The 209,802-nt window shown below is 40.8% G+C and overlaps 2 protein-coding genes across 15 annotated transcripts; one reads left to right on the forward strand and one right to left on the reverse strand.

The window, feature by feature from the left end:
• The first annotated feature begins 5,070 nt into the window (after positions 1-5,070).
• NHSL1 (NHS like 1) lies at positions 5,071-185,449 on the forward strand. Of its 14 annotated transcripts, XM_085575313.1 has the most exons (10): positions 5,071-5,687; positions 130,272-130,424; positions 147,324-147,451; positions 150,401-150,472; positions 156,274-156,466; positions 161,352-161,483; positions 170,198-173,614; positions 174,157-174,286; positions 174,698-174,749; positions 177,726-185,449. In XM_085575313.1, the coding sequence occupies exons 1-10, from the start codon at positions 5,330-5,332 to the stop codon at positions 177,750-177,752; spliced, it is 4,662 nt and encodes a 1,553-aa protein (XP_085431439.1). In that variant the 5' UTR covers positions 5,071-5,329; the 3' UTR covers positions 177,753-185,449. The 14 variants fall into 14 exon arrangements, with proteins under 14 accessions (XP_085431439.1, XP_085431430.1, XP_085431431.1 ...); XM_085575304.1 differs by lacking the exon at positions 174,698-174,749 and having other exon boundaries at positions 5,072-5,687; XM_085575305.1 differs by lacking the exon at positions 174,698-174,749 and having other exon boundaries at positions 5,073-5,687; positions 170,201-173,614.
• A 10,232-nt stretch (positions 185,450-195,681) lies between these two features.
• Positions 195,682-208,274, reverse strand: SMIM28 (small integral membrane protein 28). The gene is made up of 2 exons (XM_031504346.3): positions 204,927-208,274; positions 195,682-198,524 (listed from the first exon to the last, which is right to left on the reverse strand). Exons 1-2 carry the CDS (start codon positions 205,035-205,037, stop codon positions 198,126-198,128), a joined length of 510 nt encoding a protein of 169 aa, XP_031360206.1. The 5' UTR covers positions 205,038-208,274; the 3' UTR covers positions 195,682-198,125.
• Positions 208,275-209,802: the final 1,528 nt, after the last annotated feature.

Consider the following 209,802-nt stretch of genomic DNA (forward strand, 5'->3'; position numbering starts at 1 on the left):
CATTGCACTACTAGTAGCATGGCTTTTATCCAAAGACAACTCTGAATAGATAGAAAACTGAGAAAGGGTTTGAGAGGTTACAGGCAGGTTGAACTGTATGCTGACCCTCACACTTCTGTAGATAGGCAGAACTCTATAGCAAAGAAAAGCTCGGGCCAGCTAAGCAGAACAACCCAAGGTCTAATCCACAAGCTGGGCAGACTTGAAGAATAAGTTCCAGCTTAATGTTGGGACTGAAAGAAAAGATCACTAGGACTGATGCAACAAACCACTAACCTTTAAGAGAGTGCTCAAGAAAATACTGAACTCATCTACCTTGAAAGTGTGAATACATCTACTCAATTCTTTGAATAACATGGATGAAAGTGTTGGAATTACACTGCTGCCTTTGTTTAACATTGACAATAACATGTTGAAGGAAATTAGAAAAAAGCACTACAAAACGAAACAGAAAATGCAGCCCAGTTCCAGGCTTCATGTAAGTGTGTGATCCAGGACAAGGAGAGCTTGGGGTTCACAAAAATTAGAAATTATTAATGCTCAGGAAAACAGGAGGTTGTAAGTAACCTGTGTCAGAGAGAAACCTGTCATCATCAGAGAAGTTTCGCTATTAGTTTTAAAAGAATATCCACAAGATTATTTTTTCTTGACAAATAAGGTCTTTTGGACATTCAGGGTATGAACTCAAACATGCAAAAATACCAGTTCCTGATATTGGTAATCTGGAAGAAAACTAAGGACTGAAAATTCTGCTGCATAGTCAGGCAAAGGTGATCTGTTGCCTAATGTAGGAGTGTAGAAGTTTGGAGAAACTGAGCAAAGCAGCTATAAATTTTTTAGCTATAATTAATTTTATAATTTGATATTTATATAATGCACAAATAGTATGTACTCATGAGGGACAAAAAAATTCTGGTGCCATTTGACTTCCTCGAGAATCATATCTACTCCCATTTGTTGCCTGTCTTATGCAGGTTTCCTTGAAAAGGGTTTTCTACTAAGACAGATGGCTACATGATGATTAAAAGAGCCCAGTGACCCAGTAAGACTGAAAGCACCCACATACTTTTGGTTAACCAAGAAAGAATAAAATGTCAGAACTTTTCTCACAGAATTGTCTCTGTTTTAAGCTTACACCAAACTTCAACAGCTCAACAGCTAGAGTAAGTAAAAAATACATAAGCTGGCTTTGTCTAGGACATTGAGCTTGCTTTCTCCACTACAAACAAGCGCTCATTAGAGCTGCTCTGAGAGTGACCAATAAATGTCCTCCTCCATCCTTACAAGTTACACTGTTGTTTCTGCAATCCATTTTGGTTGGGTTTTCCTAGCCTACACAGGCAAATAGCTTCAATCTGTGGGATAAAATACAATGGATGAGCTTGGTGATCCCAGCTGACTACATGTAAACTACCCTCTTGGCACAAAAGTGCCATTTCAGGAAGAGCTGCCTGATGTTACATGGTTGGCCATGTGACTTTTTTCCTACTGCTGACCACTTGCTTCTGAGAGCCCAAAGGGATTGCAGAAGTAAGCCAGGGGAAGAGCAGTGGGTGATGAGTAAGTGCCAAAAGACTTCTTCTGTTTCTTGAAGTAGAACATGAAAGTTATTAGGTCTTTAATTTGGTAATTTAACTTGAGGCTTAAAAGGCCAGAGGATGAAAGCTACAATTCAGACATAATGAACTTTCCAGTGACCTTGAACTTTGATTAAAAATATTGGCTTGAAATATTTAGTGGAATCTGCTGTCCTTTTGTCTACCTTTCTCCTTTGTCTCCCATTTTCCTATGCTCTGTTCCTCTTCTGAAAGGATCTGCCACTCCTGACTGAGGATATTTGGAGGTGTGAGACCCAGAACACCGGGTTACAGCTCTGCCAGGTGTAGCTGTGCAAGTGGCAATGACTGCTGCCCACTGAGCTCACAGATCTCCTTCTCCAGTGGATGCAGCTACATGGAAAGCTGCCTCTTGCTCCCACCAGTTACACAATTGCCAAAAAACCGCACAGTGTGAGTACGCGGGGCCATGATGAGCTCACCCAAGGACGGGGGTGGCTCCCCGTGGGCAGCATCCTGCCAGACAGCAGGGACAGCACCAGGGCGGGCACCTCCCGGCCAGCCGTGTCTGCCTTGGCTCAGTGTCCCCCTGGCCAGCAAGAGATTTAAAAGGGTCAGGAGCATCCTCGCAGCTCTGCCAGAAGAGCAAACCTCTTCCAGTTATAACCTCTGGAAACAGACAATAGGCATGGCTACCTGAGGGCAATGGGGCGTCCCTAAGAAAGTCTGTGCTTTTGCTGAATGTAGAAATTTTAAATGCTTTTTTTTCAGCATGATGAATGCTTCAAACCCCCAACTCTGTAAGTATTTAAGCTTCATTTTCTTTCCTATGTCTCTTCCTTTTGCACAGAAAGAAACAACCTTCACTGGTTTCAGTTAACCTATCTTCATATTTCAGTCATTCAATATTTACATTTTTTTACACTTGTTTTCTTTTCTGAGTATTCCATGTGGTAACAACCCATCCCAGAAAAACAGACCATTTAAATTATTGAGAAAAGAAGTATTGTTCCGGAATAAACACAGAGAATTAGTATTTCAAGAACATCAGTGTATTTAAAATTCAGATTTATTTCTTAACTTGGCTTAACTGGCAGTCCTAAAAACACCTTATTTTATGATACATTATTCCCACCAGAAATATTCAAGCTGTCACAGGAATTAATTTGCAAACAGAAGAACCAGTGAAATAGGTAAAGTAGACTTCACTGGCAGTGAAATCTCATTCACTCACAGTAGCTAAGGTTCCTTACTGCATTTAGGTGTTTTAGCTTTGATTTCTGGCTATTATTCTCCCTGTGCTCAGATCTGTTCTAAGTACATTTTCCTGCTTACAGATAAGAACGTGCAAAAATATTTGCAACATCAGGATGTGATCCACATTTTCAGAAAAAGAAAAATAGACTGGTAAATGTAATTTTCTGAAAGTACCTATTAATAAAGTTAAAAATTAGTAATTTCCAATCAAACAAACACACAGCCTTATGATATCCTCCCTGGCAGATTGTTGCTGTGGGTTCTTTCCAGCTGACACCTGAACTAACCTCTTTGCTCACTTTCTTCCTACTGTGTTTTATATTGAAGTCCACCTCATTGATGGTACTCCTGTTGTATAAACACACCATACAAAGAATCACTCCTCTCCATTCAAATATGCCAGTGTACAGGATGCATTTTAATCAAACAACTACCCCAAACAAGCATGTCTAAAAATTAATGAAAACGTTATGTCCAAAAATAAAACCAGGAGAGTTCAATATGACAAAATGACTGCTTCCCAACCTCTGATAATCAATCCTAACAGCTTCCCCATTGCAAAACTAATTATTTAGATTCCCTATGTGCTTAAACACCATTTTGCCTGTTTGCACCATGTTCTTCTCACCAGTTTCTATAAATATTGTACATGTGCACTCAGTGGTACTGTCTGTAACACCAAACCAGAGGGAGCATTCCAAGTTGCAAAGTTATCCATTGGTAACCTGTTTGGACAGAGGTGTTAAGAAAGAAAGCTTTGTTCTTTATTTTTTAAACACTAGATGGCATTGCTTCCCCCGCCCCCTCCCCGCCCAGGGAATACTTGAAGATGAAACTTGCCTTGATTAAGGTAAGAGAAAAATTAGTGGTTTGCCAGTTTTGATATGACTATCACCCTTACAAGCCTTTCCTGTAAAGCTTAACTCTTGAGTGTACCACCAAGCCTTTGGTTTGTATTCCTCTGTCTGCAGCCCCCATACTTCTCCATGCACTAAAGAATTTCTGAAACACTACTGGTGGAATGGTTTCCTTCAGGTTTCCTTTAAGTAATGAACACTAAAGCTACAGATGATGCAGGATATTTGTTACATAGGCTGTGCGTCCTCAACATGCTAATGAAGGTGGATACATCCCTGGACCTTTCCTTCTCCAGCTGATTCTCTTTCTTTCATCACATATATTCATGAGCTACAGCAGGAGCCAAGACAAGCTATGAGGCAGGAAGGAACTATACAACCACTTTTCCCCAGGGCCCTTTCCCACAAGAGGAGAGGGGTTGGGTTCCTCTCTTTATCATATAGCAGGAGCCAGAGCCAGTAGGGCATTGTCCAATTAAAATTAAATAGCAGCTGTTGACAGTTGCTTGTGGGCTAAATTGATTCTGTGGGGAATAGCTCATTAGAGCCGTCATCTCCATGAAGAGCTGACTGTGTCCTAAGCACGGGGGCTTCGGTGGCTGGAACCTGCCTTGGGTTCACACCAGCATTATGTGCAGCGTTTGGTACTGCCACACTCGGTGTCACGGGCCAGACTTTCCTTCTCCTATCTTAGTGTATATCTTACTAAAAATTAACCACAGTGAACGCGCCGTTCCCAGACGGGCTGCTCTTCTTTGCCTACCTTGGAGCAGCACCTCTGGCCTGACCCGCAGCACGGCAGGGGAAAGGGCTGAGGCGAGCCGTGCCCCCTCTGTTCCTTGGCCCCTTTTGCCGAGCAGGGGCGGCCGGACGGGCTGGCCTCTCCCTGGGGAGTCCCGCTGGACCGAGCGCCGCGGGGCCGGGCCGGGAGCAGCTACCTTGGCTGGCCGGGAAGGGTGAGGCTCCAGTTCGGGGAGCCACAGGTAGGCGGCGGCCTCCTGCTTTTCCCAGGTTCGTGGGAGGTTTTTCCCCCCTCCCTTCCCTCCTCCTCTTTTTCCAGCTCTCGCTTTCCGGGTTGGGAGTTTGGTGCGTTCAGAAAAGTGCCTGCAACGGCGCGGGGTTCCCCAGGTGGAGCTGGTCCGGGCTTTCTCTCCCCTCCTCCTCTGGCTGGCTTTCCTCCTTTGTGGCCGCATCCAGGGCGCTTCAGTCCCCCTCCCACGCTTCCTCTTTCCCTCCCTCCCCGCCTCATCCTCACTTCGGGGAGAGAAAGCCGGGCTCTTTCCTGTCTCCCGGCCGGCCCGGGCTCTCACCGCGCCCGCCGTGCGGCGGTGCTGCGCCCCGCTCCGCTCCCCCTCCTCTCCCCTTCCCTCCCGTCCCCTCCCTCCTCCCGGGGCCGCTCCCGCCTCCGGGGGCCGCTCCCGCACATGGGCGCCGCGCGGGGCTCCCCCCCAGCCCCGCAGCGCCTAGCCCGGCCGCCTCCCTCCCGCCCCGATTCATTTGTTGTTGTGCTGTTCTCTCTCTCTCCCTCCCTCTCCCTTCTCTGAACTTTTGTCACCGCGGCCGCTGCGCGGATGAAGACTTTCCGCGCCGGGGACGCCTAGCTCTCCCCGCCACCCCTGCCGCTGCCGTGCCCCGCGCTGCTCCCCGTGCCCGGCCGCGATGCCGTTCCCCCTGCGGACCCTGGAGCCGCTGAAGCTGTGCAGGTTGGAAGAGGCCGGCGGGGATGGCGCGGAGCGGGGCGGCCCGGCGCCCGGGGACCACGCCGGGACGGCGGAGGGGGGCGGCGGGCGCCGCCGCGGCGCGGTGCCGCTCTTCGGGACGCTGGAGCAGGTCAGCTCGTACGCGCTGGTGTCGCTGCTGATGCAGCTCTCCGACCTCTCCCGCTGCGCCGGCGACATCTTCGGCGGGATCCTCAGCGAGGCGGACTCCCTGTGCCACCGCAACGCCCGGCTCCAGCGCCGCCTCGGCGCCCTGGAGGAGCTCCTCGCCCGCCTCGACCACCGCAAAGTCAAGATCCGTGAGTACCACCCTTGCCCAGCGCTGCGAGCTCGTCCGGGTCGGTGGCGGGCGGCTCGGGGAGCGGGAGGACCGGCAGGAGGGCGGCCGCCCGGTGGCGGAGCTGTTGGCGCGACAGGCTGGGCTAGTTTGTGATTTATTTGAAAATAGGAAGGAAACGGGGACACCTAAGCATCCTCGTCTCTCTTTTCCCGTGCTCCGGGGCGGCGGCCGCCCCGGGCCCGCCGCGGCTCCTCCCGGGCCCCGCCGGTGCCCACGGGCTGTAGCGCGGCGCTGCTCATCCCCTCCGGGACACCGCGACCCCGGGCTCCGTGCCGGTGGCTCCGGCCCTGGATGTCGCCGGCCCGTGCGGGAGGGACGGTGTCAGCGTGCGGGGCTGGCGGCTGCGGGTGTTCCCCCAGAGCTCCTGCGCGGCGGAGCCCTCCTCACCGGGAGAACGTGTCCGCGGGCGGGAGCGGGCTGGCCGGGGGCGCCAGCGCCGGGAGCCGAGAGCGCTGTGATCCCGGGGGAGTTTGTTTATGTGCTTACGCCGGGTATGCGCTAGGCTTGGGATCAGCCGAGCTTCTGACAGTTCAGCCTACATGCCTGATTAATTCTTTTGTATGTGCATGGAAAGACCTCAGTAAATAGAAACCTGGATGTATTTTGCAGCTGGTTTTGTGTCTCTCGGTTCTCTCGAGCTTCTGTTCTTTGTGCAGAGCTGATCTCAAACTTTGAAATTTCAACTTCATATGGAGCCCAGGCAGCAAGATGCAGATTCGGCCACGGATTCCTAAGCAGTGGCAGCATGGGAGGCTGTTCTTAAGTTTCTTTCACAGCCTGTAAAGTGGCCCTTAGAAGTAACTAATTGTACACCTATACAGAACTATAGGAAAAGGTGGTGGGGTTGTGTTGTTGTTGTTTTTGGTTTTTTTTTTTTTCCTGAGCTTGGTCCAACTTTGGAGAGAGGATCCAGTAAAAATTGCATCTGGTACATGAAGTTTTGTTTATGCGTGACCAAGCTCCACACAGACAATGTGGGAGATGGCTTGCAACATCAGCTTAGCTTTCTCAATGTGCTGGAAGCATTCAGGAACCCAAATAATCGTGTTGCAACTTTTGTGGCAGCTATATAAGGTATAAGCCAAATTTAAATAGGGTTGATGCTCAGAGACCACTGACAGTTTTCTTCTAACTGGAAGTAGAAAGGTTCCTTTCCATATGGCACACTTATGAGCAAAATTGATAAGGAAGTCAATTAATTGATAATTTCAGAAATAAGATTTAAAGGGTATGACCCTGTATGGACAACTTACCTGTTTCATTGCAGAAGTATTCCTTATGGTATACTTGAGTATGTGATTTCTCTGGGGGAGGACACCATCATCATCCATACCAAACCTTGTGGTTTTTAAGTGTGAGGCTAAAGTTTTGTGCTAACCAGTTTTACTTTTTTAGGAGCTTTATTACTGAATGATAAACTGAAGGACCACTTCTTCCTCACCAAGACAAGTATAACCTTTTCTGCCAATATAGTTGTGTTAATTAGGCGTGGCATGGTGCTGTCACACTTGAAATGCAAGTGTGTTATTACTGGGTATACCTGCAGTATAGTGGTATATTAAATTGATTGCCTGATAGGAAGCAATATTTATTTATCTCAGTTTAAACAGGATGCTAATGATTACCATACATTGATGCAATGTATATAAAGGCACTGATGCAATGTATATTAAGGCTACTGCTGCACTGTGCAAACCCTGAAATTCTGTGTGTCAGACTCTTAGTGATTGTATTCTTTCTTAGTCATGCTTTTGCACAAATTATATATTCATTAATTTTTGTTGTTGTTTTTATAACTCAGTTTTTTGGGCTAAGCCTGTTATTACTTTTAATTTGATGGTCTTTGCTCTTGTCATTGTGATGCCCAAAATGATGCAATTCTGATGTTTGGCATTCTCTGTTTGGTTTTAAATTCTTTGCTAAGTGTCATGTCTTCTATTCATTCAGTTTTGCTACTTGAAATCTCATTGCTGCTGCTATATTCACTTTTCAAAGATCTCATTCATTTAAGTCTAAGAGAATTAATGATTATTTTGTTCTAATTTTTTTGGTGTTTTGGTTGGTTGGGGGTTTTTTTGTTGTTGTTGTTGTTTGTTGGTTTGAGGGTTTTTGTTTTTGTTTTGTTTGTAAAGTAAGATTATTTTATTTACCCATTGAATCACTAGGAATTGATGTGTAGGCTGATATTGACATGAAGCTGCACATAAAGCCATGACAGTTCCTATAGGCTTTCTAGATACTGCTGTTTGGTCAAGGAGATCAGGTAGGATGCTCAGTTGCAGTTAGAGTCATGAACATCTCTGTAACACAAGCCATCAAGACTTGTCTTCTAATTTGACCCTGTTCCTGACATTAAAGGGAACTATATGGAAAAAAAGAAAATGGTTTAATAATGCTGTCTTTATCTGGGGACAAGAGCAAGGGGGATTTTTCCTTCCAATTTTTGAAGTCTCATGGAGAAAGCTGTTTGCTGTTGCAGGATGTAAGAACAAGGATTGTATAATTGCTTTCCCATTTACTAGGATTTTACTGTTCATAAACCTTTTCAGATATTGTAAATTACTGCACCTTTTGTGGTGCACAAGTATACACACAGGTGCAGGACGACATTTTGTCAGATAACTTAAATAATTTGCTTCTGCATTCAGAATGAGGGGATAGGACATTGTACACCTGCTTTTCAAACCATGGGTAATTTCTTCTGGAATAAATGGCTTTTTTTCTCTTTGTGGGGCCCAGTCAATAATTTCCTCTTGCAGCTGAAGGTCCCAGAACAACTTTTGAGATCCCAGCATGATGTTGTATGTGAAGGATCATACAAGGTCCTTCCCATACAAGGAAGGACCATTTGAAGAAAACTTCAAATCTGGGTTATGACCACTTTTTGGGAAGTAGCTGCAAACTGGCAGCTGGTATAAGATATGCTATGTGTGTCCGTGGTGCTTGGGAAAGAACATAATTTGAAATTGTGGGGTTTTTTTTATTTTATTTTTGCATTATCATCGTTTTGTTTCAAAGTAAAGTTTGCATGCAGTACCCTTCAGATAGCAGGAGTCCATCAGTGTTTGTTCCTCAGTGAGCATGGGCAGGGGTGTGAGGGAGGGAAAACAGGCAGAACAAAGCTCTTTGTCTTCACTTAGTCACTCTCTGCAGTCATTGACTGTGCTTGCTGGTCTGTCTGTACAGCGTGTCCTTGTGTGTGTAGGATCCATATGCTCCTAGATCTAGATATTAGAGTATGAATAGGTAAATGTGTCTCAGATGATCTCTGATGTTTCTCTTCTGTTACATTCTCGCTGGTGCTCTGTCGTGAATGCATTAGTACAAGGCCATCCATTCACTGCTTCACGTGGGAGAGAGCTTTCTGAGGTGGCAAACTGGTTAAGGATGTGCTGCAGTGCAGTAGGTGCTGTGTCTTTGCAAACCTTACTAGGGATAAACTTCCCCATGTCTGGAATTCAGCCATGCCCTTCAGCTGGGGGAGGCCTCCTTTCCAAGGGTTTTGTACTGGTGTGCCACACATACTCGGAGAGTTTAATTTCATGTCTGCTTCAGCACTTTGAAGGTTGCTTTCAGATGTATGCTGTCTTGGTGATGGCTGAGTTTTCAGAGTCACTAGCATGATTTTGCTTTCTCTGGTTTAGTTTAGCTGTCTTTAACTTTTTTGTTTTACAGTGGCAGAGAAGCTTCTTTTTATATCCCCCCAACTGAGAAAATTGTGTTTGACTTGATTTCAATACAAGGCTATTTTTAAGGCCAGTTGGTAAAATGGTTTCCTGACATGTATTTGAGCTTTGCATAATGAGCAGGGTGTTGTGCCACAGGAAAGGAAATCAAAATATGATGAGACACAGCCCTATGGGCTGATGACTGGTTTATAACTCATTGTGATGGGAGGCACTAATGGCTCAAGGTGGTTCATAAAACTCAAATGTAGTATGCAGTACTTGTGACCTTAGTTCAGCTGCACTAGTCACATCTAGAGAATTAATTAGATTCAGTACATTTTTAAACAGTCTTTCATCAGGTTTTCATTAAGCTTATGTGTGTTGCTGTTTTGCATGATATTTTGTTGTATGTTTCCAGCATCCAGCTGCCATGATGTGTTTTACACCACGGGACTTGCCTAACAGCCTTTTATTTTCCAGCAGTGTGCATCTGTGGCTGTGACCTAGCATCAGGTGATGTAGTTTTTCATCACTTTTGGTTCTCAAATGTCAGGGTGGGTGAGGATAAGTGCCTCTTTGAAGTAATCAGAGCTCGTCAAAAGGCATATGATGGCTGCAGAGAAATCTTGCATGAATTGAAAGGCCAGCTCTTGGGAAATGCTATGGGGCCTTTTCATTATTTTTGTAGGGCATGAAGAAGGACATTTTTTCCATTAATATTTGTCTTCTGCCATCTGCTGTTATTTATGCAAAAAATATTATTGCTGTTCTTTTCTGTAAATCCCAGTGGTTTGACAGACTGGAAGGCTGTTCCTTCCATCCTCTCTGCTATTTATTTTAAAGTCTTTCTGAAGAGATGAGTTGAGAGAGATGCTGAGAATTTAACCTAATGACAACTTCTGGTTCAGTGTCTCCACCAGCAGGATGGGGTTTGGCCAGTTGCACCTTCTGTTTTAACAAGAAACTCATTTTGTGTAAGAGAGGAAATGCTACCTCATAATTAGTGTTGCTTAAAATCCTTCAGTGTTTGATTTTAAAGGCACAGCATAATAATTTGATTTTGATGCACAATGTCTATACATATGTATGTTTTTTGGTTTTTTTCCCCCTCCAAGTTTAAGGACATTAATGCATGAGAACTGGGGTGTGAGGAATATGGCTTTCTATTTGTCTGCATGATGGAAGGACAATCCAGTTTACACTTCATCTCCTGATATTTTGTTTAGTAAGTATTTTCCACTCTGTGTGCAAGGCAGTACTGGAGCACATTTCCTGCTTTAGCTGAACAGGAAGCTTTATTCAGCTTATTCCTAGGGAAACCCCTCCTCCATCCCAAGCCACCAAAAGTGAGCATTATTTGAGAGAGTATCAGCAGTAGGAGGAGATGAAGGGGCTGGCTGGCTTTCTATAGTTTCTGGTGTAAGGACAGAGAATACAAGATATTCATTACCTTGCAGCAATAAGAAGAATCCTTCTTTAGAAAAAGGTTTAGGGATAAAAAAAAAAAGTCAAACAACACACAGCCCCACAAAAGAAAACAAAACACACCACAACCAAAATCCCCAAACTAACCACCAAAACCACAGCGTGCTCATGAGAAAGTTTTGGTGAGAAAAGACAGGCTTTTAGGTGAAGAACTCTGTTCTAGCACTATTTGGGAACTACTGTTCATCCATGATTACAAATGCTTGAGATGTCTGCACTGTGGTACTTCTCTCTGTTGCTGTGCAATACGAAGATTCAACAGCAAAATTCAACCATGTTAAACAGTTAATTCCTAAGTTCCCCCTGGGAAAGAAAAGCAGAAATTTTCTCTTTAACCCTGTTGTAATTATTCAGTTTGCTGCTCAGAAGCAATATAACTCTTGTTTTATTTAGCTAGTGCAAGACTAATTATCTGTGGAAATTCAACCTGATCCAAAGGAGATTTCATTTGGAATAAGCAGGAAGAAAGTCTGAGTTAGAAAAAGATTTCCCATGGGGATGGTGGGCCAAGTCGTTGTCCTGCTGAGTGGCAAAGCTCCAGCTGAATTCAGTTTGATGAAGGTTTGGCTTGCTGTTCTGAAAACAGTTGACACTCTTTGGCTGAAATGTAGAGCTGCTTTGTACATTGCTCAGAACCTATTATACACCACCTACGAACATTTATTTCTGTGGAACTTATGACTGGCTTCATCATTCAGGAAAACAGTGTTTAGGAGAGGTAGTTAATGAATTAAACATACTTGTATTTAGTTATTTTCAATTAGGATCTATTTTGAAGGTATCTAGATATTTTAGGATGCACTAAAATGTCCTCAGAAGTTTCTCTTCCTATTAGTATTGGCACAGTCTCATCTTGGTTGAGTGCAAGCTAATAATCTTGGTCTTGTGGGCTTCTCTCTAAGTGAATATGAATCTCCTGCAGACGAGTAATTTTTTGGATGAGCCTATTAACATAGAACATAGAACAACACAGTGGAGAGCCACTGAAATTCCTCAAGCCCTCTATCCTGGAATTTAAACCAGCCTCTAATCAACAGAAAGTGGGATCAGACTTTCAAGAGGGGTTGGGAACAGCTTATCCCACACATGCTTAGTGTTTCCTGCATCTTCCAGTGAAGTGTTTGGTGCTAGCTGCCCTTAGCCATGGGGTACCTCATTTAATGTTGCCCAGGCCAGGTTCACTGTGGTAATTCCTGGCCCTTTCCTGTGTTTCTGGGTGAAGGAGCAGCAATTTCCCTTTCCTCATCTTCCTTTTTTTCCGCCTACATGCTCAAATTAATGATAAAATAAATGATGGTATGTTCTTTGCTTCCTGTTATCTGGAGCACTAGTGCAGCAGAAACAGAAAGGAGGATTGGGAAACAGAAGGAATTAAAAGACACACATTGAAAGCTTGGCAATTATGCAAAGCCCCAGTTTCTTTTGTAGTCCTAAACTAGCTATCAGCAGGCGAGATCAAAGCTGTCCACCCTTACAGTTAACAAGATCAATTAAACATGCTAATTAAATGTTGTTTTTGGCTGTAGGTTGGATAGGAAACCTGCTGGTTGGATGGCAGTCTCCAGAAAGCCTGGATGTCATGCAATTTAAGAGACTAGAAAAAATATTTTGCTGTCTCTGGGCTTAGCAGAGATTAATGTGGGTGGACTTTGTAAGTTGTTTGTAGTTATATCCTACCATATTTTAGTTGGGCAGGGCTGCTTCTGGTTTCAGAAGCATGGGTTTGTCATGGGTTTTTTTCTCTTTGTCATTTGTAAATGATGGTGGTTTAAGTTAGGTTGTTTTTATTTATTTATTTATTGGCCTCTTGTCCTTTAATCAGCGTTGTGCATATGAGATTTCATTGTCCTTTAAGAGCTAGGAGTAGTTAGAATATAAATGTTTAAGGTCCAGTTAATGTGATTGAGCTTTGGGCACTCTGCAGTCTGGAGGCAGGGTGGTTACTCCTGCAGAGAGAGGCACAGCCAAGTAATTGCTTTGATATAATTCTTCTGGGTAGTTACCCTGTTGAAGCCACTGGATTACAGTTTTTAGGTTAAAACCTGATTAATTTTTTGTCCTTCCTCTAATTTTCTCCTCCTCATTTATCTTAGTAGTTTGGACTCCTCACTCACCCCTGCTCTGAGCTGCCTCTCCCTCCCTGTTCTGAGGTGTGACAGTTCTAGTGTCTGCTCTGCACCTCACCACCCATGTCACTTGTTAAAACTCAGCATTTTGCCTTCCTCAAATACAACAGCCTCTGCAGGCCTGATAGTTGGTTGGGTTAGTGAGGAAGGAGGTGAGGAGACAGGAGGCAAAGAAGGGTGAAATTTGATGGAGCTTTTGGGTTTCTCCTGACAGCCCCTCTCAACCCTCTATTTCATAATCCCTTGGTTGTAGCCCCAGTGTAAGGCCTTCCTGCCTGGGGTTGTGGCACAGTGGGTAGCACCATAATAACTGAGTATACCCCTTTCTTCGTGTTTATTGCTTTCCTTCCAAACATGTCCCTTTTTCTGCTACAGGAAAATAAAGCAAACACAAAACCATTTAGGCTGTTGCAGTGATGGAAGTGAGAATATCAAGGTATTACTTGAAATAAAAAAACCCTCAAAGGAACTGACTTTAATGTCTGTCTGTTGCTGTGTTCTTATGACTTTCAAACTTAGAGGACCTTTTAATGTTTCAGTAAGTTTGATTTCCGTAATGTGAGCAGCAGCTCTGTTTTAATTTGAAATATGACATCTTGGTAACAGGTAGATCTGTTAAGTTAGTTGATTGGAGATTCCTTTTACTGTAATCAGGCTGTAGCCTAGCTAACCAAATTTTGATTAATCTAAGATTGTAATTTTTTAATTTACTTAGCTCCTACTTTTCAGAGATTAGGACTAGAACAGCTGCCTCCTGAAGTATATTGGAACTATGAATGCTATCTGAAAAACTGAGCCACTTAGTTTTTTCTACTAGCACTACATGTAAATGTTAATAATAATGGAAAAAATGACAGTGATTTCAAGCATATTGAGTAATAGTGACAATGGTGGGATTTTTTTTTCCCCTGGTTGAGCAACCAATTGGAAAATGAAAACAAGACACTTCTACAGTATATTTTAAATGGTAATGTGTTGTACTTGAATGCTCTTCTTTTTTGGTTCTTCCAATTTTTTTTTAATGTCAAAATGCTGGCTACAGAAGAGCTCTAGTCAGCTTTTAAGTGGTGGGATAAATATTGCCACTCACTGGCTTATATACATTCTTTGTGTCTGGCTGTTACATTAGTAAAGTTTCTCAAAATCTTGGGTTTGAGTAAGAAAGCAAGCCCAGTCTTTCTCCTTGCAAATGTGTCTGTCTTTTGTTTTCTACTTTAGCAAGTTTTAGCTTTTGGCAGCAGATGGAGTTTGCTTACAGGAAGCTCAGCAGGATCTAAGATGAGTGCCTTGTGGGTTATCTCTAGTGGCACCTTTTGTTCCTGCTGTATGGAAGGGAAGAGCTCCCAAGCAAGTGGTGCTGGGTTTCCCTTCCTGTTCAGTATCTAGTTCATAGTGAGTAACTGAATCTGCTTGGAATGACTGGAAACCAAGTGATGCTTGGCTAATGCAGTATCATTAAGGGCTGAAAAGAAACTATCAAAATGTTGTTAGCCACTTTGTCCTTAAGACACTTAAAACATTTTGAAGTAGAAAAATAACCCAACTACCAGGAAATGGGAACAAGCTCTTACAAAACTTTTCATTAACTGTGGTATTTAATCTTCAATTTAGAAGAAAGATAGCACAAGCAAAGCTTGATTGATAACACAGCAAAATCCATAACCCATTATTCTGGACATGATGCAAATAAAATCCTGTCTTCTGAAATTTTGAATTATTTTTCCTCTCTCAAATATATGTTCTAGACACTGAAAAATATTTCTTTTCAGAAGTCCAATAACCCAAGAATTTAGGAAAATGACACTCTGTAAGATTGAAGATAAATGTTCAGATGAAATTAAGTACATGGTCATAGCCTCCTTTATACTATTTTGATTTGTAGTCTTGGAAATATAGGGGCCTTCTTATGCGAACTTTAAAATTTTTAAATGTGAGAAATAAGTTTGTTCTAGATTTGTTGTGAAGAAGAAAGAATGAAAATACAGTAATGTTCATAAATATGTCTCGGTGTGTTAGTTTAGATGCAGTTTTCTAAAAGTTGTTCATTGAGCTATTTCCTTGTTCTATTAAAATAAAGGTAGGTAGTACTGTGTGGTTCCTCCTGCTAACTCTACTTTAATAATGTGTATGTGACAGAAGATCACATATTTTAAGGCATAAGTACACTTACCATAAACTCATTCTGCATGGCCGAATGCATGCCATAGGGAATGGCTATGGCAGGAAACAGAAGGGTGATAATGGGATTAAAACTGAAAGGTTTTGTAGCAGTTGCATTCGCGACCTTGTTGGAAGCCCAGATATGGGAAACTGGTATGGCAACCGATCTCCGTGGGGCCAACACCCTTCCTGGTACCTCTGGCTGCTGCCCTGGCAGTGGGGAGCGTGTGCAGTCCTGTTGGGCAGGCTGGGGCAGCCCGAGCCCTGCAGGGAGCAGTCCCGTGGAGGGGGCCCTGACCCCGCTGGGCTCAGCCCCGGTTGTGCAATGCCAGCCCAAGTGGCTCTGCCTCCGCGCCTCGGAAACGCCGGCTGGCACCGCGCAGGGCTTGCCTCGTCCTGGGGAGGCAGGCAGGATCCTAACAAGGGTGGTTTCAATGTAAATACGTTATTGCAGTTGATTCTGAAATTAATGTTGCAGTTATAATTGTATAATAATTATGAAATACATAAAATTATAATCTACAATCGTGATCTTTACCTTCAGGAAAGAAAGCAAAGCTGGAGAAAGCGAGGCAAGTGTGTCTCAGTTCTCTTACCCTGCCTTGTCTTGATGGTCAGTGGTAGGACAAGGCTGCCCTTCTCCAAATCTGCGTGGAAATTTGCTTATCCTGAAGGAAGGTTAAACTACAGTGTTGGCCTGTATGTGATAACAGATTTCCTTAAAACATTAGGAAGCACTTGCACAGCACAGCCACAGTGCAGATTTAAACATGAGTTAGAAGACTCTTTGCCCTGAGAGAATCTAGTCATAACACATACGAGTGAATCCAGAAGATGGTAATTTAGTTAAGTGTGGCTTAAAATGGTCTGTTTTGAAGAATCCAAAGTTTCGCAACAGTTATGGGTTTTTTTGAGGTCTAGAGGAAGAGCAGGTAATTAGAAATCCACAGAGTGTTTGCCTGAGGTGAAGAATACCACAAAAACATACAGCTCTTGGTGCTTTTTAGTTTGTCATGTTACAGAAGTCTCTGTTTGTCCATATCTGTTACAGAGACATTGTGTCTACTGGATGGTAATGAAGACTAAAACCATCTGCAGTGCTTATTATATTGCCTGCTCCCACTCATTGCTGAGTTTGGCTTGAATTCTGTAATTAGTGATGTCCCCTCTGAAGAGTGTGGTATGTAACATGGGAGGGGAGTGCTCTTCAAGGCGTGTTGTTTTGACCCTGTTGCTCTAACTAAGCATGTTTTCCTCTCCCACCCCTTTTTCCAACACATTAAATACAGTAGCCTTTTCTTTACAAAACATTTTTTTACTGTTAGCAACCTTGCTGACAAATTGTGAAACTTGCTGCAGTCTGGAAATAGCTCCAGCTTGTAAAAGGTAGGATGAAGAGTGGGTAATTTAGCATTGTACATAGAGATAATGTGCTTCAGCTTAACGCATCAAATATTTAAGTGATTTAAATGCATTGTGTAGTGCAACTGGTAGAAAAATGAATTAGGTCATGATAGACAAAAGCTTGTCTTCCTATGAGCTCCTGTCAGCTTGGCATGTTTGTGCTCCGCTGGTTTTATCACTAGTTTTATCTATGCACATATGGTATTTCTAATTTAGATTAGTATTAGCAGCTTATAAAAATATGAATAAAGTTAATCCCAAAGATAAATGAAAGCATGGGCATATCTCTAGTGAAACTTTGAATTTATTTGGGAGAACTCCAGAATATCTCAGCTTTTAATAAAAACAGCCAATAGGAAAAATGCCTGACTGACAAAAGTCAGATAGCACCAAGTAGCATGTGCAGGTGTGAGCTCTGTATGTGAACACTGAAGTGAGCAGTGTCATTGTCTGTCTGAAAGTTCTGCATGGTCATGGTTAGCCCAAGAGCACAGCCTCCACTTACAGGGTATTATAAAAGATGCTTTAACTATGTGCTATGTACTGCATTACCTTTCTCCCCCTACCTTGGTGGCTGTTGTTGAAGCTGAGACAATGAGTTTGAATGGAATGAAACTTTTCAAGGGAGATTTCTTGAGGCTGCTTGAGTAGTCACCAAAGGTCCTGTCTTGAGAGAGTTGCAACCGAATGTGCAAACCTATAGTGTTCCCATGGGCCCATGTGTTGAGCTTATCCGGATCTCTCTGGATAGCATCCTGCCCCTCAGGTGTGCAGGCGTGGCAACCACACCACTAAGCCTGGTGTCTGTCACCTGCAAAGTTGCTGAGGGTGCACTTGATCCCTTCATCTATGTCACTGATGACATTAAACAGAATGGTCCCAGTATGGACCCCTGAGGGGCCCTGCTTGTCACTGATCTCCATCTGGACACTGAGTTATTGGTCACTACCTTCTGGCTGTGGCCACCTAATCCAACCCCCTACTCAGGATAGGCTGAGTGCTGAGGGCTGTGTGCATTTGGATTTTAAATAACTCAGGGATGGAACAATCACAACCCTTATAGTAAAGCTATTTTTCCATATGCTTAAATTGAGTTTCATGCATTGCAGTTTGTTCTCATTGCTTCTTGTCAAAGCATTATAACCACAAACACGGATACACTCCTTACTGGAAGGCTGTCCAAGAGAGGTACTAGTGGGACCCAGGATGAAAACCAACTTGATCAAGAGAGCTTTGGTAAATGTCTTGTCCTGGTTTTGGCCAGGACAGGGTAATTTTTGGATGGGAGGGTGTGTGGCTGGGACCCAGATGTTATTCTGTACCACCTTAGGCCATTGCTGCAGGCAGGGGGAAAAGGGACTCGCTCTTACCATCTCTCTCTCCTGGGGATAAGGGGTTTCCCCAGTTAAGAGAAGGTGTCGAGGGAAGCCATCTGGTATTTGCTTATTGTCACGGGCTTTCCATGTAAATAGTTTCTTTGTCTTTTGCTATTATTTTGTTATTAATAACCTTTTGTTATTAATATTGCTGCTGCTGTTCATTTTCTTATCTCATTGCTGTTTCCAGTTAATTGTTCTTATCTCCACCTTTGCCACCAGTTGGAGTGAGGGGGGAGCAAGCAGTGGCGCGATTTTAGCAGGAGTACTAAATTGGAAAATACCATTCCTAAACTGTGACTATGTCTTAGCACATTTGTTTGAAAAAGGATGGGCAAGGGAAGGTGTTCGTTAGTCAAGTTATAGAGCTGGGAGCCAAAAATCACATTCTAAAAATTAAAAATAATATTTTTTATTTTTACTTATAATTATTTACTTGAGGACTTCTGACCTTGCAGTGCTTCTTGGGAAGAGCTTTAATATTCTCCATAAAAATACCTATTGTTTATGTTGAAAGGCAAGGTAATAAACTTGATCTCAGAAAGATGGAAACTGTCTCCAGTGGAGAAAGTGGAAACTGTTTCCAGTGTCTCACCTTACAGATCCTGCTGGCAATGATCTCTTAGAGAGTGAAAAGCATTCACTGTGTGCAGGAGGAGCCCTGAACAACCCTTCCGCATGCTTAAGAATTTCAGCAGCGGCTTCTCTTTGAAATTCTGACAAAGATCCTTGGCTGGGTTTTTGGAAACTGTCTAGGATCTAGGTTACATTACCCTATTTTTTCCTTGTTGATGGGAGCTTTATTAAGGAGGATAGAAAACATACCATGTTCTGTTCTTCATCTTGCTTCGGGCAAGCAAGTGAACTCCAATGAGAATTACAGGAAACACCTTTTTGATCATCCACAGCAGCAGTTGATCAAATAAAGTAGTTCCTCAGTAGCCTGAGTTGCTGCTATTTAAACACATTTTCTTATCCTTCCCCTAACTATGCAACTCTTCAGGCTGACTTAATTGCCAGGACTGTGTAAGTGTGATGGTGCTTTAGAAGAAAGTTGTGATTTAAGGGCCAAATCAAAGCTATTGGAGAGAAATAGTTTTAAGATATTTTTGCTAGACTGCAGAATTATCTGGTGTTTTACATAACTTATAACTTACATACATGGATGGCAAACTATCACGATACATTTTTTTCCCAGTGCAAGTTCATAAACTCTCGTTTAAATTGTCCAAATTCACAAGGAGGAAGCCAAACTGGCATTCAATACAGCTATATTTATAGTTCTTGGCAGGACTTTTCCCATATGTTATATGTAAACTCTTGGAATAAAACTCAAAGTTCTGTGATGACAATTCTAAAGACTGCCAAATCATCTAAAATTAAGAGATTTTAAATACTAGATCAGTGTTCTGTGTCAGAGTTCTCTTGTCTTATCACTGTCTTTCTGTTGTCCATTTAAATTGATTTTTGTTACAACACCTCTGGGAAATATCCACTGGATAAACTTGTAATCTCAGGTATTTGGCACCTCCGTTGCTTTCTGCCATGGAATCCTGCAAAAATGGGGTTCACTGAAAAGTCTGCTCTTAAGTATTTGAGAGTAATGACTGATTTTTCTTTTTTTTTTTCTCTCCATATTGTGTTTCCAAGGAGAATAGTTATAGCCTGTGGAATACATCCTGTTTTCTTGGCTGCAATGAAACCCTTGCTTTTTATTGGTAATACCTACTATGTTTCTTCTTTGTGGAGGCTGCCAACATGTGACCCAGGACTTCTTAAAGACAAAGGCTAATAGAGATGTGTTCCTTTGTTTTGTACCAGAGAGGAAAAGGTTGGGGGTTTTTTCAACCAGCTAGTTTTCCCTGTGGTGCTTTCAATCAAACCTTGTGTGTGTCTCTCTCAAAGAAAAAAAAAAAACAGCTCAAAACGAAAAACTTAAATCCCAGTAGACAACAAAAAGAAAAACAAACAGAACAGGCCCTACCTGGTGAAAATGACTTTGCCCAAAGTGTAAGAGAGATAAAAAAGTAAGGGCCCTTTAGCCTAAATGCGCATGTTCTGATTTTTTCTTTTCTAATCTGTATCAGTAGTAGTGTACATTAACCCTCAGTAATTTTTAATTTGTTAGTATTCCTCAATACATATTTTTATATAAATAGATCATGTAACTGAAACTTCTTTTCGCCTGTTTCTTGTTTGCATATAAGGTCAAGAAGACACATGGGATGAAAGTCTGGGTTGACTTATGATTTGAATTTTCCAGCATTAGTTTTGACCTTGAGTTGCTAAGAATGAACTTGGAACAAAAGAGCTTTATAGAAGTGGTTGATGGATGGGTTGTAATATTGAAGTTTCCCTCCCCCATGCTCACATCCTCAGAGCTCAGTCCATCCTTATGCTGAAGGGCTGCCTTCATAGGCAAGAGTCTGCTGCTTCAGGACATAAAAATGCTGAGGCTGGCACTTTGGGAGCCTGTTTATAATAGTGAAGATGTAGGAGACAGAGAGAAGTCGAAAGTGTGTAGGTAAGTCTTGGAGTAGTTTTCTATTTTTTGCTTTCAGTGGGAGCATGTCCCCCAGTGTTTCCTAATGAAGTAATGTTTTAGATAAACATCTTGCCTATCTATTGCATAGGAAATGCTCTTGTATTCCTTTTGTCTTCTCTCTGCAAAACAAAGCTTGCTTTGTGTGGATTGTGGTACATTTTTTAAAAATTACTTTTTAATAAAAAAGTAATGCTTTCCATTTATTTCAGTACCTCTAGCTATCACAAATTTGCTTTTTGTCAAATTTGCGGAGCTTCTCCACTGAAATGCTATAAAAACAAGGAGAGTTATTTTGGGAGGAGAAGGAATTAGCAGCAGTGGAAGTAACATCCTGAGCGGTGATATATCCAGGAACACTCTGGAGACCATATTTTGCAATACTGAAATCTGAAAACAGTGTTCCACTGACTAGGGATTGCTCTTGTGTTTTTAATCAAGCTTCATTGATATTCAGCACTGAGTGTGGTGTAAGAGCAGGGCTCCTACAGAGTTGTAGCCGTGTTGGGCTGGCACTGTGGCTCCCAGCTGGGATTCTGCCAGCGGCCTGGGGGGTCCTGAGACCAGAAAATGGGGGAACGTGGCTACCTATGCTGTCATATCATATACTCGTCTATGTTGGAAGGGACCTTTAAAGCTCCTCTAGCTGCCTCCTTTGTGCTTAATGAATTAATCTGTTTTTACGTGGATGGAAAAGGTAAGTTGGTTACAAGAACAGATGGCACAAATGGAAAGGGATGAACTGAAATGAAGCAAAATTAGCATGAGGCAGGCATCAGTCCCATTGAACTAATGAAGTTCTGTCTTCTGCAGTCATCTTGAAGTCTAGTTAGACTCTCATATATGTTGTCTTAGTGTTGCCAGTGAGGGGTTGGTTTGTTTTTGGAAGAAAAATAAATATAGAAACATAGAAAGGGAAGGGTGTGTCACTTATTTTGCTAGAGGGGATTTTAGGAAAAACCAAAATGAATATGAAAAATCAAAAGATGTTAAAATGCTGTGGATTAAATCCTGTGGGTACTACAGATTCTGAGAGTGCTTGTGGTTGCCAGCATCCCTGTGAGACCTCTAATAATTATAGCGTCTAGTACTGTAACCTTGCAAGATATCCTTTAGAATGATTGAGACTTGCTTGAAGATCAGAGATCTTCTGCAAGCCTTGTAGAGACAGATCTTGATTTTGGAACCTGGAATTTGTGGGTGCAGAATAATGGGCTGATGCAGAAAGAAGTGACAAACCGGTGTATGAAAATACCACCATCATCTTTCAATGGAAGAGCAACATCTTTTCCTTGAAGGTTGATGCTTCAAGATGAGCCCCAGTTTAGATGGGGCCATTGTGATGTGGCCATAGGTACAGCTGAAGGTGTTCTCACTCATAATTTTCAACAGGGCTTTGAGGATGGCAGAATTTCCATTTTACAGTTAAACAGAGAAAACTCAAACATCAACTGCCATGTCCATACAAACTGATATCAGAGCCTGCATCTAAACACTGGTGAAACAGGAGATCCCAATGGATTAAGCTGCCTTCCAGTTCATAGGTTGCACGAGATCTGGCTGAAAATGGCTTGCCTTCTGTTGAACTGCCCTTTGATCTGTTTGGCTTTGATGCATAGGGCACCGATGGCCAAATCTATCCACGAGATCTGAGGAGGAAAGGGAGTAGGAGTGCCTGGTATTTTGCAGACCTGGGACGACTGTGATGATTAAGATTACTTCAGTGGATAAAGGAAAATAATTACATTATTTCCTGTAATATTCTGTAGACCTTTAAATACAAGGCATTGATTTTTGTTCCAGCATTGTATGAAATTAATGTTTCTATTATTTTAGTGTTTAGGAAATCGCCATAAAAGTACCTTCTCTAATGATCAATATTGCAGTGGCCCAAAGATATCTTGGATTTCCTGTCCGTCTGCATGGCTGTGTGCGTGCCCAGAGACACGCTTTCTCCTTCAAATCCAACTTGCCTTCTTGTTATTCTGCTGGTTAATGCCTGGGCTGGAATCTTTCCTTCTGTTTTAACAGTCCTGAAAAGCCTTCCTCAAAAATCCCTGCTTTGATTAATTATAGTAACCCACTGCAAACAAATCGAAGAATGGATTTACCAGATAAATTGGTAAAGGATGGTGATGTACATACTAAAATTACTTTATGAGGCACATCTTAGGATTTCTGTGGAAAGGCTCAAATGCTTTTTTTGACTTCAATAAAGTAAATTTCACTGAAGATGTGTATACAATATCCCTGGTGATTAATTGCTCTCAAATACTTATCCCAGCTGAGTTATGTAATATGAATCTCAGAAGGATTCCCAATAAAAGTCTGTGAATGGTAGATGTAAATGCCTGCAGTGACTTTTGGAATTTTAGATGTGAAAAGTGCTAATGGGAAAAATATTTTACATAGCTTCTGAGATAGGGTCTAGAATTTAAGGCTTTGTGTTTAACTCCTACTGACTTAAAATTTTGAGGCTTTGCTATAAATTATTCCTTATGGTTCTGCCAGAACAATAGTTGAGTGTCTTCAAAGAAATTAGATTAAGGCTGTGAAGTGAAAAATACCAAATGGAAAGGTATGTACTTAATTCCAATTGCTGCCTGTGAAAATCTGCTATAATATACTTCAGATGATATGATAGGGTTCCATTTCTGAGTACCTCAATAAAGATGTTTTTTTTGGCAGTAGGATGATTAACAATTTTTCTTCGTTACATGAAGTCCTAAATTTTTCAGAGTGTTTTTTGCTGGCAACTCAAAAATGGGAAATGGACAAACACTGAGCTGAACATGTAGAAGTTTTCTATATAGATATGAAATTGAATTTTGGGGTTCACAATACCTGTACTGATACTTGAAGATCATGAGTTTTCTTTGCCTGGGCATAGCTTTTCTGAGGAGGTTGGAGGAAGGATGGGGACACGTCTTGTGCTGCAGTGCTGAGATCAGCATTGTCATTGGAGTCCTGTGCCTGCTACTTGCAGGGGATGGGGAAAACAAAGTTTCTCTACTTGGGTGTAAAGGAAATATCGTGAAACATATGTTGTGGTAAAGGAAAGTGTAGTTGAACACATGAAAGTGTGAGATCTCCAATCCAGATAGGCAGACAGCCTGTGCTTATCTAGCCTGTGTTGTTTGGCTAACTGCTGCCTCAAAAACAGGTTTCAGTGATGAGGCAGCTGACGTGCTCGCCCTTTCACCTATGATGTGCACTACCACAGTCGTGTTTCCTGATGCTGGGCTTTGTCTAGCACTCCTCAGACAACTTTTTGAGTGGTGCCAGATGTGGTTTTGGACCTGTACAAATGGCAGCAGTGGCTTTCGGGTCTTAGTTTCCTGGGCCTGTCTGTGGCAGGAGCCATTTGAACCCATCCACGCTGTGTCAGTGGCAGGTCTGTGATGACAACTTACAGCAGCTCCCTCACTCTCCCCCAAGAAATGGTAGTCCAGGCTTATCCAGCAGGCTACTGGTGCAACCACTCTCTCTTTGGTTACAGACTGTTTCTCCTTGGCTTCTGGGAAGATCTTGGTGTTGGAGCAAACATAAATAAAATCAACCCTAATCTGTGTTGAGCTGACTAACGTGACCAGTGTTAAGCACAGCTGATTGATTTCCTGGTGTTCGGTTTTCCTTAGAGGGCTACAGCACAGACCTTGAGATACAAGGGTGATGCAGCACTGGGACTTGAACAGTATTTATATTGCTAATATAAGAATGTAATGCAGCCTCTTTGTGTGTTTGGTGCAGTTTCTGTCGGGATGCCTGCATCTGTGGTCTGCCATGCAGGGCAGCACTGCCCTTCCTGTTGTAGGAGAAAACTGATCTTCTCAAATGGTTCAGCTGGTGACCAGTAGCTTCCTGCTGTAGTATTTTGCTTGGTTCTCAGCTGGTCCATATCCAAACCTGATGATCAGATATGCAGGGGAGCACCGAGAGACAACGAGGGAAAGCAGCATTGTTTAAGAGATGAAGCAGCAGTAGTAGTCATTCCACCAGCCTCCAACTTTAAGTCAGGACATTAAAACAGGTTTGGATTTCAAGAAAGTAAATGCTATACAGAACTGGAGCTTATGAACCTCTGAAAATCACACATGTTTTTTTTTTAATGTTGAGGAAAGAGACATTAGTCCACACTTGCATTCATTTGAAAAGTCATTGACTTTGCTTACTTCTGTATTGGTATGCATCTAACAACAAGAGCAAAAAGCAGCAACGATGCCAAATAGGTGCTCCCATAACTCTGCAGAAGGATGGACAAAATCACTGGCTGGCACGAAGGCAGCGTGTGACATGCATGGGGCATCTTGCAACTTGTGATGAGCAAATGGGGGGAATGATTTGAGCAATTATAGCCAAATACAGCCCATAAATAGGAGCTAGAGCAGCCCCTGGTTTTGGTGGTACTCAAGACAGCAGCATCAAAGAGGAGCCAGCTGTGGTACTTTGCTGGCTTGCCCTCCGTCGCTTTATAACCACTTGGTGCTGGCAGTGCCTCTTGCCACCTCTTCAACACCAGTGGCAACATTCTGAAAAACCATCTGATTCCAAAATAAATGTGTACGTGCAGATTTCCTGAAAATTAGCACAAAGTGGGAAAGAAAACAGAATTAGTTATTTTGCTGTAAGCTGGTATGTAGTTCAGCTCTCTACAACCACTCCCAGAGGATGTAATAAATACAGAAGTGCTTAAATATCAGGCTTCATATTTTCTTTAGTAAATGGCTTTGAGTAAATTGTCCTGAACTATTTTTAACTCTGAAGAGCAGTTAATGGTATAAGTATGTTTTTTCAGGATTTTTGGTCAGCTTGTGGGTTGGTATTTTAGAAATATATTTTCAGGATTTTTGGTCAGCTTGTGGGTTGTTTAGAGAAAAAAAATTGCTATATGTTTATATATGTATTAATCTAAAAATAGGGTTTTTTGAGTTAAATACCATTAGGTAGTAATTTTTTGTCTTTGTTATCAGAGGTATACTGGTGAAGGTTTTTGGGTTTCTTTTTAGAGTGTTGTTTTTGGGGTTTTTTTTGTGTTTTTCTTAATAAAAGCTTTCCTCACAGTCCTAAAAACAAAACATGCTGCACTCTCTCACAGGCTTTGCCTTCCCCAAAAGAAAACATCGTAAACCATTATTTTTTTCTCAAAAGTTATTCAGAAATTACAGCTTGAGTTTTATTAACCTCCTTCCCATGCTAGCTATAAGCATGTGTGGCATGGTTGCTTATACAGAGTCATTAATGTTACTGCCAGGTGAAATTTGTTCTGGGTAATACAATTCCTCAAAGTAATGCGTTTCTATTTCTGAAATACCGAATGTCTCATCACTAGGGGTTTGACAATAGTGATATTTTCAATTGTATTGGTATTACTCTAGTTTACACTTGTGGAATGATTCTTCATTTGTAATCTTTTGAGGCACTTGGTCTTAGTCTTGTAGGAATTAAAGTTCAACTGAATAATTATGAGAGCTAACTAAGCTTGTCCTTGTTTTATGTCTTGTTTGCTTGTTTTTATGGTTGCGGTCTAAGTATTTGGCAACCAAACACTGAAACAGAAATGGCAAACAAGCCCAAATTGACATATTTCTAAGGTTAGCTAAGCAGTAATGAAAACTGTGACAGCCATCTAGTAAGTCAGATCACAGAGTATTCTGCTTGGAAGGAACCCCCAGGGATCATCAAATCCAGCTCTTAAGTGAATGGCCCATATGGGGATTGAACGCACAACCTTGGTGTTATCAGCACCGTGCTCTGACCAGCTGAGTTAATCGAGTAGTAACTACACTGCTTAGAGTTATTTGAAGCCATATGTTGCATTCATTCATTCAAATATTGCAATTCCTCCACATTCCTCAAGTAGTTCCGCTAATTTGTTTACATTTTGAAGATCAGCAGAGCTCCAGGAGTTATATCCTTATAAGCTTTATTTACAACGGAAAAAGCACAGGTTTTTATGAATAAATAGCCACGAATCTTGCAATACGCATTTCTCACTGGTCAACATAGATGTCTAGCACTGATTTTTTTCATCAGCTTTACTATATGCAGTGAATATTCTTAAAATGTTGGCAAAGTTAGTATTGTAAGTATTCACAATTATTAAAATCTGGAGACAAGACCTCAAACAAACCTGGACCACTCAGGTTCATTATCTCTGTACCTCCAAGTCCCACTTGGTATGTATTGCTTTGTACTGTGTTGCATTGCAGAATGGAGGCATTGGATTTCTCATCTCTGCCCTTCACTTGGGGGATAGGGAGTGTACAGTTCATCTGATTGTATCTAGAAACAACTGCTGAATTTTCATCTGTTAATTACCCTTTCACTTTGGACGGCACTGCTGTAGCATCTGTTAGTCATTATATCTTCTTTAAAAAGAAGCCAGCAAGAAAAAAATATAGGAGGGATAAAAACAATGAGGTATCAGTTTAGAGCACAGAATTGATAACAAATGTTCTATTTCTGTTTTCTTTGCTGCCATAGAAGCCTTATACCTTCATACAAATAATATGTGTCTTTCATCACCTGTTAAATGAAGTCTGTTGCCTGCTGCTTGCAGGTGCTTTAATTATTTTTAGTTTATGCATACATCAGTAGAAAGTTTTAAAAATTCTTGGGTTTGCTTTTTCTTTCCTCTGCCTGTGATGTTGTATTTTTGTCGTGTTATTTTACAGCCATGGTTGCTACCAACCTCACCAAGCTCTTCCCTAGATGGCTTTTCATGTCACTCTCTCTCCTGTGCAGGGTCATGGGGAGCCCAGAGAGGCTCCAGTGCTGCAGCAGCAGCATTGCAGCACTGCAGGGCTGTGGGAGGTAGCACCTGCTGCTCTCAGACACCAGGCTGGGACTTGTTGCTGCACTGGTGGCAGCAGTGGCTCCTGAGCTGCCTGCCAGGTTCTAACAAGCTCACAAGATTGAGCTGGGAATTCTAGAACAGTAACAAGGATGATTTGTGTAGTGGCTGGGAGAGAGATTTATATTCTAGTTCTTACTGTTTTGGCCTGAAGTATGAGGGGTAGGGTTGCTGCTTGCTCCTGTACAGAATGCTTATTTCACACCATAATTCATTAATATGTCTTCCCTGGCATGTGCAGTGCTTGGCTGTTGGAATGATGCTCTGCATAAAGCTGCAGTGCACTTCAGTCTGTGCTGATCTTTGCTTCACACTGGCTTCTGTGTCTTTTCAGTAAGTTTTATGTGTTGTAACATCTACAGTATGCCCTGGCATAACCTGTCCAGTCATACCTAATACACCAGAAGAGCTTGGTGCAGGGCATATATGTCAGGTAGTAGTAATAAAACACCAATTAAATGTTTTAGACCTCTTTCAGATGCCTTATGACCCCAAGAATACATAGAAGAATTGTAATGTTCCCTCTGATGGTGGTAGCAGGCTGTTGGCAGGGCTTAGCCCGCCATCCCTGATCTTTGTGGCTGCAGGTTATTGCTACCTTTAGTCCTCTCCTCCTGCCCTTGCTGCAGGCTCCTTGGGCCAGATCCAGTGAAGGTGTGGTGTTAATTCAGCCTCCTAACCCAAGGGCAAGCTTTCTGGCAGAAGGGACAACAGTTTTATATATTAGGACTCATGTCCACACTGGAGGTGTCATGGTTCATTCACCTCAGCAGCGCCCACCTTAACAGCGTCCGTCCTCTCTCCAGTGTGCTAGATCAGCACCAAGGTGATCACAGAAATAAGCCAAGCTGAGACAACTGTGAAGAGGTGAAAGAACCTGCTAGGAGCTCTTTATTTGGTATTTTCTTACTATACAACCATACATGAGTATGGAGTACGTTTTCTTGGGAGGTTGCTGAGCCTGGGAGCCTGGACTTGCTGTCCAGTAACTTACTTTGCAAGGTAACCCTAAATGCCTAGACTCAGTTGATATCCCTCTCCTTGATTTGTTAGCTTGGTTTTAATTTTTTTTCTACTACTTTAGGGACAATGATGGGTACTTTTCATTAAGTGATCTCTTCAGACTGAAGGCAGTCAGAGTGCAAAAACTTCAGTCACTGGGCAGGTATGAAATAGGAGCCCTGTCTATACCTCCTGCTGAAGTGAAGGTCACAGGACCAGAAAGGAGAAAATTGGAAAAGAAGCCTGGAAGGCTTTATAGTCTGGGAATTAGGGCTGTTGGCTGGTTTGGATTGATGTGGGTTTTAGTCTGCACTCTGGGAGTTTTTTCTACTTCAGTCCAGTTTGTTTTGGGTTTTTATGTTTCTTTCTTGTTCATGTCTCTGATTAATAATAAGGCAACTATTAATAATTAAAAGTTCTGTGTGTCCAGATCTATGTTCTTGATTCATGTAATTCATTAATCTAATTCCTTTACCTAGATGACCAAGTATTTTTGGCATGTCAAAGTGAAAACCTTTGTGTATTTCTCTCACATATCTCTTTGCTCTCTCACCATCTCTTGTCTTCGCAGGGACTGGAATTTTCACTTAGCTGAAATTCCTGTTTCTCTTGCACACCTTGAGTATTCATTAGTTTCCTCTATTGAAATTGATGCCAGACCAGTGTTTCTTGATCTACTGCTGCAATTAAATGCAAATTAAACCAGTTTTGCTCAATGTTAGTCTGCATTAAAACTCACTAATTAAAAATGCCTAAGTCTTGAAAAACCTGAGTCACTGAACTTCCCTGTCTGGTACAACTCTCTGTGACTTGCGCTGCAGTGGCACAAGTTAATTGGTTAATAAGTAGAAGATAGGGTATTTGCCCCTTTCTGTTTGCAGCTGCTTTAATAGGAATTGAACTTTTTTTTTTTTAAATACGGTTATTCAGAATTGGTGAGTTTAATTTAAGCAGAAGCTAGTGCTAGTGACCAAACAGGCAGGTCTGTTCTTGTCATGTTTTTTATTTATTCTGTTTTGCTGGAAATTCAGGGCTTTTAGCTGTCCCTATAATCCTGCTTTTCTGGGAGTCAGAGTGGGAGGAGTGCTTCTTCTCTGAGTTCAACCCTGTCTGTCTCATCTCCTTTTGCATTAAAATCAAGTTTCCTCTTCCTGCTTGTTTTCTCCACCCCTCCTTCTTTGCACATCTCTACCCTGTTTTCATTTGTTCTGTAGATTTCCCTTTGGTGTTGATGCTTCCCAAAAACCTGCCCTGATGGGACAAATTAGTGTTATAACAAGCATGCCCTTTAATATTATCTCTCTTCTATGCAGGGTGCACACAGGGCCTAATTTTGAAATTGCCCTTGGGATGGGGAGATTATTGCTCAGCACACTTTCCCCTGAGTGTGTTTGGAGGCATGTCTATATAGAGAATTTAGCTGGGAACACAGTATAAGATAACTTGCAGATGTGCTGGTAGGAGTAGGCATTTTGGTGGGTAGCTATTTATTGCCCTGTGTAAATTACTGCTTAACTGCTTTTCATTAGTGTTGTTTTTTAAACTGGTTCTACCTCCGTGCATATGTTCCTTTCTTAGGCTAGTCTTAAACAGTTTAGGAAACTAAGCTGACAATTGGGAAGCTGGTGAAACTCCACAGGCTGTATATCTGGGATGTTTTGGATTATGGTCACTTTTTGGAAGTTTGTGTTCCCAGAAGAAGACTACCTGTCTTACAGTCATCTCCAAACCACAATCAAAACACTGAAGTTTTTACTTCTTTTTTTAGTGTCACTAATAGAAAACTGTTTATTCAAAGGAAATGTTTAAAATTTCTGGTGGTTCTTTTCCCTATCCCTAATGCCTTGTCATTCCGAAAATTTACCCTGAGTACTCAGATTGTAGATTTCTCAGCAATGTTGTTTTCCAATTTCTTGGAGTTTAGCATGGTGTGGACTTCTGGTTTTGATACCAGTGTTGTCAAAGGATGGTAGATCTTTTTGCCTCTATTGAGCAAGTGTGAGTTTACTATGCTTGTCCAGCCTGCCATTGCAGTCCCAATACCAGGGAACGAGCTGATGGAATAGTGCCTCCACAGAATGGGCTAGCTGCTGTGTTACAGTGGTTTGACCACTAGTTGTGATCTGTATTGGATGTGAACCAGTGCTCCAGTACTGACCAGCATGAGGGTCAGATTTCTCGTGCCCCTTGGCTTCTGGGAAATGCATTTGTTGGTGCCTGTGAGTACTGCATGGAAGGAGGGCTGTTAGGAGTTTCACAGTGGTAGTAATATTTAGTCTCTACTCTGGTAAGTAGAGTTTTACCTATGTGAATGCAGAACCAAAAATGCAGAGAGCTCAGGTTTTTCTTATAACCTTGCCTTCTGTTGCTGCAGTTTTTGTCCCTCTCCATGGCTTTTTCTGAATACAACAAAGTAAAAGAGTTGGACATTTTGTAAGCAGCAGAGCAGCATGCCACGGAAAGATATTTTACATATGCATATATAAGATTGTCCAGTTGGCTGAGCACTGGAGTAGACTCACAAGGCTTGTTCTCCTAATTCCTGCTCTACCATTAATCACTAACATAAACAGGGACAAACTCTTCCCCATGCCCTTATATTTCTAGGAAGTCTAATTCAAGTGAGCTAATAGGAAGCACTGAACAATCCAGTGAAGAGTGCATTTCTTCAGTTCTTCCTGTTGAAATCAAGGCCTCTCTCCAGTTCCTGTTTTAGTCCTGTTACCATTAATAACCCCTCCTAAGATGGTGCTGCAACTTGCATTCCTCTGCTGTGGCTGAAGGCAAAGTTGGGATGAGGAGGAGGTTGGGGCATCCTCCACTGGGACAGCTTCCTGCCCAGCCCTTCCCTTTGCCTGTCTAAGAGCAAGAGCTAAACCATGGCAAGCAGGGCAGTGGGGAAGGATGGTACGGTGGCCACATTTTTATTCAGGAGTGCTGGATTCAGCTGAACTTAGGGCATCAGCTGCTTCTCCTGCTGTTATCTATTTCATCACACCCCAAATTGTAGTTTTAAGTGTGGGACCGCAGAAGCCCATGTTTTACATAAACACCCATAGGCAGCACTGTCCTGTGATCTTACACCATGCAGGCTTGGCAGGAGGGTGTGATGGAGCAGAGGGAAGTTTGAAGGGACGAAGCCTGAAGTGACACAAAGAGATAGGAGAGGGCAGGCCAGCACTGGGGGTGCAGGAAGTGTATGTGAGGGGAAATGATAAGAGCAGCAAGAGTAAGAGAAGGAAAAGGAGAGGATTCTTGTTTGTTTGTTTTTTGACAGCCAGGTGGAACACCTGCCATGAGATGGCCTCTGTGGAGACACGGAAACCAAACCTTGGAGCCTGGTTAAGACTGTGTGGGGGCAGCAGTTACTCTGCTTGTAAGCATGGGAACTAGTGCCTGTATTCCTCTGTACAAAACCTGATACTTACAGCAAATACTGCACAGATTCCTGGTTTGGGCTTGGAATGTGGCATTTCAGAAAAAGCAGATGTTCTGCTGTGCGTAGGTATGTCTCTGCTGCCGTTCTTGTTCCTTGCTATGCCTGCGGTTGGTTAAGATTTTGCAGAAGAAAGTAAAACCAGTGTATAATTCATTCATGATGAAATGCTTGATTCCTGACCCTTCTGAAGGACTGTTTAACTTCCAAAGATTGATATATAATTGTGTTTATTTTAGCATGCCCAACCTTGCTCATTGCCCTTTCCCAATAATGGTTGCTGTGTGCTTTGAAAGGAATAGCCATGCATTTTTATTTTTAAGATTTGCATATTCACACTGAAATACAGGTTCCATCTTTTCCATGAAATAGTGACTGGAATTAGGGAAAAAAATTAAAAAGGAGAGGCAATCCCTGCATTCTCTATCCAGTCCAGAACTTCCTTTATATTGGAAAAGTTTCCATTGACAGTAGTTAATGAAACTGAATTCTAGAAACTAAAACTGACTCTTTTTGGATTTCCTTGGTAAGAACTACCTCAAATCAGTTTTTCCCAACTAGAGCTTTAGACCTGAGAGAAGATGAATCCTTTTGTTCTCTTAAGCATGCCCCATCAAAATCTCATGATAAAAACCACTTTTCTTTTTAACATGCTCCATTTGGAGCTATACAGGATCAATGCCCAAAACCAAACTACCAGGGATGATAGACAGGGAAAAATATAAAAAAAACCCTAAAAACCAGAATATAGTGTATTATTATTCCTGCAGCATTTGTGGCTGAGTTCTATTTCTGTTAGCTTTTAAGTGGATTCAGTTAAGTATAATTTCTATATTTGACCTCCCCTGAGATGGCCTATTATGATTTTATGAAGTTAGAGTACATTTCACATAGCAGCTAAAACTGGAGAAAGTGGAGAAAAGCAAACCCTTGAGCAAAAACAAGCCAGAGGACACTTCCACAGACACTGCACTGATTTTGATGGGGCATGCTTAAGAGAACAAAAGGATTCATCTTCTCTCAGGTCTAAAGCTCTAGTTGGGAAAAACTGATTTGAGGTAGTTCTTACCAAGGAAATCCAAAAAGAGTCAGTTTTCGTTTCTAGAATTCAGTTTCATTAACTACTGTCAATGGAAACTTTTCCAATAAAATGGAAACTCTGGACTGGATAGCTTTGCAATCATTGGACTAATACCAGATGTACTAAGAAAATAAAGCAAACACACAGATAAAGATCTAACAATTAAAATTAGGTATTGTCATCATGTCTACAAGTATCTTGCATATGCAATCATGTGAACACTGCAAAGCACAGAGGGGCATGTCTGACCACAGGGTTATTAAGGGCAGGAGATTTGGCTTTGGATAATACAGAAAGTGAATGGCTGAGGGAAACAGAGTGCATTGCAGGGAGTCCTGGTTTTGTATTTTACTTATAGATCTACTGGCTTTCTACCATGGATCTCTAGCCCTGGTGTCTATTGTGAAAGGAGCTTTGCATAATGTATGATTCCTTTTGAAATGGGTTTGAAATACTTCTTCAGGGTGCTGTTCTCTGTCTTGGGGGATGGACTGTAAAGAATTACAAGCAGCAGCTGAAGAGCTGCGGAGTATCTGGTTTCAGGGTCTTTTCGCCTGTGCAGAAAATAATGTTTCTGTACAGCAAGAGTGTAAGCAGAGCGTGTTGGAGGAGATCTGTTGTGTCTACAGCAGTGGGGCAGGTTGACTGCTGAGAAGCTGCTGGGTGACAGCAAGGGCTTCCCTGCTTATTGTCAAGTTGTCTCTGTTTATTTATTTACCTTATTTTTTGCTCCCATCCTGACAGTAATGAATTTTGGTAATTCACAGTGGGGAAAATTGACTGGAAAAAGAACTGGGTTCTGTGCATGATGGGCTTTGAACCCTGCATATGACATTGGGTTTAGCAAGAGTTTGCTCGTTGTAAATATGCTTGCTTGCTCCTTTTGTTGGAAGCAGAAATTGAAATTGCAGCTCTGCCAGGCAGGGGAGAAGGAGGGAGAGGCAGAACTCCAGGAAATGGCAAGTTCTTGCCCGAATGCTGTTCTCTGCTGTGAACTTTTGTACCTGTAGTACTCTTGGATTCAGCTTTACCAGTGGGAGCAATTAGCTGCCGGTCAAGAAGCATGTTCATGAGAGCCAGGAGAAGATTTCTGGGGAAAGAGCTGCAAAGGCAATGGAAACAAATACACATTAGAAACAGATTAGATTCCTGAATCTTAGCGAATTGAAAAATAACAGGATAACTTAGGCTTTAGAAAACCTACTGGAAATGAACCAAAACTTTTTGCAAACTGGAATGACCTTAGCCTTTCTTAAATTGTTGCTCAGTGTGAGACCACAGTTAAAACAGGGATTAAAAATGAGGAGAGTTCATACTCATACCTGCAGATCAGTGGACACTTTCCATGCTTGGTGGAAAGACAGCCCAAGAGTAGTGCTGGGAAGACCACAGAACAAGTCCAGCATGTATGGGACAAAGAATCAGAATAATAATCCTAAATTTAGAATTGTGGTGGTAAGCAGCATAAGTATGGCATGAGGGATTTTTTCAAGTTTAATTGAAGCTTTATTTTGTGGCACAGCAGTTTTTGAAATGCTGGCATTACCAAGGATTGACAGTACAAATCAGTCAGATTTAGAGTGTGGATTGGAAAATGTTGAACAAAGCAGACAGTAACTGTATTTTTTTTGAAAAGTGTTTCTAAATTTGTCCCCTTGGAGAAATGCTGTATCTCTTTCAATTCACATTTCAGGTTTACTGACTGAAAATCTCTGTGGCTTGACTGGTTACGAATGTTTTCATGCAAGCACATTAGCTTTTAAGTTGGTACATAAGCTGCTTTTTTAAAGAAAGTGAATAAGCTTGTAAAATAGTGTGTTGGAAACAAAAAAAGTCTTTTTTTCATATAGACAGATCTGATTCATCAGAGAGCATCAAGATAACTGTCACGATTTTCATTTTAAAAGGAAACCAAGAAATCTTGGCACAAGTGTAAAACTTTCTGTTGCTATACTGGCCTGTTGCCTGGAGCTAAATATTTGCCTCATGAATTTTCCTTTCCCTATCAGGAACAGGAAGCAATGTTACAGATGAAATGCATTAAGGTTTGTAAGTGATGCCTGTTATTCAAAGAAAAGGAAAGATGCTTACATGTTACATGATTTATCAACAAGATAAAACAATTTTTCGTCTGACTGGAATCTGGATGGTCACTTAATTTTCGGGAGTAGTTCTAAAGTGGAGCTTTGTACTCACTTGCTGCAAGTCTCCTTCTAATGAACACACACATTAGACCCAGGTTTGGTTAAACAGTTCCAAATGCTGTTAATATGACTAGGCACATTTCCCTCTATTTTTCCCTTAATTTTTCTTTTCTTTTAATGAGCTCAGCAACCAGTGATTCAGGCTCTTGCCATTGCTTCTCAGCATTTTATGTTTCATGCTCTTATGGTAACTCTTCATCTTCCCTTTGGTCCCTGAAGAGGGGCAGCTGTGGCTGGCAGCAAGCGGCTGCATTTTCTGTCCTGTATTGCTCCCTCTGTGCCTTACCTTGAGAAAGAGGAAAGAGAAACCAATCCTGTCAAGAGACTGCAAAATCTCAGAGGCCACAGAAATATGGATAAGATGTTTTAAGATGCTGTTCCTTTCAGGGGCTTCTGGAAATGCTCCTACTTGTTGGGAAGATCTCGCTCTGCAGCAGGAAGACCCAGCGTCCCCATCAATGTCCCTGCTGGCATCCCAGGGCAGGTGCCACCATGACCTTGGGAACATTGTGTGTTTTATTAAATGCAATAAACATGACAATTGGCTCACCTTTTCTTCCTGCTTGGGACAAAGCAGAGGGCAATTGATTCATGCTCTGTGCTTAGTCATAAGGGAATTCAGAGCCACCACATTACATTTATGTAGTTGATAATGTGGTGAAGGGCTCTCTGAAACTATAGTAGCAAGGTTTTCCTCCAGCTTGCTTTGCTTTGGGACAATAAAGGTGATAGTGCTAACTTTGATTGTCACAAAAGGGCTCTTTGCAGTAACTGTGTATCCTACCAAATATACTCTGTGAGTGTAAAATATTAGCGGTATTTAATAATAATTCATTCAATTTGTGTCTTTATTGAATCTGCAAGGGCCTCTCTTTGTGCTATATTTTTCTGCTCTTTAAATAACAGTTGCCATATTTATGGTATTAAAGGATAAAATTTAACTGGTGAAATAAACTACCCAAAATGCATAGCTTCAATTTTTTTGCTACTTTCTGTTTCTGTGTTTCTGAAGTTAGGCAAGGTGGTTTTCCTCCAGTGTTTCTCCAGGGATATCATGTTATCTGATGTTTAATTATTTCCTTCTCATTGCATATTGTAAAGTACAATTTCTGATCTCCAGCACAGACTTGCATATTTTATTCTCTTTATGGGTAATTCTCAAAAGTTTTCCTTTCATTTTGCCTTTTTAATGCAGCTGTTAAAGGGCTTCCTTCTTAGCTAAGCATACCTGATATTATTCACTGTGTGTAATAACTACACATTTGTAGTTTGTGAGTTATGCTAGTTTGAATGAGATTTTGGCACACAATGGAGGTTTTCCATTTATTCTGGAAAAGCTTTGCATGGTAATAAGCCTTGCAGTTAGCTGAAGTACTCTTGTTTCCTAATGGAATCTGCTTTCTTTAGACTCTCGAGGAATTGAGTGAGAGCACTGTGGGAGTTGTGGTTTCTATCTACCTGCACATTATCACACACCCTTGCAGGAAGCAGCCAGAAGAATTCTAGAAAATATCTGTACTGTCTTTGATGTTTACATTTTTCATTTTATAGCCTTTCAGAAATTTCAGGTACTAATGAAAACTTGAGTCCTCGATGGGACTTATCTACTGGCCTTGCAATCTACTGATTTTGCTGGGCAGGCATTTGTCTTGGCAAAATGTATCAAGTTATATGCTTCCAGTTCCTGATCCATGTCAGAAACAATTTCTTACACTGAGGGTTTTCTATTTAACTTCTTCTTCAGCTTTATTGCATAAAAGCATTGAGGTATAAAATAATTTTTTGTCAATCAGTTATAGTGGTTTGTGTTAAAAAATTGTATCTGTGTATGGTATCACTGATCTGGATAGATCTGTAGCATGTAAGAACTGCCCTTCATTCAGATGACTTATGAAAAAATACAGAGAGAGATTAGAGCCAAACTGATACAGCTCAACCTCCCCCCCCAAAAAAAACCTATTGATTGCCAGAATTGGAATGACCTGCATTAGGGGCTTCAAATGGAGAGCTGGAAAAGAGGGAGATGAGACAGCAGGGTGTTTAGGCAAGAGAAAGATGATGAACAACTAAAAAACACTGAAGGAAACGTCAGGAAGTTTGGAGCTCAGCCTAGAGAAAGCTCAAGGTGTGTGGCATTGGGATTGTGCCCTGTGTCACTGGTTTTGAGCGGCCAGCAAAGGAAGCGTCCATCTCCTTTCTAATCCCTCATGCACACAGGGACACTGGGGGTTGCTATGAAAACTTTCAAGCTCTCATTGCAAATTCTCTCTAGCTACAGCAAATTATCACACACAGAGATTTTGTCTGGCTGTTCTAATGCAAATGGGCAACACTGAGTCTTCTGTCACAAAAAAAAGTGATATTGAGCAAACCATCTGCATGGGTGTTTTGCCTGGTACAATTGCTGGGAATATAGCTGTTCCACTCTACCATGCTTTCATTTAGAGTCAATTTAAAACTACTGTTTTTATTTGCGCCTTTCAAACTGTGAAAACTTTGACTCTTGTTTTGTTTCTGAATATATTTACTAATGAAGAGCTGACGTAATTTGTTTTGGAGGACAGTCTCTTTTATACACAGTTTTATGAATTGAGATACAATCTCTGATAAACGCGGACAAAATTAATGGGCCTTTACGAGAGAACAATATTTATTGTTTGCAAGTTGTGTTAACTCGTAGGGATCCCTTGACAAACGGGGGGAATAGCCTGTTGTGATTTGCAGCTGCCCTTGCCACAGAATGCGCTTACTAGAGCTTTCCACCCTCTATTCAGCTTGCTGTTGCCTGCTTGTTTTCTGTTTTAAAAAGTGTTCTCATTGTCAAACTGCATCCAAACTATTCAGTGGAAGCGGCCCATTTGCTGGTGCTCCGAGACGCCTCGCTTTGTCCCTGCTGACAGCTGATGATGGACGCAGAATATTCTGAGTCAAATGGTAAATATGAGTCTTCTACGTATGTCACTGTTTTTAGAGATATTGATTTTATTCAGGTCCAGCACATTTTAGGACTCTGATTGTATATGGATGAGGTCCCAGTACTGTCCAGAGCTCTGGGTACCAGCAAAATCCCATGGATGTAAATATTTAGAAAGGAGACAAACTGCACAGAGAAAAAAAAAAAATCTTGTTTGCAGTATAGTGCTATGATAGCAAAGGAAGATTTTTGGTTTCTGTTATTTCTGAAAACATAGAAATCACACATAAAAGTGTAGGATAATGACCACATCTGATTATATATGATGTGTAAAAAGGTCTTCTGTGAAATCTAGCTTTATAGGTACTACCAAGCTAAATAGCATAAACTGAGGAGGAGCTACCAAAAAAAAGGGCATTTGGAATGCCTACCTTGGTGAAATAACAAAAAAATGTAGGAAAGCCTGTGAAATTATGGGTACAAACTGAGTGCTGAGTTTTGGGAGAAGATTGTACAAAAATCTGGAGATATAGATGAAAAAGATGTATAGAAGGCTGTGCACTGTATCTTGCATTCTTTGCACTTCTAATTTATTAAAGGTTTTTCTGCTTGGTTAGTGCCATATCAAATACTGAAATTGGATAGGAGTGCTCCAAAGGAACTTTTCTGATTTCTTTCTAGAATCCTTGTTTGTATTTTAGGAATTAATGCAATTCTTAGGGAACAATTACACAGATATGTACATTTTGTTTTCTTGCAACACCTAACTGTTGTGTGGAACTATTTGTGTGGTCAATCAAATGCATAAACCTTTACAGAATTAAACAGTAAAAAAAAAAAAAAAAAGTTCTTCAAAATATTTTTATGCATTTAAGTGTTTTTAAGATAAATAAGTAGCAGGTGTTTTCATGGTTTATCTCAGGTAGGTGTCTGCATAATTTCTAAGGTGTAAACCCCCAACATTTCTTTCCTTTTGTTTCTCTGTCTTTTATATGCTCTCTCTCTTATAAACTCAACAAACCAAAGGATGCTTTCAAAAATTATTTTCTTCTAAAAATCTAGAGGTGCTACAGTGATATCATACTCTAAAAAAAAGAAAAAAATTGTCCATTTTTATGTTGGACAACTTTTGTTCCTCATCCTACTGTGCAAGTGTTTATATTTCATGTTTTAAGGAAATTAATTTCAAATGGTTTCTGATTAGTGGCTTGGCCCTGCTTCATTGTCATGCTGATTTTCATATGGTTCTCTTAAAAATAAAATATCAGCAAGGCAGACATGGTAACAAGAGAGAATATGCAGTTCTGGATATTTCTGGACACCTTAATGTGAGAAAAGCCTGTGAGGGAAGAGGTGGAACTGGGAGCCAGGTCCTGAGCTGGGTGTCCCAGGCAGAGAGTGACGGAATGTGAGGTGAGGAGGGATTCAGCAGGTAGAGCAGCACAGAGAGGGACAGCTGGAGAGGGCACAATAAGAATGTGGTGTCTTTTTCTCCCAGATTAGGGAAATTTAACACGTGATGTATGGCATCACATAGTGGGCTATAATAAAGGGAGTGTAACTGGGAGGAGAGATGCAAAATGTCAGAAAAGTGAGCTGCTGAGGGGAAATGCTGTGTTGTGGCTCTGGATGCAGCCAGCAGTGCTGCTGCTGGCTGTGGGGTTGCAGCTCCCTGATGAGTGAAATGAGGCTGACAGCTGTGCCACCCCAGCACTCCTGTGCTGCAATAAACACAGAATTGGTGTGGTGGTACCCAGCCGGGATGGGCTATGCTCACCATATCGCTGCTGGTCGAGGTGGGATTCTCTGCACTGGGACCTGACCTTTACATCATTGCCCCTTGTACTGGGAGGTGCCTGGTTTCCCTGCAGAATGTCAGTAATCCAGGTTATTCCCTCCTGGAGCTGGAATGTTCACATCTGAGATGTGTTATTCCTGCAGTTCCAGCATTCACTGCTTTTATTTATCAACTTGAAATACGTGAATGCCCAGTACACAGAAGTGCTCTATAAATAGCTGGAGATGGGTAAAGGATTGGAGGGAAAAGTACAAATAAAGTAATTTCCACAGCACATTTAATTTTTTGTTTGCTTACATGTGGAAGATGTAGTTAAATTAATAAAATGTCAGTAACTAAAGAGTTTCTTCATGGACACACAGTCAGTAGTGCTAAATTTACTCTTACTGCTGGCCAGGTGAATTTAATACTTGTTTAAGGTGATAAAATTGGGCTGCTGCTTTGTCACAATGAAAAATGTGTTTCCTTATACCTCCTAGGAAACTGTAAACCAGAGGGTCATAGTTCACAGGTATTCTCTTCCAATTTTTGCTCCTTTCCCTTGGCACCACTGGATGGTGAGCAGTCTTGTACTGAGGCATGTGTCCACTACAGCAGCACAGTGATTTATTTAGCCCATCATCCTATGTTGGTGTCTCTCCTCCTCTTAGCTTTTATAAAAACTGCTATTTTATTATTATCTGGTAAAGAATTTTGTGTGCTGTGTTCTGTCCTGTACATTTGCTTCTTTGTGTCAGTTTTTTAATCTTGCCAGGATAAATGAGGCTTTGGAAAACCATAGTGCAGAGTTTAGTATAAGGGAAGGCTTCAATGTTAACTTGCTTTCATTTACATCCTGTCTTATGTAAATGCACTCTGGTTTTGTCTGCCATATTTTAAGTCATAGGTGCTGGTTGCATCCTTGTCTCCAATGTTAATGATGTGAAGAGCAGGACTGCAGCCTTAGCACTGAGGAAGCAGCCAGGGCAGAAATGAAAACTACTCTTCATTTTCATGTTAGTCCTCCATCTATTTTTTTTTTTTCCTGACAGTAAATGTACCTGTTTTTTAGCTGGCAGAAATCTGTCAGCCTGGCACTTTGATCCTAAACTCAGGAATACATTGTGATTGGATCATGATGCTGGTCTTTCCATTTGCTGAAGCTTGCAGTAGCTGCTCAGGAGGAATACAATGCCCTGCTAACTCTGCTGTGTCAGTGTTGGCTTTGTCATGACACCAGAAACATCTTTTGTTCACTGCTAGTTTATAAAACTTTTCCTGATCGTTTTTAAATTGATGCTGCCCACTGGGAGAAGTTTTAGGTGGTTATTTTTTTTGGAAAAGCATGAATGCACAAATGTGCCTCTAATTACTTTGTGTCAGCTGAAGTCTGAAAAAATTTGATGAAATTTTGACATTAGTAGGTTTGATTGTAAGAGGCTCTTTTTTTCCTATTTTATTATCTTTTTTTGAACTAAAGACTATAAATTTGTACACTGCCCAGAGGTGCTGAATTCCTAGGCAACAGATGAGAGAAACTGAAGTCACTGAGAAATTACATGTAAAGATGCAGGTCACATGGTTGTAGAGCTCAAAAGTAAACTGCAGTCGTTTATGTAATTGTTTATAGACATTTTAATTCAATAGTTAAATAAGTTTTACATGTTTTTGTCTCTCTCCTCAAAAAAAAAAAAAAGTAGGGAAAGGGAAAGCACTGTAAGCTAAAAATATTACAAGGTTAAAGTGAACTACAAAGTTGTATTTAGAATTTTTATCAATTGTGTTCTTTCCATCCGTTTGTGTTTGGGATAGGATAGGCCAGAGCTGAAACTTAGCCTTGTCTATTTCAGATCCTCCTAATTTGGCATCCCTTAAGGGCCTCGTGCCTTTTGTGTGCCTTGCAGAGATACTCCTGACCTTCTCTGTGATTTATGTGCAACAGCCATGCTGACCTGCTTTGTTAACAGGCAAATTACTGCTGTGGTTTTATTTCTTCAAAAGGGTTAAAAAACTTACGGGAGGCCCAAATGAAATTGGCTTTTTTGTTGTGTGAACTTGATTTTGTTACTCTTGCAGTGTCACCGTTTTGCAAACTCTTGATCTTCCAGGCTAGACAGGATCTGCATTTCTAATACAAAAATTCAGGCTTTTTACAGATCTAAATGGAACAAAGATAGACAAGTTTCTTCAGAGTTATTAACCTGGCGCCTTCTCATGAGCACTAATTTTACTCAAAATTGACACATCAATTGCAGCAATTTTCCTTAAAATGTGAAACACTGTAATATCCTCAAATTTTAAGGGTTATTTAAAAATGCATCTCCAGTAACACTCGAGAACTAAATTCTGGTATGTTTGATATAAAATTCACCTTTGTAGAGTAGATGTTTTTCAAATAGAAAATACATGTTCAAAATAGAAAAACTGTTCAGGACACAGGGTAATAATGTTAGCAGGTGAAACATGAAGTAAAATAGGGTATTTTGTTACAATAGGCTACATTAAAAATATTTTAAGAGTTACATTTGCTGCTATTTTTTTCAATATTTCACTGTATGAAAAAAAAATCCGAATGTGCTAATACCTTGTCAGTATTTTCTTTTCCACTGTCTCCAACTAAATTGAAGCCCAGCTCCAATAATGATTTTCTTTCCCAACCTATCCTCTTTAATTCTAGTCTGTCAGAGTATAATTTGAGAAACACACCTCTTCCCTGGGCAAGAACTAAAAAGGTATGACTTGTTCTACTAGATGAGTTCTTTGCCCAAAATAAAATGCTCCCAAATTAGAGCTGGGTTCTGTTGATGAAAACAATAAATTGAAGATTGAGAACTTGCCAATATCCATGTTTCCCCATGCCAAACTTATTATTTGTCAGGTATGTCATTATGTGTCTTGCCATCATTCACCAAAATAAATGCCATTGGACTAAATGTCCGTCTGGTGTAGATCTTCAAAAAAAAAAAAAAAAATCAAAGTGTGAATTAACTGGAATAAAAGCAATTTTAGTAGGAGGTGTCATGTTGAAAGCAGAGGAATGGGACATTGGAGCTATAGTAGAATATCCTTTAGAAGCTAAAGTTACAGTTCTAGCAGGTTATTATTCAAGTCTAAAGATGGTCCTCTGGTTGGACACTCCCTTATGCCAAGTTGTGGGATACAGCAGCAAGGAGCAGTTGGCTGTAGCCTGTGCAGCCAGAAGCTGGTTTGATGAGTGCATTCATATCCCATTCATTCTTGGGCCTGTTGGAGCTATTTCCCAGTGTGGTTGTCTGCCTCCTGGGATGTGAAATGATATGGAAGCTGAAAACAGTGTTTCAGGGAGAGGCTACAACTGACAAGCAATTCCTCTTGCTCCTGTGTAGAAATTCACACACTTTCCCTGGGCAGGTACCAAGGTAAACAGACTGTGGTTCCTGGGAGGAACGCTACATTTATTCCCAAGCTGCTCCATGCGCAAACTGGGCACCCTTTCATTGGGACAGGGTGTGGTGGTGGATATGGGAGCTGCTTTACTCATCTGACTTTTACCAACTGCTACAAATCTGTCTGAGGTCTGATGTGAGTTTTGGTGTCTGACGAAGGAACTACCGCAGAGTTTAGAGAGTTCCTGCCTTGAGCTCTCAGCTGCAGGTTACTGCCCTGACAGCAAGATTTTTCCAAAGCTTATCTATCAAGTGCTGCTTTATCATGAAACTTCTTTAAAAGTACCCTCAATCTACTTTGAGGTTTCACTATAATAGAGATGTAAATAGAGCAGAATATTTTCGGAGTCATTTTATAAATTCAGAAATAGTTTACTTCTCTGTAACCTGCTCCAATTTTTACACAAATTCTTAACCACAATTTGTTATACTAAATGGCAAGAGAGTAAAAATTCAAGCCAGATATCATGTGACTCTTAGAAATTTGCCCTATCCACAGGAGATCTGATGTCCTGAAAAGCATCAAACCTGTCCATATTGCTATATTTCTGGTTCATAATTAGCATGGGCCTAAACTTTTGCAGTTTTGACTGCTTTACTACACTGTGCAGGTACTTGTCCGAGTTTTTGCACACTCGGATTTCACAGAATAAGTTGGGCTAGAAGTGACCTTGAGTTCTAGTTCCAGCCCTCCTGCCATGGGCAGGGACACCTTGTGCTAGACCAGGCTGCTCAGAGCCCCATCCACCCTGGCCTTGAACATGTCCAGGGATGGAGCATCCACACCTTCATTGGACGACCTCTTCCAGTGCCTCAACAGTAAAGAATTTCTTCCTAATGCCTGGAATCTAAACCTGCCCTCTTTGAGTTTAAAGCCATTTACCCCTTGTCCTGTCACTGCACTCTCTTGTAAGAAAATACCTCTCCACTTCCATCAAGATGAATATCCAGAAAGATTTTAGTAATATTAGAGAGACAAGTGTTTTAAAAGGAATGAGCTTTGGCTAGATAACCATGTTTTCTGGTTCACTGTCTGCTGGGCTTTTGCCTTATGTTCCCTTTTGTCTGTGCTGTTTCCTTGCAGCCCCTGCTGTGGAGCTGGCAGGCCAGGGGAGAGGGAAGCAGCCAACCACAGCTCCTTGCACAGCAGTGCTCTTGCCACCACTGCTCTTCAGCAGGAAGCAGTAGGCATGTCAGTCTTCACCAGTATTTGCTACTACCTTGTTCTTCCAGGCTTTGCTGCCTTCTGAGGCACAAGAAGTTTGGCCCACTTTGTCAGTATTGTGTATTAACTCTACTTGTCAGTGCAGGGATTGCTTCACTGTTGTCCTTGCCAGGTCTGATGCTTAGTCATTGAATGTCTTTCCCTGACTTGCTTTGTTTTTCTTTCATGTCATATAGCATGCATGAGCTTTTGCTGAATGATATATGCGGAATTATTCACCATTTTAATATTTAAAGGCTTGATGTATACCTGAGTCTAATGAGTAAGGAAGTAGTTGTTTAAGTTGCAGTATTTAATTTATATTTTGTAGCTCAAAATAAACAGTACAAGTCTATAGGCTTCTTTCCAATTAATCATGTGTATAATACTACTATAAAGCTGTGTCTTCTTTTCTCTATTTCTATTCCTTCAGTTCATTAACCTTGCCATTTGTTTATCCCCATTTGTTTTACTTTCTTTCAAGGCTTTAAATGACTTTGAAAAAAGGTCTTTTATTGGGATACAGCTCAGCTTGGAGTCTCTTAGTGTAGGCAGTGGGAGTTTTCCATGGGAGTGACACAGGTGAGAGGCAGCAGTTCTGGCACCAAGATTAAAGGAAAGAGGTAGGGCCAGTTTTAGGATGAGCATAAGCTCCAAATTATGATCTGGGTGCAAAATTGGAGTAGCCTGTTTCTCTGTAGCTTCATACCAAGGTTTTACAGAGTGGTGCTTAGATCTGCACAGCCCATATCCAATAATCTCTCTACCAGGCTCAGTAATGCGTGTCTGAGCTGATCATCTCTCTTCAAAATATGTTTGACAACTAAAAATTATAAAAAACAGACTACTTTTCATCCTAAAAGAGATATACTTTGAAGTCTGTTCCTCTTCCTAAAGACTTTGTACTCCACAACATATGTGAGAAATACAAGTTTAAGTTATTTTCAATAGAGAAAAAACAATACAAAATATTTGAACGTGAGTAATATTTGTTTTTAGTAAGTCTGGGTTGTCCTGGTATTCCTTATAAAATCCCATGTGTATGGAAATGTTGAATTTGCAATTTATTTGCATAATTTCAAAAGACAGCACCAGAAGGACTTACAGAGGCCATATACTCAGACAAAACTTAATGCAGAAAGAAAACTGAGTGTTTTTAGCTCTAAAGCTGGAAATAGTGGCTTTATCATTGTGTATCTGTCATACAACACTTGACCAAAGTTTTCGAGTTTGCATCCTCACAATAGGGAATTTTCTAGTGCTACCACTTTTTACCAAATAGGCAGGACTTCCTTAGAGGTGGCACTTTATCAGCCCCAGATGCCTAAGAAGCAGGAGAAAAATAACCTTATTGTTACATTCCTTTTGTTTTCCAACTGCTGCAATCAGTTTTCTTAGATGTACATCAAATGCTTCTTTCTAGGCAAGCACAGTAACTGCTCTGAACGTGGTATGTGCCGTACACTCTGAGAGCATTTAATAAGCAGCAGAAGTTTCTTGCAGCACCCGTGATTTATTTTTGTGCTGGTGTGATTCCAGGGAGCCAAAGGTTCTTTCACTGTTGTCAATGCTAAAAAAAAATGCAATATTGGAAACTTACAATCTTCTTTTGGGGGATTCTAATAAATATTCAAATAAGGAGAAAATAGCTGTTAAACAGAAGTAATGTAAACCTGGGGAAGGTAGCTAGGGAGAATTGATAAAGTACTACTTGCACCAGTTTTCACATAAATAAACACCATTGGGATGTTGATGAATTTTTTTCAGCTGTGTACCATGGTACAGTGACAGAGACCTGAAGAGCTACAAATCAGAGCTTTGCAACTTAGTTTCTCAATGAGCTGCAAGCTTCTGTATATTAGTACTAGCTTTGGTTAAGACACTTCTTGGAGCTGTTCTTTTGTTACATTTTCAGGTCTGTATATATTAATTTTCCAAATTAGTAATTTATAAAAGTGGAATATAGATTACATGGATACTGGGATTATGCATGGTATATGGATTACATGGATCTGGGAATCTCTGTTAATAAAAGGCATAAAATACCTTTCCTTGTCTAAGTAATTTTGAGCCTTGCTGGGACGGAGTGGGGGCAAAAAATGAGCCCTGCTACCTTTTTTAAACTTTTTTTTTTTCAGTGTATATGAGTTTTCTATATGGTTATTTTATTCTTCAAAATTTACCTGTGCAAGAATCAGTCAAACCAATGACTCTTGCTACTTTTCTCCTCTGCATTGTTGCATGTGTGATTTTTACTACACATAAGGCTTATTTTACATTCCTCAGAAGCCTGCCAGGATTTTCCATTCTGTTACAAAGCAAGAGTTCACATCTGAGTGTTTTCTCACTCTGGTGATGGAAAAGGTCTCTTGGAGTGTGCTGTGATAACTCTGCAGAGGGTTAAAACTCAGGGGAACAGAAATCAAGCATTTGAAAAGGTGGAAACATACTTTTATTTTAATAAAAGTGATGAGCATTTTATTTTCCTTGGTTATGAATGCTGTTTGCCTTGCAAATGAGAATTCAGCTTTCTCAAATCAAAGATTATTTCAGCAGTTGTGAATGTATGAATGAAACAAAATATAGAGATTTTAAAAGTAATGCAAATTTTATGTTTTTAAAAGTTGGAGAAAATTGAGTAGAGGGGATTTGAAACTAATGTGTAACAAAAGAAACAGGCATTAACTGCAGTCAGAACCCTGCTTGTAATGCAGGTGTTTTAGTAACTGCATTTTCCCCTTGGATTCAGAGCTCTGAATGTCAGTGTTACCTGCACTGGAGCACAAGGGCTTTGGGGTTTGCAAGTAAAGCTTTTCTATGTGCATTTTCTTGCATATGCCTGTTCAGGAGCACAGGTGACAAGCCTTGGACAGTTGCCGGTCTTGGGATGCTATGTCATAGTTTGTCTTTTGTAACCTAAAAAAGAAGCTGCAGCCTGGGCGTGCCAGCCAGAGGCAATCCCTTCAGCAGGCAGCTTGTGTCTTGCACTCTGTAGGGGACTCCCTTCTGCAGTCTAGTGACAGCAGACAGGGAGACAGCATCGTCAGAACACGGTGTTATTTATTCATCCCCTGAAAATGACTGTTGGATACACAATACGGTAATGCACGAGATGTAGCTTTGTCTCCAAAAAGACCTTTGTGGATAGGTTTTACTTGCTCATTTATAAATTCCTCGAAGTCTAGGTGAGTCTGTCCCTGGTAGGGAGAGCTGACTTTAACTGTGTCTTTACAAGATGGGTTCACATGCTTTGTTTCAACCCTGTGCACACACAGACTCCGGCTGTTCTGGTGCAGCCACACAGCTCTCATGTGACCCAGAACAGGGACTGGATCCGGCTTAAAAATGCAAAAAAGCCCCGACGTGTTTTGCAGCTTTTGTTTTGCGTGGTGAAGCCAGATCTGATTCTCAGCATGGCTGTGTAAACAGGCATGCTGGCATCACTGTAGGGTGCAGGCAGCAGCATTTCAGTCAGGCACTACTGTGGGAGGCTCTTGTGGATGAAATCATATCATGAACTTAACAGCACGTCTGTGTGGGGGTCAGCCCGTGCTCTTCTCACTGGCACAGTCCTGCTGATTTTTGGTTTTCTTTCCCTGCTTCATTCAGACCCTTTCTCTTTTCCTGAAGTATGAAATAGCCTTTGATTCAGTTGTAAGCTTTGGAAAAATTAACACATTCAAATATGGATGGATTTATGCAGGCAGTCTCCCCAGTTAATGGTGTTGGCACTGTCAGTTCCTTTTGAAGCTGTGTCTTTGAGGCATTTACCTGCTTGCTTATTTTCCTTTTTTTTTCCCTGCTTCGAAGCTTGGCAACCCCTTTATAGCTCTCTTTCTTGTTCACTAAGGAAGCAGAGTTAAAAGTTGAAGAGCACATCTGACAACACTGATCAAAAAGAAGCATTTCTCTACTTCTTCCCTTTCCTACTTCTGTCCTAACTTCTACCTCCCCTCAAGTTAATCTTCAAAACTTCCAGTGTAGTAGTTGACCAAAATAGTTAAATTTAAATATTTTGGGAGACACCTCCATCTTCCCTCGTCCTAACTTCCATTTTCTCCTGTGGACTGATTATACTGGCTTGTTATCTCTGTTGGCTCCTGGGGTTGGTTGCAGATACATCTCTAATGTGAGAAGATGGCAGAAGCTGCCACTGTTATTATTGGGTTTTGAATATGTTGTAGTCTGGTATTTTCCTGCTTCTAGAGCTCTTTGAAGCACCTGAGAACCAGTTGTGTGTGCTTTTTGAAGTTCTTCCTCTTGAGTGAGGCAGAGATCCCAACTGGCTTGGGATACCAGTTCACATACCATAGCAGGTATGTGAACCCAAAAGCTTTTCCTTAAGACTGCATCCTGAAAAATGGATGTGGTGACATAATGACCGCTCTGGATTTTTATCCTTTTCCTTCATTCCTTCTCCTCCTCCCAGCTCATTGAGGAGAAGCACATGGAGGCATGCCTGAAACCATGTAGAGATACCTGCAGCATCGCTAGTAGTAGTATGCAAAAGAAATTGCAGGTTGTCTGTGTTTGTGTTTGCAGGGGAGGCCTTAGAACTTGATGGCAGTCTGATTGTTACTGCATTCAGGTTTCAATGCTTGAAACAGCAAAATTGTATGAAGTCGTACGTAGTAATTTGAATTAAACAAGATAAAATCAAGAAGAAAGGAAGTGACTGAAGGGCCTTTAGCATGCCCTTATTAACCTTGTAATCAAAATACATGTAAAATTTAGAATTAAAGACCAAGTCTGCTATTACATTTCTCATCTAAATATGACAGTTTCAAAGGGGAGGGATTAGTTTGACTCATCAGTTAACACAGGAAAGAAATGAGAGGTGGAAAAATGTCTGATTCACCAGTTAGAGCACATCCAAAATTGTTGTGTTAGGCTTATTTTGTATATGCATGAGTGCAATTTGCCCTGTGCTTAATGCATGGAGATCAAGAATTTCAGGAGATCTGGCAAAAAGGATAGGAAGTGTTCTGTGTGCGGGGAGCCACTTCCAGTCCTTGCCTGCACTGTGGCTGATGTCTGCACTGCCCCATCCTCATCCTTCCAGCCACTGCAGCTGGGTGCTGGACTCTGGGACAAGCTTCAGTGTGGGAGTACCACGTGTGGGCGCTGCCTGCTGGGCTGCACTGCTTTGATGAATTGGCTCTCAAGGCATTCCAAACACACGTGTGTGTTTGTGATAGATAAAATGGGTGTCATTGATGTAGCTGGTTTCAATGTTTTAATGGAGAGATATAAGCTGTAATTTCTTCAGTGGAGCAATGTGCCATGCTCTACTCTTACCTCCATCCCTTCCTCCTTGCATGATTTCTCTTTGTTATTTTTCAGAAACACAGGTATTTGGCCCCCTAGATGTTTTGAGACTGCTAGTGCTGTGACACATCAGGAACACAACTGCTGTTGATATTCACTTTATCTAGGCCATTGTTCTACAGTTGCAACAAATTATACATGGCTTGTTGTGAACAAAGCAAAGACTATCTCTTATACATTGCCAGCCCCTAAGTGCAGTTGGATTCATCTCCACACCTGAGTCGGCACAGCTTAAGAAAGTCTGTTTTTTTATAAATACAAACAGAGAACATAAAAGGGATGCTGGAAGGAATCCACATTTAGTCAGTTTGACACGGTTTCCCCATTGTCTGATGTGTCACTGTCTTGCAGTCCCTGCATTACCAGTAGCATTGCTTTCCAGGATGCTCTCCATAGGACAGTTCTGTCCCAGCAGTGACGCCCTGTAACAGAGGCACCTCCAAGCCACTTTGTTGGTGGCCACTTTCTCTGGTCTGATTGAAGTAAGATTCTTTGAGCAGGGACTATGATCAGGAGCACTCTATGGGCAATGTGGAGCATAGTTTGAAGAGTAAAGCAGAAAACCCAACTTGAAACCAAGAGATAGCTCTTGGAGTGAAATTGCTGTCTAGGTTGATACTGCTGGCATTGAATATTCAGTGTTTTGAAGGAGAGATACCAGTTGGATGGGTGTGTATTTTGTGTGTTGTGGTATGCCAAGTTGATATGCAGAACTGATTTACTACTTGATATTTGTCTCATGATGGGAGGTGGAGCTCAAAACCAGCAGTCATTTAGTCCTCAGTTTCTTCCCCAGTTATTTTCCTTTGTGTGTCTGCATTTTATTATAGCTGCAGAAGAGTATGTTCCTCTAATAGAATAGAAGATGGTGACATATAAACACATATATCCCTGAAGTCCCTCTGCAATAACCAGTGTAATAAAAACAAATGATTCAGTAACTTCCTTTCAAAGCTGTAAACAAATTATGAAATTAAGGACCTGCTGGTGGTGATCATTTTCCATGAGGAGATTGGATGATCCTGTGCACACACACGGGAGCTGCGGAGTTCCCAAGCCCTGCTCTGGCCCTGGCAGCCACTGCTGTGGTGGTGAGCGAGTTGCATCACTTCTCTCGGCTTCCGTGTTAAATAGTTTCCTCTATTAACTGGCCGAATGGTTTGTTTCCTCTAGAGCACTTCATCAGGGAGCTGCCAAACCTGACATACAGTGGATCCTGTCTTATTCTCTGCCGAGTCTCACTGAAGCCAGTGGGTGTGCTTGTTAGGCTGTAATTAGACTTTGTTATGAGTAAGCAGCATCAGGCTGTAAAGTTAATATCCTTCTGAGGTGAGTGCTGCTTAAATAATAAGTAGCCTTCTGTTTTGTCTATCCAGTCTAGTTTAAGTCCACTAAGCTTTCAAAATGAAACGCTATATTGTATGGCTCTAATAATGTCCTGTAAACAGCAGCTATTTCATACTGTGTTTAGGGCTGCCTTGTATTTGATGAAAATACATATGCTGATGTGACCTTTACTTACTAATATGCACTTTCTAATTCACGTATCTTTCTTTTGCAAATGAGCTCTTCCTGGACTCTTGGCCTCAGCACTAATACTCATCTTGTGTACTACTGTGCCTTCTAAAGCAATTATTGCTTACATGCTGTGCTGTACTTGCTGTAAAAAACATTTTCATATGAGATATAAAATAAAATAGACCTAGATATTTCAAACTTTGCATTAGCTAGAACTGCTTAAGGAATCCTGGTTTGTTTCTTGTTCAATTCTTCCTCCTTTTGCTTCCCATGTTTTACCTATGAAAGCCACAGATTCTGAATACTTTTGGAGTAATATGACAAGGTTAGGAGGTGAGTGATGGCACTCAGTGAGACTTGGGAATGGATGAACTCAGAGAGAACGTGATCCTCATGGTAGAAATGCAGCCTGCATTATTTTAAATTAGTAAGTCAGCTACAGAAATTCCAGTTGTCAACACACGACCCTTGAACTCTCTGTAGAGCCACGGGAGAGGCAAGATAGGAGAGTACACTGCCTGAAGCTGCCTATATTGCCAAAAAATCATGTCATTGTGGTGGCTTCAAATATGTTGGCTGTCTTTTCCTTGCCACCTGCTGTCCCTTCATCTGGCACATCTTTTCTCTCATGGCCATGTGGCCTCACACCGTAGGTTGGCTGTGCAATTGCAGCTCTGTAAGCTGTGCAGCTCTCCTGTGAGCTGAAGTGTAAGCTAGCATGGAAAAGGGAAAAAGGAAAAGGATCAGGCTTTTTAACGAGTGTCACATCCTTTCTGGGAACAGCTAGCGGGGAAAGGGAGTGGAGGGATGAAATGGTGAGGAATGGCAATTGTTCAGCCCGAGTGCTTCTCTCAGTGTGAGCAGTGACACCGTGGTGTCAGAGCACAGCCGACTTACTGCCGGCTCAGACGTTCCTGTGCAGAGCTTCAGATGATTTTGCTGCTTATTAAACAAGTGAATGTGGTTTAATGTCTATTCATCACATAGTTGGGAGTGCCCAGGACCCTGTGAGGTCAGTGACCAGCTCTCTGCTAACAGGTTGGAACTTTTGAAGAGGCGTGAGACAGAAACCATCTTCCATGTGCGGTCCCTGAGGTGCCACCTCCTCCTGGGATGGGCTCTTCCTGGCCCTGGTGGGTTTCTTTAGGGATGAAAATAGGAAGAAGTATGTGAGAGCAGGTCTTGGTGAAATGGTTATCAAGAAGGGGGAATAAAGTTAAGGAGGATAGGGGCTCCCCCTGAGGCATTCAGGCTGTGCTTGTGATGCTCTTATGGCCGGCCCCAGGAGGCACCACAAGAAGGGATGGGCAGGGGAGGTGTATTTTGTGTGGGTTTTGACTTTCCCCTCTAGCTTTTTCTAAATAGAACAAGAGGAACAAAACCTTTCCTCCCAAATGTTTCTTCATAAAAGGTGTAAAAACAACAGAAAACCCTTTTGTGTTATGTAGATAACTCAGAGGGTACCTTAAAGGCCAAATTCAGTTGTTTGAAGTTATTTTTTGTTGAAGTTTCATGTGTGCCTCTAAAATTTCTAGGTGATTAGATGTTTGTTTAACAAAAGAGCTTTTCTTTTTTTTTTTTCGTGCCAAACTAAAGATTTGAAAGGACTTCTTAGGCAAAAGAGCCACCTTCTCATCCCAAGGACTAATTACTGAGGCCTTCTGTTTTCTCAGGAGTCTCATCCTCCTAGAATACATATTGCATTTTCAGAGCACATTTCCTCGCCCAGAGTTTCTCTTGTTGGGATTAGCTATTGTAGTGCTGTCACCTACCCTGCAGGGTTGCTCCTGCTTGGCTGCACGGGGGAGAAAAGGGGGAAATGACTGCAGCTCACAAAGATGCTTTGCCCTAATTATGATTCTTACATTGAGGAGCAATGGTCCACTCCAGTGCTGACCATGGGAAAGCATGCATTTGCCAAGTGTGCACTTCTGGAGATCCAGGACAAGCAATGACCTCTATTCAGGGATAAAGAAAATTTCTAATTCAGCTACTCCAGGTGTGAGTTTGATATATTTATCTTTTTTTTGTTTTGTTTTTTTTTTTCCCTCTTGCAAGTATATATATATTTTTAAGGGAGGCAGGCGTTATTCCTTACAGCAGAAAATGACTTAAGTTTCTTTTTATTTGGTTAAGTAAAAATGGGATGTCAGTACATGTGCAGGCTACTTTTGGGGCAGTTTGAATGGCACCCACTACATGGCCTTGACTACCCTAAGGGAATAGAAGGACCCTGGTTTTTAATTTCCACAATTTAAGCAGAGTAAAATGCTGTCAAAAAAGGTCCATCAAGATCCTGTACGTTTGATGAGGCCCTTTTCTTCTGTTATTTTTCCTTGCTAAGCTGCTTGGTTTCCAGTGGCCTCCAAACTTTTGCATGCTGTGAAGTAACGAAGCAGAACATTAAATCTTTTAAATCCGAGGAGTGCCAGCAATCTACTGAGCATTTCACAGTGCTGTTGTCAGTGAAGAATTCTTGTGTGTTGTATTCTCTACATTGTAATCCCCCAAGTGTGAAATTAGATCTGGTACCAGTTTATTTTTCTCTTCTTAGTTCTTTTTCATATCAAATATTAAATGCACTGTAATTGCCCTATCTGTTCCTGGGTATATAAAGCAAAGAATTACCCTTTGGTAAGTAGGTTTCCAACTTCTTTTTTTTTAGTAGCACAGCTTAATAGTACAATTTAAATGGAATAAAAGATTGTGTGAAGAATTATAGACTATTTCCCCCTTTCATTTCTATGTGTAGGCTTTTTCTGAATGTTTATTAATGTCAGTCCTATGCATCTCTTTTTATATTTTAAAAATCTGCTGTAGTAGCATATGCCCTTTTTCTGATCAAAGTTGGGCTTAATGAGTGCTTTCAAAACATTACCTTGCCAAACATAATGATAGTATTGTATTAACTTCAAGTTTCAGTAGCACAGTACTAACAGTGTCTTAAATAAATAGTTAAATTAAATAGTTCTTATCCTTTGTTTCTGTTGATCACAAGTCCTTTTTTTTTTTCCTCAGTTTAGTCAAGTCAGTACACGTTTTTGTATCTGTGTCTTCAGCTGTGAAATGAGACTAATGCTTACCTGGCACATCATGGAGTAATGTGAAACTAACTAGTGTCTGAGATTTAAAGGGGGCCAGGGGAGTATGGAAAGTGTGTGAGTGACTGATATTTAGTAGCTGGCACGGATGTACAGTTATCTGTAAGGATGAAAATATGTAGATGACTGAAAAGACACGAATGAAATTGAATTGGATTAGTTTGAACAAAGAAATCCAATGGCACAGATGGCTTCAACAGCTGAAATTGCACTGTGCTCACCAGGATGATGAAATCCTTCCTTGTGATATGGGAAGTCTCTGTGTTGTGAAGAATGGGGACAGTTCATGTTCCTTTATGGAAAACTGAGCTACCTAGGAGATGTTCCTCTAAGGAAACAGCAGGTAGTGCTTTTTGTAAATGTGGTTTGAGTTTGCAGATCTCTTGTGAGTTAATCTGGAGAGAGAGTGGAGAGTCAAAGGGAAGCAAGTAGGGCCATTTCTGGATGCATGCACTAGTTGGGGAAATAAATAATTTTATTTCTAGGTAAAACAGATTTCTGCTCCCTTCTTATTGCAAGTAAATTTAAATAGGGGATTATATTTTTTTGCATTTAGTTGACCAAAGAGAAGAAAGGACTTGTTTTCATGCTTGTAAAAAAACAAGTTGTCCTTGCTGTTGAGAATACCTTTGCTCTTCATTTGAAAATTAAGGTAGTTTAAAATTGTCTAACCATGCACAATGCACAAAGTCTGTTGCTGTAGAGAAACATACGTATTCTTTGCTTTAAGTGAATAAATTTATCCACAGTTTTATCTTCAGTCAGGGCTGCAATGTGGTGAAGTTGTGAGGGACTTTGTAATGAATCCTGGGATGACAGAATACATTGCCCCACTTAAAACAGCCAGGTAAGACTGTGGAAAACTTAAACTTCCTTATACTGATATAGAAGTGCAGACTAAGACTAGCAAAGAACAAAGATTAGTTTTTCTTTAAAGCTGATTTGCAAAAATGTTTTCATGCCTTTTAAAATAATAAGTAAGAGCTTTGAGTATTCACAGATATCCTTGTTTGAGACCAATCTAAGCTGCTTTTGTGCTTGAAGTCTTCTGTAATTCTATTCTGCAATTGTGGGTAGGTCAGAAGCAGCATTTGTTGAAGTTACTTTGCCTTCCCATGGCCTTACATGTTTTTAGTGAAAAGTAGGAACAATTGAAATGTTGGAATTTCCTTTAAGAATCAGCAATCTAGGCTTTCACTTCCATTTTCTTTAATCAGGGTGAGTATGTCTGAAAAACTCTGCTGACATTGCAGTTATTGTCCACATGACAAATGTTTACATTGTGCTGCAAAATCAAAGAAAGCTCATGCAAAAAATGTTATTGTTTGAGATTTATTTGACATACAGGTGTGTGGTTTCAGGATGTTGTTGCATCCCTTGTTTCCTGGACACACTGATATAATAACCGTGGCATTTTTCTCTTGTGTGACACTTGCTGCTGTTAGCTGTGCTTTTCTGTCTTCTAGAGGTGTTTAATGAAGCCTTCTCTTTAAAAAATCCCGTGAGAGTTACAGCCAGATCAGAGTGGAGCAGACCCTCCTGTTTATCACTTTCCTTGCAGGGAGAGTCATTCAGCTGCTGTGCTGGGAATCCTTCCCCCCTGCCTGGTGTGGCTCACAGTGCTTCATTTGCCTGTGACCTTTCCTGTGAGAGCTGTTGTGCTCATGTTGGTCAGTGTAGTTCTTGCTCACACTTAATAAAGGCAGCTCCTTTTGATGCTTTTGGCACACTTCTGTATGTGAAGGCCCTTGGCTGCAATGATTTGGTCACAGTTAAAGCATAATGAAGTCATGCACGTTTGCTCATTTTCTGCCCAAAAGGCTTGGTGAGAGCTTCTGTATGCCTTTTGTTAGGAATATCTCATACCCAGGAGATAATTTTTGTTTTAAAATTGAGCAAGGAAGTGTAGTGGAACCTATCTTTCATGATCTTTAGGATGCTTTTGTTTCAGTGGGAAACTATCTATGTAAAGAAAATTTCATTACTCCAAAAAAACCCCAGGTCAGCCAAGTGCAAAAAACTCTGTATGTCTGCCATGGCTTATAATCTCTAAGCAATTTCATATTAAGAACTTGATCTAAAGGATTTTGAATAGCTTTCCTTCCTCTATTTTGAGATATAAAATGATTTTTTTTCAGTGAATTCAGCAATAAGCTTGTTGACTCCAAATCTCATTACAATACTATTTTAATTGGAAAATGAAGGAAAAGCTGTTACAACCAGGGGCAAAAGCAAATATGAAAGAAGTGAGAATCCTCAGAGGGACTCCATCCCTTTCTGGAGTGGCCTTTGGTATGCGCTTTAGCAACAAATTTAAATTATTCATACAAAAAATTTCAATGTCAGTAATAACCATTCAGTGCTTTTTCAATAGCGTTCTTCTGAAGAACAAGAGCTTTTAAAAACCTGGTAGGTTTTGATAACAGATTTTAAAGATTTAAAAAGAAATATTGCTCTTAGATAGTTGCAGTCCTGTAGCTAATAATATTGAGAATTCAGCGGTGCCTTCCAGTGATCACAACTGTTCTATAAACGCTTAGTCTAGTCTTCTGTTAAAAATAATGAGAGTTGCCACAGGCTTCTTTAATTATGTGAGCTTTGCTTCACTGAAGTTTGGTAGGAATTGTGAAGTTAAAGCGCAGGCATGTACTCAGAGACCAGAGAAAAATCGTTTCCCCATGGAAATATGCTGTCTTCCATTGTGGGTTTCCTCACAGAGCTTTTTAATAACTGCTGTTGTGTAGTTTTCTCTGTTTGTAAAGTAGAGGAAATAATATCACAAATCATAAGGTGATCATGGGGCTTCATGTATTAATAATCTCTAATGGAGTGTTGATTGTCTTGGTTGAAGCATGATGTGGGCGTGTAGACAGATTATTGAGTCTTTTGTAAATAATAAAGTTGTCTCCTCCCTATGTACTAATTCACTAGTGGAAATGCATCAGCAAGCGATCTCATTTATTAAACAAAGGCATATTTATGCAGGTGCCAATTAATTCTTCTACGGTATTTATAGCTGGATGGTGATTTCAGACAAGGGCGTTTCCTCCTTGATGATCTTAATGGTGTTTTCTTTTGTATTTTTTTCCACCTACTGCAGGAAATTAAAGGATCGTGGCCCTGCCTTCATAGCAGGTTCATGTAGTAGTACATGCAGTGTTTCTTTGTGGAAAATGCCACGCTGTCACACGCAAGCAATGACAGGTTGTGCTGGCTGCGTTGCATCGGATCTCTCCTGTTGAGATTAATAAAGATGCTGAGGCACAGCCGTGGTTATCCCGCCAGGGGTGCACTGTTGGGAGCCTGAGAAGTGGGTGTGTAACCTGCCCCTTGCTCAGCACCCGGCCTGGGAGCTCCACTGAGCTTCAGTGTCAGTCGTGGGAGTTTGAGTGAGCCTGCAAATGTCGGACTTCAGTCAGGACTTTCCTCAACCTGTGGTGAGATCCCACTCCACCCCATGTCTCACCACAGCCTTTCTCTGTGGCTTTGTAGAGGGCAGTTTGGAGGAAGTCCTGTTTGATTTTTGCTTTACAGAGATGGGATTTAGTATGCAAGTTATGAGACCCATAGGAATCATCAGCCAGCCCTTGCATCCCTTTGATTACTTGCTGTGGCAGCATTGTGGAGCAGTGCTGCAGTGAGACCTGCATATTCTACAGTCCTGAAACACATGAGAAGTATTTTCAACAGCTCTTTTCTTTAATGTGCAGCCTATGAGCAAAGGTTAAGTTAAATTAGAAGTGTGGGTGATGCAAAGGTTTGTGGCAATGCTGAGTTATATCTAAAAGAAGACAGTAGGAATTGCTGCAAAATGATTTAATGTCAGCAGCAGCCTAAGAAAACCTATCTGTGAGCTGAATGGTGTGTCCTCCACTACTGTGGTCCCACTCTCCATTCTTTGCTGAGCCATTTCAGTAAGCAGACAGAAACAAAACCCATGGGATGACACAACAGAAAAGAAAAAAAAAAAGATAATTTTCTGTTGGGTAATGGGCTCAGGAGTGGAGGGCTGGGATGCCGACAGACAGCAATTAGATCGGCTTAAGCTGCACGAAATTGGGGCCCCGGGGCTTCCTTCTGCTTCATCTCAGCTGTAGCTGGCCGGTCCCTGCTCCCACTGCGGCGAGGTTTGCAGCAGGAGCTGCCGGGGCTGGGGAGGGGGTCAGTGCGGTGCAGCTCCCGGGGTGCTGCAGCTGGAGCTACAGCTCTGCAGCTGCTCAGTTGTGTTCTTCTCCTGATGGGCTTCATTGGAAAATGAAGAAAATCTGGGGCCTGTTTTGAGCAAATCTGCGGCCCCCGTGCCTGTCGTGCCCTCCTTGCGCTGGCGCACGTGTGTTTGTGATCGCACCGAGAATCAGGCGGCGGTGGAGAGGATGGAAACTTGCCCACAGAAGGTTTGATTTGCTTTGCTGGACTCTGCCAGGTAATTTTTCAGCCAGATCAGCTCCTGGGGCGGGTGTGTGCGGGGGCAGCCGTGTCCCTTGCCCGGCGCAGGGAGAGCTGCGGGTGGGCAGCGCTGCCGCCGAGATGTCAAACCGCAGCTTCAGTGCGTCCTGCGCGGCTCTAGCACTCGGGGTAATTTGTTTGGGCTTCCCTAGGGAAAGCCATTGGTTATGAAAACGTAAATGTAATAACGTTGCTTGACTAATTCCTCCCTCATTAACCATGCGATGTGCCACAGGGAACTGTGTGATTCTGTTTTCCTCAAGAATGCTGAATTTCAGTAACTTGCGCTAATGCTCCATCTCTATTCTAGCAGCCTGGAGTGAAGCATTTATTGAAGTTGTAAAGATATGTTTATTTCCAGTAAAATTTTCAGCTTTGCACTTTAATAAGAATGCTTAAATACTTTAAGGTACTTTGAACTGATCTTGGTGGAACACAGCTTTATTATTTTGTTAAAGCTCAGTGTCACTCATAAAATGTGAGTTGTTTTAGAAAAGTATCTCCTGTTATCTCTAAAGCAAATGTCTTCATTTAGTTTTAGATAAATGGTAGATTTATGATTTTTTAAAATATATGTATGAAGCAAAAAAGAGGAAAGAAATACATAAATACCTGGACTTGCTCTGTAGTTGCTTACTACAAATGCATTTATGCCTTAGACATCACTAAATGAAATGCCCTCCTTTTACAAGTGTACTTGTTATTATCTCTTCATGTTGACATAGATGAGTCGAATTAGAGTTCAGTGGTAACTATATTAATTGGAAAAATTGAACAATATTAGTCTTAATGTTTCCCCTTATAATTATGGAAAATGATCTTATTTGTGGTACTGGCTGTCTGCCGGTACATCTAATAACTGTAATCATTACATAGAAGCAAAACAGAAAGATGGGATTTTCTGATCCTACATAAATTTATTTGGAGCTTGGTAATGACTGCAATGAACATGCATTTTTGAAGAAGATTAAGTAAACAAACAAAAAAATAAAAAGGTAAGTTGGCAGGCTGACAACTTGCTGGAGTTTCTGCTGACTCCTCTGAGTTTCCACTGTGATTGCCTTTCTTTGAAAACAGGACAAACGGGTTCAAATTTATCTGGCTGTGTTGTCTAAATTGGTTGCTTTTCACTGTCACAGTAAATGAATTTTGATTAAAGAGATGCTTTGAGCAAAGGTGGTGACAGATTTATGCTGTGAAAAGCTTTACCTGGTGACCTGAGTGTCTAGGCCTGGCATTATTCTATATTTAGAAGGGGACAACTGACTACAGCAGGAGCAACTGAAGGTTTTTATTAGAACTGTGCAGCATTTATAATTACGCAGCTAAAGGCCACATTTTGGTTTAGGGATGAAAACTTTGCAATTTATTCCGATGTACAGAATTATTTGGTCAGAGTCCAAGTGCACAGATTCTAACTTAAGTATTTGTCATTTTGAGTGCACAAGACATTTTAAACCAAGCATACATAACAAGAGAGAATGCTGCTGAGTAAACCTAAATTGATGAACCACTTTAACAAAGTAAATAATAAAAAAAGGTGAAGACTCACTCTTCGGTTTTTAAGTAATACTAGTGAACTGAACCTTTACCTGGAAGTTGTCAAAATTCAGATTTACAATACAATCAAATGAGTGTCAGTATTCTCATACTGCCTCACTCCAGACAGAGGAGATTTATAAATTGAAGTAGAACTAAGAATGCCTTTTAAAATGGGATTTAATATTTCACATGTTCCAGGAGCAGCATCACTGTTTGGATGACCTTTTTATCAGCTTCTTTGTATCTTGGACTTCAGTTATTGTGTAGATTTAAATAGTTTGCAATATTTAAAAAGAATGGAAAATGTATCTATCTGTGTATATGTATAAATAGATATAAGCAGATGTCTGATGGAGTAATTTCCTGCAGAGAGAAGATGATGACTGAATGCACTCCATTCTTGCACCTGATTTTGTTGTTGTATGTGTACTTGTATGTGTTTTATTGAACATCAAAAGCCTTGAATTAAGTAATCTGTCCATTGATAGCTTTCATATAAATTTAGAATGTTAAATAACTTACCATCAGTTATAGCAATAGTAAGGTGCTCATATTATTTTCTTTCTCAGTGGCAGTCAAAGCAGTTTAATTTATATTAGAAAAAATGTTCAATTTTAAGTTTCTTATCTGTTGCTAGTCACTCTTTCACTTGATGTTTTTGTTTGGAGTAAACCTGAGTTTTGGGGTTTACTTTAGGGTCTCAAAATTAAATACTGCTCTCAGTTCTCCGGGTAGGAGGTTTTCAGGCACTAGACTGGATTTTAGCTGGCTTAGGTCACCTTATATGCAAAGACTATTTTAAAGCAGGAAATTAATACATTTGGGAATTTTAAAAATTTGTGTTCCTTTCAGGACTAGTACAACACTCATGAAAGTTTGGATGAATGTGTGGGTAGAGAGAATTATTGTGCAGTTTGTCCAGGTACTGTATGCATTTGTTGCCTTAGTAACACTGATATCAGACCAGGTGAGGGCCAGAAGAGATGACAGGGATGGAAAGAAGGCAGTGTGCCTGCAGTGGCTCTGACTGAAGAGGCAGCCAAGTGGACCATCCCATGGGGAGGCTGGCCTCCACAGCCCTAGGAGAGGTACTTGCTTCCCATTCAGAGTTCACAATCAGATCCTGTCTTTCCATTACAGTCTATCCAGATTTAAAATCCCTGGGGTTCCTCAAGCCTATTATTTGGTAAGAGGACAGACTATTTTTACATGCAGTGTGTAAGGCCAATATTACACAGTCCAAGAGTATTACAAGAAAGTGTTGGTATGTGTAAAAAAAAAAACCCAAAACATATGATTGAGTTGATGTGAAAAGTTTTCACGCCTTTATGTGAAAAGTTGTTTTTGAAAAAGCATTCATATTGCATCAAATCCAGGTTTAAATAATGAAGTCCAAGATTCTCCAGTTACTGATGAGTTTTGTACATGGTGCTATTGTAATTTTTGGAAGAGACACAGGAGTGACTTCATTTGAATCAAGGGGTATGGCTTTTTTCCACCATCTCCTGGAACTGGCCTGAGAGAAACACATGTAGTCTGTATCCTTCCACAGAACTGCCGAGGGTCCACATTTACAAAGCCCTCATTAAAATGTGCTAGTCCTTCTCAAATCAGTAAAAACAAGAAATGAATTGCCAAGTTTATAAAACTGTATGCTCTGCTCAACAACACTGTCTTTCTCTTTAGAATGGTATATTTAAAAAAAAAAAAAAAAAAAAGGCGGCCAGTCTGGTAGACAGTTTCTAGGAATATTCCAGCCCCTAGTACCACAAATCTGTTCATTTTATTTACATTAGCTTCCCCCAGAGGGGAAGAAACATGCAGCACAGTGCTGTGTTAGCCTAGCCATGCTTTCTAGTGCTTCTGGAAGTTGCAAAAGTAATTCTCTCTTTATGGTCTCTTTAGAAAATGTGTTGATAACATGAGTAATCATCTTCAGGAGAAGTAACAGGTGACGGGGAACAGTGGTGGGACAATGGAGGGAATGGCTGATTTCAAGAAACAACTGGCAAGTGGTAAAATGGGCACTTGTCTGGGAGAATTTTTGAACAAGTGGTGAGGAGGCTGGTGCAGGTGAAGTTTCTGAAAGGACAGCTTGAAGGATGAAGGCTAATGTGCAGTTGGCTTGGAAAAGCAATGATATGTTTGGCCTCTGGTATTTTCTCTTGCATATGATTTTCCCTCCTTGCAGCATCAAGTGGGCTCAAGCTATATCAGCCTCGGGGACAGTAGATGTCTTAGAATTTCAGCTTTGGTTGCAGTGGCTCTGCTGGAGAGTAGATTTTATCTCCATGAGAAACTTGATTTTAGCATTGTGTTTTGTGTTGCTTTATGTAAACTTGAGCACTTTTGCTGGAGGCCAGCTGTGTTTGGGGAGCAGGCTGCTGGCTGCACTGGTGGCACAGGGGGAATGCTGACAAAATCTGTATCACTTCAGGTTCATTTATAGGCAAGGGCTTGTTGGCAGCTGGGGCAGGTAAATTAAACAGTGCAGCATCTCCCTTAGCTTGTGACAGGGAGCCTTTGGACTCCATGGGGCACTGAAGTGTTTTTCACTGTAAATGAGCCCCGAGTGCTGGCAAAGCAACACTGGGCTGTTTCTGAGAGGCGGGTAGGGCCATACTGCTGAGAATTTAGCAAATGGAATATAATAAAAACCAGGCTGAAATGACATCATTCTTTCTGTTTCATAAGCACGCGCTGCATGTGTGGACAGTGCACAGATGTTTTGCTTTGATGACTTGCTGTGTAGGTTTATGGCCTCGGAATGTTGATAACTAAAAATGCTGTTTTATTTTCAACTGAATTCGATTCTGTGGCAGCATGTGTCAAACTTTAAGTTCCATGCCAGTAATTTTTAGGATGTTTCACTCATAAAAATTGAATACTTTACTACTTAGTGTTTTAAGGTTTTTAAAATTTTTATTACTCTTCCTCTTCCGTTTTTCAGTTGCTAATTGTTTCCAGACATTTTTTTACTATGATGAAGACCTCTGTCTATATTTTCCTTTTTTAAAATTTGTTTCTCTCTATTTTTCATTTTTTTAAAGTGCAAATTGTAGGAAGGTGTTTTGATTCCATCCTCTTGCTAAAAAGTCAGAACTTTGAACTCATGATGTTCCTTGCCATCAGGATTTCCTGACACTGGTATCTGGAAAAAAAAAAAAAAGAAAAAAAAGAAAAAAAAAAGAAATCTCTGGAGAATTTTCTAATGGTTTGTCTTAGTTTTCGCTTGCATTTCAGACTAGACTCTATTGTGTCTAAGAGCAGGATTGATACAGGCTGCTTGAAACTGCTGATTGCTAGGGAACAGCTTTGCTAGATGAACATAACACATTCCATAGTTTTCTCCCTTTTATGGTCTCCATTACAAATATTTTTTTTAGCTTCAGTGTACTTTAGTGAAATATTCTGCTTTTAAATAGACATTCAACATATGTGTGTCTGCTTTAACAAAGGGCCAGCAAGCTATACATCAGATCAAAAAATCATTTTTCAGTTTGACTATATAATCCTACTAAATGGAGTTTATTTTTCCTTGTATGTCTTTTCTCTTGTTTGCCAAAGTTCCTATCCCTTAATACTACCCCCAGGTTTCCTGAGAACTTCCCAGTTCCAAAGACCAGGACCCCTATTTTGGTCTTTTGTGTTGACGATTCAGAAATACCATAATTTGAGCAGAGGAAATTAAGCAGTAATATAGAAACAGAGGAGATGATAGCAGATTGCTTCAGCTGTGGACCAACAGATGGACAGTAGAGGGTACCTGGTGTTTCTTTAGCCATGATTTCTGTTTCAGAGCACTGAAATGGATCAATAAAATGGGAAAAGTTTTTAATTTTTTGTCATATGAAGGCTGTGCTGAGTTCTCAAAAAACCCTCACCAACAACAAAACAAACAAACAATAAAAACCCTACCCAAACAGCAAAAAAAAAAATCACTAAACAAAACCAACCCATGTTCAAATGCCCCATACTTGTAAGATCTCTGAAGGCAATGAAGCTTTAGGTCAGATGCCTCACGTGGGTGAGGGAAATATTTCTCTCTTCTGTCCCCAGATTGTCTCATCTTTCCTGTGGGCAGGAGATTGTCTTCATCCTTCTGATGGAAACATCAACTCTCGTTCTGCTGATTATATTTTTTTCTTTCAAATCTTTATTAGCAGACTCTTAGGTTGCCCAGCACTCTCATAGTCATCTTCCTTTGCATGACATAAGCATGTGATTTATTTTGGGTAAATGTTCTAAACTATTGTTGAGTTCTAATTCCAAACTATTATTTCAGTTTAGCAGAATTATGATTTGTTTTGCGTAACTGACTCTTCTGCACTATTTTTCTCTTACCAGCTGTCTGTTCGTTTGATCACAACAAAAAAATTATCCGGGCAACACCTCTTGTTTTCAAGACAAACCTATCAATTAATGGCTTAGTTTATTAAATGACAATTAAAATATTTTCACTAAACTCTGATTTATATAGTCAGTCATTAAAGCCGCTTCTTTCTCACCCCTAAATATATTGAAGAAAGGACAAAAATCTAAGAAAGGACAAAAGAAAATGTCAGTGTATAGCAAACAAAGGTCACTTGACAAAATTTGTAGGCATGTTTCATCTTTAGATACGAAGTGTTAAATGTTGAATTTAGTCACTTCTTGCTTTTTCTGAGAACAAAGTAGCTTTTTTTGGAAGCTGATCTATGAATTTAGTAGTAACCTATCTCTTAGAAGAAAACAAGGAAATATAATTAGGAAATTTTTAGGACCTTACAGTTTAGGATCTTACAGAAATTTTTTACAGGACCTTACAATTTAATCTTTTACATCATGCAATATAAAAATTGGTAAGCTCATTTATTGGTGAATTGGCTTGAGTAGGTGGCAGTGACTGAATTTTTGGTCTTGTGTTTTTCTCCTAAATTCAAGGCTGATGCAGGAAAAATTAAATGGGAGAGGCAGAAAATAGATGAAGTACAAATCTTGTGACAGTAATTGATAGCTAGGTGGAGGCATCCATCCAGAACTGCCTGCTTGCCTTTATACACACCCAGTTTAGTATGACTGAGAAAGGATTTTACATAGAGCTGATAAAGAAAGGGAGGGGGGTGGACTTGCTAGTGACAGTCCTGCTCTGGGTATCACAGATGTTGCTTGCATTGTGCTTAAAAAAAATGCAACTTTGGAATTGTTCTTTTCAGAATGAAAGCTTTTTAAAGTTTGGGGTTTTTTTTAAGTCTGAATAAAATCTGAGTGTACTCAATGATGAACTTTTAAAAAAATTGAGATCAGATTTTCAGTAAACTCTCTGAGTAAAATAAGCATTGTAGGATTAGATTTTAAATTTAAATAATTATTGAGCAAAATAATTTTAACCACTTGAGCTAATTTTTGGCTGTGCTTTTTTGGGAAGAGTGTGTGCTATTGGTTTGTACTGGCTAAACCCTTTTCAGCCATATGGAAAGATTTTTTTACTTTCATACAGCTACTGCTTCAGTTCTTGCTTCTTTTCTAACCCTTGGGATTTTGCAGCATTTTTGTTAGTGTGCTTGTTTTCACTACTTGGATATGAGTTAAGTACTTAACAAACTATTTTCACTACCAAGGATGAAATTGGTGAAACATCCAATTATCCAATGATGAAAAGCCTGTATTTTTCTTGCTTCCACCCTGATGGGGCATTACTTCAACAGGAGTTAAAATTATTGTATGTAAGCATTCAGCACCCTCCCCAGAAAAGCATCCTTTATCCTGCTCTAGCTGCATTCCTGCAGTCTCTTTCCATTGCAGAAAATCTGGCTAAGATTTTCCCACCTGTAGAAGTGGGTTTAAGCAAAGCACTCAGGATCTCGAGCTTGTGCCCCAAATAATCATGAAATATGGAAACAAAAAGTGTTTTTAATACCTCTTGGGATTTGAACTTTTATGATTTTTAGGTTGTGTGAATTTCTGCATCCCTCAAATTAAATTCAGAAATTTTCACTTTCCTTTGAAGATAAAAGACATGACTCTTGCCCAGATACATGACTCCCAAGAACTGGGATGTGGGAAGAAGCAGTGCAAATGTGATTCACCCTGAATTTGGCAGAAATCAGCAGCACTGTGAAAGGCATTGAGGGAAGGGCACACATGGCTGCTGCTCCCCCCACACCCTGCATGCAGAGCGGCTCTGTGGCTGCTCTGTGCTATCTTGCCTTCCTTGGCTTAGTTTCCCACTTGTGCTATCCCGGGAAGCTGCCTAAGGAGAGGGAGTGATATTGGAGAGAGTGTTTGATGAAATTAAAGATATTTTCTCATGTGTCAGTTTGTGGCTCTGACTAACAGTGTCCATGGCTGGAGAAGAAAGCAGTCATTATGGAGAAACTGTGGGATGAGAAGGGAAGGTAGGAGGAGGCCAGCCTCCCTGCAAGGAGACGGCAGACCCAGTTTTGCAGGCAGAACCTGTAGGACTACTGAAGATGAACCTTAGTGAAGACATGCAAATGCAACAGCTTTCTGTAAGCTTAAAATTAGCTGGTAGTGCCTAAAGGATGAGTGTCTACCCAGTGGACCTGCTGCTGAAGGCAGGGAGGGTATTTTAGGATGCATCTTGAGCTGTTTTTTCCAAGAAGGGGTGTGTGCATGTTCTGTGCTTCGGTTGAGGAGTGAGCTTGTGTGCGCACACCTCAGCTGCAAGGCAGTGACATCTCTTTTCCATCAGGGTTGGAATGCCAGGGATGCCTGTCCTACCCTCACTCACATGACTGATTTGCCTTCCTGTTTTTTTCTCTCCGTGCTTGCCACTCTAGCACAGAAATGTATTTCTGCCCTGTCTTCTTGTACTGGCTTCCTACAGTACGGTCTGAAGCTGAAGGTTTCCATGAAAAATCAAAAGTGTTGAAAACCAAGTAGCAGGTAAAAGTATTATCAAGTAGGCCTGGAGTTAAAAAATTTGTAAGGGAAACAAGTTTCTCTGGAATTAAGGTGAAAATACACTTACACTTAATTTCAATGGGCTAACAAATTGTAGTGTTTATAGTTGGCTGACAGTGTAGAAATAACTCATGAACCAAAAGAAAAGTTCACTTTGGAAGACAGCTCTCAAATTATTTACCTTGGCTTCATCCTTCCCTGAACTAGGGAGAACATAATAATGTTTCCCTCTCTTGATCTCTGTCTTGGCTGGTTGCTGAGATGCTTTTAGATATAATTCTTAGCATAGGGGGGAACTTCCAACGTAGCAAAACTGATTGCCAAACTTAAAAAAAAGAAAGTCTGCATCCAGTAATGACATTCTGGAGATACTCTATGCCATATTTCTTTTCTGCCATCCCAATTAATTTCCCACACATTTTTATGTAGTGTTTTGAGTCTATTTTGGTGATATAATTCACATGAATGTTTTGAGTGCCCTCTTTGCTCAACCCTGACTTCACCCCATGGACATTTTTTTATTTTTTCCTATGTTGAAAACTGCCAAAGACTTCAGGCATCATTTTCCCACATACAGTGGAAATAAAGCACTTAAAAAAAAAAAAACAAAACAAACAAAACAAAACAGAAAAAACCAACCAAAAAACAAGAAAACACATACACGAAACACTACTCCAAACAGATTTTCCTCCAAAAGAAGAGTTCTGTCTGAAAATCAAAATTAAAGTGGTTTCTTGGTTGGTTTTGTTTGTCTGTTTTTTGGATTTTTGTTTTTGTTTTTCTTTGAAGTACAAGTTGAATAGACATCCAGCGAAGTTCTATGCTCAGACCTTATCAATAACCTGAATATGTTCACCAAAGAACTGGAGAGTTTGCAGAACTCCTGGACAGTTGTAGCCTTGGAGCTACAGCAGCTTAACCTGCCTCACCCTGCTCTAGAAGGAGCTCCTGTTTTTTCAGTGCTCATGTCCACCCTTCTCCTTGAGGTTTCAGTGCCCTGGGTTGTGCTGCCACAGCTGTTTTGGGGCCATGAGCTGGCTGGCTGCAGTGATTTAGATGAAATCCCAGCATTTTTGGGAGGCCGGGGTTGCAGTGTCACAGCGTGGAGCTCACGCAGGTGAGCCCGGCTGAGGTGCATGCAGAGGATGGGAAGAACAGGAGTTTGCTTTCCTGGTTTTACTTGAGAGCAAGAGAAAAGATGCTTCTTCGTTATTCCCTCACCTCAGGGCAGATTCCATTGACTACCCATGAGGGTGAGCTGCAAGCACTCTCCTGGTGAATGTTGTAAGGGATTTTTTTTTTACATTCTCACAGTGACCCCTAGAGCACCCAGAATTTGGGAGCCGTAAAGGAACTGCATTGTCATTTAGTTTCTTTAATAAGTGTCTAAGAAGGGGCATGCTTTTTTTTTTTTTTTTTCCTTTTAAGACAAAACATGTGGGATACTAAGTTGGCAATCAAACTGGATTTTAAGATGTCTTTTAAGCACTGCTGAAGGGTGGTGGCAGGTACCAAATATTTTAGCCCATATGTGATAGTATTTATTTATTCATTCCTCTCCTGCGTGATGTTTAGAGCTGTCAATCTGTTGCATTTTGCTAGCCCTAAACTAAGCAGAATAACTCAGGATCCTGTAACCAGAGCAGCCCTTCAGAAATTAAGGTCATTTGGGTGCAGTGCTGTAACAACAGCCTGTAGCAACAGCCTCAGACCAAGGCATCTTTTGTTAACCAGAGGAATATTAACTACACAGGGAGTTCCTGAAAGTGGGTGGTTTCTACTGCCAAGCTCAGCAACACTTTGTCATAATGAAAAAACAAGACTGTCTGCAAGTAGGGATTGAAAGCGTCTCCTCACATCTCTTTGTCTAAGCTTGGGAAAAGGTGCCATTGGATGAGAGTAGCAAATCCTGCTGTGACTGTGCTTGTGCTTGAAGGGAAAGCCTTAAATGCCAGCAAATGGCCAGGCATCTTTCATGAAGCTAGTTTTAATTTAATTTTAGACTTGATTAATAGTTGCTGCAATATTTGCCTAGTACATTTTTTAATGGAATGTTTAAAAAAAAACTTGTTTAATATGTGATCCCTTCTGTGTAATTGTGCTCTCATACAATGTCTTTGGTAAGAACAAACTAGCAGAGTTTTACCCAGAATTGTTTGGAAGATACCAGTGTGGAAAGCAGAGATGACTCACAGTGCCTTGGAGGAAGAAGAGCTAGCAGTTAACCACAGAGCATGGCATTATTTCTATGCCAAAGCTGGCTGAGAGAGCCAGAATATTTTCCACTTCACTATGTTGGGGGAAAAAATTACTCCAGAGAAATATTGGCTCTCTAAGCAATCTTGATAATCTTGTCAACTTGATGAGTTTAGAACAGGTGTAGCATGGGAGGCATGTGAATCAAAAGAAGGTGGTAGTTCCCATCTAGAAACCATTGTTATTTTTATTTTATGAATAAATACATATGAAGCATTCTTATTTTTGGTAGATTCCCCTGGGTGAACAAGCTTGGTTGCACAACAAGAATGTGGTATGTGATGGATAGAGTACATGATTAGATAATCAGTATTTCTGCATAAATTTATTTTGTATCTAATCCCATGTGTCTGTATTCTTATTTCTTTAGGAATATCTACATGGCATCTCTTTCTACAGCAGGCAATTTGCCAGATGCTTGTAAATAAGGAATGTGTACTATAAGTGAAATAATACACCTCTTACTTCTCAATGTAATTTGTTTGCCATTTGCATTTAGTGATGTAGTGTTCTTGTTGGGGAAGGTAGCTAGAAGGCAGAATTACATGAAAAACACAACAGTTAAATATTTGTTTTGATTTCATTACAATAAAAATCTATCTTTTACAGAATGGAGTTGAGTATTTTCTTTTGGGGGAAGTGTTTCATTTAAATTGATGTGACATATCCTGTTATCTCTAGTGGCCTTTACTTACACAGAAAATACAGTATGAAGGGGTTGGCTTCCATTTTGGTCCTTGTTCTTACCAATCACCTTCTGAAAGATGTAGACATATTATTGCTGGGGTGCTGTGCTGCCCTGGGACCTGGGCATGTTCTCCTGTACATCATGCTTCACTTCTTTTTGTGTAAGTGTGGAAGCTTTGGGTATCCAGTTCTAGCCATGTTCCTTGTTTCTGACAAGGAGAAGGTAAAAGACCTCATGAAATACTGGATTTAGCATGTGGGCTGACAGTTGTGCCAAAAGAAAACAACAATGGTATAGACTGGAGCAATATTTTGGCCTTAGCCATAGGAGAAGTCAAGCTGAAGGATACATCAGGATTGATACTTGATTTCCAAATATCTGAAAAGGAAGGCATGGAAGAACCTGGGTGATGAGTACCTTAGAGTTGCTTTCAGGGTAATCCAAGCAGATTGTCTTGTGGGCAAGCAAGAGCACTAAGTAGAGACTAAGCCTGTAATTTAGTCCACTGGTTAATAGTGAAATGTCTGGATGACTTCATTTAACAATTACTTTATCAAGGTGTGAATCTTTTTTGCCCTGATGAAACCACCTGAGCTAGTGATTGGTGGTTGGCATTGGCTGTGAGAAGGCAGTGAGTCTGCTTTCTAAACTCTCCTGCTTAAGAGAAGTGGGTTTGGGGTGTTACTATTGTGGGAGACATCCACTGGGACCTGAACAGATTAGTATCTGATGAACAAACATTTTTTACACCTGTAATTTCAATAGTATGTGACTTCTCTTTCACTTTCTACCCTTCCCACCCGGTATTTCAGTGAGTGCCAGAAGATGAGCTTTCTTTAGATACATAAACAAGATGATGTGGTGCAAATTACAGAAGATTGCAAACCCTTGATTTAGTTTCTCTGAGCTATGATTTAAGAATTGATACTCCTGGGTTTTTAAACTGTGACTAAGCAAGTATTTTGTTGAGGCTGATTATTTCACATGCCAGTGGTTGAGAGGTGGCATCAGATTATTCCTGCTGCTTGTGTGAATGTTCTTATCTATCCTGTCTTCTCTTCTACTGAAGATAACTCAGACTTTAATTTTACCCCGTATTTTCACCTTATTTTTGCAGCTGATGAATGTGAACACTTCCTGTGTCTCAAATGTTTTATTTAGGGGGACCATAGGCTCTGCAGGATTGACCCTGCATACTATTCTTCTGTATTTTCAGGGTTTGTTGTTTTGGTTTGTTTTTTTTTCACATAGAAACTTCTGTTGGTAGGGGGAAATATTTAAATGTTTCATATTGAAAGAAAATAAAAATCAAATTTTATTTCAGACCTATATATGGCAGAATGAGAAATTGCAGGGAAGGAGAAAATTTTTCTTGTTGGTCACAGTGCTCCTGCTGAATACATGGATGTGTACATATGGAGTGAGCCCATGCACAGGCACTCCATAGAGAGAGAGTATACACATAGGCCATATGTTCATTATTTTAGAAGTTTTGTTTTCTCTTGCATTTTCATCAAGCCTTTAACAGAGCTATTTTAATTGGGATTAAATATAACTATGTAGGACAGTAACTAAGACACAAATTCAGTGTTTTCCTCCTCACCCTCTATGTGTCAGCAACATTCCTTGTGCTCATCCTCCACCTAGAAATGAGTTTCTTTTAACCTAGGGCTTGTTGTCAGGAAGAGAGGAGATTGCAGTATTCTTCCAGGTGTGGTAGGGCTAAATTTCATTTACAAATGTTCAGAGTTGCAACACATTCCTTTGTACTTACCAAGTGCCAGGCTTAGCCAGCATGTAAGCACAGCAATAAACTGAAAAAACACTGCTGCAGTCCTGTACCTGTGCAAACACATGCAAATATGAGCCCTTTGTGTGTCTTCTAAAATTCAGTATTTATATATATATTCAGAATGTGTTACAGAAACTGCACGTGCTTAGATTGGTTCCTAAAAGAGACTTGCATACAGTTTCAGTTAGGTAAATAATTTTGCTAGTTTGACTGTGAAGTAATTTTGAAATCTGTTTTAAAGATACAGGACTCAAGACAAAAAGATGTGCACAAACAGAATTTGTATCTATAGGAAGAAATACATTCCTGTGGTTTATCATCAAACAGTGAGACCTGTTTATAACACTCATGGGCTGTGTTTCCAGTGTTTGAATGGTCAGGTCTGTCCAAGTGTCTCACAGGGTTCTAAAGTTCCTTTTTATCATTTTATTATTGCAAAGACCTGGTAAGGTTTATTAAATTGCATAGTTTGTAATTCAACGGGTATGTAAATACAAACAGGAAAAAAGTAAAAAAATATTAATAATAAGGATTTCTGATATAAGGATGCTGATGGTTCTTTGCTTTTTCTTTGGCCACTGTCTCCTTTCTTGTTCTTTGTGGTTCTCTTATCTACAAAAACATTTAGATTAGTGTGCTAATTAGTTTATATTAACCAGCAGAGGGCTTCCACCTCAAAGCAAACAGCCTTATCCCTTCTGCAGTATCCCTGATATCCTCTTAATCAAAGAAGTGGAAAATAGACATTTATGTAGTTGTCTTAGGGTACTTCCCTGCTAGCAGAATGATCTTCAATTACATGTTAACTAATTTTTTCTACAGTTTGTTTTTAACTGGCTTCCAGTTACTTTCAATACAACCATCGACATTTCCACAGGAAACTTGGATGATTCTGTAGAAGTTTCTTGTGCTTCACTATTTATTAAATTTCTAATGTAACTGGTAGTAGGAGAGACTAAACTTATAAATCTTACAATTTAGATTAGAGCAGTGCAAGTTGAGTTTATAAACTCATGTGTTCGTTGTGGAGTGTTCCAGAGCAAAGAGGAGTAGCTGTGGATACGGGACACTACAAAAGCACACAGCTTTTCTGGGAGGTTGGAGTTGCCCTATGAGGCACGGGGTGGTTTCCTTGGGAGCATCCTTCGTGGCAGCTGTGCCGGCGCTTGGAGCGGGTGGGTGCTGCTGGAGGAAGGGTCAGTGCAGTGAGGCAGAGGAGCGCCGAGGTGCTGAATGCTGCTGGTGCACCTCTCCAGTGTCTCTCCCAGATTCTGTAAGTGACTTCCCGAGCTGATCAGAACTGCTGTTGATAACTTCTGGCGATTCAGCGAACAGATGAGTGCCTGGGGGCGAAAAAACCTGCAAGCTTCCCTTCAGACAGAAAACTTACTCTGTCCGCAAAACTTCCATACTAAGATAGTTAATCTTCCCAGTCTATCAGCACTTGCGCTGTGTTGGCTAACAACTGTGAGCAGAGCCTGGCCAAGCCTCAGCTTTGGAAAAGAGGTCACCCTACGGTTAGGGGATTTTAAGAAACATTTCGTGTTATGAAAGCAAGAGCCCCACAACCTAGCAGAACGTGTGTAGGAATCGAGGCGGTGACTACAGTTAGAGGGAGATTTTAGCAGAGCTGTCTCAATTAGTGAGCTATCACGCCCTAATGAAAAACCACTAAAATTGTTAATTACGTTTCAAGCGGAGATAATAACAGCTTACTACGGGCAAAGTGCTGAAAGATAAGTCACTACCGTGTGTCACCGTAAGTGTGTCGCTGCTGTGTCCTCGGGCGGTGGGAGCGCGGATCCCGGCTGGATCCCGGCTGGATCCCGGCTGGATCCCGGCTGGATCCCGGCTGGATCCCGGCTGGATCCCGGCTGCCACCTGCCGGCGCGCGCTGCCGCCTCCGCCCGGGCTCGCTCCCGCCCGGCGCTGCGCTGCTGGAAGGGAGGGCTGCCCGGGAACTCTTCAAACATCTGCACATTGCTCGAAGTCACCAAAGCCCCGTTACTCGGCCCCTTAAGTCGTATGACAGCATCAAACCTCACGAAGGAAAAGCTCGTCTGTGTGTAGGCAAGGCTGAAACTTAATGCAGATCAAGCATATCCTTTCCTCCTGTGTCCATCAGAATCTCATAGAATTATTTAAGTCGGAAAGGATCTCTAAGATCATTGAGTCCAATTGCTGGCCCAGCACTACCACATCCACCACTGAACCATGTCCCTAGGTGTCACACACCAGGTCTTTCAAATGCCTTAAGGGTATCCATCACACTCTTACCTAGCAGAGCTCAGTACTTGAAACTGCTCCTGCCATCAGTAATCACCCTACTCCTTGCATACTTGCAAGCACCTTTGCTATGAAATTTGGGGTTTGCATCAGTTCTGGAATTAAGCTGATGAAGAAAGCCAAAAGTTTATGAATCCATTTGTATATGGCTGGAGCAGGTGGGTGTCTCTATGTGCAGCATCAAAGTATTTTAGAGAAGTATTTTTTTTTTCTGGGCAATTCTGGCATTGGTTCTACCCCTCTTACAGATATCTTTTTGGCTAACAATCAGCTTGTACTGTTCATGTGCCTTACTCGATTTCTCTCTCTCAGTAAGAGACATCATTATCCCTTTATACTGTTGCTGTTGAGGGGAAAACCAGCTCCAGGTTAGCCTAGCACTTTATAGAAACTGTACCCCTGTACAGAATTTCCTTATCAAAGTAAGTACAGCTGTTGAATGAGAGAAAACATTGCCTTGATGCAGTGAATCCTTCTGGAACACAGAAGCTGAAAGAAGGAAGAAAGACTGGTGGCAGGTGCATCATACAGACCTGTCCAAAAGCTGCTTTATCCTCTGTAGGGTAAAATAGTTGTCTGTGGGCTGTTTTTTTGTTTTTGTTTCTGTTTTTCTTGTGAACCTAATAAAGCTGGAAATGCAGATGAAACTCCCTCCTCCTTTAGTTTGGATATGGTGTATTTTTAAATTGGAAAAAAAAAAAAAACAAAATCAAAAGGGTAAAAACAGAAAGGAAGTTTTTCTTTATAATTAGGGCATTCAAAGGCTCTGTAAGGGTTGTGATAGAAACAATTAATTGGCATTGCTTTTGTGTGAGACAGGGCCTACTTAAGTAGGTCGCAAGGCTGGTAGCCAGAAGACCTACTTTCTTTTCTTAGCTTTGCTGCTTATCCATTCTGTGATGTTGGGCAAGTAACTTCATTCTTGTTCCTTTACTTCTTTACTATTTTTTTCCCCTCACAGGTCCATTCACACAGGGAAGGAAAGAGTTTCTCACTTATGTGCCCTGCACATAAAAAGGGACACAACCTTAACTGGAAGTTTGAGGCCTCTTATAGCAAAATGCTCTCTGTGGCTGCTCTGCTGTAAATAGTCATGCAGGAATATGTGGTTTGTGGTTTGCTATGTAAGCATTTCATAGGGTACATCTAAAAGAGCAGGCATGTCATAGATAAAGACCTCTGATGGAGCTTGAAAAGGTTTCAAAACTGACTGAAATTCCCACACATCTGCCTGGAGATGATGAGTGCACTGGGGAGGTGACCATATGTAGCTGATCTGGTGGTGTTGAGGTGGTTTCTGGGATGGAGGGGTTCTCAGGCCTGCTGGAACACCCCTCTCCTTTCTCTGGCTGCAGCAAGAACCTTGTAAGGATGGGATGAGACTACCCCGGAAGGTGCTTTCAATGGCTTTTTGCTGGTGCTTAATCCAAATGGCTTTATGACTGGCTGATGATGAGTTGTTACCACCTGAAGGAAAACACCCGGGAAGCCTGAGAGAGAGGTGTCCTCTCAGCTGTAGGAGCATGAGCTATCTGTAATTGTGAATCATCCACGTTACTGCCTCACTGAGCCATGAGACATGATAGACTAGGAAATGCAGGAATTAACATATGGATTGTGCCAAAAGCCAAAAGCAGAGCATGTCTGTGGTGTTTTGGGGTTTTTGTCTTTCTGCTTTGTTAGTTTTTTACACTGACCCAAAACAGTTTCTGAGAAACCTTTTTTGCTGTTTTTTCTGGCGTTAGGAGAACACAGTGGCTGTGAACCATGTACGTGTGTTTGCTTAGCAACTTTTAGAGAATTCTTAGACAATCAGGTTGTGATACATGGTAAAAATCCTGATGGTATGTGAGACTATGGTTATTCAGACTTGTTCACCTCTAAAAAATAAATAAAAAGGAGTAGGGAAAGGAAGCAATTTAAGTTTCTACTTCAAGCCCTGTGTTTCTTCTGTGATTCCTTCATGGTTTTTACTGAGATTGATTTGTATTTAAAAAATGTGCCAAAAAGAATGCCTTAATCTTTACACACATAACCTGGAAAATATGAAGCTTATATACTTGTATCACATCTTCATAAGGGAGAAAATAGGTTGGAAAGTTAGCTTAGTTCATTAGAAGTGTATGTGTTTCTTTCATACGGCTTTGTAGAGTGTTTTACATAATTAAATTTAAGCCTCTACAGTGTTTCAAATGCTAAAATTTCACAGAACCATTGGGTTGAAAGAGACCTTTAAGATCACCAAGCCCAACCCATGCCCTAACATCACAGCTAAACCATGGCACCGAGTGCCGCATCCAGTCTTTTTTGAAACACGTCCAGGGATGACAACACCACCACCTCCCTGGGCAGATCATTCCAGTACTTTATCACTCTTTCCATAAAAAACTTTTTTCCTGATATCCAGTCAATATTTCCCTTGGTGCAGTGTAAGACTGTGTCCTCTGGTTCTGTCAGTTGCTGCCTGGAGAAAGAGACCAAGCCCCACCTGGCTACAGCCACCTTTCAGGAAGTTGTAGACAGTGATAAGGTCACCTCTGAGTCTCCTTTTCTCCAGACTCAACACCCCCAGCTCCCTCAGTCGTTCCTCACAGGGCTTGTGTTCCAAGCCCCTCACCAACCTAGTTGCCTTCCTCTTGGATGGATTTCCAACTCTGTGGCCTTGTATTTGGCTAGTGATTAAAGAATGGTTTAACTTGCAACAGTTATTAAACACGTTTTGTTTTTCAAATGGGAATTGCTGTTTTCTCTTGATCTTGTGAAATTAATTTTTGATCCACGTGTATAACGATGTTTGCTGATAATAATCTTGTCACCTAGAAATAAGAAGCATTCTGTGGTAGTGACAGTGTTGAAGTGTCTAGCAATGGATCTTTTCCTGCAATTAAATCACATTATAGCAAACTGAGCAAAGCATTGCACTACTCTGTTTACAGTAACAATGGAAATGTTACGGTCAGTCACAGTGCTTTTGCTCTTGCATCACCAAGTTGTGACTTGGCACCGTGTTAAAAAGGCAGAGGTATAGACAGGACAGGAAAATTCCTGAGAATAAATTGCTGCCTACACTCTGGGCAGGCCTCTGGGATTTACCTTGGCATTTTGGGTTAACCTGAAAGGGTTTCCTTCTTGTTGGTTCCTCTGATCTTCTGTTTCTAAGTAGTACAGTGGAGAGGAGATGACTGTGATTCTGCAGTTCCTAACAGGGTTTTATACATCTGGTTCTGTATAATTTAGCCTGTAATAGCTGTGGTAGTTTACTGTTCTCTGTACTTTTCAGTATTGGCAATTCCAAATCTTTGCTTTAAAAAAAGAAAAAAAAAACAAAAAACAAAAAACCACAAAAAAACAAAACAAAACAAAAAACCCTAAGTTTTTAAGCATGGTCTTTGATTTTTTTTTTATTTTTATATTAAATCCTGCCTATTTATACATGAGCTGCTCCAAGATGGATATTACAGTACTTGGGTCTCTAGGGCTACCTCACTCTACATTCTCAAGTCTTCTTGTAAGCAAAAGGAAGAAAAACAAAAGAAACCTCCCAACCCTACACAGGTCTCTTGTCTCATCAGGGATGGGGAGTGGTGTCTGTTAACAATGACAAAAAAGCTGATGACACACAGTGAGAAAAGCGAATGTTAGCAGTGTGTTAGCTCCCACTCACACCACTCCCTCCACAACCCCACTACAGCACCACTGGCTTTGGGAAGTGGTGAGAGACCTGCGTATGTACATATGCATTACCTTGTTGGAGTGAGGTCAATTTAAATGCAGCCTATTAAATTATTTACAGAAGACAGTTGGCCGACCCATTGTGCTGTGTTACTGGGAGCCAAAGGTCACTTTGGTGTGCCTGGTTGATTCATAGGGTAATCTGATACAGTACTTAGCTTTTTGCCTCCCAGTTAGTGGGTTAAACCTTATCCTCTTATTATGAGTCAGAGAGCCGTAAGTTTCAGAAAAAGCCAGAGCCTTTGTTTTTAATGGTTTTGAAGAGCCTGTGCAGCAGAATCCAGAGGGCTGCCGTAGCATCTGCCAAGGGGTTGGGGCGTGTTCTGCAATAGTGTAAATCTGACTGGCAGCTTGGGAGCCCGAACACTGCTTCCTTTTTTTCTTACGATCCTTGTCTTTTTGATAACATCATCTGCAGCCGTTGGGACGCTAAGACATTAATGTTTGTTGTTCAGATAAAGGGTATGGTTTTGTGTTCTTTTTCCTCCCTGCCCGCTTCCCCGGATCCCTCTCTACCACCATCTCCTTGAGGATTCCTTGAGCTGACCTTACTGGCTATCTCCCACATTCAAGTCTATTTTTTTGCTGCAGGATAGAAACTTGTGGGGTTTTTTGGTCGACTTTTATCTTGGTGACCAATTCCAGCAAAACACGTGGGTATTAGGGAGCCTTGGTATAACCAACTCCCGTCTGCTTTAAAATGCTCCCTTTGCCCCTCCATCTTATTCCCTTCTGGGAGCAGCGTTGGTATTGGCATGCAGGGAAAGCACTGCAGCTTTCAGTAGTGCCTTTTTTTTTTTTTTTTTTTTTTTTTAGAACTTTCAAACTGTGGAGTGCTTTTCCTGGGTGCTAGTTTAAAGAGGAGGCAGCAGAAAGTAACAGCTGGGAGTGAAACCTGTTTTATGAGCTGTAGTGACCCCAGTTAGAGCCCGATCACTAAGTATCTGCTCAAATTTTGTTTATGTCTATGCACTTTTATTTAGTTTCTTTTCAAATGTACCACCAGCTACGGGGGCACTAATGTTTTCAGCACACTTCAGGTTGCTTTTGGTGTGGAAAAGCTCCAGGACTTTATTTTCGCCCATCCAGGCCCGCAGAGGTGTGCAAGTGCTTTCCTATTTATTCACGCAGAGTTCAGAAGTTTGTGCTGCAGCTGAGCTGGCGGAGGAAAGGAGGAGTTTTGCTTTTAGGAGAGCGAGCCTATCATATTTCACTCTAATCCTAAGCGATAGCCACGCAGTCGGTTTTATTGTTAGAAGAGCCTTCCTGGAGCTGCTTCACAAGGCTTTTCTCTAAGGGAGAGCAGGGAAGCCAGGATGAGGCGGCAGAAGTGTAGTCGCTTTATTGTCCCTCGTGAGCTGTGCCGTGCCAAGGCGTGATCTCTGCCGGCTCTTCCCTCCTCGTGGGCTGTTTTTGATGAGCCAGAAGAGAGGACTGAATTGCCTGCACGCTCCTGGGCAGCGATGCCAGGGAGAAGAGTGGAGCTGGAGCTACAGTTTTTGCTGTTGAGCGGAGAATGGGGGAAACACTTGCCTCAGTGCTATGCTCTGCTCAGCCCTTACATGCTCCGCTGAGCTGCTGCAAGGTGCCACTTTCTGCTGCTTTTCTCCCCTTTGTTTTCTTTGGCAGCTTCCTAAGTGCTGTATCAAAACAGCTTCAGGGGAGCTGCGCTGGCACGGCCACCTGCCTCCTTAGTGGTGCTGGTTTAAAGGCAGCGAGCAGAAACCTGGACTGAAGTCGGATTGAGTTTGTTTAGCCTCCCGCGAAAACCGCTGAGAAAAGGGACGGGAACGATTTCAGAGAGGTCTCTTTGGAACCGACGCCAGTGGCTGGCTTGAAAGAAAATGAAAAAGGAGTGTGTTTCGAGATCTTTCAAACTCAAACAAAACCCAGGCTCCCTCTCGCGTGCTGTCAGCTGGATAAATTTCTCGTCCTTGTCACGGCAGACAAAGAGATTGTTTCGCAGCGATGGGGAGCTCTCCTCCATGTGCGTGCAGCAGGTAGACGAGGATGACGAGAACTGGACCTACCGGAGCCAGCAGAGGAAAGGTGACTTGCTTTCTCTTTAACCCTTGCGATTGCTGCTGAAGTGCCAGCCGTGCTCCATGCGGCTCTCTCCAGCTGCTCGGGTCCCACCGGGGGCCAGGAGCCGCAGCAGGGGGAGGAGGCGGAGGGCAGCACAAAAGCTGAGGTGCAGCACTGCCTTACCAAGTTTTTTGGGGGTTAAAACTGTGAAAGGTTATAATAATTAACAGGGAAAACCTTTAATTTCCCATCTGGGTACTGTTTGTATGGGATATTGGTAAGTTTTGTTTATGCTTCTTGTAGCCAGTAGTCATTGGTGCCAGAGTCTTTGGGCAGGTGCTGCAAGAATCTCTTCAAAATGTGGAACCAAAAGCTATTTAAGACTCCACTTCTAAACGACTGGGTGGCTTTTCTTGGATGATTGCCTCATGGTCCTGCTGGGAAAAATTTAAGCCTATTTTGTTTTATGAGGGCAGACTAAGAAGAGGTCCCAGATGCAAAATAAAAGAGATGATGAGAAAGTGATGGGAATTGCTCCACAGAGAGGAGGAACATCTAGGACATGAGATAAGCAGCTCTGACTGAACCCTTGAAGTGTTCAGACCTGGAGTATATTTTACATGAGACTTCTAAAATGAACTTTTATTCTTTTGTGTTCTGTTTTTGAATGACGTTTGTCAGGTCACTGAATAACAAATTACCTCATACTTGCCATAAATCAAAACAAATTTCAGAAGTTTGCTCATGTGAGTTGGTAAGCAGGACCAGTAGTTGGCTGGCAGGCAGCAGAGTGTGTGCACGCAAGGTTGAAAATACTTAGTAAAGTGAGTGATTTGCTTGTAATTTCTTCAGCGCTGCCAGAGCAGTAGTTTGTTAATAGAAAGTGTAAGGTTGACTCTGTTGTGCTGTAAGGTCATTTTTGTAAAAGCAAGCAGGCTCTTGAAGGGCATTTGATCTTCAAAGGGCCTTTTATTTCTTTTCATTTCTCAAAGCAGTTAATAGCTATTTGACCAGAATTTCACTTCCGTGTCAGAACAGATTGTGGCTTTAGTAAATGGTTTGTATGCAGGAACACTAACGCAGGATGTATATGCCTGTGCTTTGCTCCCTGCATGCTAGGACACAGCTTTAATCTGTGCTTTGAAGATTGTTTTTAAACCTATTTTGCTGCTGAAAAACTTCTAAAAGGGAGTTTGTGTTTGCAACCAGTAATTTTTACTTTTGACTTTTGGTACATTGATATTGTACAGCGATGCCAGATTAACTTCTAATGCCTGTGGGATGGGATCTTGCAAGATAAAGAAGAACCATTGAGCCCTGCTGCTGGATTCTGTGTAACTTCCATAAAGTTTCTTGTGCTGCCTTCTTTAGCCTGTGCTCACGCTGCAGGGCAGAGATGGGAAAGGAAGTTTTACTGATGGATTAATGGTGTATTAATTTTTCTGTGTGATTTACATAAAGAACCCATTGTACCAGCTGGAGGGGGAGGGCAGAATTCCTGCTGTAATTGGGCAGCAAACTATGAAAGCCTCCCTGCCTGCCTGTAGAGGAGATGACAATATGTCATTTTTGAAGGGAAGGTGTGGGGAGGTGTAGATTGTGCAGGGTTTATTTCCTCTTCACAGGGAACAATTTGACTCAACTTGTAAAATCCGCCTGGATCATAAATCTAACTGTGCATTTCTGTCTGATCAGGATGCTCTGCCAGACTGCCAGGGATTGCCAGGGATGAAGGGAGTGTGGGATTATGTATTTGGGCAGGAGAAACTTGTCACAGCTGTCTTTTATCTAGGGCTGCGAGTCAGGCTTGCAGTGTTGGAAGAGTTTGAGAATCCATACCTGGCAGAGTGATCGTCTTACCTTTGTATTCAAAGGCTAAAGCATATGTGATAAATGCCCACTTGTGTTCTTGAATTAATTTGTTCCACTGCTCTGTTGCATAACTGCTTGCCAGCCTTTGTAAAACGGAGGGCTCTAAACAGTATTGTCTTTGGTGCTCAAATTAACCACATCACTAAATTAACACAAACTAGAAAGAAATGAGAGGCACAGCAGACATAGCAAGTGTTATAGAAAACCAGACTATTTTAAGCTAGATGAAATTTTAATAGTTTTTCAGCTATCAGAATAGTTTTCCCTCCAGTTCTTCCACAGGTAAGTTGGTAAAAAGAGTAAGTCTGACAAATCACAGGCTCTCTTTCTCCTAAATGTACGTGTAAAGACATGAGTGTTAATAACAGAAGCTGGAAATGAAGGAATTGTTCTTTCTGAGCTGTTTCTCTTCCTGTCTTTTTAAACCTCTTGTTTTGCCGCTCCATTGCTCCTCCAGGCTCAGATTGCATTCCCACGAGGCTGCTGGGTGACAGGCACAAGGCAGCATGTGTTGCGTGGTATTTCACCAGCAAAGTGGCTAATCTGCCTTGGCTGCAAACTGGAGCTTGCACACAGTATATAGCACAGAGATTGGCTGGATTTGTCAGTTTGAAATGAGCAAGAAGAACAAAAGTAAATGGTAACCGTGAACCTGGGGCGCTCCCCGGCGTCCTGATCCCTGCATATGTGGAGGTCAGGGGCTGCTGCTCCTTTCTTCTTTTTAAAATGTAAAAGGTAGGGCAGAGTGTTTTGGTAGCACCAATCAGACTTCACATTTGGTAAAGCTCTTAGTAGAAGAGATGGTAAAAGTTGACAGTAAAATACAAGTTTGGTTTTTGAAGCATTTCTTGCTCAGCTCTCTTCCTCCTCAGTCAGCTGGAGGCCCTTTGAAACGAGGGAACACCGTAACTCTCATGTTTCTTCTTTAATCAGAGGGTTTAGTTCAGGTGCTTTACTTTCAGGAGGAGCACGTATTTTCAGACTGAAGCTCAGAGCATTTTTTTTCCCTTTAAAAACCACTTTATTGGAAAAAGACTGAGAGGAGTATTCTTTGAAATGAAAGTAATTGGATGTGTTGCAAAGGATTTGTGATGGGTGGAAGAATGGGACAGTGGTTCGTGTGTGCCTGTGCTGTTTATCACAAGTACTACTAGCAAGTAGCTTTGAATAGAGATAACACATGAGTTAGTTCATGGCACAGGCTTCACCATATTTACTTTAATTTTTTCAAAAAGGAAATGAGTCACATGGCAGAACATCTTAGCTGAGCTTTTCTGGCCAGGTGCTGGAGAAGCACAACTAGTAATCAGGTCTGGCCACAGGTGACAATGCATCAGAAGAAGCTCTTAACACAAAGTTTTCCCAGCTCTCTCCAGTTCCTGTCCCTGTTTATTGCTCTGATGTTTTACCCACTCCCTGCATTTCACTTGGTTGCTTTCCAATTTTTCAGCATCACAAAAGTTAAAAGTCTTGGCTGCTTTTTACTGCAGGTTATATTACCTGGAAAACTTACTTAGAGTCATTGGAGAAACCTTGTTTCTCAGGTAACTGCTGTGTTTTAATGATTGATCAAACCCAGTTCAGAAGGTGGCAGCCACTGGCTCCATGTCTCAATCTTCAATACCAAAAGGGTGAAATGCCCATTTTCTTTCCTTGCAGAACCAGTCTAAATGTAAGAATTTGTTTTAATGCTAAAAGTAATATTAATAAATAACTCTTTATGGGTCAAGCCTTTTGTGTCCTTGCAATGTGTCTGATGGAAGCAATCCTAACATCCTTATGGCAACTCTGACCAAAGCTGTCAGTTAACTTCCTAATGACTTATGATGGTCTGAGAACATCACACTTACCAAGGGGTCAGATCTCCATAAACTGAACAAATACTGAATTGTCACAGTGGCAGTTTGTAGCATAATGCTACAAACATTTTGCCTCATTATGTTAGTAAAAATTATGCCCTTTAGTTATGCCTATACTACCTGTGATTGGTTAAATGTGCGTTATGTAAGTTTAATACTACCAGATGTGTTTTTCCTCATGTTCCAGAGGCAGACATGAGACTCAAGACCTTTTGGTTCTTGGAGCTTGTATTTTCAGTGTTTCCTTTAGAAACTCAGGGTAAAGATAGGCAACTCTGACCTCACCTAACAGCAGCACCAGAGTATCACCCCAGTCTTTAGTCCAAATAATTTTTAAATTCTAGGTTTCTAAGTCGTTAATATAGTTTACAAGGGGATTTCAGGAACAGACAAGTAATCACATTTTTTTAGTAATGAGATGTATAACTATTAAGTTTCTATAAGCAAGATTACCAAATCCAGACTTCTTGTTGCTATTCCAATTAAAATAATTTTATTGGGCTTTTTTTCCTGTATGTTTTTGAAGAAGATCTTGTGTTCAAAGTGGGAAAAAGTCATGCCAGTTACTACACAGATAAAGGCCCATAAACCCAAAGGGAGTTGTTAGCATTTGGAGAAGCCATAACATGTGATGGATTGTAGTGCTGGGGCATGTGTGTCTGTGAAAAGGATTCTTGAAGCTTTGGGCAAGTCCATAAATAATCATTTATGGAAACCTCAAAAAGCATTTGTGTAAGAGCCTGGAGTAAGTCCAAAACAAATATTATATGCTTTTATATACCTTTTTGTGAAAGCCTGCTTTTTTTTGTTTGGGTTTTGTTTTGGATGTTTCCTGGGATTTTTGGTTTTTTGTTTTTTTAAACAATAAATTAATGTTTATTTAGTAAGTATAAGCATACATATGCAAATATGAATGTTTGAAAGGAAAAAATAATGAGAGATTTGATATAAAAGCCAATTTTCTGTCTTCTACTACCTTTTACATGTAGGTTCTGTGTGCAAAGATGAAATTGGATATAGTTCTATGCATTTGTAACAATTGGTCAAGCTTATATCACATTTTTGTGGTCGGACTGTTGGATGTTGTGCTTTTATGGAAGCACAGCTGGGAGCAGAGGTACTACTTCAATTACTGATGTATGTACTATTTGTCTTAGCATATTTTATCGTGGCACGGCAGAGAGTTCTGTAAAACTTCCATGATATACAGTGGCAAACAAAAGTTTTCACGCTGGTAAAACAGCTGGGGACAGTCACAAGTCCTGCATTTAACTATAACGTGAAGTACTAATTTTTGGTGTGCTTGTACATAGAGAAAAACTTAGTCAAGACTTTGCAGACTTTCCTATGTCTTCTGGCAAATATTGCCACAGATGGGAATCTGAAAATGGGTTTGCTAAGCAAAAATTTGTAACCTACAGAAACAAGTTTAAACAAAAAATGTTGGTATCACAGAATATTTGCATTGGTATCACAGAACCATTTGTTTAAACCCACATCTCTACTTCTGCTTTATCAAAAAAACTATGGACCAGACATAATTGTTATTTATTATATGAAATACTTGCCAAATTCCAATTCTTTGCTATTTTGAAAGTGCAAATATCTTCTATTTAAAAAGAAATATAATTTTTTATTTGATCTAAAGTGTTCAAGGTAAAAACAGAAATTATAAAAAAAAACCAACAAAACAAACCTCTATAATTGTATAAAACTTGGTGCAGTCCTTCCTTCCTTCCCTTTTTCCCCGGCTGCTATCCCAGCATGTCTGTGCCTCTCCAGGAAGTAGTGACAGGATAACAGCAGTCTGTGCTAAAGGACATTTCCCAGTAGATTTTTTTATGCAGAGTTGTGGCTAGTTTCAGTGCCTATTCCAAAAGCCATAAGTAATGTAAGCTAACTGTGTTGAAGAGCCTTAATCTCTCAGGGGATTGTAGAATGTTTTTTGTTAGGATGGAGGAGCTGAAGGGAAGAACAGTGTGGTGTTGCTGAATCCCCGTGTGTTAGAGCCACTGTGTCAGAAGCGTGATTTTCTTAGGCAGAGGGGAAGTTAACCCCTGGTGTTTGAGAACTCCTGGGGCAGATCCCAGTTCCTTCTGGGCAGCTTTGTGCTGCTGTCAGGTGAGACCCTGACTGTGCTTGCCTTTATTGACACCTTGAATTTCAGGTTCAGAGTAGCTCCAGCCGGAGTTCTCTTGGCTGGTTGCACTGTACAAGACCACAGTGGTGGGAAACGCAAACAAATTGAGCAGTATCTGACTTAACCCTGTGTTTCCGAAGTTACAGGGACACTGCAGCCCAATTTGTCTGGTAGTTTCTGTGCTGTTTGGATTAGCAGGCTTGCTGGTGCAGCACTCCTTGGCTTGCTTCTTTGTGGCCATGACGAGACAAACGAGGTGCTGTGGTTTTCTTTCTGAGAGTGTATTGCTTTGAAATGTTTCCAGTTTTACTGCATGATATATAAATTTTTCTATACTTTTATATGCTTTATATGCTTTTTCTTATTCCCAGGGTACCCCTAAGGCTGAATACTAGGGGGAAATGTTTCCCCCTCTCTAGGGGTCAAAACTGATGCCTCCTGACATTCATATTTTACTCTTAAGGAGCTATATTTTGTAAAGCAGACTGGATGTTTTCCAGTGATTGGATGCACTGTTTGAGCTGAAACAACGTGCTGGATGTGCTTTCCCATGCACTGCTCATCGTTATAGAGAACATGAAAAATTCTGTTTGTTTGCAGTTGTTAGCCAACTGTTTCAGGAATTGTCCTCTGAAACTGAGGGGATCTTTGTCTCTAGCATGGTCATAGCTCACCATTCTGGCAGAATGTTGCAAATATAACAACTTCTTGTTTTTCTTACAATCTGTTAGAAATGATAAGAAAGTGAAGGTGAAGGTTAAGAATGTGGCTAAATAACGAAAGTTGATGAATTCTGAAAGAGCACATTTAGCTTCTATTATAATATTTGGAACAATTAAACAGGGTGGATTTGACAGTTTGTGATTTAAACTGTGAAATAATTTTTCTTCTTGTCTTTTAGCTGCAGAACTTCAATAAAAATAAAGACATTAAACTCTAGGTTTGCCATCCACCTAATTTGTTTAGGCTTGGTTTGGGTGTTTGCTTGTTTTTGCTTATATTTATGTATTAATATAATTTATCTACTGGCCTCTCCTGTTTGTAAGTGGAAACCTCTGTGTTGTTGGCTTTTTTTTTATTTTCCTGGAGAATTGAGGTGTAAATGCTGTAACAACTCAAATCTGTAGCTTGTCATTCCAAAGCCTGAGCTGAAGTGGGTAAAATGTAAGGCTTGGGTGCTTTTGATACCTAAGCAAGGTGTACTTTCAGCATGTGAACGTGTTGGACACTTAAGAGAATGGGACATTTTCCATCCCAAGGAAAGGTACTTAATATGTACACTCTCTGCTCCTTCTAGAGCTTCCCTTACATGGCAGCTTCTGCCTGTCACTTTATCTCCCTGAAGCAGATGGGTTCCTTGGACACTGAGTCCTGGTGAACTTGTAGTGTTTGGAAGGCAGTTATGGGCTGTGAATTGGGTGCTTTGCAACTGGTGCATCACTTACCCTTTTCTCTGAAATAAGAGATCTGAGCAGCACCATAGAAGGTTTTCATATAAAGCTGCTCAGAAGTTGTCAGGTCAAACACCTAAACAAAGGGAGTGAGTGACAGGGCTGCATTTTGCTTGAGATCAGCATGTGGGGATGTTAAATAGAAGTTATCCCTGGTCACACTTTCTCCAAGCTAACACAGGTCTGCAGTAGCAGTGCACCAGTTTATATTGTGGATATTGGAGGGGACAGGAGAGGTTTCTGCCCACACCTCCTCTCACTTCTTGCTTGAACTGGGGGCCGTGTCCATGAATCACGGTGCAAGAGCTTTGATGGGAGAAGTTCTTGGAGAGAGGGACAGCTTTGCTTCCTGACTGCTTTGGAGGGGCGCCTGCCCTCCACACACTCTGTGCCTAGGTTCATGCAGCATGTCCCCATCAGTCACATCCTGTCAGACCTGCTCCTGTACCTGTTCACTTTCCTTTTGCTTGTTTGCATGTCTGAATTTTATTTTTTTTCTTCCCCACGGCTTTGTTTTGCATATGTAGGTGTTTGCTCCCTAATGCAGTGTGGGGGTGCTCAGAGTTTATGTATTAGGTTTAATACTCTGAATCACACTCTTCCAGGCACCTTGCTAATGACTGCATTAATTAAAGAGGGACCTTTGGAAGAAACAGGCTCTTAATTTTGATTCTGTCATTCATGTCTAATTTTAATGTCTGAAATAGGGGCAGAAACTAATGAATAGTGGAGGCAGTTGTCTTTTAGAAACTGAAATGTGTTTGTATTTACTTATAATTTCCATTGAGTCTTTTGTATATTTTTCTCATTTGTAATCCAGACTACCAAAGAGGTGATGAGTAAGGGAGACTGATTACAGCCTACTGTACACTTACATGGAAACTGTCATCCAGGAGTTACTAACTCAATTTTATTAACCTTGAGTCATGCATGCAATGCCATATATGGTAAATACAGCATTTTCATTTCAGAATGAAATGAGGTATTGTGACATGTAGTGCCAAAATCAGGTATTAAATTCTGTGTTTGACTTGTAGCTAGCTTGATCTGGTTTTGCAAAGGGAGAACATGCCCTGCACTCAGTACCACAACTCCTTTCCCACCGGGCTGCCAGCTGGCTCTGATAGTGGAGCTGTCAATAGCAACAGGGCTGCAACTCTTCCATGGTCTCTGTCAGATTGTCATTCAGCTGGGACTGTGAGGAAGACAGCAAATACATTAAATTAATAGGTCAAATAAGGAATAACCCATTTTGTTCTGGCTGCTCTGTGCTGACACTTCTCACATGCTGGGATCTCAGAGAAGCAGCAGATTTGTTTCTGCCCCAGGGACAATGGCATAAAACAACTTGGGGCTATCTCAGTTTTGTAGCAAGGAAGGCATCAGAGCAGGTGGAAATGCAGAAATAGCTCCCATTGCACTACTCATGTGAAGCTGTAACAACCTATAAATGGCTCTGTCAGCCTGCCCTAGCACGGTTACTGATAAGAATACTGGCTCAATTTGCTGCCCAAGGACAGCTCATGCTGAAGTGCCAATTTTTGTAATTTTTGTCAAGCCTTTGAGTGTATTTTGGCCCATAGCTTTAAATCAGAAGACAACTGTGTGAAGTGCTGCTGGGTTTACCTCAATTTTTCAGTAACTATTTTTTGTCAGATAAGCATTGTGGTGGTGTGAATGAAGACAGCTCCCCAGGCAGGATGGATGGTGTGTGTCTGCACACTCATACACATTAGGGCAGAAGAGAAACTGATTTTTCTCTTCGCTGCTTTGTGTTGGTCTGACATTTGTTTCAGCCCTGGAGAGGTTTGGTTTTTTTTTGTTTTTTTTTTTTTTTTTTAATAAAAGACCATTGCTCTGTTTGTTACAACATGCCGCAATTGTGCGTATTTCAGGAAACAACCTGTTCTCCTCATCCTTGTAGGATGGTGCAGCTGTCTTTATGTGCCAGGGTGATAGCAGGGGAATTCATGTGTTCCTCATGCTGCCTGTGGTTTTGGTATTCCTGATTACCCAAAGGTGGCCTCAGAGCATTCCCCAGTGGCTTCTTGTTACCAAGGTTAGTGAAACACTGCCGACATAAATCTGAGGGAACAAGCCCTTGCCAACCTGTGGCAATTTTCTGGAGCAATGCACAGATGACTGGGTAAATCAAAGTGCCCGCGAGGGACATTTTTGTTTTGTTTTAATAGTAAACATAATCAATAAAGCCCTGTTGCATCCATTAATCAAAGCTAATTTGGCACACAACCCTTGCAAAACAATGCATCTTTTTTTAGTTGAGAAGCATGTCTTTTAGCAGCAGATTGAAATTACTGGATTGCCTTTTGTTTTACCAGGCTTTTTTTCACAATTTCTGCTCTAGCCTCTCTTTAAATTTAGGACCATCAGCCACTGTTTCCATATAATTAGTGTGTTTTTCTGGTCATGTGTTAAGGCTCTGTACACTCTGGTCCTACCCGCAAAACCAGGAATGCCCTCTTTGTTCAAATTCTGTGGCAAAGAAATTCCTGAATGAATTTGGAGAAGTTGGTTGCAGATTCCTTTCTTGACCTACAGCAGCTCTTTAAAAGATTTTGCCCTTTCTGTGCCCTTTGTCTGAAGAGTAAGGCAAACAAAAGATAAGACTGAACTAATTCATTACTTCATTGTGTTTGTTTTCTTCCTCACTTAAGGCAGAAGGCAGCCCATTCCTAAAACCATTTATTTTATTAATTTTAAGGCCAAGCACTTTGTGTCTGCACCTGCAAACACTGCTGGGTTTATTGCAGAAGAACTTTTTGTTTGCAATAATCAGAAACCACAACAGGATTTAACAAATGCTGTCTGCAGTATCTGATTGAAAACTCTACCAGTCCAGCTGTAGCTAGGGTAGAAATAAAAATAAAGATTTTTCATTGAAAATAATATTTTGATGAAAAAAAGACACATAGATAAAGGATTTTACTTTGGCTCCTGAGTTGACGTAGAATCAAAGTGGAACTGTGTCCCTCCTTCAAAAGGTCATTGTTTTAGATTAAATTCTCTAGGAAAACCATTTCAAATAGTGTCAGAGGTTTTACTGGAAAAAAGTTGTTCTAATTATGGGCATACATTTTTTTCCCAAAATGTTTATATTGGTTCTGTTCATTCCTGCTACTTAATGGTATGAAAAACTCAATTCTTTCTTCTCTGTTTGATAGTTTGGAAAATTCTGTTTCTGATGCCAGTCTTGAAGGGTGGTACAAGGCCCTGCAGCTGCAAATCTGGAGTGCAAGAGTACCTCTATAGTAGTTGTTTCACTGATAATTAGAGAAAGATCCATTCATCACAATTCACCTGCCTGCATGACTTTTTCCAGGACATCATACATCTTTTTAGCTCCTGCTATGGTGAATACTTAGCAATTTGAGTTACTTTGAGTTACTGCTTTGAAGGTTATACTTTCTGCCTGATCATTTGAGTAAGTTACTTGTTTCATTATGTTTGCTGTGACTTTCCCCAAACTATTTTCTTAATCTTAAATATTTTTTGAAATATTTCTTTCCTTCCTCCCTGTATGAGGAAACTCCACCCTTAGTCCTCAAGTAGAATAGGTAATATAATATGTACTATCAACTGCAAGAGATAATAGCAAAATATTTTTTTCTTGCTTTGGAGTTGTAAGAATATTTGGTTTTACTTATCAAAATAATGTTTAACATCTTTTTTTCCAGTGCTTGGCTTCCAAATCAGTGCTGACTCTAAAGATATGCTGGGGCTGATGGAACCTTTCATTATCTTCTGTCTCTTATCACCAGTGGGAGCACAGGGCCTGATGGGTTCTGGGTCTGGCTTTCCTTATTGCTTGAGCTGCCTGCACACTACATAGTGTGGCTTGTGTCAACCCTCAAATTGAAAATTTTGTTTTTACTCCAGCTGTTTTCTTTGGATAGCTTTTCAGGGTATGTTTTTTTTGTTGTTGTTTGTTTGTTTTGGGCTTTTTGTTTTGTTCTGTTGCTTTTGGTTTTGTGTTATGCACAGCTTGAAAGGCAAACATATAAGAAGAATTCAGGCTTTAGAACAATGATAGTTGACACCCATCCAGGGTATCAAAAATGGACGTCTCCAAGTATTGCTTTGGTTCTAAAAGGGAACAGGGCTTAATTAGATATCCCAACAGCCCTGCCAGTCAGCTGGCAGTTGAATTGGGATGCACCTTGATGTGCAGCAACATGTGAAGTGGGACAGAAAGAGCATAAACCCTCATCATTTTTTCCTGTGAGTTGGGCAGATTTGAGCTGGATTTACTTTCATGCTCATTTTAATGGTTCAATCTTTAGTATCCAAAATGTGGTGACCGTATGCACATATTTTTCTTGAATTTATTTTCCTCACATTCTGTTGCATTTTCAGATTAGGCCAGCTAATAGAAATGGCAGTAGCAATGTTATGTTTCAACAAGATAAAAATTACACTGCAGCTTTTCTTGTAGTTGTGCTCAGAGAGCTGATAGACGTTTCAGTGAGTTGAGGGTAAGGGAGAGGATGAAAGATGTGGTTTGGTGTTTCATGTGGTTAAAACATTTATATTTAAAAGATCCCATTCCCTATTAAACATGGATATATATGCACAGTTCTTCATGTCAGTTGTGGTCTCCTGTATGGATCTAGTCTATTTAGCATCCATTTGCAGGGAGCAGTGCCCCCCTGAGAGGTGGCAATGGCAGATGGTATAATGGCAGCGGGGAGAGGTGCTTCTCATGTCCTAGGATAGCTGTGGTGGGATATGTTCTTTCACATTTGTAGCTGTCTCTTGGTATCCAGTACAACATGTAATGCCTTCCAGAGTCAGCATATCTTGTAATATAGCTGTTGGAAGATATTTTCATATTCTTTCCATAGCGTTCACCCAGGTGTGATGGGGAAATCTGGTTGCCTAGAGTCAAAAACTGCAAAATGAGATGCAGGGTGTAGGGGAACTGATTCCCCGATGGGAATTTGATTTCATACTGCAAATGGCCAGGCAACAGAAGAGCTGGAGCAAGGAACTGACAGCTTCCTAGAGGGCAAGGTCCACTACCTTTGAGGCAGTCAGGGGGATATCAGACCTCCTTACCTCCTTGGTTTTACTACTGTAAAGCTGCACATGTCCTTGGATCACTCATAGAGTCCTGACACACTGAAAAAAAAATAGATGCTGAACTGCTTTAGGCCTGTCTGAGGGTAGATAATTCTGCCCTCTTCCAAAATATGTGAATTTTTATCACTTTTTTTTTTTTTTTTAAGCATTCCCTTTTTCCCAATGTACATCAGGAAAGTGGGGATCCTTTTCACACTTCTTTGCTCCACTCCTGGTGAGGGTGGGAGGGGAAGCTGGTGAACAGGACAGAGTATATCCCCTGGGGAAGATACACTTCCCCAAGGGCCCAAACCTTCCCAGAGGAGTGTGTGCCACTGGTGTTATGGCTCAGAGCAAATAACTTTTCAGCAATTGTCTCTTAACTGTGTCTAATTTCTCAGACACTATTATTTTTCCATAGTTGGCTTCCTTTTCCATTGCCCATGTACAGAACAGACTACAGACTGCTGGTTTTGGTTATTATTTTGGTTTTGGGATTTTTTTTGTAGGTTTGGGGGTTTTTGGGGTTTGTTTATTTGTTTGTTTGTTTGGTTTTGTGGTGTATTTTTTATTTTTTGTATTTTCTACTTGTGTTTTGTGATTCCCCTAGAATCTACTCTGTCCTTTCTTAGTTTCTAGTCGAATGTTGGCAGCTGCTCTCAGTCCCCGGTGATTATCACTGATGTGCTTCTTACTTCCCCTTCCAGGTAATTAATGAGTAGATTTAACAAGATTGGACCTTAAAATCCCTCTGGTATCCAAGTAACCTTCCTCCAGCTACAATATGTTTTTGTTTATTTTGTCTCCATAAACTGTTTACTCCCAGAGCCCTCTGAAAAGTTAGGATAGGAAAGAGCACATTCACGCCCAGAGCACCAGAAAATGGAATTAAGGGAAAAGAGCCCCTTTGCTTCTCAGAGCACACTGAAATCTTGACATTAGTCTGTACTCTTTCTAGCAGGATTTGACAGAGAAAGGGCAGGCTAAGCTATATAAATGTTCTTTTTTGATTTTGAATTATTCCACACACAATTATCTGCCACCACAACCTGCTCACAGTCCACTCTAAAGCAAAGTAACTTTTCTTGCATGAGGACATGTAATGTTATTCTTTAATATTGAAGCCCAGCTAATGGTACTCAGCATCTCATTAACACTGCTTCATTTCAGGTCTGAGTTGCTGTTTTCAAGGTGTCTGGGCCAGGGATTTTTTTGGAGCTCCACCTAAAGATAACATGTGTTTGCATGTGTTCTTTATTTTCATTTGGCTTTTCATGGAGGATTTTAGGATTTGTGATTTTGGAGACAGTTGCAATTCTTGTTTGTTCAGCAAGATAGGCTATTCTGACCATTACCTTGTTCCCCGGTACTTGTATTTCTTTGCTGTACAAGGCGAAGCCCTGTAACAGTCAGTCAACACAACACAGCTTAATTTAGACCCAAATACGGATAAGCACAGTGCTGGTGGCAGCTTTTCCTGACCCTTTTAAAATAAAACGCTCACACGGTTGTGTCCTCTGCAGAAACAGGGAATGATGCAAGAAATCATTTTAGCCACAACATCTCTGCTGCTGAGCAGGGGGAATCATAGAATGGCTTGGGCTGGAAGGGACCTTAGACACCACGTAGTTCAACCCCCCTGCTCTGGCCAGGAGTATCTCCCAGCAGACCAGGTTGCTCAAAGGCCCATCCAGCCTTGCCTTTGGGCGCTTCCCTCCCTAGCGCTGACCCTGGCTGCCCGGGAGCTGCAGGAGGGCAGTGACAGATGTTGGCAGCTGATGCGGCCCGTCCCTCCCGGCAGCCGCGGCCCAGCCCGCTCGGCCGCGATCCGGAGCGGCGGCCGCGGGATGTTCTGCCCGAAAGGTGAGGCTGCTGCCGGGGCAGCGGCTGCCGGCCTGCCCGGCTCGGCCTGGGGCACAGCGCGGGGGTTCCTGGCTCCTTGTGTTGTCCCGATCCTGCGGGAAGGTGCCCGGCAGACAAAGGGCTGGCACGGCCGGGAGCAGGAGCGCGGGAGACGCAGCAAGGCTTCGCGTGGGGAGCGTCGCTGCCGGTGACAGCAGCGGGGATATCAGGATATTTGCCTTCATTTGGTTTTTCCTCCATGCTGTAAAGATGTCCTGGAGCACCCGCGGAGGAGCAGAGAGGTAGCTGTTTGGCTGTGCTGTGTTATTGCAGGTGCTTGACAAACTCTGCTGGGTGATGCTTCCTCTCATTCACAGACGGTGCAGACCGTCGGAACAACAAGAGTTTTTATGTCCCGTGAGATAGTCTTATAATATCTCTTTAATTGAACTTCTTAAGCACGTGGTTCTGAAACTAAAAGCTTACTGGTTTTGTTTCATGCCCATATTTCTGTTTTTTCTTAACAAATTGTATTACTGCTACTTTTCTTACTGAAGTAAGGTGAAAGCTGACGCCGGGGAGCCGTTTTAAGAAGGGTTTAGGAGTTTTTATAAAAAAAAACAATTTCCTTGGGAAAGAATAACAATTACATTAATTACTTAAGTGCTTATCAGTGCTTGCTCAGAGTGTTTTTCTAAGCTGGTTAGGGACATGGTTTAGAGGTGGACTTGGCAGTGTTGAGTTAATAGCTGGATTCCATGATCTGAGAGGTCTTTTCCAAAGGAAATGGTCCTATGATTCTATAAACCATTGACTACTTTTATTCTGCTGATCTTCTATTAATGCAAGGTTCCCACTAAAGGATCTTGGTGCAACCATAAATTTAAAAAGACAATAAAAATAGTTCCTTTCCTGCAAATTTCAGAGTAGTGATCTAGTGTTCTTAGAGAAAACCTTAGCTAATTGCACAACACAATTTGCTATGCAGTGGTTTACCTTAAATGAAATTGTTCTTGTGTACAAAAAACCAGCACAGTTTAAAATTTGTAACTCCTCAACAAGAGGTTTTCAGTTCCCAACAGTTCAGCAGATCACTGGAATTACAAAGCAATAAAAGATGAAACTTTTGCTGCAGCATTAATGTTACAGGACAGATATTGTTTAAATGAAAACTATAATAGGTAAAATATTTCCAGCCTGTTGAGGCAGCTAAAAAGACAGACTTCTGCAATCTAGATCACCTGGCTGAAAATGAACCAAGGAGTGAAGTTTTCAGAGATTGTCCTATTTGCAGCAAATGAGCTTGTACAGAAGCAAAATATTTTTTCTTTATGTAATTAAATTTAATTGCTCTAGCTTTTTTCTTTTAAATCCTAAGTTGAATGCATAGGAAAATTATTTTCATTTTTTTCAGGTTTTATTTGTGAATAAGTTGCTAGCTCCAAGATGAAAGCCCATCTAAGGGCTTCTCTTCATGGCCTTTGGGTGTCCCCGCCTCCTGAAACATATATTTGGAGTTTGAGCTAATTTGGACACCTGCAACAGAGGCAATCTGGGTGCTAGTTATTGGTCTTTGGGATTGAAGGAAAACAGATGGAATATTTAAATAAATGTCCCTGGTAAAGAACTGATTCCTAGAAACATCATGAACTGTTCATTGGCACGTAGTGAAAAATGAGCTCACGTTTCTTTGATGCTTGCCTGGAGTTTCTCCTTCCTTTGTAGCTTTTGTAAAGGCAGAAAGAATGGTGCCAAGAAATGCTGTAAAGTAGGCATGTGTGCTTACTGCTTTGCCTGCACTTGGGCAGTATTTTCCATCCTTGCTTTTGTTACAGCTGTGCATTTGGGAGGGAAGTCTTTTATACTAATAATAGTAAGAAGTTATGATAGAAGCTATCCACGAAAAATCCCAGGCATGTGCTGCTTGCTCTCTAGAGAAGAGTTCCATATTAGAAATTTAAAAATTAGATTTTTTTAAAAAGATCACAGGGCTGCTCACCAGTTGTCTCATGTGTTGTGTATGTAAGGACATTCCTTGGATTCCTTTCCTGGCAATTTTCTCGTGAAATATCCAATGTTTGAAATCAGAAACAGATTTTCTCTGTCTTTAAATAAATGTGTTTTCCAAGCTGAACTAGACAAGAAAAAATTTGTACTAGTTGCTTTTTTTATTTCTGTTTGAAGTTTTACTTTCTTGTGTGTATAACACCAGACCAAAGAAAGGAAGGGGACTTAAAATAATCTAAATTAAGGAATCTACCAAAGTGAAGATTCCTGGCAGAATTAAATGAGTTTAGTTTAAGCCTAATTGATCTTGTGATATTTCTTCCCCTGTATTCATTTCAATTTTTAAATTTCTGTTTCTGTTACACATAATTACAATGGGATCCATTGTTTTTTTAGTTGTTTTTTATATCATATGCATTATTTTATTAGGGGGAGTAACTGTGAGGACAGTTGCTATCTGCAGTTCTTTGATGGATAAAAACAGTTTGAACAAACAGAATAAATACAGATTGACAATTAAGCATAAAATATAATTTTATTAAGATTAAAAAAACCCTACTTCTCAATTCTCAGTTACACCTGTGTGAACCTTGGACATGCCAGGATGGCTCTGTCAGCTGCACGCACCACCAAGAGCTCTGTCAGACATGTTGTGTTCTCATGCTATGGGGGGAAAAAAACACTTTCTACTTAGCTGCTAGCAAGATTTTACTCTTTAAGACTGCATAAAGTTTGAAGGTTTTGGTCATTAAATGAGAGCTTTATTAATTCACACTGGAGGAAGGAGGGGATTGGAGGTAGGGAAGGATATGTTCATGGCTGAGTGTGGATAATAGCAGCTGGTACAGGACCAGCCTTTCTCTGTCATGTTGCAGTGAACAGGAGTGGCTTTTAACTGTGCCTGGAAGAATGGAATGAAATTGAACATGACAAAAGGAAGATTACAGGTCTGGATAATAATGTTCCTGCTGAAGTTTGTCCATGCTCAGAAATACTGAATATATTCTTCTGCTTTTAAGTATCATTGAAGTCTTTTGCCTATGGCTATAGTTCTATTGTTGAATGTACTTGAGCACCAATAAAACACTGTTTCTCTTTGGATTCATTTCTAATCTAAATGCATTGGAAGAGGGCAGTGTATATAAAAACAAAGGGAATTTTCAAAAGTAGTGGAATGCCTGGGTGGCAGAGCCGCAGCCGTGCCTGTGGTGCCTGCCCTGCTTCTCTCTTGGTTCTGTTTGTAGCAGAGGTGCAAACCCCAGGGAGTATTTGTGCCATGCTGACCTACTGGGGGAGAGTGGAGTACCCCAGCTCTTGCTCCTGCAGTTGAGAGGTTGTCTGCAAATGCATTTAATCACCACATTGTGGAGACATGTTGTTCCATGCCTTAGAGCTGCTTCATTTGACTGCCTCTGAGGAGACCACCAAGTGGCACGGGTACAGAACCTGCAGAATGAATGCCTATTGTTTGCCGTCGTTTTGCTTAGCTTTTTTCACTCAGAGAACAGGGTGTGGGTGCCTATTTTTTCCGTTAAATTTTTAAGAAGGTCAGTGGCAGTGGGTGAAGTAGGGTGAACATATTCTTTGGGCATTAGATAAAAATCTCTTCTGGCAGGTACAGCAGCCTTTCCCAGGGCACGTGGGCTTTGACCCTTGGGTGGTATGGTGACGATGCAAGCCATATAAATTCAGCTGCAAAGTCAGTTAGTGTTGAAGTTCCCCATCAGTAAATCTTTAGCTGATGATTGGAAATGTGGAGTCAGGGCAGACTGCTGTATGTGCCTGGCCCTCAATACTTGAATTCAGTTTGTGCTTTTCAAACACTGCACAGTATAAACAGAGAAAAAAATACTTGTTTGTAGTCCATTTGTTGACTCAGGTGGTATTATTCTTAAGACTATGGAAATTTACTCCTCTACTGTCACAACTATATAATTAAGACACAGCTTTTCCTTCACATGTGCATTTAATGCACACTCTGCCTTTCTGCTCCACATCTGGGTCTTTATTGCAGGCTGCAACAGGAGGAGGCATTTGCACAGTTCACACAGCACTGCAGTCCTGAGGAGGGCCTGTTGGTAAATGAATCATAGGCAGAAAGATCATCTGCTGTTTTCCTTGACCTGGTAATGTTTGCTTTTAAGCAATATCTGTTAACCCCCTCCATTGTCTAGAGTGCTGCAATGAATTTGGCCATCGCTGTGCAAAGCAGTAATAGAGGGCAGTGAATTTCTGTCAAATTGCAGCAAGAAGCCAGCACTTAAAATTAAGCAGTACAATGCATGCAGGCTAGAGAACATTAAACTAGATGTAGAAGTAGCATGCACAGCTGATTGGATTCAAAAGCACTGAAAGAATTCCATGTTGAAGTGGTCTTTGAGACAGCATAAACATACTCAAAATCTATTAATATCTTCATGAATTTTTCAGTTCTTTAAGCACAATGATTGCACATTGTGTAATTATTGTGTTACCAGATTTGTATTCTCTATGCTTGTCATTCTTCGACATTGGCTTTCTCCTCTAGCCCCATCCCCCCCAGCAGCATTTTTGCAGAAGGCTACTGTTATTTCCACGGTAATGCCATAAACCTATGTCAAATGGGAAACACTGTGAAAGCACTTTGATTGGTATTAAGAAATGGAAATTTTGTTAATTCTTTTATTCAGAGTCCTGTCACAGCTGTGATCTTGCCAGTGGTTAATGGCTGGCAAAACAGTCTATAATTACCTCGGCATCTCTTTCTAATACTAGCCCAGTCATCCAGAGCATCCCACTTTTTTCTAGCTATATTTTTAAAAAATTCAGAAAATGTTTTTGGCATTTGAAGTTCTTGTGTAAGTTATCTGGACTTTCAGACTTTAAAATATTTTAAACTTAATTGCTGGTCATATGCAGAGGAATTATAAAAGCATAGCTTATTTAGTCTAGCTGGTAGATTGTGAGGTAAATGCCACAAGGAGGGAGGAAACCTGTTGAAGTCCAAGGAGAGTATTGGCACAAGATAAATGGTTATGATTGTTCTGAATTAATTGAAGTCAGACATTAAAAGGTTTCAAACCATCTGAGGAGGGAAGTTGTGAAACAGACATCCAAACAGGATAATGTGGACAAAGAGTGTTTTTAAGATGGTTCTTGATAATGTTATGGAGAGTTTTAAGTCAGAGTTTCTGGAGCTGGTAAAGGAAGTTTGTGACAGCTACATGGAAACTTGGTGACAGGATTACATTTGCACATTGAATATGTTGTAGCTGTCCCATGTTTAAACGCTTCTGTTGGTCTTCCTGTGAAGACCAGGAAAAATTATCCCTTTAAATACGTAATTGCATCTTCTGAAGTTCCTCTTTGTTCTGTTTCACTGGAAGCTGGCTACGGGAAAAGGCTAGATAAGGAGCAGTGTGTTCTGCAGGTTCTCATGGCATCAGACTATCTCACAGATGTGCCCTGCTCACCCTGTTCTTTCCTTTGGACTCAGCAACAGGTACTGCTGAGATGGAAATTTCCCCAAAAGCTCAGCCTGGTTGGGATTGCTGGACTTTTCCTGTTCGTTTCTAATGCCAGGTGTGCTGCACTCTCCTTCAAAGTTTTATCTTACAGATATCCTACTTTAAAAGTCTCCAGACATTGCTGGCACCTTTCAGTTTTCTCTTGCTCTTTTCCTGTGATGCGCTGGTTTTATGTACATAGTGAGATACTGCTGTGTCTCACTTCAGGCTGCTTGTTGATAAGATCTTCATGGCCTGTGAAACCTTTAAATCTGGAGATGCATTGAAAATCTGCTCTTTGCAGCATAACATCCTGGCTCCTTTTCTCTTTCTGACTTTTAATCCATCTCCACTTCAATTGAAAGCCATCAGTAGTCCTGAAATAGAAATACAAAGCCAGGAATTTTAGCCACATCCCATGGTTGAGGACTAATACTTCTAGTGCTCAAGCAGAGGCATCTCCAGCATCAGCAGATCCTGCTTTTCAGGAGAGAAATGTGCTTTCTGTCTACATCTCTGCATCTCAGTCATGAAGTCTTGGATTATTTTGTGTGACTTTTAGCCTTAAGAGAATCACTGCATCTTTAACATGCTTATGTGGGGTAAAGAAGCATGATGCTTAAGTAATGAGGAAAAGCCAGCTTTTTCCTCCATTCATTATTAAGGCCAGCAAGTTGCCAGCTCTTGCCGGAAGGCTCAATTTGCAGCTATGCTTGTGTTAAAATAGGAGAAAATCTTTCCACCATCTGAATGCACAAGTGGATGCTTCTTCAGTCACTCAGGTTTTGTTTCATACCTCAGATGAATCTGAGATCACAAGGAGGTTTTTGTAGTTGAGACCAGCAGGACCTTCTGGTGAGGTGCCCTTTGTCATGCAAACCATGCTGGAAAGTAGAAGATGGGAACAAGGGTTTGAGTTAACTTCTTTTCTTAGACAGACGGAGTGCTGGAGTAAATGTGGCAGACAAATTGGGAGACAAGAAGAAAATGCAAAGCTCTGTTTCCTGCCTAATGGATATTTGGAAAACAGTTTTTGATTATTTTCCAAAGCCTTTTTTTCCTCAGTCTTCAGTGTGTCCATGTATATTGTCATGAGTCAGTTCATGCTCTGGAGCAGTATTGCTGGTTAGGGCAGTGGTCCAGGAGGTTGCTGTGTTGAAAGACATCCCACTCTGTCAGGTCAGACAGCTTGTAGCTCCACTCTGAAGATTGTAAGGGTTTCTCATGTTGTTTTCCCTTGCAGAGGTTGCTCTCATCTTATTGCTTCTCACCTTAAAGAATCGTTTTCCAGTCAGTTAAAAATAATTTTACTTTCCTGCTAAAATTTTTAAACTTGGTCTCAAATTATCATGCTAAGTTGTGTGGCTTTACTCTCATTAAAAAAAAAAAAAGTGTAATGCATAATACATATAAAGGCTGAGTGACTCTTTTTAAGAGCAAAAAGGTTTATAATCTGTTCCACTTCAGATTAACCTTGATTCAGTGGCCTATAGTCTGTCAAAATATGGAATTTTAGGAATACATAATTCTGAAATTACCTGAACCATAAACTTGAAGAATTATGTAAATTTTTCACGTCGTAAGTTTGTGGCTTTGATATGAGCCTTGTCATTACCAAGACATATTGCATTACTCATTCAGAGTCGTTGCAGAGAAGATCCTTCTCTAGCAGAAGTTTGGCATATAGGGAGGATTATCAGAAAGGAGACTTATTTTCAAGGGTATTCCTTGGAAATTCAATTCCTTGAAATGCAATTCAAAATTTTAAAAAATGTGTGTTTGGTTTTTTTTTTTTTTTTTTGCCAGTAAACAGACTGAAAATGAACCAATAGACAAATGGGTCTATAAATTTGTGGACTTGTACACATACAGATGGCTGCTCTTTCTGGTTCATTTTGTGAAGCTGAACCACTTGACATCTTTTGTAATGGAGCAGCAACTCCAGATACAAAAAAGAACCACCTGGTGGGCTGCGTAGCAGTAGCATCTGCATTCAGTCATTTCACTGAAAAGTCAGCTATTGTAAGAACAGTTGACTATTGGCTTGGTAACTTCATATTCCACATGAAAAAGCAGTCCAGAAAGTTTGTTATTAAAGACAGAAAAAATGACAAGTCAATATGAATTTTCTGTAAAGAACATTGAGACTGTGTAATTGATAGTAAAAAGTTCACACATCGTACAGATATATTCTTGACTGGGACTTCATAAGAATGCTCTTCTTAGGGTGCAACTTGGTTTTGGATTGAAATACTGCTAATTTGTACTGCTCCTCCTTAGCTTAATCTTTTCTTTGGCAAGGGGTGCATATTTTTGTCATTATTCTTTCTAATGGAATTTGGTGCATTCCTGTAACCTGATCTGTAAACCCAAGAGTTTACTTACTCTTTTTAGAAAACCTTTGTGTGACCTGTTGGAAAGTAGGTGGGCTGTATTTAGTCATAGTTCATGAGAAGCTAGTGCTAACTGGCTTATCTTACATAGATATGATTTTTGAGTAAATGTGACACTTCAGATTAAAAATTTACTACTGAACCATTCCAGGTTAATGGGATTATATTTGATACGAAGTCTTGTTTTAGTTCTTTTAATGTAATAATTATCTTTACTGAGTTATGACCATTCCTTAGGCTGCTGACAGAAGCATGTGAAAAGATATTTTTTTCCCATTGGTTGTGCTTTTAAAAATAATATAACTATTTTATCTTTAGCATATACAATGATTATGGGAAGTTATGTCTATATTGGCAAGTTACTATGACAGGAGACGGATCTGTAGCATGGAGTAGGTATGACATCCTGGTGTCTGCAGTGCAAACCAGTGGCATAGGATGTGGAAGAGCATCTTTGGGTGGAACCAATGTGTAGCTGAAATGTGCACTGACAAGCAGGAAAACCCCTTCAGGCTGAAAATGGAAAAACATGACTATTTCATTTTTAACTTTTAGTCAATTAGGTTTGCCATTCTTGCTCCTTTACTGGTGTTTTAATATTTTTGCATTTATTGTAGTGTGCCTAATGTATTAGCTGCTGCTCTGTTGTCTGAAAAACAGTGAATGAATGCTCTGCCTAACAGAGCTGAATCATGGTCTTCAGTGTTGAATGTTGTGCCCTACAGAATGGAAAATCCTGTCCTTGTGGGGCTGAATATTACCTACTAGTTTCTATTTAAAATGGATGTGCAGAAGATCAGCTCATATTTTGACATCCTGAGATTTTTTTTTTAACTATATAAAGAAGCACCACTCTATTAATAAAACTGAGCTTTGTTTTTTTTTCCTTGCCTAGATTTGTAGAATCATTTAGGTTGGAAAGGACTGCTAAAGTAGTGCCAAGTCCATCACTGAGCCCTGTCCCCAAATGCCACAGGTCTTTTAAATGCTTTCAGTGATAAGGACTCAACCACTTACCTGGACAGCATGTTCTGATGTTTCACAGCCCTTTCAGTGAAAAAAAATTTCCTAATATCCAATTTAAACCACCCCTGCTGCAACTTGAGGGCATTTCCTCTTATTCTGTCATTTGTTGCCTGAGACAAGAGGCCAACCCCCCCACCAGGCTACACCCTGCTTTGAGTGAGCTCTGGAGACCAGTAAGTTCTCACAGTCCTCTCTGAGCCTCCTTTTCTCCAGGCTAAACACTCCCACCTCCCTCAGCCACTCATGGCTTGTGCTCCAGACTATTCACCAGCTTTGTTGTCCTCTGGACACACTCCAGCACCTCAGTGACTTTATTGTAGTGAGGACTCAAGGTGTGACCTCATCAGTGCTGAGTACAGGAGGACAATCCCTGCCCTGGACCTGCTGGCCACACTATTCCTTATACACATGAGGATGCCACTGGCTGCCTTGGCCACCCTGGTCATGTTCGGACACTGTTGAACAGTGCTTCCAGGTCCTTCTTTTCCAGGTGGCTTTCCAGCTGGTCTTTCCACTGCTGCACGGCGTTGTTGTGACCCAATGATAAGACTTGGCACTTGGTGTTGTTGAAACTCAGTTGTCCTCGTATAATTGGTCCAGCCTGTCCAGATCCCTCTGCAAGAGCCTTCCTGCCCTCCAGCGGACCAACAGTTCCACCTAACTTGGTCTCTGCAAACTGGCTGAGGGTGCTCTTGATCCTCTGGATCATTGATAAAGATACTAAACAGGACTGACCCCAACACTGATCCCTTGGGAGCACCACTAACAGCAGCTGCCAGCTGGATATAGCTCCATTCACCAGCACTCTTTTGGCCCAGCCATCCAGCCGGGTTTCTACCCAGCCAACTCTGTACCCAGCGAAGTATGGGCTGCCCATTTCTTCAGGAGAATGCTGTGAGAAATTCTTAAAGGCTTTACTAAAGTCCAAGCAGAAAACATCCACAGTCTTTCTGTCATCTTACACAGAGCTTAAAAGCAGTTCTTTATGGGGTACTTACTGAAACACTGACCATGTAAAACCAAAATGTTTTAGAAGTACTCACTAAAAATAATGAATCATCTCAGTACAGATTTGCATTTATTTTACCATTTTTGTTGTTTTAATCTTGACAGCCATCCTGACTCTCCATGGCACACCTGGCCAAAGCAGACCTTCCCAGGAATATGTGTGTCCAGGAGGTGGCACTGCGTTTTTGACAGCAGTGATGTACATTAACAGAAGGCAGTGTCCTCAGATCATTTCTTCCAGAAGGAGGAGGGCGAGGAGGCTGCAGCCTTCCGACTGAAGGCTGCTTTCTAACAGTGGCTTTTATCAAGTAGTGCGGGTTGCTTTGGCTTTTGATTTAAGAACCCCACTGTGTGTGAACTCTTCCAGGGAGCTGTGCAGGTGGCAGAGAGGTCGCTGGTGCTCTGTATCGGGAAGGTGCTTCCCTCCTTGGGCTTTTAAATCCATTAAAAAGAATTGTGCAAGATAATAGGAGCGGGGAGATGACTTCTTTCTCTTCCTGTTACCATGGTAATAAGTTTAATGAGCAGACTTGAACTGGGTAATCCTACCCAACCCTGTCTGCCTTGTTGTTTAATATGAACTGTAAAATAAGCTGGTAGAATGTGCCTCTTTTGCTCACAGAGTGTGTGGGTGTTCCAGCATTGCTGACACTGCCATCCATTGTGGCCCCAAACTGGAAACCACCTTCTCCTGGAAACCATCTTCTCCCCCAGCTTCCGGCAGCATTATCTTTTGCTCTGTGTTTTCAGAAGGATCAGATGTGTGTGACTTAACTGCTAGAGCAAGGCAGCGAGAACAGCTTGTTCAAACTATAAGCAGTAATATCTAATTGCTTCTGTTTCACTAATAGCCCTATCTTCTGCCCCAGACATGTGTTATCCCCTTCCCAAAAGTGGTCCAGTTCACAGAATGCACTCACCATAGTACTTTACCTTTCTTTTTTTATGGCAGCAGAACTAAACCAGAAAGGCATAGGAAGGCTTTTCTGAGTTACCTGCTGCTTATACGGCTGGCTTTAATTGCTTTCTTGTTTAAATATTGCAAAGCAGTGATCAAGTATGTTAATACCAAACATACAATGTTGCTTGTTGCTCTTAAGAAGGCTTTCTAATTGAAAGTGTACACAGAACACTTTCAATTAGAACACAGAAGTGTATTTTAAAATATTTAAGACTACCAATAATAAAATACAAAGTATGTTTTTCTCATTTAGTGTCTTATGTGCTCTATATCAAAATACTTATTGAATTAAAAATAATTGCAGAGGGCTATTACATAACAGCAAAAGAAAATTAAATTAAGGTATGAAAGAGAGGGTAATGGGTATGTTCAGAGTTGATGCAGTAGAGGAAATACAGGCACGCAGATTCCTAGTGATCCTTGTACATTACATTTGGTTTTATTGCTGTTGGTTTTTGTTGTGTTTTAGGAATGCCTGCTATACAATGGTTTGCAGATTCGGTGTCCTTGCAGAGTGCTGAGGTTGCCTAGGGATGACACCTTGAATCTGGCTATGTGGTTACCAGGAATTAAGCTAGCCAAATGCCCCATCATTTAGGGATTTGCATCCAGTTTATTGGGTACACAGTTGCCGGTGACACTTACTGTACTGTTTTACAAAGCATATTTGCTTGTTAGGACTGCTTTTAGCTGCCATACCAATCAAGCTCTTTAAGCTGCATATGACTTAACACTTACATACTTTTAAAAAAATAAAGAGCTAAAGGCTCATAGATGCTGTATGATCACAAGCATATGATAAAAATACATCAATTGAAAGTAGTGAGGGACAGAGCTAATGTTGGAGAATGTGAATATGGCCAAATGGAGGGAGCTTTTTGGAACATCGTAAAGCTTTGTGTACATTTCTGCCACCCCAGGGCCCTTTTATCTCCCTTACATCCTGATGTCTGTCAGTATTGTACAAGCTCCTCAAATGCTGGGCTTGTTTTAAACACTGCAAAGCTGATACCTCCTGCTCACTTCCTATTTGAGAGATTCATGTTCAGTTAAAAAACAGATTTACAATACCTCAAGGTGGGTTTTTTTCCCCTCTTTTTTTGATATTCTGTAGCTTTTGTCTACTGTATTTGTGTTTAAGGGACACGAGTTAAAACTCCACATGCACTATATGTACAGAAAAGAAGAAAGTACATGCACAGGCCAGGAGAGCAGGACATCCCATGTCCAATCTGGCCATTTCCAGTTCCAAAGGATGCTGGGGTGCTCCACCATGACGGATATGTTCTGATTCTTACTGTGTTTTGAGTTGTTTATCTGTAAAAGGAGGATACTTCTCTTTGAGTGTGTTATTCTGAGGACGAGTTAATGCTATATGGTCCAATGAAATACATTTAATATATATATAATTTTTCCCTCTGTTTTAAAAATAACTAAGTACAATTTAGAAGCTCCAGCTGCTCATCCAAAAAGCCCAGAACACATCAATTCATCACTGCTAAAAATAGAACCCATGTCTAATTAGGGCAAAGTTTATCCCCATGGATTTCTATAAGCTGTCTTTAATTTCCAGTTTGGCTGCTGGGAATTACTTCATTTGATGGTTTTGTGGTGCAAGGTGTCCGTAAAATTGCTGTTACTTCATGACATTACCTTCTATCCAGAGGATCTACAAATTGTATGTAAAGACAGATGATATAATTCCTTACGTAGCATATTTATAAAGATTATCTTAATGCCAGAGTAGGGCTGACATGACAATCCTTTGTGATTTCCATATTCCTTGAGTTCCCAATATATGTATCCTATATCTTTAAAACTCTTATGTGCAATGCTCATTGGTATCATTGCTGTTCTCAGAGCTCAGGACCATATATGCTTGTCTAATAAAAGGGATAATGTTTTCTTTGGTTGTTTTTTCTTTATAATTTTGTTTCTTGTAATCCCTGAGTTAGTCACATTTTTGTGAGTCTGTCAGACTCTTAATGATCTTTTTTGTTTAACCAAACCTTTCCAATATAATGCAATATTGACTACATTTTCTGTAATTATTCCTAATTATTCAAGCTCTCTCTAATAGAGCCTGAGTGTAAGGAGTTGATTTAGTAAAAATGAAATATGCTGATGAAGATTAATATGCATGTGTAACAGCCTGCTCAGAGCATTCATACTAGCATTACTAATAGTTCAATTTTTAAATGGCATGAAAAAGAATAATAAAGGAAATAAAACGTTACTTTTGGGAAATCTTTCTATAAATGATAGCTCAAGGGTGAGAAAAATGAACAGCCTCACTTTTGTGTATTTGAAAACATAAAGCTGTGCTACAGCTGCAGTAGAATAAGTGAAGATTAATCAAAAGTTTTGTGATAAAATATTGACTTTATCAAACTTAGAGAGGTTCTTGCTCTGTATAGACATAGCATGAAGAAATTGGGCATTTTTAATAGGATTTCTGGGGGGAGATGAAGAGGCAATGTACACAGTGTCTTTCTCACGTGATAATGGTACATCTTGGCAGCTCTTTATAGGTTTACATTTGCTAATAGCTGAGACCATAACCATCACCAAATAATTTGTCATTTATTTTACCAAGGCCTTCCAGGCTTCAGGGAAGAACAGATTTATTCTTCAAGTAAAAAACTTGTGGGGACATTAATGCCTACCATATGGTAAATATACTTGTTAAACTGGATTTCAGCCATGATCCCATTATTGTGCATCAGCCTTACTTCGTGAGCATGCATTGGAAACATGGATAATTGAGTATGTCTGTACTCTAGAGAAGTGCATGGTAAATGTCATGGGGACTCTAGGGCAATATGTTATCCTGTGTCATCTTGATAAGTGTTTGGGAGCATGGGAGTTTGCTGAACACTGAATTGTTGGTGTCCCCTGTCTTCTGGGTCTTGTGTTCATACTGCATGTTACCTAATAATACTGGCTTGGTGTGTAGATCAGCACTGAACTTGAATGTCAGGTAACATGATTGTGTAGAATAGAGAGACTGCATTCAAACATCAGCCAGTATCCTTTAGGAAATGTAATTTAATAGTGTGATTTGGAGTTGTTAAACTAAAAAAAAAACCAAAAAAAGCCCCCCCAAAAAACCCACCCCATCACTGAAATCCACCTATATTCTTATATAATAAAAGTTGCTGTTCCTGTCTGCAGGAAAAATAAGTGCAAGTTCTAGTATACACTCTTATCAATAGCCTGGTGATGCTCTGAAGTTTTGTGCGTCACATCTCTGACAGTGACTCTTCCCAGGACCCTGAAATCACGGGGAATTGAAAAGCTCAGACAGCAGGAATGGTGGCTAGACAAGCTGGTTGCAGAGGTACTGTCCCCTTAGGGAGGCAGTAACAGGGCCTCCTGAACTGCTTCACTGACAGCACTCTTGGGGTTTCATTCCACCCAGGATGACTGTCTAGACATTCATTTATTCTGGCAGACACAAGAGTATCAGCATGGTTGATGAGTGAATTGAGCTCTGCTAATGTTAATCACAGTTTGTCATAGTCTGATGAATAAATGTACTTGGCTTTGTAAATTTGTATTTGCCTCAAAGGCCCGTTTGCCGGTGTTCAGTGTTTGCCACAGAGTTTCTGCTATCTATGGACAAGGCAGTGGTACCAACAGCTATTGCCCTTGCTGTTGGCATATTTCCCCCTTTCCATCCATATTTTTGCAGATACTTGAAACTGTTATCAAAAAATGTAAAATTGCAGGCAGGCTAGTTTCACACCTATTTATCAAAGGCACCTGGGACAGTTCATTTTAAGACCTGTTTTCATCTGTTTGCAAGATTGCTGAGATTCAGTCATGTGAGATGTGTATAAAAGACTTTAAAGTGAAAATTATTTGCTCAGACTGCTGTGCAAAGTAACAGGATGTTAAACGAAAAAACCCAAGCAAGCAGCCTCCCCCCACCAAACTAGTCAGTTTTTCGTAAACTTTCTATGCTTTGCCAGCGCGGTTGAGTCAGCGCTGCAGACAGTGTGTGCTGGATGGTGCTGTGTGTTTTGTGTGTCTGGGGGCTGGTGCCACGCTGGTGCAGTGCCTGTGGGCAGCTGGTGTGTACACCCTGCTCCTGGGCTGCGGCTGCCAGCGCAGGCAGCAGCAGCGCCAAGGCAGCGGGAGATGCATGTGTGTGTCAGGGGGAAGAGGAGATGTGCATCTGTGTTGTTCTTAAACAGTGGGCTTGGTTTGTTTTTTCTTCCTGACCAAATGTTTATTGAAGCTCTCAACACACAAGGCCTTTTTAAATATGTGTAAATACTCACATTTTGCTGTTGTGCTCCTATATATAGAGCAGCCACTTCCATGAATGGTATGGGTTGCAACCAAAGCATTTATAAAGAACAGTAAAGAAAGCAGCCTAAGAATTGTTCTTTGTTGTACTTTACTTAGGGCTTTGATATCTTCAGTTTTTAAAAAACAAATATTCTCCTGTGTAATCTTTCAAACAATATAAACCTTTAAAAATTGCTGAAGACAGCTGTTCATGCAGTGTGTTCTCTTCATGTGACATTTTCCTTGATGTCCCAATCTGACTGTGCTGTTACGGGCAAATGAAGAGCCTAGGAAGGGCACTCTTCCTGAATCCCAGAGAAGAACAGTATGGGAGATTAGGGCTGACACTGTTAGCAGCATGGTAACTTGCATAGTAGTGGATTATTTGGGAGAGGTGCCATGGACTCTAGTGACTTGTGAATGAGGCTAAAGAACTGAGAATACCTTGACTTTAATCCTGGCTTTTCCATCTGTGTGGGCAGGTTACTAAAACCCTTTGAGACTATGTCTTCATCTTTAAACAGGAAAAACAGCTACTCTGTAGAGGCATTGTGAGGATGTATGTATTTATGCAGTACTGCAGGCAAGCTGATAACTACTTATGCTTTATGTTCAGTATCAATCCAGTAGTCTAACCTAGAAGATACTGTCTTGTTTTGGTATCAAACATTGTGGTTCTATCTTTGAAAGGGAACTTCTTTAATAAAATCCAAATACTGAAATCATGAAACTTCGCTCTTTTTTCTTTAGTCTGTATATTTTTTCCTGCTTTTGCATTCTAGAAGAAGGTGTATGTTCTTGTTCTTGGCAGGTTCCTGCCCAGTTACGGTTCTGTAGCTGCCAGTGTCACAGCAATTATAGTAATTTAGCTTTAAATAAGCTTCTTGGATGTGGCCATCTGTGTGTGGCTGTAGTACATGTTGTTCAGAGTAGTAAATAATCGGGGATAAGGCTTAAGAGAAGGCACAGACTGGAGAGGAAGCAGAAAGGGCCGAGGTCTGTGGCAGGTGACTGGGTTTCCCGGCTCTCTGCAGCCTTTATTTTCCTGTTTGTGGCTGTGAGCCGCGGGCGGGAGGAGGGCAGGAGCAGGGCAGCCAGTAGCTACAGTGGGCTGCTTAACCAGGTGCTTGATTTTGTTGTTGTTGTTGTTTTCCTTCTTTTTCAAAGACTTACAGAATCCTATTCCAGACAGTTTTCGGGATATCCAAATAGCTCAGCTCGCCTAAGTGCGAAGGAGGAGAAAATCTTTTTCTCCACAGCCTTTTGAATGCGTCAGCTGAAGGGTTATAAGGAGGCCACTCCCTTCTGCTCGGAACTAGCCATTGGGGACAGCAGGGACATCCTTGAGAGCGGCATCTCACAATGATCGCCTATGTGCACTGCCTGCCCGCCGACCCGATGGTCGGGTGCCTCGGCAGGAGCAAGTGGCAGCCCAGCTGCAACCATGAGGAGGAGGAGGAGGAACTCATCCCGCTGTATTCCAGCAAAATGGGCAACGCTCACACCAGGCTGCCTGGGCGCCTCAAGAAAAAGTTTCTGAGCAAAGACGACAACTCCTTTTGGCCAAGTAAGATCAGTTCCTGTTCCTTAGCTATTTTGGTTGTTTAGTATTGTGTTGTCAATATTGAGGAAATAAATAAATACACATAAACAAGGAAAATACTCTTATTTATCTTTTGGAGGATGAAGGCATTAGGAACAATTTTCTTACAAAAATAATGTATTTCCCCTTCAGGACAGTGTATGTAAATATTGTATCTGATGGGACTGCTGAGTTGATACAGGATGGTACTGTTTTGTGCATGTGATATGCCTGTGTTTGAGAGGCCTTGAGCACTTGCTTTCAATTCAATAATGCTCCTTTTCAGCAAAATGATTGTTTAGATGAGTGGAACTGTTGACGTAGCACTCTTAATTGAAAGCCATAGGAACAATCAGTGGATGAAAAGGCCAAGAAAAATAAGAAAAAGGTCTGACAGACTCAAAAGGTGCTTAATGCAGTTGATGAGTACTTATTTTAAAAAACAGTCGGCTTTTGAATAACCTTTGGTCTAAGGTTATTTTCCTTCTGAACGTGAGAAGAAAGAATTCCTGAATTGTGATGACTCTCCTTTTTTAATCTGAATAGTTTCAAATTTCACTGGCAAGTACAGATGGGAAATAAGGAGAGAAGAGGACAGACAATGGTAATGTTCAGTTGTTTTGTTTTTAGCCTTAATGCTTGCCTTCCCTTCTTTTCTGGCCACCTAAGCAAAGGCACCCAGCTGTTTGTGGAATGGTTGCTCAGAAAAGTCTATTTAAGGGTGATGGGGGAGAAATTTTACAAGACAAAGAAAGCTTTTCCTGCAAAAGCCAGCTGGCTGGCTATCTTGTACCTTGGTCTTGGGAAAAAAAAAAAAAAAAAAAAAAGGTACATGATTATATTTACAACTGTATTGAGTTTTCTTTTTCTCATTAGTCTCACACTGACTATTTGACAATGGCTCATTATTACCAGGAACTGAAAAATCCCCATCTTGCCACATGATTCTAACACTGAGTAGCAAAAACACCTGTATTTTGTTTTCTGAATTAACATATTCTCCATTCATTACTAAGCAAACTTCATTTGATGCCCCCTCCTGTAGGAGGAGTGTGATTTACATTATTGTTTCAGGCCTTTTCAGGAGGAGGTAATTTTTTTATACTGCATGCAAACAAAAATCCACATCTTCTGCTGAATTTTTGTATTTTTGAGCAGAGGATCAGTTTTGGTTCATTCAGAGGGAAAATGAAAATTCTTCCTTTATGTAAAACTGTATAGTCACTGTCTGACCTAGGAAAGTCCTGAAGAGGTTAGGGTCTAGGAAACAGCTTCCAGGGATGCTTTTTGGGAGGAGGAGGAGGATATGGCCCTTCATGCCCCAGATAGCCTTGGGTGTGTGTATATGTCTTTTGGGATTTGTCTCTCTTGCTGGATGGCGGGTTAGTTCATTCCTACAAAGTTGTGACACTGACTTTCAGAGCTGGTTCTTGTAGTGCCCTCGGAGGTGTTGCTCAGACCATTGTGAGCAACCACTCTGTTTGAATGTGCTTCTCCAGAGTGTGGAAATGGGATTGAGGAGCCTAGGTAAGGTACTCAGAAATCCCTGCTCCCTCTTTGTGCTGTCCATAGGGAAAGCATTCCCTTCTCTCTAAAATGCACCTGAATTGAAATTATAAAACTTTTCAGAAGATATTTGACAATTGTGTCCATGTGTGTAATTTCACTGATCTATAGTACAACACTTACATAAGTGATTAAATTATTTGACTTGTGATCTAAAAGCTATTTAATGCAGTTTTTTGTCCTTAGCAATGAACTTTCACATATTTCAGACCAAGTTTATTACAGTATTCCTTATGTTGAATTTTGCTGATACCTGGTATGACCCTATACATTTTATTTATTCTTTCTGAATTCCAAATCATCAGAGTTCCAATGAATTTTTTTCATTGAAACAGTGAATGACAAAAATCAGTCACCCTGCTTTCTGGCCTGACTCCTCCCAGGAGAACCTCTAGTGCTTCAGTGGTGGTGTCCCACCACAGTACAAGTGTGTAGACTGTGGGGCACCAGCTCTGCCCCACTGGGTCCTTTCTTACTCGTTTTCGGTCCATAGAAACAAAAGAATAGCAGGGTAATTAAGCCATCAGTTAAAATGGTTATGGGTGGGACAGGTACTATTTCTCTTGGAGTATAGAGTCTCTGTCACTTTAAACTCTGTTAATGTTTATTTTAAGGAACAAAAGTGTTTAAGGGTGGAAGTGCTTTCTGGGACCAGGTCAAGTGATAACTGCAGAGCACAGCTGGGGATTATTGGCTGGGCTTTATCTCTGTTGATAAAGGCCTCCCTTTGGGGTCCTTATCCAGCATCATGAGAACTGCACTTGGAGAGGTTTCACAGTGCTGATATACTCCACCGAAAATGTTCCCAGTAGTGTTAGGGTTGTTTGAAAACATAATACAGTCAAATTATTTCAACTTCCTCATGGTCTGGGGGGGGCATCCTCACTGAGGTGATCTCAATAGTTTGCAGCAGTAGTCCTTGTGCTCCTGCTACCAAATAATCAATAATCAAAATACTTGTGGTGTGATGTAGCAGCCATAATAATCAGGTTACCATTTTAGGGTTTGAAGGCTTTTTAAGCTTTGCAATTATTCTGATAAAACTGTTAAATTAGTCATATTGTGAAGTGAAAGTTCTGCATTACCAGCTCAGCCTGTTCCAGTATCTGTGATGCTGTTCTTCTGCTGTTCTTTGCTGTCAGATTGAGTGCAAATAGACAACGTAGGATTAAAATCAGCCAGAGTGCAGCACTACATCCTTTAACAGCCTGTCTGCCTGCCAGAAAAGCAGTATTACAGTGGTGTTGGGGCTGTCACCATCACATGTTCATTCACAAATACAAACTCCAGTGGAGCTGAGTGTTTGGTAACTGGTTTTCCTGCAGCAAAGTTAAACTGAGATACTCCACTGACCAAGTTTGGCAAAAATGTCAGGGGCTTAGTTTAGTTTGGTTTAAATGCCTGGTGAATTGAAATATGAGGCGGTGAGACTGCTAGCAGTGATTGCTGCTGTGGGAGGCTGTCACCTCCTCCTGGTTAGAGCATCACCTGCCTCTTGTAGTTCCCATTGCCACTTGATATTTTATCTAATTTGCAAAGTTTAAAGGTACAGTATGCTCTTGCCAGATTTTTGTGATGATAAAGTTTTGATAAGGAGTTTTGAGTTTTTTCTGTCTTCTACAGATGCAGGAGCAAGCCAGTGGCAATATCAGATTACTTTTAATGTTTGTTAAACAAGTGGCTTCAGTTACTGGGATTTTTTTGTTGGCTGCTAGCTCATGAAAGAATGCTTTCTTCTTCTTTATTCATATCTAAAGCTGAGACCTGCCTGTGTTATTTGTATTTTGTGAAAAAACATTACATTTGAAATAATAACTAGATCTATTTATACATTAATAGGATGTTGTGAACCAAGTTGGATATTTTATTATCCACTGTTCACGATGGTTTTTTTCCAGGTTTCTCTTCCAAAAGCTAAGAGATATTTCCCTATATAAGGAAAGGATGTTATACTAAAAAGAAAAGGATGCCAGAATCTTTGCAAACTGGGAGGATTCATTCTTTGCTTTCTCATCTAGCAGTGTGAAACAAAGGCTGAATTGCTTTCCATCTTTGCAAATTCTGGGCCATGTGGAGCACTAAGCAAGCCTTTGTGGCCTTTCGTGCCCTAAGTGACACAAGGACTCAGTCTATGTGGTGAATGGCTGGGACAGCTACTTACAGAGCCTCATGCAAGTGACTGGCCACCCTCATTCCCAATTTTATCTGCTGTGTCCAGCTCATACCATAACAGCTGACATATCACATTGCACCAGAAAAAGCTAGTAACTGGTTTGTTTTTAAAAGAAAAAGTAAATTTTATATAATTTTTATTGCATGTCTAGAAAATGTGGGAATTCCCCTCTCCCTTCTTCCTTTTTGCTGTCTTGTTTTAATGTCTTGTCTTACAGCTGAGCTTTTTTGGAGGTTTTGTTCATTTGGCTAAAACAAGCCACAGTAATGTTGCAAAACAGGGGCACATCTCCATTTGGACAAAATTACTTCAGGTCTTGGATAAATAACAACTCTTCTGGTGTGTGTTTCTATATGTGTATTGCATTTCTTACTCACTTTGCTGCACATTCTCTGCATGCTCCATAGAAAACAAGCCTCCCTGCCTGTTCTCATCTGGATGGGCCATGGAGGTGTCCAGCACTTGGTCTCCTATGCCTTTCCATGAATCAAATGCAAGAGTGATGTGGATGAAGAGAGGGATGAAGAAGAACTTGGAATACGATGGGTCAAAAGATGTTACGTTTTTGTAAAACACTTGAGTGAATCACTAGCATTAATATGAAGGTCTTCCAGAGTTTCCTTGCTGAAAGAAAACACTTGGCTAGCCTGGTGGCTCACTATTAGGTGTGAACCTGAGCTTCCTGTTGCAAGGAGGTGCTGGTGGTGGACATTTCATTCCTCTCTGCCTGTGAGCAGTGAAGAAGCTGTGTGTGGTATTCCTGCAGGTGTGTGAAAAAATAGAGAGCTCAGAGACATATTTTGTGTAGTGTTTTTTATGACTGAGGCAAGGGATAATTTGCTGTAGTTAAGGAGGTAGAGCAACTTAAATGCAAATTCACATGTGAAACAAGTAAGATTGGAAAGCCTGTGGCTGAGGATAGTGGTTAATGGTACACTGAGTAGGTTCTTCAGTGCTTAATTTGATGAAAGCTTCTGGGGTTTATGGATGTTGGATACAGTATATTTCCAGGTCTCACTGCAAGTTGCTTGTGAAGTCAATAAATGGTTTTGAATGCTGTAAGAAAATCAGATCAGATTATAGTGGAAACGTGGTAAGGAGAATGTGAAACTCCACAGAAAGGGCATTCTTTAAAGGAAATGGTTATTAAAAGTCTGATAGATTACAACAGATTTTTAGTCTTCTGTTGTCTCCAAGTCCTAACCTATCATTGACAAGTGCTTGTGTTGCTTGATTTTCAAGATTTTCAAACCTCTGCTTAGATACAGTTGTAGATGAACTCTGCTTTTTTCACACGTCCAGAGCCATGTGCTCCATCCTATGCACTGTGATACTTAAAAGGTGCTCATTCTCTGAAATACATCACTTCTGTCCTCCACTCTCAGTTGCTTGTGCAAACATCTCAGAGGTAAAGCAGACTTGCACTTTGCTGGCATTGGAGCTCATAGCATATAAATCTGGTTTATTCATACCTTGTAGTGTTAATAAAAAAAAGACAAGTTTAAAATAATCCCAAATGCCAATAGGCTTAGTGACGTTTAAGCATAAGCAATGCTGTCAGTCCATCCACAAACAAAAGCGGTATGTCTTAATTTGTCTAATTACACTCTAACATGCAGGCCAGCTGCTGCTGTGAACAAAAGCAGTTGATCACACCATTTTATTAATTGCATATTAATTGCCACATTCATGTTAACCATGTGGGAAACAGTGGAGTAGAGTGAAGGCTACTTACTTATGGAAGAGAGAAAATGAACTGGCAGAGTGGTGTCTGTAGAGGACAAGTCTTAGAATGATAGGGTGCCTGGAGCTTGTTGATGCAATCTGATTTTTACAATAAATCTGGGGGGTTTTTTCACCCATGTAAATTACTGTATTTAAAAGTGAGAGGGATTTGAGTAGAAAGAATTGTGTCTTGCATAGTGACTGCATATTTGTGAAAATACTACTGTGCAAGTTGGTATTGAATTTGTTTGGTAATTTGCAGAAGGCTGCCCTGCTGGCACGTGGCCATCTGCCTTTGTTTGCATGCTGTGCCGATGGATGCACCTGCGCTGCCTGGAATCACTTCTCATAGGAGCAAGGCTGGAAGATCCAAGAGGAGTGAAAAACTTGCTGGGTTTTATATTTTATGCAATTTTGCTCCAAGTACGTAGTCTTTTTGAATATTGGCAGTAAGTCTTGAATAGAACTGGATTTCTTAGAATGAAAAATAAAAACCGTGCCATAGGAGGATTGGTTGGTGTAAAATAACCTACAGCAAAAAGCAAATGGCCTGGCCCACTGCATTTAACGGGCATCACTTTACCTAGTAGGATATTTAATGATATTAAATTTATCTTCTTAGAAGTGAGACTTGAGAAAAATACCCTCAACTTCTTTTTTTTTTTCCTCTTTCTTTTTGCTGCGTGCAGGCAGCAGTCACTCTCAGCAGATGTGCAGCAGTTCTGTCAGGCAGCAGGTGCAGGCTGGAGTAGACATGAAGTGATTTCTGTCCTGTCAGCCCCAGTCTGACATTATCACGGTCTGTAGAGCATCTCCTTCAGCAGGGCTGTGGGGTGGCTGTCTCCTGCCTCCACGCAGCACTGTCCTGCAGGCAGGTATGTGCAGTAGGGACAAATTACATGATGCATGCAAAGAAAGCCTACTGGACTGAGACCTAAAAAAGTCCTCAAAGCTTACCTTGAGTTTATTTTTTCTACCTTCCCCTTCATTTCTCTTCAGAAAGGAAAGTAAAGACCCATGTTACAATTTGTAAGCCAAAGGGTGAGCAGGTTTGATATGAGGAAGGCCCAAGGGCAGCTCTTTGCTTTCTTAGAAAAGAAGTATATGAGTTAATGGCAGATCAAATAGAAATATGACTATTGTGAAATAAATTGCAGGACTGGACCTGGAATCTACAGTGATTTAGAGAACTCAGTCTTGTCAGTCAATTAAATATTTTTGCTTGGCTTTTCTAAAATGAATATTTCAATGTTAAAGGCTTAGTCCCCTCTCATTGCCAACAGATGGCATTTTGCTTGCATTTCCTATATCTCTCAGAAAAGCTGGGATTGAGAGAGATTGGCTAGTTTAAAAGAAAGTGAGAGAGTCGGAGGCTTTGTTTTAATTAAGATATTGTTCCATAAAAGCATTTTTCAAACTGTATTGGAAAGTGTAAAAGGAGACACAAGGAGTCACACAGTTAAGGAATTGCTAATAAGCAGTTGAGAGGTAGATTGGATCTGATCTAGTCTAAGAACATGCAGTGCAACCCAAACAATAATGATGACATTCTTTACACCTAAGCAGAAATTGGGACAAAGGGGTTATTGTGGGGGTTTTTTAAATAAGAAAAATGCTTTAGGTGGCTCATCACAATTATGTCTCAATTGGTGCTGTAATACATAGCAGTGTGGAGTCTGGAATATAGAGATGAAGCATGATTGGAAAGGCACAGCTTGAATTTTGGATTGCAAGCAGTGCCTGCCATTACAGCAGTTACAGAAACAGTGCTGATGTGTGAGCTGACCAGTTTTGACTTGAAGTCATTGGAAGAGAATAAAAAATGTGAAACCCCATTATGCCACCTCTCCAGTCCTGCATAAGGGTGCTGTATCAGCCTCCCCATGTCTTCTCTACTCAGGCAGGCAGGTTGGGGCCTGACCATTATTAATTTAAAGGCCAAATTCCCCAATACACTGCTTGTGGCTGTTAGGCTGCAGCTCCTGGCATTTGTTTGGAAATTGTATCTCAGTGTACTGGGAACTGACTGGATTACCAGTGAGGGCTGATCCCACCAGCTGAGCATGAAGCAGCGTTGCTGGAGAAGATACAGAAAACCTGTAAATGCTGTGGTTGAAAGACAAGTTATCTGTGATGTCTTTTCCATGGCAATGCTCAGCTGGCTGCTCTCTGTGGGGTCTGTGGCCATGTGTTGCTCATCCCAAAGGTCTCATCCCCTGTCTGATTGACTTCTGATTCGAGCCACAATGACTATGGGGCAACCTTTCCTCCTCTGGTTTAGTGTTGTCCTTTGTTCATTGTCCTTTATGTGGCTTGATGAGGAATTTAGCAGTGAAGTTTCCCACACAGGGGTTGCAGATCACATTCATCATTGCCCAAAGGCATCAACAGAAGTTTATAAAACCATTTCCGAGTGGTTTTTGATGTGTTCCAAGAAGGGCTATTTAAACATGGAGCTAGGTAGCATCTCCAAAGCAGATTTGGCACACCTCCTAACTGAATGATCCCTCATAGTTTTTCTCAATGTCTTATAACCAACCTGGCCCTCCTTCTGCTTGTCAGACATTTGCCACAAACACAACGTTATGTTTAGACCAGGATCAGTGGGCTGCTGTTTGGGGGGGACAAGCAGATCCCCAAGCAGATGCTGGTGGCAGTGTTAGGGTAAATAATTAATGATGTTAAAGGAAATTACACTCCTTTATGTCCAGTAGTTGAAGGTGAGCACAGTTTTTTTTTCCCTGATGATGCTACCCTGTTCTTGATAGATTTAATTAATCCAAAGAGAAGAAGGATGCTGATTACCCTAAGTTTAAAAGGAGTATTTTCCATGCCTTATAAGAATTCAGTATTTTAATTTATTTGTTCTTGGAGCCGGATATGTGCTCTGTACAGAATACTAGTCATTGTGGATGTGTCAGGTATTTTTAATGGCTGTAGTTTCAGGTATGTTCTTCAAACCAGCTATGGTTGAAAAACAAAGATGTAAATTGAGTTTTGGTGCATCAGCTTAGACAATTCCTTGCATGATGGCAAAGCAGGGATCCTGTTAGGTGGTGCTTTTGTCTAAGGTGAATTGGGATTGAAGTTTTTTAATGCTGCATCAAAGCATCCTAAGTGTGTGCCAAAGTCAAGACTACTTGTGTCATTATCCATCAGGATGGGAAAAAGCAATTGCTTTTTCATGCATATAACATACCAATTTTGGGAAAACATTGCCATGGTTTTGTTGACTGGTTTTCCTGAAGGTTTATTCACATTGACTGTGATCTACTATCTCCTTTACATTTAAATGGAATCTTCTGCTCTAGGGGTCAGCCCTGCCCTGGAGCTGGTGTAAAATTTCACACCTGATTCTTCCAGACTTCTAATACCATGCTTCTTCTCTTTTCTGACTGACTAATAATGAAAAATGCTCTCCTGTTTCAATTCTGCAATAGCACATATGTCAGTGATTAACAGTCTTCTGAACCAATCTTTACCTCACAGTTGAATCTGGAATATTGTGCAGTGTTGAAATGCAGCTGCTGGGATACAAAGTAGTTTTATCAATTACCTTGGGGTGGCAGGTTTGTTTGCTTAGTAGTAGTTAACTACTGATATTTCTTTGTCTTGTTCCTCTGTTGTCTTAACAGCTACTGGAAAGTTTCAAGAATGAAACTTACTCAACTTCTTTTCTGTGTGGGAAAATCCATGATATTTCTACACAGAAGTTTATTTCTATATCTGCATAATTGTCTCTGTATTTGTGTATTGTCTCCAGCTAAGTGTTGGAAATCTGATTTGTAGTGTATGTCTTATTAGTGGGATGATCCATTCAGAAGCTCATCCAAAAATAAATTGGTAGTTTTAGTTTATGTGCTGCTGATCTGAATTGTGGATGCATGCTTGCATTGCAGATGCCTTTAAGTGAGAGTTCACCACTGGCAGCAAGTTACTCTGAAGACATGATGTCAGGTTACACAGCCCGAGGTCTGTTCAGAGCTGAAGAGGCAGTGATGGTACTATAACTGTACATTTTCAAAGGTTTTCAGATACAAGTAGTGAAAGCACTTGAGAAACAATTTTTAAACTAGCCTTTGCCATCTCAAGTTTTATATTTACACTTCTTCAACTTCTACTTCATCTCTTCCAATAAAATGCAAACTTCTCTGCAGTTCGTATTTTGTGCTTGGTGGGGATAAGATACCGAAAGACATTTTTGCATTTAAGAATGGTATCTTTCATTTTAAATAGTGTATGTTAAACCCCTTGCTGTGTTACAACTTCTTTTGTTTTCTTGGTTTTATGAAGGATTGAAACAGCAAGGAATAACTATTTTTTCTAAAACAAGAAGAAATGTAGGTATCTGCATTGGGAATCCTGAAGGAAAAGCAAGCGATCTACTCCTTTTCTGTCTGGCAGGAAATGGAGGCAGAAATTGAAGACAGAAAGCGGGAGGGGAGATAATCTGCATTTTTTAATAGTTTGTGGATTACATTGTGATTCTTTTGTTTGCCGGTTGCTCACACATGCTTATTTATAGAAACCATTGCCACAATACTAAAATGCACAGTAGACAATGTGCTTAGTGCTTTCTGAAGATGCTTAGTGGCAAGGCACCTTTATCACTTCAGCATCACATAAACTGTTAGATGCCATTTTACTAGCTACTCAAAGAAACACAACTATTATTCAGTAATTAGTGCTGATCCACCATGGCATGTTGTGAGGTTTGAGCCTCTAGATTGTGTATGATTAATAACAGATCTCTGAAACTTTTAATCAAACCAGTGCCATTTACATTGGTATTTACATTACAAATTTTGAAAGTTTAACTGATTAACAGTATTAGTCCTTTCATTTGGTTTTATTGAGGACTTTGATAAGAAGATGCTGACCACACAAATATAATCTTAAAAATCATTTTCAAAGTCTTTTGGTATTTGATCACATCTGAGATCCATATGCCCATGGTCAGCCAAAGACAATCTCTGGGGATTCTGTGGTACAGATTTTGGTGCAGTTGTTTCCCTACACATTGCTGAATCCGGCAGTAATTATTAATAGGTCACTGTTACAGGAACTCAATGCCTTACTTTAGTTTGGAGACTTTTATTTTAGCGTATATTGTGTCTTTAATTGGAACACACCTGGGTTTTTAGATTTTGTCAAAAATCTTAGGGCTTTAGGAGCAACAGCAAATGTCCACTTTTGTGAGCCTTTACTTTTACTCATCATTTTAGTATTGTGTTGTGCAGACAAGACTTTTCAGGTAAAATTTTTGAAAATTTCTAATGAACAAAGCATTTTATCAAGTTGCTGTGAAAGACAGTAAATGGGTGCTTGATGCTTTTTTTTGGCATGAGCAGTTGTATGATTCTATGTAGGTTGGTATTTTCCAAGGAGCTTAACTTTTTTCATTTATAGGAATCTCAAGAATGTACATGCCTAATTTTAAGAAAGTGTGCCTCCAAGCTTAAATGAGACCCACCCAGAATTTTTTGAGAGTCAGCAGAAAGCCAAAAAAATAGAAGAATTTGTAACCCCTTATACCAGGATAATCTGTGTATAAATAAAAGCATGCCGAAGAGCAGTGCTGGGCAGGGAGGCCAAGATAGGCTACAAAAATTCTTCCTTGTGATCTTTAAATAAGTGGAATGAGTAGGAAGCATGTCCCCTTCAGGAAACCCATAAGGAGAATGCAGACTGAGATTAGTTGAAAATGTCTGTTGGATATTAGTGTGGATGCCCAAGAGCACAGCTGCCAAAGACGGAATTACTGGGAGATTGTTTGGGACAGAAGTTCAGAAATGGAATTTTTGCAGTCTGGTTTTGTTGGTTTTGCTCCTCGTCCTATAGGATGCTTTGAATGAGAAGACTTGCAAACTTATCTGCCTGGTATTTTTTCCATCACTAATTCAGAAGAGAATGATTTTCTCTGTTGTGCATTATTAGGGCAAGTAAGAGTCAAGATTTTGAAGACTAATTTACTTGCCCCTGCCAGTTTTGGTCAGTTCTCGAGGGTAAGCCATAGCACAGGAGCATTCAGGTAGATTTGGTATTTAAATTGAGACTATTTCCTGGTGACATCCTAAAAGGGTACTGTTCCCTAGGGATTAAAAAAATTCTTCTCTGGGAGCTGAAGTTGCCTTAACTGGGGTTCAGAAATGGCCAAAGGAAAAAGGATTGTGCCCTGCAATTTAAAATAAAACAAAATTGCACATTCACAAAATGTTTTCTGTTCTTCTGAGTGCCATTACTGTGTGGGGAGATGCTCTAACCAAAAGAAACTGCTGCTTTGTCTGCCAGCAGCCCTGCCCAAAGCTGCCTTTTCTTTCTGCCGACGTGTTTGCATGATAGAGGATCCTGTGGAAAGATGTTTTGAATTGTTAAAGGAATGAATTAGCTTTATTGTGCTGTGACCTAAATAGGATCATCAGATCAATCAGTCTGCTGCTTTTCTGTCCTCTCTGGCTTAGGTTGTGTTGCTTCTCCTTCTCATCTTGCCCCCTCTTCCCTGTGCCCCCGCCGGGCAGCCCCTTTCCCAGAGCCTGCAGGCATAATCCTTTATGATCTTGGATAAAGGAGGGCACAGCCGGGTACCCTCTTTTCCAGCAGTACCTGCCCCCTGATAGCTGCACAGGCCCAGGCTCAGTCCTGACTCCCCTGGCCCTGCACTGGGGCATGGGTCCTTCTCGGTGTGTTGTTGTGGTGGCTTTAGGATAAAACAATTTTTCTTCTTCTTTCCTTCTCCCCTGTGCATTCTCCTCCTCTTCCTCCTGATCCCAGATTCAGTGAACTGTAATTTCCCAGTAGCCGGGGCAGTATCGCGCTTCCCCAAGGCTGAGGTTGCCGTGAAAGAGGCCATTGTGAGCGAGGGGAGCTGGGGCTGGGGGCTGCTGAATGCGGTGCCGCCCGGGACAGCCTTTGTGGAGGGAGCACTTTTGTTCTCCTGAAAGATGCCGGGAGAGGGCCAGCCGGGATGGGATCTCGGGGAGGGAGAAACCCATTCTGACCATAAATTACTGACTCCTGTGCTCTGCAAGGAGTCCATTTAGGCACCAGCAAATGGTTAACAGCATGGGTGAAGGTGGCCAGAACAGGCACAAAGCTTGGGTGTGAATTTTGAAAATACCTGAGGCATTTGGCTTTTCTGGTGTTTCTTCATTATAGAAATCTCACTTAGAAGTAAAAGTGCAGATTTCAAAGCTGGGTGGTCTTAGTCTGAGGCAGGCAGGAGCCTTGTGACCTGCAGGAAGGAGTTTAATAGCCCTGCTCAGTTGCAGGCTTGCCCTGCAGATGCCTGGGTGCTCTGTGCAGTGTGGGGAGGGGGTGCGTGGGGATCACTCCATAGCTGCACCCCTGTGGACACCACAGCTGCTCAGGGGGGGTGGCTGGGGGTGGCAGGGAGCAATCCCGAGCATGTCCTACACAGACACATTCCTGCAGACGTGCTGGAAACAACTGCCCTTCAACAGCTTCTTCCCTGTGAGCTGCTGTAGGATGGCACAGTGGAAACTTATTTAGAGCATATGAGTGACGTGTCTGTAAAAGCAAAGGCATCGATTTAATTGTTTTGTGTACATCTGCTTGCCAGCGTTTCCACTTTCCCTTTTGTACATTAAACAGAAACTCACTGGAAGAGCTCTCACAATGCAGTTAGTTTCCAGCTCAGATGGACAGTTTTACTTTTTCTTTCCTTTTAAAATGTCATAAATGCTACACAGTTGTTTAATGGAGGATTTTTCCATTGTCCAGATAAAGTTGCTAAGGCCTGCAACTTGAAGTTTAGGTTTTGAGATGATGGTACATTTTAGTGGTTTGATGCATCATTCTCTTAATTAACTTGATATATCGTGTGCTGGGCTTACCTCTCATTCATGAAAATAAAATGGTTAAGATTGTTTTCACTTGTGGGAGGGAGCTGGAAAGCATTGCTTTAACTATTCTTGTGGGGTTTTTTGGTTGTTTTTTTTTTTTTTAACTTAAATATTTCCTAAATTTTGTACTGCATATATATGCATGGGCTGGTAATTAGGAAGAGAATGCTGATGGAAAGCCCCTCTAAAGAGGGGATAGAGCAGGGAGGGGAGTGAAGGAATGCTTACAGCTTTTCAGGCATGCCACATGCAAGCAGCCACTCTACTTCTCTTCTGCATGTATGCGGCCTCTACTAGAAACTCAGAATCAGTTTAACCACTCAGGGATTAAAAACTATTATAGTTGGACTAAAAAAAGCATTTTGCTAATGAGTTCATTACACAGTTGTGATTTTGAGGATGCTGTTTGACACTGCTACTTCCACCTCTCAAGTTACTTTGCTCCAGTCCCTGACTTTTTAGGATGAAGATTCTTGAGCCTTACTTTGTGACCAGTCCCATCCAGTGTGAAGTGAAAACTAACATTTACTGGACCTTGTTCTCCATGTTTTCTATATTAGTTGTGATATTCCTGATTCCTCTGTATTTCTGTGGTCCTTATGTGGCAGCGTGATCCTTTCTTCTAAGGATGTGGTAACTGAGACAGTGTGTTAATATTAACTTGCCCAAGGTGGAGTAGTAAGTGTGTCACAGAGCAAGGTCTCCTCAGTCTGCTACTTGTCTCTGAGTCATTTGCATGTAAAGAACTGATCACACTGTACGCACCTACTGTTCATGCTGGGTTTATCTGGCTTTAACAAGCTTTTAAATTTTATTCTATCAAGTTAATTTTAGGTGGGGTTTTTTTGTTCTTGTTGTTTGGTGGAAATTCTTGTGAGTTTGTGTGGTGGATTGGCAGTGTTTGAGGCTGAAGTCCTTTGTTTGCATAGTAGCTAGTGTAAGTTTTCTCAAACTGCCCCATCTTTTCCTTCTCTTCTCGATGTAAGGTGGCTAAGTGCAGAGGAGTGCAGGCATTTCATGCTTTAAGTTCTCAGAGAATTGCTGTTAGATGACAGTTTCTTGAGACAGGAAAAGCATTTACACAAAGCTTGGTTGAGATAACATGATGAATTTTATGGAAGTCAGTGGGTTTGTCTCAGGTGGAGAAGAGTTTTTTTTGTTGTTGTTGTTGTTGGACTAGCTCAGACTCTCAGAACTCCAGATAGGAGTAGCCAGACCGTGTTTCCTTTGGGGTAGTCCCTCATGATAGCCATTTTTGATGTCTGACCTCTTTAACAGCATGACCTGAGGGTATGTGGAAGCAGGGTCGGGGTGGGGAGTGGGATGAAAGGCAGACAACAATTAAGGTATTGTTTGTTGCTGGATTTGAATGTCTGCCTCCGAGCTGAGATGGGGTAGAGGACAGTGATCAGGTGCTTGTTCGCAGGCAGGAGAAATGCTCTAGGGTGGGTTGAAGATCCAATAACAAAAAGCACACTACACTTGGCACACATTGTAGCCCGGGGTGAAATGAAAAGGATTCCAAGCTGCCCAAAGTACCCAGGATCATGTTTATTCACAGTGGCTTGACCATGAAAAGGTAACAGGTCTTGCTTCCTAGGGCTTGCAAGGCACTTTTGAAGTTCCATAAACACCTTTGGAACAGACTGTCTCACTTCCAGCAGCCCAGACTCCATCATTTTATAGCTTGGAACTGTTTCCTTTCCCCGTGCTCCCCTTCCTACATGCTAAGGAAGAGGCATGGGTAGGTAGAGGCACTTCTACATCCTAAAAAGATCGACACCACAATAGACAAGGAGTCACCATCGCCTTGGTTTGCTTTCAGATGGCAGTGTAGCTGGAGTTAGAAATAGAATCACTCTAAACTCACTTTCAATGTGTGTCCAGCAAGCACACATTTTATGGTTTGTGGATGGTAAATGTCTGACAGGGGTATTACTGTATATTTAATTCTAAACCAGCACTAAATAGTTACCTTCTTATTAGAGTTTCATGCCAGAGTAATTTTTTGTGTAAGGTACGAGATGGAAATCAGTGCAAAAAGCAGAGGTGCCTTCATTGCCATTGCCATGACACAAGGGTCTTCTGTCCCTTTGGCAGAGCTCAGCCAGTCAAAATGCCTCTTGGACTAGCAGCTGCTGGAGAGACCTGCTGCTCATGGTAGTTTTGATGTCAAGCCCATGTTGCAATTGCAAAATTTCTGGATTTGGAAAATACTGATAAAATGTTGATGATACTGTGTTCTGAGAATGATGAACAGATTTCATTTACAGTCTGTTCTTCACAGTGCTGGGTCTCAACTGTTTGATGAAATTTAGAAGTTCCTGTGGAGCATCTGCTTTTTACATGCTGTGCTCCAGAGGCTGGAGTCTGCTGCAGCTTTGGGTCAGCCTGAGCCCCCCGCTGCTGGCATTTTTCTTTTTCCTGAAGAAAAAAATCCTTTTCATTGTTCACTCGAGGGGGTTTCCTAAGCTTGCTTTGTGAGGAGGGCTTGCTTCTTGAGCCTGAACATTATGCGGAGGGCATGCCCTGCTGAGCACATTCATTTGGTGCTTAGAAATTTCTCTTTAACTTCTGCAAAATTGCAGTTCATTCCTAGGAAGGATGGCTGTGGACCTCTGTACAGATGTATTTTTTTTTTAAGACATGAGGATAAAATGCGCATCTCAAAAAGCTGGGCTGTTTCATCTCCGTGCACAAGTTTCGTTTGATGAATAACAGAATCTCTGTTAGCCAGAAATAACTCGATTTTGTTTTCCATGTGTCTGGTCTAAGATGACGCTAATAAGAATAAATTAGGAGTGCAACTGAATAAAATTCAATATGTGAAATTAGTGTGCTGAATGTCTCGGGCAGTGGCAGTGACTACGGGTGGAGCAGTGGGACTGGAAGGGGAGGCAATGCAGAGCCGAGACTGCGTGGTGTAGCCAGCTAAGGCGCAGCTCTGGATCCTTAAAAAAGTGGGAGCAAGAGGGTGAAAATAAAAAAAAAAAAAAAAAAAAAAAAAGGTGTGGTGAGGGAAGGATGGGAGCGGAGGGAAAGCAGAGCATCCTGATTAGCACGAAAATGCAACACTCATTTGCAACTGGAAGGAGGCCGGGGCTGCCGGGGAGGTGCGTTGGGAGGGGGCGGGGGCAGGGAAGGTGCCGGGATCTCCTGCTGCTCCGCCGGCACAGCGGCTGGAGACATGGGAAGGAGAGCGGGCACCTGCCAACTCGGGACTTTCTGGAGCAGCCGAACTTGGAGAGCGGAGGAAAGGAGAGGAACAAGAGCGGAGTAATTGCTGTGGACAGGGAGAAGATCTTTTTCGTCCTGCGCAAAGGAGAATAACAGCCGGGCTGCTTTTTCTCCTGTTTTGCTTGTTGGAAGTGGCTGTTTTCAGCCCACAGGGTTACATGCGAGGAGGAGAAACTCAGGCTAAAGAATTGTAAATTATTTCGTCTGTCAGAAAGTTCTACACATATTTAAAGTGATTTCAGAAAAAAAAAGAGGGGAGAAACGTGGAGAAGAGAAATTTGGTGTGCAGAGTTTGAGCAGGTTCAGTGTGGCAGTCACCTTTCTGCATCTCCTCCTTTCTATGGGATTTCAGCTCCAGGATCGCAGTTCAGCACCTTGAAAATGGTGGTTTTCATCAACACAAAGCTTAAATCTCTCATGAAACTTTTCAAGAGAAAGAGTAAGTATAGTTCTGTGTGCTCGCTGTACTTTCAGGAGGCAGCCCAGTTCTGAAGGAAAGTGCAGGTCCCTTCAGCTTCAGTTGTGCTTCTTGCAGTCTCTTTTTACGTTTTTCTTACTCTTTTAATAGTTTCTCGTTGTGGAGTGTGTGGAGGCAGCATTGTGAGGGTCTTTAGGACCTCTGCTTTGAGACACAGTCGCTTTAGGAGTGCTTTGTCACGGTGATTTTGAAGGGGCCAAAGTTCTCGGTGTGAAATGGGCGACTCGGTGACAAGGCAGGGTGTGCCGGCGTGTCGTGGTATCGTGGTGGTTTGTCAGACATCTGTCTCTGCTTATGCGGCTATGGGCTTGTATCGCTGAGGTGTCTACGTAAAGTTTGTTCTGACCAAGGTTTGTTTTTAAAGATGTTCTGGTTTCAGAGTGGCTTTTAAAATCACATTGATCTTCCTTTAAGTCATGAAGGATAGACAAATCGCACTAGAAAGAGTAGTTGGCAGATGTGCGCACCACTTCTCTTGACCAGTTTTGATGACCATTATTGATCTGACGAGCAGTAAGCCTTAATTTTGCTGTGGCAGGGCTTCAGCCAGACAGTGGGCTTGGCTGCAGGTGTTTACCTCCTCCTCTTCCTCCTCCAGCCTTACCCCACTCCCCATCCACCGGTTCAGCCAGGGGATGGTGTGGGTGTCTTTCACTGACTTTAAGTGTCACTTTCTGTTAGATGGGGGTGATTGATGCTGTAACCAGGTAGGTGATGACTTCTCCGGTTTTTGTGATTGAGGTTACTGATTAGTAAGAATGGGAAGAATGGGCACAAGCTGAATGTGTATCTGCCTTGGGGCAACCAGAATGTCTTAGGAGAAGAGGGGGTGGGATGCAGGACCAAGACACAGACATGAGGGCACCCATTTTCAGGCCATTTGAGGTCTGAAACTACTCTAAAATAAGTGAGGGGAAGCAGTTAGGAACCTCCCCCTCTACCTCAAGTCCGTTTAGGAAAGAACAGGCATTGAGCATTAGGCTGTAGCTATGTTTTGAAGTTAGAGACATAGCTTATTTTCCTTAAGAATGCTAATTGTTTCAATCTGAAATGATCCCAGCAGATGCACAGTAGTGTTAAGGAAAGTGTAATTTTTCAGATGACAGAAGGCTGTTGCATTCTTTTTGCTTCTCAGCTTTAACATACCACCTCTGCTACTGCAAGGGCATCAGACAAACCACAAAGTGATGCCATAGGCAGTGCAGCAGCAGAGGCGGCAAAAGGAAGATGCAGAGCTGACAGCAAGGCTGGGAGCAGTGGAGCTGTGGCAGCAGGGCAGGTGCTTGGAAGGCGGCACATCTGTAGTGTCCTTTTGTGCTTTGGAGAGCTAAAAAGCAAGGATGTGCAGCATGCTGGCTGAAGGCCAAAGGGTGCCTGAGGGATCATAAAATATGACCCCCAACTGCCCTTTTTCTGTTTACAGCAGGGTAGGGGGATAAGGCTATTCAACTGTATAAGTTTTTATTGATGATAAACTTGAAACAAAATGCAGTGGCTGTCTCTTGGGAAGCATATATGATAAACAAATCTTGGCAGTATGTGCTTTGGCTGTTTCATTGCTAGACTGTCTGAACTTGAACAAGATCTGTGTTTTATTTTTACATTTGTATTGAGTGCAAAGAGGTGGCCAGAGATAGCCCTCTTCAGTGCTGTTGTGCTCTGAGGAGTATTTGTCCATGGAGTTGCTTTTGTTTATGTCTGCTTTCCACTCATGACAAAGGAGCATAGCTAATTTATTTGCTTCACTGGAATCTTGTTTCTGGTGTGAGGAAGCAGGAGGTCAGACAAGGTTGTTTCCCAATACAAATGAACCTGTTGTCATCTCTCATGAAGGCTGTCGTATTCCCAGGGGCACCTTTGAGCCAAGCTATTCTGCACTGCACAGCACCTGCCATGATCAGGGAATGGAAAACTGATTCCTTTTCGAAGAGTTTGAGCTAGAGAGGGGGAAAACAGAGTTTCAAGTTTAGAGTAAATAAAACAGCAAGTATAAAAATGGGAAGAGTAAACAGTGTTTCCTACAGAACTAATTTTAGCGTAGAAATGTAAGGAAGGGTTTTTTAACTGTCACAAAGTGAGATTCTAAGGAGTATTTTGATGGGTCTATGGTGGCAAACAAGGCTTCTTTCGTTTTTAGATTACGTGTGGCAAATTACTTGTGGGATTTTCTGATAGAGCTAACTGCAATAACATCTAGTTTTCTTATTATTGTGTCTCTCTGCAGCTGTTTCCAACCTAGATGAAGAGAGTAGATGGACTGTGCACTACACTGCTCCATGGCACCAGCAGGAAAATGTCTTCCTGCCCTCCTCAAGACCAGCTTGTGTGGAGGACCTGCACAGACAAGCCAAACTGAACCTCAAATCAGTGCTGAGAGGTAAGATGCTGCTACTGACACAGACATGTCCTAAAACAACAGTACTTTCTGCCAGTCTTTGCAAACATATCCAAATTGCAGGCTTTGCAAGAAGTTCACTTGTTTTTCTCTACCACATGTAGAATATTAGTGGAATTTTCCTGCTCAGATGAAGGGACAGGGGAAAATTACTTTGCTGTAAAGACATGAGTAAATGTGTTATCTGTCAGAGCACTCTAAAACAGAAAAGTGTCTCTTGGCCTATCTGTTTAGTCTTTGGAGTGCTTCCAAATGGTACCTTCAGTTTCATTAAGTCCTGAATTAGTCCATTTATGGAGAAAAAAACACATCAGAGGTATTTCATTTAGTGATTTCTTCTGTTGTACAGTGTCATTTCCAGGGTTGTGGCTGCTTGCAAGAAGCTGGAAAAGGTGCTGAGGGCAGAAAAGGGAAATGGGGAGCGCACTCACAAGGACTCCTCCAGTAAGGAAAGTGCTTTCTTGCAGCAGTGTTCAGCATATTTTTAAAGCCCAGTTTTTACCCATAGTACTTCACTGGGGCTGTACCTGTGCAGTCTGTTCTGCGAGGCATTGTGTTGTGTCAGTGCAGCCATGAGAACAAAGACATGCAGCCAGCAAGGAGGCCTGCAGAATGTCTGTCCCTGGGCCAGATATAAAGTTTAAAATAACAGTATAATGTTCGTGTTCTGGAAATGGTTAACGTAGATTTTTCTTTACACTGGCTGTTTAACAAAGGGTTTTACTCTGCAAAGAGCCAACTTGTTCCAGTCGTTTTTTGTTTCAGCAGGAGCTGCAGGTACTTGATACCTTGCATAGTTAACCTGATTTAAAAGAATATTGTCGTTTTTATTTGATTAACATGACATTTCTGCTTTTTAGACTTGAAGAGACCTTGATTTTGTATGTCTGAATAGAGAAGTGTTTGACAGCCATATTTGAGTTCTTTTGCCATTTCCCCAGTTAATTGATTTTCACTTGTCTCTTACTAGGGGCTTTTTGTTATCGTTTAATAGGAAAGTCTTGACGGCCAGTGTTATTGTCTCCTGCATGGCTCAGCAGATAGCCTGTGTGCCCTCTTTACTTATTACTGAATTAATAGATTTGCAGTTCCTTAGCCTTGAAACATTCATTGTTCTCTTGCTGACCCACTTACCAGTCCTTTACAAAATAAAAATATTTTTCTGCTTTAGATTAAAAAGAATACTGATTGTTGTTAGATTTTTGTGAACATTAACCACTTATTAGAATACTTTTTTCCCGTTCTCTGTTTTGGACTGTTAAAAAAAAATCCTGCACAGGCTAAAATGCACTGATTTTCTTGAGTTTTATCAGAAATGTATCTACTACAGTTTCATGTTCTATTTTAACAAATTTTTATCTAATATGCGTGTGAAATCAAGTAATATATGCTGCTTCCCCTTCTTATACACCTGGAGTTGTTTTGGTCTGGTGGGATTTTTCTCTGGAGGTGCAGCTCATTATAAAAAAGAAGCTATTGATTACTACTACAATTTGCTAATTAGCCATTTATGTTAAATAACCTGGCTTGTATACCTCCTTGGTAATGAAGTGAGTTTCAGTTTCATGATTTCAGGGTGGTAAGTAAGAGGAGAAACTGTGATGATACCTTCACCGGACGTCATACTGCTGACTTAGTGAATACAACTCTGTTATATATTTCTTGTTTAACCTTAAACTCTTTCTTTGAGCCACTTTTTTTTTTCCCCAAAGTGCAGTTTTAAAATAACTCCTTGCTGTTGGCTGGAACTATCCTGAGAAGTTACAGCATGAGTAGTATTAAGAGAGGCTCTGAGTAAGGTTTTATCAGTTTTACTGTGCTGTTGCTTCAACCAGTAGTGTGAAATCAGGAAAGCACTGGTGCCTTGGAGATTTGAGTTAAAAGTTATGTATCCAGAGCAGAGTTTCATTCAGTGTAAAAGCACTGTTAAAATTGTGACATAATTTTGACAACTGCTAAACTGCTTTTCTGTGAGAACCCCGGGCTTGGTCTGGGGTCTCGTGTGGTGGAAAAGTCTCTCCTCCAACCTGTGCTTTCAAAGAAAAACTGCGCAGGCTCTTGCTGTTCGGTCTTAAGGCAGTTTATTGTTAGTTATCTAAAAGATTGTCTTCTCAGGCTGCGGCTGTTTGATCAGCGGCCTGGGTAGAGGCACAAACACACACCCTGGCATCCTCTCTGTCTGCTGTCTTCTTCTTCTCTCCCCCACCCAGGGCTGCTGCTATCTTTTATATGATATATTACGTATTACATGTTTATAGTTTTCCCCCAATACCTACTACCTATATTACAAAGTGCTTTTCTACTCTAAACCAATCTGTGAGTGCCAACATCACCAAGAACATGGAGGCAAGGAAGAAGAAGGAGGAATAACAGGATCAGTCCACTTTCCTCAATCTTAAGATTTCTGACCCCTATGTACAAAGTAAAAACCCTCCTGTACAGGTGCTAAAACCCCCCTGTACAATACTAAAAAAATTCTCCTCTGTTTTGTAACTACTTTTACTATACTATCTAACCCTTTGTGACTGCTTGTTCCACCTTCAAAGTTGGTAACTCATTCCATGGCTCAAACTCAAAATCACAGCTGTTTCCAGCTGCCTGCCGTGATCTAAAATGCTTCTGACCAAGGCCTGGAACCTCTAAAAATGTCTGAGAGACATTTTGAGTTCCAACACTTTTCCACCTGTTTATTTAGAAAAAAACAAAATTTTCTAAAGCTTCTTAATAGGCAGAAAGGAATTATGTGACTATAACGCAGAAGAGCTTGAAGTAGTCTTACAAGAAGCACCATTGGGCTAGCATGGGGACTTCAGTTCTGCATGTCTTGGCCTCATGATAAAGCTTGCAGTTTGGCATCCTTTTGGTATTTAATTGGCTGAGGTAAACTATGGAGCAATAGAACAGTTGTATGTGACTCACGCTGTATGGGTGGTGGGGAAAGAATGACACTGGATGACAAAATGCGCTCCATTCTGTGCAGAAAGTTGGATGAATCACTTTTGTCTCCAAAAAATGGTGGCAACAATGGGAAACTGGAAGGAAGTAGAACTAAAGCCAATACAATTTTTACTTTATGCTAAGTCAGAAATGAAGCAGTAGACATGTACAGCAGTGGAGAAATATGAGGGCAAATATGTTTAAATGCCCCTCATAAATTTTTGGGGTTATGAAATAATTTAAAGTTTTTAAGAATAGAGCAGACAAGCACTACTCAAAAGTCATTTGTGTATATTTAATCCTAATTTTAGAGGAGGTTGGGAAGGAAGAAAGAACCTCCAGTGGTCCCCTTGAACCTGATAACGAGATCATGAAGACTAAGTTAGCGGCTATTGTTCAGAACCATCAAAAGACAGGTTTGAAAGTTTTTCGGTCCTGTTGTTCACATTATGAGAGCTGATGTTGGTAGATAGCAGCTATAGCAGCTTCACTGAAGACTATTTATTTGTTTCTACACATGTGGCTCCCCTGTAAATGGAAAAGTTAGTGTAAAACTTAGGTTACAATTAGTAATTCACATGTAGAGCACATTTAAATCACCTGCCAAAGTATCAAATTTATAAAATCTTTCAAAATAACTCCAGCAAAGTATCTCTATCAAGGTATTTTCACCCATCTAATAGTAACCAGATGGAATCTTGGCTAGCTTTTATGACAGTCAGTGAAAGGGCAAACTGTTTGTTCTGGTATGATTTTAACAGCAAATACTTTACTGTGTGGTCTAATAAAAAAAAAATCTAGTGAAATAGAAAGAAACTGTCTATTATTTAGAATAAACTTCTAAGTACCACTTAAGAAGCAGAAGCTAATATTGCTGCTTAAATTGGTTTAAGAATAAAAATTTAGGGATATTAAAATAAATAGTATTTAATGTGTAATTAATGAAAATGAAGTGTATTGTATGGTAATCTCTGCATACTTTTTCAGGAAGCACTGTTGTGTTCAGAGGAGGAAAAGATCTTCATTAGTTTTTGTGCAGTTGATTATTTCACTTTGTATGTTATATATTGGTGTGTCTCTTGTGTATCAACACTATGCTGTACATAATAGTAGATGTTGTATAGGGAGATATTTTAGGTTTTAACCTGTGAACTAGGCTTTTATCCTTTTGAAATTAAGGGGAAATACTGTGCTTTTTCTTTATGAAGCTACTTTCAAGTATAAGTGGTGAGATATTCAGGTATGTTCATAACTGAGGTAAAGCTATTTATCCTTTAGGCATGCAGGTGCTCTGCTGCCCTCTGAAGTTTTAAAAAGCAGTATTGTCCAGTAATCTGAATTAGAAAATTAAGCACCTGGAACGTTCGTGATGCATAATCTGTCTGTTCTTGAGAACTGAAGTTGCTTTATGTAACCTATATTAAAATTTAGAGTTGTTATTGACTAAAACCAGTGTCTTGATGTATTAAATCCAGGCTGTGTTAGTTAATTTTAAATGAAAGGTCATAGTGGATTAATATGATGGCTAGGGAGAAATAGTACAGCTGCATAGTCATGTGCAATTTGATTTAAATGTTTATAAAACGATGTAATTCTTGGGTTGTGGTGATAGATACAGTATTTCTTCTTAGAGTTTTGTTTGCATTGGATAAAGCAGACCCTTGTTTTCTTTGGGGAAGCAGCGAGGACCTCAGAGTGCCTGCTGAAGCTAATGGAGTGACATGTGCCATGCAAGATGCATGTCTTCTTACCCTCAGGGCCAGACTGGCCTTTCCTGAAACCCTGTCCTGTATAGCCTCTTCCTAATGTTTTCATGGACACTTCATGAAAAGTGTCTCCCAAAATACAGATGTTCAGGTAGAAACAAAACAGTATTAACCACTGAGGAGTCTTAAGGTGACTCTGTGCTTTGTGTCACTGTTGTGTCCTAGGAAGTCACGAAAACAGGAGATGAAGACAGATGGGAAGGAAGAGCTGAGGCTCTGCATGGTGCCAATATCCTCAAATCAATCCTGTTCCTGTGCTATGTGCTCTGCTCCGAGGCTGAGGGACTACTAAAGTTGGCTAGCTCATGTTGCTAATGTCTGCTGATTGTCTGGACTAGCACTGAAAGTCTGGTCTGGGCAGTAGCAGAGCTGTAAGTTCGATGTTGTTCAGAGTGGCATTGTTTCTTAAGGCAGGCTGTTGTCTGTGCTGAAGGGCCCAAGGCAGTGTTTCCTACAGTGTTCTTGGTGCTAAGGCTGAGAGGTTCAGTGGTTAGGGTAGCACTGTAAAACAGCTCCCATCCCTGACACAGCGCATTGACAGACCTGGCTTGTTGCATAGTCCTGTTTGAAGAACCAGTATCTGAGGAAGTCTCTGAAGTGGTCTTCAGCTGGGAGCACAGATAGAACAGCTGTAGTAAATAGCAATGACACAAATATTTGGCAGTAAAAGTAAATTGAGACTAATCCTCATTTTGTGAAGTGTGTTAGACTCTAAAATTGACAAGCAATAAGGCATGAAGCATGAAGATGGGGAGGAGACACAGCACTGTTCTAAGTGTTGCTTTGCTTACCTGCTTGGGGTGTATTTTAAGTGTGCCTGTTTACCTTTGTGACATCAACAGTCTGTTACAGGTGGACGTCCAGTGTCCTAAAAGGAAAGCCTAAAGTTTCATCTGGAATGCATTGGCCTTGGATAATCTTGCAAGTTATGATGAAGTAAGGAAGAGAAAAAAGAATTCTTGCCATGTATCTGAACTCTTGGTTTCTATTATTTTTGAACTATTCTAAATTCTCCCTCAAATGTGGATATATGTCAGTTGCAGTGATGGGAACCAGAGCAGGGCATGTATAGTGGAATTTCCAAGGGGCACTTGTCTTCCAGTTCCTACAGTTAGCAATGTACAGCATTTTCTTGTAAAAGAAAAGTGGGGGAGTACAATCTTCACTGTTGTCATTTTTTCATGAGATGGGAGATGAAAGACATAAAGGGCAGGGATGAAATAACTGTATTAGTGTTAAAGGTCAGACACAGCTAGACTGGAATGATACCAGGCTGTTAGGAGATATCCAGCTCCTGAAGAGTGTTGTGGACACTGTCTGCACTGTTGAAGTTGAAGATGAGGGGCACTGTCTTGTCACACACTTGCTGGTCGCTGCCAAGACATGTTGTCCTTTCCAGCAGATAGCGAGGTTTCAAATATGTACTGAGGAAGGTGTTGCTTTAAGTAGTGGGAACAGTCCACACGCTGACTTTCATTTCCCTTTTCAGTCTGTAACTGCCGAAACTTCCTGCACAACTGCCTGTGCTTTGTGCCCTCCCCCCAGGGTAATTGTGTTGATTCAAGCTACATAATATAGGGCTCGTTGTTCCAATGCCTGCGATGATTCATTTATTATCTCATCTTCAGAAGAGCTGGATTTGGCTGACTCTAGCTTCTGTTTAGCTTTGTTGGCCAAATTCAAGGAATGTATTTAAGCAGCAGTGATTGAAACACTTGATTTGTTTTCCAGAAGACATCTGGTTAGCATTGTCAAATAAAACAGGATTTAAGTAGTTAGTCATAAAGCCTCTATTATGTCTTGCTACAAGACCCTCCAGACAGGTACATGTTTAGCCTTTGTTTTCTCAGTGCATCTGCTGGGTCACTGTTCAGATGAGCAATATTAGGGTCAGACCTACTAGTCGATAATCCTGCTGAGAAGATTATGGACTTAAAATAATCTTATGTTTCATTAAAGAGCTGCAAAATAGGGGGAAAACACTTCATATTAACAATAGCTGTGGTTCAGGTTCAGAGAGATGTCAAGATGTGAACTCCCTACCAACTGGAAACCTTTATGAAGTAAAAGGCCATTAAAGCTAGGAGTGGACCATATGTTCCTGAAAGGCCTTGGAGCTATAAAATAAAAAAATGGAAGTCAACCTATTTTTCATTATTTTAGTTTCAATTGTCAAGTTACTATCAGAACTTCTGCTCATGTATCTTGATTTTTTTACTGTTACTGAATTAATTCACTGTACATCTGTTGATGCTTTTGGCCAAGTTCCATATTCCAACTGCCCTTTCTAATAAGGAATTTCAAAAAGCAAATACTCATATGAAACAAAACAGAATTTGACCAAGAGGCTACACTGCATGTGTTTGAAAGCTGGTCTTGTGCTGCAAAATTGAGCTACTTGGAAGAATCTAGGTGGCCTTTTTTTAGGATTAGTTTATATAGTGCATTGCTGAGTGTAAAAACATAAAGAGTGGTTATATGTAGACTGATTGCATGATACACATAAGCAGTGAAAGCAATTCCAGTGAAAGGGTTTAAAGAAGATAAAATATGTTTCAAAATAATACAGGGTTTTTTCCTTAAACTAGATGAATATGTTTTTTTAGGCAGCTATATCTGACAGATTATTGAATCTATTTCAGATCCATGCCTTTAATAAAAAGAATAAATCAAAACTGTTAACTCTCTGTAGCAGTTATTTAAGTACTAGGTAAAGCAACTTCCATCACAAGGAATATTGAACTTCCAGTTGGTTTCCTTTTTGCTTTTCTTCCTCCTTACTCTCTTAGATTTAGGATGTTATGTGCTTGTTGGCAGCACTTGAGATAGCTTTACATTTGAAATGTCCTAGGAGAAAAAACAGTGAAAAATACCTCTGTATTTTTTACATTAGCTGTGTTCAGTTGTCTAAGAAACAGCAAATATCCATAAAAAACACTAGAGAAAAATCAGGGAGTGTTATTTTAATGCAAGCATCAAAGATAGAAAAGGAAGCAAATACACTGTTATACTTAAGACATCTTGTCACCACTAAAGGCAGTCATATAAGGCACTTGCAAAAATTTAAACTAACTTGAGAAAACGGTGATAATTATTTTGAGCACTCCCTAGTGACAGCTTGTTAACAAATATAATTTGTCATGGCTGTTGCATTTTGGTGTCATTAAAAGGGTTTTCTCTTATCACTATATTATGCAGATTACCTGGGGAATTAAAGTTTGGTATTAAATGTATTTATTTTTTAAAAGTTCCAAGAAAATAAGAGAACGATCAATGTGTTTGCATTTACGTGACCCTGTTAATGGTATTTTGGCATTTAAGAGTTCCTTTTAATTTGGATCCTTTTTAAACACTTGCATCTGATTTAGACCCTTGAAAATAAATCTATGCAATTGCTTTCCTGTAATGTTGCACTTTCATGCCCCATCCTTGTGCTGCCTTAAGTGTCTGCACAGCTGAGCCCTGAAGCTGCTTGGAAGGGTGGGTCTCCCAGCCCAACTGGCCTCCAGTTACCATAGCAGAACACATTTCCCAACATTTGTGTATGGGGGGAAATAGACCTAACATAAATACATTTGTATGCTTTCAGTAAGACTTCTTTGAAGTACCAGTGCACTTCTCTGTCACAGGCCATCAGCCCTGTGTTAGGATTACCTTCATCCCATTGGAGCTCAAGACATCTTTGTGTCTGGGTATCTCTGGACAGCATCTATCCTTAAAAGCGGCCTGTGTGGCTGGTCATGGCTATTTATTCATGAAAGAAAATGTGCAAAATAGTCTTTAAAAAAAGTCTGATGGACTTTCAAGCTCTTATTCATCAAGTAAGACAGCTTTGAAGCAAACAAGTTTTGCTAGTGGTCTTTTTGTTTGTTTTGCCACTTGCCACTTTATATGGTGCTTGTGGAAGAAATATGTTGGTACCCATGTTCACTGTCTCTGGGCTTGTCTTGGGCTTTTCTGTATGTACTGATAAAAGATACAGAAATATCAGTATAAAACTGTATTTTGGGGCAAGGGATGGGAATAATAAGGAAGTTGGCTGGATTGACAAAGGCTGGTACTAGCCAGAGCACCTAGATTGAGCTGTTGAGCAAAAGTTTTTTCAGCTGGGTGGCAACAGTACTCCATCTGTTGAAGTCCCTGACCCGTTTAACTGGGAGTCTGAACAAAATAGTGCACTGAATATATCACAGCTGAAGTTCATGAACTTGCTTTGCAGTCAGCATTGGTTACAGATCAGTGGGTACACAAGTGCATCATTGCTGTGGCTTTGCAACATATTTTAGAACTTTGATATAGAAGCATTCTCTGTGATAGTCAAGTTCTGCAGATGATATGGGGATTTATACATTTAAAGAAAATGGGACATGATCCAAGCTGAGTGAATTTTTAGGAGGAATGTAAAGTAGTAGAGGCAAGCTGTCTGCTGCATATTTAGTTCCAGGGACAAAAATAGGTGCTGTATTGGAGTTAAGTTGAGCTGTTTTTTTTAAGTCATATTTAACTTGAGATATTTGTGAGAAACAAGATTGCCTTTGTACAGCTGAGCTTTTATATAGCCTGTCTCATATACACACAGAGAGCTCTGCATTCTTAACCCCGGTTTACAAATGAGAGAACCATAAAGAGGCACAGAGTGAAAGGTAGTAATTTCAGTTAGATTTACTAACCAAAGAAACCTTTGAACTAGGGTGTCTGTTTTAATTATAGTCCCAGGCATAATCATTCTCAACAAGCTCTTTATCTTGAAAAGTTACCTCCCTGAAATTCCCCAGTTAACTGCATAGTCAAATGTTACCTTGGTTTTATCCATGTCTTACCACAGTGACGTGAGCAAGCAGAAAGGCAGCCATGCCCTTTGAAGAGGTCCTGGTTCAGTGCTCAGAGGGTGTTTTGGTACTTAGCACCAGACCATATGACAGTCCCAAACAAAGCACAACTCTGGCTTTTACAGGGGACAACATTTTCCTTAGTGTTCTGAGAAAACCATTAGGAAACTGGAGATTTAGCCTGTGCCCACCTTATGTGTAAAGAACTTAAATTTTTATCTAAATGAAAAATACTTTTAACTTGCAAAAGCATATAATCCATAGAAGCAAAGATTGATAGCCCTTTTAGGTTCTCTTGCCCCTCATGAGAAGGGCCTGCAGCATTGGACCCAGCACCAGCCATTACTGGTGTGGTGATGATGAGAGTTAAGGCATCTCAAGTTCTTCCTTAGTTGGATTTGTCCTGAGATGCTTTTCTGCGTATTCATATGCTGCAGGCAGTGTGTACATACCTGTTTGGACTCTGAATATAGGAGGCACATACATGAAATTTAGATCACGCCCTGTCTGTCTGCAGGAAGTAAGTCCTTGACTGGATCTAACCCAGCGTGATTTGCTCAGATGCAGCAATGCTGGCTCAGAAATCCAGGTCTTCAACACCCACACCTGTCTGTTACAAGCCCACAAGATCTTAGTTGTCTCAACTCAACTGGAAAAACAAATTCAGTCTCTATCAAGTAAATTAAAATTATATGCACTTACCTACCAGTGGTGAAAGTAATTTATTTTAAAACCAAAAGTATTGATACTTTGATTATTAAAGTGCATTTTCTCCTGTAAAGTAAGAGGTAATTTTAAACAATTTGAGTTTACAAAGCTACACTACAGTCTGTCTGGTTTTAAGTGAAATTTTGGAAAGCTACTTGTAAGACAGTGATTGTAGTTGTGACTTAGGGAGGAACATGTTTTGGGGATATTTACAGAAGAAATTAAGTACAATGTTTGAAGACTGAAAAAAAAGAAGGTTTCTGACTCTGGGGAGTAGAGTGGTTTTCCAGTGATATGTGCAGCAAATGGATAAATGTGTTTTAATATACTAGTCAGCAGATTTATTTCTCTAGTTGACAGTTTAGCTGACTTGAGCAGTTAATAGTCTCTCTGTAGTAAGAAAAAGAAAAAGAAAAATACAAGTTAAAACATGAAAGGCTCTGCCAAGAAGTCACCCAGACTTCAGCTGAGATAGTTTTTCAAGCATGCAGATGAAGCTGTCAGTTCATCACATGTCCCTTCTTGCTGACAAGGAGACGGCAAGAGGCAATATAAATGTAATTGATGCTTGTGCTGGTCTTTCCCTTTTCTACGTCTGTACCTGGGTGTTTTTGTTTCAGCAGCTCTGGGCAGCTCTGCCAGGCAGGCAGCGCATCTGCTTCTGGTCCCACTTAAATTTTATTTTAATCTCTTTGGATTTTAGCAGTTAGTCTTCAGTTCAATGTCCTTTTCTGGCATATAGGGCAAATTTAGACATTTCTAGGATATGATTTTCCTGTCTTTTCCTTGCTTGACCCATGCAATAGGATGGGTAGTTATTCCAAACTAATTAAGCTATTAAGATGTCTGAATAACTTTGATGCCAAGTTTCTAAGTTTATACTAGTCAGTATTATGGTGCTTTAATTCTTTAACTAGTGCCTTGCTGTTTACTAATAAATATTTAGAAATGTGTATTTTAATTTTTTAATATTAGCCTCTTCAATATATACTTGTGGGAGTGTGCCTGAGTGTGTACATGTGGATGTAGATAGCTACAGAGCTTAAGGCAACAGTCATGTGAGCAGTGTTTGCTTACAGGAGTAATCAGAGTAATCTCATTAGGGCTAATTTAATGAGTAATGGGTGCACTTTCAGGCCTGAGAAGTGAAGGACTGGTCCAGGATGGTGGCATAAAGCTGTGGATCTGTGCTCTTGCTGGGGCTTTGACTTAGGGAGAGGTCTCAGGCTCAGACAGGCTCTAGCCATGGAAGCCAGCACCTGGAGGCTTTTCTCCCTGCAAACAGGTATATATGGGGTGCACTAATACTGACAGGCAAGATAGTTTTGTAGAGAAGCTTGTTATAAATAACACTTTTGCACAGTTCGTTTACAGTAAAAAAAATATAAAGCACAGCTTCTGAAAATAACTGAATCCATGTCGCTCTGACCTGTTCTGCATCTGACAAGGTAATGAATTTTCCTTCATAAAAACTTCCAAGATATGGCAACGAATTTTATGGGTAGGAAGCTTAGCAGGTACAAAACATTACCAAAGTTGGTTAAAGGAGAGGAAAAGAGCCAGTGCATCCAGTCCCATCCTAGCAAACCCAGCCTTCCATCTGTTGTGGCACGGTGCAGCATGTAGGTCTGACAAGGTAAAGTTAATCCTGCTTTACCATGGTAATACCATGTCAGACGAATTACTGAGGTATCAGTGCTGTGCCTTCTGTTCACTCCTGTGATTTGTGCCTCAAATTATCATGCAAGAATATGATTTCAGTTGTTGGAAAAGCAGTAAATTGCCTCTGTGTTTGTGTGTGTTACCAACTCAGGGGCACATACAAGTTCCTTGTGTGTAATGGAGAGATCTGGGCTGAGAGGCCTTGGAGCTATTTCCATACACTTGGCCTGACAAATCTGTCACAGAATCTGTAAGCTTTTATATGGAGAGGTTGAGTTATTCACAACACTGCTGAATTCAGTGCCTGTAGCTCAAAACTCTGGTGCAGAATTGCACATGGCTGGTTGAGCCTTTGCTCTGTTTGCTGCTGCAGGTACTCGCCTGTCCCCAGCTTATTTAGCAGGAGGGAAGAGAGCAGAGATGAGTGATGTGCAGGACCTGTCCCCGCACACTTTTGTTTGATGCCAAGATTTAGATTTACCAAAGGCTGCAATACTGCAATCTTGGGCAAATATATGAGTGTGTGGGTATATTGCAGAGACTTGGGCATGATTGTATTGGGTACTGACAGCTTTAACACATCTGCTTTGGTTGTGTCTCCCGAACCCTGTTCTAATAACTGTGGAAATTATGAAGGGGCCCTTAAAAGGGCTTTGACTGCATTTCCCACACACTTTCTCCATGCTTAACTAAAACCACTCTGTGAACAGCAAAACACAAGGAAAAATTTAATCTTTTAGGAAGGGTTTCACTTGTACTACATAACTGGAAAGAAATTATTATATAATCTAATGACAGTAATTTTTGAGCAATGCTTCTAATATAGAGGTGGTTTTGAAATTTAATGTATCACTAGTATAGAAGGAAAACAAGAACTAATCTATGGTTTCACTTGGCCAGAAAAGCACTTGCAGGGCAACAGAAGGTGACAGGCAATGTCCCTGTGCACTTAGCCCCAGAAGCAATCAGTCAGGAGATGAAGGGGAGGAAGGTAGCTTCAGGCTTCTGAGATGTGGCACTACCCAGTGCTGCCACCAATTGCAATTGCCAAGGCAGTAACACTTTCCTGATTTTCCTGGAATTAAAGTTTCTGTGAGCAATATTGGTTCTTCCGGAGCATAATCATTGTTGCACTTTTCAGATCAGATTCATGTGAAAATTATGACTTGGAGCTTGCCTGCAGCATGTGCTGCAGATTTGGAGTGACAAGCGCATCCTGAGGAGCGGGTGTTTGTGTCCTGCCTGATGCAGGGTCCTGGGGTTCCACCTGGCAGTTCTTCAGCAGAAATACGGAAACACAGTACACGGTTTTATATGTTGTGTAATGTGGGAAGTGGCAGCCAGGAGTGTCTATGTTCCCGATTCAGCTGGTGCTAATGTATTGTCATTCTTTAAAATGAAGATTTTTAATAACTGGAACTGGATGGATCCTTCTGTTACCTTGTTGGCTTCAGTACAGACATCTTTGAAATAACACGCATAACTGTAAGAACTTTTTACTTCGTGTATATTGCTCTTCTCTGTTTGGGGTTGTCAGACTAGGACAACGTATTGCTCCTCTGGGAAGAAGGGAGTCTTTCCAAGAGTAATTATCTGGAGTATTCCTAGAGTAAGTATCCCTAACGCCTTCATCAGTATTTTTTTTTACAAAAAGAAAACCTCTGTATCTGAAAAATATGAGCCTGATTGCTTACAGAAGACCATGTGCACCTCTAAGAAGAATAAAGAGATGGAGGAGAAGAGCCTCCATCTAGAACAGTTTTTAAACAGCAGTTTTCACCCTTGGTTTGAAAATGACAGTACCTTCAGTCAGGTGCAATGTTTGGCCTTGTGTTGTGCTTGTAGGCTGTTGCAACATGAAGTAAAAAATGTCTGCCTAAAGCCTCTGGTGAGGTTTGTTTGCCTTGGGTGCCATCCACAGTGTGTTTCCTGCTGTGCTGCAATATGTACAGTTACAGTACATAAATAAAAAAGCTGTTTTTGGGGACAAACCACCTTTTTCTTGGTTTCACCTAGCAGTTTTTGGCAATTTTGGCTTCATCATCAACATTGCTGCAATAACTTCTAAAGTTACATAGATTTTGTGTTGTGGATAGTGGGAAGTTGTGAGCTTGATAAGCTGACAGGTTGTTATTGGCAGTCCACTTGAACTTCTGATGGACTTGAGACCTTCAGCATTGATTTTCTTAAGTTTTTGGAGCTTTTCTGGGCTTCATAAAATGCCCTATTCATCATCTTTACCCTCTTGGTTAGGAAAATAAATAAGGTCAAACAATTAATATTAGAGCATTCATCTGTTACGCTCCAGAAGAGCCTGTCACCTCCAGAAGTGTCCTGTGACAGATGTGACTGCATGAGAAGCCCACACTGGAGCAGGCTTCTGACAGGCCTTGGGAATCCTTGAATAGAGAAGCCTAAGCAAGAGCAGATTTGCTGGCAGGACTTCTGACCCACCGTGGGGAACCCACACTGAAGCAGACTGTTCCTGAAGGACTGCACCCATGGGAGAGCCACTGCTGGAGTAGTCTGTGAAGAATTGTAGCCCATGGGAAGGGCTCACATTGGAGAGTTTTTAGAGGACTGTCTCCCAAGGAAGGAACTCCTCACTGAAGCAGGGGAATGACCTCCCTGAGGAGGAAGTAGCAGCAGGAACAACATGATGAACTGACCATAACCCCCATTCCCCATCTCCCTGCACTGCTGTGTGGGGAGGAGTAGAGAATTGGGAATAAAGTTAAGCCTGGGAATGAGGGGAGGAGTGGGTGGAGTGGTTTTTTTTCAGATTTGCTTTACTTCTCATTTTCATGCTCTTATTTTGATTGGTAATAAATTCAACTAAGACTCGTTTTGCCTGTGGTTTTAACTGGTGAGTGATCTCTCCCTGTCTTTTTCTCAGCTCATGAGTCTTTTTATATTTTCTCTCTCCTGCCCAGCTCTCTTCAGAGGAAGAGAGTGATAGAGGAGCTTTGGTGGGCATCTGGTATCTAGCCCAGGTCAAACCACCACAGGTTTTTTTTTTGGGGCCATGATGTCTGATGTCGGAGAGTCTCAGGAGTGGCCAGCAAAGACTCTAAGCCTTAGTCCAAAAATGAGAGGAAAATTAACTGCATTCTTAGGCACCCCTTAGGTTGTATTCATGTAAGTTTGCAGTGATTAATTATTCCGATGAAAGTAAAAGTTGCAGTGTCTTAAGTCGACAACTTAGTGTGTTAACCCGTGCTACAAGTTGATGCAAGTCTTTGGGCTGTCTTGTTCTGCCGCAGTCCACTTAGCCTGTTCATTTGTGGCTCAAACCACCAAACAACCCATCAGGGTGCTCACATCTGTGAGTGTTGTGCTGGATCTCCCTGGATCCACTACCAAATTTGGAACAGCAGTGGAGGAATTTGCTTTGCTGTTTTTGCTGACAGTCATTTTTCACCCCCTGCTGAAGTACAGCAACAGTTTGCCAGATGTGCATAATGTCAGCATGCTCACACGTGTGGAAGGGGTAAACAGGGTTATCAGCCCTCTGATCCTGAGATACAGCCATTGATTTGGATCTCAAAACCCACACTGCCATTGCTGATCCTTGAATTGAGAGTGAAGGAAAGGTTCCTGCCATACTGCCCTTTTTGACACATTAGGGATACATAGGCAAGGACATATGTCCTGCACCAATGGAAATGGCTGGTTGTCAGAGTGTAAGCTTGCCTCCTCAGTGTCCTTGTGCGGATAGAGGGGAGTCCTTATTGATTAAATCCTCACAGATCTGTAGTTGCTGTAGCTCAGTTAACCTGTCAGCACGAGTCCTCCAGACCTTGGTCTCAGAAGCATCTGGGCATAACAGAGGACATGTATGCTGGAGTTGGCACTTTGTAACTCCACCTAATCATTTGGCTAGGCAAAAGTCTCTCTTAAACCTTGCCCTTGGTATAAGCACTGCATCTTTTCTTTTTTAAGGAGTATTCAGAAGATCAAAATAGGCAGACAGATGATATAATCACAGAAAGGCCTTCTTCAGTAAGTGATGGTAAAAGTGCTTTGTGTTGTGATAATGCCTGTGTATTGTGCAGAAATTTCAGTTCCTTAAATGGAAACACACCAGATACTTAATTTTCCCCTTGCTTTCATCATCTTTCAACAGATTCAGATATTTGTCTTTGGAAATGTAAAGCTAACTGGTCTGATGAGTTTGGTTGCTGCATCTTGAACGTTTAATTTTTCCTTATGCTCTGGCGTCTGTTATTCTTTAGCACAGTCACACTGAATATCAATTAGGAGGCAGGAAGATGATTGTGGAAAACTTGGTGAGGGGGATGCTATGCTGACTGGAATTTTAGCTATTGTGATTAGGGATGCATGTGTGTTTTGAGTTTTTTCTGAACTTTAGAAACGGTATAGTATAAACCTACATGTTCTGTGCAGCAACACAAGATTTTGAGATACCTGTGATTAGCATTCCTCTCTCCAAAATCACAGTAAATGGTCTCTTCCATGGACAGGAAGACAAGACAAGTGGTCAGTGCCAAAGTTATTTAGCAGATGGTGCTTGAGTAGTGAGCAACATCATCATCATTTCAAGTGTAAGGCATGTAGTAGATGTCTACTGGCCTGGCAAATGAGACCCCTGGAGTTACTCACATGCATCCATCTCCCATCCTGCGAGATGCTGCCATCTGTCAAGACACCGAGCCAGGCCTCACTTAAATAAATAAATAAAGAAATCTATTTCCCCCTTCTTTCTGAAGCACTTGCCATTGCCTGGGTTAATACACGCTCTCTGTGGGCTTGCGTATGTCACACACGTGAGGGAGGAGGAAATACAGATACAAATATGAGGAACACATCCTTGGGTCCTGTCACTTGGGGCAGACAATGTTAATGCATGGTAAACCTTGTCAGAAAAACACTCAGTACTGAAATGCCACTAAACACCAAGCATAAGCAGTAATGGTTCTTGCCATGATTTAACCTCCTGTTTCTCTTTCTTTTGGCAGAGTGTGACAAGCTGCGGCGGGATGGCTACCGGAGCTCGCAGTATTACTCTCAGGGCCCTACCTTCTCCTCGTCCTCCAGTGCAATCTGTGGAAGTTACCAGGACGATTATGAAGAAATTGAACAAAAGGTAATAGTGGGGAGAGAAGCACTGGAAAAAATACTTGTGTGGTGCAGTTTAATTGCCTGCCATAACACTGTTCAAATAAGGCAGGATTTTTTGAGGATCATAAAGATGTTTGTTTCTTTGAATTTCAGTAACAGTAGTTCATCTGACTTTCGCGATGTCTTAAAATTCGCAATTCTACCCATGCAGTGATAAGTTCCCACTGGCATATTCAGAGTGTGAAAGAAGGGGTTTGGTAATGTTTTGGAGGGAAAACGCCAGCAAGGGTAGCTGCTAAGTAGCAGGAAGAGCTATTTAGCAGCCATCAGTATGCTTGAATTGTAACTTGGATAGGTGCACACTTTGAATTGCTAATAGAGGTGGTTATTCAGTTAGGTAGGGGCTTTGTCCTAATGCATCACAACTGTTTGGTAAAGGCATCCAGAAAATGAAGATTGTCCACTAAATTTGGTTTATTGCCTTTCTTTCAGTTTACTTCATGATTTTCCTGCTTATATCCCCACATCTCAACTCTTAGAATCTAGAAATAAATTAAATAAAAAGAAGGAACAGTTGATCACAAGTTTTAAGAAAGTTATGAAGCCATATTGCTTTGTACATAAATTTATATAGATTTCAATTAAGGAACTAGTAAGTTGTGTTACTGCTCTGAAGAAGAAAAGTTCTGCTCTCCTGTCTTTGTCTTGTTCTGCTTGTGGGCTCTGAAGGAAAATTTGACTCTGGTGTAGTGGTTTGGGATGTTGTTGCTGGGGTGTGTGCCTGCCTAAAACTGAAATGCTAGAGTTCCTGGCATTTTCAAGATAGATATTGTAGAATACTTTGCCAAAACCAGCTCTTGCTTTGAGAGTGGGAGGATATCCTTGACTGTAACACAGTTTAATTTCTTTGAATAGTATGGGCCAAATAATTTTTATCAGCAAAATGTGCAGACCCTGAGAACGCACTTCAGTGGGTAGAGTGTTTTGAGTTTTATCCTACGTGGGTTTTAGTCACTTAATAAGAAGTGTTGTGGAATATGTAGAGTCTCTTGTCCAGGTGGTGATTGCATTTTATATGTGTATTGGCAGGGAGTGTCAGAGGATCTTGTTTAGCTGTGTGTGGTATGTACTGGCAGTGAGCCGAGAATGTAAAGCACATTCATACTGTGGAATACATTATAATGGTAATTTGCAAAACCTTGCTGAAATCATTGGAATTATGATTTCTGGTTGGGAAAGTATTAACACCTTGTTTGTTGGTATTAATGTACTGCCCATAAATGCATACATACCAGCTTGTCCTGGCCAGTACTGTGCAGCATATAACCATCTGCACATGTAAAACTAACATAACATTTAAAAAAAATACAAACACACTTTTGTTTAAACAATTTGCATGAATGTATATAAGCATGGGTGAGGATTCTTAAGAGACAGAGAGCTGTCATCCTTTCTTGGTTAAGGGTTTTTTGAGTGTTAACATAATGTGTTGCTAACAATTTCTGTGCATTCTGGAGAAAATTAATGCAACTAAGTATGCTTTAAATATAGGATAGTACTTCCCATTTCAAATTGGAATAGATTCCTTTAAATATTGTAGCTGAAAGGATGCTTCAGAGCTGTGGAGAAAGATAGCTGCCATACTGACAGTCTTGGCTGTTACTGAGTTTTTCAGAACCTTAGCCTTAACCCTGCCACTCTTATTTCCAGGTCACAAAGACATAAATTTCTTGTAAACTGTAGTATGATTCTCCATTAATATTGTATAACTTTCTTTTGTGGACTTTTCTGACCAGTGTCTCTGTTTGATTGGCACTTTTTTTTTCATGTTGTAAATGTTTAATCTTTCTTTAGAATGTTTACCACAACAAATTTCTGACCTTGAATTATTATCCTACTGGTAAAGAGCCAAGTAATTCTAATAAGTCTTATGCCTTGAGGGGGTCATATTTTAGCTGCCAGGAGAGTTCTTCGGTAACAGTGGGGAACTGGGGTCACAAAAAATCCTATGATTCAAAATGTGAACTCCTTACCACTAGATGAAAGCTATGTTGTCTATTCAAAGAAAAAAAAGCCAACATTTAAATTCTATGTATGCAGTGTTTAATAATCGAAATTTGAGAACAGCAGAATAATGATGTGTGGATGAATACCTCTTTACAGATCATAAACTTCTTGGTTGATACAATTGCCAGCTTACAGTTAAAAAGAGTGGGTGATATCAGAAAGGAAAACAGCTTTCCCTGTTATTTTTAGTCTGCTTCTAAAAATGAAAACCATAGCCAGATATTTTGCTTGTCTGTCTACAATGGAGACAATATGAAACCATTGTTAGGTGTCAATCCACAAGCATTTTCAGGTTTTGTGGAGGTGGATGTCTGTCAGCAGAGGGTAATAGGCACACCACCAAGCACGTTGGTTCAGTGTCTTAGGAAATGTCTAAGATAAGCAGAACATGTATTGTTCCAAGAGAAAACCCTAAGGAGAAGAAGGCCCAACTCAAACATGAATTAACAAAATTAGAAAACATAGAAGGAGGGATTCTCTGAGTGGAAGTTGATAGAAAATTAAGTGTTTGGATCTGTCCTTTTAGTGTCGATTCTCACAAGTTAAATTAATGGAGCACAGGCCAAGCTCCAGTGTAGTACTGATTGTAATTGAGTTTGTTGGTGACTAAATTGATTTACCTGGATTTTGCATCTCAGTACTGTGACCAGTCTTCTCCTTTCTTGTATCTTACATGCTGCTGTTGATGACACAACTTGGGAGCTATTCCAGTCCTTCAGTATTACTCTGTTTCACCAGTGTGAAAGATGTTTGAAATGTCACATTCAAAGTCCAGTTCTCCTTATGTTCTGAAATATATGCAAGTATATATTAACTGTATTTGTCTCTTGTGTGTTTTTTTTCTTACTTCTTTTTCCTTCCCTTTTTACCACTCATTCTCTTTGTTTCTTTTTCTCTCACTCAACAGTCTAGTCTGTTAGACTGCATCTCTCAGTCTTGCATTAGCGCCTGCTGTAACTTGGTTCCCTGGAAAAACAAGGTACTTTGCCCACAAATGGGACCATCCAGCTGCCATATCTGCAGCTTGATGTTACCTGTAGCATTTAGCATATATGCAATCTTACTCTGCTCTTAGCTTTCAGTTTTTACCTGCTGCTTTTTTCTGCTTAGAAAAAAAAGCAATTAAAAAAAGAAAAGTCCCATACCAAGTTTGTTTCTTCTGTGTTCCTCTGTACTCCTTTTTGTCTGCTGTACAGTATCCTGTATTTACTTGGTTCACAGAATTTTGTATTCCCTTTTTTATCTATTAACATTTGTCTCCTTTGAAACCCTTCCCCAAATGGACATTGTGTTTTATTTAATTGGGTGCTTAATTGGTTTCTAATTAGCCAAGGAAAATTTCTACTAATTTGGAGGAATGTGTCTTTCTTGAATGATAAAAGTGAGCTACAGAGAATACCTGCTCCCAGGTGTGCAGTATTGCATATATTATTTATTTATTCTATTTATGAAAATGTGCACCCAAACCTCATGTTGTTTTTCCATATGTCATGCAATTTGGCTTATGAACTTTGCTTTGATAATTATGCTTTGGGTGAAAAACACTTATTTCCTTTATTGGGGGGAGGGTGGGTGACTTGTGGGATGTGGGGAAAGTATATTTTTGCCACTGTGATGATCTGAACTGTTAGTTATCTCTCCAATATCTGCACATAACTGTTTAGTATTATAAGTGAAAACAAGTGCACTAACTATTGATTTGAGGAAGTCTAATGCAAACCTTTACTTGCTACTAAGAGGAGGTAAAGTTGAGCTTCAGTTTTGGAGGTGGGAATGCCTGAAAAGGCCTGAGGCATAAGGTCTGACAGAGCTGAAGATACCTCTGAGTGGTGGTGTCCTAAGGTGGCCTCCCTGCCTCTCTGCTACAGTTGCATGGGACTGTTCTTGTAAGGAGCACATGCATTTTATACCATTTCCAGGGGTTTGGATTTTTTAAATACTGTGCCATTTACTGAGCTGAAACAGCAGCTCATAATACATGAAATGCCAAAGCATAAGGAAGTGAGTACAGAAAGTCTTTGAACAAAGAAAAGAGGGTAATTCTTCACTCATCGCATACTCAGACTGTGCATGGTAAGGGGTAAATTATGGGTGGTAAAAGTTTACACAGGTTTAGAAAGCAACTGGGTACATTCTTGAAGGGCGAGGAATCCATCCAGTGCTGAGAGAATATTCAGGAAAAAGTATCTGCTCTATGTATCTTCACATTTAAATTTTACCTTGACACAATTCATTGGCCTTTGTCTTAAGGCAGATAGAGCTTTTAGAGCTCCAAACAGTACAGATCTTCTTGTGTTTTTCATCCCGTTACCACAGAGTAGAGGAAGAAGAAAAGAACATTTCAGCAGTGCTTGTTAAGGTAATAATTTGCTTGATAGTCAGTAATTTCACTGGCAAAAAGTTCTTTCTTTACTGAGACACAATGAAGGTTATGAAGTGAAGAATTCAGTAGGATAGCAGTGTTTGCTAGTGCAACTGGAGATCGGTGTGTAGAAGTAATGAAATGGAATATTCTGTGAAAACTGTGGGAAATAGACTGGTGACCTTGGTCTAGAGGACACCAAATCAAGTCTAATGACAAATTTATCTAAAGTGTAAATTTATAATGTGGCAGTATTCCATGAGAGCGTGTGAAACCCATGGGTTGAATTAGGCATGTGAAGTGTCATTCTCAGTTGGCTAGGTTTGGGTCTTGGGTTTCTTTTCCCTGTTATTGTCTTGATCTCTTGGTGTTGGGAAAATGGCTCTTGAAGCAATCAAACCTAGTAAAACATTGGAGGCAGAAATAGGATATTGGCACATATAACAGACAGCTGAACTTGCATGGCTGCTGTCTGCAACACTGGGGCTTTTTTCCCTCTATTTTGTTTTTCTGATAAATTATAATTTTAGAAGTGATTTTAGTAGACAGTAATGACTAGAAGTTTGAAGTCTCTTTGCTGAAAAGTAAAATTTGTAGGGATTAAGTTCTCCTCCTGGAGGTTCCGTCTTTTTTTAGATACTGTAGTATAAACCCCTGTTATATAAAAAGGATTTAAAAGAAGCAGATTATTTAGGCAGAGAGTGCTGCAAGATACATAGCATAAACTCATTTGTCATCTGGGACCTCTCAAATAGCATGAAAGTGCTGAGATAGTGAAACTCTTTTGTTGTATCTCAGCAGCTGAGTTGGCTGGGGGACAATATGTCAACAAGGCGTCAGAGAGGCTCCAGCTTACCGAGCCATATAGCTTGTCTACAGGATATTTATAGGCCATTTTTCTCCTGGATTCTTATTTTTACTCCTGTTTGAAGATTCATGCTTTTTCCCCTGCTAGAACATGTTTGTAGAAACACTGCAAGGTCCAAGGCTGCTGCTTTCACATCCCACCTTTACCCCTTACCTTGTCCATGAAAAAGAACGAATTCCAGGAAATTTTTCTGTGGAGATGAGTGTAACAACTCATTCTAGAGATTTGGGTGTTTAAGACTAGCAGTAAAGTTATTAAGACTCAGAGATACTTTAGAAATTGGGCCAATTTATGAACATAGAGTTTATGATCAGCTATGCCTTGTTCTACTTCCAGTGTAACAGACCTGACTGGAGAAGACATTCCTGTCACACAGGACCAATTCACTGCCTCTTCCAGCGAGCTTCCGTGCTGTAAATCTGGGAATATTTGCTAAAAATATATAAATCTCTTTTTCATCCTGACTATATAGGTGAATAATTTCTGTCTGAAGAAGACTGAAAGATGAGTTGCTGCCCTTCCTCTATGTGTAATAAAGCTGTGTACAGCTTTGTCACGTGTACCATTATCACTAAGAGTACTTTGGAAAAAAGTAGTGACAGTCATGTTTCTTCAGGATCCACGGAAAATGTACCTACAGTTGAAATGTGAACATTTATTCCTACACCCAAAACCACTTCCACCTTTTCTACTGAATTGTTTTGTAGAAGTACATATGTGTGTCCTGTGGCAGGAGGTTGTTCTCACTGACACTGCTGTGAACTCAACTGCACCATTAGGTTTTCTGTTGCTTCTCATTGGTTATATGCTCATATAACCTGACTCATTTCTGTCTGTCTTGCTCCCATCTGTCCCCAATTTTATCAACTTCTAATTCTGCAAAATTTCTGATTGATGTTCTACATTCTTTGAATAATTAAGGTTCCCTTGTAGCAGATGCTTTACTACTTTAGTTTTTCTATTTGTATGCTGTAACAAAAAACCTTTTCTGCTTGGCTTGGATAATTTCTTTGAAAAGGAAGGATGGCTTTATAACCAGTATCTCTGCCACTTAATGTACTGGGGTGGCCCTTAGAGACTGCTCTATGGCAGCTGAGACCTGGCACTGCAGTGCAGTCTGAAGGTGACACATACTGATGGTATCAAGTAAGCAGTGTATTTGAAGGTCACTGGTGCCTATTTTCATCCCAAACAAGCTGCAAAATTATGCTTGAGGTGTCTCCCTTGGTCTCCTTGATTCAGGTGGAGAAAAGCTCATTGTAGAACATGGTAAGCAACACTTCTTTGCCTCAACCCTTGCTTATTTCTTCAAGTGCATATACACATGCCTGCTGTGGCAGATGGGCCATAACCCCCCTGCCATGTTCCTTACAAACCCTTTCTCTCAATCACTTTAAAGCTAACTGGGGGAAGCATGGCCTGGAGGCAGCTTTTCCTTCTTCAGTAGCATTCCTGTCCCAGATTTCTTAAGTTAATGAAGGTGTTTATGAATTTGGGTAATTTGAGGTGGGAAAGTACTTGTGTTTGTAAGTACATATGTATGTGCCCACATTGTATGTGTACAGTGTATGGACACACTCTCAAAAAAAAGATAAGCACATCATATTATTACTTGGGTTTAGAGCCTTTTAGAAACAGCAGAGGCCTGAAAAAATATTGATGTTTTCCAGGAAGATTGTATTGATAGAACTGCCAGGGCTTTCACTGGGCTGAGCCCTTACCTGCAGAGCAGCATCTATCCCTTCCACAGTCCCTCTAGGAAAAAAATTGAAGGCTGTCAGAAATCTATTATTTCCTTGAAGAAGAGCTCCCATATTTTGAAGTGTGGTTCTAAACCACAGAATAATATTAGTAATAGTTTCTTTGACTAAAATGTTTTATCAGTGTTGTTTGAAGAGGTTTTACTTTTATTTTGCTTTTTGCCTGGAAGTTGCTTTTATTTTTATTTTTTATTTAATAAAGTGTTGGACTCTGTCCTAAAGAATATAGAGTCAAACTATAACAGAATAAATAAATGGTTATTTATTTATAAACAGTGGGAACTCCTCATAGTAACAGGAAGAAATTAAAATCAGAAATGATTAACAGTGGTTGCAGTACAGTGTTTAGGCATGTCTTTTTTGTAGCACTCATCTTCAAGAGAAAACAGATCACTTGGACTGAACACCCACAATAATAAAAAATCCATCTGTTATAAATAGCTGTGATGTTTCCTTCCATGCCTGTGCAGCAATGAGGGGGGAAGAGGGAGTGGCCCACTACTGACAACCCTGTTCTGAGTAGTGTTTCATTTTCCAAAGGGAGAGAGTAATAAAGAAAAGAGGGGGGTAATTCTGGTCTGGTGGTAGGGAGGAGCGTCCCAAAGCAAACTCCTCTGAAGCAGAGGAGTTGGGAGGTTGCAGAGAAATATCTGCTAGTGCTGCAAATGCAATGCAACTCCTCTTCCATGTTCTCTTGTTTTGTCTGGGGGCAGAAGAAGACTGGTTGGTTTCCCTCCAGGTCTTCCTTCCTCTCCTGTTCTTGGGATTCCCTGGAGTGCCTTGCTGCTTCTCTCACATTCACTTGGGTTTGTGACCACCTGCTAGAAGCCCTAGTGATGGACAAGTACTGTCCTGTCAGTAAGAAGCTTCTCTATGTCTTTCTTTGCCATTACTGGCATGCAAGCAAAAACTTAGTAATGAAAACAGATTTACTCCCCAAGAGGAAATGTTTTTTTTTGGCTTATAAGTTTGGTAGAGTGATTTGCACAAGCTGCTGAAACCTCTTTTTCTTGTGCAGAAAGATTTTTATTTTATTGGTTTGGTTTTTGTTTTGTTTTGTTTTGTTTTTTCTTAAATAAAACACTTCATAGAATTGAGTGTGCCTCCGAGTGCCACTTTCAGAAGAACTGACTTTTAAAATTACAGCTCTGTGGCTATGAATAATATTAAGTGATTTACCACTGAAAAACGAGTAACCCCTTGAACTGTGGCATGAGTTTCTCCAAGTCCAAAGCAAACTTAATTGCTTTCCTTACTGATCCATGGCTGATGATTCTGTGGACTATGCTGATTGGTTCTTTTACTGAGCTCTACTAAAATCTGTCTTTTGATAACAGGATTCTTGCTGAAACCTTAGGCATTTGTACAACCTAGTGCAGCTGGAACAAAGCAGTGCTCAAATCTCTTATAATAGGGCATGGGGAGGTGAGAACAGAAGGGAAGGGAAGGCAAACATTGGTGCAGGGAGAGAGACGTTAATCTCTGCAGTGTCAGTGTGTAAAATGTAGTTACAGTGCTTTGCTATGTGCAACAGCACTCCTTTCTCCTTTGTTGGTATATATTCCTTAGACTAATCAAACGTCTTGAAAAAATACAAACTAGATGTTTTATTGTGCATTTTTTGGTGTATTTCAAAACTGCTCTTTATGTAGGTCAAAGTGTGATATTTGTGAAGACATGTTTTGCTCCACAAGCAATCAGTGCTGACTACAGCAGCAACACCTTAGTAATACCATAGTCCTATTTTTTTAGTAGTAAACTCACAGTGTTGTATGTATTTCTGTTTGTAGTGTCCTGTCTCTCCCCATGAAGAAGAAAAACTTATTACCATCAAAAGGCCTAAAAGTCCGGCTACAAATGAATTATCAGATATCAACACCCAAACCAACTGGACTAAGTCTCTCCCGCTGCCAACACCAGAAGAGAAAATGCGACAACAAGCACAAGCTGTCCAAACAGATGTGGTTCCTATTAATGTGACTGGTAGGCTTTTAATTTCACTAATTGCATTACACTGATGAGAGAGGGCAGAGATGAAAGGGGATCCGTACAGTTGGCTAGTCTTTGGACACTCATATATTCAATGCATGAATCTTAAATTACTTACTACACCTTTCTATGAAAACCATTTTGCATTTAATAGTCAACCTGAACTTAATTAGAAAATATCAAAATCCCTTAAAACTGTCATTAATGGAGATAGTTAAAAAATGTGGGTTTGAAACAACATTAAATATTCACAAAGTGCAAAAAGAGAGCTGATAAATAGTAGTGTTTTGCTGAATACTGCACTGAGGACACGTAATTGAAAATTAAGTTTTATCCAATGTTGATATTATTTAAAGATTTTCTTCTAGGAATTTTATTTAAGGAAGGTTGTCAGGAACTTCTGTGTTCAAAAGACTAAATGTTACAAAAATCACGAAAAGAAGCTCTAGGGTCTCATTTTTATCAGCAACAAAAGTTTCAGGTGTCAAGGAAAGTAGGGTTAGAACAGCAAAAGTTAATGAGTCTACACCTTTGAACAATAGTCAAGGTAAGACAGTCCACTTACATAATCATAGTCCACATCTTCTAGTTATGAACTGTGTATTAACTCTTCATTTTGAAAATGCTCTTTGATTTTACAGCTGCAGAACTCTCACTCTGAGGAGTTAAATTACATTAAAGCCTAATGCAGGATAGCTACTTCGTTGTGGGTAAAATAGAAAGATGTCAAAGATGGCATTATCACTTCAGTTTAATAACCTATTTTTTATGCACAATATCAAGCTTGTATCTTATTAGTTAATTCAAATAACTTATTAGTTAATTCAAATAACTGCCTGCTTGCCTGCCAAAGCCAGGATGATATTCAATATCCAATTTATTTCAAATGCCATATGGTGTGCTCTGACTCCATGCTTACTCTGACAATCAATCGTTTGCAATGTTTGGTTTTGTTTTGAAAGTAAATTAGATTATCTTTCCCTTCATGACTACCAATGCTTTTTTTCACTTGTAGTTTTAATAAACTAGTATTTTAATAAGTATTATTTAATAGTATTTAAATATCCTAGTAGTATAGGAACAGGACAGCTCTAACGTGAGCATGCTCTTAGAAATCAACAAGAAATTATTCCTTCAATAGCAGAAAGTATTTGAAGTAAACAGATGAAGACAACATGAAATGGTGAATACTCCACCTCTGAAAAACTAATAAAAGGAAAATACATGCAGTGCTGAAATGTTACTAGGCCAGTTGATATTATCTAGGGAATTCAGGGTACAGATGCAGAAGACCAAGTTATGGGAACAGCGGATAAGCTGACATAATCAATAAGCTTTGGATACTGTGATTGCAGGAACACAGTATACTTAGAGAAACAGTAATCTGTTTTTTGATTTAATGACCCTGCATACTGCAAAAGATATGGGAGAAGTAAACACATGAAAAGAAAAATGAGATAAAGGGATCAAATAACTCATAGAATTTATTCAGTATCATGTGGAACATTACCTTGTTTGGATAAATTATACTCATGACTTCAACCTGCATAATTTGATCAGTGTAGCAAAATTTGTGTCCCCTGGATTGATTAGCCAGGACTCAGAAAACTCAGCAGTTCCCAGCTTTTACGATTGAAATGGTGCACATGCATATTACATCTCACTTTTCTGGAGTGTATGATTGAGCACTTACTACCTTCTAAACATGGAAATTGGAAGCAGTAGAAAGGCAGGGCATGAAAGGAAGACTGCTCTTGCACCATGTGATCTGGTCTCCTGGATCCACCATTCCCCTTCCCTTGAAATAATCATACTGCCACTGTGAAACAAAGCAAGCATGTGAGCCCCACACGACATACAGAAAAAGCTGCTGTCCTTGTTCCTTTTAAAAAGTCACAATCTGCTCCCTTCCTCTGCTCTCCCACATACAGAGTAATTTTATTTTGTGAAGTTCCTTATGTTACTGCACGAGGCAGGAAAAAACCTGACAAGAAATCCAGTGCCGTTTGTTCAACATAACATAGAACAAACCATTGAGGATTTTTGTTTCGATTTGGCTTTTCCCTTCACACTCTCTTTTCCTTACTCTCCCAGAAGAGAGGTCAAAAAACTTCCATTTTATTACTCCTGGCATGAAATAAAAGGTTAACCTCTGAAGAGGCTGCTGGCAATTGATAACGTTTTCAGCAGTGCATTAGTGGTGATTCTGCTACAAAGGCCTCTCACGTGTCTGTGCAATAAATGCTCCATGAGTTCAACTTTCAGGGCTCTTTGGTGAACAGATTGCAACTAATACAGTAGTCATAAAAATCTGTTGGATAGCCTGAAGGTGCAGGGGCATTGCATTAGGCTTACCAGCTGCTGACTTGACATCCAGATTTGGAAGCAGTTTTGGTCTCTCCAGCTTGGGTGGAGGTTTATTCTGGAAGGGGATAGACTGTATTTTTCAGTGGTGGCCAGTCTTTGCATTTATATATCCTGTGGGTTAAAAGATATATATGTGTATATATATATATATATATATATATATATATATATATAAAAAATATATAATGGTGTGTGTTCATGGGCTTTCCGGACCTAACTTTCTTTACAGATGGAGGAGTCTGGTAATGGTGGAGGTGCTCACTGCCAGGCTGGATCCTGCAAAATATTTAAGTATTTGCTTGAGTCCGGCTTGACTGACTTCATTGAGATTTAAGTGCATACTTAAATATTTTCTGTGAATCCAAGGAAACTGAGTATACTGCATGAGGGACAACTTAATAAAGTATATAAGGAATACCTAGATGATGTATTACAAACCTATAAGAGAAGGAGAAAAGTATTCCTAAATCTGTAAAATATACTTAGCATTGATATTTTCTAAAATGAAAAAGATGACAGTGAAGGAAGAAAAAAAATACTGAGACATTCTGGTTTTGCTTGTTGGATTTCACTGAAGTTGCTATTTTGAAATGCTACAGATTTACATAGTGGCCTTTGTGTATCAAAAGCCATTAAAGATGGATTGGTTGAATTAGCTTTTAGGTTGCTCATTTGGAACAAATTACTGTGGGTCATTTGACGCAGTAACATTTTCCCATGACCATCCTGTTTGTGCTGTCTGAGGCTTCATTTAAAAGACTCTTTCCTTGTTTGCACCCTGTGCTTACCACTTACATTTTATCCCAGGGCTTTATTCAAAGCTACGTTACAGTTTTCTTGCAACTCACCATTTTGGGCATGATTGTTGGCCTTTGAGTGGATAGAGATATGTTCAGAGATGCAAACCTTTATCCTTAAAATCTGTTTGATTTGTATAATGTGTTTAGAATTATTTTTATCATCCTACAGGACAGAATAACCTGATGTCCTGACTTTTGCCCCATATGAGTTGTAACATCCTAATAGTGGTGCTGCCCGAGACAGGATATTTCAGGACTACCACTAAGCCAGTGGGATCCATAGCTCTTAATTTTGTAGTTCCCATGGGTTTGCCTTCCTCCCTTAATCTGACTTCAGTCAATCCAAAAGTTGGATGAAACTGACATTTTGTAACTGCAAAGATTCCACTCAGCAAAAGTGCAGCCTGTGGTCAAGGCTCCGGTCAAACAGAGTAAGAGTCTTTATATTTACAACATGGTAAATGAAAATGCTACATTTTTTTCCTTGCATTTTCACAAGTCCACATGCTATACTTCAATATATGACTGTATCTTTAACTGTTACAGAGGTAATGAGGTTTTCTGTGCTACTCGCATGACACACATCGTACTGATGTGCAGTCAGACAGGGGTAATTTTTATGATGTATTAGTTGCCGTGCATTAATCACTTTTTAGAGGTAAATAATTTGGTCATCAATTTTCAAAAAAAGTGTAGAATGGAAAAAAACATGTACAATGCATTTCAGTATTTTCCTGCCTTTAAGTTTTAAATGGATGATCTAAAAGACATTGAGCAGTGCTTTAAAATGCTTAAACTTTTATAAAGGGACCTTACATGTGAGCTACAGGGGGTATCTGTTAAAGTTTAAAAGTGGTGGAGAATTAGTTCATGCTCTATAGTGCAGTCTTTATCTTACTGCTATTGAAATGACCAGATTATAAACCTCTAAACAAAAGTGAATTTCTAAATAAAAGCTGCTTTATGATAGTGGTGCTTCTGGGTCCCATTATGTTACAGCACATGGTCATCATAAGGCTTTGTCTGGCAAAATGCACTTACACATTTTTTTTAGCTCCTGGCATTGTATATTTTTATAATCATCTGCAGAGTTTCAATTTTAAGCAGCTTTCACCCTGAAATATGTATGAGTCCACAAGATCAGTTTGATCTCTGTGTGCTCCGTAGTTCTTATTTGTATTCGCATTAAAAGATCAACACCAGAAATGCGGTACACTTGACAGGTTCAGAGGAACTTGGAATGAAAAAAAGGGCCTCATGCGAATTAATGATGGAGCTGTGCAAAGGCATTGTAATAGCTGTTGCCAATAGCAATGTCTGTTCCTGCATAAGCCACTGTGATCCTTCATTTTCATGAGCACATTTGCTTTTTCTGCAGCTCATTACTTAAAAATAAATTAACAAAACCCCAGAAAAAGCAAGGATTCTCTTTGCTTGTGGAATTAGAGCTGCTCTCACCAAATATGAATTGGCCTCAGGAAGTCAAAATTCCTTTTAAAACATGTAGTACTGTGTAATAGATATTTGTGTCTAAAGCCTTACTGTGACAGTATGCTGTATCTTCCTTCAGTGTAAACCTTCATTGTAGGACCAAGCTAACACCATTTATTAATGCCTTTTTTTCCATTTCTACAACAAAACTAGTGGAAGAAAGTGCATGATGTCAGTGTGCTTGGAAGTAATGTTGCTTTGCTTGTTCTACCATGTATTAGGGGAGAATTTCGACCGCCAAGCCAGCATTCGGCGGTCTCTAATTTACACAGACACGGTGGTAAGACGGCCGAAGAAAGTCAAAAGGAGAAAGACTATTACAGGAATCCCTGACAACATACAAAAGGAGCTAGGTATGGCTCATCAGAACTGTATTCCATCCACTGTTCATTATCACTGCTTATCATTACTTGACTAATAATATCACCAGTGCTCATGAAACCAAATACAGTCTGATAGCCTATTTCAGTTCCAAATATGTGTGTGCCTCCTTGCCATCTCTTGCATTGGGAAGCTGGGACCTTTAATCTGTTGACTTCCATCTGTTAAAGGGAAGAGGGTGTTTGGAAAATGGTGTACTGGTACAATGAAAATCTGCAGGGGTGTAAGGTGTCTGGACTTTAATGCTTTCCTTCAGATTTGGTCATCTCTTCCAGGATGTTCACCAAAGCAAAACTGAAGTGGGCATATTTATTGGCTTGTGAGTAATTACTTAGTGGAGTAAATCAATTCATGGATAACTTCCTGAATCTGCCAAGGATTGCATCAAGAGTGGAAAGCCTGTTTTCCAGTTCAGTTTTGGCAACCCCTTAAGTATCAGCGTTACTTGATTGGCAGAAACTTACCTGGGTTGATTAGCTATTCCATATATTCTAAAGGAAAGGGAACTTTCCTTTAGAATATATGGAATAGCTAATAAACCCAGGTAAGTTTGGTTTATTAGGAAGGAGAACTGCCTGAAGTAGTATAAATGTGGCTGTCTCCTTCCCACTTGGTAATAGTGAATTCAAAGCTGATGAAGCAATCTGAATTTTGTGAGATCTTTCAGACATTCTGCAGAATTCTGTGATTTAAATTGTGTTATTTTAGTTTATTAAAAAAAATCAGTTTTTCCCATATTATAACTTCACAGATAAAAGTATTTCCCCCCCTTTTTTTTTTTCCTCCATAGAGAAATAATATGTTTTAAAATAGTCTGGCAGAACTTAATTTTGGTGCTTTACATGTGAAATCATCTCATATATTGATGATGATTTCAGTAAGTTATTCTACCTTGCATGTTGCATCTATTTATTTATTTATTTTTAATTATGTTTTCAGTTCTTGGTTATTTTTCTGGAGTTTTCAGAAACAGAAGCAAAAATCTATAGCTTGTCTGGATGGGTTTGAAATGAGCTAGAAGTTCAGGCACAGAGAAAGCCAAGAAACAGACAATTACATACAGAGAAGTTTGTGAGTGGAACTGTGCTCCTTCAGCATCTGTAATGAAACAGTGCTCTGCCATTGGAATCCTCTGCCTCAAGAAAGCATTTACAAAATGTAAAGGTTACATTTGTGACCATTTCTAAAAGATGTTTCATGCTTGAAAACATCAACTGTAGTTGCATTTGGTGGAGTAAACTGAGAATGCAGTTGGCATCTATCCTAAAAAGAATTCTTCAATTAATACATTAAAAGAAGTTTATGACTTTCACCAATCTGTTCACTAAGGGTGACAAGTTTTTACCTTGATTTTCATCTTTCATGTCTGTGCTGAGCACATTTCATGTTGCACTGCTTGAGGATTTTCCTTGGCTTCTATTTTAAATTGTGGACTGCCAGTATCCCACTGTGGTAGCTCTCTCTGGATGGTTCCCTGGCCCCCAGCCTGCAGGCACATAGGGCTTCAGCCATCTGCTTTAGGCATAAGTTGTCTGAGGAGCTCCATGTTGCTTCCAGGGTGGTTCTGTCTCTTCCAGGGAGAAAACTGTATGCCAGGAGAACTCTGTGATGGCAATATCCATCCTCTTAGTGTATTGGTTTCCATTACAAGACAGAAAGTGCACTAGAAAACAGTGATATCATCTTATACCTGGGGAAACCAGACATACTGTTGAAGTGGCTTAGCCAGTCAGCCACCGAGCTGCTGGCAAGGCTGGGAATAACTGCAAGTCTCCCCAGTCCCTGTTCAGTGTATTTTCTGTCTTTCTCCCCTGTCACTCCCCAAATATTTCTGTAGCAGTCCGTTCCCTATTTCTCTTACACTGTCCCAAAACAAACAACGAGTTGTTTTAAAACATTCCACAGTTCATTTGATCAGAACAAGTATCCGGACTAAACTCCAAATCAAGCAATTTCATTATGCCTATTGACATTCTCCCTGTGGTTTCAGCTGAATAAATCTCTTTGTTTCTCCTCTAAAGCATTGCTGCAAATGGTTATAATATTTGCACAAAGATTAAAATCCCTTGGTACACTAGAGTTGCTGTGTGCAGGCTAAATAACCAACATATACAGCAGATTCTTGTAACCTATTGTTTATCCTTCAGAAGGAAGCAGAAACTTGAGAGAACCTCAAAGCTTCAACCAGGTTTGGACTATTTTCATTTCTTGTGAGAGAGCCTAGAAGAACTTTTGTGAGGCCAAGCTGCTGGGGTTCTCCCTTGGCTGCTTTGGGTCTTTTGGAACAGAAGAGATTAAGCAGAAGAGAAAGCCTGCACTGGCTGCTGGCCTGAGCTCACCGGATGTGGTGCCCTCATAGAACTTAGCCAGACATACTGGAAGGAAACATTAACTTCACCCGTGTGCTCAAAGTATCTTTAAACATTCCTGCTTTTTTAGCATTGAAATGCTGTTATGTTTTCACAGGTGTCTTCCAGCAATGAACCAGTCTCTCTGTGTAGACTGGAAAATTCTGCATAAAAAATTCTGCGTAAATAAATGCAATGTGATAAATGGGATTCTGAGACACAGTAAGAATGTGAAGTGTCTACCAGTTTAGAGATGGCAATTACTTTTTGAAGTTGTTTTTTAACTGCAGCACCCTCTCAGTACTATTTAGGAGCGTAAAGTAACCAAAGTAACAGGAGAAGGAGAAGGTAAAGCATTCTTCTCTCTGCCAGAGACAGCAACGAAAAAGAATTAGTTCTGCATACTTCTGAATTACCTTCCTTGTCTTACAGAACATAACTATTACATACATATTTAATGGGAGCCACTGTTGGATCAAAATGGCAGAAAGAGCAAGACACTTAGAGATGTTTTACTTCAAGTGCTCTTGGTTTCTCTGCTCTGTTGCCATTATCCATTGTCTCTAGATGTCTTCTTCAGATGGTACCTTATATGCAAAGCTGTATTCCCCCCCTCAGACAAGAAGATGATTCCTAAACAGAAGTGTGGTAGAGATGAGCACCTCTGGAAGAACCTGTCACTGGCCTTTCACATTTCTTGGCTCTTGGTTATCATCAGCTCCCTTCATGCATTCCAACTCTCCAGATGAAATAAGGCAGCAAAATGCTTTCCACCTTTCCACGGTCCCTTCTTTGTGTCAGTGCTCTAGGGTCTGGCTCAGACTAATTTTCTTTTTGTGGAAGTTCTAAGTTACCTGGTTGTCAGTGTTTCTCCAGAGCTCTGCACTAATGCAATCCCAGACACCAGTGGCCAGCTTCTGATGTCCCAGACTCTCTCCCTGTCTTGCAGGAGGAGCGGGTCTCAGACCTGACTATCAGTTCCACCACAGTTCCTAATAGACATACCCCACCAGAACAGGGGAGAGGAAATCATCTTCAACTTTTCCACCTTTTGATTCCTCCTTCTGACAGGCATTTTGATGTTTTTTTTAATCCAAACAGAAAGTTTCTGTCTTCTTGGTTTCCAAAAATGTCTTTTAATTTTATGCTTCCTTTATATTATTTAAATCCTTTTTCCCCATGTTTCCATGTTTCCAATCCTTTTTTTACATCTTAGAGATGCAATTCATAGTCTTTTTGGTTCTGTGATTTTCTTGCCCCATGTACTTTCTTTTCCCCTTCTTGACATAAAGGTTCATTTTCCTATCTCACTTTTTCAGTAGGTCACTCTCACCTGTAGGATCTCATGTTAGTTATGGGTATGGAAACAACTGACACCTCAACTGTCAGTCCTTCATTTGCTTTCTTGCTGTGCAGCTCAGACCCCTGGTGGTACCAATTGATGTCTCAGGTATCATTTGGGACTGTTGAAGCTCTCTGTTGACATGCCTGAGAGGAAAAAATTCCATCTCAGCAACATGGGGGCAATTGAGTCCTTGTAATCTTTGGAAACTCAGCTGTTCTATTAAAAAACGCGTCTTAATTGATACTCTTTTCCAGTTAGTTCCCTCCAGGGCTAGCAATCATTCTTACAGATCCCATGGGTAAGAAAAGTCTCCGATACCCATTGGTCCTACAGAAATACCACACAAATACCCAGCTGTTTCAGCCAAGTAATTCTGCACCTGCTTCTGTTTGGAACTTTAGCAGTCTTTGTAGAGAGTATCTCTGTTTTAAAGTTACTGTGCCTTTTGACTAACACTGGGTTTCTACCTTTTCACAATTGTACGTTTCCAGCACTATGCATCTATAGATCAGGTGTTAGAAAGCAGGTATAATCTGCTTTTTGATACTGGGAGGATGAAAAACACAGATGCCAAGAATATAAACTTCACCAGAGGCTGATAGGTTAGAGAAATGAACAGAATCAAGAAAACCTGAATTCCTGATATTTACATCAGAATTCTGCCCTTCAGAGTGGCAGTGATATGTGCAAGTATGCAGGATTTTTTTTAGCTGGCAGTACTGAAAAGTTGCACAAGATTCCCTGCAATATTTTTCTTCCTCTCTGAGAGATTACAGATGCTTCATAGAGCACAGTGAAAATTCCTTAAAATTGCCATTAGCAGCCCAGTGTAGTTGTCTGTTCCTTGTTGAGTATCTGTTAAAATCACTCAGTTTGTAATTGCTGGGGTAAAACAGAATAAGCATCTCTGGGGTTTTTTTGTAGCACTAAACTGTGGTGCCTGCACAGTGACTTAGCCAGTTTACCATGTTTGCAGGAGAATTGCTAGGTGGGGCATGAGCAGGCAGAGGAACACACCTTAGGAATGTGCCTGTGGCATAAGAGACAAGTGCTTACATTAGAAATGTTTAGTCAGAAGGTAAGAGAGACTACTTCTTTGTTCTCGTTGAAACAGGCATCTGCTTTGTGACACCAACACACACACTGTTTATCTTTACAAACCCTCAGTTTTCCATGCTCATTTCAATGCAGAGGACCTTTCATGTGATTCTCTGCAAGGAGCTGCTGGTGCCACCAGATCAGCTGGAGTCACAGCAGGGCTGCTAGTAGCTAGACCCCAGGGATTATATACAGACACACTTTCTTTCCCATCAGTTTTGCCAGATTTGTCATTCTTAATCCCTGTCCTCTCTAATGAGCAACACTAGTGACTACTGGAGTCCACAGAGTGGGTGTACTTTACTAGCTGCTGGAACCTGCACTGAACATGCACATTAGTGAAGAGCATTTGCCATAAGAGAAATTTGCAGCATAGCAGGGTAATGAAGAAGAAAAAGAGCATAGATACAGGTCTCCTGTGGTGGACATGGCACTGACTGCAGTGCTGCTGGACACAGGATAATGCAAAAGGCAGACAGGACAATTGCTACTTTCAGCCATATTTATCATGCACCCAGTTTGCAGCTACTTCTGACTTCATAATGTTCAACATCTGTAACCTGATGTCTGGTTCTGCAGCATTTTTTGCTGCAGTCTGCTCACACGTTTTCCCTGCAACTAGATTGACATATGGATGGTATTCTTTAAAAGATCTGATTCTGTTCAAGGATTTTGGTGTTGCAGATATCTTCTATCTTCTGACTGCTATTTATTTAAGTAGGTGTTTTCTGACAATCTAGCATTATCAGTGTATTAGTCAAAGGTTTGAGCTGTCCCTTAGAATGGGATTAGCTTCTAGCTGCAGTCCAAAAAAGATTTTAAGGGGATTTGAAAATCCTTAATTTCCAGTATTACTCTAGAGGTGAATGAGAGTTTTACAGTGCATTTGTAAATGGCAAGTAAAATACTCCTCGCAACCATCCTCTGAATTTCACCAAAATCATAAACACCTCAGCATTTTACCAGTATACCTGAGTCTTAAATGTGCCTCTGGTTGGTTTTTTGAACCATTTTCCCTACAGATTTCTGTTGTCCCTCTTCAGAAAACAGAACTATAAAAAGAGTAAATCCTCACAGCTTTGCTGATAGAGTTTCAGAATTCTAAAAAAGAAAAAAAAATAAACTCTGCATTTCTAAAACAAATTTTCTTAAAACCTCAAAGTTGTGTTCCTGTAATAGTAACAACAATGCAAAATTCCTTCCCTGACCATATCCCATAGAAGGATTGAAGGATGTAGCCGTGTAGTTTATCTGTCTGAAGCTGGGCTGTCTTGCCCTCCATAATCCTGTGTTTATTTGGGCTCTGAATCATTCTAACTAGAAGAGGCCCCACACCAGTGCAAAGACTTGTCCTGATGGGCTTCCCTGCAGTATTGAGGTTGTGAACATTTGTTGCTGTTGTGTCAATTTATGCAGTTTCCCAGAGCATATTAGGCTGGACCATAAATGACATCTATTCTGGTGACAAACCCAAGGTAAACACTGTTCTCAGCAGCATCCTGCAGCGGGTTGTTATGCTGCCCTTTTGTTAGTGTTCTGCTCTGGCTGGGGCAGCCAGCAGTGCCCAGGCTCTTTTGGGGTCTGTGCCAAGAGAAGGGGCAGGAACTGCTGCACCAGGCATTTTGGTATAGCCATCAGTGTCCTCCTTTATTCAGTGGCCTTTATATTCAGTGCCATTAATTTTATTTTACAGACATCACTGTACATGTACCATGGACAGAATGTCCCAATTAATGAATCTAACTTTCCTTGTTTTGGAAGGAGAAGGTGAGGTTAGCAAGTCCAGCATTGGTTCACTTTGCCATTTACCTTCTCTAGCAGTAACATTTTGAACAGACATAAAACACCCATCTGCATTATACTACTTGTGAAAGGGGGTGCATTTAGCTTTCTCTATGAATACAGTACAGACATACCACATACAGATGCTCTCAGCTACAAGTCAGTGGGTGACAGTATTAGATACTTGCTGTAGTGCTGACAGCTTCATTCTCCACCAGCACAATCCTTTTGTCTTGTCTGCATGTGTGTTTGTGTGTGTGTGTGTGTGTGTGTGTTTCACAGTGTCAGAAGAAGAAAAATACCCCATCTCTTTGGTTATTTACATGTCTTGGCATGAAGATTTTAGTTACCAGATATGTTTAATTGACCAACAGTTAAAATCGGTGATGTCATGGTTCCAGAAACATTTGTAATGTCTACTTTGATGTTTTTCTCTGTCTTAACCAAAGGGGTGCACTGATTCCATAGAAAAAAATATACCTGGAAAGGATGATTATTTTTCTTACTGTACAGTTCTTAATAACTGTATACGGAATATGCAAATCCCTCTCTTGGTTGGCTGCAGTAGTCCATCTGTTCTGACAGTATTTTGTATTAGATTATCCAAGACATTTGCCAGCATCTGAGTATCTAGCTTTGCAGCAAAGCTCTACCAGAAGCAGAAAGAGGCTGCATTTTTATGAGAGCAAGAGAATTTACACAAAGCAAGCTAACTAGGCTTCAAGCTGCTGAAAGACTACTTACATGCCTGAGGAAAAGAAGTAAACGATCCTTTTTGTGTGTGCTGCTTTAACTGTAGTCTTTTCAGAGCCCTCTTTTCCTTACCCTAAATGCCTCTTTTGCCTGCCTAGAATGAGGATGATTAAATGTCCTTTAAGTGGTGTTTTTAAAGCTGCATGATAAGAATACCTATCCTCCCAATACAGTTTCATACAGTAAATATGAAAGGAGAACATTCCTTTCAGGCATGCTACTTTATTGCTCCTGATACTCACTAAGGCAGAGACTTGAAATAACGAGTTCTCCCCCACAGTGACATATGTGTAGCATCCTTACCAGCATCTCCAGCAGCATGCCTGCCTCTCTCTTGCTATTTATACAGCAGTGCAGCTGAACTCAAAAGCAACAGCTTTACACAGACTAATTTCAAAGCAGTCCTCTGGTTTGTGATTTTAAAAGGTGGCTACCAATATAATTGTAAGTTTAAAAGAGCCCTAAAATCCTTTCCAATGACCCAGTGATAGCTATAAATTGAACTAAAACTAATTTTCCATTGTCTTCCAAGTTGGGGGTGGGGGAAGTTATGTCAATACATGATTATTCCTTCTTGTAGAAGAAGTGGTTATTTTTTTATTTCCTGATGGTGCTGAGGATGAGACAACCATCAATACCAGCTGTTTCTTTCCCCCAGTTCATAGTGTTTTTCCTTTATGACAAATAGAAAGCAGTTGTATGGCGAAACATTCTCTAATGGTTTTCTTTGCAGTGTTGGATAATCCTTATATGAATGCTGTTGCAGCATATGTATTACTTGTGGTAAAACAATGCATGTTTCCATGTGTTAGCATTCTTTCAGACAAACTGCAGGACTTTGAGAGCTATCTGTGTCTCTGAAATACTGTTTTCTGAAGTGTAATGCCTATAAAAAGTAGATCCATTTATTCATATTAGTCTCCAGATTTCCTTCCCCTTTTCTTTATTGCATGAGACATTAGCATGGGAAGACACTTCACGTTTCTCAGGCTTTTGTCTGTTCCTGCTGCGTTGCCTACTGGAAGTCAAACAGTACTACTTGCTTTCTGACACGACTGATTACTATGGAAATTATTACCATGTCATAAACAGAGGATTTCACGTGTCGAATGTGCGGCAGGAACGCAGACGATTCTGTAAGCAGAAGGTTCCTGGTAATAAAGAAAAAGGGAAGAGAAATGCAGAAAACAGATGATGCCTCTGCAAAATCCATTGTTGCAGATTCTTCTTCAGAAGGCATAACCTGCAGGAGCATGGGGATCAAGCAGTTTGCTGGGTTACTGTTTTTTTTTTTTTTAATGAGTGAGAAGATAAATGTGAATTTACGCGTCAAGAAATAATTATTTTATTTTGACTCCAGCAGTTGGTACTGGCCAAAGTGATTTCCGAGGGCATTCGATGTATGTCCCAGATCACTGTTCGACACTAGGGAGGCTGGACAGCTATCGCTCTGCTGTGCAGCGCTCTGAAACCAAGGACACCAGCTGCCAGACGGAGGAAGTTAAAGTTGTGCCCCCTTCAATGAGAAGAATACGAGCACAGAAAGGACAAGGAATTGCAGCACAAATGTCTCAGTTCTCCAGCTCATCTGGAAACATGTCAGTGATGAGTGATTCTGCTGCAGTTATATTTGCTTCTCGCCAAAATAACGACATAGGTTTCCACAGCTTGCCTCGGGTTGGTGCGAGAGTGTCTCTCCAGTCCCTAGATCAGACACAGAGCATGATGTCAAGGCAGACAGAAGACATTGCTGGCACTTTACCCCACCAGATAAGTAAATTGCAAGTGGATGATAGTGTTGTGCATCTGAGGAATAATCCCATGATGGGGACCCTGTCAAGGCCGAAGTCCCAAGAGGTGAGAAGCTGTGATAGTGAGAAGTCCTCAAGCCCAGCATGTGTGGTGTCTCCTCATGCCACTTACTCAACAAGCATCATACCCAATGCAACACTGTCATCCTCCTCGGAAGTTATCCTTATTCATGCTGCCCAGAGTGTTGGATCATTGGATAGTAAAATTTCCAGCTCCACTGCCTTTCCAAATCCAAGAGACAATCCTGCTGCCAGCAGTGCAGCAAGTGGGAAGGAAGATCACCATTCTTCAAGTGGTAACTGGAGTGAGAGTAGCTCCACTCGTCACTCACAGACTTCAGATACCATCCCATCTAACACTGTCATGATGCTTTCTCTTGGTGACTCTGCTGTCTCTCTAAACACTCCTGGGAATGCAGAGGCTGCGTCTCAGAGCATGAGCTACAGCTGTAGGAACCCTGCTGCTTTAGCAAGCCCTTCTCAGGACAGTGATGGTCGAAGTGAATCCAGCTATTCTGGGGAGCGAGCACCGGCACCAGTGAGCAGCACAGAGCATTGGTTGTACAAGTCTTCAGAAAACACTGAGACCCCTTCACGCAAGGTGGCTTGTACAACACCAGGCTGTGCCACGCCCGGTAGCAACCTGAGCAGCAGTAGCCTGGAGAGGACATCAGTCAGGGATGATTCTACTTCCCTGTATTCTGTGGACCAGGATGGCTATTATGGCTCCATGCATATGGACTCCAGACTGAATGCAGACATGCCATGCAACAGTACTAATGGTTTTGAGAACCCCAGAGACAGTGTGATAAATGTCTTTGAAGGAAAGGAGAAGAAACATCAGGATGACCACTCAGGCCAAGGTGAAAAATCCCTTGCAAGAAACATCTCACTTAAAAAGGCAAAGAAGCCACCTTTGCCACCATCCAGAACAGACTCACTCAGAAGGATGCCTAAGAAAAAAGCCCAATCCAATGGACAGATACTTGATGAAACCCTCATTGCCACTCTCCAGCATTCTTTGCAGCTGAATCTCAAGTGCAAAAATGGCAGCTCCCCTTCCCAGAGCCCTTGCAGTGATTATGAGGATCCCTGGGTGTTGCGCTCCCGCAGCCAAAGCTCGGTCAGTGCAAGCAGCAGCATGATGTCCACCACTGCTCCAAACCTGTACTCCATCTGCACAGTCACTCCCTCCCAGAGTGAAACAAGTAGCATAAAGTCAGAGTATGCTGACCAGTGGGGTTACTACAGCGACTATGCTGCAGTGGCAGATGACCAAGTGAAATCTCCAGTGACCCATTCTGCCAGTACTTCATCTGCTCTCAGCGATTATAGCATCAGCCACTTCAGTGATGGCTCAAGGGCCTCTGTGCCACAAGTGCCCAGTGGACTGGCCAAACCAAAGAGTGCTTCTCCAGAGAAGTCCCACCGAGTCACATCACCATCGAGTGGGTACTCCAGCCAGTCCAATACACCCACTGCGCTTACTCCAGTGCCTGTACTTGTAAAGTCTGCATCATCAGGAAATGGGAAATCCAAGCTGAAGCCTAAAGTGCCTGAAAGGAAATCCTCTCTTCTGTCTTCAGTTTCCATGTCTTCGTCATCCACTTCACTTTCTTCAAATACATCTGCTGAAGGGAGTGTGAGTGTGAAGAAACTGGACCCTACCCTGAGCCCTCCTGTGGATTCTGGTGCACCTCCTCCACCACCTCCTCTTCCAACATCTCAGCATTGCCCTGAGCTTTCTCCTCCTCCTCCTCCTCCTCCAGCAGAAGTAATGGATCTGTCACCATTGTCAACCTCTCCCACGTTCCCCCCTCCTCCGCCGGAAGCCAGTGTAAGTTCTACCTTTGCCCAGACTGTCTCATGGTTCCCACAAGAAGCCTCCATCAGTTCGTTCTCTTCCCCTGTTCCTCCTCCTCCTTCTTGCCCCTTGGCTGTCCCACCACCAGCACCACCTCTTGATCCCAAAATAACAAAAGGTGCAGCAATGTACCCACAGTATTCTTTTAAGAAACGCAACCAGGAGGATTCTTGCTACAGTCCAGTGAAACAGCCACTCAACAAGCAAGATTCATCAAGACCTGTGATGCCATTAGTAACCACCAAAGCACTGCAAATGGTGCAGTTGAGGTCTGTGAAAAAATCGACAGAAGGTGAATCATCAACTGAATCTGCTTCTGAAACCACCTCTCAGGAAAAGGGTACTGCAAATTCATCATCACAGTCTTTGCTAAAGCCATCTCTCTCACTGAAACTCAGTACCAGCTTAGGCGATGAGGAAATGAAAACTCAAGGCACCTCATTTAAAAATGCAGTTCAAACTGCATCACTGTCTCGGGGTTCTCTCATTCCTTCTGAGAACACACCTGTGCTTGACAGTAATCAAAAGCCTGTGAGTGCAGTAGGTCTAAAGAAATCTTCTGAAGCTGATGCTCTGGGGTCAGCCACTGATGATACACCTGAGTCCTCAGTGCAAAGTGAAGACCTTCCTTCTGGGATGTCACTTCAGAGGTCACCAGCATCTCCTGACAAGACTCAGGTTGTATTGCCAAGCAAAAAACCACCTCCTATTTCAAAGAAACCCAAACTGTTCCTTCTGGTACCACCTCCACAGTTAGACCTTACAGTGGAGAAAGCAGCTGAAGTGAGTGATACTGCCGGAAGCCCAACTAAGAGAGACGCTGTGCTTGCACACTCTGAGGAGACGAGAAATTGTCTTACAGATGGACTCGGTTCTAGCGAGATGGACTCTGGCAGCCTGGTTCCTGAGGGAGGAGCTGCTGGATTCACCTTCTCTGAGACAGTGGGAGCGAATGCCTTTGTGGTACAGCCTGCTGCATCACCAGTTCAAGAAGAACCCAGGCAGGAGGAGCAGTCTGCTTTTGATGAAGGAAGCAGTTCAGGCAGCAGCCAAGACGGTGGCAGTAATACTGACGGGCACCTATCTCAAGAGAACGAAAGTGGTAAGTCTCTTTTCTCTGACTAATTCAGATGCAGCAGTAGCTATTTTGAAGAAGATGGGGAGTGAGAATAGCAATCCTAGCATTGAGATGGCATTCTGTAGAGGGCAGAACCTCTTGTGATTGTTACATCTAAAACAAGAAAGTTGCTGGGATCAGATTAATGCTGTATGACATTTCATGCAATTCCTTTCTGAATTCTCATTGTTGCAGACATGGAAGGAAAATGCTTTATTTTACTATGCTAGTATTAAAGCATGCTATGAAAGCCGTTAATTTTTTAATACTGGTTTTGCATTTTAGTGGAAATGTTACAAATTTTGTTTTGTTGCTGTTTTCCACCTGTTATGCCTGAGCCGGCACAGGCATGTGTTTCATGCACTGCAGTTCCCTAAGCAAGCGTTGATCTGAAATTGCAATAATGACAGCGCTGCACTCAGCCCATCGGATGCTTCTCCTTGGAGGCAGCAAGGGCTGGTTTCAGGACTGTGTGCCCGTGGGGTTTGCATGACAGACTGACTGTGTTATTCGTTCTCTTTGCATAGTGGAAGTGTTTGAATCAGACACAGCCAGTAGTTCATTCCTGCCAAGCAGTAGTTATGGGGAAGAGACAGACGGAGTGGCAGCACCAGCAAGACCAAGGACTACTGAGGATCTTTTTGCAGCCATTCACAGGTACTGTAGAAACTGCCCTTCCTGTACTGTCAGGTCTGGTAGGTCTCTCAGAAATAAATTTAACATTGTTTTATTGAACACCCAATTAAACAGTCATGGCTTTAACAGAAAGCACATATTTATCAACTTTCTACCAAGCCTATATGTGAAAAAGATGAGGAAAAGAGCTTGCATTTTATTGTTTTATAAATGTATTTAATCCATTCTGAACTAAACCCAACCAGATTTTAAATGGATGTAGATTATATATAAATACTTTGCCCTTTAAAATATCAGTTTACGTCTAGTATTTATTGGACTGTTCTCAATCTGCCATATTAACTCTACTGTTGCTTTTTCTGTGTATCTTTTTGTTTTCATTCTCGTTCTTCTCCATCTCTTTTTACTCTCTTCGCTGCTTAAATGGTGCAGTTTGGGACAGAGGCTCAACGCTAATGCTTCATGGCAAGCGTGGCTGAAACTGGCAAGTAACACAACATGTCAGTCATATGGCAAAACATATGGCAAACGCTGGATTATAGTTTACCATAATCCAGCCTGAGGTCAGGTATTTTGTGTCAAACTGGTTCATGAATGAAATGTGCAATACTGGCTCTATTATTAATGGCATTATTCATTTCCCTTGAAAAGAAAATCATCCGGAATGGTAGCTAGATTTATGTGCTGTTCACGCTAGGCGCTCAGAAAGAGGAAAACCCGAGGAAACCCCAAGGACAGGAGCGCCCAAAGGCAGAGCAGGGAGCGCGGGCTCCTCGAGCGGCGCTCCCGGAGCCGCCGGGCCGGGCTGGGCGTGGCGCCAGCGCCATCGCGTGGCTGCGCCGCGCGCTGCAAGCCGCAGAGGGGCCGCCTCCCTGCCGGGGAGTGGGGGATTATCCAGGCGTTCAGTCACTTTGCACATCTGTGCATCGGGAATGAGCGGCGGCAAGAGAGCGGCTGGGAGCTGGGAGGCTGCAGCATTTTGGATGCAAATACTATTTTTTAAAAATTTTTTTTATAGACTCCAGACATTACAAAAATCACATATCTATGATACTGACTTTTTCTCATTACCCCTTAGGACTTGGCCTGTATAAGCCATTCTGAAAATGGTCTGTTGCATTCATGTTGCATGGCACTCTCTAGAACTGTGTCAAATCTGGCTTCAGAATGAGATACTGTGGCCAGTAGCCATTCTCCTTTATGTATGCAGATAGAGAGTGGATTTCTGTGTATATGCCCATATCTGTAATTCATGAGTTTGTGGGGAAATGGACAATGGAACTGGATGTGACATACTTAGAACTGCTCGACACATTTTTTTATTATGACCTTGCTTTTGGTGGCTTTGGACTTGAACCACTTTCTTTCTTGGTTGTTAATTAATAAAAAAGGTTTTGGTTTTCCCTCACTGTTTCTAAGAGATACTGCTTCAGTAATTAGTACTCTTGAATATATTCTTTGGAGCAAGACAAGAAATTTAGTGGTGTGTGCATTAAGGGCAGGAAGAACAGTCCAAAGTTTTAAGTCATAGTTTTATTTGAACATATACCCTATCTGTGTCTGAAAAGCCACCAATTTGGTTCTTAATTTCAAGTTTCTTCCATAATCCATATATATAGAGAAAAGCTGGCTAGGTGCTGACAGCAAACTGACTGCTTTGCACTGTATTCACAGTCTTGGCAGATCACTCCAAGCTAGGATAACAGTCTTTCTGTGCAGATGTTTGCAACTGATTTTTTTTTTTCAATTTAATTTGGGGTTTGGTAACAGTACAACCCCAGCACTGCAGTGATTAAAGACATCCATAGGCAGCCAAAACTGTAATGAAGGAAAATCTTTTCCTTGTAACAAATGCACACAAGTGTTCACATACAGACTCCCAGAGCATCCAAGCACTAAAATCATCTGCTGCCTACAGCGCTAACGCACAGTTAAATCTAGATGAGGGTCCTACATCGGCTGCTCCTGAAGTTGTCATTATATCTCTTTGTTGTCTTCTGTGTCCATTCATTCTCAGGCTGAATGGACATTGGTATTACATTCTTATTCCAGAAGGACAGGTGGAGGCAGCAGCAGCTGCTGAAAATAACAGCTGGTACAGCTGCCTGTGGGGGTATCGCAAGTGAGCTATGCATGAACTTTGCCACTTAGGGGAGAGACAGGATCGCTCCAAAGTCTTGGCAAGCCTATAGCAATGTCTGTTGCTGCCACCTACTCAGCTGATGGATCCTGCTTCTTTGTTTTCAGGGGTTTTCAAATTATTAATAGGCTGAGATGCATGAACACATTTGAGCTTGCCTTGGCAAAATCTCAAGGCTTTTAAGAAAATAAAGCTAAAGATCACATTAAGTAGAAATCTGTCTCACAAGGGGAATGGTTTGGATTGAACACATGCTTGATAAAAATTAATATGGGGTTTTATAGCATGATGATTTTATACCTCTAAGAAGTCTGTTGACTTGTTTTAAACTTCTTCCAAAATACCGTATTTAAAATTAGGCTTTATGCAATCCTTTTTAATTAATTCTTGCTCAGTCAACAAAGAAACAAAGCAGCTGTACTACAGCTACTAGGCATCTACATTTCTTTAAGATTTCTAATACTGTGAAAATGAGGCAGTAAAAGTCCAGCTTCCACATATTCCCAGTTCCATGGTTATCTCTTAATTTTTTTTGTGTGTGTTGTCCCTGCACTTCACATATTAATAGACAAACACTCCATGCTTTCATTTGGAAAGATAACTTTCTTGTCAGGAAGTTGGTCTCTCCTTCATTTAGTTAAAAGCTGCAATGACAGAGCACCAACATAACTGTGAATTTTGTCTGTGCTTCTTGAGCTGGAAAAGTTTTTTCTCTATTTATTTAATATTTGGATTAGGGAGGGTCTGAGGGTTTTTTTTTTAATCATTTAATTGAGAATCGTTACACGTGGCTCCCTTTTCTCCATCTTCAGCAGCAGTGCATTGCTGTGTCCTTTTTCTGAAGGAAAAGTACCCCTCTAATCCAGACAGTGTCAAATCATAAAATGAAACAAAACAACCCATATACTCCAGATGATATATTTTGAATCGAGTGCCCCAGTTAACAGAAAAACAGCATGGAGTATAAATCTTCATAGCACATTAGTCTGAGCAGTTGAATACTGACTCCAGAAAACCCGATTCACTAAATTTACTAAAGTGTTTTGAACATCAGTATTGCCAGTTTTAGTAGTTTCATTGTTCCAGATTTGCAGAAAAAGAGTAATAAACTTATCTTATGCCTCCAATACCTGCATTAGTGTCTGTACAGTTCTGGTGGTGTTCTTACTCATGCTTTAGATTCAGATCGCTTCTACCTTTTCCCTGTCTCTGCTTTAGCTTAAATTCATTATCATCCTTCTAAACTGAGTTTAATTAGAGGAGGTAAAAAGTTTCATTTCTGTGTCATCCTCTTTTTTTGTGTGTGTGTTTCAAACTCAGATCCAAAAGGAAAGTTCTTGGCCGTAAAGATTCTGAAGAAGACCGTACTCGCAACCATTCTCCATCTCCCCCCGTAACTCCCACTGGTGCTTCCCCAAATTTAGCTACCCTCAAACAAGCCGGATCTATCCAGAGAAGCGTTCGCAAGAGCAGCACCAGCAATGACAACTTCAAAGCCCTGCTGCTGAAGAAGGGGAGCCGCTGTGACACCAGTTCCCGTATGTCCGCAGCAGAGATGTTGAAGAACACAGACCCGCGGTTCCACCGGACAAAGACAGACGCCCCCCCTGACCTTCCCGACAGCCCTGCCAGCTGCTCACCCAGCAAGAGCAAACGGGCCCAGGAAGAGTGGGCCAAGAGTGAGGGCCTGATGCCAAGGAGCATGTCCTTCTCTGGCACGAGGTACGGCCGGTCACGGACACCCCCGTCTGCTGCCAGCAGCAAGTACAATGTCCGCAACCGCATCCAGAGCAGCCCCATGACTGTCATTAGTGAAGGAGATGGGGAAGTGGTGGAACAGTCTGAGGGCAGGGTCCGGAGGACTTTGGAAGAGCAGCAAGAGGGGCAGCTTGATATGTTTAACAGTGATGAAATGGACATGAATGACTTCCCGTATGCTGAGGAGGCAGACTGCAAGGAGACCTTGGATCCAGCCCATGTAGACTTAATGACTCAACCAGGTGCTTCAAGGAAGTATCTAAACTCTTCAGCTGAAGAAAGCTAAGGGGCAGTGTGACAAAAGGCTTTGGATATTAGTCTAGAAAATCACAGGGACTAGATTCCAGAGGAAAGCCCAGACCAGGACAAGGTTACTTTGCTGAGCATTTATTCCACGAACTGCATGTGTATGTTTAAATGCTAAAGTGACGATGGTTCTGCATGGTTGGGTTGGGGTGGGGAGCACTTGCTTTGAATGAGTGGTCTGTGGCTTGAAGAATGTTAACAGTTGATTTTTTTGTGTAAAGCCTTAGAAGTCCTCTTGTGGGGTGGGGTGGAGAAGTTTTCTCAGAGTCTGTAGGGGTGTGAAGTTTTTCTTTTTCTTGAGACTGCAATTGTGCAAGCAAAATTTAGGAATAAGCCTGAAATGGGAAGGCTCCTGTGGTACAAGCTGGACATTTGGTTCAAAAGCGTTGTAGTGATGCAGCTTAGTGCATTTGTTAAGCAGAGGGAGGCACAATGAGGCACATTCACCTCTGAGAGAAGGTAGCAGGGTTGGTGCTGGGGTTACATGGCTCCTTAGTGGGATATGGCCCAGCGTTCATGAAGCGTTTCCTGCTGGAGCAATGAGCTCACCAGGTTATGGATTGGTCCAGGGTACTGTACTTTTAATTCTTTTTCCTGAGGGAAAATGAACTGTGTGGTTAAGGTGGAAAAGGGAGCTGATTTTATAACACACTACTAGCTGCTATGCAGCCACACACCTTCATTTGGTGAAACACACATTTCCAGATGAATTGCTTCCTTGACTGAAGTATTCCCTTAGAGAACTAGAACAGCTGGATGTGTGTGGAGGATGCAAGCAGACATCAGGAAAGTGGGAGATGAATGAAGCAGTGTACTGCCAGAATTTGGAAGAGTTACTGTCATGGTTTAGGAACGGTATTCCCCAGTTTAGTGTTCCCACCAGAACACTCCAAGCCATGTACCCGCTCACTCACTCACTCACTCCCCTCTCCTCTTACCTCTGTGGGTGGCTGGAGAGGAGAATTGGAGGCACAAAAGGTGAAGGTTGGGGGTTGATAAAAGAAACATTTACTGGAAACAACAATGAAATAAGGAAATGGACAGTAACAGCAACAATAGTTAGCGTGCACACAAGAGATGAATGGCTCACAGGTGACTGCTCACCACACAGAGCTTGGGAATGTGTGACTTGCTGCCCCTCTTCCTTGTTCCCAGCAGTGTTCCGAGGTGGTGTAGAATAACCTCTGTGTCCTGGCCACAGCCCCTCCTGGCTACTGCAGAAATTGAACCCTGTCCTGGCCGGAACCAGGACAGTTGTGTTTCTGAATTAGAAAGAGAAATTTGACTTGCACTGCAAAGCTGTAGGTGGAGCCCATCTTTCAAAACTGAAACTTGGAATTGTGTTTTGCTGGAAATCTGTCTTTCGTTTGTCAAAATGGGGAGACTATTACTTTTCATCACTTGAAATACAGATACTTGCTAACTTTTGGTTACCAAAGAATAAGTTACGGTTACTTTCCTTTTTGATTTGCCTGCAGTATTGCTCTTCTTTTTTAACCTTAATAATTTAGTGAGGTTCGTTTTTATTGTATATTTTACAGATAATAAGAACATTTAACGGTTTTCCAATTGTAAAGAAGACCATTAATTAAAACTGAAATATTGGCTGGAGTTTTTGGTTCTTGGTAGGAATGAAGCTTTTAATTTTTAATAAGAATTCTGCATCATTTGATGGCATGCGCAGTTTTTGTATTGTTTGTAAATATTGAAAGTTGTTAAAATATCTTTTGATCTCCTTACAGTAGAATTTTTACATTTTTAGATTGCTTTTAAGAAGAAGAAGCACTCTTTGTAGATTATTTATTTTAGAGAAATATGCTTGTAATCTCTTTCTTCAATCCTTTACTTGTTAGTTATGTAAATTTCAGGGGCCTTCGTTTAACTCTTCCCTTCACAAGAGGGGAATAGTGCTGAAAATGCTGTGACTTTGCTTCAATAAAGAAAAAGCCTGCCAGTTGCCATATTGTCTTTTGAGTCGATTAAAATCTCCTTCAAAAGATGTCTCCTTCAGCATATGGCAACCCACTGAATGCCATCATCCATGCATCCAGCTACTAATTTCCAGTTTTCATTGCCAAATTTCCTAATTCACTTTAGACACAACTACAGTGTACTCACACATCCATCCCATTTTAGTATCTCAGTTCTGAGACTAAAAAAATTTAAATAACCCTAAGCTTTTTCCAGTGTCGTGTGAGTGTTTCTACTACTTCTCTCCTACTTGCAACCTGTCCCAGAAAACTAAAATTCTTGGAGAACCAGATTATAAGCAGAGTGAGAAGTGAAATGGACAAGTTGAATCTAGCTGCACTCAGTGGAACAAAGGTGGTGTTAACTGGCGCACAGCAAACTTTCTACCATTTTCATATGATAACTATATTTAAAGATCCATTGGATTTTTTTAATGAAAATAAAAAGTAGATTGTTTCAGCTATTGTTAACATTGAACTCCATTCTGTTACAAAGAGGTGGCAGTGGCAGAATGTTTTGTGCTAAACAACTTGCCCATGTTGCTTTGGTCTTTCTTGCTCAGCTGATCTCATGAAAGCACCAAGTCCATTTCACAGCAGGTACTGTCCCTTTGAAAGCCATGCTAAATGCTAGCCAGTCCTCGTGCCACCATCCTGACAGGATAGTGTGTAATAAATAATACTCAGGCTTTGTTTCATTGTTTACAGATGAAATCTAAGACAAATCATCAGTGAGAGATGGATGCACTATGCAAAATTGTAGCTCTGGTGCCTGCAGCTTCTGTGGCCATTTGCAGCCTTTTGCATCAAGTGCCTGTAGGGGGGAGCATCGCCAGCTCATTTCCTGGTGATGGCCAGCTGATGCTGCCAGCTGTTTTTATGGACTATGTGGGGAAGTCTTGGGAAAAGCCCGGCTTAAATGCACGATGTCAGTGCAGGTAGATGAGATTAAACATGAGTGTAGCACAGGCTGAATTTCATGTCTGGCTACAGGTAGCCTTGATGCTCCTCTAAAACCCACATCTGGTGAACTTGGGCTGAAGCTCAGGCTTTGGCTAACATTCAGAAGGCAGTGTTTATGCAGCCCTACTGATGTTGCACAGTACAAGGTGTAGTGAAATACTTTAAATGTGCTGAAATATGTTTAATGGTGCTTATACAGTTTACTTTGGTAGGTGATATAACTTTCTTACAGAGGTGTCACCCTGTCATCTCCCCTCAGGCCAGAACTAACTGGTTAATTATTTTGTCACACAACTTCAAAATCACTTTCTTAGACAGTAACATTCTTCCATAGGGAGGTTTTGCAGCTCTGGTTTTATTGGTCTAAAACTGTAGATTAAGTTTAGCAAACCTCTTCTAAAAACATCCAGAGCAGAAGAGAAGAAGGCACATATACAAACTTGGTTGTGCTGAAGAAAAAAAGCAGATTTGTCATCCTGATGCTTAATGCATCATAGTGTCACAGGGCTTTTTTGGAGTTTATAGCTGGTCTACAATTTGCCTCTAAAACAAGAATCTTTATTGAAGCTAGATGTGAGATTAATTTCTGCTTTCCATTTTACTGGGAATGGTTTTCAGCTTCAGTCTTTTTCTGAATTCTGCCCTATAGTAACTCGTTTCATGTTTTGTTGCTTTATGTTCAAAGTTCTGCTGTCAGATGTAGGCAGCCCCAATAACCCTCTGAATCAGAGCCCTCCAGTTACTCTGTTAATACATTCACAAGGCCCTGGGGCATTTACAGGCCTTCACTGCTGTTTGTATAGTGGAAAGGAGAACTTATTACCTTAATTGAAATGATGGAGGTTACGCAAGGAGCAATAGCTTGGTGAGAGGAGGTTTGGAAAGTCTACTGAATATCAGTTAAAAGATTTGGGAAAAAAGTGGATTTTATGAAGACAGGATTTTGAGAAACCAGGACTGGGACGCTGGTTCCTGCATAAGGCTCAGCCTGAAAGAGGGCACTGGCAGAAAAGGTGAAGCAAGGAGATCACTCAGAAGTATTGTGAATGCACAGATTAAGGTATGGAGTGGGCAGGCTAGTGCAGATTCCAGATTATAAGTTTCAGCAAGTACAGAAGAGAGAAAAAGGCAAAGGAACAATGGAATAGCAACAGCAAGGAGGAAGAAAAACTGTAACCTGTGTGTTTCATCTTAATTCAAAGACTGTAGAAGCCTGAAGTCAGTCAAACACGGGGGAGAAAAAAACCCCAAAATTCCTAACGATTAGAAGAGGAAAATGAGCAAAATTGAGTGAGGTCAGAGAAGCAGTAATAAGCTGGAGTGAGGACTGCTCTAGGAGACCTCACACTGGGTAGGTGGCTCGAACACAGCTCTTGGGAGGGTTCTATAGAGCCACTGTGCCTGAAGTCTGGAGAGAATACAGGGGCTTGGGAAGCTCAAAGCTCAGATTGATGTTGTCTAATTTCTACCAACAACTCTGCATCCAGTGCTTCCAATGTACTGGGTACAGGTCTCCAGACACTTGCACTGGGTTAACTTCCTAAACCTTCAGTCATTTCCTGAAGTAAAGAGCGCCCATTTGTGCATGCAGTGCAGGAATGAATGTGTTAATACTACTGCAAGCAAATAGATCTTGTTAGGTATTCTTTAATACCACAAAGTTCTGGAAAAATCACTTATAGCAGCAATCACTTGGAACAAAGCTGTTGCCACAGTACACTTGAGTGATTCAAAATGATGCATTGTTTGTTTTTATAGGAGAGATTAAAAGGATGGACTTCAATGATGAAACAAAGTGTTACAGTGGCAATGAGGAATCATTTTATCTGTTTTATTTAAAACAACTTCAGTACTCACCAAAGGGGAACACAATAGTTTTATAATGCCCTTGATAGCTTTCTGAGTTTCCCTCTTGTACTTAATTTTCTGAATAACTTTCAGAAGTGATTTCTTGCATGGTTAAGACTAGAAAAGTCTTCTGGCAGAATTGATAATTGTATTGGTTCTAAAGGGGTGTTATCAACTTAAATCAGAGCACAGCATTAAAATCTTGCAACTACTCAGTGCTGGATTGTGACTGTAGCTATACTGGTGTGACTTAATAAACACTCAACAGAGTAAAATATAGAAATGTTTGATAAAGATGTGCTGTGTCATACATTGTTCTGAAAAACTGGGTAAAAGCTTTGATAGCGCTTCCCCAGCAGAATGTTGAGTACATTTTATGTTGCAAATTTAGCTCTTTGCAGTTGGGTTCTTTCACATAATGTGCAGCCAACCTTTTAAGGGCCAATCAATGCTTCTCCCAACAATGCTAATGGAAAATGTCATTGATTTTTAGTAGGAAATTGTCTGTTAATAGTGAATCCAAATGTATGTGTGTAAGCATGTGGGGAGGTATATAGAGAAGAAATATAGTCTAGTCCCAATGTACCTGAGTTGCTTCTGCCTGTAGTACACTGGTCTATTTGTGCACCAACCTTTAGAATTGTTAGCAGCTGAAGGGAAAAAGAAGAAAGAAGAAAATCTGTCAGGATGCATAAAGTAGCAGAAGTTTCTGCATTTTCACTACCTGTGGAAAAAAAACAGTAAAAATTTAAATTCTGTGTTTAGATGGTAAAAACTAATTTGTGAGGAAAAAATATGTAATTTATGAAAACAAAAACCGAAAACAAAACAAAAACCTCCAAAAACAAAAAAAAATTCCAAAACACCACAAGATTAAATCCTGGAAACAAGAAATACAAGAAACTAAATGAATTATCTGCTATCTGAAGAGGAATATTGTTCATGTGCATCTTGGTTGTTGTAATGTTTTCTTTTTTAAAAGTCAAATATCTGTTCAGTGTACTTTTCCCAGAAGAAATTACAGGCTATTTCTAACAGTCTCTTCACACTGGGTTGCAGAAAAGGGACACATACATTCCTGCCTTTGAAATTTGGGGAAAACCCCTGATTTCTAGGTCAGTTTAAAAGAGGTGAAAGAGCATTACAATGACACAAGAATTCAGTGCCCAGTGCAGCATCACCACTTGAGAAACTGCCTTAGTAAAAGATGGTCCCATCCTTTTTGCCTTAATCAGAGTGTTGTAATATGCTGCCTGGAAACGGTGATTTTGCAAATTGCTGTGCCAACTGGGAGCTGCAGCACAGTCCAAAGGACTTATATAAAAGCAGTCTAGGGAATGAGATTAGGGAATGAGAATGATTTCAACCTATTTACTTTTCTATAGAGCCCTGATACAAAACAAAAGTGCATTTCAGAAAGGAGATCCTAAGGAAATGGGTGCACAGGGAGCACATGGCTGTGAGCAGAGGTCATGCAGAGTTACACAGAAGTCCAAGTTTGAGTCTAAGATTGTTTAAATCCATTTGCAAGCCATGGGTAGACTGTATCAAACGACTGGTGATCCTAAATGAGGCTGCCATATTCCCATACACAGCACATTTGGACTTTTAGGGCAAAGGTCAAACAAATTCCACAGAAAGATCTCTTGTGATGTGAAAAAAGTGTATGTACCTCAATGTAATATGCAAGAGACAGTCCTTTATTTGTTCCAACATGGAACATTAAGCCTTATTTCTCCGTTTACTCATGCATTTTCTTGCAAAATTTGTCAGAATTTAAGATTGTGGTATGTGGAAACATGGAAAGTAGTTGATAGGTTATTTCTGAGTTTAAAAACACACAAGCAGTACTCTGTTTTTAGACTGTTAAGCACAACCCAAGGCAATGGAGCTGTGTGTTTTTTGAAGTGCAGCTTTGAAGTCCAGAACTGACTACAACAAATTAGTCATCAAATTAATGGGGTGAGTTTCTTGCATGATGTGACAGTCCCTTGTGAAGCCATGTTGGATTTGGGGAACAAAGAATCGAAAAATTACTTTCTGCGCCACAAACTTGCTCTCTCAAATGATCACCAATATCTGGGAAATTGTGACCTCTTTGAACTGGAAGTCCATGTTAGAAATTACCTAAAATACTTGCTGAGAAAAGAGGGAAGAAAGTGTCTTGACAATAAATTGAAATGCCTTTCTCAAAAGCCATTCTGGTTGTTGTTCTTGTTTGTTGGACTTTTCCTTCTTTGTTGGATAAACCAGTTCTCATGTCATCTATTAATTCATGTAGAGTGCCTTAGCAGTACTCTTTCAACAGGTATTTCCTCATCCTGCTTGAACCATCTTGCTAGCATCAAGCTGTGATACTGGAATGTCTTTTGGAAAGCCTGCCAAGAATAATAATAAATATGAAGGGAGTCTTAGTGTGATTGTCCTTTATGCCCTAGTCTGTAGACCATGGACTTCCCAATGTTCACCTCTTTGGGAAAATGCCATCAGGAGTAGCAGCTCCTGCTTCTGTGCCGTCCATGTGCGGATGTAACAGCACGGGGGCCTCCAGACTGGTTGGCTCTTCAGTTGGTACAGACAGTCAAAACCTTTTTGCTAAACTGATTCCAGAGAAGAGTTTCCTACTCTCACCTTTTCTAACGTGACCTGCCAACATTTCTTCCTAACACGCCAAGGGAAGCATGCCTGCTTCCCTTAATCCCAGCACCCACTGTGCTCCAACAGAGCTCCAAAGACTGGCACTGACCTCCAAGCTCTCACTCAATGTCCCATTTCACACCCAGCTCCCACAGACAAACTCAGCTCTGTCCTCAGCCCCTCCAGCTCCTCCTGGCAGCCGCAGAAGCCCTGCAGGCAGCAGTGGTACCACTCCAGCAGTAACAGGGCAGGCAGGCTCTCATAGTGTCCACTCCTGGTGAGGGGGTGTCTCTGCCTCGGCGCCCAACATTGAGCTGTGGTTTGTGTCTGTGGTGTGGGAACCTCTCCCACAGTCTGTTAGCCTACACCTTACAAAAGTGTTGCCTACATCTGCTTTACTGGGCTCTCCACACCTGCAAACATTTGCGTTTCCTAAATGCCTATGAAGAGAGGCAGCCCTTAAGATAGAAGACAGTGAATATTGAACAGCTTTTCAATTTTAAGATAAATTGGTAAGATAACTGGCTGCACACCTCGATTTGCATTGCTTAAGAGCCTGATGTCCTGAGAGACTCTACCTCAAAAGTATAATTCCGTCAAATAGGGCCTAATTGGGAACACTGGATATTAATCTTAAGCTTTTCCTGGTAGTCTCCAATTCTGCTTTTTTGCAGTCTGTAACTCTAAGATACTGGAATGTGGAATTCAGTTTGTTTCCTTCACATTTTCAAACTGTTCAAGTTCTTCCCTCCCCTCCCTAGCTCCTGCTGGCACAATGTTTTTACTGTGATATGAACAACCAACGCGGGATAATAGCAGGAGACTGGTGAAGAGGATTATAAACACGCTGAAGTGACTTGCAGCTGGGGTGTAGAAAAACACATTCATCATACTAATTGTTGTTTAGCCTTGTGTGTTTGGCAAGTAGAACATCTGTGTTTAGATAACATAAGCCTGTGAGAGACTTCGAGGCACCCTATCACACATGCTTGAGATTCCTGCTCTGCTTCAGGAAAGATCAAAGCACAGTGGTAAAATACCTGGGTGAATCCCTGATAAACAGGCAAGGACAGCAGGTTTGGGGATCCCCTGGCCGGTGAGGTAAAGGAAATAAATGTAATCTCTGTGGTTTTGTCATTCTTCCTGTGTCCTGCCTGTGCTGACTCACACAACCAAGTAGGGAAAATATGCCATTATAGAAAGTAATGCATAATCTGATGGGACACAATCTACATAAATTGTGGCCTTGGTCAGATCTAAAAACAGCAAAATGTGAGGTTTTTGTGTGAGAAGTACCCCAGTGAATACTTATCGTAGGAGGCATGACTATAATGACTATTGCTATACTACAGGCTAATTCAGACCAGGTTTTGTCTCTAGGCAACACATGATTTAGTTGCCAAAAATGAAAAATTAGTTCCCTAATGCAGAAGAGTAGGTAATTTATCCAAGTTTATTATTCTGGAGATTGCCTTTGGATTATAGGGACACAAACCATTTGACAGCACCACACAAATTAATCCACACCTGGCAGAGCCACACATTTCTCCTCTTTTTTTAGCAAAGATAACCAATTCCAAGAGATTGATTCCATTATTCTGGTGTTTGAGTGGCATTAAGAGAAGACTGCAAAGGTGGGTGCAGATTGGATGTGCACCAGACTCATTGTACCATCAATATTGTCATTCCTTCAGAAGATCAGGTGAGTAAAAACAGCTCAATGGCACATAGAAACTCAGGCAGATCAGCTAAAGAGCATGGAGTTCAAGAAAGAATCTGTCTCGGTGGCTTGTTCAAAGTCTGCATTTGCTCCTGTAATTCTGCAAATAAATCTAACCCAATTTCATTGTTCTGCTGTAGTTCCAAGGGCAACAAAGTAAAAACACCAGTTTTTCTGTACCTTTTTGACTTGTTGGAGTCTCTGCTGCATCACAGAGGGTGCACTACAATAATATTTTCACCATATTTATGGAGCCTTTCTTCTACATGGTTTTCCTCAGTGTCTTGCAAGATATTAATACTACAGTCCTTCCCATAGTGAGGTCACTTTGTTGTAGTCACTTTCATTGAAATTCGAGTTTCCATGAAACTCTGAGAGAAACATTGTACTTTTGAAATTACCTGCTTTCATACAGATTTTACAGAGACCATAACAGGGTGGAAGAGCTAGGAAGAGAAGAGACTCAGACCCCATGCAGCATAATCACATTAGTGTTTGAGGAAACCTTGCACACCCTTTTTCCTCAGCCACAAAGTAGGCTCCTTGTGACCCAAGGAAGTACATCTGAAGGATCCCTGTGAATCCTGAGCCCTGTTCTGTAGCAAGCCTGCCAGGAATGGGGGCAGCTCTCTGTGGGCCATGCACTTTGCAGACCTGACAAAACAAATGCTCCTATCCCTTAGCAGTCTTTATTCAACTCAGTTAATTTCTCCTCACTGAGAACTGTGAGCTTAAGTTCAATCACAGGTGGGCACAAGAAAAGACCACAGCTCCCTGTGGGATTGGGAAGATTAGGCTAGGTTGTAACAGCCAAGTCAAAGTCTGGAACAGCACTGGCACCTAATTGAAACTAGCCAGACTGATTAAATCAAATTTTGGTTGCATAATGATTGCTTAAGGTTTCCATTAAGTCCTTGACTGCTCTGCAGAAAACAAGCCACAGGTGAAATCTGATTACAAGTTAAAGTTAGTTTGCAAGGGAGCTTGGAAAAGCAGGATGAAAGAGGCAGTTGCAGTTGAAGACATCTGTAGTGCTGCATCTTGTTTTCTCATGGTTTATCAACACTGTTTGCTACAGGTACTTTTAAATACTTTTGCATTTGTTGATTTACAAGATTTGTTGATGTTTTATTGACTGTGACCTAGAACAGAAGTAATTCCCTCTGGTGGAAGTATCCTTGCCTTCATAATATTATATCAGGAAAAATTTGTTGTTCAGGGAACTATATCAAAGCTGACGACAGCCTGTGTACAGAATAGAAAATAGCTATTTAAATCCCCTCAAGATGGTTGTAATCAAGTATGTATGTCAAATGTTCAAGCTGCTTTAAATAGTATAGAAATTGTCCTATCATTTTTTATTATTTGATACAAAATGCATTTAATCTGAAATTACAACTTTCCACGTGGTGTGAGCAGTTGGAACCAGAGGATGCAAAACTTCCAGGCTTCCTCAAGAGGAAGAAATTGGAAAGTAGAAGCAACTGTGTAAAATGGTTCTGGTGAGCAGGGTGTGACTTTAAAGCCTTTGCTTTTCGTTCTTGTCCTTAAGCTGACTGCTGTAAGGGCTGCTACTGCCCATTATCTTCTGTGCCCTTGATTGAACCAGCAGCTGGATTAAGGGTGCTCTGACTGGCAGATGTATGGAGGCTCTGGGTTAAAAGTGGGCAGCAGTAGATGTTATGTCTGCCAATTATCTCTCTCTGCGAGGCTCTAAATCCAAAACTGTGAATCTCCTTCTGGGTTGCTGCAGTTTTGTGTTTAGTGAATTGAGGTAATCTGTGCTGATGGATCCTTGTGGCTGTGCAGCAACCTGCATAATTCAGTAGGTACTTGGTGAGCCTTTCTAGGAAACTGGTGGGATGTCCAGACTCTTCCCTTGATGTTGGAAAAAGCACTCCTGATTTTCCTACGTATACTTTACTCACCTTTTGCCATCTATAAGGCCTTGTACCTGCTCGGGCTGTTACCTCATCAGGATATCTGCCCACCACAGACACCCCTTGAGGAAGGTGTGCAGGCAGGGGACACAGCAGCAAACACTGATGAGGCTTGGAGGCCATCTGTCCCCTCTGTGCAGTGCCTAGGGAAGGAAACTGAGACAAAAGTGAGTGCTTGTCTACTCTGAGCAGACTATCTGGTATTAAATATTTACAACTGTGCTGATTTGCCAGACACTTAATGGTTCAATACAGAGCTGTTGGACTGTCGCTGGGGTCTCTGGATGAAGCTGCCACTTGGTTCAGCACTACCGTGTTGTACCCCTGGTGCTCCTGGATGGCTTTGGCAGTTCCCTGTCATTTCCAGAAACTTGGAGGATACAGGAAAATATCTGACAACCTCCACTGGAAGCCCTGGTGCCATTCAGGGCAGTTGATCCCCTACCAGCCCAAGGAGCCAGTCATTATTTAGCCACTGGCAGCTGTTTTGGGCAGGCATGAGCAGAAAGGGACCTTTGCTGTGTAGCTGTCACAAACAGGGAGCAAGGCTGCTGGGAGCTAATGACTGGGGTTAAGGATAATATGTGTTTTGCCAAAATGTATGGCTCAAAACAGTGTTAGCTGGAAAAATGCCAGTTGGAGTAGTCTGTGTTGTTGGGTACTATTGTGAATAATTTATGAGAAGTACTAAATAAAGGCGTACAACTTTAAAAAGGGCTGGTACAGCACTGGGGACAAGGGACTGGGTGAACAGGAGTTGCTGGAAACTCTCTAAGGCCCATCAGCAGTGAAATCCAACCTCCCTTAGAGTAGCTGTCAGATGTTCTGATGTCCAGTTTTACCAAACAAGCTGAGTCCTGGAAAAATTGCGAATTTAATCTTCTTGTCTATTAAACATTATGGCAAGCTACCTAATGGAAAGAAGGCCTTGCCAAGCTCCCCTCTTCTGGTTGCTGGGAGCGGTGCCCAGCATAACTTGGGCCAGGGAAGCAGGTTGTCATTATCATGAAAATTCCTTTCCAGCTCTTTAAAAATCAGTATAATCGCTCTAAATGCAAGCCATTCTGGAAATATTCTTTGCCTTTTAACAAAAGTAGAAATTGGTATTTATTAGAATTCAATGCATTTAGTGTAAATATTTCCTGGCACTCAGTCCCAGCTAATACAGAAAATCTGTTAATAAATGAAAACTGGACAAAGCAAATTCATAAATGCCTCCAACAACTTGGTGGTTAGTTGGTAGTTGGAGTGGGGATTTGGAAGGAGTCTGGATAACTGTGACAAATATAGGAGGTGATAATTTTTTGAAGTGACGTTAACTAAAGAGAGCTGTTTGTGTGGAGCTCTCAGATATGGTATCCAGGCATGCTTCCTGCCCATAGTTTACCTTGCCTGCCATCCCTACAATTTCTATTTACATTATTTAAAATAAGATATATATAAGCTAGATAAAGAATAATAGATTAGAAAATAAACCCTCTGGGGCTCAGGATGATCTGCAAAACATAAAATGCAATATCAGACAATAATTCTTTCCTTGTACTCTAGTTATTGTTAGGTCATGTTTTTAGACAAAGAAAGTAGAATTTACTATGTGTCTCTTTTATAGAGTCTGCCATAATAACTGGCACACAGATCTAGATGTTACCAGTGTATTAACTTGCTACTTTTGTTATAAAAATATGCTCTAAGTGCCTAAAACTTGATTATTTTGTTTCCAGTAGAGATCTTACTGGGCAGGTTGAGACCACTCAACCTTTCCTTCTTTCGGGTGGGAGTGGCAGGACTGGGGCTGCTGGAGGGGCGCACAGAAGCACGGGAGAGGGGCAGGATCATGGTGGAGCACCACTGGGACCATTGATGCCAACGCCTCGGGTGTCACCAGTCATGCAGCAGGGACACCATGCTCCTCTGTCATGTAGCACTCTGCTTTTTCTCCAGGGGATGATTCCTGGTAATGCTGTGGAAAGAACCACTGTGAAAGTCTCAGGATTGTGCTAGACAGGCCTGTACTTGTGTGGCTTCTTCTGTCTCCTAACTAATGTCCTCTGTCTGCTTTGATCTTCCCGATGCAGCTGAACACTGAAGGATTGTGCTAATGGATCTGCTTTTTTTTTTTTTTTCCCTTTCATTGCATTACAGCAGCATTTTTAGTTCCTGATGACCATAGTGTTTTGCTGCTAGAAACCACTAGAAATCAGTCTTTTATAGAAATATTTAGGTTCTGCATCATTAACAGAAGTGAAAAAAGGGTCAGTGTTAAAACTAAGATAGGGTTTATAAACAAACTAATGCCCATCAAGTTTATTTTTTTCTTTAAAACATCAGTATACAGATTTTCTGAAGAGCCTTAGGCCATACTAACATCTGAGAGTGTTGTCAACTGTGAGTTTTCCAAAGTGGAAGAAAAAGAGAGAGAAAAAGTGCCACAGAACTAAAACACATGCTGAGTTTTTAATTGTGCTATTTAAATTATTTGGTGTGCTGATGGTACACAAGCAGGGAAATGTGTTTGTAGAAATAGGTTTGAATTTGTCTGGTTTACCTGCAGTGGAAACTGACTTTGTGCAAAGCATTTTATAATCACAAAGAGATATTCCAGATTACAAGTAGAACATAACACATGACACTTAGTTTTGCTCTCTACAGCCATGGGTCAGTCTGTGGAGGTAGTTTTTCTTTCTGTGTTGTCTATTATATAGTTGGCAAAAAATTAAGCCAAAGGAGAGAGAAGTGAAAAATAGGAAGTCAGGGAGGAGAAAGCAGTTTTGTGAGATATTTATTTCTGGATGGGCATTTCTCTTACCTCTTTTCATCCTGATTTGTGATCTTTTTCACTTTCCTTTCCTTTTAGGATACTTGATGGTGTAGGGTAGGAAGAGTATGGCTTTGCTTCCTGTGCTTTGTGCTTGGAAGGCCACTAAAGGAATTCAGTTAATTCGTATACAAAGAGCTAAAAAAACCATGCATTCAGTTCTCTCAGTTTGAACCTGGAAAAAAGGCAAAACAAGAAGCCAAAACACTATAAAATAAAAGATAAACCTATGAAGGTGCTTGACATGACTGTAGAGGATTGCCTGTCCATGCTCTCTTGCTTTAAAATATTTATTTTTTGCCACAGATGGAAATGTCTGAAAAGTTCTTAGGTAAGCATTCAATAAAAAAACAACAAGAATCATAATTCAAGAATAAAATAATGCTGAAATTGTAGGGACAAATGAATACAAAAGGAACTGGATAAGATAAGATTGTACTAATGGCACAACTTGTTTGAAAGGATGTTTGTGGTGAGGTAGGTGTTGGCTTCTTCTCCCAGGTAGAAAGTGACAAGAAGAGAGGGAAAATTGCACCAGGGAAGGTTTAAATTGGATATTAGGGAAAACTTCTTCACTAAAAAGTTATCAAGCATTGAAACAAGAAAGTGGCTTTGTCGCCATCCCTGGAAGTGTTTAAAAAAATATGTAGATGTGTCATGTACGTGGTTTAGCAGTGAACATGGCAATACTGGGCTTGAAGTTGGACTTGATGATCTTTTCCAACCTCAATGATTCTATAATTTGGTTCTATGAAATTCTGAGTACTACAGTTTTGATTGCTTCTTCTTCCTTAAACTTAATTTCTGACAGTAAGGTCTCATAGACATGATATTCCTGTGAATAATCATAAGCAAAAACTACTGACGGAGCCAAACTCACAGACAAGTTTGATTCTTTCATACCCTCAACAAACATGAAAGACATTGGCATTTTTCTACTTTTTTAATGAGAAGCTTGTGAAGTGCAAGCATACATTTACATTGCTGTCAGCCTAGTCATGGATCTGAGAGTCTTCAATGAGGTTTTGCTGTCTTCATCAACACCCAGGTGTCTGCAGCACTGATTTGTTAGCTGTGCCCAGCCTTCCTGGCCATCCCACTGAGAATGGCAGGTTGTCTTTATTACAGAGGACACCTTCCTTAGGCTCCACACTCACATGCAGAAGACCTTGTTATCCAAGGGATGAATAGAACTGCTTTATAATGAAAGGCATGGCATGATTATTTACTAACAGACTGAAATTAAGACATTTCATTATTAAAAATTCATAGCTGTTTCACTTATGACAGTTTTTGAGGGAGGAATCAGTGAATAATTTATTTGCCATAAGCATTCATTTCATCCTTATCTGATGTTTTTGTAAAATGCTTGTTCTTGAAATTTGTAAAAAAAATCCCAGCAAACAACAACAACAGAAAAAAAACCCTCACCCAAATGAAATTACTCTCCTAACCGGCATAAGACTGCCCATTCACTTTCTCCTCTTGATATAACCTACATTTGTAAGAGTTTTCACTACTGGAGCATATATAGTTCATGCCAGTGGAGTTTGTACTAACAAAAGTAGTTGTGTGTGTGTCTGTATTTGGAGGATTTGCTCCCATAAGAACCTAAGTAATATCCTTTAAAGTGTGGATTAAGTGAAGAGTTTTATTTTGGGAGCAGTTCTTTCTTGACCACTGTGATATTATTGAACTATCATAAAGATATACTGTCAGGGTTTGTTTGGTTTTCTTTTTTCTAAGCGTTTTCCACTTCAGTTGGGTTTCTAAATTTCTAGTCAAGATACTTGTTACAGATGAGGATCTCTCTGAAGTGAAATGCTTTTTCTGCCTTCTCTAGACCAAGGGTAACTTCATAATGCCAAGCAATGACTATTCTCTTTTGAAAAGCACATTTTATCATTGGCAAATACAAACCAATGAGTCATGAGTTAGTTTTAAATTCAGCAAATATCAGGTGCCAGATGCTCAATCTTTGCAGAATCACACATCAATTTTATGTGAGATATTATTTTCTGAGATCCCACAGTGGTTGCAAAGAGCTGTGTCATCTTTTCTTCCTTTGGCTAAAAAGAGATGGGCAGGATATTCTAGTAATACAAAACTACTGCAGCATTATTGGAGATACATGCTGAATACTTTCAGTGGATATCTAGAAGAACTATTTTGTATAAATTACCTGTGTTCTTTTACATTAAGTGCATTTGAATCAAGAATCTGCCATGTGTGAAAGATGTGTATTCATCTTGGTCTGTAGAACAATGGACCCATGTCAATGAGAGACACTGGCAGCTCTCATGGGGAAGACAAGCACAGAGGTTGCTCTCCAAGCTTGTGAAGGCCCCTTAATGCAAGGGCCTGCATGGTTCCATAGTTTCCTATTAAATATAAACAAGGGGTAGTGTATACATAATCAATCTCATCAGGGTTCCTTAGTATTTTCATAATAGAAAAATTAATTACAATTACCCTTCACATCAAGGTAAGTTCATAATTTGTATGTGTACTAGCAGATACAAGATTTAAACAAAAAAAAAAAAGGAAAATAACCTTATGGCTATAATGTTACAGTGATTTCTGGATGCATGTGAAATCTCATAATATGAAATTTTCAAAGAAAGCCATCTGATTTCATACAATTTGGAAACAAGGAACAAAACTTACTTTGGTGTAACTTTAGGGCATAGGAAAAGAAAAGACACAGAGAAGTCTAATCCACCCTCTGCTCTAACCAGGAGCCTTCATCATTCTGGTTTGTCTGCCTTCTCAGTGTGTCCAGAGATGGTGCTGCCACTACTTCAACACACTTTCAGACTACACCTCACTTTTAGAAATTCCTGTTCTGATTTAATCTTGCTTCAGTTTAAAATCACTAGCACCAGTTCAGATTGGTGTAGGCATGAAGGGTCCCTATTTTACTGTGTTTCCTGTTAACTTTTATGTAATTGAAAACTTAATGTCTCTCCTCAGTCTTTTTGTTTATGGTCCCAAATCCAACATCTTTCTTTTAGATGGGGTGCTCTAAACCTTCACCTTTCAGATTACTGCAGCTAAAACAATGGAAGATCTTCCCACTGCACCCATGGTTGCTCCTATTCCCAGGCAGGGGTTCCTTTCAGGTCATGAGCTCTCTGCTTTGATGCACAAGGTGTTTGTCCAGAGGACCTGACAGCTGCTCCACAACCAGCAGCACCGTCAGTAGCACAGTGGCCGCTGAGATGTGTGTCAGCACAGCCTGTCAGGATCAGAGGCAGCTTCTAGGCAATAGTGATTTAATTTCAGTATGTTTGCTTGAGAAACGTTATGGTTTTTTGGGTTTGTTTTTTGGGTTTTTTTGGTTTTTTTTTGGTGGGCCTTCTCTTTGGGGTGGAGATTTAAGACTAGAGATGCCAGTTATATTGAAACCTACTAGGGACAATTAACATACAAGACTAGACAAATCTGTGTTGTAATGAAATAAGGGATACCAGTTCCAGATGGAATAAAAAGCAGTTTACTAGAAAGAAGAATTTAAGTCATGGCAGTGTTTCTGTTAATATAGATTTGAGCAAGTATCTGTTTTTAATTGTCTTTAGCAATGCTAACAATCAGAAGCTATTTTCTAAAGCAGGATTTAAGAGTTGCCCAATAAATACTACATGAAACACAATCACTCTCTATATTCTTGCAGAGAGCATCAATTCTTAACTAGGTATAGAAGTGAATCAGTCTTGGTCACAAGATATACCAGTCAAAATTTTTCTTATCTGTAAGTAAGGTAACTAGAGAGCAGTTTAGAATGATGAGTCCAGAGTCTGACTCTACCCAAGTCAGGCTCTACCCAAGTTAAGGGTAAAGAAGAGATTGTGCTGAAGAACAGCATAACTCATTTCAGAACACAGTAGATCTCTTAAGGCAAAATATATTCAAACTGATATGACAATGTGTGTGTTTTCAAGCATATCTGTACAATTCTCCTGAAGTTAGTGGAATATAGAAACACCAGAGGCAGAAGTGGTTTATCTTTGAATCTCAAACCTTTGCACCTTTGCAATTTGGTATGTTTTTTGGGGCTCTTGTACTTTTCCAGCTTTCCTTAGAAAGAACTGCATGTACCAAGTGTTAAGGAAGTAAAGAAAATGTGAGGAAGCAGTAGAATATGATACTTTCAAACATGCCAGCAGAACTGTTCCCAGATATGGTCTGAGAATAAAAATGGTTGATTGAATTTGGAGTTTTCCAAAACATCTGCTGCTTCAGTTTGATGACCCAATCTCAAATTTGTAGTTCAAGAAGATAACCCTTTTTTTTTTCTTAAATAAAAAGGCATATTTTTTTCCTTATTGTAAGAGAAATCTATGAGTGGGAACGTCAATTTTGATATGGACAATTTGGTTACTGTGATTGTGTCACTGACATAACGCAGAATTCAACCACTTTGCAGCTCAAAAGTGGCCTTTCTTCTGCTGTACAGTGAGGATATTTTCTTCTGTTACTGTGTTGTTGCTTTTGTTGGGTTCTTTTAAGGAACATGCTAAGTTTGTAAAGCAGGACTGGCTGTTATTGACACCTCCTGGCAGCTGTTGAAATCACCCAGTGCAAACTTTTGGGTTTGTAAGTTACACCAAGACTGCACCAGCTGCTACAAGAGTTTCTTCCCTGCAGGTGTCAGCTATTCCATGACACTGCATTTGTCTGTGGCTTGCCAACATAACTTTTGAGGCTGTCAGGATCTGTAGTAACCACCTCCTGTAACAAGAGCATCTATCAACCTAGTGAAAATGCTATCTTGTAAAAATTAAAGGTGACATGCATAATTTCCTGAAAGCATAAGCAAACACTCTGAACCACTGCCACCAACACACTTGAACTAGCCTCACCCTGCCCTAGGGATGAAGGGGAAGGGACTATAATGCTGTTTTGAAATATAGATCAGGGCTTTTTTGGTGCACTGAATTTTATTAATTTTTCCCAACTCCTTTACACACTGCACCAAGTAAGTCCATGTTTTATTATTTTAGACTTGGAAAAGAAGTCAGCCGAGTAGTCTGGAATGTTGGGACCTTACAGACCTTGGCAAGCAGCTTGCAGCAGCAGAGTGAGTGTGCACTTGCATGGAGGTTTCCTCACCCAGAACAATCAGGTCTTCTCTGGTTGCTGGTTGTCCTCATTGTCCAACTGTGAGAAAAGACAGCCTTTATTCACAGTGCACATTTGAACCTTTGGGGACAGTTACTGGAAATTTTGTGGAGGTTATATATTTGCTTTCCTGAGAGCTGTTGTGATCATTCCAGAGCACTGCAGAATGATGTGATGTAAACACACACAGACTGAGCAACTCAGCTTGACAAGAACTCATTTAAATATAAATGCATAGAATAGAAAAAAAACCCCAAACTGGAATATGTATGTGCTAAAAGCCCTTGTTGTGATTGCTGAATCTATAGCGTTATTGACATTTCGTTGTAGCTGAGGGATTACAGAGGAAGAGCTTCCCAGCTTTCCTTAAGTTTAATCCTTGCATGACATGTTTGTTAACTAGAATCCCCGTGTTACCAGTCTGGATTGGATTTGGTGCTACACCATGTGTACACTTGCCACAAATGGAAGGTAGAGAATCCTAGGATGAGGTGAAGAGACTCAGTCCCTGTTACTTCAAGTTTCTTCCTTCATAAATTCATTGGTTTTGTGCCTCATTTGGAATCTTTTCACAAATTTTAAAGGCCATAGCAGTTCTACCTTTGTGCTGCACGCTTCAGCTAAGGTGCTTCTGTATGAAGTTTATTTGGTGTCGCTGGTTTGCAGCGTGCTCTCTTCGTAAGGAGGCACTGGGTCTGGAGAGAGCTCAATGTGAGCCTCTTCCACAGAAGTTTTCATCGTGGCCTCCTCGTAGGACGGAGGCAAACACACAGACAGGAATGTGGCATCGGGGAGCAGCGTTGAGTAGTGGAAGCTCTGCTCACTGCTCCAGGGCAGCGCGGAAAGGAAATGGGACACGTCGTGCTCGGGCAGGGCCTCGGGAAGGTCGATGCTGAAGATCTGCCCCTGCTGAGCAGGGCGCTGGCAACGGCGGTACAGGAAGAGCAGCAGGAATGCCAGGAAGAGCATCATGGTGGCAGGCAGTATGATACACAGAAATGGTTCTATGTCGTCTTTGGTTGAACTGATCTGTTGTCTACTCTGTAACCAAGCAAATAGGAAGGTTGTTGGGTTCCTGGAGTTCTCTTAATCTGAGAGCAAAGCCACATTCCCCATCTCTGCCTTATGACATAGCAGTTGCCTTTCCAGATTTCTTTCTATCTGCACTAGTATCAATCAAGCAGTATGTTTTGCAGACTCGTGAATTCTATTCATTGGCCAATTAAAGCAAATTACAACCAGAGACAAAAAAACCCAGAAAAGTTGCAAAGAGTGTTTTTTGCAAAAGAAGTTGCAAGTGGATTTTTAGAAAACCCTATCTCCAAAGGGGGAAAAACCGCAAAAGCCTGGAAGTATATGCAACTTTGTATGACATTTTGTTACTCTTGGATTATAGTAGGGCCAGTCAATTTTGCAGGAGATCGGTTGAGCTTTTAAAATTTGGGAGAACACTGAGTTGCAGATGAATAAGGCTGGTGATCCACCATCTGGTATTTCTTTGTGTTTGGAAAAACTGTATAAAGAACAAATATTACAACTAGCCCTTTCAAAAAGGGCCCATTGCCTACAATACTTACTCTAACCTCACAGGCCAGTTCCAAATAAAACACGGTGTTTTTATTGTACAGGACAGCTTGGACTGGACCTCTTGAGCTTACTCTGCCAGTGATCCAAGGATCATTTTTCCCTGTTTAGAACTATGGAAAAAGAATTTCTGGTGGAAGAGAAATAATAGTTGTGACTGTTGTGTCAGCTTTGTTTTCTGCAAAATGTATCACAAAAGACATCTGTCCCACAGCTTTTGAATTGTGATGCAATGTTAAATGGAATCATAAGCTATGAGAAAATACAACAAAGCCATTTGTGCTCTTATGTTGTATTAGCTTTAGTTTTAAAATTTAGTATATCATGTTTCCAGTCTGACTCCATCTTCTAATAGTTTGGTCTCATTCAGAATCCAGTCTAGAACAGAAGGAAAGCCCAAACAAATCCTATAATGCCGTTTATCAAGTCATTCCCTTTGTAAACTCTTGACTAATGCTGTGACGTGGCTTTCTCACATTTGCATAGTGAGACTAAACAGGTCAATGGATCAGATTTCCTTTTTTTTGAGTGAAGGTGCCCATTCGGGCTAGGAGAACTTGAGTGATTGTTTCCTCAAAGGGTTTGGAAGCAGGGATGCAAACTGGCCATTTGCAGCAATGGCTTTGTGAAAAGGACAGTAACTCCAGAGTCTCCTTCTTAGTGTACAAAACCTTTCTGTTCTGATTCTTCCAGGAATCACAGTCATTCTTCTAGCTACAAAATCACACTATAATCTACATTCAACTGGCTATCTACCAGTCATTTGTAACCTCTTTGCTTTGTTGTCATATTATGAAATTATTATTATATGGTCATGCCTAAGAAAAATAAAGTAATTAGGCATTTACTCCTAAAAAATAATGTTCGGGAGATTACTGCTTATCTAGTTTTTCTCTAAGGTATTGTGATTCTGAAGCTAAATGCATTAAAGTAATTTTAAAATCCACTGAAACCTTTGCAGATTAGCTATTAAGCTATTTTCCTCCAATGGTCTTTTAACCAAAAATGCATATTAAATAGCTATTTTATATTTATTGATTATTTTTATTAAAGAATTTTTGGATGTACAAGATGTTGTCTTACCTGACCATTCAATGAGTGACAGGAAATAACTGAATTGGAAGAAATTGTTCCAGCTGTTCTTCCAATGCAGACATTAAATAATCTCTTTAAAATGAGGGAATTTTTTAAAAAGGTTGTTAATGCTTTTTTTAGTGTGTCTTATAAGGTGCATAAAACATTTCAAGTGAAGATGAGAAAAAAGCATTCAGTATTATGTTAGTACACTATGTATGTGGAGACTCACTGATACTGATATGTTATTGAAACTCTTACAGTAAATACTGAGAAGTGTTGAGCTTATAATGGACAGCATTATTCATGACCAGTGAAGAGTTTGTTTTGAATATCCAAGTCTAAGTTTTGGGTTTAATTTGTAGGGAGCAGGCTTTCATCCAGGTTAAGTGATGGTCTTAGGATCTGAGTTGCATAGTATTCTGGTGGTTTGTGAGGACAGAGAGCAAGATTGCCAATGTTTTCTACATGAGATCAGTAAAAGTATATAAAGCCCTAATTATCATTTAAACTCAGCGCAGCTTCCCTATTAATTTCACTGAAAAGATATTTGTGTGTTAAATAATGGCCAAGGACAGTGTATCCTTCATGTGCTGGTGGAAGCACAGGCAAGAGTTAGGGCTGACATGGCCTTGTACAAATACTGGACTTCAGAAGGGAAGGAAAGGTTAAGCTTGATGGGAGGAACTAACAAATGATCTTGGGTCTCAGGGAAATATACTTTGCTCCAAAGCTTTGATAGGAACCCAGAGACCTTGGGCCTTGCAATGAAGTACCTATTAAGAGAAATGTGCAAAATAGATTATTGTTGGAGGGCACAGTTTGCATCTAATGGTAAAAGAACCGAAGGAGTGCAAATATTTGTAGTATGAGCTAGCTCAGATGGCAACAGTCTGTGAAGTATCTACAAAAGGACACCTTGGGGTATCAGGCAATGTCTTCACACCTCGAGACTGCTTTTGTCTGACAGTGAGAAACAAACAGCATCACTAGAGTCACATTCCAACAATGGAATGTGTATGGCCTGAAAACTCTTTTTGTTTAAAGGCCCTCTAAGAGTAACCTATAGCACTACTTCTAAAATTGCAAAATCAAGCTCTTAAGCCTTGAATAAATGCCAGCATTTTTGAAATCTGAAAAATCCTTAATTTGCTCTGCAAAACATATAATTTTTAATTACATTGTTGTGCACAAAGTGCTTCCTCAGGGCTGTGATGGATTGCTTAGGGAAGGAGATGAACACCACAATACTTCAGGGTACCGTCTTGCAGGGTGTGTGTGCAGTGACAAGACTGTGAGAAGAGAGAGGACTGCCTGCTTATGTGGTAAAGCAAATGTTCTCCTGGGAGCTGTTCTCCTGTCTCTGCTACCAAATGCTCTAGGGAATGGGCCAGACAGATCAGTGGAGGTGCTTCTTGTGGGTTACTCGCCGGTTTGAGTGCCTGGGTTGAGATCCTTGGGTATGGTCTGCAGAAATTCTGCACCTGTACTGCTGTCTCTGAAGGTGAAGAGGCAGTGAACCTGTAAGTACTTAATTTCACTGTGGGATCTGGACAAAAATTGCATAGGTTATTATAAAGCAGCCCATATTCTCTTATACTCTGTAAAGAGGTCAGGTGGTTGGACCAACTTTTCATTGCAGACCCCTTCCAACTGAATTACTCCTATTTTATCCTATTCTATTTCAAAATAACCACAATAACCAGTGCCTGGTGGCTACCTATTCAGTAATGTGTGCAAAAGAAGACATAATAAATTTATTTAGTTTGTTCTTTTGATTAATGACTATTGTATAATTGTGGAAGAACAGTGTGTTTTACTATGATCTGCAAATTCGTGGCATGCAAAGCAGATAGGATTAAGAATTAGGCAATATTATAGAATTATAAAATATGCTGAGTTAGAGGGGACTGATCAGGATCATTGAGCCCAGCTCCTGGCCCTGTGCATGACACCCCAAGAGCCACACCATATGCCTTCTAGCATTGTCCAAATGATTTTTGAACTCTGTCAGGCTTGGTGCTGTGACCACTGCCCTGGGGAGCCTGTTCCAGTGCCCAAACACCCTCTGAATGAAAATATTTTCCTCATATCTAACCTAAACCCCCCCTGACTCAATTACATGCTTTTTCTGTATGTTAGCAGGTGACAAAAAAGACCAGTATTCCTCAATCTGTGTTTCAGAGTGCTCGTAACTGTTTAAACACAGCTAATGTTAAGACTTTCCTATCTGGGAGAAGAAATTTGTAGGCTACTTAGTGTATTATTTGAGCTGAAATAATTTTTCATAACTACTGCCCCACAGATACCCTGAACCTGAACAGGGAGTTATATTTCCATTTTGATGCTGCCTCCTGCCAAACATTACGTGGACTGATTTTACTTTGAGATGTAGTTCCAAGAGGATGATGATGGACTTCTTGTATGTATATCTGCATAAATACATCAAATGTATTAGGAGACAATTGATCAATATTAGTCCCTCTTTTTCTATAGTGGTTTTGTTTCTATTTCAGCAATGAATGCCTAAAAGGCTACTGAAGAATGTTGCAAAGATCTTGACATAAAGACTTGGAAAATCTCACAGGCATTTAAAAAATTACACTAAAAATAGTAATCATTTTAATACAATGAATCAAAGGTCACTTAAAAAAAAATCTGAAAGTCTAAAACTAGTTCTAAACTGGCCTAAAACTAACTTGTGCAGCTGAAGCTCTAAAACTAGAAAAGTAACCACTGTGTATAGGTATCAGGAATAGCTGCCAGAACTGGAAAATAAAATTTTCTAGAAATCAAACTCGGTCTTCATTAATTGAAAGTAATACAGCTGCAGAACATCCTCAAGGTAAAATTCTCTACTCTCTTACATCTGAAAGTTTCCACACCAGGCATATGAAGTGACTGACGGAATTATTAATTGACTCTTTTTTTTGATGCTGCTTCACTGGAGATCAGCGTGCTCTGCCTGTGTCATCACAAGCATCTATTGTCAGGTTTGTAAGTGACAAAAATAAGGATCTGGCTTCCAGCATGAAATAAGTTACAGACACATAAATATAGGAAAATATCCATGTTAAAATAGAGAAAGGCAGAAAAGAGCATGGAACCAAAAGGGATCGTATTTCTAAAAAGTGCTGTTTTCCCAGAACTAATTTTTAGTAGGATAGTTTGGACATTGTTAATTCTCCTCCTTTTGTTTATATATTTCTAGGGGCTGAAGCAGGGGGTCGGACAGTTTCCCCCAACCACTGAGCACATACTGGAAGGAGTAAAGCCGTTCATTAGTAATCTGTCTGCCAATGTTTTTTGAATATGCTGAGCATGTACAGTTGCCAGCTTACAGATAATGTGACCCATATCAGTTGAGCTTTTACTTGTGCCTGTTGGTAAAGGAATAAAAGGCAGAGTGTGGCTGAGTTGTGTGGTATATCCAGGATGAGTAAAGGAATGGGCTTGGAGCTGAGCTATGTGTCTGGACAAAAGAGGGGTAGTATCTGCCTTGGGGAGGGAATGACCTCATAAGGCAAAACATGAGGAAGCTTTTGTGTGAGGATGGAAACATTAAAGTTTATTTTGCTTACTGAAATTCCCATTGAAGCGATTGAGTTGTGCTAAGATTTATTATGTTGTTAACGATTTGCTAGCATACTTAGAACTCCATTAAATTTATTTTGTTAATGCAGCCCATATTTATGCTAATGTCTTTTGAAGTTGAATCAGGAAACCGATACTTGTGAAATGTTTTTAGTGGGTTTGGAACAAAGTCTGCTTTGAAGTCATTAGGGTGTGGTTCCCCCATAGGTTCTTTTCCAAGCCCTTTCCTACCGCTTGAGGATGATTCATTACTGCTTGTAAAAAGCAAAAACATGTAACGCTGGCAAATAGAAAAATATTTTTATGTGCTTTTTGTATCCATTAGTAAAGACATATAATTTAGAAGTGAGCCTGGATTTACACCGAATTTTCAAATACTTCTTGGAATGTGACTCTAGTGATGCTGTTTGTTTCTCACTGTCAGATAAAAGCAGTCGGGAGGTGTGAAGACATTGCCCTTGCTATTCTAACTCTGGCAACGTTACCAGTGAGGCAGACTGTCTTAAAATCGCGGCAACATTTAAATAATACTTTTTGTCCTCTTTTGACACTCCTACCCCCATTTATTTTGCAACAGTACACTTTATCTATATTGGCTGAGTAGCGTGGCCAGTTCATTTGCTAATGCAACATGTTTCGGACATTTACTGAGGAAGTGCATGCGCCTTAAATGACTATTTTTGATCAGAGAAATCCTTTTGCTGTATCCCAGACAAAGCCAGAGAGCAGGCTGTGTTTTCATCTCTGGGGGCCGCTTCCCCCACTCGGCTGCATGTGATCCTGTCTCGCAGAAGTAATCAGCGCGCAGCTTAGGGGACAGGAGTTCATTGCTGCCGCGACTGCCTCGCAACATCTGCGCAAAAGGCTTCACGGGACCAGCTGCACGGCGTAAACACGCCTTGAGCAGAAAGGAAATCAAGGACGCGTTGCGCTTAAAAGAAGTAATTAAACTTCTTTCCTGCCACCCCAGCAATTTTTTTTCCATCTAATGTTTTTCTCTTCCATAAATGTGTTTAAAAAAACTTAACAGCAATAAGGAAATGCTCTGACTCTATGTAATTGATCAGTAGTGCTTTGGTATGTCCCAGTACCCAGGGATTTACTCCGTGCTGTACACTGAGGCATTACACAGACATACACACACATGCAAAGTCAAAGGACATGCCACAGAGATGAGCAGGGGGTACAGACCTGAAGCTCTGTTTCCAGAAGTGGCCCACCTGGTTCACTGTTAAGCCAGTCATAGTTTCCCCTGTCAGCATGTCCAAAATTTTTTAAGCTGCTGCCCAAGAGCCACCTCATGCTTTCATTAACCTGGTCTTCTGCCTTCGTGCCTCCACCTTGCTTCGCTGCTTGCAACTGCGTCTCCGCCTCCCAGCCTTGACCCAGCCAGGCTGCTCGCAGCTAATGATCCCTCTTAAACGACATCCCCTTTACAGTGGAAAAGAAAAAAAAGAAGTTAGACACCCCCTCGTCGTCAGGAAGCCAAGCAAATTGATCTCAGAGCCTCTCTCCTCTTCCAACTCAATCTCTCTGGATTTGCTTCGGTGGCCTACATTACCAGCAAAGCTGGCATCAGGTATCTGGGAGCTGGGGCTGATCGCGCTCTGATTGGAGCACTCCCTGCATTAGGATTATTAAAATTTGCATGTGAATCTAAGCCCACATGGTCATGACTCCATGTGGATAAATAATGCTCTATATTTAGTTATCTAATAAACACTATTTCCAACAAAATAAAAGAAATAAAACTCATGCTTCTATATTGAGAGTGAAAGGGTATAACTGAAGTTCCCTCCTCAGTTATACAGCACAAGGTGGAACCGCAATCCAGGCAGGGTTTTGTTCCCTGTTGCTGAAACATACAGAAAAAGAAAGTGTTTTCTGAGTAGAGAGGCAAGGACACAAGGCTAAATGCTGCACTGAATTATTTAGCAGTGTTAGGATGTAGATGTTAATGATAAATCCAGAGAGAGAGCTCTGCCAGGAAAGCTTTGGTCACTGTGGGAGTGTATGATTGCTTTTGGTAAGAACGAGTTGTCAGTTCAGCTAAATCAGGTTAACAGCTTTCTAGGCTACTCATTAAATGGCAGTTGTTTCCAGTGAGAAGACTCTGTTTATCCACAAAAAGAAACATGAACTTATTTCTCTGATGTGTGGTAACTTCTGAAGAGAGGACTCTTTAACTTGAGTTAAACCTTGATTCAACCTGCAACTTGTGCTGCAAAGCTGCAGGTGTCTTTTGCTGCCTGGCTGTGGGCAGAGGGAAAGGCCATTGCTAAATGTCCCTTTCAGCTCTGCAACTGTTCAGCTGTGGTGCACTTTTTATGATTTCTCCAAGCTTATCTCTCAGAGGAAAAGTTGTGTTCAGGACAGATGATAGAAATTTGGTATTAGAATCTTAACCTCTTATTTCTTGCTTGGACTTTTTTTATCAACTCTTCTTTTAGTTTGTGGCTCCCAGAAAACTGCAGGTGTATTTGGCAGTGGCAGGCTCCACTCCTGCAGCTCCAGCAGTGGCAGTCAGCAGTGCCAGCACTTGCCATTTCTAGCAGGATGACCCTGCAAGGACCTGTTCCAAAACTGGTTGTGATCCATGTGTCTGCAGCTTGCAGGAAGGATTCACCCTGCAGGCAAACCATGGCCGTGGGAAAGAGAGGTGATACTTTGATAAATCTATCATGTTTTGTTACTAATTTTCCAGGTGAGCAGTGGAACAATATTGCATGAAAGGCTGGTCTTGTTGCTGAAGCAGCCACATCATTTGCTGGAAAATGAACTCTTGCTTCTGCTGAGGTGGTCTTGTGTGTGCTAGAAATCTCACCTCAGCAAAGCCTTTGCATGCCTCTGAGAAAGCTCCTCCTTTCCTCAATGCCTCACTAGTTGGAAAGCACTTTCAGAGGGGGTGAGTGTGTCCAGCCACCAGGACCAGGGCAGTTACACTGTGAAACCAGTCCTGAGAAACCAGGTCCTAAACATGGATTAACAGGTCACAGGTCAAAATAGTAAAATATTTCTCTTGATGTCTCAATACCTTGTAAAAAAGCAAGAATAATGACCATCTTTCCCAAACCATGGTTAATACAATTAATTCCTTAAGGAGCCTTGAGACTGTGTAGCTTAAATCTATAATCTCACATGCAAGCAGGAAACATTCATATACCATCTTAATTAGGGTCTTAGTTCAGCCCCTAAGATTATTAATGCTATTTTTAAAAGCTTGCTATAAATTTGCCTAGGGACTGTACATGAATAATGAGAAGTAAAAAAAAATATGTCTCCTTACAGTACAAACACCTGTTTGGCATCCTTAGATTCTAGCTGATGAATTTTAGCCAAGAAAAATAAGATGTGTACTTTTATGACTCACTGACCTGATTTGTCAAGTGCTGCTTTGAATACTTGACCTCTGGAAAATGTATAAGAATGGTTTAACTTTGTAGAGCTGAGGCCGAATGGGGATTTGGGGAAATTCAGTGCCTTTTGTCAGGCAGGTAATTAGAATATAAAGTAATGATTGTCCCTCTGGCTTTTTATATCATCAGTGGACCCAGCAGAAAGATTAGTGAGTGTGATTGGGATATTCTCTTTCTGCTGCCAGGGGTCAGATCCGTTTGCTGCACTGCCTTTGTAGAGCAGATCTGCTCTTGAGCAGAACTGAAACAAAGCCATTCAAGACTGGGTTTCTGATGGCGAATCTGTTGTAAATTTCTGCCAGCCCTGTGGGGCTCACAGACACTTATTTTTCCTTCTCACATGGAGTTCATAAATACCATTGTAGCTTGAGGCATGCTGTAATGTGAAAGCTGGGGCAAAGAGGCTCGTCCTTAATTCCAAGCCCTTGGCCAGATGTCAGGCTTGTTGCTTTGAAGTGTAGTTTGGGTTCAGAGATACCAGATCTTGACATGGACAAAATGTCCTACTCTCCTCCTCCACTGGCTTTGGTTTTGAAATAACTTGATCTGGAAGTTGCCAGGTCAAACAATCCGGAGAAAATAGCTGACATGGAATGGCACCACTGACTTTGATTAAAGTTTGGTAAAGGTTTGTGAAACAATGCCAACATGATGTTTTAGCTGAGGCAGGGTTGGTATTATCACTCCCAATGCCCCAGCAGAGAAGCAGGGAGAGACTTTCTGAGGAAGACGCTGCAGAAAATAGGTGCCTTCACTGTGCTCAGTTTGAAGATCAAACTGTCTGTCATAAATTATTAATCTCTCTGATTTGCTGAGATGTTTGAGGCTTGCAGTGTAATTATAGGCTATATTGCCACCAATATTGGTAGGGAGCACAATATCCACAGTGCCTTAGACAACCCTTCAAGTTTCTTGATACTTTCTTCCCTCAGTTTCTTTAACCACAGGTGGTGGTGAAACTTCCCTGATTGAATGACTGTGATGCTGTGAGGGATGGTATGAGGGTTAATTGGAATAATGCAAAACTAGAATTTTAGGGGGTGAGGTGTTCCACTGTTAGCAGTCCTGTGTTGGCAGGTGTAGATTCCCCAGAAGTAATGGTGGTACATGATTGCCTTTGCCTATAACCAGCTGGCAGGTGCTTCTGTGTCCTTCAGGTGGGAGTGGTGTTAGTTTCTGTCCATTCCCTTTTCACTTGAGCAATTAAGCAATTCTGTTTTGTACTTTTTTTTGATAAATCTTCATTATATTGAGATTTTAGCTTTACTTTTTTTTTTTCTTTTTTTTTTCCTAAAATAAAACATCTTCTGAAGAGAATTCTCCTCTCCCCACCAAACTAAACCCACTGTTACTTCAAAAGATAGACACGACTTGGCATAGCTCTGCCACAGTTCTGGAGAGCAGTGTTTGAGGACAGGGTCGACGTACTCACACTCTGAAAAAACAGAGGCAGGGAGACCCTGCTACAAACCCTGCTACAAAATGTGTGCACACTGTGACTGTCCCTCGGAGTAGGGAGCAGCAGGAGGTGCTGCTGAGATATCGATCCCAGATCCCAGTGCTGCAGATGGGCAGCTGAAAACAAAGTCATTAGAGAGAGTGCCAGGGAGAGAGCTCAGGCTGCTGCCAGAGCAGGGTTGCCTCCTACAGAATACCCCTCGAAGTTCTCTGAGTGAGATAACACCTGAAGAGCTCTGTGATCATGGCAGAGTACTGGTGGCTGAGTGGTATCCATCTGATGCATAGATGGATAGCTCTGTCTAGAGCTATAGGGGTTTTATTAGGTACTTTTCTGGTAATTTCTGTCAATCTAGGTTTGATCCCTCCCCTTCATTTACATTTAGTCATCCTTACCCTGAATTCTTGATTTCTCTTATTTAAGAGAAAAACCTGCCACTTTATTTAAGACTGCATATCCACCAGCACACGCTGCATGTCACTTCATTCCTATTTAGCCAAAATATAGAAATTCTTTGTTTTAGTGGGAAGGGAGTGGGGGAGGGGTTGGTTTTGTGGCTGGGTTTCTGGTGATTTGGGTTATTTTCAGCATTTCTGAAGGGCCAGGTGACCACATTATGCTTTGGGTTGCATTTGCTTTTAAAAGTGTTGCCATAAACTTAGTGAGAAATTAAGCATTTTGCTACTTTATAAGAATGATATTCTAAAAATAAACAATTTGGGGTGGTGTGGCTGCAGTCAGGTCAAGCTCCACACTCTCCCTTTTGTACACTTTTATTGTTAATATTGTTCATTTTCTTATCCCATTGCTGTTTCTAGTAAATAGTTCTTATCTCAACCCATAATCTTTGCCTTTTGTGGCTCCAATTCTCCTCTCAAATCCTCTGAGAGGGAAGAAGGGGAAAAGGGGGTAGATGAGCAAGTGGTGTGCAGTTTCGAGTTTCAGTGGGTAGCACTAAATTGGGGAGTACCATTCCTAAACCATGATGGTAATTTAAGGAAATAAACTTCTAAGGAGAAATGTGAATGTGTGGTTAACCTTCAGGTGAGTTTTTAGAAGTAAGCTTTTAAGATTTACTTTGCCTATTGTATTTGATGTTGCTTTACTCTGGTGGTTGATCTTGTGTAGTGCTGGGCAGGCTTTAGATACCCTCAACATATCTGCATATCTCACGTAGTCTTGTGTTCAATTT

This window comes from Lonchura striata, chromosome 3 (genome assembly GCF_050655825.1).
Source record: "Lonchura striata isolate lonStrDom1 chromosome 3, ASM5065582v1, whole genome shotgun sequence".
Classification (NCBI taxonomy): Eukaryota; Metazoa; Chordata; class Aves; order Passeriformes; family Estrildidae; genus Lonchura; species Lonchura striata.

What these genes read in the sequence shown, in the direction of transcription:
- NHSL1 (XM_085575304.1), top strand. Translation starts at nt 5,330, where the DNA reads ATGCCGTTCCCCCTGCGGACCCTGGAGCCGCTGAAGCTGTGCAGGTTG. An exon ending in CCACCGCAAAGTCAAGATCC is followed by an intron (nt 5,688 to 130,271) that starts GTGAGTACCACC and finishes GTCTCTCTGCAG; the next exon opens with CTGTTTCCAACCTAGATGAA. An exon ending in GGTTCCTATTAATGTGACTG is followed by an intron (nt 156,467 to 161,351) that starts GTAGGCTTTTAA and finishes ACCATGTATTAG; the next exon opens with GGGAGAATTTCGACCGCCAA.
- SMIM28 (XM_031504346.3), bottom strand. Translation starts at nt 205,037, where the DNA reads ATGAGGTGGCTCTTGGGCAGCAGCTTAAAAAATTTTGGACATGCTGAC. An exon ending in TTCTGGAAACAGAGCTTCAG is followed by an intron (nt 198,525 to 204,926) that starts GTCTGTACCCCC and finishes GCTTGGTTACAG; the next exon opens with AGTAGACAACAGATCAGTTC.